The following is a 288358-nucleotide window of genomic DNA, read 5'->3' as shown; positions in this document are numbered from 1 at the left end:
TTGGGGATTCAGGAGGTGAGTTACTCGCCACAGAATTTCTAGCCTCTGACCTGCTCTTGTAGCCACTGTGTTTATTTGGTGAGTCCAGTTGAGTTTCTGGTCAATGGTAACCCCAAAGATGTTGAGAGTGGGGGATTCCGTGATGGTAACACCACTGAACGTCAAGGAACAGTAGTTAGAGTGTCTCTTATTGGTGATGGTCATTGCCTGGCATTGGTGTGGCACGAATGTTATGCCACTTGTCAGCCCAAGCCTAGATATCACTTTGGGACCAGTGACCATAATTCTATTAGCTTTAAGATAGCTATGGAGAATGATAGGTCTAGCCCAAAAGTTAAAATTCTAAATTGGGGCAAGGCCAATTTTGATGGTATCAGGTAGGAACTTTCAAAAGTTAATTGGAGGAGTCTGTGGGAAGGCAGAGGGATGTCTGGTAAGTAGGAGGCTTTCAAAAGTGTGTTAGGGAGGAAATTGCGGGTCCCCTAGCAGAGATATTTGAATCATCGATAGGGTAAGCACGTTCCTCTTAGAGTGAAAGGCAAGGCTGGCAGAAGTAGGGAATCCTGGATGACTCTGGATATTGAGGCCCTGGTCAAGAAAAGGAGGCACATGACATGCATAGGCAGCTGGGATCAAGTGAATCCCTTGAAGAGTATAGGGGGTGTAGGAGTAGAGTTAAGAGAGAAATCAGGAGGGCAAAAAGGGGACACGAGATTGTTTTGGCAGATAAGACAAAGGAGAAGCCAAAGAGCTTCTACAAATACATAAAGGGCAAAAGAGCAACAAGGGAGAGAGTAGGGCCTCTTAAGGATCAACAAGGTCATCTATGTGCGGATCCACAAGAGATGGGTGAGATCCGAAATGAATATTTCTCATCAGTATTTACTGTTGAGAAAAGCATGGATGTTAGGGAATTGGGGAAATAAATAGTGATATCTTGAGGAGTGTACATATTACAGAGGAGGTGGTGCTGGAAGTCTAAAGTGCATCAAGGTAGATAAATCCCCGGGACCTGATGAAGTGTATCCCAGGACATTCTGGGAGGAAATTGCGGGTCCCCTAGCAGAAATATTTGGATCATCGATAGTCACAGGTGAGGTGCCTGAAGATTGGAGGGTGGCAAATGTTGTGCCTTTGTTTAAAAAGGGCTGCAGGGAAAAGCCTTGGAACCGTAGGCCAGTGAGCCTCACATCTGTGGTGGATAAGCTGTTGGAAGGTATTTTGAGGGACAGGATCTACAGGCATTTAGAGACGCAAGGACTGATTAAGGACAGTTACCATGGCTTTGTGAGTGGAAAATCATGTCTCTCAAATTTGATATAGTTTTTTGAGGGGGTAACCAAGAAGGTAGATGAGGGCAGTGCAGTTGATGTTGTCTACGTGGATTTTGACAAGGCCTTTGACAAGGTACCGCATAGTAGGTTGTTGCATAAGGTTAAATCTCACAGGATCCAGGGTGAGGTAGCTAAATGAATACAAAATTGGCTTGATGACAGAAGCCAGAGGGTGATTGTAGAGGGTTGTTTTTCAAACTGAAGGTCTGTGACCAGTGGTGTGCCTCATGGATCAGTGCTGGGGCCACTGTTATTTGTCATTTATATTAATGATTTGGATGAGAATATAGGATACATGGTTCGTAAGTTTGCAGCTGATACCAAGATTGGTGGCATAGTGGACAGCGAAGAAAGTTATCTTGATCAATTGGGCCAGTGGGCTGATGAATGGCAGATGGAGTTTAATTTAGATAAATGCGAGGTGTGCATTTTGGTAGGTAAGGGCAGGACTTACTCAGTTAATGGTAGGGCGTTGGGGAGAGTTACAGAACAAAGAGACCTAGGGGTACAGATTCCTAGCTCCTCGAAAATGGAGTCACAGGTGGACAGAGTGATGAAGAAGGCATTCAGCATGCTTGGTTTCATTGGTCAGAACATTGAATACAGGAGTTGGGACGTCTTCTTGAAGTTGTACAAGACATTGGTAAGGCCACACTTGGAATACTGTGTACAGTTCTGGTCCCCCTATTATAGAAAGGATAGTATTAAACTAGAAAGAGTGCAGAGAAGATTTACTAGGATGCTACTGGGACTTGATGGTTTGAGTTATGAGAGGCTGGATAGACTAGAACTTTTTTCTCTGGAGCGTAGAAGGCTGAGGGGTGATTTTATAGCGGTCTATAAAATAATGAGAGGCATAGATCAGCTAGATAGTCAATATCTTTTCCCAAAGGTAGGGGAGTCTAAACCTAGAGGGCATATATTTAAGGTGAGAGGGGAGAGATACAAAAGTGTCCGGGGGGGGGGGGGGGGGGGGTGGTGTCTGGAACAAGCTGCTAGAGGTAGTAGTAGATAGAGGCAAGTACAATTTTGTCTTTTAAAAAGCAGTTGGACAGTTACATGAGAAAGATGGGTATAGAGGGATATGGGCCAAATGGGACTAACTTTGGGGTTTAATAAAAAGGGCGGCATGGACAAGTTGGGCCAAAGGGCCTGTTTCCATGCTGTAAACCTCTATGACTCTATTGTCCAGATATGTTGTTTGAACATGGGCAATGAAGCTCAGGCTAAAAGTTAGATGATGCCTTTTTCTGAGTGACTCTACTAAAGATCTCATGTCCTTGCATTAAACAAAAACAAATTCCACTGAGGAGGTCTGAATTTAATTCTTTGGCACCGTGAATTTTGATCACTTGTATGTAAGCAACATTCACGACTCCTCAGTATCTGAGGAGTCGCGAATGGTGCAGAACATTGTGCAATAATCGACGAATATCACCACTTCTGACCTCATGACGGAGGGAAGGTCCTTGATGAAGCAGCCAAAGATAGTTGGGCCTAGGACATTAGCCTGAAGGACTCCTGCAGAGATGTCCTGGAGCTGAGATGACTAACGCTCCACAACCACAACCATCTTCCTATGTACCAGGTATGACTCCAACCAGAGGAGTTTGCCCCCTGGAACCCATTGATTCCAGTTTTGCTCAGGCTCCTTGATGCCACACTCGGTCGAATGCGACCTTGATGTCAAGGGCTGTCACTTTCACCTCACCTCTGGAATTCAGCTCTTTCATCCATGTTTGAACCAAGGCTGTAATAAGGTCAGGAACTGAGTGACCCTGGCAAAACCCAAACTGGGCATCACTGAACATGTTATTGCTGAGCAGGTGCTGCTTGATAGCACTGTTGACTCCTTCCATCATTTTACTGATGATCGAGAGTAGACTGATTGGGTGGTAATTGGCTGGGTTGGATTTGTCCTGCTCTGTGCACAGGACATACCTGGGCAATTTTCCACATTATTGGGAAGATGCCAGTGTTGTAGCTGTACTGGAAGAGCTTGGCTAGGGGATCGGCAAATTCTGGGGCACAAAGTCTTCAGTACTATTGCCAGAATGCTATCAGGGCCCACTGCCTTTGCAACATCCAGTGCCTCCAACCATTTCTTGATATTGTGTGGAGTGAATTGAATTGGTTGGAGACTGGCATCTGAGATATTGGGGCCCACTGGAGGAGGCTGAGATGGATCATCCACACGCCACTTCTGGCTGAAGATTGCTGTGAATGCTTCAGCCTTATCTTGTTGGTCTCACCCTTTACCTTTATGGGAACATGTACTCTATTTCCTTTTTGAATGATGCCCACTGCTCTGATGTGGATTTTCCTACAGGTAGCTGCTCCCAGTCTACTTTGGCCAGATCCTGTCTTATCCTATTACATGATGTGGAGATGCTGGCATTGGACTGGGGTAAGTACTGTAAGAAGTCTCACAACACCAGGTTAAAGGCCAACAGGTTTATTTGGTAGCACAAGCTTTCGGAGCGTTGCTTCTTCTTCAGATGAATGAGTTGTGTTCACAAACAGGGCATATATAGACACAAACTCAATTTACAAGATAATGGTTGGAATGCGAGTCTTTACAGGTAATCAAGTCTTAAAGGTACAATACACATCTCTTTAACCTGTGCTTAATCCTCCCTCCACTCACATTGTCTGTACCTTTAAGACTTGATTATCTGTAAAGACTTGCATTCCAACCATTATCTTGTAAATTGAGTTTGTCTATATATGCCGTTTGTGAACACTACTCCTACTCACCTGAAGGAGTGACACTCCGAAAGCTTGTGCTAACAAATAAACCTGGTGTTGTGAGACTTCTTACTGTGCTTATGCTATTACAATCCACCTTCCCCAATTCAGAAATCTTATTTCCAGTCCATCTTTGTCCTTTTCCATAACTACCTTAAATTTTATCTAGTTATGGTCACTATCACCCAAATGCTCCCCCACTGACACCTCTACTATCTGCCTGACTTAATTCCCTAAGACTAGATCCAGAACTGCCCCCTCTCTTGTACTGGATCAGGAACCTCTCCTGGATGCGCTTTAAGTGTTCTGCTCCCTCTAGGCCTTTCATACTTTGACTATCTCAATTAATATTGAGGAAGTTGAAGTCCCCTACTATTATTAGCCTATTATTTTTACACTTCTCTGAGAGGGGGGATCGGGATATTGAATATGATCAGCCATGATCAAAATGAATGGCAGAGCAGACTCGAAAGGTCCCTTTTGCCCCCAACTCTCCCTCTCCCCTTTTTTGACAGCAAAAAGGCCATCACATTTCTACCTCTCAATTTTGAGGAAGTCATATTGAATTCAAAATGTTCATTCTTACTGTCTCCACAGATGCTTCTGGACCTGAGAAGTTCTTCCAACACTTTCTGTTTTGATTTTAGATTCACACTTTTGATTGTATTTTACTGATAAATTTGCAATTTGTTGTTCTTGGTCAAGTTGCTGTCATTCCATATTATGGAATTATTAATGGCTATTAATATAATATCCACAAATGAAAATATCTGCTGTACCTATCAAGTTCCTTTATAATCTTAGACTTCTAACACATTAACTTTAATTTAGCAAGAAGTAGATGAGCTTATTCCTCAGACTTCACATCTATCATTTGCCATTTACAGGCCCATTCTGGAAGTTAATATTTTCTTGTATTTTGTCAGTCCCCATTAGTATAAACTAAACCCTCAACTTGGTGAAAAGCATTTATGTATATTAATAAACATGGGTTTAAGCGCTGGTCCCAGTGGAATACAAATTCCCGTTCTGCCATTCTGAAACATGAGCCTCTAATTCCACTTTGGTCAAGAGTCCACACTCACCGTTTGAAATCCCAGGTATAGTGCACCTTCCGCATTAACCTTGCCTATTTGTTTTGTGGGGAAGAGGGGAGAGCATGGGTGGGCTTTATTAAACTACAAATATGCCAGGTATGTTATAGTCACCTGTAATATAAAAGGTCAAAATAAAAACATGTTATTTTCAATCAATTGCAATACTTTATTTTCACAAGCATTTTTAATAACAATCTAAATAGTCATTCAGGTTTTACAATATGAAAGGCAACACTTAACCTCTGAGGTAAGAAAGTATTTTTTGACATTATGGTTTGCATCTTCAGTTATTTATCACTGAGGCACACACCAGTGATTTATACATTGTTTGCTTTTGTCTCAGTGTTCATGAATAAGAGGCAAATTTTACAGTCAATAACGCAGTGAAGGCAATAGAAAAGTATTAGCACCCATTCTAAGGTGCCCCAGTAAATATCAGAAAATAACTTTCACTAAGTGCTTTATCTTAAATGGAGCAGAGTATGCAAATGACCATAATACACAAATACTTTAAAAATACACACATGTGCTTATTCCGATTGCCAAGTCTGGTGCTTACCTTTTCAAATTTTTAAAAAGAAAATATCAACATGAAAAACATTAAAACCAAATGCATAACTGAAAATCTATTGTTTAAAACTTGGGCTGTGCAATAGAATCAAACTAGTCATTTTGTAAAATTGAGTGCTAGATAATTGATGTTGACGTAATGTCTGCCACTGTAACTAGAATGCAGTCTAGGCAATATTCCCCATCTGACGGTCAACATATACCTTCAAATCATGTTTCTTTGGAATGTCACACTGCTAAAGTGTGACAACTTATTAACATTTCTCTTCACTACCTCAACAAATTCATTTGAGCAGTAAAAGCCAGGAACAATATTTGCAATAAAGCTAACAAAGTTTTTTTAATTATGAAAGGAACTTATTTACATTTATGAACCATTTAAAGCACAAACTTCTAGTGACTGTATTGAATTAATTTTCAATATTGGCTGCTATGCACAGGTATGTAATACACTGTGTCCATGGACCTTCTTTATGCAATGCCTATTGCTTCACTGGTCCAATAATGATCAAGGCTTTTCACACAGCTAACTCACATTTAGAATCACTCCTACATCAGTATATTCTGAGACTGATTGAAGAAAATTGAGTTACAAATCAGAACTATCAGTATAAAACTCAAGGACATAAGTCCATTACAACACTGAAAATGAACTGCCTATTATATCCTAGGAAAATTCAATTAACTACCATTCAAATCTTATTATGAGAAAGTGTGAGCCTGTTCACATGTCCCAGAACATTCTGGCTGGTTTCCATTCCATTGCACAACACTCCTTGCACTCAAAGCAAACTTTTAATGTAATGTCCTGGACCAAAAACAAACAGTAGCAAAATGGAATTACAAAGAAAAATATTCAACATACAAATCGATTAGTCTATTTAGCTCTTTGTATTCAAAAAATATATCTCTTATGCATTTTACTTCAGAAATTACAATCTTTAATAGTTTTCACATTGTCCTGGCTTCATTTCCATGAAAAGCAAAATCTGTATCAGCAAGCTGGGTGTGTCCATACTATAATTAAGAAATCACTGCTCTTCAAAGACTCTGAAAGAGAACCCAGTGGTTGAAAGATCCGCTATGTACAGCAGCCATCTACTTTGAATCTTCACTGGGATGGAGATTGGGGTGGGCACACCATAATTGGCACTAAAAAGATCCATACTTTGCTTATTCATACAGAATATTTTTAATACTTTTTAATGTTGTCAAGATCCACAAAAAATTGATAAAGCTAAAACATACAAAGTATTCATAGGGGCCACAAGTAAAAATTAGGAAGTTAGGAGTAAGAAGTAGAATCAGGTGGAACTTTTTAACCCAAAGGGTAATGTAGATCTAAAATATTACACAAGGACAAGATATTGAAGCATAAAATACAAAAGCTATACAAAATGCAGCCAGATCCACTTTTGGACAGGAGAGATTGGAGGTACTTTTAACTTGCACTGCTCTGAAAAACAAGTGATAGCAGATATGCTGCCCATTTTACATTCTACCTCATTTACTTTTCAATCAACTTCAGTAGAAATGAAACATTGGGCAGGTTTAAAATGGCTGCCAATTCACTATTACCTGCTTTTCATATGGCGAATAAAGTTATAATGACCTAATTGGAGACAGTGAGAAGATTTGTAGATGGACAGATGTATAAAAGAGGGGAGAGCCATGCACACCAAACAGAAAAGTTGAAAACAAAATGAGGACAACAGCAAGTGGGGATTGGAAATTAAGTACCAAACTCAAACAACATTGATATACACCTAGGCCAGGCAGCAAGCATAGATCATGAGTAAGGATTTGACGGGGGGACACCACAAGAACACACGTTTTGGGCCATTTGTGAAGGGCTGAAAGAGTGGATGCTTAGGCAGGAGCACTGTGTCCTGGGAGAAACTTCCATTAAGACGGGCAGGCTCCAAGGATAATGGGGATAAGAAGAAAATATTATGCTTTCCCCTGAACTGCCTTTTCATTGTCCAATTAATAAATGATTTTTATGCACTAAAGAGGCAATGAGAAAATTATACAGAAAAACATTTTGCAAAGTTGGGGTTACAAAATATATAATAGCTTTAAAATAAAGTCAGTGTGATGAATGTCCAAGGTTTTATTTTTGAAAATGTTCTCCTTTCCTTAAAGTGTTGGTTGGCTCTTGCAGGGGCTGGGGGTAGGTTAGACAAGTCCCAGATTTCTTGTACCACTCCTAAGTGATACTTTTTCATGTAAGTCCCAATGCATTTTCACAAAATACTCATCAGTTGGCAACATCCCAGCTAATAATTAAGATGGTCAAACAATGATGTTTTCAATAAGAACTGAAATAGTGTTGTATGATAACCAGTGGGAAACACTGGGATCATGACTATGTTTAAGGATCTTCATACTACAACTGTCTGATTGTATTTTGTTAAACTTGTTGATTAATCAGTATTACTTGTCATATTACACAGCTGGCATTTAGTATCATCTCTAGTTAGGAAGTTGTCTGTTTTCAGTAAAATCAGCTGCAGAAGACAGCAGCCGTTTGATTTAGTGACCAAAGCAATGGAATGTGATTTGTTTTGGTAGCTGAGAAGAAATTTTCTTTCCTCTTCCTCTCAACTTGCCAGCTCCTTGCTGGGATTCTATTCCATGGGTGCCAGCAGCCTTCAATTATGTTGCTGAAGTAGTCAATCTTGTGTGACCCTATGCAGTCAGTGCTGACAAGACAATTCAAATGCGGAGGGAATTACAATTAAATCCAACCCAGTCATCAAGTCATCTATACATACATTTTAATGTCATAGTCATAAGGAGCAAGAATCCTGGCTGGTTTTCCACTGAAGGTGAACATATCCAAGAACAAAATTTATTTATTTTCTTAGTAAATCTCTAAATCATCTGTGAGTCACTGTAGAGTTCTCCCAAAGGGAAAATGCGAGTCCTGTTTAACAAGGTACAGAAAATTGGTTCAGTATCAGTGAAAAAGTGCATACTTTTCTGTATCTGCAAAAGGTACAGCAAAAGCCAACAATATCTAAAGATATTGTTTCTCCACAAGATTTCCCAATCTTTTTTTCTTAAGCAAATTTATTAAAATGATTAGCTCCAGAAATGTACGCCAGAACATTACCGCCCCACCTGCCACGGAATCGGAGCAGGCGAGGGGCGGACAACGGAAATGTCCGGTGACCTCGGGCGGGAATTTCCGGTCTTGCTCGAACGAGGCTATAAAATCAAATATACTTGGTTTGTATGCTAGTCTTACAGAGCTGTTTTATCAGGAAATGTTGAGCAGGTTCGGTCTATACTCATTGGAGTTAGGAAAAAGAGATGATCTTACATAAAATTCTGACAGGGCTTGACAGAGTGGATGCTGACAGGATATTTTCCCTTGTGATGGAATCTAGAACTTAGGAAGCAGAGTTTCAGACGAGAAGGTCTCCCATTTAAAACAGAGATGAGGAGAAATTCCTGTTCTCAGTGGGTCATGAATCTTTGGAATTCTGTACCCCAGAGCATTGTGGAAGCTGAGTCATGAATGTATTCAAGATTGAGACAGACAGATTTTTGAAGTATAGAGAGTCAAGGGTATGGGTAAAAGACAGGAAAGTGGGGTTGAGGTCAAGATCAGACCAGCCATGATCTTACTGAATGGCAGAGCAAGTTCAAGGGGCCAAATGCTCTTAGTTCTTATGTACTGAGTATTTACATACAACTTCAACAGTATTTTTTAAACTGTGCCCTTTGTGCCTTCCTTGGCTGCAGATGACAACTTCCAACTTTGCATCATGGAGAAAATTTCAGGGTGAAGACTGGGTGTGTAGGGATAAAGTCAAGAATCAACATCAATCTGTCTTCAATCAGCTCGTTTAATCTTCATTAAGACTTGGAGGCACTTCAGTGTCAAGGCACTTTCATATTGATGCTCGAGCTCCATAATAGCAGCCCTTAAATCTCCATTCCACCTTTTTTATTGTAGCAGTGTGCAGCCATTCCCTGTGGAGGGCCAATAGGAAGGAGGCCAACGTTTTCTTGCTTTCAATAGGTATCCTTAGGACCCATCAAACCCAAATGATGCTAATTAAGAGGCGAGCAGGGCAATTCCTTTCTATTAGAATACTGCTTTTGACACTATCAATATAAAAGTGTCTTCAACTAGGAAGACCCAGTGGAGCCATGGACCACACCCCACAAAAGGGACATCATCCTGCAATACAGAAACATTTTAAATTCAGACCCAAAAGTCACAACCATCACAATTCATTAAAAGTAAAAAATAAATATCATTCTTCAAAATCAGTCAGTCAGTTGTGTGATGGTTAATTCAGAGTGTACCATGGAATAGAGCCAAGTCGAGATTCTGGGTTAGCTCTCAGTTACTGGCTGGGTCACAGCATTCTGTCCAGTGCAAACCCTCTTCAGTGGTGGTGCCCCTGAATCTTCATCATCCTCCTCTTCCACGACCTGTTAACAAATTACAGAAAGAATTGATCTGAAGTATCAGCAAATCTGTCCTGTCATAGTTAGAAATTTTTGATTGAAACTAAAATTCATTGCAACAAGCACCCAAATTAACATTATGAAATTGGCCCCTATGAAATAAACACTGAAAAAATGTAAATCTTACTGATGCTGAGTACAAAACTAAAGTTTTCTTTCCCAGTAAAATTGCCTGGCCCTGTGAGATTTTCAGTGTCCTACCAAAATATTTTCTTCACTGAATTACTAAATGAACTAGTAAAAATTCTGAATGGTTCAGTGAATCAGTTTTGTTATAAATCAATTTGCACGGTAGCACAGTGGTTAGCACTGCTGCTTCACAGCTCCAGGGTCCCGGGTTCGATTCCCGGCTCGGGTCACTGTCTGTGTGGAGTTTGCACATTCTCCTCGTGTCTGCGTGGGTTTCCTCCGGGTGCTCCGGTTTCCTCCCACAGTCCAAAGATGTGCAGGTTAGGTTGATTGGCCAGGTTAAAAATTGCCCCTTCGAGTCCTGAGATGCGTAGGTTAGAGGGATTAGCAGGTAAAATATGTGGGGGTAGGGCCTGGGTGGGATTGTGGTCGGTGCAGACTCGATGGGCCGAATGGCCTCCTTCTGCACTGTAGGGATTCTATGATTCTATGAATTCAATGTCAGTGGGATTTAAAAATTTAGAGATAAAGAGCTGGAGAGACTGTACCTCTCTTGAACCTCAAAGTTATTGGTGTCACTTTTTAGTTTGGTTCTGACAACAATAATTTTAACATTCCTAAGAGAATTAATTTGTAAAAGGAAAATTAAAAGGCCAAAAAAGCCCCCAAAAGGGTAACCTATAGCTCAGCTTTCTGGATCAACTCTGCAGGTTCCCTCATCTCAAATTTCTGCTCTATTAGTCATTGATCCTAGCCGGTTGACCACTTTCCAGTACCTTGCTGAAGTGGCTATTCATGTGCAAGCCTAAAGACAGGGAATCTGCAGGCTACCCAACTATGGAAAGCACCAGAGCAAGCTTCATCCTGCTGGTCCCCACACAATGTTACTTTCACAGTAAAGACCACAGGAAAAGTGATCAGTAACTTGAGCCGATTTTCCCTCTTTAAATAAGGGCAAGTGTAGCTTCCCAACTGTCATCATTTTAACCCACTAAGTCACCAGGAAGCCCAAGTATGAGGTTTACAGTCATAAAATGCAAATGTTTTAAGTGTATTTTAAACCATCCTGTACAAACGTTTAAACAACTGTACTACTCTCTTGAGCACTAAAAGTGTTGGCAATGGTCATCTTAATTTATAAACCAATGGTCCTGCAGCATGGCTAAAATTTCTCTAACCATTTTCGCCCATGTGTTTGTCAGGAATTAATCATTCCCCTTCCACTATGACTACATGATATTTGATCTGGCATTGAAACAGGAACATTAATAGCAAAATGAAAATGGCAGTATGCATTCACAGGCTAAGATTTGTCCTTCATTCATCAGTCTGTGTGCTTTTCTAAAATAAAATTCTGGGATTTGCACATTTGACTCGCCCATGTCCAAACAGAGCTAAATAACCTGAGTAAGAGAAGTGCTGTTCAAAGAGTTCAAAGTTGGTTTTGGAGCTCAATGTAAACATGTGTTCTGCTCTAACTACTTAAATATATACATATAAGCTCAGTATTTCCTGAATGTAGGTGTGCACGCAATATGTTCCTGGCTTACCTGAGGCTGCAAGGGAACCAGTTCCTCCTTTGTGAGCATTGGAGGGTCATCTCCTACTTCTGAGGAAGGAAGGGAAGGTTCTGTGAGAGAGAATTGACAAATTACAACTGCTATAACCATAATGTCCATTTGCTGAATAACAGACAGAGAAATGGTAGTGATTCTAGCAGGAGGAGAGAGAACAGTGAAACTCTTAACCAAAAATAAGCTGGAAATTGGAATGTTAGTTTGCAATTTTTTCAAAGCAGCTTTTTACACTGATCATTCAAACACCATCAGGAAAGTATTCTAATAAATTCAATGGAAACTGTGTCTAGACAGGAAGAGAACTATTATTTCCTTGTTTATTCAGAGCTTGCTGAGGGCAATGGATAGAACACTATAAACTGGCTTCAGTGTCCTGAAAGTTGAGTAAGCAGCCAGGGCTCACACTCCTAATTACTATCCAGTGACAATAGTAAAGCCTTCTGACACTCATAGTCTAGGCTCAGTTAGCTGATCCCTATTGGAGCAATTGGTATTGGTGTATAGAACAATTATGGCAAACTACTCAAAGGAAAAACTGCAGTACTAATAGGACTGTGCAATAGTGAGAATCTGTTTTCCGGAGAGAGGATAAGAAAGCTGAGTACTAACTGTGAGTTCTACAGCACCACTGTTAAGGTGCACATATAACCAATGGGACACTTGTTCTCCTCTCTAAGAAAACTGTTGTGATATAATTCTATGGACACCAAATATTTTCCAGTATCTTGCTCAAACCACTACTGTTCACTCATGGCTCTGGACATTCGTTGGTGATAGCAGGCTATTTATTTTGAATGGCACAACATGAGTGTGTGCCTATCTTGAGGACAATTGTAGAGATCAGTTATTTTAGCACATACTGGAGGTTTAAATGGAAAGTTTCTGCACTGTATTTACTTTGGTAGTAAGAATAGAAAAGCAGAAGATTTTTAAGATGAATGAAACACCTAAATGTTACGGTTAGAGAAACGGAGGCGTATTCACACAAGGAACACAAAGCTAGCAATTAGGAAGGCAAATGGCATGCTGGTTTTTATTGCAAGAGGATTGGAATACAAGACCAAAGAAGTTCTGCCTACCACACAATTGAGCAATATGGTGTGTGAATTTCAATGTCGGTGTGATACTAGGTACATAGGCCGTACACCTATGATTGACTGATCGAACCAAACAGCATGTTCCTTCGGTTGTTCACAATAGGCAGAGTACAGACCATATTAAACATCCCACGCTTGCAAAACCCAAAACAAAATGTCTATTGTGCGATGTGATTCTGTGACTGGGCAACAGTGTGCTAATAGCTACATTAATAAACAATTTAAGATAATCAGTTGAGATTGTAACATGGTTCATTCATGCTTGCTAGAAACAACACATACATTCATACACAAGGACCATTCTCTGCAAACAAAAGGAATATGTTTAAGCCTTGTGGCTTTTATGTATTACCCAGAGGCTTGTGGAACCTACAGTTCCTCACTGCTTTCTCCATGGCAATACCTCAGCCAATCAGAGTTAATTTACCAACCAATTGGCATTCTTTTTTTCCTGTAGTATGAATTGTTGTGACTGCTGGTGAAATTTGGCATTCTTGCATTTGTCCTGATGAGTGCAAGATGAAAAGTTCGACAACATGTCTCGCTTTTCAGCAATAACTTGTTGCCCTATTTTGATGATATTTGTTGGGGAACAAATCAGGACACCAGGAGAGCTCTCTGCTCTTGTTCACAATTAACTGAACAGTCAGGCAGGGCATTTTAATGAATAATGGTATCTCTGACAATTTAGCACTCCCTGCATACTGTTCTGAATTGTCATCCTAGTACCTGTTCAAGAATAGTTCTGTATGTTCACATTGATTACACAGAAACAGTAAAGATAATTTCTATTGCTCTCCATACCTTCCATGCTTTCCTGCCCAAGCATGGGAGGCTGAGAGTCGTCTGCTTTAAAATCAGACAGAAGCGTTGGGCTGACAGGTTCACTTTGCTCCGGGCTGGGGCTCGAGTTTGTACTGCTGTCCACTTTTACCTGGTAGGCATCTGACAGGGAGCTTTGATTACTCGTCTCATCTGAAAGATTAGAAAGGAAAGACATACTTAAATCATCTGAATTTCTCATAAGGAAGGAGAAAAACAGTCCAATAATTTGGGCCCATCATCAATACGCAATTTAAAACTCTTTCCCTAATTTCCATCCCTGCTCCCCTGGAGACATTGACTCCTGCTTGTTTATGGGTACAAGGTGCTATATCGTTCCTAGTGACCATTCTCCATGCACAAGTCTGGACAGGAAATACTGTCAAATTGTTCTCCTACATCTGGCATCCGAGCCAAGCCCAACTCATCCAATATAACTGTTTCTCCATCCCTGATTCAGGGATGTTAAGACCAATCACAGAGCCATACCATGATGCTCAATCAGACTAAGTAACTGGGATTAAGAATCAAGCTGAGAATCAAACATGACACTTACTAGTTTGTGCTACTCAGAATGTTGCTGTTTAAGTGGTGCCATTGGAGGAGTTGACTCATCTCTCCATTAAAGGAAGAGCTCAAGTCTGGAGATGGTCCCATCAGTAAAGCCAGTCAGTGTTGGCAGCCCAGATAACAGTGGGAACCTTGACAACCAACCTGAGGTGATGTCCACACCTGCACTTTTTTCAGTCAAGGCGGTGGGGTGGTGGAGCGGTGTGCTTGCGAGGTTGGAGGAAGAAAGGCGGTTGAAGAGTAGAGGTGTTCCTGGTAAACAATCAGTAAGAAAATTCCTACCCAATTTTTCTTCCTCCTTAGCCCATGGACTTTGACCAAATACTGTCCTGACACCACTGATACCATTTAATTAGATAAAGAACAAAAATTAAATCTGGGACCTTCAGGTTCTATACATGGTCAGTGATAGTCGATGCATTTAGTGACTGAGCTAAAATGTGTTGCTTCTTTTAAAATATATATATAATTAATTAATTAGTATCTAATTTGTAGTTGATGTAATAAAGGTCACAGCACCAGTTGTATTGGAGGTCAGTCATTTCAAATTTTCAATTATTTCTTCCCTTATGTATTTATTCCTCCGCTTCTCTACCTGTGATGATGGTGTGTTAACAGTTCACTCAGGGAGTCCCAGATGCTGTGCCAACAGGCACTTTTGCATGTTATAATCTGGAGCAATAGATAGTGATGGTAAAGGCTCCAACATTCTTTACATCACATGGCTGACCAGGGATCCCTCCAACTCGTACTGCTGGCACATGTTGGAAGGCTTTGCAGGTTAAAACTCAACCTGTTTGGTCATATTATGAATGCACCTTCTTTGGCCATCAAGCCTGGGGATGGGATGCAAACCGGAGCTTCTGGCTCAGGCAGGGACACTATCCATGATGCCACAGAACCTCCTATCCTCTACTGTACTGCTCTACAATCAGCCACCTAAAGTGTTTTATGCAATCCCAAAGTGGCTTGTGCTCCACCTTTCCTTACAATTGAATTGTCTCTCCTTCCCCAGAGGGTGAGATGAAGTTTGGGAATTCACATTAGTGTTGACAATAGGTTTCAGTGAAGTTTCATGCCACTTTCACTCTGCATGAATTTTGAGAAGAAACTGTTTATTTACTCTGTTCTTCCAAACTTGAACAATGTATTGTGAGCTAGGGTAACATTCTGGTGGTTACAAGTTAATTACTGCTAGGGACCAATGATGAGGCCAATTTGAGGCGATGAACTAAGGCTGTGACAAGAAGCATTTCAGACAGAAATGTCATTGTTCTGATAGTGCTTTGATACTGTTATGCTGAACAAGCCTAGGGACAACAAAGTTATTAGGGACGATTCTCCCATCCCGCTGCGCTAAAAAATTAGCGCAGCGGGCAGGGAGATTTAAGTGGCACCTAATGCGTGGGATTCGTGTTGGGTGTTGCGGCCCGATAGCGTCTCCCAGCGCTGGATTTCCAGCGGCATCAGCTCCACGCCGGAAATAGGCGCCAAGCTGCATTATGTATGCAGGATGTCATTTACATATATTTGAAATTAAATTAGCGGGCCCGGGACTGAAGTCTCCGGTCCCGTTAGCCTCTCTCCCCGCCAGGAGTATTTAACAGCAGCGAGATTTATAGTAGCTCTCCACTTACAGGGAGCTGGCAGCTCGATCCTGCTGGAGTGAATGGGTGGGGTGGGGCAGCAATCGGGGTCCCCTGGTCATTGGCACCTAGGCAGTGCAAGCCTGGGCCTCCTGGCACTGCTCAAGAGGAAAAGTGCCAATGCCCCGGGGCATCGCCAACGGGGCAGGAACTAATAGGGAATGGGGCCTGATGGGGGTGGGGCCTCTGGGGGCGACAGGTGGGGGTCCCACAGCCACTCTGCATTTGGGATCGGTGGGGGGGAGGGAGGCCAGCGATCAGGGCTGGCCAACGGTGAGGTGGGGGGAGGAGATCGTGGCTACTGGGAATGTTCGGGGGGGCCAGCAATCAGGTCGTGGGGGAGTTAGAGAGCTGGCATCGCAGGGTCCATGGGACTGGCCAGCCTCCCAGGTGGGAATAGTCCCCGCTTACTGATTTTCAGCATGATTCACACTGAGGCACTCTGCAGTGCATACAGTGTGGAGATTCATTTTGAGATTTCCGCTGAAAAAGCGTGATTTACTCCAATTTAAATGCAAATTCAACACCCAGAATTTTTTTGGGAGAATCCCGGCCATTGTGTGTGAGCATAAGAAAATTGCCATATAAAAATGTAGAAACATAGAAGATAGGAGCAGGAGGAGGCCATTTGGCCTTCGAGCCTGCTCCGCCATTCATCACAATCATGGCTGATCGTCCAACTCAATAGCCAAATCCTGCTTTCTGCCCATAACCTTTGATCTCATTCACCCCAAGTGCTATTTCTAGCCGCCTCTTGAATACATTCAATGTTTTGGCAATTAGTATTATACATGAAAATTTTAAATGATTAGATATTGCTTTACACAGTTCTTTACCAGTTGGTACTTGGGACACAGTAGCAGAGTGGGTATGGTAATAGATTGGACTAGCAACTCAAATCCAAATATGGAAAAATATGGTAATTTGTGGGATAACACTGGAAAAAAAGTCAACATGAAAATCTCAACCAATTTCATAATAGCTGTCAGGGAAGGCAACCTACCATCTATATCAGGTCTGTCAAACATGTTATTCCACTCCTACACTGCACAAGTGATTCTCAAAACCCTCAGAAGTGACTTTGCAAGCCACTCAGTTGCAGAGAAAAACTAAATAAATCTCTCAAAAGGACAGCTTATCATTACCATTTCAGGGCAATGATGGAATACAACCTCCCCAACGTAACTCATATCCCAAAAGATGTAACAGTATAGATCAAATAAAACTAGCAGTAAGTGCGCTGGGTCATGTCAGAGCACCATGCAATAGAGTTTAAACACACTCACCATTCAGCTCCAGAAGAATGGGAGAGGAGCTGTTATCAGACACAGGCATCAGTGGGAAGCTTTTGTCTCCCTTTGTACCTTTTGTTTCAAGACTGTTCTTCGATTTTGATTTGTCCTAAGAACATAAAAACATAAGAAATAGGAGAAGTAGTCTAGTCGGTCCCTCGAGCCTGCTCCATCAGTCAATAAGATTAAGTCTGATCGGATTGTGGCCTTAACTCCACTTTCTTGCCTGTCCTCCATAACCCTTAATCAAATTTTCTCTAGCCCAGCCTTGAATATATTCAACGACCCATCCTCCACAGCTCACAGGGGAAGAGATTTCCAAACACAACACTCACCTCTGGGAGATGAAATTCCTCTTCATCTCCAGCCTAAATGGGAGACCCCTTACTTTGAAACTGTGCACCCAGCTCTCGATCCCCCCAATAGTAGAAACATTCTCTCAGCATCTACCCTGTTAAGCCCCCTCAGAATCTTATATGCTTCAATAAGATCAGCTCTCATTCTTCTAAACTCCAATGAGTATAGGCCCAATCTGCTCAACCTTTCCTCAAAAGACAACCCCTTTCTCCCAGGAATCAGTCTAGTGAACCTTTTAACTGCTTCGAATGGAAGTAGATCCCTCCTTAAGGTGACCAAAACTGCACACTAGATGTGATCTCACCAATGTAGTTATAACAAAACTTCTCTACTTTTATACCCCACCGCCCTCTCCCACCCTTGCAATAAAGGTATTCTATTTGCCTTCCTAATTCTTGCAGGATCTGCATGCTAACATTTTGTGATTCATGTACAATCACATTCAGATCCATCTGCATCCCAGCATTCTGCAGTCTCTCACCATTTAGTTAATATTCTGCTTTTCCATTCTTCCTGCCAAAGTGGACAACTTCACATTTCCCCACATTATACTCCATCTGCCAAATTCTTGTCCTTCCTGATACATACCTCAACAGCAGTTACTGGATAGTGATCATAGTGAGAACCTGGGATGGATTTTTAACCCTATTGCTAACACAGGGGCACAGAGGTTGAATGTAGCATTTCTGAAAGAGGCTGAGTTGGGATCAGCTAATTCTAAAGTTTATTTTAAAGTTTATTTATTAGTCACAAGTAGTCTTACATTAACACTGCAATGAAGTTACTGTGAAAATCCCCTAGTCGCCACACTCCGGCACCTGTTTGGGTACACTGAGGGAGAATTTGACATGGCCAATTCACCTAACCTGCACATCTTTGGACTGTGGGAGGAAACCGGAGCACCTGGAGGAAACCCACGCAGACACGGGGAGAATGTGCAAACTCCACACAGACAATGACCAAAGCCGGGAATCGAACCCGGGTCCCTGGTACTGTGAGGCAGCAGTGTTAACCATTGTGCCACCGTGCCGCCTCTCAGCACAGAATTGAACCTGGGATCTTCTTAGTTTTACACTGGTCAATACACTTACCAATTGAGCCATTCGAGGAGCTCGGATGTCCTTTGGGGAAAAAAAAGAGAAAAATAAGAGTATCAAGAATTGTCAATTTTAACAATTAATTTAGTGACTGCTGATATCACTAAGGGGGACTGATTCGAGGAATTAGTAAGACAGTCACTTGGTCGTACAGAACTTGAATATTGCTGACAAGAGACATGTTGCCAAAGCTTTTTCCCTTGCACCCTATCGGACAATGCAAGAAAGCCAAATTTCAAATCAACATAACAATTTATACTGCAGAAGAAAAAGAATGCTAATTGATCGACAAGTCAACTCTGACCAAGACATTGCCATGGACAAAATAGCAGGGAAATATAGGCTCCCCAAGCCTCCAAGTAATTCAAAAAAGACACAAGGCTGAATATATTCTTTTTGTTTTCAGAGAGTGGGTCCTGGAGTATGGAGATATGTCACTTTTAGCAAGTGTAAATGAGCCACATTAAGAGCTTGTTAAAAGCTCTCTTTTCAGCAATTACTGAGACCAATAGTGTGAGGAATTGGAGTTAACTTCTATCGGTATAGTACTTTCAACATTGAAAAGTTGTTCTATGGTTCTTCACAAATGTGTCAGGGAAAAGGCTGAAGAGTCAAGCATTACTAATAGGACAATGTAAGAGGGATGAATAGGGCAGGGATACACAATGCTGGAGTCAAGAATGGTTTGAAGATGGTTGTAGAACTGGAGAAAGTCAAAGATGTAGAAGGATGAGGCTATGAAAGGAGTTAAGCACAAAGTGAAAATCTTTCATTTGAACTGCTAACAAAGAACAGAGGTGAAGAGCAAGCAGCACTTGGTGTGGATTAGATTAAGAGGCAGCAGAGATTTAGACAAACTGAGACTTGTGGAGGATGACGAGCCAGCAGAACATTGAAATAATCGTGTTTGGAAGTGACAACGGCAAGAATAAGTGTCTCAGTGACAGAAGGGTTTAGGTAGGAATGAAGGCTGGTGATGTTATAGAAGTGCAAGTAAGCAGAGTTTGTGATGGAGAGCATATGAAATTGGAAGCTCAGCTTAAAGATAAATAAAACAACAGGGTCTGATTCAAATAGAGACAAGGGCCAGGGAATGGGATAGAGTAAATGGCAATAATAAAGTCTCTGTGATGGAAGCAATTGCAATTCATCCAAGACTGGATATTGGAGGAGCACTACAAGAGTTGAAAGTTGGGGTAGAGAGATAGAGTTGACTATCATCGGGATTTCTGTGCGAGTCTTTCAGCATCCACAGAACACTCAATAGAAATGTGGAAAAAACAGTCAAAAGGAAAAATGGCAATTTTGTCCATTGGGTAAATACCTTCTTCTCCCACTCGGCCATGAAGGCAGTGGAAGCAGTCTTTGAATATTTTTAAGGCAGAGCTAGATAGATTCTTGATAAGCAACAGGTGAAAGGTTGTCGGGGGTAGGTAGGAATGTAGAGTTGAGGTTACAATCAGATCAGATCAACAATCAATACTCTGGCCTTTTTGGTGTGCAACAAGGGATTTAGTTTTAAAGTTGGGCCAGTTTTGTGCTGTGGGCCCAAACCCACTGGGAACTGGATTAGGATTGTCTAACCAATTTTTCCATATGGCCTTATGCTACAGATTTCAATTTTTATGTCAATTAAAGTGAATAATGATGAAATACCCACCTCTTTGGGGTCAGTCACTGGTACCCATTTAAAGATCCGCAGCGATGTATCACCCACCGTCACCCACTTCTTCTCCCTGTGATGGTTCAGAGTTCACTGTCAATGAGCTGAATTTGTGAGGAACTGAGAGCTTCAAGTTTAAATAAATGAAGTGCTAATCCACACAGACTAATAAAGGCTCAGTCTTCAACACTAACCAATAGAAAAGTTGTAAACAGCACACAGCAGTTGCAGCAAGGCAGGCTGCATCACTACAAAACTGCCTCACAAAAATCTAACCTCTAAGGAACACAACTATCTATTTCCCTGAACAAATATTGTCAGAATCTGTCATATTGATTTTTTAAAAATCAACAAATTGCAACTGTGCTATATTAAAATTATCTACCAAAAAAAAATCCTAGCCATGTCATGCTCAATCACAGTTGCTGAAGGACGTTTATAGACTGGTCAGGGACCAGAAGTTTACACTACTGGCAATCTGCCAACTTACTGCATAAAGATCGATGTAATTCTTACTGACCTTCCATCACTGCTTATTTACAGAGATTATACCTTGCTACCTTAAAGAGACAGGTAAAAGCACACATGGTTTCACTGTAACAGTTAAATAATATTATTCTGCTCCTGCCTTGCATCCAGCCTACTCTGGGAAATTCTTCTGTTAGTTTATCAAAAGACACAGAAATAGCTGTACCCAAGTTGCTTGAATACCATGAACACTGAGGACCCTTTAAACATCTTTTTAAATTACTTGTAATATATCCATAAATTGATGATTGCTATTATACCACATTGGAATTGAATAAATTAGTGTAATTAATAACACTGGTGAGCTGCAGGCAGAAATTGCTACATACCATTACAATGTGGTCGCATTAACAGAAACATTTCCAATCTCCCTGTGCTAGGTCCCCTCTTTAATCTCTGAAATTAATTGTGAGCATTTTTATATTCAATGTCTTCTGGTCAGTTTCCATAATTACTTTAAAAGGAATTATGTTGTGTGCATTGTTAGCTAGATGATTACTTACACCACTGCATTTCCCAGAGCCAGGTTTAACACGGTTTCCTTCCTTGCTGGACTTGGGTCATTATCAAAAGAAGGACCTTTATAGATTGGTACATATCTCTGTACATATCAAAAATTCCTTTCTTGCACTATCCTTAATGCTATGGGGGCATTTTCAGCTGACATTTGGAGTGGGTGAAAATGACGATGCCAGAAGAAAATCCCCTGAGACCATAGGAACGAGAACCTCAGCGGTGAAATCTCATTCTTGGATTTGGCACACCCCTCGCTGGTGATACAATGAGGTTCCTGCCTGGAAAAGGCGGGAAACTCATTTAAATTAAATGTATTGAAAGGACTGGTTTCTCAGTGTGTGCGCATGCGTGCGTAACAAGAGAAGACAGCATGCCATACTAGAGTTTCAGAGTTGGGCTGAGGTAATTATACAGGCCAGAGGAAAGAGTTGGTCCAAGTAAACTGGGCACAAATAAGTGAGGGCAGGACGGTTGAGGAGTAATGGCGGATATTCAGGGAGATATTAAATACCTACCTCTCAATTAAAGTATATTTCTGAGAGGAAGAGGAATTGTAAAAGGAAGAAAAATGTTCCATGGCTAGACAAGGAAGTCAAAGAAAACATAAAGGCAAAATCTAGGGCATACCAAACTGCAAAAGCGAATGGCAAGCTGGAGGGTTGGGAGAATTTAAGGTTCAGCAAAAGGCTACTACAAATAGAATTAAAAGAGCTAAGATGAACGATGAAAGGAAACTAGCAGAAAACATCAGCACAGTAACCAAAAGCTTCTACAAGTATATAAAGAGGAAGAGAATAGCTAAAGTAAATATTGGCCCTTTGGAGGACGATACTGATGAGGTATTAATAGGGAACACAGAAATGGCGGAGGCACTAAATCAATATTTTGCCTCTGTAGAGAATAATGAAGATTTTGCAAAAACTGTAGTTAATGTAGGGCAACTTGGTGCAATAACCATCACTAGGGAAAGGTATTGGATAAACTAATGGGATTAAAAGCAGATAAGTCTCCGGGACTTGATGGCCTGCACTCCAGAGTATTAAAGGAGGTGGCAGCAGAGATAGTGGATGCATTAGTTGTGATATTTCAAAGTTCCTTGGATTCTGGTAAGGTCCAGATGGATTGGTAACACACTAATGTGACGCCCTTATTCAAAAAGGCAGAGAGGCAAAAAGTAGGAAACTATAAACCAGTTAGCTTCACCTCTGTGGTGGGGAATTTGTTGGAATCAATCATTAAGGAAGAGATGACTGAGCATTGGGAAAGATAAAGCTCAATCCACCATTGTCAGCATGGTTTTATGAAGGGAAAGTCATGCTTGACAAACTTGCTTGATTTCTTTAAGGACGTAACTAACAAGGTGGATAGTGGGAAGCGTATACATGTAGTACATCTAGACATCCAGAAGGCATTTGACAAGGTGCTGCATAAAAGACTGATCCAGAAGGTGAGATTGCAGGGGATTGGGGATAGAGTTCTGGATTGGCTGACTGACAGAAAGCAGAGAGTTGGGATAAATGGGTCCTTCTCTGGCTGGCGAAATGTAACTAGCGGGATGCCGCAGGGGTCAGTCCTTAGGCCTCAACTGTTTACAATCTATATAAATGATCTGCAAGCAGGGACAGAGTGTAACATAGCAAAGTTTGTGGATGATACTAAAATAGGTGGGAAAGCAGGCAGTGAAAAGGCTATAAAGATTTTATAGATGGATATAGGTGGCTAGAAGAATGGCCGAAAATTCGGCAGGCGGAGTTTAATGTGGATAAGTGTGAGGTTATACATTTTGGCAGAAAAAAAAGAAAAGCAAATTATTACCTAAATGGAAAGCAGATCCAGAATGCATCCAGGCAGAGGGCTCTGGGTGTCTATGTTCAAGAATCGCAGAAAGTCGGTATGCAGGTGCAGCACGTAATAAAAAAGAGAAATGGGGTGATGGCATTTATTGCAAAAGGACTGGAGTATTAAAGGAGAGGTGTTGTTGCAATTGTATAGAGTGTTGGTGAGACCACATCTGGAGTATTGTGTCCAGTTTTGGTCTCCTTATTTGAGGAAGGCTGCGGTTGGAGGCAGTTCAGAGGAGGTTCATCAGATTGATTCCGGGAATGAAGAGGTTGACATATGAGGAGGGATTAAAAGTTTGGGCTTGTGCTCGCTGGAGTTTAGAAGGATGAGAGGGGATCTGATCAAGATATATAAATTTTTTAAAGGGATTTATAAAGTAAATGTAGACCAAATGTTTCCTCTTATGGGGCAATCTAGAACAAGAGGTCACAGGTATAGATTGCGAGGCAATAGATTTAAAATTGAAATGAGGAGGAACTACTTCTCGCAGAGGGTGGTGAATTTATGGGACTCACTGCCCCATAGCATGGTGGAGTCTGAATCATTGGTTTCAAGGGGGAGATAAGACACATTTCTAATAAAAAAGGGAAAGAGGGATATAGGGAACAGGTGGGGAGGTAGATTTGAGACCAGGGAGAGATCAGCCATGATCTGATTGCATGGCGGAGCTGGCTCGAAGGGCTGAACTTGTTTACTTCTGCTCCTAATTCCTATGCTCCAATGTTACCCCGTAGCTTATGTGGGGCTTTGTCCCCATTTATTGGGGCGGGGGGTGGGGGTTGCCCCAATGCTTGAATGGGTCCCCATGTCCGGGGAAGGGAGTTTATTCCTAACGCAGGTCAGGGGATGGCACCATGATCTCTGTGGAGCTGATGTTGCTTGTTCTATCAGGCCCTGCCAGAGTGATGGTAGAAACTACGCCCCAGATTCTCTGTTTACACAGTCTGGAGAGAAAACTCAGCTGTGCAGCTGGAGAGCTCCACCCTGGTTTTCTTGCTGAAATCAACACTGACAGATTCCTGGAAGGTTCCGCTCCATATTTTTCTCTTTATATTAAGATGAATAAAGCCTTCTAATATTACGACTCTATTTTTGTTCGACACCTTTGACATTTGTGGACAATTTTTCACATTAATCACACCTCAAGCCAAATAGACTCAGTCCTAGAACCATGTAGTAAATCCTTTCCTTTTAGAACTATCATATTATTCTTAATCAATACAACTATGTCCCCCTCCTCTTTTTTTCCTTCTCTATTATTCTGGAGCAATGGAGGGCATTCAGGAAAAACAGTTCAGGTACAAGATATGCATATTCCTGAAGGGAACTAAGCCCTTCTGGATGACAAAAGGAAACAAAAGTTAAAATAAAATTGAAAAAGGAAACTTATGAAAAATGTCAGCAGCAAGATTGAGTTAATAACCTGGAAGATTATGAAATGTACAGAAAATAATTGAAATGGCTAATATGAGAGGCAGAGGAGTTATGAAAAAAGATTAGCAGGCAACATTAAATTGAACCATAAAACATTTATAAACATATAAAGTATAAGCAATTAGTGAGGGAAAAGGTTGGTCCTATTACAGACCAAAGGAAATCTTCATGTCAAAACAGGGAACATTGCAGGAGTAATAAATGAGTACTTTGTATCATATTCACAAAGGATGCTGATGATTTGACAGTTACTATCAAAAAGGAGGAAAGTAATGGATAGGATAATAATAGAGAAGATATAGTAAAATGATTAGAATGACAAAGTTGGTTAGTCACCTGATCCAGTTGGAATGCATCTTAGGGTGCTAAAAGAAGCAAAAATAGAAATGGAAGAGGAATTGGTCACAGTCTTTCAATTTAGGAGATTGCTAATTTTCTGCCATTATTCAAGGAGGAGGAGAGGGATAAACCAAGAAAACTACAGACTTGTCAATCCAAAATTGGTGGTGGGAAGGTATTGGAAACCTTTTTTTTAGGGACAAAATAAACATTCATTTGGGAAGCTACAGATTAATCTAGGACAGCCAGTGTTGAGTTGTTAGAGACAAATCATGTCTGACAACTTGACTGAATTGTTTGATGAAACTGCAAAGTTTGATCAAGTTAGTGCATTAGATGTATATACAGGCAGTCCTCGACTTTACGACGTTTGAGTTATAATGAAGATGTTTACAACATTTATAATCTGTTCCGACTTTCTTGTGTTGGTTTCAATTTGGGGTGGCATTCATACATGCACATTGACATTCAATTGCTGTTCTGATGCATTTTTACAGTACTTGGTGCTTTTGTTTTTTTCAAACCCTTTCTTAAAATTCAAAGTTTCTTTGTCCATAATAATGGCAGAAAAGCATAAATCTGGTGCAAGTGATGTTTCTTCTTCTAAGAAACGTTGAATAATTATTATGGAAACAAAAGTGGAAATATTATGAGCCTTTTAATGCAAGTAGAGGAGTGGTTCATGCGTTTTAAAGGTAGGGCCAATTTGCAGAACATTAATGTCTCCAGTGAAGCTGCCAGTGCTGATGAGGCAGCAGTTTGTGCTTTTCCTGAGACATTGGCTGAAGCTATTGAAGAGGGTGGGGATTGTACGTGGCAAGTTTTTAATGTTAACAAAACTGGAATCTTTTGGGGAAAAATGCCATCCACAACCTACATTGCCAAAGTGGAGAAAATCCTTGCGGATGACTTTAAACTTAAACCTGTGCTTGAGTAGCATTTAGAAAACCCAGGTCTTCAAGGGATAGTCCAAAGCATTTCTCCCAGTGATCTGGGAAATCCAGTTGTAAGGCGTGGGTCAAAAGGGACATCTTTAAGGATTGGTTTAATCATCATTTTGTGCCAAGTGTCAGGGATTATTGCAACAAAAACAATCTTGCAACTAAAGCATTGTTAACCCTGAGAGTCATCCAACCATCCTGATGACATGCATCCTGACATCAAAGTGGTGTTTCTGTCCCACAACACCTCATTGTTGAAACCCTTGGGCTTTTAATGCTTACCATCTTAGGAGCGCTCAGGGCAATTCAGAAGCAAGGTGGACCAACTCTGAAGGAATTATGGAAGGACTTCAAAATTTACCACACAGTTAACAACATAGGTGAGGCATTGGCTGTAGTTGAAAATTATGTCACACATTCAAAATTGCATGGTGTTTGGAGGAAATTGTGTCCTGAGATTTTGTCTGATTTGCAAGGCTTTGCAGATATTGTTGAAGAGATGACTGAAAATGTTGTTTAAATAGGCAAAAACCTCAACTGAAACAGCACTAGAGGATGCTGATTAGTTTCTGACATCACATTTTGAAGAATTAACTAATGAGGACTTAATTGAATTGGAACAGCAAAACATGGCAGAGGAAGAAGATGCACCCACTGTTGAAGAGTCATCTCCCCGTAAAGACTCGACAGCACAAGTGTTGGCTGAGGCATTTCAACATTTGGAAGCTGCCATGTCCCTGTTTGAGGACCATGACCCCAACATTGAACACGGTGCACAGTGAATAGGGGCACATTCAGCTGCTACAGAGAAATTCACAAAGAAAAGAGGAGCACATCTGCCCACATTTCCTTGGACACCTTCTTTAAGAAAGCAGACAAAACTCCAGAAAAACCTGCAGCCAAGAATCCTAAGACAGCTCCGGTTAGGATACCTTCAAAATGTCCAACCAAGAGCCCTTCAAAAAGTCTAGGTCCCCTCACTGAAATCACCTCAAAAAGCCTTGAAAACTTCACTCAGTCAGACCCACCCATGAGCCCAGGAATGAAGAAGAAAATTTAAGGCTTTAAAATTTGTCTGTGCTTTTTTGTAGGTAATGCACTGTGTACAGTACTATACAGGACATGCATTTCTATGATTTTTATGTCAATAAATACATTAATGTTGCTATATCTATAATTGATTGAATACAAAATTCTGGGTCATTTTGGTGAAAATAGGATATCAGGTTTTGATTCAGGAACAATCCCCCATTACTAACATTACTGTTATGACATTTTGACTCAAATAGCAATTTTCAGGAACCAATTGTGTCATAAGTCCAAGGACTGCCTGTATGGACTTCTGGAAGGCATTCACAAAGTGGCACAAAGAGGCTTTTTATGTAGATCGAAACCCTGGAATTAAGGGTAAAGTGGTGGTTTGGATATAAAATTGGTTTGGTGACATAAAGCAAAGTGGCCTGATGTTTTTCAGATTGGAAGATGGTTTGCAGTGGTGTTCCCCAAGGGGTTAGTTTTGGGTTCATTACTCTTTGCATTTTTTTATAAACAACCTAGACTCTGGTGTAGGAAACAATATTATAAAACTTACAGATATTTGGTAAAGTAGATCATAATGAGGGTAGTTTACAGTATTCAGAATGACTTAGGATGGTGAAATGGAGTTAAGTGTAAAGTAATGCACTCTGAGAAATAATATGAAAAGGCAGTATACAATAAAAGGCAAGATGGTGAAGGTGTAGATGAGCGGAGAGACCTTGATTTTCAAAGATATAAATCCTGAAAAGGAGACCGGGCAACTTGATAAGATGATTAAAAAGCACATAGCTTACTTGGGTTTATAAACAGAGAAATAGAACATAAAAGCAAAGGTCATACTAAAATGTTATAAAACACCACTTCAGCCTCAGCTGAATAATTGGGGAAGATGTAAAAATATTCGAAAGAGTACAAATTAAGTTTACCAGAAATTACTGGGGATGAGCAACTTCTGTTCTGAGGACAGGCTGCAAAAATTTGGAACAGGGAAGGTTAAGAGGTGACCATGGAGTTTTTCAAGATGAAGCGAGGTTTTGACAGAGTAGATAAAAAAAAGTTATTTCCCTCTGGCAAATGGGTCAATAACTGAATATCATGGACTCAAATATCTAAAAGAAAAATTAGGATTTTCCCCCACTCACTTGAGTAACTGGAATGTGGAACACTACTGATAAAATGGTGGAAGCCGATTTCATAAATAGTTGGGAAACTGACAAAATGACAGACAAGCAACAAGGACGTGGGACTAAGCATGACTGATCTTTCAAAGAGCTTGCACGGGTACAATGGACTAAATGGCCTCCTTCTGTGTTGTAAGTTAGTTTCTATGAAGCATGTAGAACCAAGGAACCAATTTAATTAACAAGATTTGATAATTAAATTGTAAACCTTTTGATGAAGAGGTGCTGCTGCAGCCTACAATTCATTACTGGTACATTAATGTTAACTTGTCAGAATGTTGAAAGCTATGTGGTCACCAGGATTGCAAATTGAGCTTTCAGGGATATGAAATTTTTAGTCACTGTCTAATTTTTCCATCCATTAGCATTCTATTCAAATGTGATCAGGTGTAAAATATTGTGTTCGATTAAAAACATATTCAACAGCACAATAAATTGAAATGCTTCCATTTCACGGCACGGCAGCACAGTGGTTAGCACTGCTGCTTCACAGCTCCAGGGACCTGGGTTCGATTCCTGGCTTGGGTCACTGTCTGTGTGGAGTTTGCACATTCTCCTCGTGTCTGCGTGGGTTTCCTCTGGGTGCTCCGGGTTCCTCCCGCAGTCCAAAGATGTGCGGGTTAGGTTGATTGGCCATGCTAAAAATTGCCCTTAGTGTCCTGAGATCCATAGGTTAGAGAGATTAGTGGGTAAATATGTAGGGATATGGGGGTAGGGCCTGGGTGGGATTGTGGTTGGTACAGACTCGATGGGCCGAATAGCCTCTTTCTGTACTGTGGGCTTTCTATGATTTCTATTCAATCCATCAGGATGGGGTGTGCAGAATTTGATGCAAGAGAGAATTCAGTGGAGAGGGGGAGAGGAGGTGCTGCTTTTTATTTTTAACTCTAATATTTGTCGTAGAAGATTGAGGCAGTATTTTTGTTCACAGTTTAGTGTAGGTTAGAGTGTAGAAACAGGAAAATGTCTCACAAGGCATGGTATTTTCACACACAACAAAAACAGAAAATGCTGGAGAAACTCAGCAGGTTTGACAGCATCTGTGGAGAGAGAATAGATCCAACATTTTGAATCTGGATGACCCTTCATCAGGACTGAAGGAGTCTGGGGGCCAGCTCATGGGACCTGCTGCTTAACGTTTTCTATAAATCCTGAAACATACACCAGAGGAAGCCACCCATGGGCCGGCGGTTTCCACCCGTTTTCCCGCCCGCTGTGCCACTCTGCCTAAAAATGAGAAAATTCTTCCCAGAGAAGAAAAAGACATTGCCCTGAGCTGGCAACACCAAGAATTCCCAGGATCTTGAAAGATAAGAAACTTCTATGTTATCTTCACTGTTTGTGTTAAGTATATGTAAAATCTTGTTCAATAAATTTTTACCTGATTCACAAATACTATTTATTCATACCTTGAAGGTCAAGCATAACTGAGGATCACAGTGTTAGAAATTAAAAATTTGGACCTTAGAATTTGTTAAATTAGAAGGGTTTTATACCTTGAAACCCTAAACCTTACACCTGGATGCCTTTGTTCATAAGTCACTAAATGCTAGCATTTAGATATAGCAAGCAATGGTATGTTGGCCTTCATTGCAAGGACATTTGAGTATGGGAGTAAAGATATCTTGCTGCAATTGTATAAAGCCTTGGTGAGATAGTACCTGGAGTAGTGTGTACAGTTTTGGTCTCATCCAAGGAAGGACATATTTGCCATCGAGGGAGTGTAATGGAGATTCATCAGACTGATCCTTGGGATGGAAATATTGCCTATAAGAAGAGACTGAGGAAACTAGAATTGTATTCTCCAGAGTTTCAAAGAATGAGACGTGATCTCATTGAAACTTACAAAATTCTTACAGGGGAGCTTGTGGAGGCCCAATCACTAAGTATGTTCAAAAATCAATGGGATACAAATGATATCAAGGGATATGGGAATAGTGGGGAAAATAGGTTGGAGGTAGATGATCAGAATGATGGAACAGGTGCAACAGGCTGCATGGCCTACTCCTGCTCCTATAGACCAATTATCTAAACTTCTGTTATCAGGAAATTGATAGAGGTAAGGACGTGGTGATTGAATACCTTGAATATTTTCAGTTGGTCAGAAAGAGCATTTGTAAACGTTAGGTCGTGCTTTCTGAATCAGATTTTTTTGAAGAGACGACTAAAGTAATGAACAGGAGAATATCTGTGGACGCTATTAATATGGACTTTAGAAGCCATTTGATAAAGTCCCTCATATAAACATACAAGCATATGAAGATATGAATTAGGAGCAGGAGTAGGCCACTCAGTCCCTTGAGCCTTCTCCACCATAAAATAAGATCATGAACGATCTAATTTTAACCTCAACTTTGCATTCCTGCCCACCCCAGATAACCTTTCACCCCCTTACTTGTCAAGACACTATCTACCTCTGCCTCAAACGCCTTTTGAGGAAGAGAGTTGCAAAGTTTTGCAACCCTCAGAGAAAACATTTTCCTCATCTTTGTCTTTAATGAGCAACCCCTTATATTTAAACAGTGACCTCTAGTTCATCCACCCTGCCAAATCCCCTCAAGATCTTATGTTTAAATCAAGTCACCTCTTACTCCTCTAAACTCCACCGGATACATGCCTAGCCTGTCCAAGCTTTCTTCATGAATCAGCCCGCCCATTATTAATCTAATAAACCTTCTCTGAACTGTTTCAATGCATTTACATCTTTCCTTAAATAAGGAGACCAATACGGTACACAGTACTCCAAATGTGGTCTCACCAGTGACTTGTACAACTGAAGCATAACTGCTCTACTTTTGTATTCAATTCCCCTCACAATAAACAATAACATTTAATTACCTTTGCTAATTACTTGCTGGACCTGCATACTAACCTTTTGCGATTCTTTCATTAGAACTCCCAGATCCCTCTGCATCTCAGAGCTCTGCAATTTCTCACCATTCAGATATGTTTATTTTTTCATTCTTCCTGTCAAAGTAGACAACTCACATTTTCCTACGTTTTACTCCATTTGCCAGATCTATGCCTATTCATCTAACCTTTTGATATCCTTTTGTAGCCTCCTTATGTCCACTTCACAACTTATTTTCCTATCTATCATTGTATCTTCAGCAAATTTAGCAACCATACCATTGGTCCTGTTATCCAAATTGTTGATGAAGATTGTAAAGAGTTGAGGCCCAGCACTGATCTCATGCCACACCACTTGTCACATCCTGCCAACCAGAAAAAGACCCATTTATGCCTACTCTTGGTTTCCTGTTTGCTCGCCAATCTTCTATCCATGCCAAAATGTTACCTCCTACACCATGAGATTTCATTTCCTGCAATAACCTTTGATGAGGCACCTTATCAGATGCCTTCTGAAAATCTAAGTACAGTATATCCTTTATTGACAGCACCTGTTACTACTTCAAAGAACTGCAATAAATTGGTTAAATATGATTTCCCTTTCACTCTGTCTGATTACCTTGAATTTCTCCAAATGTCCTGTTATAACATTTTATTCATAGCTTCTAACATTTTACCTCTGAAAGTTATGTTTTCTGCCTTCCTCCTTTTTTGAATAAAGGAGTTTTACATGAGCCATTTTCTAATCTAATGAAATCATCCCCACATCTATTGAAATTTGGAAAATTAAAAACCAATGCATCAACTATCTCACCAATCATTTCTTTTAAGAAGCTAGTATGAAACCCATTAGGACCTGGGCACTTGTCAACCCAGAGTTCCAACAATTTGCTAAGTAACACTTCACTGGTGATTGTAATTTTCCCGAGTTCCACCCTCACTTCCATTTCCTGAGTTACAGCTGTTTCTGGGATGTTACCTATATCATCTATAGTGAAGCCTGATACAAAATACCTGTTCAATTCATCTGCCATCTCAGTATTTTTCATTATTAATTCCCCATTCACTTTCACTTGTTCACTCTTCTCTTTTTTAAATATCTATAGAAACTCTTCCTATATGTCTTTACATTTCTCACTACTTTCTCACCTACTCTAATTTTTCCCTCATTAACCTTTTCGTCCTCTTTGCTGTTTTTTACATTCGGTCCAATCTTCTAAACTGCCAGCCATAGATACACAATCATATCCTTTTGTTTTAAGTTTAATATTATCTTTTTGTTAACCACAGATGGTGGGTCCTCACTTGGAATTTTTCTGTTTCATTGGAATGTATCTATTCGTGTATTCTGAAATATCCTCTTAAATGTCTGATCCGATTGACCTATCCCTTTACCTAAATTGCCAGTTCATTTTTGCTAGCTGTTTTCATGCTCTCATAATTGTCCTTATTTAAGTATACTAGTCTTAGACCCACTCTTCTCTCCCTCAAATTGAATGTAAAATTCAATCATATCATGAATCCACAAGAGACTTACTCAAAGTTAAAACTCATGGAATTGAAGGCAAATTGTTGACCTGGTTAGGAAATTGGCCAAGTCACAGAAGACAGAGAATAGGATGAACTAGCAGGCAAGATAATTAGCAGGGTGTGACTAGTGTAATATCCCCTGTAAGATGCACAGGTATGCAGCAACCCAAAGGTCTCTGCACAGGCTATGCATAAGGTGGCCTCTAAGTTGCCAGGCCAAAAAAATTGAATTAACTAAATCTGCACACTCCAAAAAAAGAATTAAGGGAACGTTGGACTAGTGGTATCCTGCAAGGCCGAAACTATTTACTGTATACATTAACAAATTAGTTGACAGGATCAAAAGTCACATATTCAAATTTGCTAATGGCAGAAACAAAGGCAGTGTTATAAACTGTGGATGGAAGTGGAAAATTACAAAGAGATATTCATAGATTCAGTGAATGGATAAAACTGTGGCAAAGAGATTTCAATGTAGGCAAATGTGGGGTAATCTACTTTGGACCTAAAAAGGGGTAGAATAGGATACTTCTAAATGTGAAAAGTTAGATACAAGAGGCTTAAAGATATTTGATGGTCCAGGCGTACAGATCTTTAAAGTGTCATGGACAGGTACAGAAAATAATCAAAGAGGCTAAAGAAAAGCTGGCTTTTATACCTAGAGGACTAGAACACAAGGAGTGAGAAATCAAGGCTGCGATTCTTCTATTGCGACCCGCAACTTTTCTGTCCGGTCACAGTGGGAGCTGCGTGTCTCCAGCCTTGAACAGGGATTTGCACATGCGCCAAGAAGGCATGCACATCTCCCATTACATTGGGGCGGGGGTGTCAGGGCTGGCCTGGGAATTGTTGTGGGGGTCGTGATCAGGCCGTGGGGGGGGGCGGGGGGGGGGGGGGCAGTGGCTGGCTGGAGGGGCAGCACTGGTGGGATCCCAGGCTGGCCAGCAATCGAACTGGCCAGCAAACAGGAGGTTGACAGTTTGGAGCCACTGCGCATGCGCAGAGCTCCAGAACTGTCAAACTCCAGCACGAATAGGCCCGGCCCCCCTGGATTTTTAATGAGATTCACGACTGGGACCTCTTCAGTGCACAGAATGCGGAGATTCAGGTGAGAAGCTGAACTGACAGAACAGTCGGGATTTAGAACAGTTCTCCCACCAATTCAGAACTTTTGGGAGAATAGCGGCCCAATTTGCAGCTATACAAAGCCCTGGTTAGATAACCTGGAGTACTGGTTCTGATTGCCATACCTTAGAGAAGATACAGTGTCCTTTTTATGAGTGCAGCTGCAAAGGGAGATTAAACAAACCAAGGTTATATTCCCTGGAATTTAGAAGGATGAAGTGTGACTTGATTGAAGTTTTCATGATGTTAAGGAGAACAGGTAGGATAGATTTAAAGAAACTATTCCCACTAGTTGAGTAGTCTCAGAACAAAAACAATGGTCTCCAAATAGTCAATCGTGATTGGCAGGTCATCCTGGAGTCTCAAAGTTGATTGTCATTGGCTGCCGAACAGCTGCTGAAAATGCGCGGGACTTGGGGCTTCTTGTGATGACAAGCGAATCAGATCGGTCTAGTACAGTGCAGTACTGCACATTGCATTGTCAAACATGCTACCTTTTGATGAAGGATTAAAAGGGACCCATCTGATTGGTCACATGGACATAGTAGAGCTCATGACACTTTTCTGAAGGGTATTATATGATATTCTGAAGTGCATTATATGATGCGCTTAATGTATCATCTCACATTGATTCCAACAATACCAATGACAGATCAGTTTTATTCTTTCTTTGGATGTGGGCATCATTGGCACAGTCAACATTTGTTCCTCATCTCTAATTGCTCTTGAACTTGGTTTGTCAGGCTATTTCAGAGAGCAGTAAGGAGCCAACCACATTGCTGTGGGCCTGGAGTCACAAAGGCCAGACCAGTTTAGGACAACAATTTCTATTCCTGAAGGGCACTAGTGAACCAGTTGGGTTTTTAGGACAATGGATGATAGTTTGACGGTCACCATTCCTGAAAGTAGCTTTTATTTCCAGATCCTAATTGAATTTAAATTGCATCAGCTGCTATGGTAGGATGTGAACCCATTTCATAAGAATATAAGTCGTAAGAGGAGTAGACCACATGTCCCATCGAGCCTTTCAACACAATCATGGCTGATCTTACATTTCAACTCCACTTTCCTGCCTGCTCCCCATATCGCTTAATTCCCTAAGATACCAAAAATCTGTTTACCTTAGCCTTAATTGTGTTCAACGCTGGAGTATCCACAATCCTTAGGGGCAGAGAATTTGGAAGATTCACAATCCTTTGAATGAATCTCATCTCAGTCCTAAATAATTGGCTCCTTATCCGGAGACTCTGCTCCCGTGTTCAAGATTTCTCAACCGATGGAAACAATCTTTTAACGTCCACCTTTCAAGCCCCTTTAGAATTTTGTAGCTAACCACTTCTCATTCTTCTAAACTTCAGAGAATACAAGTCTGATTTAGTCAGTCTCTCATCATAGGACAACTCCCTCATTCCAAGTACCAACTTAGTGAACGTTCACTGTATTGATCCAATGAAAATATATCCTTTTTAAATGTGGAGACCAAATCGGCACACAATATGCCAGATGCAATCTCACCAAAGCCCTGTACAACTGTAACAAGACTTATTTAATCTTTTACTGCAATCCACCTGCAATAAAGCCCAACATACCACTTCCCTTCCTAATTGCTTACTACACTGTGTTACTTGTCCAAGCACACCGAAGTCTCTTTGAGCAACAACACAAGTTTCTCACCTTTTAAAAAATAATAGCCTGACCTCTGGATACTAGTTCAGTGACATTACCTCTATGTCACCATCTCCCCATAGAGACCAATCATTTTTTAAATGATACTTGAATTCCCTGTGACTAAATGAAAGGATCACATTACAAAATTTTAAGTTTTCAACTGTAACAAACAAACTTAAAGTAACATTGACTGAACACTATTTCAGCAGGCAGCTTATACACTAAACTACAGAAAAGAGTCCCCATATTATGTGTCAATTCTCAGAAAAACCCATCCAATTCACTAATGCCCTTTTGGGAAGGAAATTTTGCCATCCATATCTGGTCTGGCTTACATGCTACTACAGACCCACAGCAATGTGGTTGACTCTTCACCGCCTTCTGAAATCGCCCAGCAAGACACTCCATTCAAGGACAGTTAGGGATGGGCAATAAATGCTGGCTTTGTTAGTGAATCCCACATCCCATGAAAGAATAAAGATAAAAAAACATTAAAAGGGGTGCAGGAGCAGGGAAACTTGGATATATATGTACATACATCATTGAAGATGGTGGGACAGGTCGAAACAGTGGGCAATAAAGCAGCTGGTATAGACTTTACTAATAGGGGCAAGAGTAAGATTAAGTTGAACTTGTATAAGGCGCTAATTCAATCTCAGCTGGAGAACTGCATTCAGTTCTGGATACTGTACTTTAGGAAGGATGTGAAGGCATTGTAGAGAGTGCAGCAAAGGTTCACAAGGATGGTTCCAGAGATAAGGAATTGCAGTAATAAAGACTGTTTCCCTTGAAAAAAAGGCTGAAAGGAGATTTGATAAGGGTATTCAAAATCATGAGGGGTATAGACAGAGTAGATAGGTAACTGAGGAGATTCACTAGAATAATTCCAAGGATAAACCACAAGCTATGAGGATAGATTGGAAAGGTTGGGTCTGAGCTCCTTGGAGAAAAGAAGGCTGAAAGGAATCTTGATAGAGGTATTCAAGATCCTGAGGGATATGGGCAGGATAAATAGTGAGAAACTGTTCTCTCTCAGGAGTACATCAAGAATTAAAGGGCACAGATTCAAAATAATGGGCAAAAGGAGTAGAAGGGATGTGAGGAAACATTTTTCACCCAGAGGGTGGTTGGAGTCTGGAAAGAAGTTCCTGAGAGGGTGGCGGAGGCGGGTTTGATCAAGGTATTAAAAAGGGAATTAGATTGTTACCTGAAAAGAAATAATGCGCAACGTTATAAGAAAGGCAGGGGAGTGGGATTAGGTAGCAAGCCAGTGCAGACTCAATGGGCTGAAAGGCCTTCTTCTGCACTACAAAGATTCTGTGATTTTGAGATAGGCTAAAATTGCTTCCACTTATCAAAGGATCGAGAAATTACAGATTTAAAATAATTGGCAAAAGAAGTAGAAATGAAACAAGAAAGTTAAGGTCTAGGATGTGGGAGTGTGATGGAAGCAGGTTAAGACAAAGCAATTGAAAGCAAATTAAGTGAAAAGGAAAAATGTACAAGGTTACAGGGAGAAGGTGGGAGAATGGCACTCGGTGAGTTGTTCATTGAGAGCTGGTGCAGACACGATGGGCCAAACAGTCTCATTTTGAGCTTTAACAATTATGAAACAGTTTGAAGGAGGAATTAAAAAATGTACAACACAATAAATTAGAATGTGAAGGCAATTTAGAGACTGGGGTTATTCTATAATTGATAAGATTTCCCAACACCATCCAACCCCTACCTACTCTCCTCAAGTAATACATAGTGTAACAGTTACAAACTTTTGGATAAAAGCAAAATACGGCAGATGCTGAAATCTGAAACAAACAAGAAATGTTGGAAAATTTCAACAGGTCTAACAATGTCTGTGAAGAGAGAAAAGAACCAACGTCTCGAATGAGGCTCTGACGAAGGGTCATCCTGACTTGAAACGTTGGAGGCTTGATTCTCTCTCCAGAGGTTGTCAGAGATTTTCCAGAATGTGTTACAAACTTCTGGAATTAAACTGCATGGCCCTTACAGCATGCTGCAATATCTCAGCAAAAATGCAGCACCAAAATGAACAAACCAAGTTATAGAATCATAGCATCCCTGCAGTGCAGGAAGAGGCCATTTGACCCATCATGCCTGCACTGACAACAATCCCACCCAGGCCTTATCTCCGTAACCCCAGGTATTTACCCTGCTAATCTCCCTGACACTGAGGGGCAATTGAGCATGGTCAACCCAGCTAAGCCGCACATCTTTGGACAAAGTTTCCCTCCAGTGTGTGATGGCCTCAGTTTTAACAGGTTGCAGGCCGTTTCCTACAGGGTACTAAGGGCTGTGAGAAAAATATGCAGGCTAGTCAACATTTGGAGTGGGAGTTCATCGGGTGGGGTGAAGCAGGGGTTTCCTCTCTATCCAGGGACGGAATGGCGCACTGGTCCACTTTGGGGAAGCTAGTTTCACTCTGAGATTCTCAGCAGATGAATCAAACTCACTGCCCACCCCCAACTCCGACACAACAGGAAGTTCCACCCCCCCAACTTATTAGTCAGCCCTGAGACGCGGTTACCACAACAACCAGGACCCGCCGCAGTCCCTAACTGGTTGGCTGGCACGTCAATCGGAAAGCTGCCACGTCACTTCCGCTGTCAGCTCCGGTTGCGCCGCCGTTTCTCCCCCTTCAATAAAAGTCCGGAGCAGAGAGCCCCTCACCATTTGCGGACCTTCTCGATCGCTGCCATCACCTTCTTGATGTCATCCTTGGCCCGGCTGCGTGTCTCCGCCCTCACCGACCGGCCCGACATCTTTTCATCCGCGATTTGGCTCCAAAATAAAACTTTATCCTCCTGGCCGACCAGCGCGGCTCCGATCCACCAGCCCGACTTTGCGCCTGCGCAGTGCGTCAGGCTGACGCAGAGCTGGGCACGTGCATGGAGTACGTCATCGGCAGCTTCCTTGCACATTGTGAATGGGGCAAGACTGCATTTCATCAGAGCAGGAAAGGTCAGGGAGGGGAAAACCCCATTCACAAAAGAGAAACATAGGACTTAGGAGCATGGGTATAGGCCATTCAGCGCCTTGAGTCTGTTCTGAAATTCAGCAAGATCATGGCACAGTGGTTAGCACTGCTGCCTCACAGTGCCAGGACCTGGGTTCAGTTCCAGCCTTGGGTGCCTCTCTGTGTGGAGTTTGCACGTTTTCTTCGAGTTTGTTTGGGTTTCTTCCGAGTGCTCCAGTTTCCTCCCACCCTCCAAAGATGTGGGGTTAGGTAAATTGTCTATGCTAAATTTGCCTCTTAGTGTTGGGGGATTAGCAGGGGTTAGGGCCTGGGTGGGAGTGTTGTTGATGCAGGCTCAATGGGCTGAATGACCTCCTTCAACACTAGGGATTCTATGATTCTGATATGGCCTCAACGCCATTTTCCTATCTACTCTGGGCTTCACCCCATATCTATAACACTTGACTCTCTTCTGTCAAAAATCTATCTAACTATACCTAGAACAAATTCAATGACTCAGCTGCCACTGCTTTCTAAGGAAGAGAATTAACTGATGCGATCCTCAGTAAAAATGTATCTTTGTCTACTAACACAAATGCAAAGTACTGCAGATATTGGAATCTGCCAAAAAAAAACCCAGAACATGCTGGAAGTACTCAGCAGGTCAGACAGCATCCACAAAGAGAAATAGACTCCATGTTTCAGATCCCTGACCTTTCACAAGAACTGCTCAGATGCTAATGTAAAAGCAAATAATGTTATCTTTGGAGAACACTATGGTTGTAAATGTTTCTCAAACAATGCAAATAATCTGCAATGTTAATTCTGTTTCTCTCTCTGCAGACCAGCTGACAGTTCCCAGCATTTTGTGTTACATGTAAATATTTCTCCATTGAGATGGTCTTATTGATCATCATAGCCATAGAGGCATACAGTGCAGAAAAGGCCCATACAGACTGTACTGACAATAACTATCACTAAAGGCACGCTAATCCCAATTTCCTGCACTTGACCCATATCTTTGAATGTTATATTTCAAGTATTTTTCTAAATATTTTTTAAAGGTAAAGGCAAATACTGTGGATGCTGGACTCTGGGAAGAAAAAACAGAAAATGGTGGAAAATCTCAAAAGGTCTGACAGTATCTGTGAAGAGAGAATAGAGTAAGGAGTCTAACAACACCAGGTTAAAGTCCAACAGGTTTATTTGGTAGCCAACGCCACTAGCTTTCGGATCGCTGCTCCTTCGTCAGATGGAGTGGAAATCTACTCTCAAACAGGGCACAGAGACTCAAAATCAAGTTACAGAATACTGATTAGAATGCGAATTTCTACAGCCAACCAGGTCTTAAAGATACAGACAATCATAGAAATCATAGAAACTCTGCAGTGCAGAAGGAGGCCATTCGGCCATCGAGTCTGCACCGACCACAATCCCACCCAGGCCCTACCCCCACATATTTACCCACTAATCTACGCATCACAGGACTCTAAGGGGCAATTTTTAACCTGGCCAATCAACCTAACCCGCACATCTTTGGACTGTGGGAGGAAACCGGAGCACCCGGAGGAAACCCACACAGACACAAGGAGAATGTGCAAACTCCACACAGACAGTGACCCGAGACAGGAATCGAACCCGGGACCCTGGAGCTGTGAAGCAGCAGTGCTAACCCACTGTGCTACCGTGCCGCCCCGGTTTAGGCCGTCCTCATGTGTGCGGAACTTGCACATATGAGGATGGCCTAAACCGGGATGTTGGGTTTATGTCACACTATCAGTAACCCCCACAGCTTGCCTGCTGGAGTTGCAGAATCTCACTGCCTGTCCTGTCTGGAGACAATACACATCTCTTTAACCTGTGCTTAATGCTCCCTCCACTCACATTGACTGTATCTTTAAGACCTGGTTGGCTGTAGAAATTCGCATTCTAATCAGTATTCTGTAACTTGATTTTGTGTCTCTGTGCCCTGTTTGAGAGCAGATTTCCACTCCATCTGACGAAGGAGCAGCGCACCGAACGCTAGTGGCGTTTGCTGCCAAATAAACCTGTTGGACTTTAACCTGGTGTTGTTAGACTCCTTACTGTGTTTACCCCATTCCACGCCAGCATTTCCAAATCGAGAGAGAATAGAGCCAATGTTTTGAGTCTGGATGACCCTTCGTAAGGTTGTAAGGTTTCCAGCTTCCACTACCTTCCCAGGCAGTGAATTCCAGACTCCCACCACCACCTGAGTAAAATCGTTTTTTCTCAACTCCCCTCTGAACCTCCTGCCCCTTACCCTAGAACTATGCCCACTTGTGATTGACCTCTGAACCAATGAAAACAGTTGCTCCCTGCTTTGCCAATCCATACCCCTCATAATCTTATGCACCTCAATCTCCCCTCAGCCTTCTCTGTTCTAAAGCACACAATCTATATCTGCTGGATGCTTCAAATCATCACCATTCAGAATATGGTGCATATTTTCCCCCTCAAACATATTAAATTTGCCCATTAGTTTTTCAAAAGTTTTCCTTGAACAATAAAGTTTTAAACTTTTCAAATTTGGCCGCTGTGTTGTTTCCAGTGCAATTGGTGGAACTGCAGCTTGAGCTGTCAATCAGGGAGATGTGGGGCGGGACTTGCGGGAAAGCGCCGCTGCCATAGGCTGAAGATGTTGGGCTGTGAATGGCTCGAAGTCATGTCCATCATGAATCCCTGGCGTGTGATTGGTCAGTGTTGCTGTCAGTCAAGACCGGGGCCCTCCTCCCAGCTGGTAAATGGCGCTGGTGTTTGCCGGTCGGTGTGTGAGGAGCCATCGGGCACGGGATACGGGGGACTGGGCTAGGAGAGTGGCTGTGGGTGACAGCCAGGGACACGACCGGAACCCGGGGGATGAAGTGGCGGCCGGCTTTGGGCAGGGACCCCACGGCCGCTCGGAAACCCACTGGCGGCCGTGGCCGCCTCCCGCAGCGGGGCAGCGGCTGTGTCCCGGCAGGGCGGCCGCAGAGCCCGGGACCCTCCTCTCACTGACCCTCACCGTGCCACAGTTACAGCGGACACCCGGCCTTCCTGGCACATCATCCCCGTCAGTGGCATTTCCTCTGGAGAGTGAGCCCTGCTGTGGGGACACAGCACTCAAGGACACTCAGCCACAGAGGATGCACAGTAAAGGGCCTGCCAGCCCAGGGACTCGCTTGTCCTGTCCAGCCTTGGCCTCTCAGAGAAGGAACGATACTTGCCACCGTGGACTTTGGAGTTTTCGGACTTGTAAATGGCTAATCGTCGCAAATACCCCTGCATCACTCCAGGATGGACACTTTGTCACCAAAATACTGCACCAATGCAGAACCTATGGCTACTTTAAAGAGGGCAGGTATTCCAGCAGGAACAATGGTCACCCCTTTCCTCGGAGCAGCACGGTATACTATGACATTTTGCAAATCTCTCCCAATGCCACCCAGAGTCAGATCAAATCCGCTTACTACAAGCAGTCACTCCTTTACCACCCAGACAAGAATGCAGGCAGTGAGGAGGCAGCATTGAGGTTCACTCAAATCAACGAGGCCTATTCTGTGCTGGGCAGTGTGAGCCTGCGGAAGAAGTACGACCGAGGCATCCTGACTCCAGCAGATTTGCTAAGTGGGAAGAAACCTTTGGAGAAAGCCCAAGCCTCAAAGACAAAACAGTCGCAGGCTTGGAGCTCATCAGGGAAATCACAAAATGGGAAATCAACGTTCAATTTTGATGAGTTCTACAGGGCTCATTATGGGGAGCAATTAGCTAGGGAGCAAACCTTGCGCTGGAGAAGGATGCAACTGCGCAAAAACAGAAAAAGTCTACATAGAAGATGGCATTTTCACAAGTTAGTTGAGGCGGCAGTGACTATTATGCTTATGGCAGGGTTTTTCATGTTATTCAGTATCAAAACAAATAAATGAATGAGGCTCTGCATGAGTTAACATTTGAATGTCATGGTTATTTCACGTGTGCCTGCTGTTGTTTTGCCACAGTAAGAAGTCTCCCAACACCAGGTTGAAGTCCAACAGGTTCATTTGGTGCCACAAGCCACTAGCTTTCGGAGTGCTGCTCCTTCATCGGGTGAAGAATTACCTCATCTGATGAAGGAGCAGCACTCCGAAAGCTTGTGGCTTGTGCTACTAAATAAACCTGTTGAACTTTAACCTGGTGTTGTGAGACTTCTTACTGTGTCTACCCCTGTCCAATGCCGGCATCGCCACATCATGGCTGCTTTGCCACTCAGGATAATGTGGCCAAACAGATGTGGGCACATTCTCATAGCCAGACTTTGTAAACTAGTTACAATAGTTGCAGCATTCTTGCAATTACAGCATTGTCAGCCATAAGGATGCTTTACTACTGCAATCGCATTACTATTTGATAACAGAGAATGTAAAAAACTACTGACCATTTTGGAAATTTAAAAGAGAAAATGTTTTTTTTTAAAAGCCTGGGTTCAGAACTTCATAACCTCTAGTCAGACACTGACTACAGTGCTGTGTATTTCCAGCATTTCCCATTCTTATTCATGAAAGCTTTCCTTTTGTTGCTGGCTCTGAGTGAACACATTACACGGTTATTTTAGTCTGTTCTTAATGCTGGCTGAATGTTATTCTCTGTAGTTTGAAAATAGCTGAGGCAGTAGATAATATTGGACCCTAAAATGGTTTTGAGTGCTAGAATATTTTTGCCAATGGTGCCAGTGTGGGTGGCACAGTAGTTAGCACTGCTGCATCACAGCGCCAGGGACCCGGGTTCAATTCCCGGCTTGGGTCACTGTCTGTGTGGAGCTTGCACATTCTCCCCGTGTCTGCGTGGGTTTCCTCCCACAGTCTGAAAGACGTGCTAGTTAGGTGACATGGGGAATTTCACAGTAACTTAATTGCAATGTTAATGTAAGCCTTACTTGTGACTAATAAACTTTAACAGTAATTGCAGGCTTAGACTGCATTTACACTGCAAATGTAGCATCAGTGCAAAGCAGCTCTCACTAGGTGATGGTGTCAATGCAGAGTCAGGTCTGGAGTACGACTCAATTCCCTGCCTCCACTACATTCTTCCTACCTTGCTATCAGTAACACACTCCTGATTCTATACCTGTATTTCTACATGCTGTGACTCTGCCTGAAACTTGGTGCTGTTAAAACTCTTACTGAAGTAAATTAGCCAGGTGTTCCTCCCCTTCCCTTATGTATTGAGTGACTCTAACTTGTGTTCCAGCTGAATGACTGCTAGAGTAACCTGAGGTATTTCGCACAGATGTGATATCTTGGACAGTCTGATTGTTGACAAATTCTCACATTAAGCGTCCCAACACACTGCACTCGTGTGCTCAGTGACTGCCATCATGTCTGAATTGCCCTTTGATGCTAGTATTGGTGTATTCTGAAGTGAACTTCAGCCTTTCAATTAAAGTGTAAAGTTCACCTGAGTACTTATGATTATGTTATCAGATGCATCCCACAGCCACATTTGTAATGTGTGATGATAAACTGATTGTAGTAACGGGTAGATTTAAAATAATTTAAATTTAGTTTATTCTTAAACTGATCCAAAATTGTGCCCTAAAGGCATAATTTGGAATTTTAGCAATTGATAAATTATTATGAATGATCTGTTTCACAATTGAATAGCCTCCCAAAACTCCCAGTCTGGCTTTTAATGTGTAGGAGGTCAGTAGTCCTTGTGGAATCATATCTCCGTAAGATTTGGGAGAGGAAAGAAGTAAATTAGATTGCGTAGGTGGCAGAAAGTAAACCTAAACCATTATTGTCAGGGGACACAGTAAGAGGGAGAGAGTGGAAGGGGAAGATCCTTTTGAAGTAAGGAATTTGGTAAGATCAGCAGGAGTTTCCAGCATAAAATGCCACCCTGACTTTTCACTAGATTATAGCTCTATTCACCATGATCTACCTACTAGACTGAAGTGTGCATTAAATTTTACCCTGATTCATTCAGTCCTTTTATCTGCACCAGATTTAATTTTCAAGTTTTCAAATAGGTTGTTGTGTATTGTTATAACTGTGCCCACAAAAAGTGCCACAATAAGAAGTGAAAACCAGGTAATGTAAGCTTGGTTTCATTTGCTTGTATTCTTCTAGTTTGTTTGAATTTTGTAGGCTGCCTGTTCATGATGAGGTTCCTAGTTGGTGAATAAATTTGCGCTACAAGTCATTGTCAGCAATATAGAATATATGCAAATCAATGGAAACACGAGTTTTTACCCTTTACATGTGGTTCTTGATTCCTCACCGTTGCAACTTAGAAATTTAAATTGTCGAGGCATTCTGATAGAAAATATTGTCTTCCGACAGGAGTGCAGTTATTTTATACAATAGGTGGGACCCAAGGTGAAATGCATTTCCATTGAGGGATCATTAGCACTTTTTCAGTGATGTTTGGAAACTGCAAACATTAACCCATTGTGAACATGAAAATGTGAAACATACCATCACTGTTTATGTCCCACTAAAATTAAATCCTGTTTTTTTTTTAGAAACCAAGAACATAAAGTCTGTTAAATACAATTAAATATCAATTGTATCAGTGAGCAATGGTTTGCAGATATACAGCTATGTTGTAAACATCACTATCTTTTTTTTTGCAAGCTGCACCACTTAGATATACCTACTCTTGAGTATATAACTAATTCACTACTTAAAGTATACTGTCAGGTGGGATAAATGAGAGCTATTAACATGCAGTGAGTAAGGGCCAAGAAACACCTGCTGTCACATCTCGGTGGAAGAGCTATGTTTCTGATTAAGCAGCTTTATTGATACAAATGCATTAAATTGTGTTCTGGTGAACAATGTACATTGAATTAAATTATTTGGAAGGTTGTCCATAGCAGCATTCTGATTCCCTTGTAAGATTGTGCCTTAAGCCAATGTAGAAACCATTGCTGAGATTTATATTTAATACACTTTGACCTGTATAGATATATGATGGGATTATTAGAAAGTGTAAGAATATAAAATAAATCTTTCTTCTTTTACCATGTTGTTGGTTCACCTTTCTAATGTGCTGTCCGAGGGTATAACCATTCACATTGTGCGGTATGCATCCTATGCCATTACTTGACAGCCAGTCAATGTATCTACTTCTCCTTGAATATGTTATTCAAGTGGGAATCTGACTTTAGTCCAATGAGTGTGTTCATAGTTTGCCAGAAATTGGGAGGGAATTTCTATGGACATATTGCGCTAGCCACCTCCAAATTTGTTTCAAGTCCAGAGCAATATGTTTTATCAGTTGAGGAGGAGGAGGGGGGTTGGTGGATGGCGATCCAAAGTTTCTTTGGTACTTCTCTTCCCAGTCCCTCCTATATATGCAGAAAGTGCTGCAGGCATGAAGCTGGGCTATAGTGTTGGAACGTGGTTACTTGAGGCTGGGCACAGTTCAAGAGCTGGGAGGTTATGCTGGAACTATATAAAGCACTACTAAGGCCAGAGCTGAAGTAATGCTTGAAGTTTTAATCACCCAATGTAGGAAAATGTGTTTGGACTAGAGAGGGTACAGGTGCAATGGAGAGTGCAGAAGAGAAGAAAAATTGAATGGGCTAGGGTTGTTTATTTTTGGAACAGCGGAGACTGACGGGAGACTAATGAAGTGTATAAAATTACGAGGGCTCTAAAGAGAGTGGATTGGCAAGCTCTACTCCCCTTGTATGAGGGGCTCAAACCAGGGAACATCGATTAAGAAGTAGGAGGTTTGAGGGATTTTGTTTTTCACCCAGAAGGCAATGGGGTTTTGGAGCTCTTCAGAGGGTGGTAGAGACAGAAACCATCGTAACATTTAAAAGGTATTTGGATATGCACTTGAAATGCCATACCTACATGGACCACAGCTAGTAACTGGGATTAGGTTGGATGGCTACTAGTTGGAAGGCAAAGATATAATGGGCTGAATGGCCTCCAATGTTGCAAATTTCTACGAGGCTCAACAAAGTGCTGGGGTATTGATGCTTAAAGGTTTGTTTTATATCTTCGGGCACTTGTTTTCTCTTTGGGCAATATTGAGGAAGGGTTGGAAAGTTCAGCAGGCTAATTGTCAACCTGTTCATAGAATCATAGAAACCCTACAGTGCAGAAGGAGGCCATTCGGCCCATCGATTCTGCACCGACCACAATCCCACCCAGGCCCTATCCCCACATATTTACCCGCTAATCCCTCTAACCTACGCATCCCAGGACTCTAAGGGGCAATTTTTAACCTGGCCAATCAACCTAACCCGCACATCTTTGGACTGTGGGAGGAAACCGGAGCACCCGGAGGAAACCCACGCAGACACGAGGAGAATGTGCAAACTCCACACAGACAGTGACCCGAGCCGGGAATCGAACCCGGGACCCTGGAGCTGTGAAGCAGCAGTGCTAACCACTGTGCTACCATGCCGCCTGTTGAACCATGAACACTCCTTCCACGATCATCAAGTCCTGGAGTGGGATTTAAACCCAAGCCTTTGACTCAGTGTCAGCAGCACTGAGCCAGTGATCTCCAAAACCAGAGATGCTGGCACACTTGGGATATGATGCTAGGGAGATGGGTACACTCCACTTCTCACTGACTTACATTGGCTCCCAATAAAGCAGCTTAACAATTTAAAAATTCTCGCCCTTGCTTTCAAATCCCTCCATTTCTTCATCCTTCCCTTTCTCATTAGCTCTCCCAGCTCAAACCCCTACAAGATTTTGTTCTCACTTCATTTATGACCTTTTGCGAATCCTAATTTTAATAGGAAACTGTCCCTTCAGCTGCCAAGACCTGAGAGTCTTGAATTCTCTCCCTAAACCTTTATGCCTCCACCTGTTGTTGAAGTGTAACTTTTTTATTAGTTTGTACCATATCACACTGTCTCCTCCTTTAAGACGCTCCTTAAAACCTACCTTTGTGAGTAAGTTGTTTGCCTCCGGTCGAAATTCTCCCGTCTCTTCCATTGCGGAAATCATAGCGGGTGAGACAGAAAATTCGCTGGATCATTTAAAGGTCCATTGAGCTCAGGTGGGAATTTCTGGTCTTGGCGTGCATAGCTGGAAAATCCCACCCAATATCTCCTAATGTGGTTCATTGCCAGTAGTCCTGTGAAGGGCTATGAGACTGGCAATAGTATTAAAAGTGCTATAGAAATACAAGTTGTTGGCACCATGCTGTGCATACTGTCTTGAATGTCTGCCTGGTATTGCTGTGCTCCATATCCTCTGTCTTCCTCGTATCTGCTCTGCTCCATATCCTGTGTATCTGCACTACTCAATATCCTGTGTGTCTGCCTGGTACCTGCTCTGCTCTATATCCTCTGTGTCTCTGCTCTATATCCTGTCTACCTGCCTTTATAACCTACAAATAATTTAACAAAATATAATAACAAAGTTGAACCAGAGACCTTTTTCAGCCGGATTAAAACTGAGCTTTTTCATATGCAGATTAGAGAAATTATGATCACTGAGCTGCTTTGTGGCAAAGTTCAACTATGGTGCAGACTTTCATGCCACATTTGTACAAGTCATGCACTCTCACATCTTTTATACAACGTGCACTCTTACACCTTTGATTTGATTTATTATTGTCACGTATTAATATACAGTGAAAAGTACTGTTTATTGTGCGCTATACAGACAAAGCATACCGCACATAGAGAAAGAAAGAGAGTGCAGAATGTAGTGTTACAATCATAGCTAGGGTGTAGAGAAAGATCAACTTAATGCGAGGTAGTCCATTCGAAAGTCTGATGGCAGCAGGGAAGAAGCTGTTCTCGAGTTGGTTGGTACGTGTCCATGGATATGTTCTCTCATCTCACTCATATATTGGGTACAACATGTACTCATGGTACTTGGGTATATTGTACTAATAACATGTAAACTTTCACCACTTGGGTCCCCTTACACCACTAATTTACAATATACATTCTGACATCACTCAGATACATGTACTCTTAGACTGCTTGTGTACTATATGTAGCTTCACAATACTTGTACAACTTTGTTCTGAAAACATCAAAGAAGGAAGATGTGTGCAACAATAACAGTTTTAAAATTCCAGAAGATGCAGAATTACTTTGTACAGACACCGATGAGCTTATAACTCCATTGAGAAGTGCAGTGCTGTCATTAAATAAAAACAAACAATGTTGTGGAACCTGAGATGTTAACCAGATTTTGTATTTGCAACTGCTGACTGACATGCTATAAATTTCCAGCATTTGCAGTTACTATCTAATGCTTAATCTAACTTGTAATTCAGAGTCGAAGACTTTAAAAGTACTGTCCCATTAACAGCCAGAAGGTGGCACCTCAACACACTTTATGGTGATCCGAGTCATTGTTCCACTTGTGACAGATGAACCACAATTAGGGGATTCCGTATAATCTACATTCTTGTCGAATTTTCTTTCTTTTTTTCATTTATTTCAAAGATACTCCCTGTAGATTTAATTTCCACAGGTGCTGGCAATCATCTACGACCTCATTCAAGTAAATTTTCTGTTATTGCGAGCTTAAACTGTGAGCTATTTGACCACAAAGGGCATCACTGCCAAGTCCACTCCTCTCATCCCACACCCACACATCTGCACCTTTCAGCTGGAGCCATTGGGTAGTTATTAGAATAATCCAGTCCAATTGCCTTTGCAAAGAAGGTCTGGAGTGAGATGCAGTGGTATTTGTCGCGGTTCGTCCCGAGCAGCTCGGTGACACAGGACTCTGTGCTCTACGGGCTGTTTCCGGGGACGCACACCGAGACAAATATCAACTGCTGCTGGAGGGTCATCAACTCGGTGAAGGACGTGCTTTGGTCCGCCCGAAACTTGCTGATCTTCCAGCTGAAAGATTTGTCCTCGACTGAGTGTTGCAGACTGGCACATTCCAAGGTCCAGGACTACGTGCTCAGGGACGCGCTCAAGCTTGGGGCAGCCACCGCAAAGGCACAATGGGGAAAGGCCACCGTGTAAAGCGTCTCAACCGAGGCAGACCGAGGGCTGGGTAATTGCAGAATACCCTCTGCCTGCGTAACTGTGTGCCAATCTGGAAAATAACGGCACACAGTAAACTCTGACGTATGTATATAGTTTTAAGTAATGAAATGTAATGTTTTGTAAATAAGCACTGTATTGTACTGTAAAAATGATTCCTTTTTTTGCACTGTTTATAACTTCGGATCTGTCGTTTTGCAATGTTTTATTTGAGAGTTTTTTTTGAATAAAGTATATTTTTGAAATAAAAAAAATAATCCAGTCCAATTGCTTCTCGGCCTTTTGGCTAAGATCAAGTGTGGTCTGCTGATGCTGCACTTGGTCATGGTCATTGAGTTGCATTTAAGCTTCATTTTCATATGAAGCTATTTTTAAAAGTGGCATCTCGGCCTTTTGGCTAAGATGCAAATGAGATCAAGCCTTGGAGGCAGAGACGTCTGCCTACTCCAATCAACTTGGCTCATGTAGATCAGGCCCAAGACAGGGTAAAGGGTTGCATACCCTGTCTTGTCAGCCTGGATCGGAAATGTCTCAACTTGTTGAGACTCTGAATTGGACTTGATTTGATTGAATTGGAAAAGTACAAAAAAAATCCAGTCCAATTGGCTAAGATCAAGTGTAGTATGGATAGGATGCTGCACTTGGTTGAGGTCATTAGGTTACATTTAAGCTTCATTTGAAGCAATTTTTTAAAGTGGCATCTCGGCCTTTTGGCTAAGATGCAAATGAGATCAAGCCTTGGAGGAGGTGGGTCTGCACCTACTCCAATCAGCTTGGCTCATGTAGATCAGGCCCAAGACAGGAGTGGAGGCCCGGTCTTGTCAGCTTGGATGGAAATGTCTCAACTTGTTAAGACTCTGAATTGGACTTGATTTGATTGAATTGGAATAAAAAATAAAATAAAATAACCCAGTCCATTTTTTAGGATCAGTCTGCTTCCAAAATCCTAAAAATTTCATCTACCACTTTATCTCTCGTACTTGTTTCTCCCAGTTTGAGGCACTGGACAAAACTTCCATCCCTTTCTAGAACTCCTAATGCCTCACCGCTATTGAAGCTACTGTGGTATGTTGCTCTTTCGTTGTGCACTGGGTGCTATGACTGGGATTTGCTCTGTGTCCTTTCTTGTGCTAGATGAGTGTATTTGCGACGCGGGGGCCTGGCTTTACGTTCTATGGTAGGCCAATGCTAATAACAGTGGTAAAGGAGGTGAAATTCTGTTAATCTTCTCAGTTCAAGGTCATTTTGAAACCAAATCTTATTCATCGGTCTGTTTCACTCTGAACGATGCTTTGCATTTCAAATTGCCCTGCAGTTTTATTTCTTGCCCATTTATTAATCACTTTTAAAAGATTAACATCATGTGGGCTGCCCCCTGCTGTTTCTGTCATTTCAGTTTCATCAAGGAAGAGTAGCCTTTGGCTTCCACTGAACATTAAGTATCCTGTAGTGAGGCAAGAGAAACTGTGAGCAATTTTCTTGCCCGGAAGTGGTACATTAGCATATTTTATAGCCTTTGGTAACTAAGAGGAGGACAGCATGCGAACTGCTAAGAGTTGATTGTGGTGATAGGCACAGTTAGTGGTTTATTTTTCCTGTGCACATGCAGACATCCTGTTAGCAACAGGGCCGCCCTCAAACAGGTGCTGAGACTGGGATCTCTCCACAAGATTGGGCAGACACCAGACCTTGTCTTTCCTTATAAATGGGGTTTTGAAATTAATTTAGCAAATAGATTTAATAAACATGAATGTAATACATAATAAGAACATTATCATAGATCTACAATTGTAAACTGCATTTATCAGTATATACTAACATGTATGCAATGTAATATGTCTCTCCAGTACCCTAACCCTTTCCTTAATGCACCTCCAATATTCTAAAATATAGAATTCCTCTGTCTCAACCACTCCTGTAGCAAGTCATTCCAAGTTCTAATATCCCTCCCCATTAAGAAGCTTCTAACTTCTCTCTTCACTCTCTTTGTGGCAATTTTACATTTTTGGTCTTTTGTCATGAACCAGCCACACATAATTTAAGAATAAAAACAATTATAAATCTCCTTAGGTTTATACAGTTCAATGAAACTAGTCCCAGTATCTCTCCTCATGACTATAATTTCCCACTATAATTTCCTGGTTAATATACATAATCAATAACCCAAATATTGTTTCTATAGGGTGGAACTGCACACAGTGCTCTAATTCACAAGCAATTATGTACTTGAACCCTAGGTCTCACTGTTCATTTGCACATTTCAACCCTTCTCTTAAATGAATGTTCCCAGTCCATGTTTTTCCCTTAAAGTGGATTATCCAAGACTTCTTCAAATTAATTAGCAATTTTCACATGTCCACAAACCTGTTAGTCTATGTATTAGTCTATTACAGCTCCTCTTTGTATGTCAAACGCTTTATTTCAAGTGATCAGTGAAGATGATATCTTGCTCCCTTTGCCCATGTTTGAATGATTTAAAGTTTTAAAGATTATTTATTAGTCACAAGTAGGCTTATGTTAACACCGCAATGAAGTTACTGTGAAAATCCCCTAGTCGCCACACTCCGGCGCCTGTTCAGATACTGAGGAAGAAAATCAGCCTGGTATTGACCACTGGGCCCATCACTTCCAACTCGCCTCCAATCTATACACCGCCCGTTAGATCTAATCTTGTGCACCAATCATCTTTCTATCTGTGCTGCTACATTTCCTAATGTCTGAATTTTTGGAACATGGTTTCTCTTCTGATACACTAATTTTTGAAACAAATATTCATGGGATGTGGACATCACTGTCAAGGCCTACATTGTTTTCCATCCTTAATTCCCTTGAAGGTGGTGGTGAGCTATCTACTTGAACCGCTGCAGTCTATCTGGTGCTAATAGACCCCACAGTGTTGTGAGGTAGGGAGTTCCAGGATGTTGACCAAATGACAGAGGAATGTTGATATTCCAAGGCAGGATGGTGTGTGACTTGGAGGGGAACTTGCAGGTGGTTCCCTTCCCATGCATCTGCTGCCCTCCTCTTTCCAGGTGGTAGAGGCCATGGATTTGGAAGGAGCTTTGGTGCAATGCATATTTTTTATTCACTCATGGAACATGGGCGTCGCTGGCTGGTCAGCATTTATTGCCCATCCCTAGTTGCCCTTGGAGGGCAGTTGAGAGTCAACTGCATTGCTGTGGCTCTGGAGTCACATGTAGGCCAGACCAGGTAAGGACAGCAGACTTCCTTCCCTAAAGGCCATTACTGAACCAGATGAGTTTTTCCAACAATTGACAATGGTTTCATGGTCATCAGTCGATTCTTAATTCCAGATATTTTTTATTGAATTCATATTCCACCATCTGCCATGGCGGGATCTGAACCTGGGTCCCCAGAACATTAGCTGAGTTTCTGGATTAATAGTCTGGTGATAATACCACTAGGCCATCATCTCTCCCTTATCTTGTAGATGGCATATACTGCTGCCATTGTGCATCAGTGGTGGGAAGTGGTGAATGTTTAAGTTTGATCGGGTGCTGATCAAACAGGCTGCTTTGTCTTGGATAGTGTTGAACTTCTTGAGTTGGAGCTGCACTCATCTAAGCAAGTGAAGAGTATTCCATCATATTCCTGGCTTGTGCCTTGTAGACCTTGGGGAGTCAGGAGGTGAGTTACTTGCCACAGAATCCCCAGCCTCTGACCTGTTCTTATAGCTACAGTATTTATATGGCTGGTCCAGTTCAGTTTATGATCAATAGTAATCCCCAGGATGTTGATAGTTGGGGGATTCAATAATGGTAATGCCATTGAATGTCAAGGGAAGATGACTAACTTCTCTTGCATTGCATACAGTCACTGTCTAGCACTTTTGTGGTGCGAATGTCACTTGCCACTTATCAGATCAAGCCTAAATGTTGTCCAGGTCTTTCTACATATGGACACTGACTGCATCAGTATGTGAGGAGTTACAAATGGTGCCGAACATTGTTCAATCATCGGCAACATCCTCTCTTCTGACCTTATGATGAAGGGAAGGTCGTTGATCAGGAAACTGAAGATGTTTGGGCATAGGACACCAGAGGGACTCCTGCCTCAGTGTGGCTGAGTAAAGAAAGAAAAAATGTAGGCAGCAGTCCTGATCCTGATCGTTACCCAGCAGCTATCCTTGGACTTTGTGTGCTTGGATCTGTCAGATGTGATGTTAAATTGAAGCCTTATCTGTCAGGTGGATGTTAAAGATCCCCCAACACTTTTGAAGAAAAGCAGGGGAGTTCTTCCCATTGTCCCGGCCCACATTTATCCATCAGCCAACATATTATTATTCATTCTCACAGGGGAGGGAGGGGGGGGGAGGGAGGGGGGGGGAGGGAGGGGGGGGGGGGGGAGGGAGGGGGGGGGGGGGAGGGAGGGGGGGGGGGTTGCTGTACCCAAATTGCCTGCACTAAAGTGACCACCACAAAAAATGAGCTTTAAAATTCACTGATTCATCCTGAGGTAATGAAAGAAACCATATAAGCACAAGTCTTTCTTCCTGACAGGACAGACGCTGATAGGATTAGTCTTGTCTTCATAATCATATAATCTACCAACACTCACTGCCTGGGCTTGTATCTGAAGAGTCTGTGGTTGGCAAAGAAACTGGAAGGAGGCCAATATCTGTGGGGTGGCATATGACAATGATTTTAATTCCCATAAAAGGGCGAAATAAAAATTTTCAATGTTTTCAAAGTTTATTGGGTCAGTGTTAAAATGACTGCCCTTTGCTGGAATTTTACTTTGATTTCCATTCATTATGTATTATGCATTTATTCCTTTGGTACTTACATCATTTCTATAAAACTGTAGTGAGCTACAAGTTAAGATCCATGTGATCAAATGGGGATATGGCTGAAATCTGCAGTGCTGAAATGGTTAATGCTTTGTTGATGAGGAAAAGGCAATCCAGCCAGCTGCTCACGCACAAGCACAGCCAGTCATTAAACTTCCATCTCTGTGATGAGATGGAATCAGTGACCCGTGGCATGTACCGCAGCCTCGGGGGTAAAGATACATATTACTTCCCTATCAACATAAAGTATCCGTACTGCAGACACAACATGGTCAATCTGTTAGCCATCGTTTTCATGTTTACTTGCTAAAATGTGCTTTTCTGTCTGTTAACTGTGGGATTCTCCTTCACTCTGTGCACACCGTGACAATATAAAAATGATATTTTCCACTAATAATACAGAGCTATTTCCACTTGATATCTTTAGTTGTGTTGCACTGGCAATACCAGTTTACATTGTGAGGTACAACTTCAATAATAACCCAGAAAGCCCATTATTCATATCTGCTCACAAACAGGGAATGGGATTCTTAAATTGAGGGGCTGTTTCTGATTTCACCAATTAAGAAAAGGGATACCTGTAACATGGAGGCAAAGGGCATCTAGATTCTGCATTCTCATTCAATTGAGAACTTTCCAGTCAGTTTACACTGTTAAAAAGAAGTGACGCAACAACCACTCTGTCAGTGAGTGATACAGTCTCCATTCTAGCAGTGAATGACCTACTCTCCTTTGTATGATTAGAGTGGATCAGCATTACTAAACGCTTCCCTTGGTCTCTGCTCAATCATCCTGAGAAGCAGTTGCTTTGAGGTTATGAAGGTACTTTGAAAAAGTTATTTGACCTTCGATGTGAAGGTTGCTCAGGATCTACAAATTACTTGCATTGGTTCACTGTCCATACAGTTGGATGATTTCTGTTGATATGAAAATCCCTGAATGTGGCCCAGTTGAAGTTTCACCATCTTAGTTCACTTTATGTTTAGTAAACTGGCATGAATATGTGGGAGTGTTAGTAACAACTCTTTGGTAAATCTCAGGACCTTGCCTGTCTGAACCTGCTCTAAAGCACCCTCAGGCCTGACCCATTAATGCTTCATCACGTCCAGATTGGAGGTAACTTATAACCACACAGCCAGTACGAATGTCACTGCTTGCAGAGTAAGCAATTGATAATAAGCCAACCTCTCCCTGTCTGTGAGACTACAAGCAGTAATTCCTCTTTAACCTTTCACTGCCAGATCAGACAATATCAACTTCCATTGCTAATGGACAGATTTTCTCCAAAAACCTTAACACATTTCCTACTAGTGAACAGATGCTCACTTCTTAGATTAACAACATGTGGCAGTACATGTTGCCTTGATTACTTCAAATTCTTCCGCATTCCCTTTGATAAGGTATGATTGTACTTACCCTCTGGTATCTCACTGAAGTCATTCTTCACGTGTCCACCTAGCCAGTGCATGTCAGAAAGCTAAGCAACTGTGTGGTCATCACAGTCAAGTACCATCCTGTCCTCAGACATGGTCACCTGTGGACCGCCTCCCTGAAAGAATCCCTGCATTGTGATCAGGAATCTCTGGATAGGGACCAGAAATCCCTGGATAATGATCAGGAATCACTCGAAAGGGATCAGGAATCTCTGGATAGTGATCAGGAATCCTTGTATAGGGATTGGAAATCCCTGTATAGTGATCAGGAACCTCTGGATAGTGATCAGGAATCTCTGAATAGGGATTAACAATTCATTAAGTGATCTCAAGTTAGTGAAATCCAGTTTTTTCCCCCACTCTCACTAGCCCATTCACACTATGTAGCATCCAACAGACGCCTGAGTACAGTCAGAATCGTCCTGATGTTTGTGGCTCAGTACCACACATGTTTTATTCAGTTTATCCAGCACCTTTTGGTTTATTTCAGATTTCCAGCATCCATAGTATTTTGCTTTTATGTCACTGCTTTCACTGACTAATAGTTTGAGGAGATAAGTCCTCTCTCTAAGCAGGCCCCAAAAAGTGAGGCTGCCCTTTCAGGCTGAAACAAAATCCAAAATGTTTAGTTACAATATAAGTACCTAGATAGTCCTCTTATTACAAATTACCTTCCCATACCACACACTAGAAGTCATTACTATTTATTTGGCAATACATCAACATGCATTTTTAAACACTATGTTTCTCCCTTCAATACAAAACCCTGCCAGAAGCAGAACTTTAGGTGGTGAGTGAAGCGTTGGACAGAGCAACCCTACACCTGGGAAACAATAGAAGGGCAGAGAGATTGAAGGCAACAGCAAAGAGGTTGAAATTGCAGGAACAAAACTGAACACTTCCCAGTTGATCATTGTGTGTGATTCAGTGGGAGGTCTAAATGGGTCATTAGGCTGATCTGTGTAAATTCTGACCCCGTTGTAACCTTTACAATTCTGAGTTTCTTTGTATTGAGCTTTTTACAGACTGGACACTGAGCCGGCATATGCCCCTCAATCATTCTTTGAACAAACAGCTTTGAACGTTGTGTAGCTGTTTGCCGATCAAATTACATTTTACTTGCAGTTGTGGCACCGTCCTTGGAGCAGCAGTTACCTACTCGCATCAAGTACCTTTCCATGCTACTTTCAACACAAGCTTCAGTTTAGTACCTGCATTGGAAGAGAGGGCAGAGAATGACCATGCAGATCCACTAAGAACTATCAGCAACTGCATTTTCTGCTCCTGGCGTTTTTCATTCTTGTTTAATTCAAAGCAGCTTCTTAAACAAGCGCTTTGAGTGTCTTTGAGACTATCACAACATTTCTCAACATTTGTCCCATAAAGTGTAAATTGAAGTGGAACTCACAGTGGAGACTCAGTGAACATTTCCCTTAAATCTGAAATGAGTCCATGTTCGGGCCAATGAATATAAATATTTTTTGTATCTGATTTAATGTTTATGATAATGGTGGAATTATTTCCCACTTTTATAGCTTCCTTCTCCAAACACTTGAGTTGTATTGAATGAGAGCTGTTGACTACCTCAGTGTTGGTCCCACACAGCCAACAGCCCAGATGAAGAGTAATTCCAGCGGGGAGTGTTTGTCTCTCCCAGCATTGAACATTTGGCCTAACTGCTTTGTAAAACCAATGATACTCTCACAGCCACACACACTTACAACATCTTCAGAGATGCTGCCCACACCAACACCAATTCAACCAGTGATACAGGAAATATCAAAACTGTATCAGCATTTCTGCCACATGGCTGCTGAATGAGCACTTACATTTTAATTAACTGTTTCTGATATGGGGTCAGGAAGTGAGCTACTCGCTGAACGATTCCTAGCCTCTGACCTGCTCTTGTGGCCACAGTGTTTTTATAGCTAGTCCAGTTAAGTTTCTGGTCAACGATAACACCCAGGATGTTGATAGTAGTGGTTTCAGTAATGGTATTGCCATTGAATGGCAAGGAGAAATGGCTATATTCTCTCTTGTTAGAGATGGTCATTGTCTGGCACTTGTGTGGTATGGGTGTTACTTGCCACTTGTCAGCCCAAGCGTGGATATTGTACAGGTCTTGCTGCATTTGGACATGGATTGCTTCAGTTTCTGAGGAATCTCAAGTGGTGCTAAACAATTATCAGTGAAGATCCTTACTTTTGATGTTATGATGGAAGGAAGGTCATTGATGAAGCAATTGAAGATGATTGGACATCAGATACTTCCTGGAGTGATGTCCTGGAGCTCAGACGACCTCCAACAAGCCCAATCATCTTCCTTTATGCCAGGTATGGCTCCAACCAGTAGAGAGTTTTCCCTGATTCCCACTGACTCTAGAAGACAAACCCTCCAATGGTTCAACAAATTTCTTATTCTGATATACAATCCAGCTGATTCTCCACCTGCACATTCTAACCTAACTCCACATTTGGATGCAATTCCAACCACAGCACCTACAATTCCTGTGACAGGCAAGTTCTAAGGGTTACTGTTAGGAACTAGCAGGCCTTGGTAACAAATTCATAGTTACATTGGGAAAATCTTCAAAACAGAAAGCCCAAGGGCAGCACAATGACACATAGTTCGCTCTGCTGCCTCACAGTGCCAGGGACCTGGGTTCAATTCCAGCCTTGGTTGACTGTGTGGCATCTGTATGTTCTCCCCGTGTCTATGTAGGTTTCTTCTGGGTGCTCCAGTTTCCTCCCACACTCCAAAGATGTGCAGGTTAGGTGGATTGGCTATGCTAAATTGCCCCTTAGTGTCCCAAAATGTGTAGGTTAGGGGGATTGGCAGGGTGAATGTGTGGGGCTACGGGGAATAGGCGGATGGGGGGGGGGGGCTAGGTAAGATGCTATGTCGGTGCAGACTCAATGGACCAAATGGCCTCCTTCTGCACTGTAGGGATTTTATTATTCTCTGATTCTAAGTATTATTCAATTAATGTATAAGATACTACATATATTTTGTATTTTACAGATTTGTTTAGGACTGAGAGAAACATTGTAATGCTCATTCATTCACACTGGTGCCAATGAAATTAAGAATACCAGCTGTAGCTATCTGGTGTTTGTACAAATATACATTATCTTATACACAGTGAAGCAAGTGCAATGTGTGATACAGTATTTCAACTGTAGCACTTCAAGGGAAATAATGGATTCTTATTGCAAAGTAGACGCACCAACTTCAATTTCTTCAATTGAAGTGTGTCCTTAGTACCGCACTCTTACCAAATCAAATCACTATTAGATGACAGGTTTCGATGTTTTTCTTTGTTTACTGCCAAGGAATTGATCTGGTCTTCAGAAATATGAAAGTACATACCTGTCTAAAATGCTAAGATATGCAACAAGTGGGTCTTGTGGCCTCAAATCCTCACACTACATCAGGAAAACTATTCTCTTGAGCCCAGCAGCTCCTGTGAAATGGAAGGCAAAACTTTTGCTTCTTTCTTGACCTCCCACATATTGAAGATTTGCAACTTGTACTCTTTCCTGAACAAGTTGTGCTGCAGCAGGGAGTCAGAAGCTGATGAAGAAGGATAAAGGACTACGCCTCTCTGCATTCTGTGAAATTGATGGCTTCCCTATCAGGAACCACAGTAAGGGATGAAGAGCTATTTTTGGCCCTGCTTTAGATTTGTTTTTGCCATAATCTCAGGTCTGCCCACACGTTCTGTTGGTGCATCTACTGTCCAGCGAAATTTTAACTTCTGTTTACTATAACTTTAACCACTTCTCCATAATAGACTATTTCCCTAAAAGTGGAAGCACAATAGTGGACAACAATGAAAAGATGTGTTTATGATGCGTATAATGTATGAACTGAGAACATTAAATCGAAAATTGCTGCATTAACTACTGGATTCCAATCCCAGTAGTGTCAGACGCTTTGAATTGGAGAAGCACGTTTTATCCTTCAGACGAAGCTCAATTCATTTTAGTACGGAGTGTGAACAGGCAATGGAACCCAAAAAGCATAGCTGCTGCACAAATTTTATTAAAAGACATTTTATTGGAATCTTGATTGTACAAAAAACTTGTGTTCCTTCACTTTCATTCTAAAAACATCATCCCAAATCTGGGATGACCCCAAACCCATTTTACTTCCCAAAGCACTGCGGGATAACCTGCCTGACATCTTCCATTGGCCGCTCCTTCTCTCTTCACTCTGTGGGCAATTGTTTGTTTGCTGTTCATAAAAGTCTGAGCTCTGTGAAGTTTCAATCTCCATTTTACCTACACTGCCTCTGATTCTGAAATCTTTCATTAGATGACGCTTTGCCGATATGTCTATTTCGATACTTAGTTTGAGGGGCATTGAATTTTCAGACAACAGGGGACAAAGGCCTGCAGTAAAATGAGGCAGCCTGATGTGAGAATGGTGAAGGTACAAGGAGGTTTTGGGCCAGATGATATGGTCAAGATGTGTGGCAAAGAGTGCAGCAAGAGTATAGGGTCAAAAGGGACAGGATGAGCTGTAAGGAATGAAACTATTGGGGTCACAAGAAGTGAGGCATATGGCCTTCTAAAAGATTGAGGGATGTGAGGGAATGTGTGAGACAGGGTTACCAGGGCATGGGCAGCTGGAGGAGTCTGAGAGAGTGCGGCTGGTGGGGTTATGAGCTATCCACATGGAAATGAAAGTTCAGAATAGATAGACCAGAAGGGAATAGTACAGAGGGAGTGGTGACACATAAATGAGAGACTCATCTAAAATACTACCATTGGGCTAGGAAGAACAGGGACAAAATCCTCTATAGTTTGTACAGCTAGGGGGAAAAAACTTACATTTATTTAGTAACTTTCACGCAAGGACATTCCAAGACATTTCACAGCCAATGAATTACGTTTGAGTCACTGTTGTTATTTAAGCAAATGCGGTAAAGAGGAAAATCATTTTGAATTTCAGGGAATTCACTACCACAGTAATTGCAATTCAGTCTTAACTGCTCCCACAGATTTAAGCAGTTAACATCACCGTAGCAACCCTTGCAATGACACTTGTAAATTGATGTTTACTCACTTCCCGGAGGAATGGCAATTATGCCAAGATCACAGAGGTCACATTGAGCTGGCAGGGACCCAGGGTGAATTTAGAAATCAATAATAGAAAATAAGATAGAGCTTTTTATCACCATGTTCCAATTGGCGCGCAGGGATTTTGGGAAGTTTTGGGCGTGAACTTCCTCAAAGGCTTCTCTGCTTCACCACGGTAACAGCTTTCATATACAAACGGAGATTCTCCCAAATTTGAACCAAGGTTATGGCAACAAAGTGAGAGAAGCATTGATTCAGCCATTTTGTCTACCTTAGGCCCAGTGACAGAGTCAATTCGTGGTCAGTTTATGAATGGCAAGACTCGATCTGACAATGTTGTCTTAAACTCATCCTCTGCAGCCCAGCCCTATTTTATTGTCTTTGACAATACTTGCTGTCCCTGGGATTTCAGTGAGATTTTTGTTGAAATGATTATTAGTTTTGCTTACATCTGAGCCTGTTTTTACGATGCACCGACAGCCAAACAGGACTTCAAAGTCTCATTGGAGGACTGATTACAGGTCGTAAAGTGTGGCAAAAAGCTAGAGTTGAGGAAACAACTGAAAAAAGCTGATAGAAACCCCCGTGGAGCTTCAAAATCCGAACTGCAGCTATTTGAGCCTTGCCTCCCTGAAATCTGAGAATAATCAAACAAAATTCTACGAGAGTTAACCATCCTCCAAGTTTTACCTTTCAACCCTGCCTCTCCATTCCCTCCCTCCTCCCCAGCAGCAGGGCATTTAGGATCTCAGTCTGCACCAATAGCCACCAACCTTTTTCCTAATCAGATGTTCAACCAACTGTTTAGGAAGAATTGATTATGTGCCATCAGCCAATTGTTTAGAGAATCTGATTTATTTATCCAGCACTTGGTGGAAAAATGTTTATGTTCTTAATTATTTTATTGGATCTCCAGTTTTGTTTTACAATCAGATTTAAAAACCTGCTCATGCTACAAAAAGACACCTGCATTTATACAGCGCCTTGTATATTCTCGGGCGGTCCCAAAGTGCTTTAGTTGAGGAAGTATAGTCAATGTTGTGATGTAGGAAATAAAACTGCCCATTCGTTCATGGCAAGCTCCCACAAACAGCATTGTGATAATGACCAAATAACTTGCCTTTTGGTCATTTTAATTGATTGAAGAATATTGGCCATTACACCAGGAAACCCCTTTGTTCTTCTTTGAAATAGTGTGATTTTAGTTACACCCAACTGAAATTTGCTGACAATGCCTCAGTTCATCATCTCAAATCAAGGCTGCTATTCCACTGCAGGACTGAGGGAGCACTGCACTGCTAGAGGTTCTGTTAGACCGAGGCCACCTCTCTGTGCTTGGGTGGATGATTGTAAAGATATCCACAGCATTATTTCAAAGGAGAGCAGTGGGTTATCCCTGGTGTCCTGCCTAATATTTATCACTCAATCAACATCACAATAAAAACAGATCATCTGCTCATTATCACGTTGCTATTTGTGGGATTTTGTTCACCACAAATTAGCTGCTATGTTTTCGAGCAGCTGACATACAATCCATAAAGTACTTCATTGGTTGTAAAGCACTTTGGGATGTCTAGTGGTCATGAAAAACGTTATATAAATGCAAGTTTTCTTTTACACGACACACTGTCCTATAATTCTAGAATATTGTTTTGCAATCAAATGCAGAATGGACTGTCACAGAACTCTGCTACTCCCGGGCTAACAACACCCACACCCCACCACTACCCCCCCCACCCTAATCCCCGCACCCCCCCTCCCCAGCACCTCCACATAACCTCATTAAACTAAGCTTCTTCCATTTCTCACTACCTTTTGTTTCCTACTGCCAATCCATTTTTCAATCTTGACATTTATTTTGCATTCACGCCATGTGTCTTAACTTCTTTAAAAATTTTCTTGCTGCCAACAACTTCTGGAAAATCCAAATCTATTATATTTCCTCATAGCTCAGTCCAATAGTTACCTCCGCAAAGAATTCCAGAGGATTAGTGAACCATGGCCTATTGCTTTTACTGATTGCTCTCTTTAGCCCTGTGCTCTTTAGTTGAGCAGTGAAAGCATTCCAAGCAGTGTCCTTAAGCATATACACACAATATGTTAAGACTGGCTGGCCAGGAACCTTTAGGTTTATTACTTTTAAATGCCAATTTGGCTCAGTTGTCAGCACCCAGGTCAGAAGGTGCAAGTCTTTCCCCTAGGGCATGAGCACATAATCTGGCTTAATACTTCCAGTGCAGCACTGAGGGAGGACTGCATTGCCAAAGGTGCCGTCATTCAGATGAGTTGCTAATACTGAGATCCTGCTCAGGTGGGTATAAAATATTCCATTTGGGAGAGCAGGAGAGTTCCCACAATAATGTGGCCAATGTTTCTTCCTAAAAAAAACAACAATAAGCAAAATACACTGTCTGATTTACTGTTGGGGCAGGTTTGCTGTGTAGAAATTGGCTCCTGCAATTTAGTAATATCAGGAGAGGACACAGCACTGGAGGATCGATAGACAGGATCGAGTGAGATTATGATGGAATTTATAGAAAGGGATGAAGATTTTAAAAACAATGTCCTGTTCTGTGGGTGCCAGCAGCCTTCAGTACCTCGCTTAAGACCCCAGTCTAGTCAGTGAGTGTTAGCACCATAAATGCTGATAGGGAGGTAATACTGATATTTAAACGCACTCACTTTCCAGCAGGACTCACAGCACAGGTTCACTGGCTGATTTTCCCTTCCTTGTGCCAGTTATACCAAGGCCGGTGGCAGAACTGTTACTGTTAAACATGAGGCTAAAATTAACTCAGTGCACAGTACAAGACTGAACTGAGGCACCTTCCTGTTTATATGTACCCTATTAATGTGCCACAAAGTGCTACAGAACAATGTGCACATATTTTCTCCAAATGTTAAAAATAAACATCTCTGTGCAGAAGCTGCTGTAAAATCGATACATGTTTGAAAGGGGCCATATATTTTAATTAGGCTTTGCATGCCTTCATTTTACCCAGATTAATATGATCTCACAAATGCTCCCCAGTATTCTCAGGTCTGGAGCACAGCTCCAAGGTTTAGCTGCTAAACTGGCCTCTCTCTTTAAGGTTGCTGATTTAAATCAAGGTCATTGTAACTGCTTCTAAACTTCTGAATTCATTCACAAGGCAATTATAATCAATGTTCCCTCAAATTCTTTTCTGTTGTGCATGATCTGTTCATTTCAACCCCCAATTCCTTTAAATTGTTTTGCACAGTCATGCATGGACATTAGCAAGACGACTTATGAGTGGCCCACATGGCTTCTGGGTTGCTGTCCATTCATGCATTCGAAGGAACATTAGATGTAAGTACTTGTAAATTTCAGGCTGTAGATCGTGGAGTTTCTTTCCTTTCCTTTCTTCCTAAAAAACAAGAAGCAAAACACACTGTCTGATTTACTGTTGGGGCAAGTTTGCTGTGTAGAAATTCCTGACTCCAACAAAGTGGCTTTGAAATGTGAAATTTCAAGACCTTGTACATCTTAGGTCATTACAGGCCAGGAGAAAAATTTGTTTGCTGCCCGAATAAGAAGCTGCAGTCATTCTGGCTCCAGTATGAAGTGTGGCACAAGGATTTACAAAAGCAGATGGAATGCATCGATGTTTCAGAGGTGTGGGGGACACAAATTGCCGTGTATGTGCACACCTGAGACAGGTTCTCTTGTGTGTGCAGGTAAGACAGGTCCACTTGCATATGGTCAAATGCAATCTGAACCCACTCATGAATGTGTTCCTTTCATGCAACACCCCACCCCATCCCCTCCCCCCACCCAACCACCCCCCACTTTTATTGATGCAGCAATTATAAAATGAACATTTACTTCCCAGCTTTCATTCCTGAGAATGTCAGGTGGTCACCCACAAACTGTTAGGCCAATTCGAAGACAAGTAGCCACCCCTGACAAATAACAGGGGGATTTCCAAACAGGACCAAAGATTGGGGGGGAAGAGCTAGGCCTGTCTATTTTTGTGTTCTGACTGTCAGAGGCACATCTGTAAATAGATACTGCATTGTTTCAGTTTCTGGGTGGCTTTGAGTGTCTACATGAGCTCTATACGTTGTTAATGGGTCAGTTCAATGACAAGCTGTGCCTTACCCAACCAGAACCAAGGCACAGCAAGCAGAACCGAAGCTAAACAATACTGATACACTTAGATCAGAGAAAAATTGTCCAGTTCCTTTGCACAAATCTATGATCTTCTGCCATTAATAGGGACTCATACCATTGGCCAAGTTTAGGTCAGTCGGACTTCCTTTTAAGGTTCCACATCTCCAGCTCATTGACTATATCAGAAAGACTGATAGATAGCAAATAAAACAATACCAAGTCTCTCAAATATTCATTCACTTTCATGGTTTTTGTAGAACCAAGGCCAGAAGCTACGGTCTTCATGGAGAATGAGCAGATTTGCGGAGTCAGATCCACCCTCCTCAGAAAAAGAGCTAAAATGGTGGAAAATCCTATGTAGTAAAAATGTCGTCGGAAATTTATCTTATTCAGCCATGGCAAATTTTGCTTCTATTCAATGATATTAGCTGAGGTGAGAAGTGTTGTTCCTACAACCAGCGAGTTGGTGGCAATCGTTTTTGCTCATGTTGCCAAATCAGGCATGAGACTTTCATTTTCTGTTCTGAGAATCATATTGGTTGGCCACTGAAAAACTGGAGAGCCCAAATTGAAAATCCATTTCATCCACAAATGTCTTCCATTTCATCTTCTCTCTCCATTCCTGGTAAGTTATTTTGGATGTGATTTTGCCGTACAATGTATCATTCCATCCTCATCATCAGCTGTTCTGTGTTTGATCTGAAAGGAGTGTCTGTCTTCCTATCGGTAGGGTGGTTGTTTCTGCACGGGGTATGCTCGCTGAACCTTGAATGGCCTTGGAGTCCATATCGGGAGCTGTCCCAGCATGCGTAGGCCTGAACGAAGACCGTGAGGTGTGAATGGAGTGTTAGGCCGTGAAACCACATGCTGACGCTCACGTGAACTTAGAGGAGGCAGGTTCTTGCTCTGAGGAGGAGGTGATGGCATGGAGAATGGACTCGTAGCCTGAGAAGATACCTCAATGGCGGGTGCAAAGCTGTAGCGCTGGTGTAGTCCATGACCGGTGGGTCCGTTGTGTGGGCCGGGAGGGACATTGTGTGAAGTCACTCGATGCTCTGGTCTTTGCTGCATTGCCTGTTGCTGATTCTTCTTTCTGTCCTTTTTCAGCAGGTCCTGGAGTTTCTCCACTTGTGTCTTTCTCATGTGGCAAAGCTTTCTTGTCGTGTGAAACCTCTCCAGGAAACTCTCCAATGATACTTTACCAGCCAGGAATGTGTCAGTGATTTCCTATAAAGAAAAACAGTCTAATTATATACTTTGATCCAATAGCAGAAAGTACAATAAGACAGGGAACAAAGAAAACACTTCACTGGAGGAATTGAGGCAGGACAGGTTTGGTGACCTTTATTCCTGAGTCTATGGAAATATCTAGGGGTCAGAGAGTGGAGGTCAACTCATATTAATGTGTATAAATTTTACAATGGGGTGTAACTGCATATAAATGAAAAATGTTGCAGCAAATCTATCTTGAAGATATGAAAAGAAAAGCCCAGCACTGTTGATAAACCCAGTATGTGAGTCCTGGTTAAAATGCAGCAGCTGAGTTGAGTGGTAGTGGAAGCTCTCATTCTGCTGTTACTGTGGTTTATAGCTGTTGTTTATAGCAGTGAAGTTGCTTCTTGCAGAATGTCACTTTCATGCAATCAGGATGTCACATTTTTGCAAGTGTAAATACGACTGGGGCGAACTAAAAGAAAGAAGCCGAGAGCTGTAGATTGTCTCTCAGTCAGTTCTGAACTGTACACACTGGACTATGGAAATGAGGCACCTGTAAATCTTTCAGAACTACAGATATTCTAACACAAAGGGCCTGATTTTACCATCAAGTTGCGCCCGTTTTCGGGTGTGAAAACTTGGTAAAGTGAGGCGAGTAGTGCGATCCGCGACTGCCTCCGCACCCGTTCCCCCTTTACCAAGCACCTAAGATGGCCGAAACGGGACTGTGCCCGAAATGGGCGCGACAGCAATTTAAATGCATTTGAATGTATTTAAATTGAATTAATGGGCTGGACACCCAACTTTACCAGCACTTCCCCCGTTACCACCGCATTCGCCAATCCTGAATTGGCGCGAATCAGACATGCTCAATAAAAGTCTGATTCAAGCACTCCATCAGTGAGGATTAGTGAGGAGGTAAGTGCATAGCGTCCGATGGCTCTCTGCTACTCACGGATATCTTACTGTTGCGGCCATTTTCTGTCTCAGGTTGGTGGCGGCTCGGCGAGTGTGTGGGGGTGGGGCGGGAGGGGAGGGTGGGGGGGTTGTTACTGATATCCAACTTGCGGCACAGAACCGGGCCTCAGCACTGACCCCGGGTCTTGCGGTGTTGCTGGGTCCTAGTGCACTCAGCTCACTTCCAGCTGAAGGATGTGCACAAAGTCCTTGCAAATTGCACTGCTGCAGCCTCTCAACTTTGCAAGGAGCTGTGATTGTGGGAAGCATGTGGCTGGGGGAATTGGGGGAAGGGGGAGCTGTGATTGTGGGGAGCATGTGGCTGGGGGAATTGGGGGAAGGGGGGGCTGTGATTGTGGTGAGCATGTGGCTGGGGGAATTGGGGGGGCTGCGATTATGGGGAGCATGTGGCTGGGGGAATTGGGGGAAGGGGGGGCTGTGATTGTGGGGAGCATGTGGCTGGGGGAATTGGGGGGGCTGTGATTGTGGGGAGCATGTGGCTGGGAGAATTGGGGGGAGAATGTGGCTGGGGGAATTGGGGGGAGAATGTGGCTGGGGGAATTGGGGGGAGAATGTAGCTGAGGGAATTGGGGGGTATGAATAGTGACTGTTGATGTGCTAGGGGCAAGCAGTGTTCCATAACCTGTACATGTGTTCCCTCTCCATCTCCCCTCCCCCCCTTCAGAGTAACGAGATGGCTTTTGTGGTGCAACCAATAAATCTTGTTGTTCTTTTGGTTGCTGCTTGGGCTGAGGAGGAGGAGCTGGAGAAAGAATTGAGGGCACAGGAGGCCCAGGCCTTACCACTTCCAGGACCAGAGGGAGACGACCACCAGAGGCAAGGAGGGGGTCGCCATTCACCCGGTGGGGCGGGGGGAGGGAGGGGGGTGCATAGGAGAAGGAGGGAGCAGAGACCCTGGCAGTTTTGTGCACGGGTGTCCTTCGAGCAGATGTCGGACACCGTGTGCCGCCGATGTCTCCGACTCCGAAAGGAGACCGTGCAACACCTGTGCAACCTGTTGCAGGACTTGGCACCTAGAGGCGGGGGGGGGGGGGGGGGGGGGGGGGGGTGGGTGGAGTGGGGGCACTCACTCTCGGTGGCTGTCAAATTGATGGCCGCTCTAAACTTCTACACGACTGGTTCTTTCCAGACCCTGAGCGGAAATGTCTATGGCATCTCCCAATCTGCCGTGCACACCTGTGTGCGGCAGGTCACTGAACCCTGTATGCCCGGGCTGGCCAATTCATCAACTTCAACCTGGACCAGGCGCAGCAGGAAGCCCGGGCTGCAGGTTCGCAGCCATTGCGGAGATGCCTAACATGCACGGGGTGATCAACTGCACACACGTCGCCCTCAAGGCCCTCCTACAGAATCCACAAAGATTTAAATAGGAAGGGGTTCCACTCCCTGAATGTTCAGCTCGTGTGCGACCATAACCATCATGCACACCTGCGCCTGACATCCAGGCAGCGTGAAAGACAGCTTCCTCGTCAGGAGCTCAGACATCCCGGAGGCATTCGAGGAGGAGCCCAGGCTGCGAGGTTGGCTCCTGGGTGATATGGGTTACCTGCTTCGGACATGGCTGATGACGCCTGTGTGGAAGCCTGTGTCTGAGGCGGAGACCTGCAATAATGAGGCCCGTGTAGCCACCCGCGCGATAGTGGCGAGGTGCACTGGGCTCCTCAAGATGCGATTCCGGTGCCTGGACCGATCTGGCGGAGTCCTCCAATACAGCCCAGTGACCTGTTCCCATATAGTGGTCATGTGCTGTGCCTTGCACAATCTGGTTCTACAGAGAGGTGACCTCTTGGAGGAGGAGGAGGACATGGAAGCTGACCAGCCGGGCATCGCTGGGGAGGATGATCAGCAGGAGGAGGAGGAAGAGGAGGAGGAAGAAGATGAAGAAGAGCATGCCGAGGAATGCCAACTGGGCGCTCGAGGGCTTGTAGCCCAAATGAGGGTGGCAAGGGAGGCCCTGATCACCAGGCAGTTAACTCGCTAGGGGTATGTGTCTGTTGACCAGTGTTGGCCTGGGAAGGACGCAAGGCAGGCAATAGCTGGTCCGTCTGAAAGCTTTGGGACTCCTCCCAACAACCCCGTAGTTGGTCCAGTGTGGCCGTCAGCCTCTCCTGCATTCCCTGGCTTTGTTGCTGCATCTCCAGCAGCTGAGGGTCCAGTGATTTCAGAGGACCAGCGTGTAGCCTGGGGTCAGCTGAGTCCTCACCTCCGGCAGGCCCCCGCATGCCAGAGGCCTCGGACATTCCCTCCTCCACCCGATGTACATTTTCAGATGTGTCGTGCTCACCAGAGAATGACCCAGAAGCCTCACCACTAACTGGACCCACCGACATGTCAGTATCTGGGATGGTGAGTTGTAAAGTGGCAGCTGATGCCAAAACTGTGCCATCCTCGGAGGTCCCTTCACCCATATTCTCCGAGGACTCATCCGAGCCATCTGGACCAGGAGGGGCAGGAGCTGTAGCTGGGACCTGTAGTCCAGAAGGCCCTGGGGCATCCGGATCTGTCCATGCAACAGGACACAAGGTTAAGTGCAAGGGAGGGAGAGGAATCCGGGATGCCAAACACAATTCACACATCTCCACTGAACGTAGAACAAAGCACCAAAAAAATTACATCACAGGAACAGGCCCTTCAGCCCGCCAAGCCTGTAGCGACCAGGCTGCCCATCTTATTTGTAACCCCCTACCTTTCCGGGGACCATATGCCTCTATTCCCATCCCATTCACATAACTGTAGAGATGCCCCTTAAAGGTCACTATCAAATCTGCATCCACGACCTCTCCCGGCAGTGAGTTCCAGGCACCCACTACTCTCTCTGTGCAAATAAACATGCCTCTTACATCTCCTTTAAACTCGCGCCTCCAAGAAGTTGCCTCAAAATGATTGAAGGAATGACCGGTGCTCACGTCTAGACGGCAGCCCGACCATGCTGTCACTGACAGCCCGCATCTCCCCTTCTCTGGAGAGCTCCAGCGCCCGCTCCTCAAAGGGGGTGAGGACAGAGATCTGGCTGACCACTCTCTGTCTTCGCCCTCTCACGGATGTTGTGTTCGGTCTTCTCCTCTGGAGACAGACGGAGCCATGAAAGAAATGGTGGCGTGACTCCTGCAGAGTATCAGGTGATGGCCCTTAAAGGGCAAGCACAGAGGGGCTCACTGGGGGAAAGGAAGGAGATGCTTGGGGGTCAGGTGCTGGAAGCATGCAGGGTGCTGGGGATGGGAGGGTCTGGGGGAGGATGGAAAATGGGGTTCAGCACTCACCCTTACTGCACGAATGAGGTCATTGATTTTTTTCCAGCACTGCTTCCCGGTTCGGGGGGGCCAATGCCCTGGCACTGACACGCCCCTCCAAGGCCGCATTTCCATCAGCTCCCCTTGGTCTGCATCTCCCTGGGGGAAGAGCGTGTCCTGCCTCACCTATGTTGCATCCAGCAGCCTCCCCAGGTCGCCCTCAGAGAATCGGGGGGCTGTTCGTGCGGACATTTTGTGCAGGAATGCCTGCCTGCCTATTCTTGAGTTTTTAATGGAGCTGCCTCTCGTTAGGGCAGATCAGTTGCAGGCAGTTTGGCAGAACATTCCAGCAAATTACATGCAGTTTGCTCGTTAGCATTGAGGGGAAGGCATGTGAGCACTTGCAGGTGTGCTGTCGGGGAATGCGGGGGGGGGGTTGCGGGGGGAGGTGGATGAGTGCCTCAATGATTGGGGACAGGGGAGAGAGAGGGAGGTGTCATACAGATGAAGATGGGGGCCTTGTGTGGGAGGGTCCAGGATGGGTGTGAGGGGGATCACCCTGCCTGATATCTGTAGGGTGGAGGGGGGAAGCCGGATCTCTCTGCCTGAGATGAGTGAGGGGGAAGGGGGGAATGGCCGCGATCAGTCTGGGTGGCGGGTAGGTGGGAGGATAAGGGGGTCAGTAATGTTGTGGGGATGGGGCAATGTATGTGTGGGCCAGGGGGAGGCATTATCCGGGCCGGGAGGAATGTAGTAGGGGAGCAGCATTCTATCATTTTTTTGGTGAGCATGTGCAGTTGGAGGTGCCGATGGGAGCTGCAGAGTTTCGGGCACGATAAGTCCCGTCCACAGGCTATGCAGTGCAATTCAGAATCGCTGATTTTTTTACAGGCAGAGTGCACATAGGGGCGCCTGAGAACGGGTCTAAAAGTTGGATCTGAAATACTCCCAGATTCAAGTCTGCCCAGCATTTAGAAGCAAAATGCTCAAATTGGGCCCAAAGATTTAAAAGAAAGGCCCAGAAACTACTGATGAGGAAATTCAACAATTAAATCTTTGAATAATTGTTTTATATCAATCCTAGATTCTTTTCCACACCGTGTGTTCTCTCCCCCTTCCTCCCTCCTACTCCCCTCCCTGCAGCGATGGTCTGGCAGCTGTGACCACAGTGTATTTAATTGACTGTTCAGTTCTTCAGAACGCACTTCCCACGTTGAGGCACCCTTTGAGGTCCCTAGCACTGTGAGGCAGCAGTGCTAACCACAGTGCCACCGTGCCTCCATGCTGAGGCACCCTCGAGGTACCTGGCTTGCCTTCGCAGCATCCACTTTTCCCAGTGGCGTTGCCGAGGGTCTGTTACCACCCACTGATTGGGCCTGTGGGACTGAAAACCCACTCACCCTTCTTTTTGCTCGACAAGTTTGGAGGCAGCCAGGGGGTAGGCAGCATCCCATAAAATCACTGAGCTGGTCTTGTGCTCGCAAATGCAGGCTTCAGATCCCCATTTGGGCACACAGAACCCTGAAGCCTGTGGTTAATACAGCCCAAAGTCTGCCAGCTAAGGAAAGCTTAGAATGACTATCAACGTATATCTCAAATAGCTTGCAAGTCTCTGCAATAAATGATTTGATTTGATTTATTATTGTCACATGTATTAACATATAGTGAAAAGTACTGTTTCTTGCGCGCCATACAGACAAAACCTACCATTCTTAGAGAAAGTAACGAGAGAGTGCAGAATGTAGTGTTACAGTCATAGCTAGGGTGTAGAGAAATATCAACTTAATGCGAGGTAGGTCCATTCAAAAGTCTGATGGCAGCAGGGAAAAAGCTGTTCTTGAGTCAGTTGGTACGTGATCTCAGACTTTTGTATCTTTTTCCCAACAGAAAAAGGTGGAAGAGAGAATGTCCAGTGTGTGTGGGGTCCTTAATTATGCTGGCTGCTTTGCTGAGGCAGCGGGAAGTGTAGACAGAGTCAATGGATGGGAGGCTGGTTTGCGTGATAGATTGGGCTACATTCACAATCTTTTGAAGGAAGGAAATGAAGGAAACTCCTTTTTTTGGCTTAATCAGGTACACACAAGTGATAACTGTTGGCTATATGTGTTCCTTAAATGTTGACAAGGTTACATCCTACTATACTCAGTTTAATCACATATCATAGAACTAGATTCAGGGCTGTCTGTACAGTGTCAGCTTTACTGAGGCAGTTTGTTTAGAAACTGTTGTTCAGTTTTTGCTGGTTTTCCCAGTTAATCTGTATGGTGGCGACCAGGGTCAGATTTCCTACCCAACCATTTACACAATTCATGGCAGCAACAACCAATAATTTTCTTTAATAGCAAAGAAACTATAACTAAAGCACGGTGTCACTCAATTCAGAAAAATTTGTTTCAAAGCAACTTCAAAACCACAACACAAATAACTAGCTTACAATTCGGTGTGGCGAGCTGGGGGAGGGGAATCACTTCCTGTATGAAATATTGTGCTAGTGACAAATGGAGAAATGGTGTCAATACTGGGCCTTCCTGTATGTGAACACTGCAACCTGCCAATCTGTGTGATCTGGTGCAAAGCATCACTTGGGTGAAGGGTAGGAATATGTGGACCACAGCTTCCTGAGGTAGCAAAGTACATTATGAAGCCTGTCTAACCGTGTTCAAGTTATTAGGAGCATTAGTTTGTGTAATGGGACTGAAGTATTTCTGCTTCTTTGTAAATACTAATTTTAGGAAACAGTCTCCAAAATATTGCAGATTGTGTCTGATCTGTTGGAAAGTGCTTATGATGGACATTGACTTATTCCATTCTTCTATTCATCAGATTTCAACATTCAGCTTTGGTATGGATCTGCATCAACCTCGATTTACAATAGGCACCCTCGCCAAATGATGCTCTACATGCTGAAAATAAACATCGGAATCTAGGTTTCCTCATGTATCAGGGAACTACAATTCTACAGAGATTTAGTCTAAGAGTTAGCTGTGGAGTGTGCTCTTGTTTATAGCTAGATCTTATCAAGAGAGTATCTGACAATCAGGAGAGAGCACCAATCAGCACACAAGCTAATCTGGGTTGATCTTTCAGCAGTCCTAACATTGGCTGTGCTGTACTGATAAGGAAAAATAATAACAAGGATTGTCGTATTGACATGTAATAACTCCATAGGCCTTAACCATTCATTCATCCATTTCCACTATGTTTCAAAAAACTCATTTTGTTACAAGGGCAATAAAAATGTCACTCATTCAGACCCTTTAACTTATCAATGACAGAAGTCACAAGCCCTTGAAACCACTTAGCCTTGTGTAAATAAACATTATGAAATGGACCACAGAGATAAAGGAACCAGAGCTGTCAATCAAGTAATGTTTTCTCAGCAACGCAGCTCTTTCAACACAAATAATGGATGTCTGGGCTCTCGAAGCATTGGGAGCGAGTGGAGTTTGTCATGGGTGGCATGAGGGGCCATAGAGAGTAGTGGAGGGCCATAGCTTGGCATAGTCAGCTTAAAGGCACATGGTGGGGGGAGTGGTGGTGTGGGTGCAGCATTATAGCTTGGCATAGGGGAATGAGGGGCCAAGGGGGTTGGGTGGGAAACCTTAACTTGACATAGGGTCTTTGAACTTGCCTTTTATAGGGTCTCAAATGCAGACTAGGGTTCATGACTCCTCTCCATCTTTAACAACCTGGTCCGACTCCATGAATATTGAGGAGGAGTAGGACATGCATCTCTCTGCAATGGAGTGCCAGATGTGGGTCTTTGACAGGAATCAGCCTGCACCCTTTAAAGGCAACCTCGAAAATCAGTCCTGGGATCCTGCAATCAGGACCCGTCCACCATTTTTACTCAGCATCCCAACTGGTGAAATTTCAGCCCCTTAACCACGTTTCTCTCTCCACAGATACTACCAAACCTACTGAATAATTCCTGCATTTTCTGTTTTTAAAATGAAGTAGGCACTAGGCAGGAACATGAATTGGAAAATATCTGATGATAATATAAATCAGGAGGTGAACAGAAGAGCTTCAGAGGTTTGGAATTTTATGTTTTTATTGCGCAGACCGCTGGAAGTCATATATTCCCGAAAATTGAGAGCACAGAAGCAGACGATTTCATTTATTACACAGATTTTATTTTCCTAAAATGCCAATCTCACAAATCCCATTCCCATTCCCTGTCCTCGTACCCTTTAAAAATGTTTAAAAGTCTGAGTCAATCATTGTTTATGACAGAGCTTTCCAAATCCAAACCAACTGCTGCATAAAAATACTTATCATAACCTTTCTCAACATTCTCTTGATGATTTATTGACTTACTAACTCACCACTGGTTGAAATGGTTTCCCCTATTTACCTGGGAAAATCCCCTCACAATTTTCAACACCTCCAAGAGATCTCTGAAACCTTTTTGTTATAATGAAGAGGCTGGTTAGTATGTGCTCATAACTACACCCGATCACCCCATGGTATCATCTTAGTGGATCACTTCCATCTGCATGGCCTTGAAAACCCTCCTGAAGGAGGGTGCTCAAAATGTGACACAATCTGCTCTGTTTCATGGGGATGGTGGTAGCTGTGAAAGTGCACGGTTTGCCTACTCCCGCCTCACCTCTGCCTGCGAGAGGCGTCCAACAATATGGCAATTGGCCAATTAACAGCCATACGACAGGTTGTTGTCCAACAATGCGAGTGCAAGGTGGGCTTCTTGCCCACTGGGCCATTGAGGGCATGACATCCAAACCCCAAGCTGGCAGGCCATCACCTGGATGGAGGTGAAGGCCACTGATTTAAAGGGACCTTTGGCACTTTGTCAGATGCACTAGAGGTACTCGTTTCCTAAAGTTTTGTTTCTGCTGTAATTATTTGCCAGCTTGTTTTTTATCTGCTTTTACTGAGGGGGAGATTTCAGGCCTATTGGCAGTGACAACAAAGCCATGGAATAGAGCAGAAGCATAACTCTGATGAATATGGGGAAATATGGACCCTCAGGCTGTGAATTCTCTGTGTCTCTCCACATGTGGCCGAGAGAAAGAAGCCAGGTGATGGGGAGGACAACAGGATCTGGACGGCCCCCATGTTCAATGATGACTCTCTACTAAAACCCTCTCACTCTGTAAGTGACAGGAAGGAACTGATGAAAAGAAGAGACCTCACAGCCTGACCAAAGCAGCCTGGTCAGCGGTCGCAGTGGAGGTCAGCAACTTGGGGTCACCCAAAGAACATTGGTTCAGTGCTGAAAATATCTCAATGACCTTTTAAGGGCGAGGGTGGCTTCATTGTGGAGATGTCCATGCACAGAAAGATTTTGGAAGGGTATTGTCCCCTGCACTGCCCAAAGATGTGAGGTATCATGATGCACAAATGCCACTGAACGTGGCTTCGAGGCCTATGAAGGTGTTGGGGGTGAAGGGCTGTGGGGGTGGAGAGGACGCACTGATTTTTGGGCACTAATCATTGTGCAGCCCGTGGGGTCCTCAAAAGTTATATTTATGAAGGAGCGATTTTACAGGAGATTCAAAACCATTGCAGTGTTTTCTTTAATTCTGGTTTCACAGGATGTGAACAGCTATACAGTGCTGCAGGTGAGCTAGACAAGGGCAGAAAAAGGCCGAATGAATCCCCAGAAACAGGTAAGTCCGGGGACTTGGACAGCGACGGTTTGGGCGGATTAGGAGAGCAGAGGATAGGTGTGGTGGGTTTAAGGCAGGAGGCAGATAGGAAGATAGGGGAGTTTCTAAAATAGGGAGCAACCCTCCCCTTCCCCAGAGCGCAAAGTTCATTCCCCCAAAGGTGCTAACCCCCTTCCTCTCCATCCTTTGAAGAATTAAAGGAAAGGCTGCCCACTCCTGCCTGGCAGCCTCAACAACTGTTTTATGGTATTGGCAGCATACTATTGGGGTCAACTGACTTGGTAAAAATTTAAATATGGTAAGGCGGGCTGCTGATTTTGGCACCTGCCTACCTGGCACCCCCCCTTATTATGGAGGTGAGCTCAGGGGTGAGTGGAAAGATGAAGGGGTGGACACCCTTCCTAATTTAAGTGGTCCCTGCTAAAATACATCAGGCGGAGGCTAGTAAAATGCAACCCTTTACATCCTCCTTTACAATCAACAATGGAACAAAACGAGGTTCCCACGTGGTGTGCAGGGAATACACATTGGGCCTGATTTTACCATTTTGAGTCTAAGTGCCGAATCCGGGCGTCAAATCGATCTGCGCCTGGAATCCTCTTTCCAGCGCGCCCGTATGCGTTTTGCCGGCTCCGGTCTGATTCGCGCTGTGGGCGGGGCTTAGCACTGGCGGACCGATCGGAGCTCTGAACTGCGCATGCACAGTTTGAAAAAATCTGACAGAGCGCGCCCGGGCGCGAAAGAAGAAAAAAGCAGAAAGCGGAGAGAGCGACTCTCTGACGATCATCCTCTGGTCGGGGGGAGGTGGGGGGGGGGGGGGGGGGGGGGGGAGAGAGAGGAGGAGGGGGGGTGGGAGGAGGAGGGGTGGGTGGGACGCAGATCATCCTCTGGTTGGTGGGGGGGGGGTCCATCTCTCCCGCTCTCTTTCCCCTGCAGGGAAGAGTAATCTGTGGCTGGCAGTGTACCAGTGATGGCGTATCCCTTTACAGGCCCAGCTTGGTCCTTCTCCAGTGTCTCCTCTTGGACTTGTACTGATCTTGTAGCCGGTTTTCATGCGGATCCACTGTGGAATCGGCCGGTTCTGCTTCATCTTCTTAGCGAGGAATCGCTTCATCCTGAAGGTTTTGTGGGATGGCATGGCCGCACGTCCATTCCGGCAGGAGGGATTCGTTCCTTCCCCTCCCACCCCCAGAGAAGGGGCTGGGTCAGAGAGCCGTTGCAGGCTCTGATCCTGCTCTTCGAAAGCTGCAGCGACGACTTCAGACTTTTATTTTGCAAGCCACTTACAGTGCGGATGCGGAACGGGCCAGAAGACGGTAAAGTGGGATTTGGCGGTAGGGTTGGGCGCGCGGTTCATTAAGTCGATTTAAATGCATGCAAATGCATTTAAATCGTCGGGCCACCCGATTCGGGCATGGGCCGGACCCGCGCCCGCATCGGGTGTCGGTAAAGCCGCGATCTGCTTGGAATCGGGTGCAGATCGTGGTATAGGCCCGACGTCCAACTTTACCGCGTTTCGGGCGCGAAGTTTTCGTAAAATCGAGCCCTATTACATGGGGATGTATTATTGCAGTCAGTATTATTAGACTGCTAGTAAGTTTAAATGAGAGTTAATTACTCTTTCAAAATGGCAGACAGGCTCCAGATTTCAGAGCTCTTCTATTATTGCCCTCCTGTGAGATGACATCAGGTTTGTGACCCATTGATGGGGCACCGGATATTACATCACCACAGGACTAAAACAGTCCAGTTTTCAACATGTAACATTCAGCCCAATTGATCCTAACTGTAACCTAACCAGGCAAGTTCCATGCACTTTGGCTAACTTTCCAGTATAATTTTCAGCTGAGACCATGGACCTAAAATAAACATTAATATGGTCGTGATAAAAAGCCAGAGAGGTCCGGAGTAGCTACATTAATGATAAACAGACTGCAAAAACACAGACATCTCAATTTACCTGTGTATAAAAACCCTTCAATTTGCAGTCATACTCTCTGCCTCCCATTCAGATTGTTTCGTTGTATCTTCATTGGGCTGAATTTCGGTTTAATTTTACCCACCTATTCTAATCCTTTTTCCTTGGAAGAGGGAGTTTAAAATTCTTGTACTTTCAGTGTTTTTCTCTAAATCCCTATTCACTCTTCTCATTTTCAATGTGCGCGTAAAATTTAATCAAACCGCCTCCTGTTGATGGAAAACCAACAGCAAAGGAAGATTTCACAGCCAATTAAGTTTTCTAAGTTTGGTTAGCACTGTAGAGTAAAGAGTAAATAATATATTAATCAGACCATGATGATATGAATGATCTAACTGTGAGATCAGTAGTGAGATGACTGAGTGGCTCCTGGACAGCTAGATGTAGAACAAACTGCATCCTGAATAATATCTGCTTACCCTGAGGTCTTTGGAAATAGATCTTCATAAATTAAACCATACCGACTATCTCAAGTCTGTCATAAGGAAGCAAAACCTCATCAAGGTTCGATAAGACTAGAGAGAGGGTTATTAATAAACTATCATGAATGAAAAGAGAAAATGCTGGAAAATTTCAGCAGGTCTGGCAGCATCTGTAAGGAGAGAAAAGAGCTGATGTTTCGAGTCCAGTTGACCCTTTGTCAAAGCTGCAGTTCGAAACGTCAGCTCTTTTCTCTCTTTACGAATGCTGCCAGGCCTGCTGAGATTTTCCAGCATTTTCTCTTTTGGTTTCAGATTCCAGCATCCGCAGTAATTTGCTTTTATCCAGTTTTAACTATCATGAACGTTCGGCAACAGCACCGAAACAAGTTTTGGGGAGGAGTTGACATAGTGGTACTGTCACTGAACTAGTACCCCAGAGACTCAGGGGATCCACAGCTGAGGGTGGGATTTGAATTCAATAAAAATCTGGAATTAAAAATGTAATGATGACCATGAAACCATTGTCGATTTGTAGTAAAAACCCATCTGGTTCACTAATGTCCTTTCCACACAACATTTAAGAAGCATTAGACTGAGCACTTGAAACGCCATAGCATATAAAGCTATGGGCCAAGTGCTGGAAAATGGGATTAGAATAGACAGGTTCTTGATGGCCGTTGCAGACATGATGGGCCAAAGGGCCTCTTATTCTGCTGTAAAATTCTATGGCTGTGATCTTACGACCTCGTCCTACCCAAGGCAAGTTGGTCTGAGTGGGTAAGAGGCGAAAAACGAGAAACGCATCGTACTGGCCCTGTTTTGCTGGTGAACTCAGCTTCGCGCCAAGAAAGAGAGTTGATCAGGGTGGGAGGGAGTGAAGGAACTCTGCAGGGGGGTGATTGGGGAGGAAGGGAGGGACCCTGGTAGAGCTGGTGATTGGCGGGGGAACTTTGTAGATGGGGCAATCGGCAGGGGGAAGGGGGAACTCTGCAGATGAGGGTTATCAGTGGGGGTAGAGGGAGTGGGTGGCGATCTCTGTGGGGCAGGGTAGACCAGCATAGGGGTGATCGGAACGGGGGTTCCCCGATCTCTGTGGGTGGGGGCTGACAGGAGATCTCCCAGTATATTGGACGATCAGGCACCCTGACAGCTCAGCAGCCACCCACCACCCCTGCTGCCAAGAATTGTATCCAGGCAGCTGACCAAAAAATCCAGTGCCTTATGACTATATGACAACATCGAAACAACATCGATATGGACCCTGTGACAAGTCCAATCTCTTTCTGGACTTTGATCAACAGAGATCTGTTCCCACTGGGTTGTTCATCAGCAGAGCCCAGTTGTGCCCAAGTAAGAAAATAACTGGAGGCGGCTGGGGGGGGGGGGGGGGGGGGGGGGGGGGAAGGGAGAGCGTGGTTGATGATTGCGGGTGGAGGTCACCATAGGTTAACTTTTACAATAGATTCCTGAGATTAATAACTATGAGGGAAAATAAAATTAAAAAACAAGTCTATACAAGTATATATGAGCAGCTCATCTTTGTCAAAACTAAAGAGTGTTTTGTTGCCAGAGATAAAATGAACTTGCACAGACAATAGTGCCTCTCACAACCTCACGAGGTCCAGGATGGTTTATAACCTACGTGATGTAGGCAAACATGGTGGCTAATTTGCATGCAGCCGGTTTCCACAAACACCAATGCGAGGTATAATCAATTAATCCATTTTTAGTGGTTTCAATTGGGAGAAAAATATTGGCCAGAATTCCTGTTACTCTGCCGAATGCCCTCCACTGAACCCACAACCTCCTGAGTCTGAGGCAATAGAGCTGGCACTCAGTTCAGTCTGAGAAAGGTATTATTATTTGATTGATTTTTTAAGTTGTTCAGTAGCTGTTTAAGGTTCCAAGGCAATGCTTGAAAACAGGGTGCTCTCCTGATTGTCTGCTGACATCTCCCCCTCAACCAACCGATGAGGGTCACTGTTTGCACATTCTCCCCATGTCTGCGTGGGTTTCCGCCGGATGCCCCGGTTTCCTCCCACAGTCCAAAGATGTGCGAGTCAGGTTGATTTGTCATGATAAATTGCCCCTTAGTGTCCCGGGATGTGTAGGTTAGAGGGATTAGCAGGGTAAATATGTGGGGTTGTGGGGATAGGGCCTGGGGTGGGACTGTTGGTCGGTGCAGGCTCGATGGGCCGAATGGCCTCCTTCTGCACTGTAGAGTTTCTATGATTGTATGATTCTATGAGGAACAAATTAACTGGTTATCCGTATGGGGCACTGCTATATGCTGAATAAGTGGCACACTTACTAACGACATGACTGGATAAGGAGCACACGATGAGTTAGAAAAAGTCATTATTACATAGTGCAAATTTGTCATATCATAGTTAAACATACTTGGAGTGTGTTGGGTGAGGACAGGATTAAGGGACAAAACTAACCTCCTTGCCCTTCATCCTTTCTCACATCCACTCAGCACATTGAATTATTTTCAAGGGGATTCAGATGTCTTTTCTTTCATTCCGCTCAGTGCATAAATATTCAACGTGCTTTCGCACCCAGAGCAGGTGAGATTCACAACTCCTCCATCAACCAGCTGCCCTCAACACTCCTGGGATTCCTATTTCATTTCTCATCAAGTTGCCAATGTCCAGCTTTTGTTCAGATCTTTTTGAGGAGAGATTGCTGCTGCTTATTTTAACATTTAAAATGCACGTCTGGTTTTCCAGATTTTATAAACTCTCTTTGATGTGATTTTCTTTCCCCATCAGGTTTATAGGAACCACAGTAAAAATATTAAAACCAGGCTGGTGTGAGCTGTCAACATGATGTAAAGCTCATCAAAGCCTCAAAATGGAATTCAGAGCCACTGGGATGGAGCGGGGCTGGCTCAGGGAGAAAAATAATAAGTTTAGGAAAGTCAAACCATTGCAGCTGGTTACTGACATAAGGAAATCAGGAATGGATATGACCAAATTCCCAGTATAGAGCCAGGGTCTATAGTCTCACAGGCACAGAAAACTCACGCTGTTCTTTTAGTTTCAGAACCATGATAGGGCATGAATTGAAACGACAGCAATAAAATCTAAAATATATTAATTCAGATACAGGGACTCGGATCAAAAATAAAAAAATAGAGTATAATGCAGTCTAAATATTGTAAAACAATTAGGGCGGCACGGTGGCACAGTGGTTCGCACCTCTGCCTCACAAACCAGGGAACCGGGTTCAATTCCAGCCCTTGGGTCTGTGTGGAGTTTGCATGTTCTCCCTGTGTCTGCGTGGGTTTTCTCCGGGTGCTCCAGTTTCCTCCCACATTCCAAAGATGTGCGGGTTAGGTTCATTTGCCACGTTAAATTGTCCCTTCGTGTCAGGGGGATTAATAGGGTAAATATGTGGGGTTATGGGTCTAAGGCCTGGGTGGGATTGTTGTTGGTGCAGACTCGATGGGCTGAATGGCCTCCTTCTGCGCTGTAGGAACTCTGTGAAATTCTGACAATTATTAGTCAGAGACACTCCAAAGAAGCTGAGAAATGATCCATATAATATGTTAGATTCTAACTGGGAACTAAGGGATGTATCAAAAGATAATGGCTGGAATTTTATTACCTTACTCGGGGGCGAGGTTTGTAAAATCCCGTCCGAGGCCAACGGAGAATTCCGTTCTGCAAGCCTTGCCTGCCTTGATTCTGGGGAGGGCGTGCCAGTAAAATTCTGGCAAATATGTTATACTATAATACAAAATGTAATGTTGGCACCATCATCAGTTTTGGTCTCCTTTCTTGAGAAAGGATGTACTGGCACTGGAGGGGGCACAGAGGAGATTCATTAGGAGTTGAGAGGACAGACTGAGTAGATTGAAGCTACACTCATTGGAATTTAGAAGAATGAGGGGAGATCTTATAGAAACATATAAAATTATGAAGGAATAGGTAAGATAGAAGCAGGGAGGTTGTTTCCACTGGCAGGTGAAGCTAGAACTAGGGGCCATAGCCTCAAAATAAGGGGGAGCAGATTTAGGACTGAGTTGAGAAGGAACTTCTTCACCCAAAGGGTTGTGAATCTGTGGAATTCCCTGCCCAGTGAAGCGGTTGAGGCTATCTCGTTAAATGTTTTTAAGACAAGGATAGATAATTTTTTGAACAATCACGGAATTAAGGATTATGATAAGCGGGTGGGTAAGTGGAGCTGAGTCCACGAAAAGATCAGTTGTGATCTTATTGAATGACGGAGCAGGTTTGAGGGGCCAGATGGCTTACTCCTGCTCCTAGTTCTTATGTTCTTATCTGAAAACACATTAGTTTTCACATGCAAACTGACAACACACAGCTCTATCTCAGCACCAGCTCTCTCGATGACTCCACAGTTGCTAATTTGTCAGACTGCTTATCCAACATTAAATACTGGATGAACAGGAATTTCCTCCAAGTAAACAGTGGGATGGGTTCAAATGCTGCTCCTAACAGTTCTGGCATGTAGGGACCACAGAGCTGTGTCTCTGAATACTATGTTACCATCCATTGGAATGTATGTGGATGTCCACCACCCATTCTCTCCAACACACCCAACCTTACCACCAAATCAGTAATGGGAACATGTAAAACTCCTGCTATAACCATCCTATTAGCCGGTATAAGTATGGCTATGACCATAAAAGGATGAAGTGACGTAGATAAAGAAATCAGCTGTTTCTTTCACACAGGAATGAGATGAATGAGCAGTTAATCTGTTACTGGTATGAGGCAGCCAGGACAACAGAAAACATCCACCTCCTCAGTGAATAAGATCAAAGATGGTTAACGTATAACTGAAAGAGCAGCCACGGCCTCAGTTCAATATCTCACCAGGCAATGCAGAACTGCCTGAAGCAACAGCCTCGATTAAGTGCTAGATTGGGTTTTGAACCTGTAACCTCAAATATGCAAGTGGATATAACAGAGCTACAAAAAAAATCAAAGTAACATAAAGGTGCTAACTCATTTGATTAAGAGATGTGAAAATCAAATTAAACCCATTCCAGCAAACATTTGGCATCCCTGAGTGGGCTTCGATAAGAAGTGATACGTTGCTCCGAAGTCGAACCTTCAACCCAGTATTCTCCAACACTCCGTCTGAGCCTGAATTAAGAGGGCAGATTGCCCCACGTGACAGCCAGTCTTAAGTGAGTGAAGGACTAATACAGATTCGGCCAGTAAATTGGGCCATAAACCCAGTGTCTGTAACACAAGGCGGACAAACTGTGTAATTAGAACTAGAACAGTCTAGGGAATTTGGGTAAAATCTACGGGAGGCAATTTAATGAAAACCGGACCCTACCCCGATCCCTTACCTATACTCAAGTGACGAATGCTAAAAGGAAATAATTATGGCCAGTCATGCCGAATGGGAAGAAGTCCTCCGTTTATATTTGAACCATAAGTGGCCCAAATGGGTACAGTGGGGTGACGCCCCGAAACTGGATCTGGGATCCGAGGGAGAGAATTGCTGGAATCATGCCCATAAGGAAGTGGGTAAAAGGGCCCCCAAGCTTAGGAAGGCGATTGCAATCGCCAGTTGTCTAGAACAGCTTCTTGGTAGAGAAGCGGAGATTATCCGGGTTAAACGGGACAGAGTGGCCCAGGTAACCCAATTAAAGCAGGACTTAATGAGTGCTACCACGCGCATACAACAATTGGAAGCAGAGGTAGACACAGGAGAGGAAAGGAACCAGATTAATATGAGACACATGAGCCAATTCCAGGCTCAATGTGATAAAGCCTACCAAAAGGCACAGCGTGCTGTCAGTGAGAGAGAGGCTGTGCTGCAACAGGTAGAGGAAGTTAAACGTAAATGCAGCGACCTGCAGGCCGCAGTAAAAGTTTTGCACCAAGCAGGAAAAGCAAATACAGCCCGCGCAACAGACCACTCCAAATGCCTGCGTGAGATTAAAGATTTAAAATCACAACTAGCCATAAAAAGGGGTGTAATGTGTGCATACACCACTGAAACAGGGGATAGTGACCCAGGGGTAGAGTGGGGGAATTTAGAAGAGGATGCCTGCCGTTATGCAGCAGCTAGAGTCACTGCCGACTGGTGACCCCCACCTCCCTTCCTGGTAGTGGAACCAACGGCACCACCTAATCCAGCCCCCATCTTGGAAAACTCAGTCTCAGCTCCTAGTCCTATTACCATCCCAATAAGCCCAGTCACTAATCCGGTCCCTGTACCGATGAATCCGCTCACCACCCAACGACAGGACGGACAGAACCACAATGTGACTTATGTAACTCCATACACCATGACACAGCTCACTGACATAGCTGAAGCGATTGGAGTATTTGAACCCTCCGGGGATCCACATGCTCTCTTTGACCAGGTCACCCAATATCGTGTTTTAAACGGCCTAGACGAGGCAGAAGAGGTTAAACTTATTCTGTTATGTTTAAGTCCTGCCATCCGTTCCGTCCTACCCGAACCCCAGAATGTGGCCAGGAGAACCCTACCAGAAATGAAGGCAGCCGTTCTGGCCGCCATTGGCTACAATAGGGATGACCCGGTACAAGGCTTAAACAACTGCCAACAAAAGAGAGGGGAGCACCCGACAGCCTATGCTGGCCGACTATGGAACCAATTTGTTGCGGTTTTTGGCCAATTAAATCGAGTCCAATTAAACGAACACCACAGAGAGGAGTCGGAAAGCCTGTGAGAATTTTGATCCCGATGATAATACACACACAGAAGCCTGGGCCATCCGCAAAATGACTCGCGTGTGGGAACGGGAAGTCAGACAAACAGACACCCCCAAGCGCACAAAACACGGAAAGGTGAACCCGATCCACACAGACCCGGCCCCGGTTTGGCATAACGAAGGGGGAGGTGGAAACAGGGGACAGGGAAACTCAGGGCACCCACCCCCATATACCCCTGCCAATCATCGATACAGAAAACCGCAGCCCCGCGCAGAACCCCGATATATTCCCAACCCCAGGTACAGGGAACAAGACAAAGCCACTTCCAGATATCTACCCCCACAAGCGCAGTGTTACAACTGTGGCCAGATCGGCCATTCTGCCAGGGAAAGTAGAGCCCCGCCCAGCCAGACCCCATGACCACCCCAACGATTTCACAGAGGAGAACCCCGACCTATGACATTAGAAAGACCTGCCAAACAATACATCACAACCCCGGTGGATGCCTCCGACACCCCTTTCAGCCTCTACCCGCAATTAGACTCTGGACTGGAAGCATGACTATGTCAGACCTCCCCAACTTGGGTTTGCAACACTGAATGGGATAGTGTAGGGAGACTCGTTGTAAAAGGCAAAGTAGGAGGCCGCCCCATCGAGTTCCTATGGGACACAGGGGGATCCCGTGACCTCAGCTGTACTTGGCCTACCAGGAAAACAATAATGTTAAGTGGCTTTACGGGACATTTACAGGAGGGTTTAGAAACAGACCCATTAGAATTTCGACTGGGTAATATAATATGTCATTACCCAGCTATCTTGGTTAAACTCCACCCAGAGGCAGAGCACATTCTAGGGTCCGAGCTGATGAGGAAATGCAACCTATCATTTGACCCCGCTAATTGTTGCATTTGGCTAATGCCAATCACCTGTCAATCCCCAGTCGAGGTGGCCACCGGCAGATATGTAGACCGAATCTCTACTTTTGGAGAATTGTGGATCAGGCCCACAGAAATGACAGAGGACCCTGAAGTACAGGGTATATTAGCCAAACACACACAGGCATTCGCCAGTCACAAGCATGACTGCGGCCAAATAACAGGGGAGGTAATCATAGAAGGTTCTGACCCTAAACCCCAAAGACAGTACGGCTTCGCTAAGCAAGCCGAAGGGGAAGTGGCCAAGGTGATTAGCAGTTTATTAAAACAAGTTGCTTCCACTAACAACTCCCCCATATGGCCGGTAAGGAACCCGGATGGTTCCTGGAGACTCACAATTGGTTATCAAGCCCTAAATCAGACCACCCCCATCACAGCTCCCACAGTGGCGAATAGCCCAGAAGCCATGATGAAACAAGCCCCACATGCAAAACTTTTCACAGTGTTGGACATCAGTAACGGCTTCTGGTCAATTCCCTCAGATCACCACTGTCAATACAAATTTGCCTTCACGTTCCAGGGACAACAGTACACCTGGACGTGTTTACCACAAGGTTTTCATAACTCCCCTGCCATATTTCACCAGCACTTAGCAAAAGGCTTGGAGGGATTCTCCAACCAGAATGGTACAATACGTAGATGATCTCCTCTTACAGACTGAAACAAGAGGGGAACATCTAAAGTTATTGGATGAACTGCTGAACCTCCTCACTACATTAGAGTTAAAGGTAAATCCCAAGAAAGCCCAGATCATGAGACGACAGGTCTCTTACTTGGGTACAGTAGTGACTAAGGGAAAGCATGAGATAGAAAGGAAGCGAATCGAATCTGTAACACGCCTTCCCTTACCAAAGGACGTGAGCTCCCTGCACTCCTTTCTAGGCTTGGTGGAGTACTGCTGCAACCACATAGATGGTTTCGCCACTAAAGCCGCTCCCCTGTCCAAACTTTTACGAAAAAACACCCCATGGGTCTGGACAGCGCGACACACACAAGCAGTCTCAGACCTCAAACAATCCCTTGCACAAGCCCCTGCCTTACAGGTACCCAACCCTGAACTCCCCTTTGCCCTTGAAGTAGCGGCCACTGACAGCACACTAGCTGCCGTGCTCCTCCAAGAACGGCACGGACGACTCGGCCCAATTGCTTACGCTTCCCGCATACTAACTCCGGTTGAACGAAGTTTTTCGGTGTGCGAAACCCACTTATTATCAGTTTTCCGGGCAGTGCACCGCTTTAACTACATAGTCGGCTTGAACCCTCTCACTATACTTACAGAACACACCCCCATACAACTACTGCTGAACGGCCAAATTAAAGATGGGACGGTTAGTCAAAACCGTATTGCACGGTGGACACTCATGTTACAGGGTCGAGACATTGCGGTCAAACACACCCGGGTCCCCACATTCCTGGCAGACAACCTAACCTACGGCGGGGAGCCCCATGAATGCCAGGGCCATTTTTGCCAAAACAAAAAGGGGGAGGAACCAGGGGAATTGGCCAAACTCAGGCTCAGGACAGTTTAAAAATTTCTGTAGATGGGTCATCCATGGTGGAAGAGGGAAAGAGGAGGACAGGATGTGGGATATACGTGGAAGACCAAGAAGGCAAGCCCCTGAGGGAGATAGCCTTAAAACTTCCAGCACGCATGAGTGCACAAGCTGCAGAACTGGCAGCGATAGCATATGTAGTCAGCCATCCTGACCTGTTCCCCACACCCGCAGACATACACTCCGAAAGTATGTATGTCTGCAACAGTTTAACAGACTTCATGCCCCTATGGGAAGCAAGGGGATTCATATCAGCAGATGGGAAACCTCTACCATCAGCCCCACTGTTAAGATTTATTTTCCAGGCTGCCCAAGACTAGGAGTATGGCATAATTAAAGTAAAGGCCCACCACCGCACCTCCCCACTTGGGAACGTAAGGGCGGATGAATTAGCCAAACAGGGTGCTAGAGAGGGGGAATTTTGGCAACCAATAGTTACAGAGCGAATTGAAGCTGTGACTGTCAGCCAGACCAAGGTTGAAGACCTAGAACAAGCCCAGAGCAGTGACCAGGACCTGAAACAAATTCAGGAAGGGGCAAACCCCGCCTCCTTTGAAAAATGGCGAGACGCAATATCGGTACAGGATGGGCTTGTCCTTAAGGACGGCCTATATGTGGTCCCAACCAGGGACCGTAACCAAATCATTTTCCAAAACCATGATGTCCAGGGCCATCAAGGGGCAGGAACCACAAGTGAGCGAATCAAAGGACTGTGCTGGTGGCCAAACCTAGAACAGGATGTGCGGCATTACGTTGATAATTGTATCATCTGTGCACAGAACAATCCTGATAAATATGCCCACAAAGGGGAACTGAGGCATACTCGCCCTGTGGAAGGTCCCTGGACAAATCTCCAGATTGACTATATTGGTCCCCTACCGCCTGGAGTGGGAGGTTACAAATACATCCTGGTCATCATAGACACTTTTAGTAAATGGGTGGAAGCTTTTCCAACCCGCACTAACACAGCCAAGGTCACACTGACATCCTAGTGCAGCATATATTCACTAGGTGGGGCCTTCCCCGCAGCATCGACTCGGACCAGGGCACTCACTTCACTGCCCAGGTAATGCAACGCGCAATGGAATTGTTCGAGATAAAGCAACAATTCCACATTGCTTACCACCCCCAATCTAGCGGTGTAGCAGAGAGGATGAACCGTACCCTCAAAGATATGATCCGTAAGACCGTTCAGCAAAACAATCACTCCTGGAACAAAGTCCTCCCCTTCATATTAATGATAGTGCGCAATTCTGTATCTAGTTCCACCGGACTCACCCCCCATGTCCTCATGACTGGGCGACCTATGCGAGGAATTGAACCTTAACTCGGGTTGGATCTGTCCGGGCCCGAAGTCACGGCCCTCACCCACGAAAATGCCGTGAGAGCTATCCGAGAAAACATACAGGCCGCACAACAGGCTGCAGCCGTTAAGATAGGCAAACGGAAGCAGCAAAGTAAGGCCTATTTTGATGGTAAGGTAAAACCCATCGAATATGAGGTTGCGCAACATAATGCTCAGAGTCTTCCAGCCTAGAACATTCTTGTCCCCCAAATATGCTGGACCCTATCCAGTGGTAGATAAGGCCAGCCCCTCGGTATACAAGGTCATGGTAGACCACAAGAAAGCCGGGTGGTATCATGTGAACCAAATGAAGGCATTCGGCTCCCAGCAAAATTTTCACCAATACCATGTCACCCTGGAAGGAGTCTTTGAGTCACAAGGAAGCCCCAACCCTCACCCCACAGCACCGGACCTAAACCACGGTCCACAACCTGTACCCCAGGTTATCAACCCCCACCCAGTATCCCCAGGACCAGCACACGCACCCTCGGTTCCCGCCCCAATTTACAGGGCTTCAGGAATAAAACCCCGGCCCAGGGGACCCCGACGAAAAGGATGGGGAACCCACAAACCTTACCCCCTATGGTGCCCCATGTACCGGGATTCCCAGAACCGTTTGCCCGGCGCTCACTACCAGAGGTGGTAATGCAGTGGGTATCTGGCAGCCAAAGCCCGCCTATATAGGTTTCCTCCACTAAGAAAGAATCAGGACATCACAGTCCAGATTGTAAATAGCTTTATCCATCCACCCCAAGCATCACCCAATTGAAAAGAGTTTCTCATCTGCCCACATTATACTGCGTCGTAATCTTCCGACACACCACAGTTTGGTTGTGGGATGAAGAATCTATTGTTATACTGTGCCTTAGTCCTCCAACAACAAGGACACATGACACATACCCAACATTTTATTTTCACGCTCTGCAAACTCCTTACCCCCCACTCAACCCCATTAACACTGATTGTTGATCAACCCTTCGTAAGACTTCATTGGGCCTTTATTATTCATTTACTTATTTCTTTGTTTTTTTTTTAGAAAGAGGGGAGTCATATGACATTCTAGTAAAGAAAAGGAAAAGAGAATCAGGTATTAATAACAATTAGCAGGTGTTACCTTGATCTCCCCCAGAATGAACTACATACTTCTCTGCTATCTGGGACTCCTCGTCTCAGACCGAACCACAGATACCACATCAACTAAAGACCAGAAGATCAGCCTATGATACCCCGGATATATGTGGTTCACCCCACCAGATGCAGGCAAATGTGAGGATGGCATCCTATGGGTACACCCCAATAAGAGTACCACCTATGGGTGTAATAACCAAAGAGTGATGTACAGGAAAGATAATGGGAGCTCTGATTACTGCTCCCTAAGGACGACCCTCACTAGTGATTGGTGGGTGTACACTAACCATGGGTGCATGAAGCTAGCCTGTCTAGCCCATGGCCCAGAAAAAGGGCTGGAATTAGGAAAGAAGTGCCCCGGTAAGGTTATTCAGAACGAGTATATATACTATGAAATTAAGAATGGGTTAAGACCAACTGTTAGCACAGCCATCCCCACTTGTCCCGAAACCGCCCCAGGGCCCCAAAATGGGTTGATACTAAAACGTACAGGGAAAATATTATTCAACAACACACACTACGAATTGGTACCAGTAGTGGTAGATTTAGCCAGAACACAATGACCAGACTGGTGTCCCTCCCCACTTAGAAAATTGTACCTCCACTTGACCCAGAGGCTGCTAAGCTGAAAGACTGGGACACACGCGGGGGAAGAGATGCCCAGGTCAAAGGGGCGCAAGAGGAAGGAAATCCTGAATGATCTGGCGACTGCATACGGAGCAGGGGTATCCACCATTAATGCGCTGGATCTGGCTGATTTGGATAATAAACTCAGAGTCCTAACCCGACAAGTTAAACAGACCTTGGACAGCTTAAATGAAAATGCTCGGCAAGATGCCGAGGGAGATTTGGCTGAGAACAAGGCTAGTAGCCTTATGGTTACTGTACCAGAAGGACATGCCCAAACTATTAATCAGATCGCCCGAGAGAGGGTGGAAGATAATGCCAGGCAACAGAACCGAACCCTTTTTAGCATCTATGGGCAATGGATGGTCGAGCAGTTAAGAGAGAATCTTGACCAGGTTAGCAGGGGGAAAGTTTCGTCCTGGATCAGTGATGAACAGATTGAACACCTGTACCGGGGAAAAAGACACCCCAATGTCACTAACTGCCAATTATGGCAACTGACCAAAGTCTGGTCTAACAATAGTTGTAGAAGAACCCCGGGGACTGCACTAGGAATGGTGTTGGGGATCCCAGTAATTTTAAAAGATAAGGTCGGGTTGAGACTTTTTGAAGCTGAAAATATAGGGATCATTAAAGGAGGGATGTGGATGGGGTACCAGGGGACTCTACTGTATGTGGTTGAGAAAGGAGGGAAGCTCATTGGCACCAGTCTGGAGAAATGTGAACACACAGACAAAATGGCCGTGTGCCCATATCCGGTGTATGAAAATGAACATGCCCTGTGTGGATTCAGAACAACCACTAACCTAAATTGTACACTGGAAATTCGAAATTTGGAAAGGGATGTCACCTGGGTGGCTTACAGGGGGGGGAGGGAGAATATTGTACTACAACCTCGCTAGAAAATTACCAGTATGGGGCAGCCATTTGTAACATCCACAACACTACCTTTTGCATTAAACCACAGATTCCCGCTAGGATAGGATTAATTGAGATGGTAGAAATACACAGAAGAGAGAAAACACTAATAAATGCTAGCAAGAAATTGAGACAAAGTTTGGGAGACTATTTTGAAAAATTTGATCCTGGGATAACACTTCTCCCCGAGAAACTTCAACAAATTCGGACACAATTGATCACAGCACACAAGACCTTTGTCAAAGTGGTGCAACAAACAAGGGAAATAGAAAAGAACATTAGTGAAATTAGAGTCACTACATGGTGGGAGGACCTCTGGGATTGGGGTTCAAATGTCCAAATCCACCCATGGGTCCACATTCTGTCACATCTGGCTGTAATAGGAATCCTACTTATGGCAGTGTACCTAACCATCCTCACATTTAAATTCGCCCAATGGAAGAAGGAATTTCTGCAAAACTTGGACTCGGCAAGGGCCATCCGACATCAGGAGAGGCTCTACAATCAAGAGCCTTTATACTCTCCCATCTATATTTAATATGTATAGTCATTTTGTACTGTTTATTGCTTTGTTTTGTATATACCCGATTGATCTATTGTTTCTTATTGTTTTTAAAATTATTTTACTTCATTTAAATTTGTTGGTACTATTGTGGGTTAGGGATGATACTATCAAACCCAGATTCGGAGTACTTGCTTGTTGAGATGGTTTGGTAAGAATTGTGTGATCCAGTTCGCTGATGCTCACTGGATCAAGAGGAGGGATTGTGGTGATATAAACAGGGCCTAGTTTTAAGGCTGATAAAATTGGATATCCTAAATTAAAGAATTGGGCATATTAAAATCAAACACAGTCAAACCTCAGGCAGGCCAATTGTACCAATGCACAAACATGTCTGGGCCTGACACATCAATCACCCATCAAAGGTCGTTGCACTCTACTGATACTTAGCAGGAGATCATTGCACCCCATTGAAATGTACCGCCTATTGTTAGAAGCCCAGATCGGGCCAGACTTTCTGTCACCGACAGTTCCTGCAGTTACCTTATCTGATAACAGGTTACAGGTAAGCAACAGCATGGAGATGGACACCTGGGGGCAGACCCTGGTGTCCTGTCAGGCAGACATCAAGAAATCCACTGGGTATTGGAACCCCCTCCTGGGACCTCATTGGCTGGAAGCCAGAGAAATTTCTGGAAAGGCAAGCAGGCTGGGGGATAAAGGGACACACTTTCAGACACACAGCAGCGAAGACTCGACGAGGGAGGTGAACTTGACTATCCGGAAGACTGACCAGACAAGGAAGGAAGGAAGAAGCTGCCATCGAGACTCACCTTTGCGACGATGGACCAGAGGGACTCAGAGAATCGAGCCTGCAGTTTAACCAAACCATCTTTGCGGGTAGTATACTTGAATCTGGGGTATCCTCTTGTTTTATGTGGGTAATTTAAGGTTAATAGTGTTATTATTAATAAACTTGTTGAACCTTTACTTGTGTTTGTCCTTTGTCCATCTTGCAAATAAGGGCACCGGGGTAAAACCTTGGAGTAAGTAAACTGGTCGCAAGTATCTGAGAATTAACAGGTACAACACCATGTCAAATCTCTTAACATAAAGATTTTGGTCTCAGGTGTGCTTACTGTGTTTTCTTTACACCTCTCAATCAGACAGTCTAATAAAAAAGCAGTGTAACATTTGTAATGATTGCAGGGTCTGTATCCTGATAGAGTATTCTGCCTTCCTCCATTCTGGTTATACCTTAGGATATTCTCTACACAATCCAAATTTTATCCCCTTTTCTTCCATACTGAACATTTGGACCTCTGTACTTCATAACAATAAATTCATTAAAAATGCATAAATAAAAGTACAACATATGCAAATAAAGGGATATATGAATACTCGTTTTACTTCACATTAGAAAATAAAAGTCCCCGCTTTCCAAGTTTACAGGTTGTGACCTGTGGCCTGCAGGGATTTTGTTTTTGGCAAACCCTCAGATAAAAGCAAATGACTGTGGATGCTGGAATCTGAAACAAAAACAGAAAATGCTGAAAAATCTCAGCTGGTCTGCCGGCAGCTGTGGAGAGAGAATAGAGAAAAGAGAGCTAACGTTTCGAGTCAGGATGACCCTTCATCAGAGTGGACCCTCACCTCAGATTCCTCTTCACTTTTGACTGCCTCTCGCTGCAGGAGCTCCAGCGCAGTCCTGGGGCTCTGTCTTTCCAGGTAGGCAGCTGTGGAGACAGAAACCAGAGACAGCCACATCAGCAGATTGCAGTGTCATTCGGTATGGTCTCATATGCTGAATCTCTGGTCATTTCCCAAAGGCAGATAACCTATTGTTCCGAGGGCTCCCAACTATGATTAAATGTATTCCTGGAGGTTTCATCACATGATTTGTTCCTAGTTCCAGCCATCAGTCAACCAACACACCAATCCTTGTGACGCACTGCCTTCCTACGCCAATCGGCAAGCAAAAAGATTCATTACCCAATTGGATGATGAGTTGTATCAGCCGAACACTATATCTGGTAAAGAGGACTATTCAAAGAAAATCTAAAAAAAAACTTTCTTCATGTCCCATTGATTTTTCTCCAGTGTTTCACACAGCAGTATCCTGGAGATTGTTCTTTAATTCCTAGAGACTCCAGGCCAATCCTGGAGGGTTGGCAACGCTAATTGACCCCTGGTCAGATTCCACCAGATTGCTTCCGGTTTCAGACTTGGTGATTTCTGAGTAAGTTTACAATTTCACAACCTCTTCCAACCAACAGTTGAAAAGCTGGAAATCAATGCACTGTGCCGCAGCATCCAACATCCCCCACTCAGTCAGTCCTCAATCTTATAGCCATATAGGGGTATCTAACAGTCAGCAGTAAGAAAGGGGTCGCATGAGTGGAGACATGCTCCTATCCCGAGAAGGTTGAATGATAACCTGCCTCAGTTTATTATGGTACACTAGTAGTTTCACAGCAGCATCAATGGAGGCTTGGACCATCCAGTCATTGTTTACCAGTCAGGAACAGAAGGTGTTAGCCCATTAATCCCATTCTAACCAATAGGTCATACTCACGTCTCTTTATCATGGACTCCATCTAACCTAATTGATCCTCCAGGGGAAAGGTTATTTCTTTCTCAACCTTTTCATCTTATGTCATTTGTTAACATTCTATACCATGAGCCCAAATGAACACTATAATGGAATGTATCATTCTGTTTCTCTTCCCCAATGTGAATGTTCAGAATATCAATACAATAAAAATATTGTTACTATTCCTTTCTTCCATTCATCGACTTTAACCAAAACCGGTGTTGTAAATGAAGCTGCTTAAAGAGTTGTTGAGCACTGGACCCCACTACTCAGCTACTTAAAGTGCTGATGAATGCAACACCATCACTGAGTCATTCTCAGGATCTATCAAAGTGAACCCAGTTAAGGACCATAAGCAAATGCATCTGTAATGCTGTTACCCATTCATGTGGCAAATGGTGCAGGTTAATACCACAAATGTCGCAATTGTCTCAACACTGAGAACCTGCCACTGAAATGATCAGTACAATAAACTGCCCTGATCATGTTAAATAATTATAACAGCAAATCTAATAGTATGTGATAACTTTTTTAAAAAACAAAAACAACAACTTGTATTTATATAGCGCCCCTTCACATCCTTAAAACGAAAATATTGCTTTTGAAATACATTGGGTGAGATTTTAACTCACTCAAAACCCATCCACTTATAGATTTAAAATCAGGCCCACGATCACTGTTACTTAGGCAAATAATACAGTCAATGTGTACATAGCAACATTCCATGAATATATTGGTATACATCGATTATTATCAGTGGATTAGGATACACTAGCAAAGAAAGAGAGCTAAAGAAGGAGTATGATGAGTAGGTGAATATTAGGTGGGTCAGAATGTATGTGTGTAACTGAGTAGGTTAAATGATGGGTAGGTGGATTAGTCAGAGCTAGGTGGGAAGACAGTGCTACATATGTCAGATAGGTAGAGGAGGAAGCAGATAGCTGAGTCAGGTAAGAAGATAATAAGTGATCAGGGATTGATCTATAAAAAAGGGAATGGGTTTCTTGGTCTTGACTATTTCCTATCGTTATGCATCCAGCAGTGCTTTTTAGCTGGAATTTATTCCAGTTTCTCAGTATTTCTATTCCTCTGCCTCTGAGCTCAGTGAGAAGGCAGTCAGCCAATCTCTTGTCAAGTCCTGTGAGGTTTGGTCAAGAGAACATGTGTGAGCTTTGTTTCAGTGGTGGTACTTTCACAACCGACTTGGAAACTCCTGAGTACATCATCTGAGCTGACGCTTCAACGTAGTGTCGAGTGAGTTTTGCACTGTCTTACTGATAAGCTGTTAAACCAAGGCTCCTGTGCCTCACCAGATGGATGTAAAGGATCCCTTTGACTACCATAACAAAGGGTGCAATCGTCCGAAAAAAGTTCTTAGTGCCAAACGAGCGAGAAACGGGAAGTTTCACACCTGCTTTTTGGGTTGGGTTTGAAAATGCAATCTTTTTATCTCTAGTTGGGGGAGAGAACAAAGAACAAAGAAAATTACAGCACAGGAACAAGCCCATCGGCCCTCCAAACCCGACTGAACTAAAACCCCCTACCCTTCCAGGGACAGTATCTCTCTATTCCCATCCTATCCATGTATTTGTCAAGACGTCCCTTAAAAGTCACTATCGTATCCGCTTCCACTACCTCTCCTGGCAGCGAGTTCCAGACACCCACCACACTCTGTGTAAAAAAACTTGCCTCGTACAGCTCCTGTAAACCTTGCCCCTCACACCTTAAATCTATGCCTCCTAGTAATTGACTCTTCCACCCTGGGAAAAAGCTTCAGACTATCCACTCTGTCCATGCTCCTCATAATCTTGCAGACTTCTATCAGCTCGCCCCTCAACCTCCAGTGAGAACAAACCAATTTTCTCCAACCTCTCCTCATAGTTAATGCCCTCCATACCAGGCAGCATCCTGGTAAATATTTTCTGTACCCTTTCCAAAGCCTCCAAATCCTTCTGGTAGTATGGCGACCAGAATTGAACACTATATTCCAAGTGCGGTTTAACTAGGGTTCTATAAAACTGCAACGCGACTTGCCAGTTTTTGGCAAGAGGGGGGAGGGTGGAGCCTAAGATTGGCGGTGAGGCCGACTGCAGACTGCTTGGTGTGTCATTGCGCAGGCGCCCCAATCTCCCAGTGAGCTGGGAGACATCCTGCCATCTCCCCACCCACCCACCCTGCCTCCACATACACCCCCCCAACATCAGCAGCAATATAACCCCCGCATTGCAACACAGGTTGCCGGCATCACTGTATCGGGACACTCCTGATGGGTCCCCTGTCACGACACCCTCCGTGGCCCACCCTGCATGCCCCCCCACCCTCAAGACCCTGCCAATTGCTCCCTGTGCCGATCTCCCCTCCCTCCTCCTCCGATCACTCCTGGTGTTGGTCTCCCCCCACCCCTGCCAATCACTCACCATGCCGGTCTCCCCCACCCTCCTCCGCCGATCACTCACTGTGCCGGTCTCCCATTCCCCCCACCCTGGGGATTGTTCCCTGTGCTGAACTCCATCCCCCACTTCTGATCACTTCCCTCCTGCATACCCCCTGCCAATCGGCCCCCCTGCAGATCTCCCTTCCCTTCCTGTCTTGTAGAGCTTCCTCTCACTGATGGAGAAAGCTGTGATTCTTGCCGGCATGAGGACTGACCAGCGAGGAGGTAAGTACAAGTGAGGCCAGATGATGCCATCCGGTATCTACTAAAGGGCGCAAAGCCAATCTCGCCAGCCAAACAGGGCTGATAATTATACATGAGGCGAGAAACCAGGTGCGAACTGGCTCGTCCTGTCGAACGATGGCAAGCCCGCAAGATTGCGCCCAAAGTATTGTGTCATTTATCTCCTTGCTGTTCGTGGGATCTTTGCTGTTCATTAATTGGCAACCGGGTTTGCTGACACTGCAGCAGCGACTGGGATTCGGAAGTCTTGTATTGGCTGTAAAGTGCTTTGGGACATCCCGAGATTGTGAACAATAAATATCAGGTTTTAGAAAGGTCACTCAGCCTCAGGTGGAAAGTATCTCGCAGCGTACAACCACTTAACTGAACTTTAAATAGCATGCCCTCATCAGACTATCTGAGCAGTTAAACTGTTTGATTTATTTCCAATCCTGTATAGACTCTGTGAACAGCTGGGTGTGCCTGATGACCTCTGCTTATAGAGAGCCCCCACAGCTACAGCTGGGATAAGAGCAGATGGGAGTAACCACAGAGTGCAGCTTCTGTAATGAGGAGATAATGAGGATGTATTTCTATACACAAACAATGCACAGAGGGAAATCCTACCAAGTGACCATGAAATGAGCTCCACCACGACTACCATCTGCTTCCCTGACTTCATCCATCTGCTGTACAGGCACCATCTGTGACCCACACGGACACTTCTACAGTGGGGTGTGTCTGTTGCCAGGAGCTGGCAGCCTCAGTTGAGTGCCAAACAATCAAATCCGTGTGGGTTTGCTGCCAGTTTCAGTGTTTCCCCCTTGGCTCCGAATCAGCCACGTGAGGTGAGTCAATACCCTGGTGACTTGTGGTTGATTTTAGGTCAAGCGACTTGATTGACTACTTGGCAGTCACCAGATGTCTCAGACAACAACTGAGGATCAATAACCGACAAGCAGCTATCAGAAACCACTGAGCACATCATGAAAGTGTAGTGGTTGAGTTACTGGAGAGGCAGAGCAATAGTTATGTTAATACACCAGTAATCTCGAGACCTGGGTTAATAATCCAGAGGATGTCTATTCAAACCCCACCAAGACATTTTGAGAACTTTAATTCAGTTATACAGATCTGCAAATAAAAAGCTGATATCAGTAAAGTCACCATGAAGTTGTGGGATTGTTATGCAAATTTAATTTTTTTCACTAAGGAAGGACTGGCTGTTCTTACCTGCCTGGCCTGTACAGGACTCCGGATCCATGTGGTGACACTTACTGTCCTAACAAGTCTCTAAACTGGATAACAACCAACGATTCAAGATCATTCACCACCTTCTTCAAGGCAGTTACTAATGATCTTTAAATGCTGACCTTTTCAACAATCTCCACATCCCAAGAATTACTTATTACAAAGTGTTATCAATGGAAAGATTGAGCCGATTCAGATTAAACAGTGGTTTGATGCTGGTCCTACTTGTGGTTGACAAGTTACCTTCAGCCCACTTCAGATTTCAAATCTTGTCACCATGTGGATTAAATGCTGCGATGTGACACAGTGTGAAGATGTACAAACTCAACAGGCAAGAATGTATGTCAATTCCAGTCTGTATATTGCATTGATCCGTGTGGTACTCAGGACAGAATCTTCTTCAGTTATTGCTGCAGGGAGCGAGGGAAAAGGTGGGTTTGGGACATGGTGGGGGGTCAAAATTCCAAATCCCAACAGTGGGATGAACTCATACAATTAAGTTCCCTGAATTTAAAAGTCGGGTGAGTTTCCTGATGGCAAGTGTTGGGAAGCCCATTTGCAGGTATCTTTGTGTCAGGCATGCTCATTACATGGCCAGCTTAGCAGAATTAAGCTCCCCTCTGAATTAAATTACCCACGAGTTGTGAGAAATGTGCTTTCAGATTCATGACTGCATAGTGTGCACCAGGAGAGGAAGTCACCTTCCTGGACTTTGGAGTGAGTAGCTGCTACCTTGCCCTCTTTCAGGAACGCTCTCTATGGCAGGTCCAAAACAGTTCAGGTGTTAGTCGTCCAAGGTACGGGGAGGATGACCAAGGGCGTGGGGATGGAGTCTGCTGGACAACCTGGACAAGGGAGGTGAGGTTGGTGGGGAAAGGTGAAACTGGGTCTGGACAAAGGTGCCAGGATCAGTGGTCAGGTTGGGTGAGTGCCCCGGGAAGGAAGTCACACTGAAGCTCCTGACTTGCAGTGAGTGATTGCCTGTCCTTTAAATATGGTGCTTGGACCTTCGCGGCTGTGAGGTAAGGGTGCTGCGATGACTTGCCACCTACCCCACTGCAAGATTTGCTGTGCTCCTTGCATACATGTATATAATGAGCTGGACCGTGTGAGGTTGCATGTGGTCATCCCGTCCCACAGCAGAAACACTCACTTTCCACTCATACCTTCCAACGTATACTCCAGAAAGGGAGATTCTGCCCTGTACCATCATCTGGTCAATGTTGTTTTGAGATGGAGGGCGGGATTCTCTGGCTGTTCATGCCAGCAGGATTTGGCTGTCCCGCTGCGGTGAAGGCAGATTTGGCTGAGTGCTAAATTCTCCGTCCTCACTGGCAGTGGCGGCAGGAACTGCTGGAGAATCATAGAATCCCTACAGTCCAGAAGGATGCCATTCGGCCCATCGAGACTGCACTGACACCCAGGCCCTATTCCCGTCACCCCACGTATTTACCCTACTAATCCCCCTTGCATGAGGGTCAATTTAACATGGCCAATCAATCTAACCTGCATATCTTTGGAGTGTGGAAGGAAACCGGAGCACCCGGAGGAAACCCACACAGACACGGGGAGAATGTGCAAACTCCACACAGACAATGACCCAAGCCGGGAATTGAACCCGGATCCCTGGCGCTGTGAGGCATCAGTGCTAACCGCTGTGCCACCGTGCCACCCATTCGGCCATCAAGAGAGACAATGGGGGAAGGGATTTTCTGTCCTCCCTGGAGCATGTTTCTCACAGCAAGAGGCAGCGTGCCGTTCACAGGCAGCAGGATTCCATGCCACCGGGAACCCATAGTGGGGTGCGCTGTCAGTGGGACCAGAAGATCTTGCCAGTGTGAACAGCAGGAAAATTCCAGCCAACGAGAGAGAAAGTAAGTGTTCCAATGTTACTTGTGAAAAAATTTTTTAAATGGCTTAATTTGCACACTTGATGCTTCCTTTTCTTGCATCCACAGTTAGTTCACAGATATTTCTCAAATGTGGCGATGGAACTTAAATTCATCTGAAACTCTACTGCTTGTATCCTAGTGCCTAAGTCCTGTTCACCCTTTACCCATTGTGCTCATTGGCCTAGGGCTCCTGATTGAGCAACATCTAGATTTAAAAATTCTTATCCTATTTTCAAATCCTCCTGTGGCCTCATTTTTCCTTAACTCTGTTATCTCCTGCAGCATTAGACATCGCCGAGATATCTGCATTACCGTAATGCTGGCATTTCTATCCATTGTTTGGTGGCTATGCCTATAGCTAGCGAGGACTGAACTGCTGGAATTCCCTCCTTAAACCTCTCCCGCCCTACTCCACTTTCCTCCTTGGTATGGCTCCTGCTCTGCCCAAGACTGCAAGAAACTACAAGGGGTTGTGAATGAAGCCCAGTCCATCACGCAAACCAGTCTCCCATCCATTGACACTGTCTACACTTCCTGCTGCCTCGCAAAAGCAGCCAGCATAATTACAGATGCCATGCACCCTGAACATACTCTCTTTCACCTTCTTCCATTGGGAAAAAGATACAAAAGTCTGAGGTCACGTACCAGCCGACTTGGGAACAGCTTCTTCCCTGCTGCCATCAGACTTAATACCTTGCGTTAAGTTGATCTTTCTCTACGCCCTAGCTATGACTGTAACATTACATTCTGCACTCTCTCCTTTCCTTCCCTATGAACGGTATGCTTTGTCTGTATAGCGCGCAAGAAACAATACTTTTCACTGTATACTAATACACGTGACAATAATAAATCAAATCAAATCAAATCCTTTAAGATGCTCCTTAAAATCTACCTCTTTGACCAAGATTTTGGTCATCTGTCCTAATATCTCCTTACATAGTTTGGTGTCATTTTCTTTTGATAATGTCCTGATATTTTACTACATAAAGCATGGTATGTAAATGCAAAATGTTGTTAGTTCACATTCAGAGTTCATGCTGAGTCACAGCTTGATCAGTGCAGCAGTGTCTGAAATGTGTCACTAGGAGTGTTGTGGTAGCAAGTGTCTGACCTTCGTTCACTCTCTGTAATGTTAATAAAAGCAAGCAGATGAGTTTGATCAGCCTCCCACACAGCAAACTGAGGCAGTGTGAAACTGAGGTAGCAATGTGGCAGTGCATGGTTCAAACATTCTTACAAGTGGTGACATTTACTCTGTCATTTCCAGCAGTTACTTTTATTGTCTGCAACTATTTTTAACTGTCAATGTTCATGGAAACATTCTCCCCATTTCCTCTCCTCTTCTTTTAAAGGTATTGAATGTCAGTAGGTTACATAGTGCGACAGTACTATGCCTTTAAGAAATATATTTATATCATATTTCTTGTGAAGGGTAGGTTTAAAATTCAGCTCTATTTATACGGTGCTGCTTTGTCTGCACCAGGCTAAGAATGTAGCCTAATGATTGATCTTAGCCAATGGGGTGTTTGTTTTAATCTGAGTTAATGCATTTTTGTTTATTTTTGGTTTTATCCCTGGGGTTTCAGAATAGAGTTTGATCGACAAGAAATAGAGTCATGTGCTAATTGGTGGAGCTAAACTTGCAGTTCTCTTTGATTTTAAAAACTGTTAGTTTCTGCTTGGTTCTGAAAGAAGCAAAGAAGCAAGAGGTCTTTCTCTCACTGGAGTCTGCTGCTATTTCTTCTTTAAAAGAAGAAATAGGTCTCTCTCCCTGAAGGTTTTCTGGAGCCTTGAGGACTGGCAGCCCATGTACCAGCACATAAGCCTGTGTTGTTTGCCAACTGATTTTGTAGAGGAGCTTAAGTCTATGAGGAATATTGCTTAAATCGGAACTAATAGAGGTAGATTAGCAGTTAAGACTAGTATCTTGTCATGTTTAAGTATTTCAATTAGTAAATCCATTCATTATAGTTAAACTGTATTGTTAGATAAAGTTTGCTTTGATAAAAACATCCTAGTGGGTCAATAGAATCACATCTGGAGTGAATCAGCTTATGCTCACACTAATGCCAAAATAGCAAATAGTTGGGGCCTCGTCTAACTTCATAATATACTTTGGAGTTTCTGATCTGGCCCCTAACAACGAGCATACAAATCTGAATGTACTGAATTTCAGTAGTGTACACAGGAATACGAGACTGAAGGTACTGAATGTCAGTAGAGTACACAGGAACAGGTACAGAAAGGTACTGAATGTCAGTAATGGGCGGCACGGTGGCACAGTGGTTAGTACTGCTGCCTCACAGCGCCAGGGACCCAGGTTCAATTCCGACCTAAGGTCACTGTCTATGTGGAGTTTGCACATTCTCCCTGTGTCTGCCTGGGTTTCCTCAGGGTGATCCGGTTTGCTCCCACAGTCCAAAGATGTGTAGGTTAGGTTGATTGGCCATGCTAAATTGACCCTAGTGTCAGGGGGATTAGCAGAGCAAATATGTGGGGTTATGGGAATAGAGCCTGGATGGGATTGTGGTCGGTACAGACAGGATGGGCCGATTCTATGATGAGTAGAGTACATAGGATTAGGCATGTGAAGGTACTGGATGTCAGTAGAGTACACAGGAACAGGTACATGAAGGTACTGAATGTCAGTAATATACAGGAGAACAGGTATACGAACATACTGAATGTCAGCAGCATACACAGGAACAGGTATATGAAGGTACTGAATGTCACTAGTGTACACAGAAACAGGTACATGAAGGTACTGAATGTCAGTAATATACAGGAGAACAGGTATACGAACATACTGAATGTCAGCAGCATACACAGGAACAGGTATATGAAGGTACTGAATGTCACTAGTGTACACAGGAACAGGTACATGAAGGTACTGAATGTCAGTAATATACAGGAGAACAGGTATACGAACATACTGAATGTCAGCAGCATACACAGGAACAGGTATATGAAGGTACTGAATGTCAGTAATGTACACAGGAACAGGTACATGAAGGTACTGAATGTCAGTAATGTACACAGGAACAGGTACATGAAGGTACTGAATGTCAGTAATGTACACAGGAACAGGTACATGAAGGTACAGCATGTCAGAAGAGTACACAGGAACAGGTATACGAACATACTGGATGTCAGTAGAATACACAGGAACAGGTATATGAAGATACTGAATGTCAGTAGAATACACAGGAACAGGTATATGAAAGTACTGAATGTCAGTAGAATACACAGGAACAGGTATATGAAGATACTGAATGTCAGTAGAATACACAGGAACAGGTATATGAAAGTACTGAATGTCAGTAGAATACACAGGAACAGGTATATGAAGATACTGAATGTCAGTAGCATACACAGGAACAGGTGTGTGAAGGTACTGAATATCAGTAGAATATCATCTCGCCAAGGTCATCCCCACACCCCCACTTCTTGCCTTCAAACAACCGCACAACCTCAAACAGACCATTGTCCGCAGCAAACTACCCAGCCTTCAGGAGAACAGTGACCATGACACCACACAACCCTGCCACAGCAACCTCTGCAAGACATGCCGGATCATCGACACGGATGCCATCATCTCACGTGAGAACACCATCCACCAGGTACACGGTACATACTCTTGCAACTTGGCCAACGTTGTCTACCTGATACGCTGCAGGAAAGGATGTCCCGAGGCATGGTACATTGGGGAGACCATGCAGATGCTATGACAATGGATGAATGAACACCGCTCGACAATCACCAGGCAAGAGTGTTCTCTTCCTGTTGGGGGGCACTTCAGTGGTCACGGGCATTCGGCTTCTGATCTTCAGGTAAGCGTTCTCCGAGGCGGCTTTCAGGACACACGACAACGCAGAGTTGCTGAGCAGAGACTGATAGCCAAGTTCCGCACACATGAGGACGGCCTCATCCGGGATCTTGGGTTCATGGCACACTATCTGTAACCCCCACGACTTGCCTGGGCTTGCAAAATCTCACTAACTGTCCTGTCTGGAGACAATACACATCTCTTTAACCTTGCTTAACGCTCTCTCCACTCACATTGTCTATACCTTTAAGACTTGATTACCTGTAAAGACACACATTCCAACCATTATTTTGTAAAGTGAGTTTGTGTCTTTATATGCCCTGCTTGTGAACAGAACTCCCACTCACCTGACGAAGGGGCAGCACTCCGAAAGCTAGTGGCTTTTGCGACCAAATAAACCTGTTGGACTTTAACCTGGTGTTGTGAGACTTCTTACTGTGTCAGTAGAATACACAAGAACAGGTATATGAAGGTACCGAATGTCACTAGTGTACACAGGAACAGGTATATGAAGGCACTGAATGTCAGTAGAATACACAAGAACAGGTTTATAAAGGTACTGAATGTCAGTAGTGTACACAGGAACATGTATATGAAGGTACTGAATGTCAGTAGAATACACAAGAACAGGTTTATAAAGGTACTGAATGTCAGTAGTGTACACAGGAACAAGTATATGAAGGTACTGAATGTCAGTAGAATACACAGGAACATGTATATGAAGGTACTGAATGTCAGCCGAGCACACAGGAGTCTGTTCCATCATTAGCTGATCTTGAATCACTTTTGGAACTGATGTGATCTGATTCCTGGAAATTTCAATTATCCCTGCATCCTGTTTGGAGGAAGCTAAGTCCATATTTCCACTGCCCTTTTCTGAAAGAAATGCTTCTTGATTTCACTCCTAAACAGCATCATTGTACTTTTAAGATGATGCCACCTCTTTCTGCATTCCCCACCACACGATACAGCCTCTCTTTATCAACCCCTTTCAAATGTTTTATTCATTTTCAACACATCAGTTGGATTGAAACTCAAAGGAATGCAACCCAATTTAATGCAACCTAATGATTTAACCCTTTGTATTCACATGCCGTATGCTCTCTTCATTGGTCACATTTCATGTGTATGTTTTAATTGTAATAACTTGATTTTCCCATTAACTCATACCAACTTGTATTGTAAATAGGCTGGTATTAAAATAATGCAGACTGCAAAATTTAGACTACAACATAAACTTTACTTTAATTGTCACCAAGTGGAGTGTTGAGGTTGGGGGACGGGGGTGGTGGGGGGGGGGGGGGGGGGGGGTGGTGATTGCAAGGCAGCGAGTTACAGAAGGAGAGTTGCTTACCTAATTTTCTCTGCTTGTCCTCATAAACTACAGTCACCTCCTGCAACTCCTGGTATTTCCTAGCCAAATGTAGCTTTTTGTCATCTAGCCGAGGATGCAAACTGAGATTATCTTCAGCCATCTTTCTGTTACTGGCTAGAATCATCTCTCGCTCCAACTGTAGAGTCTGTAACTGGAAACAGAGACACACACTTTCACCCCAGAAATTCACCAACATCAGATGTAACAGATCAAGGTTTGCACCAAAGGTTTCTCAGTGCATTCTGAACAATGTATAGGTTTTGATGTATTTTTGGTTGTGCACACTCCTTGCACAATGCCAGTCCATTGATATTGATGGGCATCAAGATGCTTTTCAATGCATTTTGAGGAGAATTTATCTCCACAGTTACATGGGTTCGAAGCTGCCAATCTGCTTGCTGTTTTTGTAATGATGGAGTTTGTAATAATTCTAACAATGCAACATGATGACTACGATAAGAGTTAGAAACCATTCCCACCTCCATTCTTTTGCTACCTGGTTCACTGGTTCTGCTGAAAGGTAAGGGCTGATAGAATCATTTTATTGATTAGGTTGAGATTCTCTGTTGAAGAGAGAATGAATGATTCTGGAGCGAAGATTTATTATAGGCATTTTATACATTTATTAGGAACAACAGGGTAGCTAGAGAAAGAGTTGGTCCACTCAAGGACAAAGGAGGGAAATTATGCATAGAACCAAAGGAAATGGGTGAGATCCTTAATGAGTACTTTGCATCGGTATTCACAAAGGAGGGACACGTTGATTGGTGATGTCTCAGGGGGATAAGTAACCCCTTTAGAACAAATCATCATTACGAGGGAGGAAGTGTTAGATGTATTAAAAAGCATTAAGATAGACTAATCCCCAGGGCCAGATGGCATCTATCCGAGATTGCTGAGGGAGACAAGAGACTAAATTGCTGGGCCTCTAACAGAAATCTTGTTTTTTCATTGGCCACAGGTGAGATCCCAGAGGATTGGAGGATAGCCAATATTGTCCCATTATTTAGGAAGAGTAGCAAGGATAACCCGAGTAATTATAGGTCAGTGAGCTTGACATCGGTAATAGTGAAATTGTTGAAGAAGATTTTTTAGAGATAGGATCTATACACATTTGGAACTGAATGGTCTTATTAGCGACAGACAGCATGGTTTTGTATGAGGGAGGTCATGTCTCACTAATTTAATTGAGTTTTTTGAGGAGGTGACAAAAATGATTGAGAAGGGAGGAGCTGTGGATGTTGTCTACATGGACTTTAGTAAGGCATTTGACAAGGTCCCTCATGGCAGGCTGGTGCAAAAGATTAAATCACAGGGGATCAGGGGTGAACTAGCTAAATGGATTCAGAACTGGCTTGGCCATAGAAGACAGAGGTTGCGGTGGAAGGGTGTTTTTCTGAATGGAGGTCTGCAACTAGTGGTGTTCCGCAGGGATGAGTGTTGGGACCTCTGCTGTTTGTAATATATATAAATGACTTGGAAGAAAACGTAGCTGGTCTGATTAGCAAGTTTGCGGATGATACTAAGATTGCTGGGGTTGCGGATAGTGATGAAGATTGTCAGAGAATACAGCAGGATATAGATAGGCTGGAAAATTGGGCGGAGAAATGGCAGATGGAATTTAATCCGGACAAATGTGAGGTGATGCATTTTGGCAGATCCAATTCAGGTGGGAGCTGTAAAATAAATGGCAGAACCATCAGGAGCATAGAGACACAGAGAGATCTGGGAGTACAGGTCCACAGATCCTTAAAAGTGGCAGCACAGGTGGAAAAGGTGGTGAAGAATGCCTATGGCATGCTTGCCTTCATCGGACGGGCATTGAATATAAAAGTTGGCAAATTATGTTATAGTTGTATAAGGCACACAAGCTTTCGGAGCTCTTAGCCCCTTCTTCAGGTGAGTGGGAATTCTGTTCACAAACAGAGCTTATAAAGACACAGACTCAAATTACATGAATAATGGTTGGAATGCGAATACTTACAACTAATCAAGTCTTTAAGAAACGAAACGTCTTGATGCTCTCTCCACTCACATTGTTTCGTTTCTTAAAGACTTGATTAGTTGTAAGTATTCGCATTCCAACCATTATTCATGTAATTTGAGTCTGTGTCTTTATATGCTCTGTTTGTGAACAGAATTCCCACTCACCTGAAGAAGGGGCTAAGAGCTCCGAAAGCTTGTGTGGCTTTTGCTACCAAATAAACCTGTTGGACTTTAACCTCGTGTTGTTAAACTTCTTACTGTGTTTACCCCAGTCCAACGCCGGCATCTCCACATCATAGTTGTATAAAACATTGGCTAGGCCACATTTGGAGTTCTGTGACCAATTCTGGTCACCGCACTACAGGAACGATGTGGTGGCTTTGGAGAGAGTACAGAAAAGGTTTACCAGGATGTTGCCTGGTATGGAGGGTATTAGCTATGAGGAGAGATTGAATAAACTGGGATTGTTCTCCCTGGAAAGACAGAGACTGCGGGGCGACCTGATAGAAGTTTATAAAATTATGAGGGGTATAGATAGGGTGAACAGTTGGAAGCTTTTTCCCAGGGCAGAAATGACAATTACAAGGGAGCACAAGTTCAAGTTAAGGGAGGAAAGGTTCAGTGGAGATGTGTGGGGGAAGCTTTTTTACACAGAGGGTGGTGGGGGCCTGGAATGCACTGTCAAGTAAGGTGGTTGAGGCAGTTACATTAGCGATATTTAAGACTTATCTAAATAGACACATGAACAGACGGGGAATCGAGGGATACAAGCGGTTGGTCTAGATAGGACAATGAGATCGGCGCAGGCTTGGAGGGCCGAAGGGCCTGTTCCTGTGCTGGACAGTTCTTTGTTCTTTGTCAACTGAACCATTTTCCTTTCCTTGTCCATCATTTCAATTCCCTTTTTAGCTGGAGATGCTGGGTGGAATTTGTGTGTGGTTGAGTGTTTGTGTGAATATGTGTGTGAATGCGTGTATGTGGAAGTGTGTGTCTGAGTGTATGCTTGTCTGTATAATTGTGTGTGTGTGTGTGTATATGTGTGAGAGATTATGTTGGTGAGAGAGTGGGTGAGAAAGATTGTGTGTGCATTTGTGAGTGTGTTTGTGAGTTTGTGCATACAAATGTATCTGAGAGTGTGTATGTAACAGTGTGTATCTAAGTGTGTGTGTACATAGAAGTGTGTGTGTGTGTATATGAGTGTGTGTGTGTGTATGAGTATGTGTGAGAGTGTGTATGTGACAGAGTGCATGTATATGTGTGTGTGTATAGGAGTGTGTATGAGAGTGTGTGTGAGAGAGTGGGTGTGAATGATTGTGTGTATATGGGTATATGTGAAAGTGCGTACGAGTGTGTATGGGAATGTGTTTGTAAAAACATGTTTGTAAGAGTGTGCTTGTGAATGCAAGTGTGCACAAGTGTGTGAGGCAGATGGAAACACCAGGCTGAACTGCATAATTGTAGAAGTGAATGTCAGCTAGAGCATTTAAAGAGATACTCATCAGATAAGGTATCCACAAGGTATGATGATACTGAGCCTTTAAGAAATGTATTTGAGCCATGTTCTTGTGCAGTATCTGTTGTAACAGTTATATGCACTCGGAGCCGTTCTGTCTATCCGGCATCCAATATTATTGCTGCAACAGCATAATTACTTCTAATGGCTAGAATGTTGGTGTTAATCTGAACCAATGCTGTTCTGCTGTTTTCCCCTGGATTTTGCAGAGTGGGGACTGATTGGGATGATTGGCAGATATGGTCATGTGATGGGGAAGTTGGGCTTACATAGATGCTGCTTTTGGAGTTGAGAGAGCAGTGCATCACTTTTCCCCTCTCTGAAGTTGGAGACTGGAAGCTGCCGGAGACTAAATTTACCTCTCTGAGGTTTTGCTATTTTGAGGATATCTCCTTCTCTAAAATTTCCTGCCCGGGCCTCGGTCCAGAAGTGTTAAAAAGCTGAAAATCCAGCATCACATAAGCATACCTGATTTTCGCAAACTAATTTTGAAGAAGTGTGCTTGTCTATGTGGTGTGGCTTTAATTCAGAACAACAGAGATAGTTGGTTGTTAAGGATTATACTTCGTTATGTCTAAGCATTTTAATTGGCAAAAGCTAATTCTTTTTGTTCTGAAGTTCTATTCTAACTGTGCTCTTATATAAAGTTTGCTTGAATCATACCTAGAGTGAAACACATTACGCTCACCCTAATGCCAAAATCAAATGTAAAAGTTAAGGTCTAGGCTAACTGCATAATATATCTTGGGGTTTCTGGTCTGGGCCTTTACAAAGGCTATTAGAATGGTATCTTAACGTTCTGGATAGAATCCTTCCATTTTCAGCCTAAGTGCCGAGGTGGAGATGGGAATATGGAGGGCCCGATTTTACCATCAAGTTGCGCCCATTTTCAGGCACGAAAACTTGGTAAAATCGGGCATGCATTTAAATTGACTTAATGGGTTGCACGTCCAACCTTACTGGCACTTGCCTCTTTACCACTGCATTCGCCCATCCAGATTTGGCACGAAACAGACGTGCTCTACAAAAGTCTGATTCGGGTGCTCCAGTTAGTGTGGAGGTAAGTACCGATGGTGCCCGATGGCTCTCTGCTTGAGACCGGTGGGGGGGGGGGGGGGGGGGGTGGTGGGGGTGGTGGTGGAAGGTGGGTCCGACAGCTCTCTGCTTGAGATCTGTGGGGGAAGGGGGTCCACTGCCACTCTGTGATCAGTGAGGGGGAAAGGGGGGTCTGCTGCCATTCTGTCTGAGATCGGTGGGGGGGGGAGGGGGAGGGGCCAGCGATCGGTCTGGGTGGCGGAGGGGGTGGGGGGATAAGGGTTTCAGTAATGTTGTGGGGATGGGGCAATGCCTGTGGGGGCATTATCTGGCCTCAGAGCCAGGTGGCAGGAGAGCTGCATTCTATCGGTTTTTTTCTGCGCATGCGCAGCTGGAGGCGTCGATTGGAGCTGCAGGGTTTCGGGCACGTTAAGCCCCTCCCACAGGCTTGTGCAGCACGATTCAGAATCGCTGATAGTTTTTGCAGGCAGAGTGTGTATGGGGGCGCCTGAGAATGGGTCTAAAAGTCGGACCTGGAACACTCCCAGTTTCAAGTCCGCCCAGCACTTAGAATCAAAATGGTAAAATAGGGCCTGGAGTGTTTCCCGCTGCGGAGGCTGACAAGAAAACACATCAAATCTTCCCGCTCCAACCTCATTAATTATATACCTGGCAGTTTCACACCATACTCAATGGCGAGGCAGACCTGGATGACATGCAGCCTGTGGTCATGTCTGGGTGTCATATTAAGAAGATGTCCAACATCACTGACCCAGCATTGAAGAAAGAAGGTGGACCTCCTGGAAATGGAAATAGATCTCCAGGAACATTCTGACACTGGAAGATGGACCTCATCTGGAAGGTCCACCTGCAGATGCTCCCCTGACATATTGCTGTGGTGTTCCAGAGTCCAGGATTGCTGGCAGCCACCATCCTGAATCCCGGAGCAGTCCAGGCATTATTCAGATCAGTCCCGACATCTGCTCGCCAAGTTGTTCCAAACATGTTTTAAGCTGGTGTGTTTTCCCACCAGCAAAGCAGAAATTCTAGGGTGGGGGAGTGTTGGGTCTTCATCTGCATCCTGTCAATGGGATGCAAATGAGGTTCACACCATCCTCTGGTGGGTTTTCCGAGCGTCCATGATGGCACCAGCGGAAGGTCACGCTGTAAATTCACGCTGGCGTGAAACCGATTTCTGGGCCTCTCGCCATGTTCTCTCGCTGTGGCCATCATCGAACTGGCCAGCAAGAACTTGATCAAATTCCACCCCCCCGCCCCCCACCATCCCCACCACCCCCCCCCCCCCCACTCCCCACTCCCCACCCCCACCCCCCCATCTTATAAACTTGCTTTAAACTTATTGCTCTAATTCACATTAGAAACTTTTATTTAAAAATTCAACATGCTCCACCATGACGAAGCAGGAGGTGGAATTACATTTTGTGCACAGAACTTGTGTTAAACTGAAGGAGAATTTTCTCTTTTCTTTAAAATAGATTTTTAGGAAGTTATAACATTCTGCACTTTCTACATCGGGACATGATAGAAGGACATGTTTTTGTGCAATTAATCAGAACACATCAGCTCAAACCTTTCATATTGAACCACTAACTATTAATGAGCTTAACGCTGCAGACTTGGTCAATTCTCCTCTGTGGGATACAACCATTCATTCTAACCACTTTGATTGGTTCTGGTAAACCAAAATACACAATGTCCTGCAGCTGTGCACGTCTGTAACAATAACCCAGTTTGCTTTTTACTTCAGAAAGTTGGAGACTGTGGAAAATAATTCCGATGTGGAGATATCCACATAATAATTCCAGCAGCCCCTTGTCCAAATTCCAAATAATTCCAGCAGCCCCTTGTCACCTCTGCATCTGCTTTTTCACCAGCTTTAGGCAGACGGAACAAGCCTCACTCACTTTTAAATGTGGTAAAGGTAAAATCATTTAACAGGCTACAACAGGAATCATGCATTAAGGAGTGTGAGGTTTTACACCATCCTACACAGCAAGTGCATTTCATTAGCACCTGCTATGTTAGGAAATGTCTAAAAGGCTTGAGTGCTTAATCATATTTTTAAATGTGTTATTTTTACACCTTTCATCCTGAGGAACATTTTACAAGGTGAAGATTCAGCTAAAAATTGAAAGCGTAAGTGAACTGGAGCAAATTTGCTCACGACCCAGGCTAGCTTAGGTTTTGTTTGTCATTAAGTCTTCATTAGTTCTGTTTGATGACAAATCATACCAGTAAACTATCGAATGAGATGAGTGTACATTAATTAGTCAGTGGGAGCAATTATGCAGAGTCAAATGGATATAACTTGTAAGTAATGAAGAAATAATGAAGTGATTCTTGACTCAAATTGGTACCAGTCAACTCCTGTACTCACTCATAAAGAATACGTTAGACCCATGAACCATCTCAGAGATACTTGTTGGTTCCACTATCTGAAAGACTCTACTGTATAAAAATTCCCTCCCTAAACCTCTTTGCCCCCCTCTCCTCTTTAACATGCTCCTTAAAAGCCATCTCTTTAAGCAAACTTCTGGTCACCTCTTCTAGTATCTCTTTCTTTGGGTTTGTGTCATTTCTTTTGCTTGTTCATGCTCTTGTTCAGACCCATTGGGTCTTTTACCTTGTTGATGGCACTATATCAATATAATTTTTTGGAAATAAGTGACATTCCTTCATGTCATGTCAATACCAGGTTGAATGTCTGTAGGTTAATTTTGTTCAGCAGTCCTATTAAGAACTGCTAACCCTGTTCAGATAATCAGTCATAGTCCTGTACATTGTCAGGGAATTTGTGTGGAATTGCAAATTACTATCTTTAGCTAGGCAATTGTAAATTTCAAAACTGAAATTGATAAGATTTTTGCTGGGTAAGGATATTGATTCAGCCATGTAAATGGAGTTAAAATACAGATTTAATTGAACATTGGAACAGGCTGAAGGGACTGAATGGCCCACTCCTGTCCTATGTATTCTTGAGTGCAGAAACACAACTGATGAGTTTCACGTCAATAGTAAGATACGTTCAGATGTATGCAGCGCATTCCTATCAGGATATGGGTTCCTGCACACTCTATCATTTAATATGCATGGCTCACTTCTACAATGTCCCAAAGTGCCATCCAATTCCTCTTGGTGCGATATGACCAGCTCATGAACAGGCACCAAATTCTACATTTAAGTTAAACCTGAAAAATTGTGGAAAGAAAAATTGCAATTGCTGCCTAACAAAGGAAAGGTATGCATACCGAGTGGTCAAGACAAACATACCTGCTCACAGTGTGGGTAAATACTCCTATCTTCTTTCCTCTACCTCACTGACACATTAAATAACTAGACCGTGAGTCAGATTTCCTTTATGGCCTTCTCAGGAATCTACAGCCAAATTTATGATTCAAAATGGGACCAAATTGTTGTTGAACTTCTCACAATGACACTGAAAAATAAAACATTGGAAACATAATCCATCCATTTCATTTTCCAATGCCTATTCCAAATGTCCTGAATTGCAAGCTGGGACCATGCCAGGTTAGTCCTTGTACTCTCTTTTCTGTGAATATTAGACAAATGTACTTTTACCTTTCAGAATTTTAAAAAAAACCTACTCTGCAAGAGTTCTGATTTCAGTGGCTGATTCTGGATTCACTGATTTCAGTGGGTGATGCTGGATTCACTGATTTCAGTTGTGATTCTGGATTCACTAATTCCAGTGGGTGATGTTGGATTCACTGATTTCAATGGGTGTTGCTAGATTCACTGATTTCAGTAGATGATATTGGATTCACTGATTTCAGTGCATGATGTTGGATTTACTGATTTCAATGGGTGAACCTGGATTCACTGATTTCAGTGGGTGATTCTGGAATTGCTGATTTCAGTGGGTAATGCTAGATTCAATGATTTTTGTCACTGGGACATTGTATGATAGATTTTAAAAATAATCTACTCTGTGATGGTTCTGATTTCAGTGGCTGATTCAGGATTCATTGATTTCAGTGGGTAAAGCTGGATTCACTGATTTCAGTGGGTGATGCTGGATTCACTGATTTCAGCGTGTGATGCTGAATTCACTGATTTCAGTGTGTGATGCTTGATTCACTGATTTCAGTGTGTGATGCTCGATTCATTTATTTCAGTGCATGATGCTTGATTCACTGATTTCAGTGGCTGATTCTGGATTCTCTGATTTCAGTGACTGATTCTGGATTCATTGATTTCAGTGGGTGATTCTGCATTTACTGATTTCAGTTGTGATTCTGGATTCACTGATTCCAGTGGGTGATGTTGGATTCACCAATTTCACTGGGTGTTTCTGGATTCATTGATTTCAGTAGGTGAAATTGGATTCACTAATTTCAGTGGGTGTTGCTGGATTCACTGATTTCAGTGGGTGAACCTGGATTCGCTGATGTCAGTGGGTGATTCTGGAATCCCAGAATTCAGTGGGTGATGCTGGATTCACTGATTTCTGTCACTGGGACATTGTATGATAGATTTAAAAAATAATCTACTCTGTGATGGTTCTGATTTCAGTGGCTGATTCTGGATTCACTGATTTCAGTGGGTGAAGCTGCATTCACTGATTTCAGTGGGTGATGCTGGATTCACTGATTTCAGTAGGTGATGCTGGATTCACTGATTTCAGTGTGTGATGCTGGATTCACTGATTTCAGTGTGTGAGGCTGGATTCACTGATTTCAGTGCATGCTGCTGGATTCACTGATTTCAGTGGCTGATTCTGGACTCACTGATTTCGGTGGGTGAAGCTGGATTTACTGATTTCAGTGGGTGAAGCTGGATTCACTGATTACTGTGGGTGATGCTGGATTCACTGATTTCTGTGGCTGATTCTGGATTCACCGATTTCAGTGTATGAAGCTGGATTCACTGATTTCAGTGGGTGAAGCTGGATTCACCGATTTCAGTGGGTGAAGCTGGATTCACCGATTTCAGTGGGTGATGCTGGATTCACTGATTTCAGTGGGTGAAGCTGGATTCACCGATTTCAGTGGGTGAAGCTGGATTCACCGATTTCAGTGGGTGATGCTGGATTCACTGATTTTTGTCACTGGGACATTGTATGATGTCAATTTTAACAACTTCAATGATGTTTGCATACAGGAGACTGACCCAAGCAAATGACTGACCCAGTGATGGGTTCAAACTGCAGGAATATAGATCAGAGTGGATTAGTAGGAATAAGGAGTTTAACGGAAAGAGTTTCCTGATGATAGACTACATTAACTGGGAGGCCCATTGAAGCGGTGAATATAAAATGACCAAATAGGCAGTTTGATGCATTTTTGCAGAGGCTTGTGTTTGCATGATATGGTGGGATGGTAGATGAGTGTGAACCATCTAATAAGAAGCCATGGGTTTGTTGAATTTACTGTGCTTTCCCAGTTCCCAGAATGATTCCGTTCAGAATATGGGAATGTTTATTTTCCTCTCTGTGTGCACTGGAGCTGCAGATTAATGGTAATGAATTGTCTAGTTAATTATTAATTTCTAGTTATTGTCTACTAGAAAAATCAATCAGTTAATTGTTGACCTGCTTGGAGCCCTCCTGAAGGCGCATTACACACAAACAGGAAGGGGCTAACCTCAGATCTCGAAAGCATGAACTCAATGCAAGTACAAACTTAGGGCTGGGAAGCAATTTTCTCTGCCAGAAGATACTGGGTGGACTTTCCCACTTCGTGCTGGATTTCTGCCTGCCATAACCCCATTCTCCTGGATCAGGGCTGCTCTGTGTCCCATGCTAGTTTTCTAGTGGGATTCCTGCTGTTATGTAAGAGAAATCATACAGAAATGTAGCACCAGAGGAACTTTGTACATAAAGGGACCATAGATCTCCAAAGACAGAAAGGACAAAAAGTCTTTTTGTACTCAGTGGGGGATCTTCAGCAATAAATATGGAGGCTTATTTCCATGGGAAAGAGACATTTCTGTGGTTCTCATGATCAGCAGCAAACTTAAGGGCAAGTACGCTGGTTACTCTGGATCTCCCACCACCATCCACTAGGGTGGACCCAGGGAGCTATGGTAAGGGACGGGCAGAGTTGCCAGGCCTCACCTTCCTATCAGTATTTACATGCAGCCAGCTGCCACCCCATTAGGAGAGCGCGAGGAGGAAGCAAGAGGCCTCCACATACCATTTCCCTATGACTATCTTAGCCAAGTTAGGAGGGAATTATGAAGGAAACTTTAACCTGCTGACTCTTAATTCGGTACAGTTTCATGAGTACTGGCTGCCCTCATCAAATTGTCCAATCAGCAGAGACAGAGAGTGTCAGTGGGCTGCTTCAGTGGATGTTGCAGAATTCTGGCTGGGAAAGCGGGTCTCTGTGCGTGTCTGGAGCATCCCCCACCCCAAGTCTGCCTATAGCAGGCCACCTCCAGGAGGCAAAGCTGGCCGCCACCACCCGCGGAAACTTGGAGCTCAGCTGGAAAATCTCAGTTGGCTTCCTTTAGTAAGAGCCTCAAGGAGCCCTTAATGAGCCAGATCAGCTACTGGCCATTTGCAGGCCAGTCACCCTGCTATCCCTCTGCTCTGACTTCTGTGAAAATAGATCGGGGGTGGGATAGAGCAAGGGATGCAGCATGGATACCAGCAAAGTTTTACTGTCTGCTCATCTCTGATTCTGGCCTTGGCCAGAGATAAATATCAAGCCCCCCCCCCAGTGTGAATTGCCCCTCTAGTCTACTTCAGAGCTCTGGAATATAATCAATCTATCCCTGAAGACTCATTAGTCCTAAGCCTCTTTCACCTATCAGATATATTTGTTGCACTGACATCATAAGCCGTGGATCTTGGGTGTACAACAGAAACTGGGTAACAAATTAGTGCGACTGGATAATGCTAATTTAAACTATTTTGTCTGGCAGTTTTGGTGTGACTGCCTCTCTAACCACTGCAAGACTGTTGTGTTAAACCGTGCAGTCTGGCTGCTGCATTTTACTGACTTCATGAAATTGTTCACTGTGCAACAAGCTTCGAGAGATTTTGATAAGGTGCTAAATCAACAGGAGAATCCAACATGCAACAGAAAAGACTTTAGTATTGTGTTTGCTTGATTTAACTCCCAGATCATTTTGTTTATCTAGGATCTCTTTTAATCCTCATTGTAGCAGCAAGTATTCCCACTCCTCCTATTGGCCTTCAATTCCCTCACCCTGTGATTATTTTTTTGGTCATTAATTTTCTAAGTTATAATTTTCCTGTCCAGTCAATTTGGAGATTGGTGTATCATTTACTTTTACTTTTCCTAGAACAATTTCCTAGTTTTAAACATGTTTAACTTTCCTAAAATCTCTTGCAGTGATATTTCCCAGATAATTTATTTGACCCTCATTACTTTGAAGCCCACTTGTCTTTTTAAATCATGTGGATTTCCTGTTGCACTGTTCATGGGAGGTCCAGGGAATGGAGTGTGGTTGACAGGTTAATTGCTAATATAGCCTTTTGTCTTTAAATGATCATACAAAGGAAACTTGGAACAAACCATTAGGCCTGTCCCATGTATACACACTGAGCCTATCCCATGTATGCACAGAGCAACGACATACATCAAACATCCACTCTCTAAGAACACAATCTTCTGTGAGGGGTGAAAAATCCCCTCCGCTTGTGCATACCCTGTGATTAAGGGATATAGAGGGACAAGTCCAGGTAATTCCACAATAAATATTGTGAATGCTGGAATCTGAAACATAAACAGAAAATGCTGAAAATGGAGAGTGAATAGAGCCAACAATTTGAGTTTGGATGGCCCTTTGTCAGAGCTGCCAATGTTTCAAGTCAGGGAGACTCTGACACTCTCTGACGAAGGGTCATCCTGACTCGAAATGTTGGCTCTATTCTCTCGCCACAGATACTGTCAAACCTGCTGAGATTTTCCAGCATTTTCTGTCCAGGTAATTCTAGCTGCTTGTGAATTCCTGAGGTCAACCAGACGCAATAGCAACTGAAATAACTGATTTTGAACATACATACAAACAAGAGGCAGGAGTGAACTATTCAGCCCCTCGAATCTGCTCCGCCTTTTAATAAGACCATGGCTGATCTGATCGTCACCTCAAATCTGTACTCCGCCTACCCCAATAAGCCATCACCCCCTTGCTTTCTCTTTAATCTTGTTAAAGAATATCTTACCTCTGTAACAGCTGAGCACCAAACCTAAAACTTTTTGATAACAACTGATTAATATCCAATGGTGACACACATGGGACTCAAAATGAAGTGATTATCCAGAGATCAGCCCTGCCTCAAACTAGTGACTGCAGAGACAGCAGGAGCCCCTAGCATGAGGATCAGTGCAAATTGAACCTTAGGCCTTATCTATTTATTGGGTGAAGGAGGCAGTATTTGCATTGCCAGGAATAGGCCCTCGGATCAGTACAAGGAGATTGGAGTGAGCCATGAAGGAGAGGAGGGAGGGGAGTCAGGGGAAGCACTTCCCAAACGCTTGTTATGGATTTCTGTCTGGGATGTCTAAGAATTTGTCCTCAGGAGTTTGGCTGTAGAGCCATGTGCAGAGACTGGGTACGGGCCATACCACTGCTAAATTGAACTGCTTTGCACTTGTTTCTGCAGGCTCATTCTGCTCCCTAGTCTGTAGGTGACATGGGGTTGGGGGTGGGGTGCGGTTTATGGGTTACAGGTTGGGGACAATTGGACTAGAGCTCACAAACGCACATCGATCTGTATTTTAGAATCACATGTATAGGGGTGAAATTGGTCTATGTTAGTAATGTGAAAGAAATGGATACTGAATTAGTAGAAGGTAATAAATATATCATGCCTTAAACTTCCTTTACATTGAACTTAACGGGCCTGATGTAAAATCAGTTGCTCTTCTCATGCTACTGACAAAGACCCATTTCATTCCCAATGTCTTTAATTCTATATCATATTTAAATTTGATATTGAATTTTCCATTGGCATTGAAAGAACAAGTGTATTATTCAAGTGAACTAAAGCTTGAAGTTGGGACTATTTGGACCATACATACGAATAAAGAACAGGAGAAGGCCATTCAGCCCTTCGAACCGACTCCACCATTTAATAAGATAATGGCTAATCTGATAGAATATAAGAACTAGGAGCAGGAATAGGCAATTCAGCCTCTCGAGCCTGCTCTGCCATTCAATACGACCAAGGCTGATCTCATCTCGGCCTCAACTCCACTTACCTGTTTGTTCACCATAGCTCTTCAAACACTTACTAATTAAAGATCTGTCCACCTCTTCCTTAAATTTACTCAAAGGGTGGCATGGTGGCACATAGCACCAGGGACCTGCATTCGATTCCCGGCTTGGATCACTGTCTGTGTGGAGTTTGCACATTCCCCCCGTGTCTGCGGGGTTTCCTCCGGGTGCTCCGGTTTCCTCCCACAGTCCAAAGATGTGCAGGTTAGGTGCATTGGCCATGTTAAATTCTCCCTTAGTGTACCCGAACAGGCACTGGAGTGTGGCGACTAGGGGATTTTCACAGTAACCTCATTACGGTGTGAATGTAAGCCTACTTGTGACTTTAAATAAACTTTTAAAAAGTCCCAGCTCTAGGGTAGTGAATTCCACAGACTCATGACCCCCTGAGAGAAGTAGTTTCCCCTCATCTCTGTTTTAAATCTGCCACCCCTAATCCTAAAACTATGAACTCTTGTATTGCCCTACAAGGGGAAACATCCTCTCTACGTCCACTTTGTCCATCCCCCTTATCATCTTGTACACCTCAATTAGATCTCCTCTCATTCTATTAAACTTTAGAAAGTATAGGCCTAAATTGTCCAATCTCTCAATCCCTCTGGAATCAATCTAGTGAACCTCCTCTGAAGTATCTCCAACCCTTATCAAACAAGGGGACTAAAACTGTACACAATATTCTCAGTGCGGTTTCACTAATGCTTTGTACAGTAGCAGCAACACTTCACTATTTTTATATTCTATTCCTTTAGCATTTGCTTTCCTTATTACCTACTGTACCTGCATACTAATTTCTGTGATTTGTGCACCCAGATCCCTCTGCACCGAAGTACCCCGAAGTTCCTCTCCATTTAGATAATAATTTGCCTTTATATTTTTCCTACCAAAATGGATAATCTCAGACTCATCTGCCAAATTTTGCCCCATTCGCTTAATCCATCCATATCCATTTATAAGCACAGAGTCCTGCATCACAGAGCTGCCCGGGATGAATCTCAACAAATACTGCTGCATCTTTCTCCAACCGTCTTTGCAAAGGCACATTCCACTGGGAGGTGGACAATGGTCTCGTCCACACTACAGTCACCTTGAGGGCAATGTGTGGATGGGGTGAGACTTCGGCATGTAGGAAGAATCTGACGGGAAGACCTTTCTCACCACCAGCCAAGCTGGGTCTTGGTGCTTGTTTGAAAGTTCTGGTGATGAGGCATTCTGCCAAATGACTGTGACAGTTTGTTCAGGGAACCATCTGACAGGATCCGCCATCTTCTTTCCCAAAGGAGCTCTAGGATGTTACATACATCCACTGCCCAATGGACTTGTGCTCAAAGGTGTTTTTCTGAACACATTTTTCCACAAGGGACAAGTGGGACGGCACAGTCCAATGACTTGCAGCGTTCTGAGGCAATGTGACCCATCCTTGACAACACAGGGGACAGGTAGAACCTCAGCATGATACTTGGGGTGGGATTTTACGAGAATTATTCTAAGTGTCCAGTTAGTGTGGAAATGGGAGAATTCCTGATCCGTTTTCTGGGCGTATTTTATGCCCAATCCTGTGTATTGCATTGAAAATTGTCTAGACTATTTCCAGCTGCTGCAGGCAGTGGGCTGGGCTTAATGCAACAGCCAGCCTGCAGAGGGAGCTATTGCGCATGCACAGACCTCTGATTCTGGACATGTGCAGTTCCAACAGCAGGGGTCTGACAACCTGAACAAACTCCTCCCACCCCCGCAACTGTGGGGGCCTGCAGCCAATTGCGAGTCTCACACCACCCAAAATGCAGCCTCTGCCACCCCCACCATCACCCAGACTGATCATGGCTACCCGTAATGATTGGGAAGCAGGGCCGCCCCCCAATCTGATCACAGACAGAGTGGCAGTGTGCCCCCCCCATCGGGCTGCTTATTGAGACCCCCCCCCCCCTCTCCCATAAGCCCCGTCCCCATAGGCTCTGGTTCCACTGGCGAGGCCAACACGACTGTTCCCCGTTCATGGGGAGCAGGTGTTTTCCTCACCGGAAGGAACCTCTCCCGAAAAGGCCATAAAGGCAAGTGAATCTGGACAATTAAGCACCAGGCTCGCTAATGCCATGGAAATTCACATTATTATATATTTAAGCAATTTATTCAGCCTCTCACCCATTTCTGGTGAGAGACTGACCTCGACGGAAATCCGACTCTCGTAAGATCATGAGAGCTGAGAAATCGAGCATGATCCTGATTTCTTGGCTCTCACATGATTTTACCAGCTCGCTCTGCCCATCGATTGGGGGGGGAGGGGGGGTGGGGGGCGAGCCGGTAAAATCCTGGCCTTGATGTTTGTGTACCGAAGATCAGAGCACAGCTTGATATAGCCGCACACAACGTTGGCCTTCAGGATTAGGGTGATGTTGGGCATCTCTCCCCCCAGCCCCTGCCTTTATCTAGAGGTTTGTACACTGTGTCCCTATGAAGGCAGTCTATTCTTGACCCCCAGATGAAGCAGCAAACAGCTTGGGTAACCGCCACAGCGCAGGAGTGAGGAATGGGCCAGACCTGTGCCACATTCAGCAGCACCAAGGGCGCCTCGCACCCGATGACCAGCTGCTTATCCATAATGGAGAGGGAGTGTCGCTCCCACATGTTTCACTATAGCTACTCGTTCTTTTCAGTTTCTAACGTATGCCCCGTTCCCTCTGAACCATATCCCCAATACCTCCAGACAGTCTGACCTGACGTTGAAGGGGACAAGGGATTGGTCAGCCCAGTTCCCACAGATCATGGCCTTGCTATTGGCACGATTTACCTTGGCACAGTTTGAACTGGCCGCTGATGTTGATCAGTCTGTGCACCAACAGCATAGATTCTCCCAGAGGAAACATCCTCTCCACATCCACCCTGTCAAGACCTCTCAGGATCTTATATGTTTCAGTCAAATCGCCACTTACTCTTCTAAACTCCAGTGGATACAAGTCTAGCTTGTCCAACCTTTCCTCATAAGACAGCCCACCCAATCCAGGCATTAGTCTGGTAAACTTTCTCTGAACTGCTTCTAACGCAATTACATCCAGACAGGGCACACTTATCTAAATTAGGTCCATTTGAAAGTAACCAATTCTGTCTTTTAAGCAAAATGTATTAGACTGGATTTCTAATGGGAGCTATCTATGTAAACTTGCATGCTCCATGACGCTGCAGCGCCTCAACTGACAGGAAAGTGCAATTACAGTGTGACCAGCTGACATTAGCAATCCCATTGGAAATGTTGACATAGGCAATCTCAATGTAAATGTGGGCAGAGGAATTCCTGATGGGAAAGATTGACAGGGAGTGCTTAAGGAAAGATTTTTAAATGTGATTTATTGCTAACCGGGTGACTATGCTGCTCTTTAGTGCGATTATTAAAGCAACTTTGAAGTTAATAAGCACGCGATTAAACGCTCCTGCTAATTTGAAGCACTGAAACCCTAAGCAGGGAAATATTCAGCCTGTTGGCTGCAGGATCTGGTCTCCTGTTTGTAGGGGCTGGGATGTGGAGCAGCTTCTGACTGGGACCCCTTTGGCGGAGCAGTGAGTGTGGGTTCAGGGTACAGATCCCAGCCGGCACATACTCCTTCCTGATCTCTTCCATCTTCCCAGGATTGAATGATGGTCGCTGCCGGCACGTTAACAACGGGAGCAAATCCCTCTCTATTGTTCCAGACAAGAGCTCATCACATCCAGTTCCCAGCCACTCTGCCCTGCCTCAATAAAGGTCCCATCAGCATCTCTCTGTGAATAACAGGTCCTCAGGAGGTTCCTGACAATCGGGGTGAGAATTGCTGCCGCTTTGTCAGTTGCTGTGCTTATTAATATCACACTGGCTGCGTTTCAGTGGGGAATCGCTGAATATCTCAGCGCTCAGAGTCCCTGCCGTCTGCAGGGCTGTTTCCCGTTGCCTCTCATTACACCGCGGCGCCTGCTCTCTCTCTGTCTCTGTGTCTCTGTCCCCTACCTGCGGGCTCAGCTGCACCATCCTGCTCAGCTTCTCCTCGTCTTCCAGCACATCCCTCAGCTGCCGGGTGCTGAGGATGCCGAAGCGGTCCCGGGACATGCTGCCGCCGGCTAAGGTGAAGTCAGTCGCGGATCCGGACCATGCCAAAGGCGCAGCATCCGATAGCCGGAGCCAGCGAGCCGGGGCGGAGTGTGAGTGTGTGTATAAGCAGGGCGGGTCTGTGCAATCCCACTGCCGCCAGGCGGGGCTGAGAGACACCCAAACCATAAGGAACCGGTTAGAGAGACACAGGGAAACATGCTCAGCAGTCAGTAACAATTATAACTTGGATTTGCACAGGGTGGAAGTCCCAAGGGATAGAATCAGAATAGTATCAAAGAGGAAGAAACATTATCCCAATCTGTACAGTGGCAGGTTGATTTGTTTTGTTATTGTTACATGTATTGGGATACAGTGAAAAGTATTGTTTCTTGCGAGCTACAGACAAAACTTATCTTTCATAGAGAAGGAAAGGGGATGGTGCAGAATGTAGTGTTATAGTCATAGCTAGGGTGTAGAGAAAGATCAACTTAATATATGATAGGTCCATTCAAAAGTCTGATAGCAGCAGGGAAGAAGCTTTTCTTGAGGTTGGTTGGTACGTATTCTCAAACTTTTGTATCTTTTTCCCTTGGTCAAAGACTGTCAGATTTTAACAATCAACAAAGAATGACAAAAATGAATAAAGGGAGAAAGTTGAGTGTGAAAAACAACTGGTTATTAATATTAAAAATAGGTAGGAACAGTTTCTACAAGTATTTAAACAAGAAACCAGTAACTAAAGTTAGTGTGGGTCCTCTAGAGAGTGAGCCTGGGGAATTGATAATGGAAAACAGGGAAATGGCAGAGACATTGAGCAGATATTTTGTGTCTATCTTCACTGTGGAAGACTTAGAGAACTTCCCAGATACTCATAAATCAAAAGCTGAATGGAAGGATAAAGTAATCGCCATCACCAGGGAAAGGTGCTGGGAAACTATTGGGTGTAAATGTTGTCAAGTCTCCAAAGACCAGATGGCCTGCATCCTAGTGTCAGGAACTGGCTGTAGAGTAGTAGATGCATTGGTTATAATCTTCCAACATTCCCCAGATTCTGGAAAGGTCCCAATAGATTGGAAAATAGCTGCACTTCTTATTCAAGAAAGGAGGGATATACAGAGCAGGAAACTACAGGCCAGTTAGCCTAACGTTGATCGTAGGGAAAATACTTGTATCAATTATAAAGGATGATACTTAGAAAATCATAATGTGATCAGGCGGAGTCAACATGGTTTTGTGAAAGTGGAAATCGTGTTTAACTAATCTGAGGAAGTAATAAGCAAGGTGGATAAAGAACCAGTGGGTGTCGTCTGCTTGGATTTCTAAAATGCATTTGATTCTATGCCACATCAAAGGAAGAAAAGAGCGCATGGAGTATGGGGTAACTGGCATATTTGTATGGATAAAGGATTGGTTAGCTAACAGAAGCAGAGAGTTGGGATGAATGGGTCATATTTGGGTTGGCAAGCTGTAACTAGTGGAGTGCTACAGGGATCAGTGCTGGGGCTTCAACTCTGTACAATTTACATCAATGATTTGGCTGAATGTATGGTGGCGAAATTTGCTGATGGCTCCAAGATAGAACATAGAACATAGAACAGTACAGCACAGAACAGGCCCTTCGGCCCACGATGTTGTGCCGAGCTTTATCTGAAACCAAGATCAAGCTATCCCACTCCCTATCATCCTGGTGTGCTCCATGTGCCTATCCAATAACCGCTTAAATGTTCCTAAAGTGTCTGACTCCACTATCACTGCAGGCAGTCCATTCCACACCCCAACCACTCTCTGCGTAAAGAACCTACCTCTGATATCCTTCCTATATCTCCCACCACGAACCCTATAGTTATGCCCCCTTGTAATAGCTCCATCCACCCGAGGAAATAGTCTTTGAACGTTCACTCTATCTATCCCCTTCATCATTTTATAAACCTCTATTAAGTCTCCCCTCAGCCTCCTCCGCTCCAGAGAGAACAGCCCTAGCTCCCTCAACCTTTCCTCATAAGACCTACCCTCCAAACCAGGCAGCATCCTGGTAAATCTCCTCTGCATGTATAGTTTAACGGCTGCGGAAAGGCACTTCATGGGGGATCTGCACACTGAGGTAATATGGGCTGAAGTTAGAAATAGGAAAGGAGCGGTCACGTTGCTAGGAGTTTACTATAGGCCCCCAAATAGTAATAGAGATGTGGAGGAAGAAATTGCTAAGCAGATTATGGATATGTGTGGGGGTCACAGGGTAGTTGTCATGGGGGACTTTAACTTTCCAAATATTGATTGGAACCTTTGTAGGTCAAATAGTTTGGATGGGGCAGTTTTTGTGCAGTGTGTGCGGGAGAGTTTCCTGACACAATATGTGGATGGGCCGACTAGAGGTGAGGCCACATTGGATTTGGTACTGGGAAATGAACCGGGCCAAGTGTTAGATTTGGTTGTGGGAGAGCAATTTGGAGATAGTGACCACACTTCGGTGTCTTTTGTTATTGCAATGGAGAGGGATAGGGCCGTACGGCAGGGCAAGGTTTACAATTGGGGGAGGGGTAATTATGATGCGATTAGGCAAGAATTAGGGGGCATAAGTTGGGAACAGAAACTGTCAGAGAAAGGAACTAATGAAAAGTGGAATTTTTTCAAGGAACAAATACTGGATGTCCTTGATAGGTATGTTCCTGTCAGGCAGGGAGGAAATGGCCGAGTGAGGGAACCATGGTTCACAAAAGAGGTGGAATGTCTTGTGAAAAGGAAGAGGGAAGCTTATGTCGGGATGAGGAAACAAGGTTCAGATGGCTCGATTGAGGGTTACAAGTTAGCAAGGAATGAGCTGAAAAAGGGGCTTAGGAGAGTTAGGAGGGGACATGAGAAGTCCTTGGCGGGTCGGATCAAGGAAAACCCCAAGGCTTTTTACTCTTATGTGAGGAATAAAAGAATGACCAGGGTGAGGTTAGGGCCGGTCAAGGACAGTAGTGGGAACTTGTGTATGGAGTCAGTAGAGATAGGCGAGGTGATGAATGAATACTTTTCTTCAGTGTTCACCAAGGAGAGGGGCCATGTTTTTGAGGAAGAGAAGGTGTTACAGGCTAATAGGCTGGAGGAAATAGATGTTCGGAGGGAGGATGTCTTGGCAGTTTTGAATAAACTGAAGGTCGATAAGTCCCCTGGGCCTGATGAAATGTATCCTAGGATTCTTTGGGAGGCAAGGGATGAGATTGCAGCGCCTTTGGCGTTGATCTTTGGGTCCTCGCTGTCCACGGGGATGGTGCCAGAGGACTGGAGAATGGCGAATGTTGTTCCTCTGTTTAAGAAAGGGAATAGAAATGACCCTGGTAATTATAGACCGGTTAGTCTTACTTCGGTGGTTGGTAAATTGATGGAAAGGGTCCTTAGGGATGGGATTTACGACCATTTAGAAAGATGCGGATTAATCCGAGATAGTCAGCACGGATTCGTGAAGGGCAAGTCGTGCCTCACAAATTTGATAGAATTTTTTGAGGAGGTAACTAAGTGTGTTGATGAAGGTAGGGCAGTTGATGTCATATACATGGATTTTAGTAAGGCGTTTGATAAGGTCCCCCATGGTCGGCTTATGATGAAAGTGAGGAGGTGTGGGATAGAGGGAAAGTTGGCCGATTGGATAGGCAACTGGCTGTCTGACCGAAGACAGAGGGTGGTGGTCGATGGAAAATTTTCGGATTGGAGGCAGGTTGCTAGCGGTGTGCCGCAGGGATCAGTGCTTGGTCCTCTGCTCTTTGTGATTTTTATTAATGACTTAGAGGAGGGGGCTGAAGGGTGGATCAGTAAATTTGCTGATGACACCAAGATTGGTGGAGTAGTGGATGAGGTGGAGGGCTGTTGTAGGCTGCAAAGAGACATAGATAGGATGCAAAGCTGGGCTGAAAAATGGCAAATGGAGTTTAACCCTGATAAATGTGAGGTGATTCATTTTGGTAGGACAAATTTAAATGTGGATTACAGGGTCAAAGGTAGGGTTCTGAAGACTGTGGAGGAACAGAGAGATCTTGGGGTCCATATCCACAGATCTCTAAAGGTTGCCACTCAAGTGGATAGAGCTGTGAAGAAGGCCTGTAGTGTGTTAGGTTTTATTAACAGGGGGTTGGAGTTTAAGAGCCGTGGGGTTATGCTGCAACTGTACAGGACCTTGGTGAGACCACATTTGGAATATTGTGTGCAGTTCTGGTCACCTCACTATAGGAAGGATGTGGAAGCGCTGGAAGGAGTGCAGAGGAGATTTACCAGGATGCTGCCTGGTTTGGAGGGTAGGTCATATGAGGAAAGGTTGAGGGAGCTAGGGCTATTCTCTCTGGAGCGGAGGAGGCTGAGGGGAGACTTAATAGAGGTGTATAAAATGATGAAGGGGATAGATAGAGTGAACGTTCAAAGACTATTTCCTCGGGTGGATGGAGCTATTACAAGGGGGCATAACTATAGGGTTCGTGGTGGGAGATACAGGACGGATATCAGAGGTAGGTTCTTTACGCAGAGAGTGGTTGGGGTGTGGAATGGACTGCCTGCAGTGATAGTGGAGTCAGACACTTTAGAAACATTTAAGCGGTTATTGGATAGGCACATGGAGCACACCAGGATGATAGGGAGTGGGATAGCTTGATCTTGGTTTCAGATAAAGCTCGGCACAACATCGTGGGCCGAAGGGCCTGTTCTGTGCTGTACTGTTCTATGTTCTATGCACTCATTCCAGCGCTTCCACATCCTTCTTATAGTGAGGTGACCAGAACTGCACACAATATTCCAAATGTGGTCTCACCAAGGTCCTGTACAGTTGCAGCATAACCCCACAGCTCTTAAACTCCAACCCCCTGTTAATAAAAGCTAACACACTATAGGCCATCTTCACAGCTCTATCCACTTGAGTGGCAACCTTTAGAGATCTGTGGATATGGACCCCAAGATCTCTCTGTTCCTCCACAGTCTTCAGAACCCTACTTTTGACCCTGTAATCCACATTTAAATTAGTCCTACCAAAATGAATCACCTCACATTTAGCAGGGTTAAACTCCATTTGCCATTTTTCAGCCCAGCTTTGCATCCTATCTATGTCTCTTTGCAGCCTACAACAGCCCTCCACCTCATCCACTACTCCACCAATCTTGGTGTCATCAGCAAATTTACTGATCCACCCTTCAACCCCCTCCTCTAAGTCATTAATAAAAATCACAAAGAGCAGAGGACCAAGCACTGATCCCTGTGGCACTCCGCTAGCAACCTGCCTCCAATCCGAAAATTTTCCATCCACCACCACCCTCTGTCTTCGATCAGACAGCCAGTTACCTATCCAATTGGCCAACTTTCCCTCTATCCCACACCTCCTCACTTTCATCATAAGCCGACCATGGGGGACCTTATCAAACGCCTTACTAAAATCCATGTATATGACATCAACTGCCCTACCTTCATCAACACACATAGGTGGGGATGTAAGTTGTAAAGAGAAGATGGAGAAGAGTCTACTAAGGGACAGAAATAGGTTAAGTGATTGGGCAAAAAATTGACAGATGTAGAAAAATGTGAACTTGCCTATTCTGGCAGAAAGAATAGAAAAGCAGTACACTATTTAAATGGAGTGTTATTGCAGAACTCAGTGGTACAGAGAGACCTGGATGTACTGATACATTGGTTACAAAATGTTAGTGTACAGGTACAGCATGTGAACATTGATGTTTATAACAAGGGGAATCAAATATAAAAATTGGGATTTTTACTGCATCCATACAGGCCTTAGTGAGACCACACCTGGAATACTGTGTACACTTTTTGTCTCATTATTTAAAAAAAATGGGTTAGAAGCAGTAGAGAGAAGGTTCTCTCAACTCAAGGGTGGCACAGCGCCAGGGACCTGTGTTCAATTCTGGCCTTGCGTGACTGTGTAGAGTTTGCACATTCTCCCTGTGTCTGCGTGGGTTTCCTCCGGGTGCTCTGGCTCCCTCCCACAGTCTAAAGATGTGCAGGTTTAGGTGGATTGGCCGTGCTAAATTGTCCCTTACTGTCCCAAAATTAGGGGGATTAGTGGGGTAAACAAGTGGAGTTGTCAGAGGGTCCGTGCAGACTCGATGGGCCAAATGGCCTCCTTCTACACTGTAGAGATTCTATTCCTGAGATGAAGAGCTTTAAGGAGAATGCAGAAAAGGTTGATGTGAATGAAAGCTGACTTGAGTTACGTCGATAAATTGGCGTAGCTGGGCCTGTTCTTTCAGAGAAGAGAATACTGAGAGGTGATTTAATAGAGGTGTTCAAAACCATAAAGAGTCCAGATAGAGTAGATAGGGAGAAAGTGTTCCCAATGGTAGACTCGAGAACAAAGATATCAGGTGAACAGCAAAAGAAGCAACAGCAACCTACAGAAAAACATTGCTATGTAGCGAGTTGTTAGGATCTTGAATGCACTGCTGGTGGAGGCAGACTCACTCGTCGTGTTCAATAAATAATTGGATCAACACCTGAAGAGAGAAGAATTGGAGGGTGACAGGGAATGGGCTAAGCAGCGGGTCTAGTTGATTAGATCTTATGGAGACCAGCATGGATATGGTGAACCAAATGGTCTCCTTCCGTGCTGTCACTATTCTTTAATGAAACCTAGGGGTTTGTCTTAGGTCGAAACACTTTCCATCTGTGAAAAATTGAAAAGAGAATTCCTCCAGAAATGTAAATAAATCGAGGTGAGGTATGAATAAATTCTTTAGATCAGTTCATTGTTTTTACAATTTCCCACGAATTTCTCATTTTAACATTTCGGGTGAATTATTTTCCATATTTTATTCTCAGGAAAGTGAACTGTAAATTGTTTGATTTCCAACACGTGAATTAAATTATTTTCAGAGCTTGTTTGCAATATTTCCTTGAATTCTCTGTAGATTGCAGTTTATATGAGCAAAAAATGAAAAAGATTCCAACATATTCAAATTTGATATTTGATATGCTCCTGGGGTTTACTTTAGATTAGTTTTGATTTATGGAGGAACTCTTAAATATTCAATTTGCCTTTGAACTTTTTAAACTCTTTTTAAAAAGGGAACATTATTTACAGAGTGATTGTATGAGGAAATATCATCTTGTTTGACAGCTCCCCAGATGTTAGATGGAGATTCCTTTCTAGCCAATAGAAAAGTCTGATTTTCTCGCTCATGTTGTATGCTGCTGAGACTGGGAGTTTGTGCAGTTACATAAAGCTTGCTGAACAGTTTGCATCAATATTGAGCAGGCTTTTCCCCATGGGTTCTAAACCCTGCCTGCAGACTCAAATGTGCTGCACAGTGCAGGTAACAGTCACCCGGTGTTATTTTGCCCTGGGGCTGTCAGTTAATGGCCAGAGCCTGAGTTTGTTGTCCAAATAATTGGTCTCCCAGCTTAAAAGTAGCATCAGGATATCAGGATAGGTCAGTGAAGGAGAATTCAAAAGGTACGAACTCACTGAAATTTAAAAATGTAAAATAAAACGTGGCCTTTGCATCGGGGCCACCATTGTAGGACGGTTGGGTGGAGTGGGGGAGAAGGGTAGGGTGGGGGCGCGGAGTTTTGGAAGGTGGGTTGGTGAGGAGTCCTTCTACAGGGCAGCCTGTGGTGACATCCAGGCCTCCCTAGAGCACTGGTTCCCTGATCTGCCATCAGGTGCTTGTCTCCGACCAGATAAACTGTTCCCTGCAACCTCTGGGAAACTGGAGGCTGACTGAAAAATCCCAGTTGGCCTCCATCGATAGGCCCTAATAAACTTAATTGGTTTAATCCGATGGCCACCATGTGCAGGTGGGTAGCTGCCACTCCCATCCAGCTTCCTGGAAAATGGCCCAGGAACAGGATGGAACTGGGGAACTAGCACACAGGACACAGCAATTTTCGTTATGCCCACCCACTGGCTAACCCCCAACACCCCCTCCCGACTCCACTTATGGCCCCACCCAGGACTGAAAGCTATTCTCCATCATTCACAGCGTAGTATGATGTTGCAAGGTGCTTCACTCTTCAGATCAAAGGAAATTGGCTGGAGTAGGGGAAGGAGCTTTCAAAAAAGGCAGGTTTTAAATGGGTTTAGGAAGGTGCGGAGTGATGCAGCACCAAGAACTCACATTTCTACAGCACCTTTACATCCCAAAGTGCTTTGCAGGAAAGGAATCGGATAAGATTACTTGGGTGGCACAGTGGTTAGAACTGCTACCTCACAGTGCCAGGGACCTGGGTTTGATTCCAGCCTAGGGTGACTGTCTGTGCAGAGTTTGCACGTTCTTCCCGTGTCTGCGTGGGTTTCCTCCGGGTGCTCCGGTTTCCTCCCACATTCCAAAGATGTGCAGGTTAGGTGGATTGGCCATGATAAATTGCCCCTTAGTGTTCCAAGATGTGTGAGTTAGTGGAATTAGCGGTAAATACGCGGGGGTACGGGGATGGGCTTGGGTAGGATGTTCCTTCGGAGAGTCGGTGCAGATGCAATGGGCGGAAAAGCCTTCTCTCACTGTAAAGGTAGAACCTGAGTCATATAAAGAGTTCTAAGGTCAGGTGACTAAATGCTTGCTCGAAGACAGGGTACAAAGGAGTAAGAGTTAGACAGGTGATGAGATTTAGAGAGGGAATTTCAGAACATAGTGTTTAGTCAGCTGAAGACACAACTACCAAGTATGGAGCAAAGGAAGAGGCTATTTGGAAGAGAACAGAATTTGCAGATGGTTGTAGAGCTGGAGGAGTTAACAGATAGAATCTGTTATTAATCATAGAATCCCTATAGTGCAGAAGGAGACCATTCGGCCCATCGAGTCTTTACCAACCACAATCCCACCCAACCCCTATTCCTGTAACCCCACACATTTGCCCTAGCTAGTCCCCTGACACTAAAGGGAAATTTAACATGGCGAATCCACCTAACCCGCACATCTCTGGACTGTGGGAGGAAACCGGAGCATGCAGAGGAGACACACGGAGAACGTGTTGTTTCATGTAAGGACTGGATTTCCATTGCTACTGTCAAGACATTTGGAAGGCTGAGTATGGTTCTTATAACTTGAATCTTTTAATCTTAATTAAGACCCTTGTTGTGAATGCAATTATGCCTGAGGGGATTTCTCAACCAAGCTATCATCCTGCAAGGGTGTGTTTAGTAAGTGATGTGCAGACTAAGGGAAAGTCAAGGGCTAAAGACTGCATTCCTGCCTTGTATATGGAGGGAAAGGATTCAATGGGAATGACCATTGATTGCTCAATTGTGCACGTTCACAGATACATGGAGGAGTGGAGAATACAGCTGTAGGAAATGCTGCCTTTTTGATAGCTTTGATTAGAATGAGGAGAAGAAGGGCTCGTTGCCAATTGGCACAGCTCAGGTAAGACCATTGCCCCGAGGAACAAGAGCAGATGCGATCCCAGGAAGACGCAGATGCCAATGAAGGGGGGCCAAATCCACAAAGATGTTTGGCATGACCAGGGGTCTGCAGAAGCTTACATAAAAGTCTGTGCCACAGATGCCTTTACTTGTCTTTCGATGTGCTCGCTCACATTTTCCGTCTTCTCCCTGAGGAACCCATGCTGCAAAGACTTGGAGGGCATCCAGTACTGGTTGCTCTGAATGTGGCCACAGCACTAAGATTATTTGTCTGTGGATTCTCCATCTGGGCACCTTTGCGGAATCTCACAATGGGTGACAAACAAATGCATTAGGGAGGTGGCAGATGTTTTTTTCAGTAAAGCTCGCCAATGTGTGCAGTTCTGCTTGCATGAAGCAAACCAGGCTGCCAGAGCAATGAAATTTGCTGTGATCTCAGGCTATCCACAAGTGCAATGCACCATCGACTGCACAAGGATGGCCTTGAGACCTCCCTGGCAGCACCCTGTGAGGTACATTAATAAAAAAGGATTTCACTCTCTGAACGACCAGCTAATTTGTGATCATAGAAAGCAGATCATGCGCATTTGTGCCAGGTACTCAGGGAGCTCATAAGACTTGTACATTTTGAGTCAGACTCCTGGGTACAAGAGATATCTGAAGGAATTGGGGCTTCGAGGGTTGGCTTCTCAGTGGTAAGGGTTACTCCCTGGAAGACATGGCTAATGACACCTATTAATTGTCCACAGATTGCATCCAAAGAGATACAATACAGCACATTCAGACATAAGGTCCTTAATAAAGCAGACTATCGGCTTCTGAAAGATGCGTTTCAGATGTTTGGACCTATCGGACAGGGCTCTCCAATACTCATGACAGAGGGTGTCCCACATCATCATTGTTTGCTGCACCCTGCACAACCTAGGGCTGTAAATAAAGGGGGATATGTGTTGCCACAGGGAGACATGGCGGAGCTAGATGTCTCCTTGGACAAGGAGGACGTTGAAGGGGTGAATTTGAAGGGGGTGAGGATTCAGACGTGAAGAAGTTATTACATGGACATGATGTAGCATACATGTCCGTGACAACTCATAGTTACAAGATTCCAGGACGAATAGGGTGAAGACAAGTTGTTATGAGTGCAGTTCTTTTCACACTTGGATACAAGGAGGACAACAACACCTTTATTGTCATCTTCAGTATACCACGAAAGGTCATCATATCACAGAAGAAGCATAAGTCAGCCTGAACCCTAATGATGGACTCACCATCAGAAGGCACAGTAGCCTAGGGAGAATGTGGTCGCTGTGGAATGGGAAAAGCACACCACTATGGCACATCCTTTAGCAACTATACATAGTGCAGTCCTTTCAAATATGAAAGCAACAAGCCAGTGGCCATGGCATCCTTCAAGAGGCTGAAACACTATTGTACACATGGGTGCACTCATGCCAGCGTGACAACAGCTTATCAAGATTGCTCTAACAGGAAAAGCATGTGTCAATGCTTATCACTTGACAGTCTGAAGATGGCGTTACATCTGGATAGCACCATCTCTCCAAATGTCAGCTATCATGTATGATTAATATAGCGGTCACATCTTAACACTGAGCCCCAAGATGCAATCAGACATCAGGATGCAGTGGTCTGTTACAAGACAGCATACCCTCAAAGCTGGGAGTTATATTAACATTGTCCTCACAGAGTTGCTCAGCAAGAACATTAAAGGTGTGATTAATGACAAACTCACATAACCCTGCGTTTTCCGGAAGTTTACCAAGTTTACATACTGCATAGCCTTGTCTTTGGGAGATATGTGGCCCAGTCAGGTTTCATTATTTATGATAATTTATTCCCCTCATAGATACTACTGAACACCCAGAGGGTGTGTTAAAGCATCGCTTACAAACCATTACATCCTCGACATTGTCCCAAAGGATGGTCCCCTTTCTATGAACCCTCAATCAATGTGCACAGTCATGCAATTAATTCCATATCGATTTGTCTCCTCTGATTTCATAGATAGACACTACTGGGCAGCCGTTCAGGAGCAAAGTGAAATCCTCACAGGTAAGGAGCCAGGTCATCAGGATGAGCAGAACCCGCTGACAGCACACACTCATTCCTGTCTAGCAGAAATTTCAGATGAGTGGAATCAACTTCCATCAGTTAGTGTCATGCAGGTGGAGAATGGGAACTAATAAAGGAATATTGGTCAACTTTAAACATGGAGACAAAATAACACTGCAGGGAGGCCTGAAAGGCTATGGTGTTCCATGATGAATAATACTTTTGCCAAAGTATCCCAGTCATTAAATAAATGCCATTGCAAAGTGCAATTGGGTGAAAAGACTCCAACATTGGTGGTGACAAAGACTTATAAATCACAAACTACAGACTTCAGTGTGACTGCATCAGGGTAAGCACTAAGCTGAACGGATAATTCTCATGTGATCATAACGTGATGGATTGTCCAGCCATGATTTTCATATAGGAAGTGCTTTGTTCATGTCACTGATATGGAATTAAAGGCTAATCACTGTCATGAGGTTGGGTGAGACTCAATGGAATTGAGGGACAAGTTGGGAGATACTTGTGGGTGGCGGGGGGGGGAGGGGGGGGGTTGTGTGGGGAAGGCAGGGGTGCAAGGGATGTGTCATTTTGGACTCTTGAATGAATGTGGGACTTTGCATCACATCGATTACCTGAGACTTGGAGAAGGATGTGAAATATATTTACAATAGTGCAGATTAAATATAGTGCCATCATCATGCATGCAAAACTTCTTAATTTTCCTAACTCCTACATCTAGATGTGACTCTGACATCCACAGTAGAGGTGATGCAGCCTGCTGACTGTCATGCCCTGTTGGGAACCACAGCATCAGCCAGAAGGTGGATGGACTCCCGCCTCCTCTGGTTCAGTATGGTGACAGTTCTGACTGATGTTCCCCTGCTTCTCTCTGCATCTCCCTGCATCTCCAAGATTCCTCACAGGGCTGATTACAGAGGCTCACTATTGGAGTTGGACCCTGCAGGAGCCTGATCTCCAGCAGTCCTCTGTGAGTCAGAGACCTCGGTTGTCACTGCCTCTGCCTGCCATGGACACCTGTCCATGTCACCAGATAGTGATCCCGAGCCAACTCTACCACCGTGACCCACTGAGCAGCACATATTTGCACTGGTGGAGGCTGCAGGTGAACGCAGTGATGGGGCTTCCTGGGATGTTTCCTCTGTCTCCTCTGCAGTGCTTTGGGAGGCTGGGCTTTCCTGGTGTCTTTCTCCACCTTTTCTTGCTGGTGGCTGCAATAGAGAGAGCAGCTAATTTGTGATTATTAGGCAGCATCCTCCACAATAGGCCACTGACATTCATTGCCCCCATTTAGGCAATGCACACTGGATAGACCCTCACTGGCTTGTTGGGGGAAGGCTGATCTTGCCTTGCACACAGGGGTGATCCCTGTCCTCACCAGAAAGCTCGGCCGCATGTTCCTCATTGGAGGAGAGTGTCCGAAGCTCTGGTGTACTGCCTCTGGCCTTCACACTCTCCTATTGATTGTGGGAGCTCTTGTCCTGAATAAAGACAGATGGATTGACTGTGAGCACGATGGATGAACACGTGCTGGATCTTACATGAGATGGTGATTTTGAAGTGGCTGACAATCCGTCAGTGCTGTTGTCCCATCTGCTGATCGGATTCTAATGCTTAGACTGCCTGATGTCTTTACAAGATCGTGAGTTTGGAGTGAGTCGAAGTTTCACTTAACCAGGCAGATCAAGCGGATCAGGTCAGGCATTAGTTTGGTCTTTTTAATGTGTTCCACGGATGCTGACTCCCTGCGACCTCCCTGCAGGCCACATGGTCAGATGGGAGGACCTCCTACTCCCATCCTGAGGAAAGAGCCTTTTCCGAATGGTCAGGAGGAGAATCCACAGGGATAGCTCGCTGAACTGTGGAGCCCAGGGTTTGGTTGCCATGGTGATGCAGAAGTTCACAACACCTGTTTGTGAGTAAGTCTCTGTGTCGGTGCCATTTTAAAATGTTGCCAGGACCTTTGACCCCATGAGGTAACGGTGGGGCAGGCGAATCTCTGACCATCCCACACGAGATTCAGTGAGCTCCCAGTTGATACATAATGAACAAGCTGAAAATCTGCTTCGCCGCCCAACATGAACCATACCTGCTTTCCTGCCCACGAAAAGAATGGAAAATTCCAGAACTTAGCAGGTTTGGCAACATGTACAGAGAGAGAAACAGAGTTCTGGATAGCTGCCATCCCCTGTTAGGTGGCTGCCTGTCACTCCCCCTGTGAGATAGCTGTCTATCATCCACCGCCCCCGCCCCCACCTCCCCCCCCTCCTGTTAGATAGCTGCCTGTCACCCCCCCCCACCCATTACATAGCTGCCTGTCTCACCCCCTGTTAGATAGCTGCCTGTCACCCCCTCCTGTTAGATAGCTGCCTGTCACCCCCTCCTGTTAGATAGCTGCCTGTCACCTCCCCCCTCCTGTTAGATAGCTGCCTGTCAGCTCCCCCCTCCTGTTAGATAGTTGCCTGTCACCCCCCCGTTAGATAGCTGCCTGTCACCCCCGCCCCCCCCACCCCTGTTAGATAGTTGCTTGTCACCTCCCCCCTCCTATTAGACAGCTGCCTGTCACCGCCGCCCCCCCCCCCCCGTTAGATACGTGCCTGCCACCCCGTTAGACAGCTGCCTGTCACCCCCCCAGTTAGATAGCTGCCTGCCACCCCGTGTTAGGTAACTGCCTGTCACCCGCCCCCCCCCTTTAGATAGCTGCCTGTCACCCCCCACCCCCCCCGTTAGATAGTTGCCTGTCACCCCCCCGTTAGATAGCTGCCAGTCACTCACCCGTTAGGTAGCTGCCTGTCACCCCCCCGTTAGATAGCTGCCTGCCACCCCCTGTTAGATAGCTGCCTGTCACTCACCCGTTAGGTAGCTGCCTGTCACCCGCCCCCCCCCTTTAGATAGCTGCCTGTCACCTCCCCACCCCCCCCCCCGTTACATAGCTGCCTGTCACCCCCGCTGTTAGACAGCTGCCTGTCACCTCCCCCCTCCTGTACATAGCTACCTGTCACCCCCCCTGTTAGATAGCTGTCTGTCACCCCCCCTGTTAGATAGCTGCCTGTCACCCCGCAGTTAGATAGCTGCCTGTCACCCCCCCCCGCCGTTAGATAGCTGCCTGTCACCCCCCCCGTTAGATAGCTGCCTGTCACCCCACCCCCCGTTAGATAGCTGCCTGTCACCCCCCCCCCCCCTGTTAGATAGCTGCCTGTCACCTCCCCCCCCTGTTACATAGTTGCCTGTCATTCGCCCGTCAGGTAGTTGCTTGTCACCCCCCCGTTAGGTAGCTGCCTGTCACCCCCCCGTTAGGTAGCTGCCTGTCACCCCCCCGTTAGATAGCTGCCTGTCACCCCTGTTAGATAGCTGCCTGTCACCCCCTGTTAGATAACTGCCTGTCACCCCCTGTCAGATAGCTGCCTGTCACCCCCTGTTAGATAGCTGCCTGTCACCCCTGTTAGATAGCTGCCTATCACCCCCCCGTTAGATAGCTGCCTGTCACCCCTGTTAGATAGCTGCCTATCACCCCCCCCCGTTAGATAGCTGCCTGTCACCCCCCTGTTTGATAGCTGCCTGTCACCCCCCCGTTAGATAGCTGCCTGTCACCCCTGTTAGATAGCTGCCTGTCACCCCCTGTTAGATAGCTGCCTATCACCCCCCCCGTTAGATAGCTGCCTGTCACCCCCTGTTAGATAGCTGCCTGTCACCCCCCCCCCGCCATTAGATAGCTCCCTGTCACAGCCCCTGTTAGATAGCTGCCTATCACCCCTGATGCACGTCAATTGAACTCAAGACACGAGGCTTCGGTAACTGAAGGCTTTTATTGCCTAACAATGGAACTACTAGAACGTAAGTACACCATCCCAGACTGACGAGGTCCCGCCCGAGCAGGGGGTCTTATACCTCTCCCAGGAGGCGGAGCCCGACTGGGATGTGCCACAACAGTAACAACCACAGGTGTATTAATCCCACCCTAGCCCAACAACAACATTAGAACAATCCCACAGTGTGAACACCCTAGCCCAACAACAACATTAGAACAACCCCACAGTGGGAACCAACGATGGTTCACCACATTCACCCCTCCTTTGAGAACAAAGGCCGGCGGGGTGCGAAAACAGACTAAAAAAAAGTCAACAGATTATAAATCCAGGCGGTCTGGAGGACCGCACCGTCGTTGTGACCTCCTCAATACCGGCGGTGACACCGGAGTAGGTGCTTGCGGTGGCGTTCTCTCCAAAACAGCGTCCGGCTGTCCTCTCGCGGACTCACAGGCCGGTTGACCCTGATGAAGCGGTAGTGCAGGGGATCCCGGTACATTCTGCGATGGCGCCGATCTCCGGGTCTCAGGCAAGCTGTACATTGGAGTATAACTGTTAAGCACTGGTCCCGGTGCTGACCGCGCCACGTCCGGGGAAGAAATAAGGGATAAGGGATTCGTCACTGGGGGTATGGGAGCGACAGGAGTTGCTACGTCCCCTGCGGGCGCCAGGTCTCGGATCGAGACTGTGTCCTCTCGCCCGTCAGGATATGCCACATAGGCATACTGAGGGTTGGCGTGGAGGAGGTGGACCTGTTCGACCAAGGGGTCGGACTTGCGGGCCCTTACATGTCGCTGCAGAAGGACGGGTCCTGGGTACATCAACCAGGCTGGTAAAGATATCCCCGAGGACGACTTCCGAGGGAATGAGAACATCCTCTCGTGGGGAGTAGCATTGGTTGCCGTACACAGGAGGGAGCGAATGGAGTGAAGCGCATTTGGGAGGACCTCCTGCCAATGGGAGACTGGAAGGCCTTTGGACTTCAGCGCCAATAGGACAGCCTTCCAGACTGTAGCATTCTCTCTTTCCACCTGTCCATTGCCCCTAGGGTTGTAACTCGTGGTCCTACTAGAGGCAATCCCGTATGAGAGCAGGAATTGCCTCAAGTCATTACTCATGAACGACGAGCCCCTGTCGCTATGTATATAGCTGGGGTACCCAAACAGGGTAAAAAGATCACGGAATGCCTTGATCACCGTGGCAGTCGACGTGTCCGCACAGGGGACAACAAACGGGAACCGGGAGTACTCGTCTATTATGTTCAGAAAGTACACGTTCCGATCTGTTGAGGGAAGGGGGCCCTTAAAATCCACACTCAGCCTCTCGAAGGGGCGAGTGGCCTTGACCAAATGTGCCCGGTCAGGTCGGTAAAAGTGCGGTTTGCATTCCGCGCAAATCCGACAGCTCCTTGTCACTGACCTGACGTCCTCCACCGAGTAAAGCAGGTTGCGGGCTTTGATAAAGTGGTAGAGCCGAGTGACCCCAGGATGGCACAGGTCATTATGGAGGGCGTTCAAGCGATCCTCCTGCATAGTAGCGCGTGTTCCGCGCGAGAGGGCATCCGAGGGCTCATTGAGTTTCCCTGGACGATACATAATATCGTAGTTATAGGTGGAGAGCTCAATTCTCCACCGCAAGATCTTGACATTCTTGATCTTGCCCCTCTGCGTGTTATTGAACATGAACGCCACGGACTGCTGGTCCGTGATCAGGGTGAACCGCATCCCCGCCAGGTAATGGCGCCAGTGTCTGACGGCCTCCACAATGGCCTGGGCCTCCTTTTCCACCGCTGAATGCCGAATTTCGGGACCTTGGAGGGTGCGGGAAAAAAACGCGACGGGCCTGCCTGCCTGGTTTAGTGTGGCGGCCAGGGCGAAATCCGATGCATCGCTTTCCACCTGAAACGGGATGGATTCGTCTACCGCGTGCATCGTGGCTTTCGCAATGTCGTGTTTCAATGCCTTGAAGGCCAATTGGGCCTCTGGCGTGAGTGGAAAAGTCGTGGACTTAATAAGCGGACGGGCTTTGTCCGCGTAGTTGGGGACCCACTGCGCATAATAGGAGAAGAAGCCTAGGCATCTCCTCAGTGCTTTTGCACTAGCGGGCAAAGGAAGTTCAGCAAGGGGGCGCATACGGTCGGGATCAGGGCCAATGACCCCGTTTTCCACTACGTATCCCAGGATGGCTAACCGGCGCGTACGGAACACACACTTCTCCCTGTTGTAGGTCAAATTCAGGCCAGATGCAGTGCGTAAAAAGTTCTGGAGATTTGTGTCATGGTCCTGCTGATCACGGCTGCAGATGGTGACATTATCCAGGTACGGGAAGGTAGCCCGCAGCCCGTTCTGGTCCACCATTCGGTCCATAGCACGCTGGAAGACCGAGACCCCATTGGTGACACCAAATGGAACCTTAAGAAACTGATACAGACGACCATCCGCCTCAAAAGCCATGTAATGTCGGTCCTCTGGGCGGATGGGGAGTTGGTGGTAGGCGGACTTAAGGTCTATGGTGGAGAACACCCGGTACTGCGCAATCTGATTGACCATATCAGATATGCGCGGGAGAGGATACGCATCCAGCTGCGTATATCGATTAATGGTCTGACTGTAATCAATGACCATCCGGGGTTTGTTCCCGCTCTTAACCACCACAACCTGTGCTCTCCACGGACTAACACTGGGCTGTATGATCCCTTCTTTGAGGAGCCGCTGAACCTCAGATCTGATGAAGATCCGATCTTCAGCGCTGTAACGCCTACTTTTAGTAGCGATGGGCTTGCAGCCTGGTACCAGATTCTTGAATAAAGAGGGGGTGGTGATCTTTAATGTAGAAAGATTGCATGCGGGGCACTTTGGACAATTTGGAGACTGCAGCTGTTCCCCTACTGTCAGCGAAGGGAGTGGCCCACCGTACTGTAGGATCACACTCTTCATGTGCACCATAAAGTTTAGTCCGAGGAGAATTGGTGCGCAAAGATGCGGCAACACAAGGAGCCTGAATCGCTCGTAAATTGTGCCCTGCACTTTCAGAGTTACCACACAACGTCCTTGAACAGGGACAGACCGGGACCGTGATGCCATAGAGATTGTCTGTTTGGCAGGTTGAATCTGGAGTCCACACCTCTTTACAGTGTCAGGGTGAATAAAGCTCTCAGTGCTCCCGCTGTCAAACAGACAATAAATTGCACGACCATTTACCTCTATGTCCATCATTGAACAGTCAAGCCTGTGGTGCTTAGCCTGGTTCAGGGTGATCGACGCCACCGTTGGCCCTTGAACATCACTGCAGGCAGCTGAGGTCGATGCTGAGGACCCCTGCTGGTCGCTCCTGGTCGTCGTCAACCAAAATGGCCGCCCCCATGAATCGCACATGGTTGAGGGCGCCAAGCGTAGCGACTCCCGGTGGTCATCCTCCTCCGACTCCGTCGACCACAATGGCGCGTCCTGGACTCGCACGTGGACGAACCCCGTGGGTACTTCGACGTCGATGGTGATGATCTCCGTTCTGAAGGGTCACAGGCTGCACTGCCGTTCTTGGGCTTTGATCTGCACACCTTCGCGTAGTGCCCCTTTTTACCGCATTGATTACAGACCACCGCTTTAGCAGGACACTTTTGTCGTGGATGCTTGGCCATTTGGCAGAAGTAGCACCGCGGGCCGCATGGGGCTGCCGCCGTCGTCGGGTCTACATGGGAGCACGCCATAACACTGCACTTCGAGCCCGTGGGGTGAGGAGGGATTTGTGACTGCTCCTGCCGCGTTGTCTCCACGTGGTCCTCCGGATACAGGACCAAGCTCTTCGAAGCCGCCTCAAGCATTTCAGCCATTTCCATAGCTTGGGTCAGGTTGAGATTCCCCTTTTCTAGCAGCTTGAGACGGATGTACGATGATCCTACCCCTGCCACAAACGCATCTCGGGCGAGTTCATACATATACTGCTCAGCTGACACAGCTTTGCAGTCGCAGCCCCTGGCAAGCTGCAAGAGCTCATTGGCGTAATCCTCCATGGTTTCGCCCGACTGGCGACGTCGTGTAGCGAGGAGGTAACGAGCGTGGATCTCATTGGGAGGTTTCGTGTAGCGCCTTTTTAAAAGCTCGAGGGCCCTCGGGTAAGTGGTGGCCGCACGGATCGCGAGGTAGACAGTGTCGCTTACCCTCGCATGGAGGACCCGGAGTCTGTCATCATCTGTGATGACCGCTGCGGAGGCTGCCAGGTAGTCCTCAAAACACTTCAGCCAGTGGTCGAAGGTGTTAGAGGCGCCGACCGCACGTGGATCCAGCGTCAGACGCTCTGGCTTTAAGATTTGTTCCATACTCTCCTTTCCGTCGAGAGCTTAGTGTTAGGCAATAAAATTGATGCACGTCAATTGAACTCAAGACACGAGGCTTCGGTAACTGAAGGCTTTTATTGCCTAACAATGGAACTACTAGAACATAAGTACACCACCCCAGACTGACGAGGTCCCGCCCGAGCAGGGGGTCTTATACCTCTCCCAGGAGGCGGAGCCCGACTGGGATGTGCCACAACCGCAACAACCACAGGTGTATTAATCCCACCCTAGCCCAACAACAACATTAGAACAATCCCACAGTGGGAACCAACGATGGTTCACCACAACCCCCCCCGTTAGATAGCTGCCTGTCACCCCCTGTTAGATAGCTGCCTGTCACCCCCCCCCCATTAGATAGCTCCCTGTCACAGCCCCTGTTAGATAGATGCCTGTCCCCCCCCCCCCCCCCATTAGATAGCTCCCTGTCACAGCCCCTGTTAGATAGCTGCCTGTCACACCGCCCCCCCCCCCCCCCCCCCGGTTAGATAGCTCCCTGTCACCCACCCCGCCTGTTATATAGCTGCCTATCACCCCCCTCCCCCCCACCCATTAGATAGCTCCATGTCACCCCACCCCTGTTAGATAGTTGCCTGTCACCCCCTGTTAGGGGAGTGGGAAAAGGAGTTGTAGTCCAGAAGTCAGTGTTGAGGGTGGTGAGGTATTGGGGAAGGTATCAAGGTCAAGGGTGGGTACCAGTAGACAGGAAGGTGGGTTGAAGTGTGTCTACTTCAATGCAAGGAGCATCCGGAACAAGGTAGATGAACTTGGGGCGTGGATTGGTACTTGGGACTACGATGTTGTGGCCATTACGGAGACGTGGGTAGAACAAGGACAGGAATGGTTGTTGGACGTTCCGGAGTATAGATGTTTCAGTACGTGTAGGGAAGCTGGTATAAGAGGTGGAGGGGTAGCATTGTTAATCAACGATAGTTTAACGGCTGCGGAAAGGCACTTTGAGGGGGATCTGCACACTGAGGTAATATGGGCTGAGGTTAGAAATAGGAAAGGAGCGGTCACGTTGTTAGGAGTTTACTATAGGCCCCCAAATAGTAATAGAGATGTGGAGGACGAAATTGCTAAGCAGATTATGGATATGTGTGGGGGTCACAGGGTAGTTGTCATGGGGGACTTTAACTTTCCAAATATTGATTGGAACCTTTGTAGGTCAAATAGTTTGGATGGGGTAGTTTTTGTGCAGTGTGTGCAGGAGGGTTTCCTGACACAATATGTGGATAGGCCGACAAGAGGTGAGGCCACATTGGATTTGGTACTGGGAAATGAACCGGGCCAAGTGTTAGATTTGGTTGTGGGAGAGCATTTTGGAGATAGTGACCACAATTCGATGTCTTTTGTTATTGCAATGGAGAGGGATAGGGCCGTATGGCAGGGCAAGGTTTACAATTGGGGGAGAGGTAATTATGATGCGATTAGGCAAGAATTAGGGGGCATAAGATGGGAACAGAAACTGTCAGGGAAAGGCACTAATGAAAAGTGGAACTTTTTCAAGGAACAAATACTGGGTGTCCTTGATAGGTATGTCCCTGTCAGGCAGGGAGGAAATGGCCGAGTGAGGGAACCATGGTTCACGAAAGAGGTGGAATGTCTTGTGAAAAGAAAGAGGGAAGCTTATGTAGGGATGAGGAAACAAGGTTCAGATGGCTCGATTGAGGGTTAAAAGTTAGCAAGGAATGAGCTGAAAAAGGGGCTTAGGAGAGCTAGGAGGGGACATGAGAAGTCCTTGGCGGGTCAGATCAAGGAAAACCCCAAGGCTTTTTACTCTTATGTGAGGAATAAAAGAATGACCAGGGTGAGGTTAGGGCCGGTCAAGGACAGTAGTGGGAACTTGTGTATGGAGTCAGTAGAGATAGGCGAGGTGATGAATGAATACTTTTCTTCAGTGTTCACCAAGGAGAGGGGCCATGTTTTTGAGGAAGAGAAGGTGTTACAGGCTAATGGGCTGGAGGAAATAGATGTTCGGAGGGAGGATGTCCTGGCAGTTTTGAATAAACTGAAGGTCGATAAGTCCCCTGGGCCTGATGAAATATATCCTAGGATTCTTTGGGCGGCAAGGGATGAGATTGCAGGGCCTTTGGCTTTGATCTTTGGGTCCTCACTGTCCACAGGGATGGTGCCAGAGGACTGGAGAGTGGCGAATATTGTTCCTCTGTTTAAGAAAGGGAATAGAAATGACCCTGGTAATTATAGACCGGTTAGTCTTACTTCGGTGGTTGGTAAAGTGATGGAAAAGGTCCTTAGGGATGGGATTTACGACCATTTAGAAAGATGCGGATTAATCCGGGATAGTCAGCACGGATTCGTGAAGGACAAGTCGTGCCTCACAAATTTGATAGAATTTTTGAGGAGGTAACTAAGTGTGTTGATGAAGGTAGGGCAGTTGATGTCATATACATGGATTTTAGTAAGGCGTTTGATAAGGTCCCCCATGGTTGGCTTATGATGAAAGTGAGGAGGTGTGGGATAGAGGGAAAGTTGGCCGATTGGATAGGTAACTGGCTATCTGATCGAAGAGAGAGGGTGGTGGTGGATGGAAAATTTTTGGAGTGGAGGCAGGTTGCTAGCGGAGTGCCACAGGGATCAGTGCTTGGTCCTCTGCTCTTTGTGATTTTTATTAATGACTTAGAGGAGGGGGCTGAAGGGTGGATCAGTAAATTTGCTGATGACACCAAGATTGGTGGAGTAGTGGATGAGGTGGAGGGCTGTTGTAGGATGCAAAGAGACATAGATAGGATGCAAAGCTGGGCTGAAAAATGGCAAATGGAGTTTAACCCTGATAAATGTGAGGTGATTCATTTTGGTAGGACTAATTTAAATGTGGATTACAGGGTCAAAGGTAGGGTTCTGAAGACTGTGGAGGAACAGAGAGATCTTGGGGTCCATATCCACAGATCTCTAAAGGTTGCCACTCAAGTGGATAGAGCTGTGAAGAAGGCCTATAGTGTGTTAGCTTTTATTAACAGGGGGTTGGAGTTTAAGAGCCGTGGGGTTATGCTGCAACTGTACAGGACCTTGGTGAGACCACATTTGGAATATTGTGTGCAGTTCTGGTCACCTCACTATAAGAAGGATGTGGAAGCGCTGGAAAGAGTGCAGAGGAGATTTACCAGGATGCTGCCTGGTTTGGAGGGTAGGTCTTATGAGGAAAGGTTGAGGGAGCTAGGGCTGTTCTCTCTGGAGCGGAGGAGGCTGAGGGGAGACTTAATAGAGGTTTATAAAATGATGAAGGGGATAGATAGAGTGAACGTTCAAAGACTATTTCCTCGGGTGGGTGGAGCTATTACAAGGGGGCATAACTATAGGGTTCGTGGTGGGAGATATAGGAAGGATATCAGAGGTAGGTTCTTTACGCAGAGAGTGGTTGGGGTGTGGAATGGACTGCCTGCAGTGATAGTGGGGTCAGACACTTTAGGAACATTTAAGCGGTTATTGGATAGGCACATGGAGCACACTAGGATGATAGGGAGTGGGATAGCTTGATCTTGGTTTCAGATAAAGCTCGGCACAACATCGTGGGCCGAAGGGCCTGTTCTGTGCTGTACTATTCTATGTTCTATGTTAGATAGTTTCAATCCTGGAGTCGAGTGTTGGGCCAATACATTGAGATACAGCGTTATTTTTTCACTGCAAACAAATGGCTTGCATTCTGCTGCTGGTAAAATGCAGCTGAGAATTCTGAGTGGAGAATAAAATGTCATTATCATACTCGGCCACCAGAGAGCAGTGTTGCACTGTATAAAACTGTGCAGCACTCCGTGTAAACAAGAAAAGGCAATATTAATGAACCTTCTAAGCTCATCTTCAAACTGTCCCAAAATATTTCACATCCAATGAATTATATTTTAAAGCGAAACTATTGATCTTTTTTGTGTGTGTCTGAAGATGTGTGGTATGTGTTTGTGTTCAATTTGTAAAAATTCCTTCATGGGATGTGGGCATCACTGGCAAAGCCAGCAATTGTTGCCCATCCCCAATTGCCCCTGAACTGGGGGCATCATTGGGGCTGCAACTCAGCAGCTGGAGTCAGAGCAGTGTTGGGAGTGGACATGTATCGTTGTACTGTTAAAGCCTGAGTTGTAAATAGTTCTTTGTATGGAATAAATCTTCAAGTTTGTTAATTGCCACATCGATTCAGCGCGAGTTATTACTGTAATCCAGTTAGTTTTGTGCTTTCTGTGCCTCCCATCTCCACCAGTCAAAAGCTCCTCAGGAGTTAAAATTTACCCCTCGGTTTTTCCATATGCCTCTCTATGTTGTCAAGTGGATAATCTGTAGCTACACCTCATACCGTAAAAACCATAAAATATACCCCTCTACTTGAACAGAACGGGTTGAGATGATGATCAAGACCAATGTTCTAACTTGGCAAATGGCTAGGCCATTTCAGGGGGGCAATTAAGAGCCAACCACATTGCTGCAGCTCTGGAGTCACATGCAGGCCAGACCAGGCAACCTTTGTCGTTCCAGTGAGAACAAACCAAGTTTCTCCAACCTCGCCTCATAGCTAATGCCCTCCATACCAAGCAACATCCTGGTAAATCTTTTTTGTACCCTCTCCAAAGCCTCCATATCCTTCTGGTCGTGTGACGACTCGAATTGAACACTATATTCCAATGCGGCCTAACTAAGGGTCGATAAAGCTGCAACATGACTTGCCAATTTTTAAACTCAATGCCCTGGCCGATGAAGGCCAGCATGCCGTATGCCTTCTTGACTACCTTCTCCAATTGTGTTGCCGCTTTCAGTGACCTGTGTACCTGTACACCCAGAGCCCTTTGCCTATCAATACCCTTAAGGATTCTGCCATTTACTGTATATTTCCTTTCTGTATTAGACCTTCCAAAATGCATTACCTCACATTTGTCCGGATTAAACTCCATCTGCCATCTCTCCGCCCAAGTCTCCAACTGATCTATATCCTGCTGTATCCTCTGATGGTCCTCATCGCTATCCGCAAATCCACCAATCTTTATGTCGTCCGCAAACTTACTAATCAAACCAGTTACATTTTCCTCCAAATCATTTATATATATTACAAACAGCAAAGATCCCAGCACTGATGCCTGAGGAACACCACCTGTCACAGACCTCCATTCAGAAACGCACCCTTCCACTGCTACCCTCTGTCTTCTACGACTGAGTAAGAAGTTTAACAACACCAGGTTAAAGTCCAACAGGTTTATTTGGTAGCAAAAGCCACACAAGCTTTCGGAGCTCCAAGCCCCTTCTTCAGGTGAAGAAGGGGCTTGGAGCTCCGAAAGCTTGTGTGGCTTTTGCTACCAAATAAACCTGTTGGACTTTAACCTGGTGTTGTTAAACTTCTTACTGTGTTTACCCCAGTCCAACGCCGGCATTTCCACTTCTATGACTGAGCCAGTTCTGTATCCACCTTGCCAGCTCACCTCTGATCCCATGTGATTTCACCTTCTGCACCAGTCTGCCATGAGGGACCTTGTCAAAGGCCTGACTGAAGTCCATGTAGACAACATCTACTGCCCTACCCTCATCAATAATCTTCGTCACTTCCTCGAAAAACTCGATCAAGTTAGTGAGGCACGATTTCCTCTTCACCAAACCATGTTGCCTCTCGTTAATACATCCACTTATTTCCAAATGGGAGTAAATCCTGTCTCGAAGAATCCTCTCCAATAATTTCCCTACCACTGATGTAAGGCCTGTAATTACCTGGATTATTCTTGCTACTCTGCTTAAACAAAGGAATAACATTGGCTATTCTCCAATCCTCTGGGACCTCCCCTGTAGCCAGTGAGGATACAAAGATTCCTCTCAAGGCTCCAGCAATTTCCTCCCTTGCCTCTCTCAGTATTCTGGGGTATATCCCATCAGTTCCTGGAGACTTGTCTACCTTAATGTTTCTCAAGAACCCCAATACCTCCTCCTTTTTGATTTCAACATGACTCAAACTATCTACACACCCTTTCCCAGACTCATTATCCAATACGTCCTTCTCTTTGGTGAATACTGATGCAAAGTACTCATTTAATACCTCACCCATTTCCTCTGGCTCCATGCATAGATTCCCTCCCCTCTCCTTGAGTGGGCCAATCCTCTCCCTGCCTACCCTTTTGCTCTTCATATATTTATAGAAAGCCTTGGGATTTTCCTTAATCCTGCTGGCCAAAAACTTTTCATGACCCCTTTTAGCCCTCCTTACTCCTTGCTTAAGTTTCTTTCTACTTTCCTTATATTCCACAGCTGCTTTGTGTGTTCCCAGCCTCCTAGCTTTGACAAATGCTTCCTTTTTCTCTTTGACTAGGCTCACAATATTCCTCGTTATCCAAGGTTCCCAAAACTTGCCATACTTATCCTTCATCTTTACAGGAATGTGCCGGTCCTGAATCCCTATCAACTTACACTTGAAAGCTTCCCACATGCCAGGTGTTGATTTGCCCTCAAACATCTGTCCCCAATCTACATTCTTCAGTTCCTGCCTAATATTGTTGTAATTAGCCTTCCCCCAATTTAGCACCTTCACTTGAGGACTACACTTATCTTTATCTATCAGTATCTTAAAGCTTACTGAATTGTGGTCACTGTTCCCGAACTGCTCCCCTACTGAAACGTTGACCACTTGGCTGGGCTCATTCCCCAATACCAGGTCCAGTATGGCCCCTTCCCTAGTTGGACTATCTACATATTGTTTCAAGAAGCCCTCCTGGATGCTCCTTACAAACTCTGCCCCATCCACGTCCCTAGCACTAAATGAGTCCCAGTCAATATAGGGGAAGTTAAAATCTCCCACCACAACAACCCTGTTACTTTTACACTTTGCCAAAATCTGCCTACATATTTGTTCCTCTATCTCCCGCTCGCTGTTGGGTGGCCTATAGTAAACCCCCAACATTGTGACTACACTCTTCCTATTCCTGAACTCTACCCATATTGCCTCGCTGTATGAACTCTCCAAGGTGTCCTCCTGCAGTACAGCTGTGATATTCTCTGAAACCAGTAGTGCAACTCTCCCACCCCTTTTACATCCCCCTCTATCCCACCTGAAACATCTGTATCCTGGAACATTAAGCTGCCAATCCTGTCCTTCACTTAACCAAGTCTCTGTAATGGCAACAACATCATAGTTCCAAGTACTAATCCAAGCTCTAAGTTCATCTGCCTTACCTGTTACACTTCTCGCATTAAAACAAATGCACTTCAGTCCACCAGACTCTCTTTAATTAGCAACCTCACCCTGCCTGCTGTTTCTCTGAGTTGTTACTGGCCCTACTCTCTGGTTCCCTTTCAGTTAATTCACCTTTGCTTTGGTTCCCACCCCCCGTCAAACTAGTTTAAATCCTCCCTTGTGAGCTAGCAAACTTCCCGGCCAGAATATTTATACCCTTCCAGTTTAGCTGCAACCCGTCCTCCTTGAACAAGTCCCACCTGCCCCGAAAGAGATCCCAATGGTCCAGATATCTGAAACCCTCCCTCCTACACCAGTTGTTCAGTCACGTGTTGAGCTGTACTATCTTCCTATTTCTAGCCTCACTGGCACATGACGCAGAGAGTAATCCTGAGATTACAACTCTAGAGGTCCTGCTTTTTAACTTTCTACCTAACTCTTTGCGTCGCCGATGGAGACGGGAGAGGTGCAGGAGGATTGGAGATTGCGGATGGTTCCTATTTTCAAGAAGGGGAATAGGGATAGCCCAGGAAATTACTGACCGGTGAGTCTAACCTCAGTGGTTGGTAAACTGATGGAGAAGATCCTGAGGGACAAGATTTATGAGCATTTAGAGAGGTTTAGTATGCTCAAGAATACTCAGCATGGCTTTGTCAAAGGCAGGTCGTGCCTTACGAGCCTGGTGGAGTTCTTCGAAAATGTGACTAAACACATTGACGAAGGGAAAGCGGTAGATGTGGTTTATATGGATTTTAGCAAGGCGTTCGATAAGGTCCCCCATGCAAGGCTTCTCGAAAAAGTGAGAGGGCATGGGATCCAAGGGGCTGCTGCCCTGTGGATCCAGAACTGGCTTGCCCAAAGGAGGCAGAGAGTGTGTATAGATGGGTCTTTTTCTAAATGGAGGTCGGTCACCAGTGGTGTGCCCCAGGGATCTGTTCTGGGACCCTTGCTGTTTATCATTTTCATAAATGACCTGGATGAGGAAGTGGAGGGATGGGTTGGTAAATTTGCTGACGACACAAAGGTTGGTGGGGTTGTGGATAGTCTGGAGGGATGTCAGAAGTTACAGAGGGACATAGATAGGATGCAAGACTGGGCGGAGAAGTGGCAGATGGACTTCAACCCAGATAAATGCGTCGTGGTCCATTTTGGCAGGTCGAATGGGATGAAGGAGTACAATATAAAGGGAAAGACTCTTAGTACGGTAGAGGATCAGAAGGACCTTGGGGTCCGGGTCCATAGGACTCTAAAATCGGCCCCGCAGGTGGAGGAGGTGGTTAAGAAGGTGTATGGTGTGCTGGCCTTTATCAATCGAGGGATTGTGTTCAGGAGTCCGGGGATAATGATGCAGCTATATAAGACCCTCGTCAGACCCCACTTGGAGTACTGTGCTCAGTTCTGGTCGCCTCATTACAGGAATGATGTGGAAAAGATTGAAAGGGTGCAGAGGAGATTTACAAGGATGTTGCCTGGATTGAGTGGCATGCCTTATGAGGATAGGCTGAGGGAGCTCGGTCTTTTCTCCTTGGAGAGACGTAGGATGAGAGGAGACCTAATAGAGGTATATAAGATGTTGAGAGGCATAGATCGCGTGGACTCTCAGAGGCTTTTTCCCAGGGTGGAAATGGCTGCTGCCAGAGGACACAGGTTTAAGGTGCTGGGGGGGGTAGGTACAGGGGAAATGTTAGGGGGAAGTTTTTCACACAGAGGGTGGTGGGCGAGTGGAATCGGCTGCCGTCAGTGGTGGTGGAGGCAAACTCAATAGGGTCTTTTAAGAGATTCCTGGATGAGTTCATGAGACTTAATAGGATGGAGGGTTATAGGTAGGCCTAAAAGGTAGGGATATGTTCGGCACAACTTGTGGGGCCGAAGGGCCTGTTTTGTGCTGTAGTTTTCTATGTTTCTATGTTTCTAACTCCCTAAACTACTGTTGTAGGACCTCATCGCTCTTTCTACCTATGTCGTTAGTACCAATATGTACCACGACCTCTGGCTGCTCACCCTCTCCCTTCAGAATGCTTTCTTCCTGTTCAGAGACATCCTGGATCCTGGCATCAGGGAGGCAACATACCATCCTGGAGTCTCTTTCACGTCCACAGAAGTGCCTATCTGCACCCCTAACTATAGAGTCCCCTATAACTATTGCTCTAGTTCTCTTTGTCCTTCCCTGCTAACAACAGAGCCAGCTGTGGTGCCACTGCTCTGGCTGCTGCTGTTGTTATCCCCTGATGGGCCATCCCCCCCAATAGTATCCAAAATGGTATACTTGTTAGAGAGGGTGACAACCGCAGGAGATTCCTGCGCTGTCTGCCTGCCCCTTCTAGCGGTCACCCATCTATCTGCCTGCACCTTGGGTGTGACCACATCTCTAAAGCTTCTATTTATGACACTCTCCGCCACCTTCATGCTCCTAAGTGCATCCAACTGCTGCTCCAACCTATCCATGCGTTCTGTAAGGAGCTGCAATTGGGTGCACTTCCTGCAGATGTAGTCGTCCGAGATGCTGGAAGCATCACCGATCTCCCACATCTCACAAGTGCAGCACTTAATCCCACTGACCGACATTTCTAGCACCAATTAAATTATTTAAGAAAATTTATAAAACTCTTACCTTCACTTTTACCTTCTCACAGCGGCCTTTTTTTAATGCTTGAAAAACTCAGCAGGTCTGGCATCTGAAGAAGAGTTAACTAAACTTCAAAGATTAACTCTGTTTTCCTCTCTGCAGAGGCTGCTTAACGCATTGAGTTTTTCCAGCATTTTCTCTTTCAAATCCACATTTTATTGATTGAATTTAAATTCCACCAGCTGCCATGGTGAGATTTGAACCCATTTCCTGAGAGCATTAATCTGGGTCTCTGGATTACTGGGCCAGTGGCAGTACCACTACATAATCATCTCCCCAAATGTGCATGTTGTGGCAGGAATATTCCAGCCCTTCAGCCCAGCAGAATCTTCCTGTCCCACCGATGTGAACGGAGATTTCGATGGCTCAATGACCCCATCGTGGGGGTGGGTGGGGGGAACGGAGCTGGAAAATTCTGGTCTATGTATGTATTCTATATACAAACAAATATATTTGTATGTATGAATATTAGTATGTATACATGTATTTAAGTATGTGCCTGTACATGATGTATACAGTTGCGTGCCTATTGAAGTATAAGCATGAACATATTTTTCATGTGTATTTGTATTTATGTACAGTGAAAGCTGTACATTGTGGGCACCAAAGGGATTTATAGCCTTTTTCCTTTTGCAGGCATTCTTGTTTACAGATTGGTCATTCCATGAACCATAAAATATACCCCTCTACTTGAACAGAACTGGTTGAGATTATGATCAGGACCTATGTTCTAACTTGGCAAATGCCCTTGACATGCCTCACACTTATTGATGATGATTTCAATGTCATTGTTCATCGCCAGCCAATAGACTGTCTGTCTTGTGGCTTTCTCTTCCGATCCAAGTCCATGAGAGAGTGATGAAGTTGTTGAAGAATTTCAGGTTGCAAAGATTCTGCTATAATGACCTGCCTGCCTTTAAAAATGACTCCCTGGGAGATGCCAAGCTCATCCTGATCAGGTCAAAATGATCTCATGTGCTTGTGGACATGCTGAATTGAATCAGATCATCCTTTGATGATGGTTTCCACAGTTTCTGTAGTGTAGGATCTTCCATTATTGATCCAGCCCATTCCCTGATCACTCACCTTTCCCGACTGAGTAAACCTGATGCTCATTCTCTTGACGCACTGTCCCATTCACTGAGGGACCCTTCTGAATATTAGCTCTTTATTTGAGGATTATCTCGGTGCTGTGTCTCCAAAGCTTTTCTGCGCAGTCACCATGCAGCTTTTTCAACCTTCTGACCCTGCAACCTAGTTGCGATCTGACCAAATGTCATGTCATGTAACACGGTCTAAGGCTGTTCATCATGTTGTACCTGTACTGAATCCTGCTGCTACCTGTCTTACCATCACCGATCACCATGTCTTGTTATTATGATGAAATAATACCTTGGGCTTATTTACTATACAAGACACAGGCACCAATCACTCATAAAGGATTTGATAAACACTTTGTGAGTTCACTTATTAAGGCTTGGCACATGTGAGCAGATTATGACAAGGAGGGTAGTGAGGTTTGATTGGAGTAGGTCAGATCCAGAGATATTCAGGTGGGGGGGAGAGAGGAGCTGCGTCAGGTCGGGGGAATGATTGGAGGGTCAGCCATGTAGCTGTTAGACTAGATTCTAAATAGTCATTTAGAACATTTTCTGAGTTACTACCTAAGTACCACTAAACTGTCCAAAGTCTCCAACTCTGACTCAGAGTAGGAGACACTTGTGGAACATCCCAGGTAGGAGAGGAATTGTCCATCAGAATTCCCACAGAGGTCAGCACGTTAGGGCTTCCACAGGTCCCTAAATGCATCTTCAGTCATACATCCAGCCTCTGACAACCCAGGGACTGCACAATTTGGCCCCTATATATTGCAATGTAAGTTACCTGGTCTCTTAGTAATAAATGTCTGACATTGAGAATGCCTGTTATTGTAAGCTTTCACTGAATATGTGGGTTATCTACCCTTCAAAACCCACCCGGCCAGCCTACCCAATCCTGCTGACTGTGCAATCTACTCCCCCCCCGTGAAGCCCTTTGGAACATTTGTGTTAAAGATGCTTTATAAATGTAATTGCCATTTTTACAAGACAGACATTCTGGTGGATTAAAGGGAAGAATAGAATATATTGACAGGATTTGATGCCATTTACCACAAAGTATTAAGAGAAAGAGAGAGGAGAATTGTAAGGCACTGATGGTCATTCTGAAGGAGTTACTGGATGTTGCTGAGGTAACAGTGGATTGAAACAAGCAAACATGGTGCCCACCTGCAAAGAGATGGTGAAGCAGATGGAACAAAATAAGACCCACTAGTCTTACCTCAATTCAATGTAAAATAACAGCATCGACCATCAGGAGTAAACTTGCAGAGCAACTTGGATCCAGAAGAAGATCCTGCCTCACCAATCATTTTTGAGTAAGTGTCATGCTCAGTGGTTTATAGAAAGCCCAACAATCTGAGATACTAGACTTGCAGAAGGCTTTGATAAAGTTCCACACAAAAGGCTTTACTTATGTTTAATACTATGAAAATTCAGGGTACCTTGGGGAAGGATATTACACTGGTTGAAGAGTAAAAGCTGCGGATAATGGTTAGATGAGTTATATCAGGGTGCTGATATAGCCAAGGGATTAGCATTGGGACTACTTTTGTTTTTCATTTACATCAATGGTTTTGTGAGTGGAAAATCATGTCTCACAAATTTGATTGAGTTTTTTGAAGGTAGATGAGGACAGTGCAGTTGATGTTGTCTACATGTACTTTAGCAAGGCCTTTGACAAGGTACCGCATGGTAGGTTGTTGCATAAGGTTAAATCTCTTGGGATCCAGGGTGAGATAGCTAAATGGATAAAAAACTGGCTTGATGACAGAAGCCAGAGGGTGGCTGTAGAGGGTTGTTTTTCAAACTGGAGACCTGTGATAAGTGGTGTGCCTCAGGGATCGGTGCTGGGTCCACTATCGTTTATATTAATGATTTGGATGAGAATATAGGAGGCATGGTTAGTAAGTTTGCAGATGACACCAAGGTTGGTGGCATATTGGACAGTGAAGAAGGTTATCTTGGATTGCAACGGGATCTTGATCAATTAGGCCAGTGGGCTGACGAATGGCAGATGGAGTTTAATTTAGATAAATGAGAGGTGATCCATTTTGATAGACTGAAACAGGGCAGGACTCACTCAGTTAATGGTAGAGCGTTGGGGAGAGTTACAGAACAAAGAGATCTAGGGGTACGGATTCATAGCTCCTTGAAAGTGGAGTCACAGGTGGACAGAGTGGTGAAAAAGGCATTCAGCATGATTGGTTTCAGTGGTCAGAACATTGAATACAGGAGTTGGGACATCTTATTGAAGTTGTACAAGGCCACACTTGGAATACTGTGTGCAGTTCTGGTCACCCTGTTATAGAAAGGATATTATTAAACTAGAAAGAGTGCAGAAGAGATTTACTAGGATGCTACAGGGACTTGATGATTTGAGTTATAAGAAGAGTCTTGATGGACTGGAACCTTTTTCTCTGGAGGGTAGAAGGCTCTGAGGGTTGATCTTATAGAGGTCTATAAAATAATGAGGGGCATAGATCAGCTAGAATGTCAATATCTTTTCCCAAAGATAGGGGAGTCTAAAACTAGAGGGCATAGGTTTAAGGTGAGAGGGGAGAGATACAAAAGTGTCCAGAGGGGGAATTTTTTCACACAGAGGGTGGTGAGTATCTGGAACAAGCTCCCAGAGGTAGTAGTAGAGGCGGGTACAATTTTGTCTTTTAAAAAGCGTTTAGACAGTTGCATGGGTAAGATGGGTATGGAGGGATATGGGCCAAATGCGGGCAATTGGGACTAGCTTAGGGGTTTTTAAAAAAAGGGCGGCATGGACAAGTTGGGCTGAAGGGCCTGTTTCCATGCTGTAAACCTCTATGACTCTATGACTAAGTTTAGAAACTTAAAGCAAGTTGACTATATTCGGAAATCATTTAAAATTAGGAGAAGAATTGGAAGGGAGAATTGAGAAATAAAAATTTAGTTGGAAAAGTATGTAAGTCAACAGAATAGTTGCAGATGCCATTTCAGGAGCAGAACTTTATATAGTTCTCCTGGAATAGTGTTAGAATAGCTTAGTGTGAAGTTAAAAAATACTGTTTTCGATCCAAAACTCCAGGCGGAGAAATAACCAACTGTGGAAGTTAGATTACAACAATTATGAAAATTAAAGTTCCATAATTGTAAAAAAAAACTCTTGTCAAGTAATGGAAAATGATTATTGGCCAAACACGGCCTTCAGTAAGGCCAACACTGACGTACGCAGGATAAGCGAGTATATCTAAAACCTTGTTCCATAAACACTGCATTCCAGATTAGGACAGCAGGATGAAAACAAAGAACAAGTCGCCATGGCAATTACCAAATAGCAAGATATGGGGACACATTATACTAATAAAGGATTGGTTTTCTATTGGATAAGAAAGAGCAAAAGGCTATGCTATGATTGGTGGATATGTATGTCAATGAAAGATGTGGACAATCTCTTGTTCCTGATTTGCTGTAATTGACTGTAACTGCTGAGCTGCTCCGGTCATCCCGTGTTGGCCGTGGAGAGTTCTCCTTGTGCACAAGTAATTAAAGACCTTGCATTGGATGCATGGTGTCCAGTGATGTTTGTGTAAGGAGTTGACGGAGTGCCTTTAGGTGGCTGTTACTCAAGAGAACTCTAACAGTTTGTGGAGGATCCACCGAGATTGCAAACCCCTGGAGTATCTATTTACACGGGAAGGAAGCGTGGTGCCTCACTGACCAAGGGCTCGGGAACCATGGCTGCCTGATTTTTGGGCATTGAGCCAACTTGACCAGGGGAATGCACACGCTATCCTGTGCGGACATTACCAAGGGAAGCAGATCAGAGGCGAGGGTTCAAGTCCCTTGAGAGTACAGCGAAGGATTGGGGGTTGGATCCCCTGAATAGACATTTTTTTCCAGGGTTCAAGTCCCCAGAAAATCGTGGTCCCAATTTGATTGATTACTTAATTCCAAATTGATTCAGATCTTTTTGTTGTTATACCGTTTCCTGCCACATGATGGCGTTGAGTCAGGTGATCTAGCTCTGCGAGAATCATGTGTTTTAACCCTTTGTTAGCCTTTTTCATTAGTCTTGACTTTTTTTTGTGTGTCGGTTTTTGTCTGTCTGTGTGCAACTGTGTCTCATGCCGGCCGGCAGGATAGAACAGATCCCCTCTTTGATCATGGGAAATTCATTAGGGAAGGCATATGAGCCTCCTCCCAAGGAAACACCAAATGCATACATGTATGTGCACTATGGGCAAGAAAGCGTGAACCATGTTCCAAAATGAGTGAAGGAGAAGAAAGGTAAGAGAGACATAGGGTAGTCTGCATATTTCCAGTGGTGAATGGAGTGGTCGGGTGAGTCCAGGAAAAGGGGTTTGCAGAATGCTGGAAGGTCTGAGAAACTAAGGAATTGTAAGGGAGATGTTAAAGCCAAGATCTTGGTTGTGCAGCGTCCTCACAAACAAAAAAAATCACTTCCTGCTGAGCAGGATAATGAGGGGGAAGATTGGTCACCCCCCATATGCTCCTTCATCGGATTCACAGTTGAGTCAGCTGAGGCCACACAAAGCCCCCCACCTCCATATGGGTCTCCCCTGATGCCCCTGACTACTATCAGCAGGGACCCCCCTCTTGCAGCTCCGGGCCCCTCAGGATTCGTAGCAGCTACATTCCCAAGAACCCCCATCTCAACTCAACCGGATCCCAGGCACACCCCCCCCCGGACAGGTATGACAATTGCCCCTCCGTGCCATTCCCAGACTTAATAGAGGTTTATAAAATGATGAAGGAGATAGATATGGTGAACATTCAAAGACTATTTCCTCGGGTGGATGGAGCTATTATAAGGGGGCATAACTATAGGGTTCATGGTGGGAGATATAGGAAGGATATCAGAGGTAGGTTCTTTATGCAGAGAGTGGTTGGGGTGTGGAATGGACTGCCTGCAGTGATAGTGGAGTCAGACACTTTAGGAACATTCAAGTGGTTATTGGATAGGCACATGGAGCACACCAGGATGATAGGGAGTGGGATAGCTTGATCTTGGTTTCAGATAAAGCTCGGCACAACATCATGGGCCGAAGGGCCTGTTCTGTGCTGTACTGTTCTATGTTCTATGACCCTGGGGAACACCATTAGTTCCCTTAGGTTTTTTTTCTAGGCATATTTTAATAATCCAGACTCTAAATGTACATTGGCATAAGATACATAGCACAGTACAGGAACCTGAGAAGGATGTATTATGTAGAAAATTTTTGCTCAGTGTTCATGAATTGTTTGGTTATATCTCAAAATGCTGGAATGTCAGTGCTTGTAAATATTCTTGTACCGGGGTTGCATCCTGTTCTGAAGAAAATGTTTGCAATGACTTGTGTTGGGTGGGAGGGAAGACAGGACCTACCCAAGCTTGTTAGAGCCCTCCAGCACTGTGAACACCAGCTCCAATACCAGAAGCCAAAATCGAGAAGTAAAGTTACAGATAATGTATTATACGCCGGCCAGTTGGGTCAGAGGTGGAGGACACGAGCTGGAGATAAGGCAATCAGCTGGCTGAGGCAGCGACACAAGTACCTGTTTCACCTGCGTTCTCCAAGGACACTGGTCCCAGAACTGTATCCAGAGACCTTCAGCTGTTCCACCCCCGCCTCCCCCACCACCTGCATCCCCAACAATCATGTTGCGGCTATATAAAATCTTGGTTATGCTGCATTTGGAGTTCTGGTCATCACACTACCAGAAGGATGTGGAAGCTTTGGAGAGAGTGCAAAGAAGGTTCATCAGGATATTGCCTCGTCTTGAAGGCATTGACTATGAGGAGAGGTTGAATAAACTAGGATTGTTTTCACTGGAAAGACAGAGGCCGAGCGGAAACTTGATAGCGGTCTATAAAATTATGAGAGGCATAGACAGGGTGGATAGTCAGAGGCTTGTTCCCAAGGTGGAAGTGTCAATTACAAGGGGACAGAGGTTCAAGGGGAGAGGGGGAAAGTTTAATGGAAATGTGCGTGGGAAATTTTTCACGCAGAGAGTGGTGGGTGCCTGGAATGCACTGCCAGATGATGTGATGGAAGCAGACACATTAGCAACATTCACCCAGCATCTGGATGGGTACATGAATAGAGAGGGAATAGAGGGATACAGACCGAGTAAGGACAGGTTTTTTAAAGTTTAGTTAGAGCATCATGACGAGCACGGGCTTGGAGGGCTGAAGGGCCAGTTCCTGTGCTGTACTTCTCTTTGTTCTTTGGACCTGATGGTCTTTCAATCTTACACCAGCCAGAGGTTTTTAATCATCAATTTTCTCTTCTTGTATAAGAGTAGCTGACAAATGTGAGGGTAACGTAGCTGTGTCTGATTTACCTAAATATAAGTTGATGATTAAAATTAAAATTAAAGAGTAGTTCATAAGTCACATTCAACAAAGAACAAATATGAACAGTGCATCCTTTTTAATTGTAGTATTTATTCAAAATGTTACCGGAGAAGATGAGTTTCATTAGATTGGCAAGTGCACTACTTAATTGCACCCATGGAGCTAAAGCTTGGTTAGTGCTTGGCTGGGAAGCTGCCTGCTCCAGACAACCATCTCCTTCAAGAAGCTTTTTCAGCAGTAGATTTGATTTTGGAAATTTTACTTCATGCTCATCTGTTCTTTGGAAGGTGTTAATGTATACCATCCAATTTCATAGGTACTGACTGATCTCCAATACCAAACACAAATAGGAATTCTTCACTGCCATTGGTAGGGTATTCGATTAAGTTGACCCTGACATAAACTTTGCCCTCAGCCAGTGCCGAGGAAGAGATGCTAGGAAACAACGTGAAGGGAAAACCTTGACTCAATTTGCCATTCCCTAGTCTAATGATACTAAGGGCCATTGCAGGTCCCCATAGCCCTGACTGGGATCAGTAAATGTAGTGGAGACTAGGCATTGAACCTGGGACCAATCTGGCTAGGAATCACACCAAATGATGCACTCACCCACCGAGCCACCAGCCACCCTTGTCAGATGTTTCTGAAATTATTTTACTTAAAAAGAGTATTTTTGAGCCTGTTGCCAAGAGAGTCTATCATCTCTTCGAAGGACCTAGTTCAAACCCAGATCATTTATGTCTATTTTGCAATTTCAACTCAATAGTGAAGACAATGGGTTTGAAAATTTGTTAAGTGAATATTAGTGTATAACTTACAACATTTCATAAAAACACAAAACATTTGTTGAAAATATACTAAGATTTTCTTGGTTTCAATCTGAATAGCTTTACTATGGTCCCTAATATTAATAATCTCCTTTCTAATTTCCAGTTTTTCCTACTGTTGGCGTGTTTACAAATAATTTGACTGTGTTTTTCTCCAGATCTTGCTGTCCTTCCCATTTCTATTTTCAGGCCATTCTCAATCTCATTAAATCTGTAGTTCTCCTGGTGCTTCAGATCTTTCAATAAAGTTAAAATCCACAAACCCTGAAAAAGATGTGAAGATAAGACTGGTGTTTACTGGTGTGATGCTACTTTAGAACTAAGTTGAAATTTGAAAGCAACATGTAGAAAACTTGTGCTGCCAAAATGTTTGGGAATCTCTGTGGCTCCATTGACATTGGAAACATTGACTACAAATGTCTTGGCTGGTGCCGTTTATCATCTAACCACAACTGAGAAACTCTAGCGATGTAACAAGAGATGGAGCTCTTAATCCAACAGGACAGATAATAGCAACATAAATCTGGGAAAAGAAATAGAGATTAAGTCCAGTCACAGCAAAGCAAATGGGATTCTTAAATCTGGTCTAAAATAATTCCAATTTCTGGACAACATTTATTGCAGTTATGAATTCTAGGTTTGGTTCCTACTATTTGAAGTGCTTAAAATTAGTGTGACTAATCAAATAGATGCTTTTATTCCCAGTGAAAAGTGAGATGTTGAATTCTGAAGTTGATTCAGAGGGGCTGAGTTTCAAGCGCCGGAGTTTTGTGACTAGGAACCGTCTCCATGCTCCCAGCCAGGGGAAAAGACTGTAAACATCTCCAATCCCTGAAGACCATGGCGAGCACCAAGGGTTACAATCCTTCCAAGTTCTGGCCGTGCATTTGTTCCTTAATCTTCTGCAGCATTTCTTGCATCCGCCGCAACTAGGACACAACACAGGCAACAAGACTGTCAATTGTTTCACACACAAGAAAAGGCCTCCACCCAGCCTCCCCCTTTCCCCACAGGGTTGTTACTGGGTCTGCTTCTGGACACTAATATCCTTTGGGTGAAGTAGCAGAGGGTTAACACAGGGCATTATGGCCAGGTTTGACCCTATCCTGACCTCATGCATTTTCCAGTCAGGGTCATTTAACCGAAATCAGTATCAGGACTTTGAGCTGACTCCTGCTACACCCCCTCACTTGCTGTCCCTATGACCACAGTAACAACCCACTAATAAAAGAGGAGAAAGATCTTGCGTCTGTACAGCACCTTTCCTCTCTCTGCATTGCCGATTGAAGGATAGAAGGAAATGGGTCGGTCTCGGTCAACGGAAGGCAGAATGAATAACTTTCCTGGTGATTTGACCACCTCTCCTTTTTCCAACTCCCTCAATCTGACTGTTCTCTTCTCACTGGATTCACTTCAAATTGTGAGTCTGATGCTTAAGGTGCGGCCCTACAATGCATTTGTAATTTCCATGTTTAAACATGGCTCAGAAAAGTGTGTCAGTCAAGAAATGACTAAACAAATTGATGGGATTAAGCCTCAGAACCAAGTTGTGCATGAAACTGGACAGAACATGACTAACTAATCCCCATCAATCCGCTTGATTGATTATTACCAACTCCTTTGATTTGGAGACCTTATATATTGCCCTGACTCTGACCCTGTCAAGGCACTTACCATCAAATCACACCTTGAACGAGGTTGGAGGCAGATTTGTGGCAAGGTGGTATGACAATATAAAAGGGCTCCTCGATAGCACATGACTTACAACCATTGTGGAACAGTCCTGCACTGCAAAGGATGGTAGAAGGTGGCAGGGCAAAGTCTCCCTGTGGTTAAACCCTGAGGCAATGACGACTTTTGTTTCATTGTGTTGGGCTCCCAATGAGAAGTGGTGACAGCCCTCAGCATTTGTCGTGCTTCTTAACTGATCCTGGCCCAGGGAACCAAGATGCAATCACAGTGGGATTGTTGAGCACATGAAACTCCTGCTCCAGTTGTGACTGCAATTTCACCGTCAAGTAAGATCCCACTAAATAGCTTTGTGTCATAGTAGTAGGTGCATCCTGTTGAAGAATTGGGTTGAGCCAGTACTCAGGATTAAGTTATATTTTACCTTTACCACACTGACACGGATTTAATCCCTGCAATCTCTAAAACACTCAGTACATTTTTAATTTTCCCTCGCAATCCTACAGGTTTCAGGGTAGCCAAACACAAAAAAAGGGCTAACTAAATTACAGCATTTTTTTACCTCCTCATCCTTCTCCCGGATTATTTTCTCCGCCTCATTATCCGTCAATCCTGATATAATGGGAATCGGGAAATCTGTGCCACTCTCCCTTGTTAGTTTGCTGAAAAAAGATTGGAGGGACATTTAAGTAAACTTCCCACAGAATGTGTATTGTGTATGTTGTATGTTATGGGAATTGGCAACTTAATAACACAATAGATAAATTGGTCAAAGACTTTGAGGGCATTTCTACATCACCATTGAACAAAGGCAGAGTACAGCATTTAATTCCATCTCGGTGAAATCCTCACTTCTCTTTACTTATCTAAAGTACCTTGAAATAATGTTCTCTGTCCACCTATTTAGGAATCAAAAATTGGAAGGTAAAACAGTATTTGACAAAAAGTGGGTGGGTTGGGTACATGATAGACATTTCTACATGTAGGGACAGCAAAGGTATCCAAAACTAGAGTTTTATAGATGACAAAAGTTAGAGATTAAAATGAGGCAGAAAAAGAGTGGCAGGCAAAATGTTCATAACACAGAAGAAAATCAAAATGAATGTAAAAAGAACAGAGGAGATCCAAGGACAAAGGGAAATAAAAAGGCAAAGAGATTGTATCCAAATAGATTAGCAGCGAACATAAAGGGGAATGCAAAAATATTTTATAAACACATAAAAAAAACAAAAATGTAGTCAAAGGAAGGACGGGGCCAAAAAGGAGATTGTGGGGGTTGAGGCAGTAAATGAGAACTTTGCTCTGACTTCACTGAGAAGCAGATTGCTGCCAATGTAGCTGTCAGGGAGGAAGCAATGATGATATTGGAAAGGATAAAAATAAAGATGTGCTACTTAAACGGTTGGCAGTTCTTAGGATTTGAAACGTCACCGAGACCGGATGGGATGATGCATCCTAGATTCTTGATGGAAACTGTGGGAAGTCTGACCACAATTTTCCAATCCTCTTTGGATACGGGGCTGGAGCCAGAGCATTGGATGCTTGCAAATGTTATGCTAATATCTAAAAAAGGCAAGAAGGATACAAGCCAATCTACTTAATGCAGGTGTGGGGAAACATTTAGGTAAAATAATCTAGGTTAAGATTAGTTGGCATTAGGAAAATACTGACTAATAAATGAAAGTCAGCACAGATGTGTGCAAGGCAAACCATGCCAGACTATCTTGATTGAGTTATTTGATGAAGTAACAGTTTATGAGGAAAGTGAGGATGACATTGTGGATATGAACTTTCAAAAAGCATTTGACAAAGTACCACATAATAGATAGTTTGCAAAATTGAAGTCCATGGATATAAATCTGGCGAAGGGATAGGAAGCAGGGAGTAGGGAAGGAATTTTACTTGATTTGGCACGCTCACTGAACTCTTTTGAGATGGCATTAGTTGTGATCTAAGATCACAGAACATGGTGGGCTGCAAGAAAACTGTCCAGCCCCAAGGAGCCGGACCACTGTTCTTTTCAATCTATATATTAATGACCCAGACTTGGCTATAACAGGGTATCAATTCAAAGGCTGCAGATGATATAAAATTTGGAAATGCGCCTAACAATGAGATGGATAGTAACAGACATCAGGAGGGTATGGATCAGTGAACTCAGGATCATGCCTGAAAAGTTTGTAGTTTCAACTCCACTTGCCTATCTGCCCCCCATAACCTTTGTCGGTTAAAAATCTATCCAACTCATGAAGCCACATGAAATTTAGCACAGAGGAATGTGAAATGATATACTTTGGTGGGAATGAGAAGAGAAAATACAAATTAAATGATATGATTTTAAAAGGGGCATAAGAAAAGAAAGATATGAGGATATCTGTAACAAATCTTTGATGCATAGCCAAAATGAAAATTTAGGGTACAGAAGGAGGCCATTCATCCCATCATGTCTATGCTAGTCAAAAAAGGGCTGTACAGCCAAATCTCACTTTCTACCTCTTGGTCTCTGGGCTATAGCACTTCAAGTTTTCCTCACCCTCCTCTGATCCAAAGAAAGTGACCCCAGTCAATCCAACTCCTCACAGCTAAAAATCTCCAGTGCTGGAAATATCTTTATAAATCTTCTCTGTAACTGGCTCATGTGATCACCCAGGCTTCTTAGGCAGCATCTTCCAAACCCACGACCACTACCATGTAGAAGGACAAGGGCAGTAGACACCTGGGAACACCACCACTTGGAAGTTTCCCTCCAAGCTACTCACTATCCTGACCTGGCATTCCTTCACAGTCACTGGATCAAAATCCTGGAATTCACTCCCTAACAGCACTGTGGATGTACCTACGCCACATGGACTGCAGTGTTTCAAGAAAGCAGTTCACCACCCCCTTCTCAAGTGTAATTAGGGATGGGTAAGAAATGTTGGCCGAGCCAACGATGCCCAAATCCCTTGAGTGAATATTTTTTAAAAATCACACGTCTATGATGCCATGATCAGAATTTTATGCCATACTGAAACTGCAGCCTAACTAGTTCTAGAATAACCTCTCTGATCCCATATGCGGAATCCACTAGAAATAGGCTCTAAGTCAAAAGAATACCCTTTGACCCTCACCCTTTGCCTGTTACCACTGAGCCAATTTGAATCCAATATGTCACACACCCTTGGATCCAATGCACTCTCCAGACTGCCATGCAGCACGTCGAAAGCCTTGCTAAAATCCAAGCAGGATTAAACGTATTACACACATCGGGTGAAATTTTGCCATTTTCCGGCAAAATATCATTTCAGACGGGAAAAGCACAGGGTAGCCTGCCAGCGGCACTGGCAGGTTTTCCCATTGTATTTTAAACTGATAAACAAAAGGAGGTAAGGATCGGGTCCCACAACGTAACACTGGTGGGGGCTCTTCTTGAACTTGAACCACCAGTTACTGCGGTTTTTAATAGATTGAGGCACCCTTTTTAATGGGTGCCCTGATGCAAAAGAATATAAATAGAAATCCACCATCATGGAACATCCCCTTCCCCCGCAGAACTTCCCCCTCCCCCTTCCATGGGTAGTGCCAGGGGGCAGGGTTTGGGAAGTGCCCGGGCAGTGCCACGGTACAGCCCAGGGAGGACCCTCTTCCCCTCTGGGGGCTGTACTCACCTGTGCACCTCTGCGGGTTCTGGTCACCAGGTGTACGTCATGGGGGACCTGTTGTGATTCACCTCAGTGTCAGGGAAAATGGACATTTTAAAGTGGGAGGACTATCAGGCATAAACAGGACGGAAAATCCCAGCCATCAACTTTCCGTGTCACCTCTTCATAAAACTCAGTCAAGTTAGTCAGAGACAACTTTCCCTGACAAATCCATTCTGTACAGCAACAATACTGGCATCTATCTACCCGGCAATGTGGAAAATTGCTCAGATATGTCCCATCCACAAAAAGCAGAACAAATCTAACCCAATTACCTCTCCATCAGTCTCCTCTCAATCATCAGCAAAGTGACGTAAGGTGACAGTACATACATACAAATTACGAACAGGAGTAGGCCACTCCAGTCTGCTTGGCCATTCAATAATATCGTGGCTGATCCAATTGTAACCTCAACTCCACATTCCTGCCTACCCCGATAACCTTTCATCCTCTTGTTTTTCAAGAATCTATCTAGCTCTGCCTTAAAAATATTCAAAGATTCTGCTTCCAATGGCTTTTCAAGAAGAGTTCCAAAGACTCATGACCCGCAGAGAAGAGAATTCTCATCTCTGTCTTACATGAGCGACCCCTTATTTTTAAACAGTGACCCCTTGTTCTAGATTCCCTCCCAAGAGGGAACACCCTGTCAAGACCTCTCAGGGTCTTAAAGGAACAAGGAAATGACAGAGGAGTTAAACAGATATTTTGCATCAGTCTTTACGGTGGAAGATACTTCGAACATCCTGCTAATATTAAAGAATATGGGGGCGGAATTATGTACCATCACAATGACTAGAGAAGTACTATTAGACAAACTAATGGGGCCAAAGGTAGATAAGTCCCCTGTCCCTGATGGCTTGCACCCTAGAATCCTAAAATAAGTAGCTACAGAGATACTAGATGCATTGATTGGAATTTTCCAAGAATCCTTGGATTCCAGAGAAATACTGGAGGGTTGGAAAACTGCCAACATGACACCCCTATTCAAAATGGGAGGGAGGCAAAACGTGGGTAACTATAGGCCAATTAGCCTAACATCTGTCGTTGAAAAAATGTTGGAATCAATTATCAAGGAAATGATAATGGCACATTTGGAAAATCATAATTGAATCAAGCAGAGTGAGCATGGCTTCATGAAAGGGAAATTGTATCTGACTATTTTATTTGAAATTTTTTGAGGAAGTCTCAACCAAACTGGATAGAAGGGAACCAGTAGATGTGTTGTTTTTGGACTTCCATAAGGCATTCAACAAGGTACCTCACAAAAACATGAAGTCATAAGATAAGAGCCCATGGTGTTGGAGGTAGTATAATTGGCGTGGATAGAGAATTGATTATGAGCAGGAAACAGCAAGTAGGGATAAGAGGTTCTTTTTCAGGTTGGTGACCTGCAACCAGTGGGGTTCCACATGGATCAGTGCTGGGACTGCAACTGTTTACAATATATATTAACTTGGAGGAAGAAAGTGAATGTACTATAGTCAAATTTGCAGATGACACAAAAATAGGTGGAAAGGCAAGTTGGTGAGGGACACAAACTGTTTACAAAGAGATATTGATAGGTTAAATAAGTGGACAAAACGTTTGCAAATGGAGTAACATTGAAAAATGCGAAGCTGTTCATTTTGGAAGAAAGAACAAAAGAACAGTATTATTTAAATGGAGAAAAACCTGCAGAAAGCTGCAATACAAACGGATTTGGCGGGTACTTGTGCATGGAACACAGAAAGTTAGCACACAGAGCAGCAGGTAATCAGGAAGGCTAATGGAATGTTGGCACTTATTTCAAGAGGGTTAGAGTATAACAGTAGGGAAATCTTGCTGCAAGTGTACAAAGTATTGCTGAGACCACATCTGGCGTATTTTGAGCAGTTTTGGTCCCCTCAATTAAGGAAAAATATTATTTCATTGGAGGCAGTTCAGAGAAGGTTCACTAGAATCCCCAGTATGGAGGGATTGTCTTATGAGGGACTCTACCCTTTGAAATTTAGAAGAATGAGAGCTGATCTCATTGAAACGTATAGGATTCTTAAGGGGCTGAGAGGAAGTTTCCCCCCATGGGCAAGTCTAGGAGTAGAGGACATAGTCTCAGCATAAAAGGGGCACCAATTTCAGACTGAGATGAGGTGGAATCGCTTCTCTTCGGAGGTTGGGAGACATTGGAACACCTTGCCAAAAATATGTGGGGGTAGAGGCTTTGTAAATATTTAAGGCTTAGATAGATCAATTCTTGATCAGTAAGAGCGGTACAGTGACACAGTGGTTAGCACAGCTGCCTCACAGCTTCAGGAACCCAGGTTCAATTCCAGCCTTGGGTGACTGTCTGTGTGGAGTTTGCACATTATCCCTGTGCATTTTCTCTGAGTGCTCTGGTTTCTCCCCAGTCCCAAGATATGGAGGTTAAATGGATTAGACATGGGAAATGTGTGGGGATAGGGCAGGGGTAGAGGGCCTGGGTAAGATGCTCTGCTGAATGGCCTCTTCTGCACTGTAGGGATTCTATGATTCTATGAGTCAGAGAATTAAGGGTGATGGAGAAAGGGCAGAAAGTGGATGTGAGGAATGTTGGATCAGCCATGATCCTATTGAATAACAGAACAGGCTTGAGGGACAGAATGGCCTATTTCTACTCCTATTTCTTATAGTTCCAAAAAAGTCACATCTTACTGTTCTAAACTATAGCAGATACAAGCCTGGCTTGTCCAACCTTTCCTCATAAGACAACCCATCCATTCCTGATATCAGTCTAGAACAAAGAGCAAAGAAAATTACAGCACAGGAACAGGCCTTCGGCCCTCCAAGCCTGCATCGACCATGCTGTCCGATTCTCTAGTAAACTTTCCCTGAAATGCTTCTAATTTACATATTTCCTTAAGTAAGGACCCCAATACTTCAGATGTGGTCTCCCCAATGCCTTGCACAACTGAAGCATAACCTCCCTCCTTTTGTAATCAATTCCCCTTTCAATAAATGACAATATTCTATTAACTTCCCTAGTTACTTGCTGTATCTGTATACTAGGCTTTTGTGATTCTTACATCCAGATCCCTCTGTACCTCAGAGCTCTGCGATATCTCTCACCAGTTAGAAAATAAGCTTTTTTATTCTTCCTGCCAAAGTGGACAATTTGACATTTTCCCACATTATACTCTGCCAGATCTTTGCCCACTCTCTTAACTATCCATATCCCTTTGCAGACTCCTTATGACCTCTTCTCAAACTTATTTTGCTACCTGTCTTTGTGTCATCAGCAAAGTTCCTTCATCCAAGTCATTTATATAAATTGTAAAAAGTTGAGGCCCCAGCTCTAATCCCTGTGATACACTATACGTCACATCCTGCCAACCAGAAAAAGATCCACTTGTGCCAACTCTCTTTTTCCTGTTAGTTAACCAATCATACAACATACCTAAACCATGAGCTTTTATTTTATGCAATAACCTTTGATGTGGCAACTTATCAAATGCTTTCTGGAAATTTAAGTACAATGTTATCAAATGGCACATAGATAGAAATAACCTGCTCACTGACACTCAGTCTGGGTCCTACCAGGTTCACTCAACTCCTAACCTTATTACAACCTTTTTTCAAACACGGACAAAAAGAACTGGACTCCAGAGGTGAGGACAGAGTGATTGCCTTTGAACATCAAGGGCACATGTGACTGAGTGTGGCATTAAAAAATCCGAGAAAACCTGAAGTAAATGGGAAACAGGGAAAACTCTCCAATACTTGGAGTTATGCCTGGCACAAAGGAAGATGGTTGCAGTAGTTGGAGGTCAATCATCTCAGTCTCAGGACATCACTGTAGGGGTTCCTGAGGGCAGTGTCTGGACCTAACCATCTTCAGCTGTTTCATCAACGACCATCCCTCCATCATAAAGTTAGATGTGGGGATATTCACGGAAGATTGCATAATGTTCAGCACTATTCATGACTCCTCAGATACTGAAGCAGTTCATGTCCAAATGCAGCAAGTCCCGGACAACATTCAGAATTGGACTGGCAAGTATTAAGTAAGATTTGCATCACACAAGTGCCAGACAATGACCATCTCCACCAAGGGAGAATCTAACCATCTCCCCTTAACATTCAATGGCATTTTCATCTCTGAATCCCCACTATCAGCAACTTGGGGGTTACCATTGACAAGAAACTGAACTGGATTAGCCATATAAATACAGTGGCTACAAGAGCTGGTCAGAGGCTGGGAATTTTGCCCATAGCCTGATCATCATCTGCAAAGCACAAGTCAGAAATGTGCTGGAATTCTCTCCACTTGACTGGATGTGTGCAGCCCTAACACCATGTAAGAAGTTCAACGTTATCCAGCACAAAGCAGTCCACTTGTTTGACACCCCATTCACCACCTTCAACATTCACTCCCTCCACACCAATGCACAGCGGCAGCAGTGTATACCATCTGCAAAATACACTGCAGCAACTCACCAAGTGTCCTTTTACAGCACTTTCCAAACCCATGAACTCTACCAATTAGAAGGACAAGGGAGGAGATGCATGGGAGCACCACCACCTGAACAATCCTGTCCAACATACCATTCTGACTTGGAAATATATCGCTGTCACTGGACCAAATCCTAGAACTCCTTCCCTAATAGCACCGTGTGTGTACCCACACAACATGGACTGCAGGAGTTCAAGAAGACAACTCACCACCACCATCTCAAGGGTTATTAGGGATGGGCAATAAATGCTGGCATAGCCAGCAACATCTACTTGACATGAACAAATATAAAAAAACACAACAAATAAGAACCTGAAACATTCATAGGGATTGTTGTGTACTTTTTTAAGTTCATCCCTGATGCAGCTGATAAAGTCTTTCCACTATGTTGACTGTTCAAAGATGGAATAGATTGGGAGGGGTCTGTGGAATGTCAGAAAGCATTCAAACAATACCGACTAGTGGTGCTGCTTTGACCCAACATGATCCAAAAAGAAATTTGGTTTTACTGTGTGATGCCTCACCACAAAGATTAGGTGTGATGTTATCTCATATACTGGAAGATGGTGTGGAGGAACTTGTAACATATGCCTCACATAGGTTAACATATCAGAGCAAAATTACTCAAGTTGAGAAAGAAGCATCAGCGATATATTGTGTTATTAAGTTTCACAAATACTTGTATGGCAGAAAGTTCATTTTGTTAACTGACCGCTAAACCTTTACAATCATACTTGCTGAGAAGAAAGTACCACCATCCCTAGTGGTGGCATGGCTTCATGTATGGGCATTGATTTTGATGGCCACTCAGTATGATGCAAAATATAAGTCAGCAGATCATGCAAATATGGAGTTCTTTTGAGATTTCCTGTGAAGACCAATTAATTTCCAGCCATCGAGTTACCTGTGAATTATTTTGCATAAAACAGATGATGTGGCAGCTCTGCCAGTGAGATTGGTGAAGAAACTCACAAGGATGTGGTGCTCAGTAAAGTGCTCAATGACTTCATGAATGGTAACCTAAAGAGTGTGATGATGAAAAATTGCAGGGATATTTTACACATTGAAATGAACTGAATGTAGATCAAGGCATCTCCTAAGGGATTTAAGAGTCATTATTCCAGCAAGGTTTAGATAGAGATGGTTAGAGGATCTTTATCAAGAACACACAGGGAAAGTCTGAGTGGAAACAGTCGCAAGAAGCAATTTTTGGTATCCAAAGGTAGGTAGAGATATTGAAGAGTTGGTGAAAAGTTATGTAGTGTGTCTCAGAATGAGAAACAATCCAACCAAAGATTCATTTCATTCCATGGTCAAACACAAGATAACTGTGAAAACGAATGTATATCGATTTTTTGAAGTGGAAGGGAAAGAGGACCTTGTTTTGGTCATTAGCTGTGGCAAGTGGAGAAATGTTGAGTTTATGTCCAATACCACAAGTGTCAAAGCTGCTGAGATTTTGAAAAGTTGATTTCCAATTAATGGATTGCCAGAGGTGTTGGTGTCAGGTAATGGTCCACAGTTTATTTCAGAAGAATTTGACATATTTCTGAGTAAGAATGAAGTCAAAAACACTCTAATAAAACCATATCAGCCAGCATCGAATGGTGCTGCAGAAAAAAGTGTACAGGTTGTGAAGAGGTCTTTGGGAGGTGAAAAACTAGGCAGCAATTTCCATGTTTCTTTGTGACACAGGCCAGACAATTTCCTGTTCTCTAACAGAATAACTGGGCCAGTCCACAACAGGTTGTTCACCTTACGAGTTAGTGTTTAAACACACTCCGAGGACAAGGTTTAGTTTGCTTAAACCTGACGTCAATGGCAAAGCAAGAGAAAAACAAGACAAGACAATGTGAAGGGGAGTCATGATACATCAGGGCATAAAATGTAGAGAGTTCACTGCAGGTCGGAAGGTCATGGTGAAAATTCATTGAGGTGACAAGGAGAAATATGTGATTGGAGTTGTAAAGAGACCAAGTACATTACGTATCTCATGAAGATTAGAGAGAGATTCTGTTAGTATTATATAGGTCATTTGCTAGGAAGAGGAAATCTTATGAAAGAACATGTTAAACCTATTGTCCAAACTTCCTACAGTCCAAACTGGAAGTCATAAAGAAACTGAAAGTTTGCTGGTATTGCAGAATCCACCAGTATAACTATGTCAGTCAGGGAGTGAGATTTTCTGATGTCCCCGTGCAGTGTTTCTCGCAGTGGGAGGTGACCTGTCGATCGCCAGTGGTGGGATTTTCTGGTCCCGCTGCTGTCAATGGGATTTCCCATTCATCCCACCCCACACAGACCAGAAACTCCCGCCGGCGTGAACAGCCGGAAAGTTCTGGCCAGGGTCTTTGATTAAGACAAACCAATGTCACAGTAGCAGGCATTAAGTCAAAGTTTAGATTTGACACAGAGATATTGAGAGAAGACAGTCAAACTAATAGAAATGGAAGGATGAATAGACAGATAGTTAATTAAAAGTATTTAGGAAGGAAGAAGAAAAGGTTGATCTTTTCATTATTTCTTGTCAAATAATGATATGTTTGTTAAATACATACTGATGTTAAGAATCTTAGAAACCCTACAGTGCAGAAAGAGGCCATTCGGCCCATCGGGTCTGCACCAACCTCAATCCCACCCAGGCCCTACCCCCATATCCCTACAAATTTACCCACTAATCCCTCTAATCTACGCATCCCAGGACACTAAGGGCAATTTTTAACTTGGCCAATCAACCTAACCCACACATCTTTGGACTGTGGGAGGAAACCCACGCAGACACAAGGAGAATGTGCAAACTCCACACAGACAGTGACCCAAGCCGGGAATCGAACCCAGGTCCCTGGAGCTGTGAAGCAGCAGTGCTAACCACTGTGCTACCGTGCCGCTGATGTTAAGGAAGATCAATTTTTTTTAACATCTAAATTATGTTGGCAAAAAATGGCCATATATGTATGTATACACACACACACACACAATAGAAACAAACAAGCAACTGAATCTGTTAAATTTATCATTGATATCAGTTCAGTTATATTGTATTCTGGGAAATGATGAACATTATTATTTTACATTTTAACATACAAGTTGTTTTTTTTTTAAAGTGGGATGAGAGTGTGGTATACTGTAAGATCTGAACATTTTGTTCTCTTGCCCTCTCTGGAGGTTATAAAGAAAGTTAGTTCAATCAGAGCTGCCCATAGTTGAGCATGTGTCAGTGCAGCACACAAGCAACATGGGGAAATGCTCTTGTTAAAAACACAGTGACTTCCTGTGCTCTGGAATGCATTGCCTGAAAGGGGAGTGGAAGCAGATTCAACAGTAATATTCAAAAAGGAATTGAAGAGTACTTGAAAGGAAATTTGCAGATGGGGAAAGGGATGGGAAGTGGGCCTAATGGGAGAGATTTACAAAGGAGCACAAAACAGGGATAACAGGTCCAATAACCTTCTTCTGTACTGTATCATTCTATGATGCCATTTAATACTTTATTCACCTTGATGAACTTCTCTCCAGCAATATCTGTAAACATTGTATGTAAAACATGCTGCGCTCAGTTAAATGTTCACAGGAATGTAAGACTGATGATAAAAGTTATATTTTGAAAACTCTGATGGAAGCAAAAATGCTGCAGGAAAATATTCAGAGTCAATTTCTATTGGCTGGTCTGTTAACTAAATCACCTTGCATACTCACTGTTCTATGTCTAACAGAAAATCTGATTTATAACTGGTGGTTACAAACTGGAAGAGATCCTCACATTCCATGTTAGATGAGAACTATTGAAGCTGGGAATTCCATTTGCTGGATTGAGAGGAGGTATTGGAGTTTCAGGGTGAAATGAACCTTACCTGCGAATACTTATTAGGACAATGCAGATGTGGTTTACATCATCTAACTTGTGCAATACTTGATCATGTGAGTGTCTGAAGGAGAGCAGGTATGGATCGGGCTCCCAACCTCCTTAATCTCCAAATTTGCTCCTGGTCACACCTTCAAATCCTCCTTCATCAAACTGGGAAGATTCCAAGCTCTGTATTCAGCCAGGCTCCCTATAAGCCTCCTTTACCTGTTTTATTTTAATCCTTATTTCTTTAATCATTTAGAGAACTCTAGTTTTGAATGCCCATCCTCATTTCCCTATTGGAATGTCCAGTCTGTACTCAAACTATCCCCTTTTGTTTTCACTCCACCCAGGACAGAGCTCCTTGCAACTTCACTGAAATGAACTCTCTTCCATTTGAGTAATCATCATTGAAATGAGGGGAATGCAGCAGCTGATTAAAAGGTAACATAAAATAGAACACTAAATTTTGATATAAAGGTGTAAAAAGTACAAACATAATCAAAGAATGGATTGGACCAATTAAAGACAAGGAGGAAATCTTTTGTAAGTACAGGTCATGGTTAATGAGTGCTTTGCATCTGTCTTCACAAAATAAGATGCTGCCAATGACGCAGTAAAGGAGGATTTGGTAGTAAATTTGCACAAAGCAGAACGTGATAAAGGCAAGGTAACCGTCAATGCTGTTGGCTAAGGGATACATACTTGTCAAGGACACCGGGGAGAACTCCCTCACAGTCTATTCACAACTGGATGTGGCAGGACTGCAGAACTTATTTCTGATCCAATAGTTGTGGAATCGCTTAGCAGTCTGTCACTTGCTGCTTATGCTGTTTGGCACGTAGGTAGTCCTGTGTTGTAACTCACTAGGTTGGCATTTCATTTTTAGGTATGTTTGGTGTTGCTCCTGCAGGTCTTCCTGCACTCTCCATTGAACCAGGGTTGATCCCCTTGCTTGGTGGTAATGGTAAAGTGGGAAATATGCCAGGCTATGTGATTACAGATTGTGGTTGAGTACAATTCTGCTGCTGCTGATGGCCCACAGTGCCTCATGGATGCCCAGTCTACAGTTGCTAGATCTATTCAAAAACTATCCTATTTAGCACGGCAGTAACACCACACAACACAATTGAGGGTATTTTCAATGTGAAGACAGGAATTTGTCTTCACAAGGACTGTGCTGACTGAATATCACTGACTCCTACGGATACTGTCATGGACAGATGCATCTGTGGCAGGCAGGTTGGTGAGGATGAGGCCAAGTATTTTTCCCTCTTGTTGGTTACCTCACCATCTGTCGCAGACCAAGTTAGCAGCTATTTTCTTTAGGACTTGACCAGCTCAGTCAGTAGTGGTGCTACTGAGCCACTCTTGGTGATACACATTGAAGTTCCCCACCCAGAGTTCATTCCGTGCCCTACCATCTTCCGTGCTTCCTCGGAGTCATAGAGGTTTACAGCGTGGAAAAAGGCCCTTTGGCTCAACTTGTCCATGCCGCCCAAAGTTGGCTTTATAAAGCCAAAGTTGGCTTTATGTCACACTATCAGTAACTCCCACAGCTTGCCTCCTGCACTTGCAGAATCTCACTGGCTGTCCTGTCTGGAGACAATACACATCTTTTTAACCTGTGCTTAATGCTCCCTCCACTCACATTGTCTGTATCTTTAAGACCTGGTTGGCTGTAGAGATTTACATTCTAATCAGTATTCTGTAACTTGATTTTGTGTCTCTGTGCCCTGTTTGAGAGCAGATTTCCACTCCATCTGACGAAGGAGCAGCGCTCCGAAGGCTAATGGCATTTGCTACCAAATAAACCTGTTGGACTTTAACCTGGTGTTGTTAAGAGTATTTTATACAGAGAGTAGAGTGAAACTATTAGCAAGGTAGGGGAATCCAGAACAAGGGATAAAATTATGCCACTCGGGAGGGAAGTCTGGAAGCGGTTTCTCTGCCAAAGACTGGAAGAAATATTAAACTCTCTTTCAGTCAAATTAAATCATTAAGACTGAGAGCGACAGGTTTTACTGGGCAAGTGTGTTGAGGGATATGGATCAACATTGGATAAATAATGTCGAGATTCTGATCAGCTCCAGCCTATTCAAATAGTGGAGCAGGCTTGAGGCCTAGCTCCTGATCTGATGGATGGATTGTCCAGGTTAAAGTTAGATGAGTTACTCAACAAGGATACACACTCTCTCTCTCTGTCTTTTCTGACTTGTGTGGCTGGAGTTTTCTGGTCCTGCCGACAATGCACCCAGTGTGAAGGGTGCATTCAACGGGAAACCCCGTTGGCAATGGCGGGACCAGAAGATTCCACCCCATGTGCCACTGCAAAACACGTGATGGTTTGCACGGAAAGTCCCACCCCGTATTTTGTTTTAACATTAGATATCACAAGATCAAAAAATCTTTCAGGACTCTTTCTGGTCTGGCTCCTGCAAAATATCTTGGTAACATCGAACCACAAGGAATTGGTCACGTTCTTGCTGAAACTATTTAGCTTTTTTCAGGTCTGTTTTGACACTGAATAATCAGAAGCAGCAATCTCATTGTCCAATTCAGGTAGCTCTGCTTTTCAATGTGATAGAATGGGTGATTATATTTGATCTAGATCCACCTAGCATTAACCGAGGAAGTATCTATAAACAACTAAGGGACTACAAAGCTTTCTTCACAGCTTTAATGGGTGTTAATTACTAGTGGTTTAAGACAGCAAGGCTGAGATGGCTATAAGATCTTCTCTGAAAGTGACTTGATTTGAAGGGAACTCAAACTATCTCAACCTGCAACAGAACCAAAAACATTTTCAATTTAATTTAAATTCTTAACACAGATTTCAACAGGATTCAATTTGCTACGTCCCTGAACATTCTTTTGCATATTGCACAGTAAAACTCAGAAGCAGGCTGGCCACAGTATAACTGGAACATAGGCTGAACCCAGATCTCTCCTCTTCTGGAGAATTCATTCATTCAGCTGTAGGAACAGAATGGGCATTTCAGCACTTCTATCATTCAGTGAGGTCATGACTGATCTGCATCACAACTCCATGAACTTGCCTTTGCTCCACCTCTCTCAATACCCTTATCCAACAAAAGGTATATCTGGCTCAGTCTCAAGTTTCACTGATCCAGCATCCACAGTCTTCTGAGGGTTCCAGAGCTTTACAATTTTTTAAAGACTTGAATTAAAATGCTTTTTGACTGGCTTTGCTCAATTTTTAAAGTTGTTCTGGATTCCCCCAACACAGTCAATATTTTTCTGTACTTAGACTATTAAAGCTTACATTATTTTCAAGATTTCAATTCAATGGTTCCTCAATCATAAGAGTATGTAATGGGCCCTCCTAACAACTCTTTTAACCACAGTATCATTCTGAAAAAACCCCCCACTCACTCTCCAGCTCTCCCAACAAGGTAGGAATCTCAAAGTGTTCAGCCCCAAGCCCAAACAATGGGCAGGATTTTCTGCTCTTCCCACTGGCAGGGTTTTCCGGTCCCGTGACAGGCTCCCCGGCAGTGGGATAGACGAGCCACACAAAAATGCCGTAGACGTTGCTGTGACTGGACGATCCCACCGCAAGCTGCCTCCACCACCAGGAAACATGGCAGGGGGGTGGAAAATCCCCCTGTACTTAGAAAGGTATTAGCACAATGATTATATTACTTTACAAGTTTACATCTATAGGCAGCTACATCACTGCAGGCAACCATCAGTGCCACTGGAGGCAGTTAAACCCTCCTTGCTTTGACAATACAGAGCAACATGTTTCTGACTAAAGGGATACTGTGGATTACACTGGGTACAAATATGACTTTTTACTTCCTGTGTTTATTCAACCTTCACTTCTGGACAACTGCATGAACCAATCGGTCCAATTGTCCTGTTGTTGCCAAAACCATTCCCCAGTTTAATTGGAGGAAACAGCACAAACTCAGTGAAGGAATTCAGTAATAAATAGAATGTTGGATTCACGTCCCGATCTTTTACACTAAAGTAGATTCCAAATACCCTTTTGGTTTCAAGCAACAGAAAAGAGACTCCCTTTGAACTACCTACTAAGAACAAAAACCTAGAGTGTGTAGAGAGGAAGAATAATTATCAAGCAACAAAAAAAAAATAGTTGGCCAATAATTTCTCTCACTTTCTAAGGGTTGGCCAGTCATTTTCACCCTTGTTCAATGGGTTTGGGAGAAGCCACTAGTTTGTGGAATTTAGGTTCGATTACCAATCTGACATTACAGATGCTTCCCAGGAGCTACTGAAATTCTTCATTCATATAGAGTCCATGTCAATTACACTTCAACTGCTTAATCCTCTGAGAACACAAATAGTCGAATGCTATAAAAGTATATCATTGGTTGTAAAACACTTTGAAAAATCCTGGTCACAAAAAGCACGATATAAATTAAAGTTCTTTCTTGGCTTCTTTCTATTATGGGACTGAATTGAGCTATAGAGAGGAGACTGAGTTTTCGAGAGCTAATGGTCCCTGGTATAACTGGAGTGGCCATGGATGGAAACTGCTTTATGGATCACTCCTCCACTGGCTCACTACTTGCCCTGTCACCTCCAAAACTTTCTTCCAAAAGCATTAAATACAAACAATAGGCCTTGTCACATAGGCAGATGCATTTGCACCAAAGGAATGCTGGCATCTGGGGTTACCTACCTGACATCCAGTGCTGCTATGACAACAGGGGAATTGTAACACTTAGATATTAAAACTTGGAAAGCTGGCACAATTGGTCAGTGATTAATTTGACAAACAAAAGTTTTTTTCCAACTATAAAACTTGGTTAAAATATTTCTCCCTTTTTGCAACTAGCTGCAGCCAATCTCCACCCACTCCCACTCGGATAGCGTTTGGGAGTTGACTGGAATGCTGCAGCATGTCCGACCACAGCAAATTGGATCAGTGGGCCAGGGTTCAATGTTCCTCAGGCTAGTGCGCTGAAACACTAAATTCCAGCCTGGTCAGGAAGCTCTTGTGTGATAATAACTCACACCATTAGATGGTGCTGCACTCCATTGATCACATTACATCTCTCCTCTCAGAGCACCTTTGATAATGTATTTCAAATGCTCATTTGACATTGTGTTACTTTAGTATTGTGCATTAGAAATTTTCACCTTTCTTTACATTCATGTTCATAATGTGCTCTGTTATCTCAAAGCAAATTATTAAGCGAAACATTCAAATCCACAGGGTGGGTCACTGATCACTCTGCCTTATGGTCACCGTTTATCTTTCCCTTCAGCCTGCTACGTTTTAAGGACAGAATAAAAATGGAAACTCTCTCAGCCAGTACACTATTGAGAGAAGGGGCTGTGGGACTGTCACTATTGAGCCAAATCTATCTTCAATGTTTCAATCCAAATCCTCTGGCTTCATTTTTCAGTCCTGTTGTATTATTTCCCGCATTTATTTCAACTATTCACCATATTTCTTGTTTGGTGGCAGACAGATGTCTTGTTAAATATTCTTATTGTCTGCTGAGGTGTTATTTCTCATTGTGTGGTACCTTGCGCAGGACACACATGATCTCTGCAATTCTTTGTTCAGTTTAGAACATAGAACATTACAGCGCAGTACAGGCCCTTCGGCCCTCGATGTTGCGCCAACCAGTGAAACCAATCTAAAGCCCCTCTAATCTACACTATTCCAATATCATCCATATGTTTATCCAATAACCATTTGAATGCTCTTAATGTTGACTTTAGTATTGTGCATTAGAAGTCTTCACCTTTCTTTACATTCATGTTCATAATGTGCTGTTATCTCAAAGCAAATTCCTGACCAGGTTTGATTCAGAGTGAGGAGTAAACTGCATTCCTTGTAGTCATAGCTGTCCTATTGTCTCTGCACTGATTTTCCAATGATCTCCACATTCTCTGAATCATCATAGGACCCCACAGTGCAGAAGGAGGCCATTCAGCCCATCGAGTCTGGACCGACCACAATCCCACCCAGGCCCTTTCCCCATAACCCCATGCATTTACCCTAGCTAGTCCCCCTGACACTAAGGGTCAATTTAGCATGGCCAATTCACCTAACCTGCACATCTTTGGACTGTGGGAGGAAACTGGACCACCCGGAGGAAACCCACGCCGACATGGGGAGAACTTGCAAACTCCACACAGACAGTGACCCAGGTTCCTGGAGCTGTGAGGCAGCAGTGCTAAACACTGTGCCGCGCCGCTCTGTGTGAAAATCTTTCCCTTCCTGTCCAAGGTTTGGTCTTCCCTTGCGATTTCTGATATTTGGCTGTAGCCATTGTCCCTTTGAGGACAACATGGCAGATTACAGGTCACCTGGCCTGGGGGAACCAACTGGGACTCAGATTGAGGAATCACCCCAGGGGTTGGAGCCCCTTTGGTAAAGGGATATTTGGGGATCCGGTTGCAGCCATGAGGCTGCTGTCCAATTCTTATTAATAAATATCTTTTGTGTTCATGAATGAAGTCTGTGAAAGTGTATCTTTACAGTGGTGGACAATATTTGAATATTATGTCCTCATGAAGCAGAATGTTGCACAAACCTCAACTGCTGTGTTTTGCTTTTTTGGTCATGTTTCTGACATGATAGTGTAGTGATTCCCTCACAAATCCACTGGATCCACTGAAGTGAGGGCCAATGATAGGTGTGTCTGTGCTCCATTATCCGGTGTAATTGTTGGAATTATGACTGATTTAATTGTGTATTGTTATGGGAACAGATTTTACTTGTACTCTGTAGAATCATAGAATCCCTACAGTGCAGAAGAGGCCATTCGGCCCATCGAGTCTGCACCAACTCTCTGACAGAGTATCTTACCCAGGCCCTCTCCCTCACCCTATCCCTGTAACCCCATACATTTACCACGGCTAATCCATCTACCCATGCTGTGAGCATGGATCTCATTCCATGTGTTATTTGTTCCATCAGGGAAATGATCTGTGCCTATAACCTATTCCTGTCTGTCCAATGTAAACACATTCACCCGGATAACAAGGTAGAGATTCAGTGGTTCAGTGTGTTCCTCCAGTCTATACAAAGTGCATATCATGCATGTTCACACTATCTACATGATGTTCTGAGTAGAACTGCAGGTCATAACGTCACATTGTCAACATATTATGATTGTAAATATCACTCGTTTATCAGTTAATCTCTGATGAAATTTTATATGGCACTGATACTACTTTCTTTTTGGATTTACTTTGTAGGAGCAGTAATGATCACAACACTGAAAATCAGACAGTGTCGCGGGCTGTTATTGTATCATTGTTTAAAGTTCTTAAAGTTTATTTATTAGTGTCATAAGTAGGCTTACATTCACACTGCAATGAAGTTACTGTGAAAATTCCCTAGTCGCCACACTCCGGCACCTGTTTGGGTACACTGAGGGAGAATTTAGCATGGCCAATGCACCTAACCAGCACATTTTTCAGACTGTGGGAGGAAACCAGAGCACCCAGAGGAAACCCATGCAGATACAGGGAGAACGTGCAGACACCGCACAGTGGCCCAAGCCGGGAATCGAACCTGGGTCCCTGGCACGGTGAGGTAGCAGTGCTAACCACTGTGCCATGTTCTTTAATCCTGACTAAATGAGAGTCTATGAAAGCAAGAATTTTTATTTGTAGCACTTCCCGAGGATATTCCAAAGTTCTTTATGGCCAATTCATGCTTTTTAATGTATTTACTGTTGACAGAGGTGGGCAAACAAAACAGCAAATCCATTCACTCAATAAACTATCAGATTAATCTCTTTATGCATTGATCAAGAGAGGAACCTTACCAGAACACGAGGAAAACACCCTGCTCCCCTTTAAATATCAGATTGTTCACTGAGGAAGGCAGTGCCTCCATTTCGCATCTGCCAAAGAAGTCTACTGGACCAATTAAGAAGTCAGTCTATTCTAGACCCTAACTGATAGGCAAACCTTGTGTTCATTAAATGAGCTATCTGCTTTAAAATCCAATGGACTGCTCATTAGGGGGAGTCCCTCCCATTTATATAACACCATGTTCTGAGGACATCGCAAAGTGTTTTGCAACAGGTGGATTTCGTTTGAAGACAGTGAACTATGTTAATTAGGACAATGGGGTAGTCAGTTGGTGCATAACAAGATCCCACAAACCGCACGTCAGAAAATAACCAGATAATCCGTGCATGGTAGTTCAGGAAAATTCTGACTCTCTTTGCCCTTTTGCAAAGTAACAACTTGCCTTGACTGAAGGCATGTGACTTCTTTCCTTGGGCAACGTTTCAGCTGCTGTGGTACTTTGTCAGAGCTGGACTCGATGTCAGGGATGAGGCACTGTGAAGCAGCCTTGTTTCAGATATGTCATGCCTAGCAGAGGAATGACAATGGTTATTTTAATAAAGCTGAGATAGACTTTCACTTGCTGAAGGTATCATACGGGAGAGACTTGAGAAAGACGTTGCTGGGCTGGGAGGGGGTTATTCAGAGAGTTTGGAGATGTTTTTCATTTTGAGAAAAGAATGCTGGAACAGGAGTTCAGTTCCATGTCTTGGATCATTCCCTTTTTGGACCTGAATCAACACTTGGTCAGCAATTTGGTCACTTAATGAGAAGCAGCACTGGGCAAGATGGAGCTGGTGTTAAATATGCTGGTTGGATTGAATGAGCAGTGTGTGGGCAGAGACAAGTAGAAAATCCCTTAACCAGGAAAAACATCTTGAGGTAGTTTACAGGAGGTAGCAGGGGGATAAATGGACACTTGGTCAAAGAAAGGGCTGGCCAAAGGCTTAACCAAAGAAATAGTTTTCAGAGGAAGCGATGAGGTGGAGAGACAGTGGGGTATTTAAGGAGATATTTCCAGAGTTTGGGTTTAGGCATAACCATGAACATAGGGGAAAACACAAAGGTGGAGATAGGGGGAATGCACATGACATCCAAGATCAAAGCTAGAGGAACGGAAGTTGCAGAGACAGGGAGGGAGCAGAGGCCATGGCAGGATTTAAGCGCAAAGGTAGGAATTTAAATGAGGCACTGAGGAACTCAAACATAGCAACAAACAGGCAGCACAGGGGGAGGGGAACTAGCTGCAGAGTATGGAATGAAGTGAAGTTTATGGAGGTTGAGAGCATTAGATTTTTTTAATTATTCATTTACAGGATGTGGGCATCACCGGCTAGACCAATATTTATTGCCCATCCTTAATTATCCTCAAGGTGGTGGTGAGCTGTCTTGTGGAACTGCTGTAGTCCTTGTGGTGTAGGTACACCCACAATGCTGTTAGGGTGGGAGTTCTAGGATTTCTACCCAGTGACAATATTTATGTCCAGAGATGATTAAGGCACGGGTGATGTTTTCATTGCCTGTTAAGCTGAGCTAGAGGCAGAGGTAAGTAATGTTCTCCAGATGCAGCAAACATACCGAGAAACGATGAGGTTGGACTTAGCTTGGGTGGGGAGGGGAGGGGGCGGGGTGGCTGGCAGTCACTGTCACTGAGGCCAGCCTCAGACAGTGGCCAGGGAGGCTGGATGAGTGCAGAGAACAATTTATTTCTCCTTATTTCTTAAATCTCATCAAAGGGAAGTAGGAATGTACAGGAGATTGTATATGACCTCGATGTTTCTCTATAATAAAAAGGTGCAAGACAAATACAAGTTATCACTGCCACTGCTGCCTCTGCACCCACGTGGGTCAGCTTCAGCCCCCAACTCAATATTAACCAGTGTTCTCCTCATCGATCCACTGAAATAACTCTTGGCCTTTGTGATCAGACAATCTTCACCCACTCTGCTCTATATAACTACTCATTCCGGGCCCAGGCTCCTTCTTGACAGCAGATTTCTTTTATTTCTTGTTCAAGAGAAAGTGTGCAGATTCTATTCCTTAAATATCTGTTAGAAAACAGATGAGGGCAGTGACTGTAGTCTGAGGGTTTGTGAAGAGTTCCAACTCAGAACTTCCCCAACAGTCTGAGCACCTACAGAGAAAACATTCCTTCTTCAGATTGTCTACATTTATTTTAAATTTTCAGATGACAAACTTCTATCATTTCTTTTTCTCATTCCTGCCATTTCGCGGGGTATTTTTCACTTTTTATTGTCCCTTGATTCGATCACATTGTTAAACATCGTCTCTGTTGGTAAGTGTGATGGATTCTTCCCACTGGCCTGCCTCACAATGTTGGACCATTTATTCACTGGAAGGATTTGAAAAAATTATATACATTTAACATTTTCTTTCAGCCTAGTGCATTTTAACAAGTTTAAGGAAGGGCACTTAGGCTAAACAGAAATCATTTCACCAGTCTAAGTAAAAATAAGAAATGTTCTAGCTTCAGTTCTTAAAAATATCTCAAACCCAATATGCTGGAAACTCAATTCTTATTCATCTGTGGAAAAGAGATGGTGTGCAAGCTGGACCGAGCGAGTGGAGGGTGGAGCGAACGAGCGAAAGCTGGGCCAGATAGAGAGAGAGAGAGAGAAAGACGGGGGAGGGGAGCGAGCGAGAGAGAAGTAGATAGAGAGAGAGAAGTAGGTGGAGAGAGGGAGAGAGAAGTAGATGGAGAGAGGGAGAGGGAGAGGAATAGATGGAAAGAGAGAGAGAGCGCGCGAGAGAGAAGTAGATGGAGAGCGCGAGAGAAGTAGGTGGAAAGAGAGAGAGAGCGAGAGAGAGAAGTAGATGGGGGGGAGAGAGAGAAGAAGATGGAGAGAGAGAGAGAGAGAGGGGGGGAGAGAGAAGTAGATGGAGAGAGAGAGAGAGAGAGAGTAGATGGACAGAGAGAGGGGGAGAGAGAAGTAGATGGAGAGAGAGAGAGAGAGAAATAGATGGAGAGAGAGAGAGAGAGAGAGAGAGAGAGAGAAGTAGATGGAGAGAGAGAGAGAAGTAGATGGAGAGAGAGAGAGAGAGAGAGAGAGAGAGAAGTAGATGGTGAGAGGGAGAGAGGGAGAGAGAGAGAGAAGTAGATGGTGAGAGGGAGAGAGGGAGAGAGAGAGAAGTAGATGGTGAGAGAAAGAGAGAGAGAGAGAAGTAGATGGTGAGAGAAAGAGAGAGAGAGAGAAGTAGATGGTGAGCGAGAGAGAGAGAGAGAAGTAGATGGTGAGAGAGAGAGAGAGAGAAGTAGATGGTGAGAGAGAAGTAGATGGTGATGGAGAGAGGGAGAGAGAGAGAGAGAGGGAGAGAAGTAGATGGAGAGAGAGAAGTAGATGGTGAGAGAGAGAGAGAGAGAGAGAGTAGATGGAGAGAGAGAGAGAGAGAGAGAGTAGATGGAGAGAGAGAGAGAGAAAAGTAGATGGGGAGAGAGAGAGAGAGAGTAGATGGAGAGAGAGAGAGAGAGAAGTAGATGGAGAGAGAGAGAAGTAGATGGAGAGAGAGAGAGAAGTAGGTGGAGAGAGAGAGAGAGAGAGAGAAGTAGATGGTCAGAGAGAGGGGGAGAGAGAAGTAGATGGAGAGAGAGAGAGAGAAATAGATGGAGAGAGAGTAGATGGAGAGAGAGAGAAGTAGATGGAGAGAGAGAGAGAAGTAGATGGAGAGAGAGAGAGAGAAGTAGATGGTGAGAGGGAGAGAGGGAGAGAGAGAGAAGTAGATGGTGAGAGGGAGAGAGGGAGAGAGAGAAGTAGATGGTGAGAGAAAGAGAGAGAGAGAGAAGTAGATGGTGAGAGAGAGAGAGAAGTAGATGGTGATGGAGAGAGGGAGAGAGAGAGAGGGAGAGAAGTAGATGGAGAGAGAGAGAAGTAGATGGTGAGAGAGAGAGAGAGAGAGAGAGTAGATGGAGAGAGAGAGAGAGTAGATGGAGAGAGAGAGAGAAAAGTAGATGGGGAGAGAGAGAGAGAGAGTAGATGGAGAGAGAGAGAGAAGTAGATGGAGAGAGAGAGAAGTAGATGGAGAGAGAGAGAGAAGTAGGCGGAGAGAGAGAGAAGTAGGTGGAGAGAGAGAGAGAGAGAGAAGTAGATGGACAGAGAGAGGGGGAGAGAGAAGTAGATGGAGAGAGAGAGAGAGAGAAATAGATGGAGAGAGAGAGAGAAGTAGATGGAGAGAGGGAGAGAGAAGTAGATGGAGAGAGAGGGAGAGAAGTACATGGAGAGAGAGAGAGAGAAGTAGATGGTGAGAGTGAGAGTGAGCGAGAGCAAGCTAGATGGAGTGAGAGCAAGTTAGATGGAGAGAGAAAGAGCTGGGGAGATAGTGCACGAGAGAGAGAGCAAGAGCTGGATTGCGAGAGAGAGAGAGAGCTAGGGAGAGAGCGTTAAACAAATTCAGAAAGTCAGATATACTAGAGGAACAATTGGAGATTAGATTAAGTAAATTGACTGACAAATGTGGCAGGAGTGGAGTTTTCTTTATTTGGTATCAGAACAGTCGATAGTTCCTGCTGTAACAGTATGACAGGTCCAATCAATGGTTAGAAAATATACCACACATCAGATCAGTGTCTAGCATGCCTCCGCCCGATGGATTATTGTACCAGAAACAACATCCTTTATCCCAAACTCCCAATTGCACAAGTCTGATGTTTCCATTTCCCATGCCAGCTATCCTGTCACCGTCTGAGTGAGCTTGGCAATTTACTCATTTCACACACCCGGACCAGAATTCTCCAGCCATTTACGCTCTGGCGCCATTGCCAGTGAGGATGGAAAGTTTAGCGCTTAGCCAAATCTCTGTTCACTGCAGCGGGACTGGAGAATCCCACTGGCGTGAATCACCCCAGCTTTACAGACATCAGACATAGGGTTTATATTCTCACGCACTCAGCCTGATTACAATTCAGGCCTAAGGGATGAACAGTGCATTCTAACCAATACTGCAATCCAGGACTAAGGGATAAACAGTGAGTTTCTAACCTAAACACCAACCAATCACTCTTTCATTAGCATTCTAAAAAGATGGTGACCATTATCTTGTTTGGACACCATGACGACACAACAAGGAGGTTAGGCAGCACAAAGACAGCAATAAAAATCGAGGTATTTACTTTATGGGTTCTCGGGATGTGGGGGTCACTGGAAAGTCAGCCTTTATTAGTCCACACTATTAAGTGGCACCCACAAATGTGCGGCACTGGAGTTGGTCAGACCAGGCAGGTGTGTTATTCTCTTTCCTGAAGGACAGTAATGAACCAGTTGGGCTTTCACAACAGCCCAACAGCTTGTATCAGTTTTTTTCCTGATATTAGCACAGAAATGATCAGACTTATTAAATTCAATTTCACATCTTGTGGATTTATGAATTAATTATCGCTAGAGTTACCAGTCCAGTATCATAACCACTATATTATCATACACATACATGACTTTTGTTTTGACTACACTGTACTGACTCATTCCAGCTAGGTAAACATGAATGCACTTACTTCCTATTTCTCTCTTTCACCACCATCCTGGTCATGCTCTGGATGCATTGCGCTCGGTAATTCTCATAGTGCACATCACGTGTCACATCTTTCAGGTCCTGCATGTGTGTTCGGATCAACATGTTTCGTAACCTCACAAAGTCACAGTGAGCTGGGTTCTCCACTGCAAAGAGGCGGAGAATCGAAAGAATAAAGTCATTTCACTATTGGTTAACTCTGGATGCTCCAAATTACTTTGCATACTTGAATTACCTTGATGTGCACTAATGTTATGTTGGTGAATGCATTGCTAATTTGCATTCAGCAAGGCCCCACAAACAGCAATGAGACAAATGAATGGCTAATCTGGTTTTAGTGGTGTTATGGAGGGAAGAATATTGGTCAGGACACCAGGAGATGTCTCTGCTGTTCTTTGAATATTCCCACACAATCTTTAACATCCATCACACAAACATACAGGGAAGGCCTCAGCTTTGCATCTCATCCAAAAACTAACACTTCCAATAAAGCTGCACTCCCACAGTACTGTAATGTCATGCCAGACCAGGTTATACGCTCAAAACCCAGAGCTGCTCGAGTCCACAACCTCGCCACTCAGGCAAGAACATTTGATATCCGTCAAATCCAAGTAATAAGGAAGGCAAATGGTACTGTGGCACTCATTGCTAATGGAATAGAGTATAAAAGTGGGGAAGTGCAGTTGCAACTGTTTAGGGCATTGGTGAGACTGGATCTGGAGTACTGCACAGTTTTGGTCATCTCGCTTGAGGAATGACATAAATGCATCTACAGCAGCGGTTCCCAACCCTTTATATGTCATGGCACACCTGTCTACTATAAAACAAAATTAAGTCACACCTATTTTCTCTGAACTGGCCTCTAGCAAAAAGATTTTTTTGGAGTGATTTTCAGCCTCCGTTCTCACGGGCCCACAAGGTCTGCTTTTTGCAGCACATTCTCCAATTGGAGGCTGTTTCTTCTTTTCTTAATCTGATTGGTTCTTGTTTCACACCTCTGTCTTCTTCCCTTACTGGGAACTGTCCTCTCACTGTTTTTTTAACCTATCTCTGTCTCTCTTGCTTCTCCTAAGGTTTTTGCCCCCTTTTTGAGTTTGTGCAGGCACATGGGATCCTTGTCTTCAGCTCCAAGTCTCGTTGGCCATGGGTACGGGCCAGAACAATGCGCAAAATCTAAAGCGTGCACGTGCAGCTCTTTCCCGGCTCTATACACACAGGAGGCCCGAGGTTCATCCTGTTTTAGAGATGCCGACCACAGAACTGAAGACAAAGGTTAGTTTTAGTTTAATTACATGTATTTTTAATTATTTTAAATCTCCCCCCCCCCCCCACCCCCAGTACACTCGGGGGGTCTTCACTGTACACCAATGTGCCACAGCATACTGGTTAGCAACCAATGCACTGGAGGTGGTTCAGAGAAGGTTCACTAGATTATTAGAATAGACAGCACGATGGCACAGTGGTTAGCACTGCTGCCCCACAGCGCCAGGGACTCGGGTTTGATTCCCGGCTTGGGTCACTGTTTGTGTGGAGTTTGCACATTCTCCCCGTATCTGCATGGGTTTCCTCCCACAGTCCAAAGATGTGCGGGTTAGGTTGATTGGTCATGCTATATTGCCCCTTAGTGTCAGGGGGATTAGCAGGTTAAATACTTGGAGATATGGGGATAGGGCCTTGGTGGGATTATTGTTGGTACAGACTCGATGGGGTGAATGGCCTCCTTCTGCACTGTAGGGATTCTATGATTCTAGATTAATTCCAGGGATGTAGGACTTTTCTTATAAATAGAGATTGGACAGTTTAGGCCTATAATCTCGAGTTTAGAAGAGCAAGAGGAGATCTAATTGAGGTATATAAGATGCTAAAGGGGATTGACAGGGGAGACAGAGTGGATGTTTCCCCATGTTGGACATTCTAGAATGAGTAGCCATAGTTTTAGGTTACAGAATGATAGACTTAAAACAGAAACAAAGAGGAATTACTTCACTCAAAGGGTCGTGAATCTGTGGAATTTTGTACCCCAGAGAGCAGCAGACGCCAGAACACAACAAATTTAAGGAGCAGATAGATAGGTTTATAATTTGTAGCAGATGAAGGTTTATGGGGAATGGGCAGGAAAGTGGATATGAGGCAGAGATAGTTTTGAATGGCAGAGCAAGGCTCGAGGGGCTGGATGGCCTACTCCTGCTCCTAGTTCTTATGTTCTTAACCAAAATGGGCCTCTTTATCATAGAGATAGTTTAGACAAAACTTATACAGTGGTCTTTGGCCTAGAAATTTTGCCTAGAAGGGATTAGATTTAATAAATCGGTATCTATTTGAATACCCCAAGATTCTTGAGCTGGAGAAAAGCCCAGGTGATAACTGTGAAGTCATCAGAATATGATTGTTACAGATACAAGACAATATAAAGGAAAACCAGTCTAAGGTCTGAAATGAGACACATGTAGAGACATTCGAGAGACTGGGATCTCCAATTCACTTCACTGATTCTGGAGTTTAAATACCATCAATGTTTAAAACAATTGGGGGTAGGATTAGTAAATTTGCAGATGACACAATGATTGGATGGGTGGTTAACAGTGAGGCTGAATGTCTTGGGCTACTAGAGGATATAGACGGAATGGTCAAATGTGCAGTTAAAATTTAACCCCGAAAAGTGTGAGGTGATGCACTTTGGAAGGAGCAATTTGACAAGGAAGCATTCAATGAAGGGCAGGACACAAGGAAGTTCTGGGGGACAAGGGACCTTGGCTTGTTTGTCCATAGTTCTCTGAAGATGGAAGGGCATGTCACTAGGGTGGTGAAAAAAACATATGGGACACTTGCCTTTATCAATTGAGGCATAGATTACAAAAGCAGGGAAGTCAAGGAGTTGTACAGAATTTTGGTGAGGCGACAGCTGGAGAACTGTGTGCAGTTCTGGTCACCACATTAGTGGAAGGATGTGATTACACTGTAGGGGTTGCAGAGGAGATTCACCAGAATTAAGTTATGAAGAGAGGTTGCGTAGGTTTGGATTGTTTTCATTGGAGCAGAGAAGAGTGAGGGGGTGACCTGATTGAGGTGCACAAGATTCTGAGGGACATGGACAGAGTGGATAAGGAGCAGCTGTCCCCCTTAGTTGAAGGGTCAGTCATGAGGGAACACAAGTTCATGGTGAGGGGCAGGAGGTTTGGGGGGATGTGAGGAAAACCTTTTTTACCCAGCGGGTGGTGATGGTCTGGAATGCGCTGCCTGGGAGGGGGTAGAGGCAGGTTGCCTCATATCCTTTAAAAATTACCTGGATAAGCACTTGGCACATCATAACATTCAAGGCAATGGGCCAAGTGCTGGTAAATGGTCTGAGGTCAGGTGATTCACACAGGTCAGTGCAGACTCGATGGGCCGAAGGGCCTCTTGTGCATTTTGTGTCTATGAATTGGATCTTTTTTAAAATGAGGAAATCAAACTGACATTTTGAAGAATGGAAAAATGGAAAGGAAATGCTTTCGCTAAGAGCCTGAACAAATTTCAATTCACACTTGATAGTGGGAGAGGGGAGGAAGCTACAACTGGATTTGTAAACTTGTGCCACACTCTGGGGATTGAGAAGAGTAAGGATGTGTAGCTGGGAATCAGTGACAGATGGGGAAGGGGGTGGGGTTAATGTGTACATTTATATTAGGCCATCAATAACCCTGCAGGTGGGTATAAAATAGTTGGTGCTGAAGCACACCGTGTTATACACAAACTAAAATAAAAGTGTCCACTAATACACTCTGATGTTAATAACACAGAAGGCCATTCAGTCCATCGTGTTTGTGTTGCTCTGAAAACAGCTCCCAGCTTCACTTTCCAGCTCTTAGTCTAAAGTCTGGTTGATTACAGCACAGCAAACACAGATCTGGTTATATTTAAATGTGATGATGGTTTCCTCCTCTAACAACCCTTCAGGATGTGAATTCCAGAAACCCACCACACTCTAAGATGAAAAGGTTTCCTCTCAAACCCCCTCTAATCTTTTTGCCAAATACTTTAAACTCTGCTCCTGGTTACTGACCTCCCCAATGAGGGGAATAATGTCCTTCCTATCTACACTATCCAGGCTCCTCATAATCAAATACACAATCTACTGTTTACTCTTTACTTTATATTTTTTATGAAGCCACTATTTTTAGAAAACCAGGTATTTAACATAATTTTCACAAGCACTGTTCTGAAACTGAACTTTTGAAATGGTGCTGGACACTGATGCTTTTCATTTAACCTGAGGAATAAGTTGAAATTTAGATTAAACATTTTTTTTCTAAAGTTGAGCTATGTGTTACCTTCTACAATACCCCAGGGATATAGACGCCCCCGAACCCTCTTTCCTTTGGCTTCAACCACGGTATTGCTACCAATCACAGTGAATGGGATGCTGTCCTGAAAGAGAAAGTTAAAGACCATACGAAAGCAAAACAGTTGAAATGAATTCACAGCATCTTCAGCATTGGATATTTAGCAACATTCTCAGGCAGAGATTAATGAGCATTGTCCAAAGAACAGTCAGAAGCTATACCTGTTACATGTTTCAATTGTGTTTTTTACATTCATTCATGGGACGTGAGTATCACTAGCAAGGTCAGCATTTATTGCCCATCTCCAATTGTCCTCGAGGATTGGTGATGAGCAGCCGCCTTGATCTACCACAGTCCATGTGGTGTAGGTATACCTACAGTGCTGCTAGAGAGGGAGTTCCAGGATTTTGACACAGCGACAGTGAAGGAATGGTGACATATTTCCAAGTTGGATGGTGAGTGGCTTGGAGGAGAACTTGCAAGAGGTGATGTTCCCACGTGTCTGCTGCCATTGTCCTTTTAAATGGACACACTACACCCTTGCCCGCACTGCACCGCACCCTCACCCACACTGCACTGCACCCTTGCCTCACCTCTGAGTGACGGCACTTGACATCAAGGCAGCATTTGACTGAGTGTGGCATCAAGGAGCCCTCGCGAAACTGGAGTCAATGGGAATTGGGGGAACACTCTAAGCTGGTTGGACTCTTGCCTGGCACAAAGATGGTTGTGAATGTTGAATCATCTCAGTTCCAGATATCACTGCAGGAGTCCCTCAGGGTTATGTCCTAGAACCAACCATCTTCAGCTTCATCAATGACCTTCCTTCCATCATAAGGTCAGAAGTGGGGATGTTAGCTGGTGATTGCACAATGTTCAGCACTATTCATGATTCCTCAGATACTGAAACAGTCCATGTAACCTTCAAGTAACCTTCACACCAGACAAGTACCAGGTAATGACCATTTCCAATGAGACCGAATCTAACCATCGCCCCTTGACATTCAATGGCATAATTACCATCACTGAATCCCCCACTGTCAACATCCTGTGGGTTAACGTTGACCAGAAAAAGAACTGGACTAGCTATATAAATACTGCGGCTATAAGAGCAGGTCAGAAGCTAGGAGTCCAGTGGTGAGTAACTCACCTCCTGACTCCCCAAAGCTTGGCCACAATCTACAACCATCGACACACGGTGGCTGCAGTGTATATCATCCACCAAGGCCCCCCTCCCCAGCTTACTCCTAGCAACTGTCCAATCTCTGGAAAACAAGCTAGACAAACTTAAAGCCAGACTCACTTTTTAAAGAGAACTGAGGCACTGCTGTGTACTCTGTTTCACGGAGACCTGGCTCATTCCTGCTTCACCGGACTGTGCCCAAAAACCAGAGGGCTTCTCAATCCACTGAATGGACCATACAGGCAAGACTAGGGGAGGTGGAGTCTGCCTCCTAATCAACACCCCGTGGTGCCAAGACGTAGCAATAGTGGCGAGTTTCTGCTCCATGGACCTAGAATACCTGATGATAAAATGCTGCCCTACTACCTTTCGTGGGAGTTCACCTCTGTTATCCTGACGGCAGTTTACATCCCACCCCACATGGATGTGACGATCACGCTGGATGAAATATACATCACTACAAATAGCCTCGAGATGAAACACCCCGAGGTTTGTTCATCATGGCCGGGGACTTCAATCAGGCCAAGCTCAAGAGCATTTTACCACCAACACGCCTCCTATTCCACCAGAGGTCCAAACATCCTAGACCACTGCTACACAAACATCAAACATGCCTACCGCTCTATCGCCTGCCCACACTTTGGCAAATCAGACCACAAGGCTGTGCTCCTGCTCCCAGCTTACAAGTAAAAACTGAAACAGAAGATTCCGTCAATGAAAGTTGTGCAACGTTGGTCTGATGAATCGGATGATCTCCTACAGGACTGCTTAGAGTCAGTAGACTGGTCAGTATTTTAAAACTCTGCAACCAGCCTGAACGAGTACCCACTACAGTAACTGACTTCATTAGTAAGCGCGTAGAAGACTATGTGCCAAAGAAACAAATCCGCGTGTTTCTCAACAAGAAACCATGGATGAATAGGGATATCCACTGCTTGCTGAAGTCTAGGTCTGAGGCGCTCAAGTCAGGCAACCCTGACCTATACAAGAAAGCCAGATACGATCTAAGGAGATCAATCAAAGATGCAAAAATACAGTACCGGACCAAGCTAGAGTCCAAGGCTAGCTACATGGACCTCTGCCAACTATGGCAAGGTCTGCACGACATAACAGGCTACAAGATGAAGACATGTAAAATCACCGGCTCCAACGCACCCCTCCCCGATGAGCTCAATGCATTCTACGCCCGCTTTGAGCAAGAGGTGAGCGAGAGCACACCCTCCACCCCAGAAGCCTTGGCTAAACCCGTATCCGAGGTCACCATTGCAGATGTCAGAACAGCCTTCTCGAAGGTCAACCCATGGAAAGCGACTAGTCTGGATGGGGTAACTGGATGAGTACTCAGATCTTGCGCGGATCAGCTGGGGGCAAGGGGGAGGGTATTCGCAGACATCTTCAACCTCTCTTTACAACAATCTGAGGTCCCTATTTGCTTCAAGAAGACGACCATCATCCTGGTACCAAAGAAAAGCCAGGCAGCGTGCCTTAATGACTATCGGCTGGTGGCTCTGACATCCAACATTATGAAGAGCTTTGAAAGATTAGTCATGGCGCAAATCAATTCCTGCCTCCCAGATTGCCTGGCCCTACTGCAGTTCACCTGCTGCCACAACAGGTCCACAGTAGGCACCATCTCACTGGCCCTGCACTCACTGGAACACCTAGATAATAAAGACACCTATGTCACACTCCTATTTATCAATTACAGCTCAGCCTTCAACACCATTATTCCCACGAAACTCATCTTCAAACTCCATAGCCTGGGCCTCGGCACCTCCCTCTGTGACTGGATCCTGAATTTCCTAATCCACAGATCACAATCAGTAAGGATAGGCAACAACACCTCCTTCATGATCATCCTCAACACCGATGCCCCACAAGGCTGTGTCCTCAGCTACTTACTATACTCCTTATACACCTATGACTCTATGGTCAAATTCTCCTCCAACTTGATTTTCAAGCTTGCTGATGACACCACCATACATAGTGGGTTGGATCTCAAACAATGACAAGACGGAGTACAGGAATGAGATAGAGAATCTGGTGAACTGGTGCGATTATAGTTATCTCTCCCTCAATGTCAACAAAATGAAGGAGGTTGTCTCGACTTCAAGAAGCGTGGTGGAGAACATGCTCTTGTCTACATCAATGGGGACGAAGTAGAAATGGTCGAAAGCTTCAAGTTTTCAGGTGGCCAGATTACCAACAACCTGTCCTAGTCCCCCCCCATGCCAACACTATGGTTAAGAAAGCCCTCCAATGCCTGAGACTGAGAGAATTTGGCATGTCCACTGCGACTCTCACCAACTTGTACAGATGCACCATAGAAAGCATCCTTTCTGATTGTATCACAGCTTGGTATGGCTCCTGCTCTGCCCAAGACCGCAAGAAACTACAAAGGGTCATGAACGAAGCCCAGTCGATCATTCAAACCAGCCTCCCACCCATTGACACTATCTACACTTTCTACTGCCTTGGAAAAGCAGCCAGCATAATTTAAGGACCTACGCACCCCGGACATTCTCTCTTCCACCTTCTCCGTCGGGAAAAAGATACAAAAGTCTGAGGACACATACCAACTGACCCAAGAACAGCTTCTTCCCTGCTGCCATCAGACTTTTGAATGGGCCTACCTCTCATTAAGTTGATCTTTCTTTACACCCTAGATATGACTGTAACACTACATTTTGCATGATCTCCTTTCCTTCTCTATGAATGGTATGCTTTGTCTGTATAGCGCGCAAGAAACAATAATTTTCACTGTATGTTAACACATGCGACAATAATAAATCAAATAAAGAAGAACAGCAGCAATTAACCAACGCTCCTCTACAGACAGCACCTTCCAAACCCTTGACCACTATCATCTAGAAGGACAAAGGAAGCAGACACATGGGAGCACCGGCAACTGGATGCTCCCCTCCAAGTCACTCACATCCTGACTTGGAAATTAATCACCATTCCTTCACTGTCACTGAGTCAATATTCTGGAACTCCTTCCCCAACAGCATGGTGGATGAACCTACACCACATGAACTGCTGCAGTTCTGGATGGCAGCTCATCACCATCTTCTCAAGGACATTTAGGGATGGGTAATAAATGCTTAAATGCTAAATAAGGCTTAGCCAGTGACACCCACAAAGAATAAAAAACAATCAGACCAATGGTGGCGCAGGCTTGAGGGGCTGAGTGGCCTGCTCCTGCTCCTATTTTTTGAGTTCTTTCATATTTGAAGGAACTCAAAAAGCTTCCCCGTAGCTCCTCCTCACCTTCAATTCCTGATCTTGCCGTTTAAATTCTTCATCCTCATCCGAGTCACAGTCTGGGAACTGATAGATTTTAATCCCATAAAATTTGATTTCCTCACGAATCTGAGGGGGACAAATTAAAAATGTAACCAGTAAAGACAGGTGAACATTTTAAAGATGCAACAATGAGGCTCAGAGATGGTTGGATCTTTAATATTAAAACTGGAGGTTATGAATTTTTGAGTCATCTATCTGGTGTGCAGGATCACAGCATTCTAGACTTAATGTTAACAACTACCGGATGTAACTGTGTCATAATTCCGTGCTAAACAGACAGTCCAGAGCAGATATAGCTCACATAATCTACCCAAACATGGAATTAGCAATCTTCAACCAATCCAGTAGTCTCGATAAGTCTTGATCAACCCCAAGCTTTGGACTGAAGGATGAATGGATTTTCTTTACCATTGGTTAACAGGGTTTAGATATTTACTGACTGGGTAACACATTTATAAGCACATCCTATGAGCTTCAATCTTTGTACGGTGTAAAGTTATCATAGAATCCCTACAGTGCAGAAGGGGGCCATTCAGCCCATCAAGCCTGCACTGACAACAATCTCACCCTGATTCTTTCCCCGTAACCCCATGTATTTACACTGCTAATCCCCCGACACTAAGGGGCAATTTAGCATGGTCAATCAACCTAACCCGCACATTTTTGGACTGTGGGAGGAAATCGGAACACCGAAAGATATCCACACAGACACAGGGAGAATGTGCAAACTCCACACAGTCACCCAAAACTGGAATTGAACCCATGTCCCTGGCGCTGTGAAGCAGCAGTGCTAACCACTGTGCCACTCTTGATGTGCGTAAAGTTGGTGCGGGAGACATCTCCATGGTAAAGCAAAACAATTTGGCAGTAATCAATAATCTTGCTCAGTGAAGCCACAGCAAGGTTGGTATGGGAAGTAGAACATTGCACTGATATAGGCTGGAGTTAGATCAGGGTGTTAAGCATAGAGGGAGCTTTGTTCAGTTTCTAACCAGGCTGCTGGTCTTGAAGTGCTTGGTGTTGATATTCATAGCCTACAATTGAAAGCAGTCCAGTCCTTAGCACTGCCACATTAACTCACAATAAGTACAAATATTCACACGAGAGTTATTTTTTTGACTGTTTAAGTCATATTAGGACCCAATAGAACAACTGCAAGAAGCTTGAAGTAAATTGGAAAGCCTCAGGTTGACATTCTCAATAAAGAGGATGTCACCAAAATCCTGGTGTCATTATTATGCAAATATTTAACATGGAGGCCAAGGCTGCACTGATGATTGATGTCTGAAAATCAGTCAGTGATGCTACTGTGTAAACATCATTCACTCTTTATCCATTGTCTTGATGGCAATGTTAACATTATTTGAAGTCTCACAGATAGTCATTTTGACCTTTACATGGAGTAACATTGTAAATGTGTATGGGACAATTTCTCATGACACAAAACACAGACCAGAGGAAAACCTCACAACACGACTGGCATTCACATCCCATCATTGCACTTTGCAGTGTCATGCTTCATATACAATGATTTACATTGAAGTACAATCGCAGTTAATATAAAGGTGAATGTGGCAATTGATTTGGATATCGGATCCCACACACAATATCAATTTGATATGGTTGTTGAGTGAGGGGTTACACCAAAAACATAGTGTAGAACAGCACCACGTGTCTTATTCAGGCTGTAGCAGCTCTTTCGAAGAACAATCCAGTTTGTCTCTCATCCCATGTCCTGGGAAATTTCTCTCCTTCCAGTACTTAGCCAATTTCCTTTTGAAAGCTACAGTACTTACATCCACCCTATCAGGTAACACCTTCCAAATCCTAACCATTCATACCATAAAGAACATTCTTCCTCATACCACCTCTGGTTCTTTTGCCAATTACTTTAAATCTGACCCCTGTGGTTATTGACTCTTCAGACATTAGGATAACCTCTCTTTGCTTACTCAACCTAAACCCTTTATGATTATAAACTCGATTAAATCTTTGTTTAGCCAGTTCTTCTCTATGGAGAATAACTTCAGCATCTCCAGTCTATCCCTGTCACTGTAACCGCTCATTCCTGTACACAATCTTCCAGAATTGGACACAATTCTCCAGTTGGGGTCAAATTAAGGTCTTGTAAATGTTTAGCATAACTTCCTGAATTTTGTCTTTGATGTCTCCATTTATAAAACCCATCTCTTCACTCTTGATGTAACTCTATTTGTGGCACCTGATAAGCAAGCTTATGATTGGTTAAAAAGGGTAAATACGTATGCCTCTCTAATCATAATCGAGGCTACTCTCTGACACTATTGCAAACTCCACCACATTTCTCAAATTATTTAAAACCCAAAGCTACTAATATGGAACCTGAACAACACTTGTAACCATGATTTAGCTTCAGTATCACTTGAACATGGCAGGTATTTGAGGTTAGTTTGTGTTCTAGTTGCAGATAGTCACTCTACCAGACAGTTAATCTGTTCTATGGCTGTTAGTCAATGGGCATGAAGCCCCATCAGCACTGAGACTGTGGCCAGTAACGTGGTGGGCCGCTGCGTGATTGGACCAATCACTTTGACACACCATGGAGAATTAACACCACCACCAGAAATAGAGCAAATGTTGAAAATCTGAAAGGAAATCAGCTTGTTCTCCATATAGTTCAGAACTGACAGGGGATTGGATAAAAGGTTTTTAAAGTCATGAAACATTGAGATAAAGTTAATAAAGACATATTATTTCCAATGGGAGAAGGGACAATGACCAGAGGGCACAGATCATTCAAAAGAAAATTGGACAAATACTTGAAGGTGATATAACTGCTGGAATATGAAGAAAGAGTAGGGGTGGGTGGGATAAATTGGATTTCTCTTCACAAGAACTGACACAGATTTAATGCACTGAATGGCTTCCTTCTGTGCTTCACTGTTCTAGGATTCTATAAAACAGAAAGTGACCAAAATACACAAGTGGGTCACTATCTGAAAGGGAAAACACAGTTAGAATTTGTGCAGGAACCTACCTGTAGCGCATTGCCAGACAAATTTTATAAGACTGACATATCACTGTTATCTGAGCTCATCTTATGGTTATACCTGCCCAGTTACCTCTGGACCTGGTTATTCCAATACTCTCCTGCTCAGCATCCCACACTCTACCCTTTGTAAACATGAGGTCCAAAATTCTGCCTCCTACTCCCTTAGTCACAGCAAGTTCTTTTCACTATCACTCCTGCCTTCACTGACCTACAGTGGCTTCTGGCCAAGCAAACCCCAATTTTACAATTATCATCTTTCAAATCCCTCCATGACCCTGTCCCATCCCTATCTCTGTAATCTCCTCCAACCCCACAACTTGCCGAGGTATCTGCCTTCACCTAACTCAGGTCTCCTGAGCATCCCCGAGTTTGATCCCTCCATCATCAGTGCCCGGGCTGTGGAACTCAGAACCTCTATCTTGAGTTGTACCTCTCAAAACCTACCAAACTTTTGACCAACTGCCCTACTCTCACTTGTGGCTCGTCTAATTTTGTTTCATTATGCTGCTGTGAAGCGCTTTGGGATGTCAAATGTCACATGATCAACTCTCCAAGAACATGTGCAACCAGAGTTGGCAACCCTAGCCTGAACCCTATACTCTGACTACAGAATGAGAGCTCTACCGACCGAGCTGAGATGACATTTGAAAATGATATTTATGATATGCTGCTTGGTGACCAGATACATCTTCCCTCAGAGCTACTAACCTGTTGATCATATAGAAATAAGATTTGGGAGCCAAATTAGGCCACTCGGCCCATCGAGTCTGCTCCGCCATTCAATCATGGCTGATATGATTCTCATCCCCATTCTCCTGCCTTCTCCCCCTAACCGTTGATCCCCTTATTGATCAAGAACCTATCTACCGCTGTCTTAATGACACTTAATGACCTGGCCTCCACAGATTCACCACCCTTTGAAGAAATTCCTGCTCATCTCAGCTTTAAAGGGGCATCACTTCACTCTGAGGTTGTGGCTTTGAGTTCTAGTCTCTCCCGCTAGTGGAAATATCCTCTCCATGTCCTCTCAATCCAGGCCTCTCAGAATTCAGATTTTCACAGTAACTTCATTGTAGTGTTAATGTAAGCCTACTCATGTCACTAATAAATAAACTTTATTCCACAAGTTTCAATGAGATCCCCCTCATCCTTCTAAACTCCTTCGAGTATAGACCCAGACTCCTCAACCGCTCCTCATGACAAACCCTTCATTCCTGGGATCATTCTTGTGAATGATGAAATCTATGAAGTGTGAAATCGAGGGAGGGTGGGGGAATTCACCAGCTTGTTTGCCAATGGCGGGAATCCTGATTGTGTTGGGGTTAAAAAAAAAATTATTCGGGATTCCTACCGGGCATGAAGGATTCACCTGACCCACCTTGCTGGTTTCCGATTGGGTTCCTGCCCGGAGCAGGCGCCAACCTAATTAATATGCAAACCTGTTAATTGTAATAGAATTCTCAGCATTGACGGCCATTCACTGTGCCCCCTCCCACCCCGGTTCCTGCCATGCATCTGCCCCCCAGCAGGAATCGCACCAGGCGGGCTTTGGTGTTGGTCATCACCAACGTGGACATGGCATGCTGGATCCTGAGGGAGAAAGGGAAATCTCTGCTCCAGAATGGAGAGCTGCAGTGATTTAAAACCCTGCCAGGTGTCCTGCCTGGCAGCAGCAGAAGGGCAAATAGCCACTGGACCTACCTCTTTGATGCCCTCTCGGGGCCAGGGGACAGTGCACCCTGCCAAATGTGTGGCCCGAAGGGTGCCTGAGTGGGGGTGGCCCACCGTCATGCCTGCATGATGTGTGGGGGGGAGGATGTGCCTCATTGATGAGGAGGTTGGTGGTGCCCCTTGATCAGCGGGGAGCTGGGAGTGGTCACCATTTCATTTTTTACATTTATTTATTAGTGTCACAAGTAGGCTTACATTAACACTGCAATGAAGTTACTGTGAAAATCTCCACTCTGACATCTAAAATTCGTGGCGCCCCGATCTCGGAACAGCAGGTCTGGCCAGTGGGCTCCCTCATTAGCATATTTTAGGTGGGTGAATCCCACCTGACAGACACTGCCAGCACCAGTGGGTAACACTCCCGTTTTCCCACTGACATGGGCACTTAGTCCCAGTCTGGGGGAATCGCACCCCCAATATTTTCCTATTTATTCCCAGTGGAGTAAATGTTCTTCAGAAGGAAAAGCAAATGTTTACTCCATGTTACTGTTGTGACTGACATAGACAATCCATTTACCTTCTGTTTCATTTTGGAAACCTCTGTAGGAGTCAGTGTGTCTGCCTTGGCAAGGAGCGGTACAATGTTCACCTTTTCATGGACAGCTTTCATAAACTCCACATCCAACGGCCGTAACCTTCAAAAACAACCACAAGACAGACTCCAGTCATGTTATTTGGCGTTTTGTAAGAGTTAGTTTGATCTACATTAGAACAGAAACCTATCACAATATTGATTAGCGTATCCAAACCTTTTGTCTCCATGGGTTTTAAGTTTGCCCCATGGAATATTAAGTGCTGTATATGAAGTTTAAATTGATTAAGATGTGTACATCTTAAGCTGTTGACACCAATGTATCGGGGTGTGCTGTATTAGTAATTTACCACTGATGAGGCACCTTATGCTACAGCCCTTACAGACCTCCAGGTCGACAAAATGTTATCTCATAAGTACTCTATAAGATTCTGTACAAGAGATTCTTAGCAAAAGAGAGAGTACATAGAATTGGATGTAACTGTGACATTATTGGTGGGCAGCTAGGAGACAAGAGTACGGATATAATAAGTGATATTCCCCAGGACTCTGTTGTGAGGTTCAGCTTTTCTCCAATACATTGATCGCTTGGATGGAAGAATAGGGAGCTAGATTTCCAAGTTTGCAGACTGCACTGTTACGTAGAATATATCAAAATTTAAAAATATATAGTTTAGTTTGTTTAATTTAGTTTATTTATCAGTGTCACAAGTAGGCTTACATTAACACTGCAATGAAGTTACTGTGAAAAGCCCCTAGTTGCCACAGTCCAGCACCTGTTTGGGTACACGGAGGGAGAATTTAGCATTTTGGACTGTGGGAGGAAACCCACGCAGACATGGGGAGAACGCGCAGACTCAGTACTGACAGTGACCCAAGCCGGGAATTGAACCCGGGTTCCTGGCGCTGTGAGGCAGCAGTGCTAACCACTGTGCCTCCTATATATTTGCTCTGATGGGGGAAATTGGCTATAATCTTTACATTAAAGCAAGGCCATTTTGAAGTGAAATCAAGAAGCACTTTTTCATTCAAAGGATTCTTTAGCTACATTTTTGTTAGGGAAGAGCATCAAGGGATATGGAACAAAGGCACAGTTGAGATACAGGTCAGCCATGGACTAATTGAATGGTGGAATATAGGCTTGAGGAGCTGCGTGGCCTGCTCCAAACCCTCCCTCTCAAATGAAATAAAATTGCAAATAGGAAACAGAAGCGCAAAGAACTGGGTTGCATGGGCATTGTGTGCTTCATGGTCAAGGTTCAAGGGTCATAGTTCAAAGACTTCTGGATCTGATGATCATCTAACTAATGTAACAACATTCTTGTTGGAGATGTGGAGTGAATGTTCCAATAATGAGCTAAAGCATTACTGTTAGAACTATCATAGAATCCCTACAGTGCAGAAGGAGGCCATTCGGCCCCTTGAGTCTGCACCAACTCTCCAACAGAGCCTATCCTATCCCCATAACCCCACACAGTTACTCCGCTAATCCCTCTAACCTTCACACCTTTGGACACAAAGGGGAAATTTAGCATGGCCAATGCATCTAGCCTGCACATCTTCGGACTGTGGGAGGAAACCAAGACAGATACGCGGAGAATGTGCAAACTCTGCAGAGACATTCAAGGCCGGAATTGAATACGGGTCCCTGACACAGAGAGGCAGAAGTGCTAACCACTGTGCCACTGTGCTGCCACCAGTTAGTACAAACTGAGTGTTGCCTTTTGCAATGCTTCAAATGTGGAAAGAACAGATCATTGATAGCATTGGTGCAAGTCCCAGTATTTCACCAATGTAATATACATTAACGAGGGGAGAGAGTCACGTTTTATACTGGGCAGTCCAATTTGCAGCTGGTCTGTCTCTGTCTAGAACCACTCGGTTTCATGTTCACTATTTTGGCAGTATGTCAAATCCTGCATTTTAATTAGATCTCCAGAACTGGTACCCAGATTGTTCGTCCTAACTTTCTATCTAAAATATTGCTTTAGACACAGATATTGGGCAGGATTCACTGCACAATATTTCACTGTAGTGGGAGGCAGCTCGCCATTAGCCGGTGGCAGGATCTTCTGTTCCTGTCGTTGCCAAAAGGGTTTCTATTGAATTTACCCCTCACCACCGTGAAACCAGCCCTTATCTTTAGTAGCAAACTACGTAATAACTCACTTTTCTGGTTGTGCAAAATGATCCTGATAACTCTCAACCCTAAACTCTGACCAAGTTATTTAGCCTCAAACCTACACAAAGGTAAATTGTGGTGCGGGCACACATGATCACTGGCCGACCAGACCCCACAAGCCAACCCCAATCTCCCCCCCGGGCCAGCCCCAAATCAACACCACCCCCCCATCCCCCATTGTGGGGAGCAGTTGTAAACCCCGCTGGTGGGAATCACTCCCGGGAGAGGGGGGGGATGCTAGTGGGCCTGGAGAATACCGTCCCGGGCCCAATAATATCATGGAAATGTAAATTTCCATGACATTTCCATATGATAATCAGCTCCGCGCCGAAAATCTGATTGTGCTAAAAAAAAGCACCTGGGAGACTCACGACCAGCTGGATGCCAGTCGTGAACCTCACTAGAGGCCCCCTCTCCCCCCATTGTGTTTTAATATTGAAATTCTTGGAAATCAGTAGTAATTGAAGCCTCGTGGCAGATGGGAAGATGCTGGTGAGTTTCCTGTCAGCGGCAAACCACTACAGCCAAGGATAATCACAAACCAATCCAATACATGGATTGAAGGTAAGGATGTGAATGACAAGAGGTTTAATGTGGAACCATGAATATCTTTTAAAGCAAATGTTATCCAGATTTACAAGAGATTTTGATTAATTGCATATATCATTTCTTCCTGCATTAACTACCAAAACTATATCTGATTTCATGTTTTGTTTACAGAATAGAATCATGGAATGTTACAGTACAGGAGGAGGCCACTTGATCTATTGTAACTTGCCAGCGCTCTGGAAGAGCAACTCAAAAATTCCTCAGATAATTATCTAATTCTCTTTGAAGGCTTCAGTTGAATCTGCCTCTGTCACCCTCTTGGGCAGTGAATTCCAGAACCCAGCCAGGTGCTGGGTGAAATAATTTTTTATGTTTATCCCAATCTTGCTTAAAATGGTGTTGCTTTGGTTCTTGACATTTCCATCACTGGGAACAGCCTCTCCCCATTGCCTCTGGATTTTGAACACCTCTATTAAATCTTCTCTTCTCCAAGCAGAACAGCCCCAGCTTCTCTAATACATTTACTGAGCTGAAGTTCCTCATTGCTAGAACTATTCTCATGAATGTTTCCTCTCTAATGTTTCCACATTCTTTCTGAAATATGGTGCTCAGAATTAAACACAAAGAAAATTAATCCATATTAGTGGTCGCAAAGATGTAGCATCGATTATCAGGACTCTGCATTGTAATCACAGAATTCAAAAAGAGAGAAAAAAATAGGTTAGCGTTTTAGTACAACTGGTTATTGGCTCAGGAGAAGCAGTGGAACAGGCTTGCTAAGTTCAGCGTAAATGGAAATGGAGTCTGAGGATTTGAAATTGGGACAAGTCCTAGTATGTTGGGAAGCTAAGATTGCACTTTAGGGATCTCAGTCAAATGTTTGGCATGGAATAGTCAATTGAAACAACAGTGCAATGCAGTGTTAGTGTTCCTACCTCTGGACAAGGAGCTCTTTTTTCAGGTCCTACTCTGGGACGTGTTGACCATGGAAGGTGCATTAGTAAAGTGTCCACAGTGAAGTGACTTGTTGGCCACAGAAGGAGCAGTTATGAAGAAGCTCAAAATCCTTTTCCCACTGTTCCCTAAAGGAAAGAAAATGTGTGGGAAGATGCACTAAGAAAAGCTATTCACTTTCCTTCTATGAGGCAGCTGTTGTGTGATGCTGTATGTGTCTGCATACCATTGTAACAGCAGGCGCTCAGCAGAGCAAGGGTTAACGCGGGCCTAAAGTATAGCACCACCCACAGTATGATGTATAGAGTCCCATGGTAATAGACTGGGAGAACAATTGAGAAGAAACAGCATGGCAGCGAGACCATGCATGGTGGTAAATGGGATCCGTACATAATTAAGGAGTACTAATAAGTGGTTCATGTTTAAACATACAAGTCTCAAGATCTCTTCAATGAGAAGCAGACAAGTCCGTAACACAACACGGTGATCAGAGGTGGTATGAAAAATGGCACTTAAAGCATGAACCCAGAACAGAATCCCAAGATGTGAAAGACTAAAAGCAGCTGAAGTCTGATTAGAGAGATGTGTACCGAAGAAGAAAAATTGAAGAAACAGTTGAAGAAGCCTCACTACAAAATTGGAAGTTGAGGAATCCCTCAGAGTGTATGGAGGCCCATTTCAAGATCCTGAGTTATGCAGACTGAAGGAATCTGGTCAGATCACAAGACTGATGAGAAAAATTACAAAAGAGAAGTTGTACTTACATTGCAGAATAGATGGCTGTCCCAGGGGCTCAGCAGATTGCAGAAGCTGGAAGACAACTGCAAGTAAAAAAAAAGTTAAAAAGAGAGAAATCTGCAGAGCTAAAATAAAGAGCAAGAAACCGCTGCAATTTCCTAAAAGTCTAAAAAAAAAAGGCCATAATTGCAGAGGGAGCATGCCGAACCCAAAAAGGTACAGGAAACAACACAAAAAGAAAACTGACAACTTGCGTTAAAAAAAAGTTACTGCACAGATAGCCTTAAAAGGGGCAATGGCACTCAAAGCAGTAAATACAAGAAAAAAATAACAGCCATGGACAGAAAATTAGAAGAACTAGACAGAGGGGGCAACAACAGACCCCAGAGAGGGGGCTACAACAGACCCCAGAGAGGGGGCAACAACAGACCCCAGATAGGGGGCAACAACAGACCCCAGAGAGGGGGCAACAACAGACCCCAGATAGGGGGCAACAACAGGCCCCAGATAGGGGGCAACAACAGGCCCCAGAGAGGGGGCAACAACAGGCCCCAGAGAGGGGGCAACAACAGGCCCCGGAGAGGGGGCAACAACAGGCCCCGGAGAGGGGGCAACAACAGACCCCAGAGAGGGGGCAACAACAGACCCCAGAGAGGGGGCAACAACAGACCCCAGAGAGGGGGCAACAACAGACCCCAGAGAGGGGGCAACAACAGACCCCAGAGAGGGGGCAACAACAGACCCCAGAGAGGGGGCAACAACAGACCCCAGAGAGGGGGCAACAACAGACCCCAGAGAGGGGGCAACAACAGACCCCAGAGAGGGGGCAACAACAGACCCCAGAGAGGGGGCAACAACAGACCCCAGAGAGGGGGCAACAACAGACCCCAGAGAGGGGGCAACAACAGACCCCAGAGAGGGGGCAACAACAGACCCCAGAGAGGGGGCAACAACAGACCCCAGAGAGGGGGCAACAACAGACCCCAGAGAGGGGGCAACAACAGACCCCAGAGAGGGGGCAACAACAGACCCCAGAGAGGGGGCAACAACAGACCCCAGAGAGGGGGCAACAACAGACCCCAGAGAGGGGGCAACAACAGACCCCAGAGAGGGGGCAACAACAGACCCCAGAGAGGGGGCAACAACAGACCCCAGAGAGGGGGCAACAACAGACCCCAGAGAGGGGGCAACAACAGACCCCAGAGAGGGGGCAACAACAGACCCCAGAGAGGGGGCAACAACAGACCCCAGAGAGGGGGCAACAACAGACCCCAGAGAGGGGGCAACAACAGACCCCAGAGAGGGGGCAACAACAGACCCCAGAGAGGGGGCAACAACAGACCCCAGAGAGGGGGCAACAACAGACCCCAGAGAGGGGGCAACAACAGACCCCAGAGAGGGGGCAACAACAGACCCCAGAGAGGGGGCAACAACAGACCCCAGAGAGGGGGCAACAACAGACCCCAGAGAGGGGGCAACAACAGACCCCAGAGAGGGGGCAACAACAGACCCCAGAGAGGGGGCAACAACAGACCCCAGAGAGGGGGCAACAACAGACCCCAGAGAGGGGGCAACAACAGACCCCAGAGAGGGGGCAACAACAGACCCCAGAGAGGGGGCAACAACAGACCCCAGAGAGGGGGCAACAACAGACCCCAGAGAGGGGGCAACAACAGACCCCAGAGAGGGGGCAACAACAGACCCCAGAGAGGGGGCAACAACAGACCCCAGAGAGGGGGCAACAACAGACCCCAGAGAGGGGGCAACAACAGACCCCAGAGAGGGGGCAACAGCAGACCCCAGAGAGGGGGAGACACTGAAATGAACCACAAGATAGTTGCTGATCATATCAGTGCAATGAAATGCATGAGCCAAAAAGTTTAGTACAGGAGAAAGATAGAGCTGAGAAACAGTCGAAAGGCTCAAAAATAGAGTTATATGAAAATGCTGAGTCACTACCCAAACTGCAATAGCAGATGGCAGTGCGGATTTGAAGTGCAAGATTCAAGTCAAGTATATACCTTTGAAAACAGACAAACTGAAGTCTTCAATGAACCAAGCTGTTTGAGATCTGAATAAATTTCAGAGATGACATAAAGGTATCAGGAGGAAATAATGATCCTTAATTCCACATTTGGCAGGAGTTGGGAAAACTCACAGATGTGCAGCCAAGCAAAACAGCAGGCAGAAAAGACATGCAAATAAGTTGCAACCCTAAAAGACTCGTTGAAGAATCAAGATGTAGCCATGGAAAAACATGAGGTGATAAAAAGGACATGAACTATTACTTCAGAAAAGTTGTATTGGAACTATCAGTAGCAACAAAATGATGCACTGAAGCTCAGAGTGAGTTGGTAAGAGGTCGAAGAGAAAATAAACAGTTGAAAGAACAATTGATTGAATTTGATCTTGAAAGACAAAAGGAATGCATAACCATTCAGCAACATGTAGAAATGGAAATGGTCTTAAAAAGCAAAATGGAAGGACAGCTGAAGAAACTAGAGGAGAATCTGCTGAATTACAGGAAAACTCAAGATGAAGCAATTGAGCTTCACAAAGAAAAGAAAACCTGCTGAGGAATCTTCACATGCTGTAAGAATCCCTCAGGCCAAAGTTTGGTCCTTTGGGAAATTACCAAGAGAAACAAAATGAATTTAATATCACTCTGAAAAAACTAACCAGTTGGCAGAGCAGATTCAGCAAGGTTCAATAGTCCAGGAGAAAGTTGCAAGAAAAAGATAATGAACTGAAGAAGCAGCTGCTTGGAAAAGAGGAGGCATTGAAAGAGAAAGCCGTAGAACTTTCCAAGTTGAAAGCGGATAACGTAGCCACAGTAGCATGATTACAGAACAGAAACAAATTAAGACTTTTCCAGAGACAGACCTGACCAATAGCGAGTCCCAAATGAAGGACGCGGACAAAGTTCTGTTGCAGACAGAGAAAGGAGAGATAGAAATAAGATCAGAAAATGTAAATCCAGCACTGAAGTCCAAGGAGCTGTAAGAAGGAAACGCACTGGTTGTCTCAGACGTACTGGGAACCACTGAGTTGTTGAAAAATAAGAGAGTGTATAGACATTTGCTAACATTGTCAACAGCCAGCCAGAATGTAGTGGACACTGAGGAAAGGAAAATTTGAGTCCCTCTAGGAATGAATGGAGTGCACATTCCCTTCAGAAGGAACAGGACAAATCCAGTGTCCAAAAAGGCAGATGAGCTGTTAATAAAAATAAGTGCAACTTGAAGGAGCACAAAAGCAAATCAGAGAGAGATAACCAAGTACCAGAAACACAGAGTACTACCACCAAATGTGACAGACCAAGATGTGGAAGAACTGTCCATCCTCAAGACCGTGCGAATTCATAAAGTCAGAAACTTGAAATAGGGGAGAAAGGATAACAAATAAAGATTGTATTGTAAACAGTTATACTCAGATGGAAGGGAGGGAAGTTTCTTTTGAGAAGAAAAGGCTCAGTGTATGTGTTGGCATGTAAAGGTGCTCAGCAGAGCAAGGGTTAATGTGGGACTGGAGAATATCACCGCCCATTGTACGATGTACAGAGTAAGAAGTCTCACAACACCAGGTTAAAGTCCAACAGGCTTATTTGGTATCACAAGCTTTTGGAGTGCCGTTCCTTCATCAGGTGAGTGGAGAATTGGGTTCACAAACACGGCATATATAGACAGAGACACAATTGTAAGATAATGGTTGGAAGCGAGTCTTAACAAGCAATCAAGTCTTTACAGGTACAGACAATGCGAGTGGAGAGAGGGATAATCACAGGTTAAAGAGGTGGAATTGTCTTAAGCCAGGACAGTTAGTAGGATTTTGCAAACCCAGGCCAAATGGAGGAGGTTACACGGAGTGTGACATGAACCCAAGATCCGGGTTGAGGCCATCCTCATGTGTGTGGAACTTGGCTATCAGTTTTTGTTTGGCGATTCTGCGTTGTCATGTGTCTTGAAGGCTGCCTTGGAGAACGCTTACCCGAAGATCAGAGGCTGAATGCCCTTGACTGCTTTGTTCCCCGACAGGAAGGGAACACTCCTGCCTGGTGATTGTCGCACGGTGTCCATTCATCTGTTGTCATAGCGTTTGCATGGTCTCGCCAAAGTACCACACCTCGGAACATCCTTTCCTGCAGCGTATCAGGTAGATAACGCTGGCCGAGTTGCACGAGTATGTACCGTGTATCTGGTGGGTGGTGTTCTCACGTGTGATGGTGGCATCCGTGTCGATGATCCGGCACGTCTTGCAGAGGTTGCTGTGACACCTGATGCAAGGAGCAGCGCTCGGAAAGCTCATGATACTAAATAAACCTGTTGGACTTTAACCTGGTGTTGTGAGACTTCTTACTGTGCTTACCCCAATCCAACACCAGCATCTCCACATCACAATGTGCAGAGTCACATGGTAATAAATTGGGAGGACAATCTAGAAGAAATTTTCCTGCATGGCAGCAGCACCATGCGTGGATGTAACAGTGATCTGTATGTTGTTAAGGATTACTAATAATTGGTTCATGTTTAAACACACAAATCTCAAGATCTCAACAATGAGATACCTAATCAACCCATAACAATACAGGCGTGGTCTTGTCATTTGGGGGGCGCCACATTTTATGCTGTGTCAATGGTTCTTACTTAGTCAAAGATAAGCAGGTGATTCTGCGCTGAGTGTAACTTTCTGATCAGTGTGTTTTGGGATTGTTTATCAACAAGGTTGAGAGTGTAATTAGAAAGGAGGTTAAAGAAACTCAGTTGAAACCAGGTGGGTGCACCAACTGGTCACAAGTGATTTCTACTGGAAGTAACAGGTTGCTTGTTTTAACTGGATGCAACCAAAATAACTGAAAATCAGTTGGTGCCCCCTACTCATCCAGCTGGCCATTTGAATCCTACTGGAACCAGTTGATGGTTCTACTCCATACAACGGAATAACTGGAATAACTGGCACTTTTCCTGTTGACTTCAAGTGTAATCATCTGAATCTTAATGGGACCAGTTGACTCCTGCTGGGACCAGTTGACAGGCAAACTGCAGCCAGTTGAAATTAAGTGGAGCCTGTATCAATGATTCTTTGAACTGGAAATTGTGCTAACTGGATTGACTGAAGTCAAAAGACTGCCTGTGTAAATGAGCAAGGTGTGTCAGTATGCATTTTCACTTCAAGATTGCAATGTTTTATAAAAAGCACAATGATATGTATTTCCTCACCCTCACATATATGAATGTTATTCAGGGACAGGTTTATTAATGCTGTGCTTTTCAAGGTTTTGTGATTTCTACAGCAGCCATACCAAAGCGTCATGCAATGGGAAAACAAACCCTTATATTGAAAGCTTCTTAGGATAGGAAAAATAATCTAAAGAATTTTTCTCATCGAGAAGCAGAAAAAAAGCCATGGTAGGATTAACCATTGCCATTGTAAGTGCCCTTAGTTGCTGTAGTGTCAGTCATAACCCAGTGGTAGGATTCCTTACACACTCTTGAAAGTGAGTAAGAAATACCTCACATTCTCTGATAAACCCCAGTTAAGAATGGAATGATGACAAGAAAACCCTGTGTGGATAACAACGAAGAAAATTAGCTGAAAAAAGTGGCAGATACAAATGGAGCAAAACTCAAAGAAATGAACACATAAACACGGATAAGGCAAAGGAGAATCCAAAGCGCTTCTACAAATACATAAAGAGCAAAAGAGTAACTAGGGAGAGAGTAGGGCCTCTTAAGGATCAACAAGGTCATCTATGTGCAGATCCACAAGAGATGGGCGAGATCCTAAATGAATATTTCTCACCAGTATTTACTGTTGAGAAAAGCATGGATGTTAGGGAAGTTGGGGAAATAAATAGTGATGTCTTGAGGAGTGTACATATTACAGAGGAGGTGGTGCTGGAAGTCTTAAAGCGCATCAAGGTAGATAAATCCCCGGGACCTGATGAAGTGTATCCCAGGACATTGTGGGAGGCTAGGGAGGAAATTGTGGGTCCCCTAGCAGAAATATTTGAATCATTGATAGTCACAGGTGAGGTGCCTGAAGATTGGAGGGTGGCAAATGTTGTGACTTTGTTTAAAAAGGGTTGCAGGGAAAAGCCTGGGAACTGCAGGTCGGTGAGCCTCACATCTGTGGTGGGTAAGTTGTGAGAAGGTATTTGGAGAGACAGGATCTACATCTACAGGCATTTAGAGACGCAAGGACTAATTAAGGACAGTCAGCATGGCTTTGTGAGTGGAAAATCATGTCTCTCGAATTTGATTTAGTTTTTTGAGAGGGTAACCAAGAAGGTAGATGAGGGCAGTGCAGTTGATGTTGTCTACATGGATTTTAGCAAGGCCTTTGACAGGATACCACATGGTAGGTTGTTGCATAAGGTTAAATCTCATGGGATCCAGGGTGAGGTGGCTAAATGGATACAAAATTTGCTTGATGACAGAAGCCAGAGGGTGGTTAGAGAGGGTTGTTTTTCAAACTGGAGCCCTCTGACCAGCGGTGTGCCTCAGGGATCAGTGCTGGGTCCACTGTTATTTGTCATTTATATTAATGATTTGGATGAGAATATAGGAGGCATAGTTAGTAAGTTTGCAGATGACACCAAGATTGGTGGCATAGTGGACACTGAAGAAGGTTATCTTGGATTTCAACGGGATCTTGATCAATTGGGCCAGTGGGCTGACGAATGGCAGATGGAGTTTAATTTAGATAAAGGCGAGGTGATGCATTTTGGTAGATTGAACCAGGGCAGGACTAGTTAATGGTAGGGTGTTGGGAAGAGTTACAGAACAAAGAGATCTAAGGGAAGATGTTCATAGCTCCTTGAAAGTGGAGTCACAGGTGGACAGAGTGGTGAAGAAGGCATTTAGCATGCTTGGTTTCATTGGTCAGAAGAACATTGAATACAGGAGTTGGGACGTCTTGTTGAAGTTGTACAAGACATTGGTAAGGCCACGCTTGGAATACTATGTACAGTTCTGGTCATCCGATTATAGAAAGGATGTTATTAAACTGGAAAGAGTGCAGAAAAGATTTACTAGGACGGTTTGACAATAAGGAGAGGCTGGATAGACTGGGACTTTTTTCTCTGCAGCATACAAGGCTGAGGGGTGATCTTATAGTGGTCTATAAAATAATGAGGGCCACAGATCAGCTAGATAGTCAATATCTTTTCCCAAAGGTAGGGGAGTCTAAAACTAGAGGGCATAGGTGTAAGGTGAGAGGGGAGAGATACAAAAGTGACCAGAGGGGCAATTTTTTCACACAGAGGGTGGCGAGTGACTGGAACTGGCTGCCAGAGGTAGTGATAGAGGAGGGTACAATTTTGTCGTTTAGAAATATTTAGACAGTTACATAGGTAAGATGGGTAGAGAGGGATATGGGCCAAATGTGGGCAATTGGGTCGAGCTTAAGGGTTTAAAGAAAAAAAGGGCAGCATGGACAAGTTGGGCCGAAGGGCCTGGTCCAAGCTGTAAACCTCTATGACAAGAAATAAACATATAAATTAACACATTACAATAGAGGGGAAGATACCCCTTTATTGCCCGAATTCCTTTTCTTCCCAGGGCCATCCTTACTGCTCCTGCTCCCGCCTCCCCCACCACACTGCCCGGTAATGGCCACCTCCCCCCACACTGCCCGGTAATGGCCGCCTCCCCTCACACTGCCTGGTAATGGCTGCCTCCCCCCACACTGCCCGGTAATGGCCGCCTCCCGCTCCCGCCTCCCCCCACCGCTGCCTGGTAACGGCTGCCTCCCCACCACCATCACCCCCCCGCTGTCCGGTAATGGCTGCCTCCCCCCCCCCATCCCGCTGCCCAACAATGGCTGCCGCACCCCACTCCCCCCAATAGTGGCTGCCTCCCCTGCTGCTGCCCAATAATGGCTGCCTCCCTTGCCGCTGCCCAATAATGGCTGCCTCACCTGCCGCTGCCCAATAATGGCTGCTGCCGCCCCCCCCCCCCCCCCCCCAATAGTGGCTGCCTCTCCTGCCGCTGCCCAATAATGGCTGCCTCCCCTGCCGCTGCCCAATAATGGCTGCCTCCCCTGCCGCTGCCCAATAATGGCTGCCTCCCCTGCCGCTGCCCAATAATGGCTGCCTCCCTCTCATTCACCGGCAGGACTGTCCCGTCTCCCGGTACTCAGCATCTCCTTCCTGCTACTTCGTGACCTCCTCCCGAACCCTTTGTTGCTTTGCTCGACTTTCTGACCACACCTCTCACAAACAGTTCAATCTCAGCAAGGCCTTGGGCACAGAAGGATGGCCAACAAAGCAATGTGGGTGATTGGGAGGAGGTCGAGGCAGAGGAAGGGAATCATTGAGTACCAAGGAGAGTGAGGTGAGGCTGCAAACCCCTTAAATGGAACACAAACAGGCTGGAGAGCAGTTCTACACTGCAATTGATGGCAAGGGAATGATTCTTAGAATTAATTTTCAAAACATAACCAATATTGGTTTCAGTAAAAAGTGACAGATCGTTACAAGAGCAGGTGCAACGTCAAACTTGCTTCCATCACTAATGATTTGTCATTGAGTGAGACTGACCTGTTGAATACCTTCACATCAAATGTAGTTAATCTGAGTCTATACTATCTTCCAATTTTCCACTTCAGATACAGAGTATATCTCTGATTTTACTTACAGGTAAAACAGTTCAGTAATATTGAGATTATTGAGTAATATTGAGAATATTGAGGGAGTGTAAGGCTAAAGGAGGAATCCATGATTCGTCAAGTCTTTGGCTGTTGGCATCTGTGGGTCTGGTGAATTGAAGGGCAGATGAATTTATTGCTTTCTCCTGCTAATTTTAAGTTTTCTCCAGCTTTATAGCATGTTTCACCCACCCAGCCTGCCCCCTCTCCAGTACCAGGGGAGGAGACATTCAGGAAAGAAATCGTAAAAATGAATAATATGAGAAGATTCAAGACTTCAATAAAAAAAATCCAGCAAACCATTCAACATTTAAATGTAAATAATGCTTAATTTCTGGATTTTGATTCATGGCTGCAATTTTCATGCAACATTTGTGCACTTTAACTGTGTTCAATTTTGAATTGGTTTCTATCTGCATTTTAACAGTTTAACAGTTTTGGTTTGCACAATTTACATGTTTATTGACTGTTTTTCGGTTTAGGTGTTTAATTGCCTTTTACAGGAACATTAGCACCTGGAGAAACTCAGGAGGTGAACCACCTTGCCTCAACAACATAAATAGTGTCCAAGTTCTCTTTATCGTAGTTAAAATGTAAAAACGTTAAATTATAAAAAGTTATTTTTGGTTACTGCACCGTTTCTTTCATTTTTGCGTCACGTGTTTTTATGTATCACAAAATGTGAAAGATTTACTAGGATGCAACCAAGACTTGATGGTTTGAGTTATAAGGAGAGGCTGAATAGACTGGGACATTCTCTCTGGAGTGTAGAAGGCTTAGGAGTAACCTTATAGAGGTCTATAAAATAATGAGGGGCATAAATATGATAGTCAACATTTTTCCCAAAGGTAGGGGAGTCTAAAACTAGAGGGCATAGGTTTAAGATGAGAGGGGAGAGATAGAAAAGGGTCCAGGGGGGCAATTTTTTCACTCAAGGGTGGTGAATGTCTGGAACGAGCTGCCAGAGGTAGTAGTAGAGGCGGATACAATTTTGTCTTTTAAAAAGCATTTGGACAGTTACATGGATGAGATGGGTAGAGAGGGATAAGGATCAAACGCAGGCAATTGGGACTAGTTTAATGATTAAAAACCGGGCGGCATGGAAATGTTGGGCCGAAGGGCCTGTTCCCATGCTGTAAACCGCTATAACTCTATGAAACTTGAAGTGCAGTCCTGTCAAGTTCACTGACCCACAGCACACATGGATACATTATCTTTTTTCATTAATTAATGATATTTATGTGAATGGAACAGGTGAATTTTCAAGATTTTCCCTTTCGCAAGTTTTGAATACTAAGCTATTGTGACCTCTATATTTTAAGGAATTGTCTGTTGACTGACCCTTTTTGTCCTGTATTTTATCCTGTATCTTGGATTCTCCAAGGTGAATTTGAGTGATTCAAGTAGGACCTAGAAGTAAGGGAGTTGACCGGGAGGGGGGGGGGGGGGGGGTGCGGGTGGAGCATGGGGTGTTCTTCTGCTATGGGCCACAGCCTTCTTAGAAGGGCCTCACAGAGGGCAGGGGAGCCTGGGGCAATGCTGAAGTTGGTTGGGAGTCATCACGAACTGGCGGTTTCACCCAAACTGGGGTGAGCGGGGACCCTGTGGAGGTAGCATCTTTCCAAGGAAAAGGCTAATTTAAAAATTAAGTATTGATTACACCGGCAGATCGGGACCAGTAGGATCATGAGAGGCGAGAAACTGGGCACGAACCCGGTTTTTCGCCTCTCTTGCAATCTTACTAGCTACTGGTGTGACGAGCCGGTACGATTACCTCCCCCACTCTATTATTACAACCTCTTAAAAACTGTCATTCATGCTTAAATGAATAGAAAACTGAAACCCATTAGCACTTGAAACTAAGCCAAACTAAGGGGAGGCTTTGTGGTATTATCACTAGACTATTAATCCAAAATGTTCTGGGAACTCGGGCTCGAATTCCACCACAGCAGATGACGAAATTTGAATTCAATAAAAAGAAATGTCTGGAATTATGAATCTACTAATGACCAGGAAACCATTGACAATTGTTGGAAAAACCCATCTGGTTCACTAATGTCCTTTAGGGAAGGAAATATGCTGTTCTTACCTGGTCTGGCTTACCTGTGAACCCAGAGCTACAGTAATGTGGTTGACTCTCAACTGCCCTTGGACAATTAGGGATGAGCAATAAATGCTGGTCAGCCAGCGACGCCCATGTCTCATGAATGAATAAACAAACATTGATCATGGCCACAGCTGTCCATACAATACTCTCCAAAATCAAAAGGACGGAAGATACTCATTTCAATTTTATGCCTGTCGATGAATCGACAGGAACAGGTAGTTAGATTTTTTTCAAGTGTTAAAAGCAGTTTTTCTTTTAGATAAGCTAGAGCAATCACTCCATTTAAATCACTGTTCAAAAGATGACAGCACTGACTGACAAGACATTTTGTGATATTTTTCACTGCATTATGGTACTTTCTCCACTGGAGAAGTACTAGAATGCTTATGAACAATTACACAATACTGAACAACATAAGCTCTGCTCACCTTTGCAGGACATATCCCTATGGTGAATCGTTACATCAAAAACTCATCAACATTACAACTCAGCACCAAAACGTGAGATTTAAAGGTGTGAAAGCATTTTGCACTTACCTTTCAGAATTTTTCCCTGACTTCTAAGGGAAGTCTTCCCTGACTTTTAAGGGGCGTCTTGACAAGTACATGAATGAGATGGGAATAGAGGGATATGGTCCCTGGAAGCGTAGGGGGTTTTAGTTAAGTCAGGCAGCATGGTTGATGCAGGCTTGGAGGGCCGAAGGGACTGTTCCTGTGCTGTAATTTTCTTTGTTCTTTGTTCTCAGCAAGCTTTCCATTTTCTTCATGAACTCTCAATCCCGGAGTGCTTTAACTAGGCTTCCAGATTCAAATGTTGTGCAGGAGGAAATTCGGTTTTCAACCCCTAACCCCCTCTCAAATAGGGAATCCTAAAATGGGGAATGCATGTGCATTCCTGACCTGCAAAAAGGCCAATGGAAAATGGTGCGGAGTCGGGAATGTGGAGGAAAATCGGATTTCCTCCAACAGAAAATCGAATTGCAGCCATTCATACACCAAAGCACATCTCCACACCCAGATGAAAATTCAGCCCAAGTTATTAAGATATATATAAGGCAAATTAGGACATTTCAAATCAGCCACCATGCCCGATTGGTATTTGGGGGAGATGGGGTGGTGCAGGGGCAGTAAGACTCTCAGAAAATTCACCCTTGGGTTTCTGAAATAGGAAAGTAATTTATTTCACAAAACTGATATACCTCAGTATGCAGGGTACAACATCTACAGGTTCCCAAATGCTGAGCATCCCAATCTGAGTGAATTGTGGAGCAAATCACTGGGTAACTGAACCAGAGCACCAGCTGTTAAAACCTTTCTGCTTACCCATGTCCAAAAGGAGAAATAAAGTAAAGGCAGCAGTGAATTCGGTTGTCTGCAATGTTTTTCCTGTTAAGACCACTCTCGTCACGGAAGTACTGCTCAAACTGCTGGTCTATGTAATCTGCAACCTGTTTCCAGCTGAGAAAAGAAGCACAAACAAAATTCACAAAATGCTCCACATTGGAAAATCCCACACATACCCTTCAGTAACATGGAGTGGAGCGAAAAAAAAACAACTACTACTTTTCTCCCATGATGCAGAGTTAAGTTAGCAGCACCACGCTCTTGAAGAAGCCTGACATGCCACTATTCCATAGAGAAAGGACAATGACAATCTATTTGCTGGCAACGGGATAGAATGTTAACAGAACTGTAACATTGAGGATGGTGAGGGTCAGTAGCACTGGGTCATTGTGACAGGGAGACACAAAGCAATAAATGCCAACATCCCATTTGCCTTTTTTATTGCGTGCCGTATTGTGTGCATACCGACTTTCTGTGATTCGTGTGAATGTGAACGACAAGGCAGGATAGGGCAAGGGACAGGTATATAACAGGGGTTAGAGTAATGAGAATATTAATAATTTACCCTGGGGTGAAGAGACACCATTCATAAGGGTATCACAGTAACACTACAATGAGAACAAAGGAAATAGGAGTAGTAGGCCATTTGGCCGCTCTTGCCTGCTCTGCCATTCAATTAGATAATACCTGATCTTTTACCTCAGTGCCATTTTCCCGCAATATCCTCACATCTCATCATATCTTTAATATCTAGAAATCTATCAATCTCTGTCTTGAATATACTCAATGACTGAGCCTCCATAGCCCACTGGGGTAGAGAATTCCAAATATTCACCCCCCTTCAGAGATAAAACTCCTCCTTATCTCAGCCCTAAATGAGAGACCAGCCACAGTACCCCCTATCTCTGTCCCAGGTGAGATCAGTTAACTTAGCACAAGCCAGGAAGTGAGCTTCTAGTTTGGTATAGTCACTGGGCTAACCACTGGGGAGTTTGCAATCACTGAACACTCAAATCAGCATTTATTCCACTGAGCCTGGACTGATTGTATTAAAGCTTCTATCCTGAACTGCTAGTTCTTTTTATACCATTCTTGGTTATTGATGGCATCACCAAATCCCGGCGTGTCCACAATTGTGAGCCGAAGTCGAACTCCCTTCTCCTCGATTTCCACCGAATGTTTGGTGATATCAACAGTCTGAGTGATCCTCTCTGGAGAGAAAGTGAAGGTGGCTTCAGTTAAATTGTATTCATTCAATGAAGAGGACAAGCTTTAATTCATGGAATGTAATATCCTTATTTTCTGAAAAGCAATCTCACACGATTGATTTGAAGGATTGTCTCTTAATTCCATATTAGATGTAATTCAGTGAAACAGAGACACATGGGGACTGAGGAGATTAAATTTTCCTTTCTCTGTTGTCTGCAAACACTGCCCACCTCCCAACCCTATTCCTTACCCCACCTGCCTCTGCTCTGCCCCCTACCCCACCTGCCTCTGCCCCACCCTCAGCCCCACCTGCCTCTGCCCCACCTGCCTCCACCCCAGCCCTGCCCCCCAGCCTGCTTCCGCCCCGCCCCCCAACCGCCTCCGCTCCGCCCCCACCCCACCTGTCTCCGCTTCGCCCCTCACCCCACATGCCTCTACTCCAGCCCCTACCTCACCTGCCTCTACCCCACACCCCCCAGCCCACCTGCCTCTGTTCCACCCCCCCAGCTCACCTGCCTCTGCTCCGCCCCCTACCCTACCCACCCCTCAGCACATGAATTGAACTTGGGGCTTAGCCATTCAATTTTTGAATATTTGAGCCAGTGCACTAGACTAACATTAATTCACTGGCAATCAGTCTGTGGTTACACAATGATTGCTCTGGGAAATGGGGATGGAAGTCTGATGCAATATTAGGACCACTTCTGAGCTTTGCACTGAGATATAGTATTGGGTGAAGTGGGCACAGCTTTATTCTGCATCTATTGCACTGTGACCTACCTGTGAAAGTTTGATGCTGATATTGTGTGCTCAAAATAGACTTTATGATAGCTCCTCACTTTCCTCAGCACTAAATCCATCCACATATACTTTGTGGATGTAAAACATAGTGCTCCTGTTTCGGATTGTAGAAACAAACAATATTGAATGTCAAGTTTCAACACTTCCAGTTCATTTGTTCTGAAGAGCCAACTGGACAGAGATGTCACATGACACTACTCTGATTTTTATTGAATCATTGTGGCAATGTTAGAGGAACAGCTTCCACTGCCAGCACTCTGAGTATTATTGACATCCTCTTAGAACTTGGCCAGGCCTCAGGGGCAGTGTGAAGGACAGCAGAAAATGTAATTAGTGTTATTTTAGCACAGCTAGTGATCAGACTGTTCCCAAAGAATAATACCCTAAGAGTATGAGAGATAGGATCTATAATATTTTTGTTTCCAATATTTAACAAGGCTACTGATCTTATCAAATGCTGACTCGCCTATTCCCAGTGAAGCTCTATCAGACCAGTTCAGCAAAACAACCGCCCTGAATCTGACCTTCTGTATTGAGGAACCTCTTGTCCTTGTACAGGTCTGTGAGGAAAAGGCTGTTAACTAGGGTTGATTTCCCAAGGCCCGATTCTCCTGAAAGGAAGCAACAACAACAATAAAAATTGGTCAGATTTTAGCAAGTAAACATTTAGGACCTTTCAGCCAGATCCAGTTTGTATAGGGCCAAGCGTACATGTGCAAACAGGATTATTATATAGCTCCAGTCTGGTTGATTTGGACTAGGGCTTACTGTCTACTATGCATTATTGATTGAATTTCAAGCAGCTGAACCTTGGCTCAAGGAGACAGTTTTACCTTCAAAGCAGTTTGAAAACTGGGATTTAGGACTTTATTTTTTAAACCTGCTTCTTATGGTTGGAAAGGCGTGTGCCTTGTATTTGGGAAACTCTTATTACCTTGTATGTCTGCTGTGAGGTACTCAGTCTGCCCATAGTCTGACTACACTAGTACTGTACTTCTACTATGGGAGGCATCATTTAATTTGCGGCTCTGCAACTATTTCTGGGGTGCAGGTGGAAATCTCCACTCTGTGGATCCCAGTGTAAAGCTGGTACTGCTAGTTGATGCTATTTGGCTAGCTGTGCAGTGTCACTGTTCTTGGTCACATATGTGCACAGACTGACATGTCTGCAATTACAATGATGGGATCTCTGGTATTACCAGAATAGAATGCATGGTCTTATTAGAGATGATGAATCTGGTACTGCCAAAGTAGGATATATGGTATTGTCAGAGCAGGGTGTCTGGTTTTACCACTGTGCTGGATTTGACTGAGGTGTAATGCTATGGCTATGATCAAAATCCCAGTAACAAATTGTTTTACCTGCCACCAGCAGTGTGAAATCAAATCCTTTCTTGACTGACTTGCGATGAACTTGGCTGGGTAATGTTGCAAATCCAACATACTCTTTCTCCTGGTCCTGCAGGATTGGACACAGATATATTATTATAAACATGGAACAATTAAACAGGAGTATTATCACCAATTCCGCAAAAATTCACTGAAAACCATCGATATTAGTCACACCTGTTGACATTCCAAAATATACTCTCCACTTTCGATTTCTCCATTTCTTTATAGCATGTTCCTCGTTCTCCTTTTTACACCATCTCACTTTCTTTACTTTCCATTCCATGTGTTGCTGATTCAACCCTGGCTTTACCTTACTACATCAATGTTATCATTTTCACCCCACCACACTCTTGAGGACCTTGTGCTTTAGTTTCCTTTGTAACCAAATTGTTTCTGCCCTCTATCCACTCTCCCTGCTTGCTTTCTGGGTTCTATCTTTCAATACTCTTTTGTCTCCCTCTTTCATTCTGCATTTCCCTTTTCCTATGTTGCACTTTATCCAGTCAAAACATCTTCCTGCTCCTTCTGCACACCTTCTTTTCTCTGTTCTTCTTTGGATCTCTCCTTCCTTACTATTTCTTACTCTGTCTGGTGTTTTTTCTTCTGTACACTATGTAACCGGTTCTTGCTCCTTGACATCCTCTATAAATGAATTGATTTAAAACTCTGCTGCCAAAGACCTGTTCAGCAATCGTCCGTGTGCTCACTTACTTCCATTGGCTCCCAAAGCCTTAATTTTAAAATGCACCCCTATATCGGATTCCAATAACTGGTGACTAGGGACCAACAACAATATATACTTATTAACAGTAACGGAGCAGCTCTTACATGCTGTATCTCTGCCTGTGTTCTGGGAGAATGCTCATGCCCCTGACACATGACCCTTTTTCTACCTGGGTCATCCCAACGTCCATGTGACCACCTGATCTACAACAGCCTTGTTTACAAATCCATCCTTCGGCATGCCCCTTCCTATATCAGTCAGCTCCTCCAGTCCTATAACCTTTGAGATTGTGACCTTTTACGAATTCCCTATTTTAATAGTCGTAAAATTAAGAGCTGCGCTTGCAAATAGCTGGCCACAAAGTTCTGGAATTTCCTACCTATGGTGCTCCATCTTAGAGTACAAAGAATCATTTCCAGCACAGAAGGAAGCCATTCAGCCCATCTAGTCCATGCCAGCTCCCAGCCAGTTAGTCCCACTTCCCTGTTTGGTTTCCATAGCCCTAAATGTTTATTCTTTCAGGAGCTCAGCCAATTTCTTTTTGACATCATTGATTTATTGTTCAAGTTTTTGGCTCCCTGTCCTAATGTCACCTTATGTAGCTTGGTGTCTAATAATGTTCCTGTGAAGTGGTTGGGAAATCTTAATATGTTAGAGATGTTAAATAAAAACAAGGTGTGGTTGTTGCTCTGCCATTTCCATTTTCTTCTCACTTTAATATCCTTTTTGCAACATTCCCTTTCTGTTATAATGTGTTTTTCACTCTTTTTATTATAATTTATTAACATCTTTGTTCCCTCATTGTTGGACTCACCAAGTCACAGTCTACACATCTACGGAGGGGGGAGCTGGTGCAGTGAGGAGGTGGGTTTATTTATCCAGAGATGGATTTATACAGGCGGATGAATGGAGAAGATCTGGTGAAAAAGCTTTATCTTCCCACTTCTAGTGTCAAATATTGAAACTATATCCTCTCACTCCCAGTGTCACAGATTGATGTTTCACCTTCTGCTCCAGTGCAGGACTGAGGGAGTGCAATCTTACCAGATAATACACTACACTACACACTTAATTACTGAAGCAATTGCAAAGATTTGCTCAATTCTTACCATTCAGGGCTGCATCAAACCTACTTACAGCAACTCACCAACTCCTTCGACTGCGCCTTCCTAGACCATGATCTCTGCCATCTAGAAGGACATGGGCAGCAGATGCAGGGAAACACCACCATCTGCAAGTTCCCCTCCAAGCCACCCACCACCCTGACTTGGAAATATAAATCGCCGTTCCTTCACTGTCGCTGGGTCAAAATCCTGGAACTCTAACAGCACTGTGTGAGGACCTACAGCGCTTTGAAAGCTTATGGTATTTGCTACCAAATAAACCTGTTGGACTTTAACCTGGTGTTGTGAGACTTCTTACTGTGAGGACCTACACCACAGGAACTGCAGCGGTACAAGAAAGCAGCTCACCACCACCATCTCAAAGGCAATTAGGGATGGGCAATAAATGCTGGCCTAGCCAGCGATGTTCACATCCCATGAGTGAATAAAACAAAGCCTTCCACAAGTTTTCTATAATGAGGCACAGCAAATCTTTTTCCTGATAGAAAGCAGATTGTACTCCCAGGAAACCAAAATAATTAAAAAGCACATCTTCTATTTGATAATGGTCTCCAGGGAAAGTTCATTGACTGATCATGTAATAGTGAATTTTCCACTGCACTCAGTAACCTGCAGCCACATGCCATCCAGCTTTTGTCATTTACATTCTAATAGCACTTTACCCCCTGTAGTAGAGATGGTAATTCTTGTACTGATGCCTATGTTTGCACTTAGTCATTATAATCAATCTTTGTTGGCACCACAAGTCCTTGTGTTAAATGCCTGTTAGCACCAAGTCCTTATGTTAATGTCTGTTTGTACTTAATCCTTACGCTGATGTTTGTATTGGCACTGGGTCTTCCTGCTGTCCTACTTATTACCCACTTGCCTGTGAAAATGTTATAACATCTTTGCCCATCGCCAGTGGGAATATAGAAAGACACCCTCTCCCTCCATTGAATGGTGAATCGGGGGGTGTTCTGCATCCAGCCCTGTGGATGTATATTACTGTAACTTTACTAAAAGACAGGAAAACTAGGTCCACTTTGAGAACTCAACAAGGGTATCAGATATATCCTCTCAGGTGAGCACTGCTAAATGGCCATGGTACTATTTTGGAGATAGGGGTAATATCCCCAGTGTTCTTACCAACATTCATCCCTTAATCACATAAATCGATCATCTGGTCATTGTCACACTGCTCTCTGTGGGAGCTTGCTGTGTACAATTTAGTTGCTGAGTTTCCTACATTTCAGCAATGATCACATTCAAAAAACTGACCTACAATGGGCCAAGTGACCTCCTTTTGTGCTGCATAATATTCTAACATAAACAAAATAATAGTTAAAGACTCTGATCTAATAACACTTTTTAAAGGAATGAACAAAGTATTTGTTTCAATTAGAAAACTGCCATCACTCTGCTGCAGTCCGAGGAAAGTGTGTCTCATTGTGCAGTGAAATGAAAGAGACAGCAGGGAAAGCAGGCTACAGTAAAGATGAATAAGCTACCCAGGAAACAACACTTCCAGCCAGGCACCTAACAATAATTCGAGAACATGCATCAATTAAAAAGGCAACATCTCCAAATGGCAGAGAAATACAAAGCTTGTATTTTGTACAGGTTCCCCTGAGATTCTGCATGATTTTCAATATTGCCAGCAATCCAAAGTCATTGAACTATTTTAAGAAACTGGAGAAGTGACTCTTGGGAGGTAAGAATTAAATTCTGGAAAATGACGCCTTACAAAAAACCTTGCATTTGAATAGCACTGCTAATCAGGCACTTACCTTCCTCCAATATGTCAGTGAAGTCTTCCAGCACAGCAAACCTTGTAGGGGACCACAGAGAATTTGTGCAGAAACCGTGCCCCTTTTATACAATACTAGCTGCCATATTCCATTAAATAAAGAATTTAAATGTCCCAAAGTTGCCTGGAAAACATCTATGGAAAGAAGCTAAGTGTGTAAGCTAAGGAAGTAGGGTGGGTAAGAGGGAGGTGGGTAGGGTGTGTGAGTGGGAAAGTAGGATGAGGGGTAGTCCCTGCCTGGTGTTGTGATATCTTAAGGCAATATCACAGCATCATGGAGCAGGGGAATTTCCCATTGGAAGTTCAATCCACCTGGCAAGATGTACGGAATCCTTCCATTGGGGCATCCAAGGCGTCCTGTAATGCATCTTCCAGGGTACGTCCAGTCTCTGACTGTTGGAGACTGGAAGATCTGGGTCATCTTACTATGTGCCTCAGCTCCAACCTCGTGTTTCTATTACAACAGTGCGGATTTTATGTGTACTCAGTGGATGAAATGGCCAATTTACTGCCAAATTTCAGACCCAGTAGAACTGGATTGTACCTACCTGGAATTAATTATATTCAAATATTTAGTTTTCCAAAAGCATTAAATTCCTTGTTATCTGTTACTGTTCTCCAGATAAATGGGATTGGGTATTGATCTAACAGGAAGCAATCCTCTCAGTTCTGTCCTGCAGCAAGGGAAATGCCACTGACCAGGGGTGTCCAAATTCCTTTAAGTGTCACATAGATGTGCAGAATGGAGTCACAGGACCACATATAAAGTCTAAATGCATGTTTTCATTTATATGCATGTTAAAACAAAATACACATTGACATTAATTGCATGTTACATTTAGAATGCAGATTCTATTTTCATTAACATACACAGGTCCATTAATTTGTATGCATCTCAAATTGTTGATATGGACAGATTTAGGAATTCGGACTTATTCACCAAGGAGGTATAAGAACTTAAAAGTGCCTTTTCCTAAATTTCTGTAAAATTCAGGAATGAATGAGGAAGTATAAAGGATCAAATACAACCAAGATCCTGGACCTCAAGGGAGCGATTGCCAGGACTGAGGTTGGCCACACCTACCATAGATAACAAAGCAAAATACTACAGATATTGGCGATCTGAAATGAAAACAGAAAATGCTGGAATGACTCAGCAAGTCTGACAACCGTTTCTCTCATCGCATATATTTATGTTTCAGGTTGTCAATTTTGATCAATCGTTAACTCTATTTCTCCCACTTTGGATTAATTTATTTAACCACTGCTAGAAGTTCTAAATCTTCTAACTTTACCTCAGATGAATCGTACGGGTCCAGTTTCCCCCACGGACTCCTTGCCCTGGGTGGACAGTTAACTGGCATTGGCTCCGCAGCCACGAGATGACTATCGCCCTGCTGCCCTTTGAGCTTCCAGTTCTGCTCTTTCACTACATCTGACGTTCCTGCTGAACTCAACTGTTCTGGTATTGCCAACGTAGTTCTGCACTCTATCTTTTCAGAGCATGTTATATTTGCTGGAGAACTCTCCTGGACAGGATGTAAAGGATATTTCTCACTGGCAGACTCTTTCATTATCCATTCTACTTCAGAATCATCCGAGTCTTCCTTCAAAAAGTGAGCAAGCTAGTAGGGAAAATGGAAGCAAACATGGGGGGGTTATATGATGACCAGAGGTTATAAAAGATCCCAGATAGAGAGAGAGAAATGAGAGAGAGGCAGTGGGAGAAAGACAACACACTGGAAAGGGTGAAAGAAAATCAAAAGATACACACAACCAAAATCATGAATAAACACATTATGAGAAGTGAAGGTTTCCACTTTACAAAAAGCAACTTGCTTTAATTTTAACCAAAATAATGATTTGCTATGAAGTTTGGTTAATGCTAAATAACCAAATCTATCACATTATCAGAGTTCTTATACTACAATGACTATCTGTTGACAAAGTCCACCCTCAAGGCAACCAAGTTTAACATCAAACTGTACTAAGGTGACACCAGGCAGGTTACTGGAGTAGCTCTCTAATAAACAAACCTGTTCATAAATGCAAGACTATAAGGTTCATAATATCATATACGCATATTTTATGATGCAGATCAACTTCATTAAACTCCAAAAATTAACATATACCGTGTTTCATACTTCTAGTGATAAAAGCCCATTTCGAGATGCCATAATATGAATCACTTAGATAGCTCCTTGAGTGATTGGTAGTAAACATGCTGCTAATGAAGCATTTACCAACACACAATGATCATTCTTTTCTCAATTCCTAAATTCCCCTTATCTCATACAGTTGTTGAGAGTCTTATAGTTGAGCTCAGTAAAATTAGGGGAAGCTTTCCTGCTTCTGATTACTTTCAATATACCTGGCGAGAATATTGGGAAATGCTTCTGCACATAAACGATAATCAAATGGCAACAAGATGGCATAGTGGTTAGCACTGCTGTCTCACAGCTCCAGAGACCTGGGTTTGATTCCTGCCTCAGGCCACTGGAGTTTGCACATTCTCTCCCTGTCTGTGTGGGTTTCCTCCAGGTGCTCAGGGTTCCTTCCTCAGTGCAAAGACGTGCTGGTTAGGTGGATTGGCCATGCTAAACTGCCTCTTAGTGTTCCAAAATGAGTAGCTTAAATGGATTAGTCATGGAAAATGTGCAGGGTTATGGAGATAGGGCCTGTCAAACAGTCAGTGCAAACTTGATGGGCCAAATGGTTTCTTCTGCACGATAGGAAATCTATTCTATTCTCTATGAAACAATAGATTAATGGACACAAAATCTTTGGAATCGCTTAGAAATCAACAGAATGGTGCAAAGGGGCCGGGAGGATTTGAGAGATGAATTCAGATGAACCAAGCGATCTCGCTCAGCTGCAATTATTTTCTGGTATTGTTGGAAAGTATACATTAGGGCGAGCATAGGAATGGGTGTAATTTTGATTTACCAAAGTAAATCGGTTTTGAGTGAGTTAAAATCTTGCCCAAAAGAGTCAGAGTTATTTATAGAACAAAAGGAAGCCATTTGGCGCATTGAGGCTCTGCCAGCAGTTTGATTACCTGCCAAAATGTACTTGTCCCCTTCATACAAAAAGAAAGCCCCACTTAGCTGAAGTATCAAAAGGACATCATCAGGAAAAAGGACTAAACTGGAAAAAAGTGCTATTAATTTTCCATCGTAGATCAATTATGTATCAGAATGTGCACCAATATAGCTGTCATAAACCAGGGTTATAACTCAATGTACATATGATATATATAAGAAATTGTGACAGATCTAACTCCAGTAACTATAAATCTTAGACTCCCAGCTAAAAACCAGTAACAAGTGTTCGGATTTCCAGTTTTAAATCTAGAAATCAGGTTTCAGTCTGCGGAAAGGGCATTTCACTTGGGTATGTTAAGGATGAGTTTATCAGTTACGTGTAGAATAACTGTGGGAGGCTGAGAGTTTGTGGGTGGTGGGGGCGGCTGAGGGAAGGTTAGGGGTGAGGGGGTTGGAGGGGTGGGTGTCGTGGAATTTTTCCTACAGTTCCAAAAATCATTATCTAGATAACGAGCAGCATCCAGATGTGCGCTGCTGTCACCAGCATATACCATGTTTCATACTTCTAGTGATAAAAGCCCATTTCAAGATGCCATAATATGAATCACTTAGATAGCTCCTTGAGTGATTGGTGGTAAACATGCTGCTAATGAAGCATTTACCAACACACAATGACTCAATTCCTAAAATCCCCTTATCTCATACAGCTGTTGCGAGTCTTACAATTGAGCTCAGTAAAGTCAGGGGAAGCTTTCCTGCTTCTGATTGTTTTCAATATACCTGGCGTCTCTCTCAGCAAAGAGAGAACAGTCAACAGTTAAACTTTTAAAATGTTAGAATCAGATAAAAATTTAGATAATAAGCATATTTCCCAGTTATAACTGAGAATGAAGGATAACAGCCGATAAAATGGAAGAGAAATAAACTAGCAAAGCAGTACGGTGATCATAATCCGATAAACAATGAGGAAACTATTATTTGATAGCAAACAACAAAGAGATTTTACCATCCAATATAGATTAAACAATGAGGAAGCATTATTATCCAATACAGTTTATACATTAAAGAATCACTACTATTTAATATTGAACAATGAGGACAGAATATTATCTGAGTAAAAACTGCGAGACTACTAACAGTAAATTATGAAGAAGCATTATTATTGGATAGTAAACAACGAATAGACATTACTAACTGATAGTAATCACAAAGCAGGGTGGGAATCACTATTTTCAGCACTACATGGAGACAATGAAGGAGTTACTGACCAGTGTCTAGACATTAAATGACTAATATTTCAATCTACGTAAATTGTTACCTGTTTCTGATCCACAGAGCTGCGTGGGAAACGTGTCCTTCTGGTATAGTGCTCACTGTGAGATTGAAATACCTCATTGCAGTTGGGATCCTCTGTACAGAAATGCACAGAGTGCTGATCATCTTCAGATTGGCCCTGAGGCATGTCACATTCTGCCATCTCAGTACAGGAAAGGAATGACAGAGTGGGCAGAGCAGAAAGAGTAAGTGTAGAATAGGGAAAGCGGGGAGAAAGGAGCATGCCAAAGGAAAGGTTTACGTAAAAAAGAAAAATGAAATGTGATCTGGTTAAAAATAAAGGAAGCAAGATGTGTAAAAGTATTAGCAAAATTAATCTGCAACAATTCAGGTTCTCAATGGTTCACGCAGCATCTCTGCTATATTAAACTCAGCTGGTCAAGGCAGGAAGTGTGTTCTTTAATCATATTTTGTAATAGTGATGCAATGTACTTGGACACAGCATTCTGGCCTAACTAGTTTCTATACAGTGTTAGCATAACCTCCCTGCTCTTATGTTCTATACATCAGTCAATAAAGAAAGAAAGCATCCTGTATGCTTACTTAAGCACCTTGTGTACCTGTCCTGCTACCTTGAGGAATTTGTGAACATGCAAGGTCCCTCTGTTTCTCTACTTGTCTCAGTATCCTATCATTATTGTGTATCTCTCACCTTGTTAACCCTCTGCAGATGCATTTCCTCACAATTTTCCAGATTGAACTCCAGTTGCCATTTTTCTGTTTACCTGACCAGTCCATGATATTTTCCTGCTGTTTCTTTCTCACCATCATTCACACAGCCAATTTTTGTAGCATCTGCAAACTTCTTAATCATGTTCTTTACATTTCAGTTCAAAGAATTGATACATCCCACGAAAGGCAAAGGACCTGGTATTGAAACCTGTGGAACCGCACTGGAAGCAGCTTTCCAGTCACAAAACACTTTGGACAGCTGCTCAGCCAACTCTGGATCCAACGTGCCACTTGTCCTTTGATCTCATGGGTTCTCGCTATTCTGACCAATCTGTCATTTGGGAGCTCGTCAAAAGCCTTGCAAAAATCTATATAGACTACCAAACACGTTACCCTCATCACTCCTCCTTGTTCGCTCCTCAATAAACTTAATGAAGTTAGTCAGAGATGACTTTTCTTTAATAAATCCATGCTGAATGTGCTGACTGGCCTGTAATCATTTGGTCTTTCACTCTATTTAAGAGTGAATATTTTCAGTCCTGCAGCAACATATCTGCAACCAGTGGGGATTAGAAAACGATGGCCAGAGCCTCTTCCCTTGGTTCTCTTCAGAGCCGGAGATACACAGCACATGGGCCACGTAATTTCCCCACTTTAAAAGATGCTAAATCCTTTAATACCACCATCGACATAATATCCAATATACCATCCTCCTCAATTATATGACTGCATTGTCCCCTCTTTAGTGAAGACAGATGGAAAATATTCACTAAGGACATGCTCCCATCTTCCACCTCCATGCACAAGTTACCTTTTTGGTCTCTGATTGGACCTATTCTTTCCTCAGCTATCCTCTTTCTCCTTATATTTTTAAAAACATCTATAGGTTTTTCTTGATTTTACTTCTATTTTTCAGATCCTCTTTTGCTTTCCAAATCTCCTTTATAATTTTACCCTGCATTTTCTCTCAGCTTTCTGCAGAACTGAGCTCTTAGTATCTGACATGGAATCATAGAACAGTACAGTACAGCAGGAGGAGGCCATTCACCCCAACTTGTCTGTGCTGGCCCTTCCAAAGAGCAATCCATTAAGCCCCACTTCCTCGCTCTTTCCCCATATCCCTGCAATGTTTTCTCCTTCAATTATTTATCCAATTTCCTTCAACAACTTCTGTGGAATTTGTACCTACCAGCCTTTTAAATAAGTGCATTCCAAATAGTAAGCACTTGTTGTCTGTAAACAATTTTCCTAATGTCAACTGTGGCCCTTTTGCCAATCACATTAGCCAGAAGACACAGATTTATCGATACTTCGGCCTGTTTATTTACTCTAATTTTAAACATTTCTATTAAATCTCCTCTTTGCCTCATAAATAAAAGCAAATTACTGCAGATGCTGGAATCTGAAACCAAAAGAGAAAATGCTGGAAAATCTCAGCAGGTCTGGCAGCATCTGCCAGGAGAGAAAAGAGCTGACGTTTTGAGTCCAGATGATCCTTTGTCAATGCTCCACGAAGCTTTGACAAAGGGTCATCTGGACTCGAAACGTTAGATCTTTTCTCTCCTTATAGATGCTGCCAGATCTGCTGAGATTTTCCAGCATTTTCTCTTTTGACTCCTATTTGCCTCTCTGCCCCAAGAACACCACCAGCTTCTCCAGGCTATCCAAACATCTGTAATCCTGGGACCATTCTAGTAAATCCTTTCAAAACACTCTGCATACCTCTCCTAGGATACTTTGTCTAGAATTGGGCACAATGTTCCATAAACTTTCCTTTTTTGCCTTGCTGCAAGTAGGGCCAACAGTGCCATATGAAAACAATCCATCTCAAGGATCAATTGTCATGCAGAGAAATGTAAAATTGGCACGAGTAGCAATTAATAATAGTTTTGATCTTCTGCTATTTTGGCCAGAACAGCTGCCCCATGCTCTAGATGGAGCAACAACATACTGCTCTGGAACTGCACAAGGCCATTGGCCAGCACACACCTGCTCCTATTACAGAAACAACAACCAGGCAGATAGGTGGATGACAACGCCATCCGGCCGTATCTCTTGGCTTCAGATTGTCCAGTCTTTCTTTATACCTCAGGCTTCTGACATTCAGGATCAGTCTTGTGACTCTTCTTTGCATTGCTACCAGAACCTGAATGTCAACTTTTACTTTAGAATTAGAACAAGATAAAATACTCAAACTGCAATCTGAGCACCTCGAGTACACCTTCCTCTACAGATTTCTACTTTCTCTTTAATTGACATAATTTATTCAATTGTATTTGCTGTCCATGGTGCAGTCAGTCTCTTCTACACTGGGGAGACCAAACACAGTTGGGCAATTGCTTAGCTGAACACCCCGAAAACTCAATGGAAGCTTTTGATTAAGCACTTTGCAGCTTCTGGTCTCAACATCATGTTCAACAATTTTGGTTCACAACCTAAGTTTACTTCCTTCCTGTTGTAAAGATTCTACTGTTGGTTTAACCTCTCCTGCCTTCCATCCCGTTCAAAGAATCGGTGCAGATTCAATGGGCTGGATGGCTTATTTCTGAACTGTACAGATTCTATGACCCTCCTCGTATCAATGCTATCAAGTGCTCAAGAGCTTATATATTTCAATAAGATTGCGCTGTCAAATATTTATTCCCAGCACTTTCTGTTCATATTTCACGTTTCCAGCACGTGCAGAATTTTGCCTTTCCTAGTTCCTCTCTTTCATTCTTACAGATATTTATAGCTACACCACGTATGTACATGAACCACATCTCTCGATAAATGTATTTAAATAACACATTAGACTGAAGGGTGACTACATCCTACACTGGATAAACACAATCAAGAAAGAAAAAGAAACAACACATCTGCAGATACCTGTGTGGCATATAAACACACTTATATATGACTGTTATGTACACACATATACAATGCATGTATACACTAATACCTAAAGCTAAATTTATGGAAGCATATACACATGTGGGTGTAGCACTATAGATTCATCATGTAAACACATGTAAGATTGCAATGTAATATGCTTGTAAGATCTCTCCCAACTCACCGGTCTTGCCATCCCGAAAAATGTTACAGCTGCTGCTTTTTTCCTCACCCTGGATCGGGATTTAGCTTGTGGAGGCTGCCTGCACAAAATGGACTAGATGTCCTTCATTCATATTGATTTAGAAACCCCAGGGGCTACAATTAATCAAATTAGGACAATTCTAAATTCTGGCCACTGTATTTGTAACTCTCTCTACTTTCCATATCCAGGGCCCACCCCGAGTAGGACCCTAACCATCAGGCAGAACATCTCAGCGGATAAGTGAGTACGATCCCCATGGGGCACATGGGGCACATGTAGCACAGTGGTACGATCCCCATGGGGCACAGTAGCACAGTGGTTAATACTGCTGCCTTACGGTGCCAAGGACCCAGATTCGATTCCCAGCTTGGGTCAATATCTATGCGGAATCTGCACATTCTTCCCGTGTCTGCATGGGTTTTCTCCGGGTGCTCCGGTTTCCTCCCACAGTCTGAAAGACGTGCAGGTTAGGTGCATTGGCCATGCTAAATTCTCCCTCAGAGTGTGGTGACTAGGTGACTTTCACAGTAACTTCATTGCAGTGTGAATGTAAGCCTACTTGTGACAATAATAAATAAACTTTAAACAAAATAACCAAGTTTACCATCTGACCCTCAAATTAAGAAATCGGCAATAAGATTACATTTTCATAATTTTTACTTTAACATGAATCAAAACCAATGCAAATTAAACGCAAATTAACAAGCAAATGATTGTTCAAATAAAGTAAACTTCACTTTAAACTGTCAATACAAAAGAGAGACATCTTATACAACCATAAGCACCCACATCACTCCCCTTATAAATGTGTCACCATTGTCACATTTCCAAATCAATCAATTTGGTCTTCAAGGTGCATTCACTGATACAAACTCTCGTCTCTTTCACATGCCTGAGTGATGGCCATTATTTTTTAGGATTCAGTCCTTTTTTGGGGGTTGCTCATACATTGCCTTCCCAAGAGCTTCTGGAACTCTATTTTTCTTCTTACTGTCAAACTGAAAACTTTTTTCAGAGAGCTTTGCTCGCTTCTCCTCATATATATTGTGTTCTCCTCTGTCTGCTTTCTCTTTATGTTTACATCTGTGTACTGATCACCTTCACCCTCCAGTTCTCCTGCTTTTAGCTCTCCTTATATTTGGCCACATGGTTTTGGTCTTGTTGACATTGCTCCCAGTTCAAGGTTCACCAGATCACATGGACCAGAATTTCTTACTAACCAAGAAAATTACAATTGATGCAAACTCTTAAAAATCCTTTTCAAACATTCAGACAAAAAGCAACACCTGATTCTGCAGAAATCTTCCTCACCGGACTGTTGCCGGGTCAAAGGTTGTCATAAAGGTATAAACAGGGAACAAGATGAGAAAGACAATAGATCAGGAAAGGGGATGTTACATAATTTGGGGAATAGAAGGATACAGAAACACTGATTAGAGTTTAGAATTTACAGTGAGAGGAACTGAGTGCCACCTTATCCTGGAAGAGAAAGGGAGTTAAATTCTGGATGATGAGTGTGTCATGGTTGAATAACTGGGCTATGTGCAACTTCAGATTAGCCTGTGAAAACAGGAAGGAGAGAAGAAAGATATAGGAGTGAATGGAGAAATAAGCAAGGGTGAGAGTGACAAACAGAATGAATAAAATTGAAAGATGTGGTGACAAAGTGGTTAGCACTGCTGCCTTACAGCGCCAGGGACCTGGGTTTGATTCCCGGCTTGGGTCACTGTCTGTGGGGTGTTTGCACATTCTCCCCAGGTGTGCGTGGGGTTCCTCCAGGTGCTCCGGTTTCCTCCCACATTTCAAAGATGAGCAAGTTAGGTGCATTGGCCATGACAAATTCTCCCTCAGTGTACCCGAACAGGCGCTGGAATGTGGCAACTAGGGGATTTTCACAGTAACTTCATTGCAGTGTTAATGTAAGACTACTTGTGACTAACAAACAAACTTTAAACTTTTTTAAAAACTTTTTTAAAAATAGGGCCAAATAGGAGGAGAATGGTCTTGACAGCGAGGGATTGGAAGCATCATGTATTGAACTTTTGCAACCTGTGGACAAAAGGTTGTTTGCGAACAGGTTGTGGAGCTGGTTAGAACCAGTTCAAGCTGCAACCTAGAGAACAATGGAAAGGTACTTACTGAGAGGTTGCTTAAGTTATAAAACCTGTTCAGCAAGAGGGAGAGTACAAAAAGAGGAACACAAGGAAACCTTCTTTGTTATGACACTATACAGCTGGACTGAACATCATGTGCCTTTGAAATAAAAGTTTGTAACTAAAAACCTGCCTCATCACTGAAAGGAGCAGGATTTGAAGCTGAAACCTAACAGTTTGAAGCTAGAATCCAACAACAGAGAGGGAGTGAGCAATAAAAGAGAGAGTGGAAAGATAATCAGAGGATAAGATAAGTGAGATGGTAAACGATGACTACAAACAGAAATGGGAAAGTAAAAGACAGGAAATAGAAGTGGAAACAGAGGAAAATGAAATGAGTGAAGAAATGAAATATAAACAATTAAACAAGAAAAACAGGAGAGGGAAAAGAGAGATCAGGAAAAGACAGTCAGTCAAAGTGGAAAGAGGGACACACGGAGCAGCAGCAAGATATTTTGGACTGGAGACATGGTGAGGGAAGCTGAATTGAATAAGGCTCAGGGGTACAGGTGTGGGATTCTCAATGTGAGCATACTGCACCCACTCATTACAGTTCAGTCACCATGCCAACTTTGTGCTGTCTGCATGTTTGAATGATCTCAGTTTTCAGCCAGTGTCAGTTATGCTGTTCACTGGCTGGATGCATCAGGAGGGTGGGAATATTGTGTGGCTAGTGCCACTTAAAGCTAGCCTGTACCGTAGAGATGGAGCAGGTGCTGGGAGCTGTGCTTGAAGAGAATCTGATCTGAGAGAGTGGCAAATGACGCAACATGAGATACAGCAGGCTCTGAACTTTGTGGACGCTGCACTGGAGGTCTTATGGGGGGGGGGGGGGGGGTGGAGGGGGGGGGAAGGTAGGAGAGGAGAATTGTCCTACATTCACAAGAGGAAGAGAGGCTGTTCCCTCTCTCAGGGGCAGAAAGTTGAGAAATCATATAGCCATGGAGGTCAATGTAAGGATTCCAGCCCCAAGGACCCAGATGCAGCTGTCAATGACTTGATGAGTGGTAATGGTCAGTGAATGTACGTTAAATATATTATCCTGCCAACTATACCTGTGATTCCTCAAACCACCACATCCCTATCAATCAGGGCGCATACCTAACTCTCAGATGCATCATCTCACCCTCATACATTTAGCACTGCTGAAAACCTCAGATACACATCTCAGATTGCACACACTGTCAACTATTCAACCATGAAAGCCTCAATTTCTAGGATGCATATCTCTCTCTTCCAGGATAAGGTGGCACACAACTGGAGAGGGCAGGTAAGCCTGCCTATCCAAATTCCCATGAAGGAGGTCACCTTGACCAGCATTGGGACATCCACTGCTGAGGGGCCACAATTGGACAGATACCATCAATGGTGATAATATCCTCACACCCAATCCCCCCCATCACATCCCACATTCACTTCTGATTTACAAGCTGTAGATATTGTAAGTATCCACCCCTCACTACAGCCTTCTCCCTGTGCCTTGCTGCCTTCAGATACACGAGATCTGCAGCCTGCCCGGGGAATGAAAGAACACCTGGCGATGAATTCAGTGCACTTTCACGATTTCACATTTGCAACTGCCAGCTCAGGTTCTGATATTCTGTGTCTTGGTGATCACCAAGAGGCAGGAGCTGGCCAGCAAGGACACAGGGAAAGGATGGCACAGTGCCAGCTTGCCAGAGGTTAAGGTTGCAGATGGTTTCTGCTGCAGTGGATTGAAAGCTACAGCCTTTCACTGATGGGAATATACAAGAAAATCCTTGGTGCATTGAGAACCCGGCTGGAAAATCTGCAGTCAAACAGAAGGAGCCTGGCAACAACTTGGCACAAGGATTGTGCAAAGCTTAAAGACATCCTTTCTCCTAAGAAGGCAGTGACTAACTGGGTTCACAGGCTTGTGGACACAATCATGATGCAGTGTTTGGTCAGGATCTCAGCACTGTCCATTGCAGCAGAAGCAGCAACCATTCAACGTCTGAATACTGCACTGGAAGCTCAGGCTGCTGCCATTAGCTTTTGGGATTTCAATGTGCAAAGGGGCTTACATCAGGCCAACAATCTGTCCTCAAACATATTACTAGGATTGCTGAGGTACTATCCTGGGTGAGGGGTAGTGGCTCCATGGAGCACAAACCTGCCATCCTCCCACCACTGCCACTCCAGCAGTGCCTTTGCTGTTACCTATCAGACAGCCGGCCCTGATTACTGCTACCCAATCAATGGCTGGGTCTTTCCGGCCCAGGGCTGCTCGAGGACATTGTCCAAAGGCAGGCACAGCCCTATCGATAATATGGATGTGAGTTAAAACGTACAGATGCTATCGGCACAACCACATCAGTTCAATTTATCACAGAAAGCAGTCAGACAAAACCAAGTCACCTTGAGCTTGCTAACTCTATCCATACAGCTGAATGCTCAGCACTGTATGGCAGTGACTCAACATAAACTTTGCCCCATTCTATGAAAATTACAATCTAATCAGAGGGGACCTACTTAGGAGCCTGCAGTTCTGGATAATAAATCATCAGGAACATAGAATTTTATGGAGAATATACAGCAGAGGTTCAGAAATAGTCACCACCCAGAAACACTCTGATATTAACTCTTACCGCCTATACTCAGTAAACTCTGCCCAAAATACACTGTACCCGATAACATCCTTTCAAATTCAGCTCACCCAGATTTATCTGTGAATGGTGGATACTTTAACAAGTAATGTGCTCCTGTGATACATCCACGAATCATTAATATTCATTACATGATTTCTTCACCACCATAGATTGGTACGGATAATATTCTTTGGTATGACTAACACTGATGTATCATCAGTATTACCACAGACAGTGTTGGTAAACTCATCCACAATAGGCGGAGAGGGGGTACAAATCATTGTCCACCCACATACCCCAGTGACAGTGAGGGACACCATAATGTAAATGACAGTAAAAGAATGTGCAATCCAGTTTCTGTTCATTTAGATTTTAGATAGACTCCAATGAAAATGTGCTATTTGCACCCAATTTTATAAGGTTAACTGATTTTCACAAGTTCACATAAACGGGCCAGAATCTTCCGTTCTGAAGTCTAGGTTGAGTGGTGGGTGTGGAAATGGCAGTGATTTCCACTGGAGGGCGGGATGGCAGACCACACGTAATCTTGCACTGGTCAGCTCATTACATATGTATCAGCGAGGGGCTGACTAAATCTTGTGGTGGGGCGTCCCGCTGTTTACCTCACAGGGTCAAGTGTCCAGGTGCCATATTTAAAGGGCACCCAGACAGCTGTTCACTCACTGCAGGCCAGGAGCTCCAGGTTCTGCCAGGATCAGGATGTCGCGGAGCCGATAAAGTGTGGCCACTATGGTTCAGCAAAGCCTTCCTGGAGATTCTTCTCCAGGCCAAGCAGGAACGGTGGGAGGTGCCGTTTCCCAGCGATTACAGCAGGAGGCCTTCTTTCTGATCACAGTGGCCTGGGCGGAGGTCACAGCAGAGGTTAGCACCCACAAAGCCTTTCAAAGAACTGCACAGCAGTGCAGGAAGAGGATGAACGATCTACAGCGTTACGCCGGGGAAGTGACTGTCTACTCATTGCAAAGTGACACTCCTAAGGGCATCAGGCAGTGGAAGTGTGAGTATGCACAGGGATGTCAGACAAGAGTTTGGATTACAGGACTTAGCAGCAGATTGGACACGCGCATTGAATGTGTGCCAGCCACTTCACCCTCCCAATGTTCTCTCAGTTGCAGAACATTCTGCTTGGTAATCACTTACTGGGAAGGGCTCAGGAGTTGCCATTGTCATGCATGCTCCTGAACTGTTTATGCACCTACTGGGATGACGATCAATTTTTCTGTCTGTCTGCAAGACAAGAACACAGATAATATGAGGGAGGGGGCCTAGGCTGGAGGCAGCATTTTGGACATTCGTGTCCTCACCCCTTTCAAGGAGGAGGCCGCTGAGCTAGCCAGGGAGGAGCAGGACCGTGCCTGTGCTGAAGGTGAGATAGGTCTGCCCCAGGAAGCCAGTGAGGAAGACTCCAGTCTGCATATGAACAAGTAGCAGGAGCAGCCTTCTTCGCCATTTACTGAAAATCCGCTTGTCGCCACACCCCGGTGCCTGTTCGGGTAAGGGAGAATTTAACATGGCCAATGCACCTAACTTGCACATCTTTGGACGGTGGGAGGAAACTGGAGCACCTGAAGGAAACCCACACAGACACAGGGAGAATGTGCAAACGCCACACATTGTGCCACCCCATTTAATATCATGGCTGATCTAACAGTAACCTTAAAACTGTACTCTGCCTACTCCCGATAACCTATCACCCCCTTGTTTACGAAGAATCTATCTAGTTCTGCTTTAAAAATATTCAAAGTCTCTGCTTCCCCACCACATTTTCAGGAAGAGAGTTCCAAAGACTCACTTCGGTCTTAAATGGACAACCCCTTATTTTAAAACAGTTTATTTTAATTAATTTGTCACTGGCTGGATGTGAAGGGAACCAAGACAAAGGAGTAAATTATTCTTACCAGCCTGTTACAGACATATCTAGCCATAGCACTGATAGGAGTGGCCACCCTTCAGTTCGTGTGAAGAGAAATTCCTGTATTTGGTGAGGAAATCATCCATCATAAGCACCTATCTAACAGTCCAAAACTGGGAATCCATGGGACTCTGTGGGCCACCAGTATACGCTGCATTCCACCACAATCTAACGACATGACCAGACATATTTCTCATTCCATTATCACTAAAGGCAGAACAACAACCCTGGTTCAATGTGGAGAGTAAAAGGGCAGGGTAGGGACTACAACACGCACAACTTAGAATGAGACACCAATAATGAAGTTATAGCACACGGCTGCCTACATCAAACTGATCCCAAAACGGCAGGATCAGAGCAAAACTCAGTAACCCTATCACATCCAGACAAGGATAGTGGTGAATCATCAGGCAAAGAATTGGAGAAGATGCCATAAACATAACCAATCTCAGCCATGGTGGAGCTCAGGACCTTATTTTTCATTCTTTAATGTGAGGTGTGCATCGCTGTCAGGTCAGCATTTATTGCCCACCTCTAATTGCCCTCGAGAAGGTGGTGATGAGCCACCTTCTCGAGCCGTTGCAGTCCATGTGGTATAGGTACACCTACAGTGCTGTTAGGAAAGGAGTTAAGAACAAGAGTTGGCCATTCGGCCCTTCTAGGCTGCTTTGCCATTCAAACAGATCATGACTGATCACTTAACTCTCACTCCTTATTTCCCCACTATTTCCATATCCTGCGACGATATTAGTATCGGAACATGCTCAGTGATTGAACTTCCACAGCCTCCGGGGTAGAGAATTCCAACAATTCACCACCCTCTGACTGAAGAAATTCCTCTCACCTCAGTTCTAAATGGCCACTTATTCGGAGACTGTTTCCCTTGGTTCTAGACTCAGCAGTTAGGGGAAATATCCAATCTACACATAAGTTTCAATGAGATCACCTTTCATTCTTTGAAACTGTAGAGAATACAAGTCCAGTTTCCTCAATCTCTCCTTATAAAACAATCCCACCAACCCAGCGATTAGTCTGGTGAATCCCTGTTGCACTCCCCCTATATTAAGTATGATGTAGAAATGCCGGTGTTGGACTGGGGTGGGCACAGTAAGAAGTCTCACAACACCAGATTAAAGTCCAACAGGTTTATTTGGAATCATGAGCTTTTGGAGTGCACGGCATATATAAAAAAGACACAAATGTAAGATAATGTTATCTTGCCTATGTCTATGCCTGTGTCTCTGTCTATATATGCCGTGTTTGTGAACCCATCTCGCCACTCACTTAATGAAGGAGCAGCACTCTAAAAGCTCATGATTCCAAATAAACCTGTTGGACTTTAACCTGGTGTTGTGAGACTTCTTACTATATTAAGTATATCCTTCCTTAGATAAGGAGACCAAACTGTACACAATACTCCAGATGTAGTGTGACCAAGGGTCTATACAATTGCATCAAGACATACTTAATCCTGTATTCAAATCCCTTTGCAATGATTGTCAACATACCATTTGCCTTCCTCATTGATTGCTGCACCAGCTTTTAGGGACTTAGAACAGTACAGCACAGAACAGGCCCTTCGGCCCACAATGTTGTGCCGAGCTTTATCTGAAACCAAGATCAAGCTATCCCACTCCCTATCATCCTGGTGTGCTCCATGTGCCTATCCAATAACCGCTTAAATGTTCCTAAAGTGTCTGACTCCACTATCACTGCAGGCAGTTCATTCCACACCCCAACCACTCTCTGCGTAAAGAACCTACCTCTGATATCCTTCCTGTATCTCCCACCACGACTTGTGAACAAAGACACCTTAGTCCCTTTGGACATCAACACTTCCCAACCTTTCACCATTTAAGAATTATTCTGCCTTTCCGTTTTTCTGCCAAAGTGGCTAACTTCACACTTATCCACATTACATTCCATCTACCATGTTCTTACCCATTCAATTAGCTTGTCCAAATCTCCTCGAAACCTCCTTGCATTCTTCTCTCAACTCACATTCCCACCTAGTTTTGTCATTAACAAATTTGGGAATATTACATTTGGTCTCCACATCCAAATCATTGATATAAATCATGAACAGCTGTGGCTCCAGCACTGGTCCTTGCCACTAGTAAGAGCCTACCATCCTGAGAATGACTTTTTTATTCCTATTCTCGGCTTTCTATCTGTTAACCAATTCTCAAACCATACTGGTAGATGTGCCCTTTGAGCTCCCACATCTTCTAATTTTGTTCACTATCCTCCTGTGTGGGACCTTATCGCAAGTCTTTTGAACATCCAAATACATCACATGCACTGGTTTTCCTTTATCTATGTTCCAAGTAACATCCTTAAAAAACTCCAATAGCTTTGTCAAACATGATTCCTCTTTCATAAATCCATGTTGGCTCAGTCCAATCATATCATTATTTTCTTAATGTTCATTTATCACATCTTTTATAATAGATCCTAACATTTTCCTTACTACTGACTTTTGTAGTTTTCCTTTTCTCTCTCCCTCCCTTCTTAAATAGTGGAGTTATGTTTGTTACTTTCCAGTCTACAAGAACATTTCAAGAATCTATAGAATTTTGAAAGATAACCACCAATTTATCCATTATCTCTATAGCCACTTCCTGCAACACTGCAATGTAACTATATTGGTCCAGGAGATTTATTAACCTTCATTCCAATTAATTTTTCGATTATTAATACCAATTTCTTTCAGGTTCTCATTTTCACTAGTCCCTTGGTTCCCTAGTATTTCTGGGAGATTTTTTGTATCTTCCTCCATGAAGACAGACAAAGTAATTGTTTAGTTGCTCCACCATTTCCCCATTCTCCATTCTGAATTCTCCTGTCTCCACCTGGAATTGACCCACATTTGTCCTTGCTAATCCTTTCCTTCGTACATATCTAAAGAAGCTTCATGTCATGTTACTCCCTTAATGGAATTCATATTCTCTTTTCCCGTTCTTTATCAGTTTCTTAGTCCTCCTTTGCTGGATTCTAAATTGCTTTCAATCCTTGGGCTCACCATTTGTTCTGGCAACCTTACAAGCCATTTCCTTTCATCTAATGCAATTTTTAACCTTTTTTGTTAGTTACAGTTGATTCACTTTCCCTGTTGGGTCTTTGTATCTCAGAGGAACGTATATTTTGGAATCACAGAATTGTTACAGTGCAGAAGGAGGCCATTTGGCCCATCATGTCTGCGCCGTCTCGCCAAACGAGCATTATGACTTAATGCCATTCCCCTGCACATTGTTTCTATTCAAGTAATCATCTAATGCTCTCTTAAATGTCTTGATTGAACCTGCCTCCATTACACTTCCAGACAGAGCATTCCGGACCTGAACACTCGCTGTGTGAAAAAGCTTTTTCTCACATCACATTTGCTTCTTTTGCAAGTCACTTTAAATCTGTGCCCTCTCATTCTCGCTCCTTTTAGGAGAGGAACAGTTGCTCCCCTTGCTGTAGACCATGTAAAACTTCTTCAAATACTAGCCATTGCCCATCTCCCAACAAATCATTTAATGTGTTTTCCCAGTCCACCATAGCCAAATTGCCCCTCACCCCTTCATAGTTTCCATTGTTCAGATTCAAGACCCTAGTTTCAGAATGAACTATCTCACTTTCAAATTTAACGTAAAACTTTTTCATATTACGGTCACTATTTCCTAATGGCTTCTTGCCAGCAGGCTATTAATTAGTCCTTTCTCATTAGATAGCGCGACATCTAAAATAGCCCAATCTGTTTATGTTAATGCTGGAACAGAGTACATGCTTTTGGTAATTCAGAGCAGCTGTCCCTATCTGGAGAAGGATTAGAGATTAATTCTTTCCACAATATACAATCAGTGGAATTAACACAATCTTTAGATGGTTCCTCGTAATCAGAAACCCATCTGGTACACACTCCAGGAAGTCATCCTCCACAGCATTAGTGCTAATTAGGTTTACCCAGTGTACAGGTACACTGAAGTCAGCCATTATTTACCAATCTTACATGCAGCTCAAATTTCCTGAATTATATTGTGCTCAATATTACAGCTGCAATTTGGTATTCTGTAAACAACTCCCACCAATGTTTGCTGTCCCTTGCTGGGTTTTAGCTACACCCACTTTTTCCATAGTGGTTTGTTCATTCACTTTGCAGCTCCTTAGGTATTCTAATTGAGGGTTTGTAAGGCTTGTTCTAAATTCAATCTGAACTAGGTATTGTGAACCAGTTCAGCGAACTCCTGGCCCTCAGCTGACTGCTAACCCCTAGATAGTCCCTTAACTGAGGAGTTAGAATGAAGTGAGGAGATTAAGCATTTGTCTGGTTCGTTGGCATGCAATTGTAAAGCCACGTAAACCCAGTGTTCTTATTATTGTGACAATGATATGTTTTATCAGCAAAATGCAATGCTTTGATAGAAGCTTTCAACTCTGTTGACCTCCACACTGGAGATACCGCTGAAGACAAGAGGAACAACTGCACTGAAATACCAGCACATTCCTGACGCAGCATCCTGACCTGGGTCTTTATTGTTTCTACTAAAGTAACCTGGAATTCTCTACTTCACAATGTTAACACATGGATTTTAACAGTTCAAGAAGGTGGCCCACCAGCATCATTTCATGGCAACTAGGAGCGTGCAATACCAATATCCCACTTCAGGTGTCACTGACTTGCTACCATATTTTGGTTAAAAAAAAAATTTCATGATGGGTCCTTCTGACCCAGAGCCAGAAATATCACAAGCAGCTCCAGCTGTCTGGATTTGCCTATTATACTATTTCTCCATAGGGATAATGAATAATAACCTTAAAAGAACACATCTAGTTAGCAGCTAAACATCAAAATATCACACAATTCTGCAGACTACCCATGAGCTAAAAGGGACTTTCATTAGTTTATGCAAAAGATTTGATCCTAGCCAATCAAAGCCCAGATGTTACAACTTGTTCAGTTCTGAAGCACTGCAGTGTTGTAGGATCTTAAAAATACCTCAATAAAGGAGAGAGGAAGCCAGCTATTTTCTACATTTTTCTGAGTTTGAGAGATATTGTTGAGATGACAAATGTGAAAAAGAGAAAAGGACGACCTACTTTTCCTAATCACAAGATGTCTCAAAGTGCCGGACAGCCAACAAGACACTTTTGAAATGAAGTGCAGTCAGTATTATTGGGCAAGATTCTCCAGCCATTCACGCCAGCGGAATTCTCTGGTCCCTCTGCAGTGAACGGAGATTTGGTTGAGCGCCAAATTCTCAGCTCTCATTTGCAGCAAGTTCCTTTATTGATGCTCATGGAGGGATAAATATTGCCTCATCCACTGGGGATAACGCTCCAGATCTTCTTTGAAATGATATCATGAGATCTTTTACATCCACATGAGGGGGCAGAAGAGGCCACAGTTTAATGTCTCATCCAAATGACAGCATCCCTGACAATGCAGCACTCCTTCAGTACTACACTGGAGTGTCAGCTTTGATTTTTGTGCTCAGAGCCCTAGAATGGGACTTGAACACAGAACCTTGAGACTCAAGGGCATGACACTGCTACCAGCTGAGCCAAGGCTGATGGCAAATGGAAGGAAGGGCAACTGGTAATCTCAAGAAATGCCCAACAGCAACAATAATTATCCTCTAATGACCTCAGGATCTAGTTACACGACAGAAGGACCTCAGCTAATTTAGTAACAAACATTACAGCCGGGGTTTAATGGAGCTCACTGCAGTGGGCTAGGTGGTGGGCGGGACAGATCTGCATAATCGCAGGGGAGGCTGTGCGGCCCATGTCCGCTAGTGGGAAAACAAAGTTTAGTCAGTAGCGGATGCTTGAATCGATATCTCTGCCAATGCCTCCATACTTCAAATCCTCTGCACGTTTCACACTCCTGCCTATTTCTCCATCACTGTATGTCACTTTGTGGCTCAGAGGCGCACCAACTAAACATTGTAAATCTACATTCCAATTTCAAAGAGATCCCATTCTAGATTCACACACCAGATCTCCAGAGATCCACTAGTGCATCAAAATACTTTCTTCACAGAAGAAAAGGAACTCTCCTATTGCATCAGACAACACAATCTCAAATGCATCCAGACACAAGTGAAACGCACGCTCTAAAAATCACCTTGTAGTGTGGTATGTTCCTTAAGCAACAATTGCCTTTCAACACATCATCCAAGTAGAATCGTAGAATCCCTGCAGTGCAGGAGGCAGCCATTTGGCCCATCGAGTCTGCACTGACCACAATCCCTCCTCGGCCCTATTCCCGTAACCCCATATATTTACCCTGCTAATCCCCCTAACAGTAGGGTCAATTTAGCATGGCCAATTAACCTAACTCGCACATCTTTGGGCTGTGGGAGGAAACCAGAGCACCCGGAGGAAACCCACGCAGACATGGGGAGAATATGCAAATTCCACACAAACAGTGACCCGAGGCCGGAATTGAACCAGAGTCCCTGGCGCTGTGAGGCAGCAGTGCTAACCACCGTGCCACCCAAGTGAGTGGTCATTTTGCATGAGTCTTAGACAAGGGGTGTGAACAGCTTACTCAGCCATTGGAAGCATTCACATCTCAGCAGAGCTTAATTCTGTTTACACTCAAAGTTCATATGTGTAACTTTCCAGCAATAACGTCAGTCAGCAATGGGAACCCTGGCATAACAGCTACCCAAATCAGCCAGCTGAATGCACAGCAGGGCTCTGTGATGTCTCAGTGAAGCAGGTTCTGTTACGGTACCTGATCAATATGTAAGTAGTGGTATGAGGTGCATGCCAATGAGTGCAATACCTGACAGGCACTGTGAAGTGTGGATGTTCTGCATTGTCTGTTTATCATATAGTGCATACAACTGTAAGAAAAACACAGCTAGAGCCCTCACATTACATTAACAAAGTCACAATTGCAACTTTTAAACTGAGAACCCAGTCAAAATCCATTATTAATACCTGCAGTTTTATGTATTAGATTTTATTAATAGTTAGAGCTCCATGGAAGAGAATTAATGACTAAGAATAAAGATAAATACTCCAAGGTTTATCAGGAAGATGGCCTGGGTTAGTTCATCCTGGTAAAAGGAAGTGCCGATGCCCTCGTATTTATTAAGTAAATGTGCTGATGCTGGGGGAGAGAATTCACAACACTGCCACATACCTCTACAACTCCAGGCATCTCTGTGTAACAAGCCATATTCCAAGTCAGTCTCTGCAATAAATCAATGGACAGTCTGAGGAGACAGTGCCTGCTGGTTCCCTAGCACCGCAATGAGTCACAGCTCTCCAAACAGATGGAACTACACAATCTCATTGACATATTCCCACCCACTATCAGTGATGACAGTAACAGGGCACCGACAGCAGGAACACTGTTCAAATCTGAGTGGTAAAGGTGGAATGGGAATATTGTAAATATCCAGATACTTTTAACCTCTATTGTAGAAGAAACAACTTGCATTTTAAAAAATTGTAACCTCTTAACTGCTGAGCTATACTTCACACAGTCTCTCAAAAGCTTCTTGTTATAAAAACAGATTCTGAGAAAAGGAAGTTGATTGTAAAGGCAGTTTACTGTAACAAAATACTTCTAATGCAAAATAAAATGCTTGCAGAACAAGAACAGCCCAACAGGCTGAAGGATGTCCCTGTTGCTGAGATCACACGAAAAATACGTCATGCCCAGTAAGAGATGTTGATGCGCGACAATCAAGCACGAGGTACAAGGCTTCAGCGATTGAAGGCTTTTATTGACAAACAATGGAACTATCTAAACACGAGTACACCATTCCAGACTGGAGGGGTCCCGCCTGGGCAGAGGGTCTTATACCTCTCCCAGGAGGCGGGGCCCGACCGGGATGTGCCATAACAGCATCCACCACAGGTATATTAATCCCACAGTGTCAACACCCTAACCCAACAGTAACATTGGAATAACCCCACAGTGGTAACCAACGATAGTTCACCATATTCACCCCTCCTTTGAAAACAAAGGCCGGCGGGGTGCGAAAACAGATTACATATATACAAAAGAATCTACAAGTCCAGACGGTCTGGAGGACCGCACCGTCGCTGTGATCTCCTCAACACCGGTTGTGACACCGGAGCAGGTGCTTGCGGTGGCGTTCTCTCCAAAACAGCGTCCGGCTGTCCCCTCAAGGACTCACGGGCCGGTTGACCCTGGTGAAGCGGTGGTGCAGGGGACCCCGGTACCTTCTGTGGTGGCGCCGATCTCCGAGTCTCAGGCAAGCTGTACATGGGAGTATAACTGTTATGCACTGGTCCCGGTGCTGACCGCGCCACGTCCGGGGAAGAAAGAAGTGATAGGGGATTCGTGACAGGGGGTATGGGAGCGACAGGAGTTGCTACGTCCCCTGCGGGCGCCAGGTCTCGAATTGAGACCGTGTCCTCTCGCCCGTCAGGATATGCCACATAGGCATACTGAGGGTTGGCGTGGAGGAGTTGGACCGGTTCGACCAAGGGGTCGGACTTGCGGGCCCTTACATGTCGCCGCAGAAGGACGGGTCCTGGGTACGTCAACCAGGCTGGTAAGGAGATCCCCGAGGACGACTTCCGAGGGAATGAGAACATCCTCTCGTGGGGAGTAGCATTGGTTGCCGTACACAGGAGGGAGCGAACGGAATGAAGCGCATTTGGAAGGACCTCCTGCCAACGGGAGACTGGAAGGCCCCTGGACTTCAGCGCCAATAGGACAGCCTTCCAGACTGTAGCATTCTCTCTCTCCACCTGTCCGTTGCCCCTAGGGTTGTAGCTCGTGGTTCTACTAGAGGCAATCCCGTATGAGAGCAGGAATTGCCTCAAGTCGTTACTCATGAACGACGAGCCCGTCGCTATGTATGTAGCAGGGGTACCCGAACAGGGTAAAAAGATCACGGAATGCCTTAATCACCGTGGCAGTCGACGTGTCCGCACAGGGGACAACAAACGGGAACCGGGAGTATTCATCTATGATATTGAGAAAGTACACATTCCGGTCCGTTGAGGGAAGGGGGCCCTTAAAATCCACACTCAGCCTCTCGAAGGGGCGAGTGGCCTTGACCAATTGTGCCCGGTCAGGTCGATAAAAGTGCGGTTTGCATTCCGCGCAAATCCGACAGCTTCTCGTTACTGACCTGACATCCTCCACCGAGTAGGGCAGGTTGCGGGCTTTTATGAAGTGGTAGAGCCGAGTGACCCCAGGATGGCACAGGTCATTATGGAGGGCGTTCAAGCGGTCCTCCTGCATGATAGCGCATGTTCCGCGCGAGAGGGCATCCGAGGGCTCATTGAGTTTCCCTGGACGATACATAATATCGTAATTATAGGTGGAGAGCTCAATTCTCCACCGCAAGATCTTGTCATTCTTGATCTTGCCCCTCTGCGTATTACTGAACATAAACGCCACGGATCGCTGATCCGTGATCAGGGTGAACCGCTTCCCCGCCAGGTAATGGCGCCAGTGTCTGATGGCCTCCATAATAGCCTGGGCCTCCTTCTCCACCACTGAATGCCGAATTTCGGGACCTTGAAGGGTGCGGGAAAAAAACGCGACGGGCCTGCCTGCCTGGTTTAGTGTGGCGGCCAGGGCGAAATCCGATGCATCACTTTCCACCTGAAAAGGGATGGATTCATCCACCGCGTGCATCGTGGCTTTCGCAATGTCGCTTTTCAAAGCCTTGAAGGCCAATTGGGCCTCCGGCGTGAGTGGGAAAGTCGTGGACTTGATGAGCGGACGGGCTTTGTCCGCGTAGTTGGGGACCCACTGCGCATAATAAGAGAAGAAGCCGAGGCATCTCCTCAGTGCTTTTGCGCTAGCGGGCAAGGGAAGTTCAGTAAGGGGGCGCATACGGTCTGGATCAGGGCCGATGACCCCGTTTTCCACCACGTATCCCAGGATAGCTAACCTGCGCGTACGGAATACACACTTCTCCCTGTTATAGGTCAGATTCAGGCGAGACGCAGTGCGCAAAAAGTTCTGGAGGTTTGTGTCATGGTCCTGCTGGTCATGGCCGCAGATGGTGACATTATCCAGGTACGGGAAGGTAGCCCGCAACCCGTTCTGGTCCACCATTCGGTCCATAGCACGCTGGAAGACCGAGACCCCATTGGTGACACCAAATGGAACCCTAAGAAATTGATACAGACGACCATCCGCCTCAAAAGCCGTGTATTGTCGGTCCTCTGGGCGGATGGGGAGTTGGTGGTAGGCGGACTTAAGGTCTATGGTGGAGAACACCCGGTACTGCGCAATCTGATTGACCATATCAGATATGCGCGGGAGAGGATACGCATCCAGCTGCGTATAACGGTTAATGGTCTGACTGTAATCGATGACCATCCGGGGTTTGTTCCCGCTTTTAACCACCACGACCTGCGCTCTCCACGGACTAGCACTGGGCTGTATGATCCCTTCTTTGAGGAGCCGCTGAACCTCAGATCTGATGAAGATCCGGTCTTCAGCGCTGTAACGCCTACTTTTAGTAGCGATGGGCTTGCAGCCTGGTACCAGATTCTTAAATAAAGAGGGTGTGGTGATCTTCAGTGTGGAAAGATTGCATGCAGGGCGCTTTGGACGATTTGGAGGCTGCGGCTGATTCCCTACTGCCAGCGAAGGGAGTGGCCCACCGTACTGTAGGATCACACTCTTCATGTGGACCATAAAGTTTAGTCCGAGGAGAATTGGCGCGCAAAGATGCGGTAACACAAGGAGCCTGTATCGCTCGTAAATTGTGCCCTGCACCTTCAGAGTTACCACACAACGTCCTTGGATTGGTACAGACCGGGACCGTGATGTCATAGAAATTGTCTGTTTGGCAGGTAGAACCCGGAGTCCACACCTCTTTGCAGTGTCAGGGTGAATAAAACTCTCGGTGCTCCCACTGTCAAACAGACAATACACAGTATGACCATTTACCTTGATGTTCATCATCGAACAGTCAAGCCTGTGATGCTTTGTCTGGTCCAGAGTGATCGACGCCACCGTTGGCCCTTGGACGTCACTGCAGGCAGCCGAGGTTGATACTGAGGACCCCTGCTGGTCGCTCCTGGTCGTCGTCGACCAAGATGGCCGCCCCCATGAATCGCACGTGGGTGAGGGCGCCAAGCGTAGCGACTCCTGGTGGTCATCCTCCTCCTCCGCCAGCCACAATGGCGTCGTCCTGGGTTCGCATGTGGTCGGACCTCGTGGGTACTGCGACGCCGATGGAGATTGTCTCCGTTCTGGAGGGTCACAGGCTGCACTGCCGTTCTTGGGCTTCGATCTGCAGACTTTCGCGTAGTGCCCCTTTTTGCCGCACTGACTGCAGATCACCGTTTTAGCTGGACACTGTTGCCGTGGATGCTTGGCTCCTCCGCAAAAATAGCACCGCTGGCCGCCAGGAGCTGCCGCCGTCGTTGGGTCGATATGGGAGCGCGAGCCCGTGGGGCGAGGAGGGATTTGTGCCTGCTCCTGCCACGTTGTCTCCACGTGGTCTTCGGGGTACAGAGCCAAGCTTTTCGACGCTGCCTCCAGCATCTCAGCCATCTCCATCGCTTGGGTCAGGTTGAGATTCCCTTTCTCCAATAGCTTGAGCCGGATGTACGAGGACCCTACCCCTGCTACAAACGCATCTCGGGCGAGGTCGTACATGTCCTGCTCAGCCGACACAGCTTTGCAGTCGCAGCCCCTGGCAAGCTGCAAGAGCTCATTGGCGCAGTCCTCCATGGTTTCGCCCGACTGCCGACGTCGTGTAGCGAGGAGGTAACGAGCGTGAATCTCGTTGGGTGGTCTCGTGTATCGCTTTTTCAAGAGCTCGATGGCCCTCGGGTAAGTGGTGGCTGCACGAATCGCGAGATAGACCGTGTCGCTTACCCTCGCATGGAGGACCTGGAGTCTGTCGTTGTCCGTAGTAACTGCTGCAGAGGCCGCCAGGTAGTCCTCGAAACACTTCAGCCAGTGGTCGAAGGTGTTAGAGGCGCCGACCGCACGTGGGTCCAGCGTCAGACGCTCTGGTTTCAGCATTTGCTCCATACTCTCTTTACTGTCGAGAATTTTGTGTTTGTCAATAAAATTGATGCGCGACAATCAAGCACGAGGTACAAGGCTTCAGCGATTGTAGGCTTTTATTGACAAACAATGGAACTATCTAAACACGAGTACACCATTCCAGACTGGAGGGGTCCCGTCTGGGCAGAGGGTCTTATACCTCTCCCAGGAGGCGGGGCCCGACCGGGATGTGCCATAACAGCATCCACCACAGGTATATTAATCCCACAGTGTAAACACCCTAGCCCAACAACAACATTATAACAACCCCACAGTGTCAACACCCTAACCCAACAGTAACATTGGAATAACCCCACAGTGGTAACCAACGATGGTTCACCACAGATGTCATATTCCTAACTTTCAAAAAACAGACTTTATTCAAGGTAAACTGGAATTTAAAAAGTGCCCTCTCAAAATGGTTGCAGAAAGTCAACTGACAGAGACAATGAGCTGGATTTTCATCCGAGAGGCAGGTAGCAGATATCTGGAAATGTCTTGCCTCTGGAGAAAGTGCCCACCAGGGCAGAGTTTTTGTTCTGGGATGGTGGGAATGCTGGTGTTGGGCCTACTGCCCGCCAGAAACAGTTCCAAGGCAGTTGCAGGGGCTGCTGAGTGCCAAGGAGGGCTGGTCAAAATATCATTAACTCCAATGCATAGCAATGGCTTTCAACCAAGCCATTCTGGTGATCAAAACTGGATGGAAAAATCCATCTTCATTTGAAGACCCAAAAGACCTGAGCAGACTGCAGAAAACACGAGGGAAAGACAGCCAGCTGCAGAAAAATGCTACGTCATCTTTCAGGGTCTGGAGGCCAAACATCCTTAATGAGCCTCCCAGCCTGATTCCACAACTCCAAGTCCACCTGTAAAGAAAAATAACCTCCTGACATGAAATCCACGAGCGCCTAGCTTTGTGACCTCTGAACATTCATCTCTTCAACGGAATCCTGCAACAATCCAGATATCTGACTCCAGTTATTTGACCCCATCTGAACTACAATTCAGTGGAAAATATTTCTTTCCTTATGGGGCCCACAGTCACTTTTTTTTAAATGAACCGGACACATGAAATATGAACTGTTCTTTCAGTTTACAATTTGTAAAAGTATATTATTTTCTTTAACTATACCTTGCGTATGCAGGAGTAATTCACAAAGCGGTTAGACTTCAGGGTCAACTGTGTGAATCAATAACCCATTTTATTTTAACCCACAAAGATCTGCTGCTGTTTCTTTAGATGGAACACACACTAAAGGGGGCTTAGAGACACACACGTCTACCTTTCCAGTAAGGGAAGGAGAGTGGGGGTTCCAGTTTATCTTTCCTGCTCCGTCCATAACAGCTGGCATGGGTGAGAGAGGCCATTGGGGTTGGGAGGAGCGGCATGAGTTCGCAGGGAAGAGGCATGGGTAAGGACTTTTGAATTTCCCTTTCAAAGGTTCCCTCATCCAGACTGTGGTTCATGACATCGGAGGGCACATGAACCGTGAGTCCTTGAAAAGATGGCTCAACTATGAAAATGGCAGAGGGCTAGGAGATGCCTTTCTCTGCAATGGAGCTGGCCAGGTCGGGGGCGCAGAGTGCAGGCTCACAACCTGCAACAGCCCACACCCTTATTCTACGTTGGCAAAATTTGGGAGAGTTGGGAAATCGGGAAATGGGGTCCTGCCTGCCAGTTTCAAAGGTTCACAGAATCAAGGAAACAGCTCAATGTGTTTGAGAGGATACTGGAAAATAAGAATGGGTTTTCAAGGTGTAAACTGACCACACTCATCCACTCAATGGCTTAGAGTTATCAGACAATGGCTGCCACACTTGTTGAGGCCAAGAGGATTGAATATCAAATAAAGGGCCAAATTCTTCCAGGGTCATCTCCGGTGGGAAACGCAGTGAGAATTCCACTGGGTGAGTCAGCGTGATCCAGATTACAATTTACCCACACTTAGTCATTGATTTGGAGCTTGAGGAGATTATCATAGAATCATAGAAACCCTACAGTGCAGAAGGAGGCCATTCGGCCCATCGAGTCCGCACCGACCACAATCCCACCCGCTAATCCCTTTTTTTTAAACCCGCTAATTTACCCGCTAATCCCTCTAACCTACGCATCCCAGGACTCTAAGGGGCAATTTTTAACCTGGTCAATCAACCTAACCCGCACATCTTTGGACTGTGGGAGGAAACCGGAGCACCCAGAGGAAACCCACGCAGACACGAGGAGAATGTGCAAACTCCACACAGACAGTGACCCGAGCGGGGAATCGAACCCGGGACCCTGGAGCTGTGAAGCAGCAGTGCTAACCACTGTGCTACCGTGCCATCACTAGCAAGCGATGCGTCAGACTGAGAGAAGGTGGAAAGCCCGGCACCTCAGAGACCTTTTTAACTCTGATCTCAGAGTGAAGTTGAAGGTCTGCCTTCAACCCTGGTTCAAAGAAGAGTGCAAGAGGGCATGCAAGGAGCAGCACCAAGCAGACCTAAAAAAATGATATGTCAACTTAGTGAAGCTACAACACATGACTACTTACATGCTGACAGCAAAAGCAGCAAGTGATAGACAGAGCTAAGTGATCCCACAACCAACAGATTAGATCTAACCTCTGCAGTCTTGTCACATCCATTCACGAATGTGGATGAGACCATGGGCAGCATGGTGGCACAGTGGTTAGCACTGCTGCCTTACAGCGTCAGGGACCAGAGTTCAATTCCGGCCTTGAGTGACTGTCTGTGTGGAGTTTTCATGTTCTGCCTGTGTCTGAGTGGGTTTCCTCACACCATCCAAACTGTGTAGGTTAGGTGGATTGGCCATGGTAAATTGCCCCTTAGTGTCCAAAGATGTGTAGGTTAGATGGATTAGTGGGGTAAAGGAGATAGGGCCCAGGTAAGCTGCTCTGTTGGGGAGTCGATGCAGACTCCATGGGCTGAATGGCCTCCTTCTGCACTACAGGGATTCTATGACAACGAACTGAAGGAGGAGGCTCCACAAACATCTGCATCCTGAACTGTGGGACAGCCGAGCACATTAGTGGATGATCCATCCCAGCCACCTCCACAAGTCCCCAGCATCGCAGATTACTCCACGTGATATCAAGAAACAACTGAAGGTACTGGATACTGCAAAGACTATTGGCCCTGACAATATTCCAGCAATCGTACTGAAAACTTGTGCTCCAGAACTTGTCACGCCCCAACTAGGGTAGAGATAGAGGTAGTAGTAGAGGCGGGTACAATTTTGTCTTTTAAAAAGCATTTAGACAGTTACCTGGGTAAGATGGGTATAGAGGGATATGGGCCAAATGAGGGCAATTGGGACTTGCTTTGGGGTTTAAAAAAGGGCAGCATGGACAAGTTGGGCCGAAGGGCCTGTTTCCATGCTGTAAACCTCTATGACTCTATAACTAAGCTGTTCTAGTATATCTACCTAACAATGTGCAAAATTGCCCAGATATTACTGTACACAAAAATCAGGACAAATCCAACCCAGCCAATCATCATCCCATCAGTTTACTTTTGATCATCAGTAAAGTGATGGAAGGGGTCATCAACAGTGCTGTCAAGCAGCACTTACTCAGCAATAACCTGCTCACTGATGCTCAGTTTGGGTTCCACCAGATTCACTCAGCTCCTGACCTCATTACAACCTCAGGCCAAACATGGACAAAAGAGCCGAATTCTAGAGGTGAGGTGAGTGTGACTGCCTTTCACATCAGGGCAGCAATTGACTGAGTGTGGCATCAAGGAGCCCTAGCAAAACTGGAATCAATGGGAATCAGGGAGAAAACTCTACTAGTTGGAGTCATACCAAGCATAAAGGAAGATGGTTGTGGTGGTTGGAGGTGAATCATCTCTGTTCCAGGACATCACTGCAGGAGTACCTCAGGGTAGTGTCCAAGACCCAGCCATCTTCAGCTGCTTCATCAATGACCTTCCTTCCATCATAAGGTCAGAAGTGGGGATGTTCTCTGACGACTGCACAATGTTCAGAACTATTCACAACTCCTCAGATACTGAAGCAGTCTGTGGCTATATGCAGCAAGACCTGGACAATATCCAGGCTTGGGCTGACAAGTGGCAAGTAACATTCATGCCAAAAAAAACAGTGTCAGGCAATGAACATCTCCAATAAGAGAGAATTCAACCAACTCCCCATGACATTCAATGGCATTACCATTGCTGAATCCCCAAATACCTGGAGATTACCATTGACCAGAAACTGAACTGGACTCACCATATAAATACTGTGGCCACAAGAGCAGGGCAGAGGCTGGAAACTCTATGGTGAGCAATTCACCTCCTGACTCCCCAAAGCCTGTCCACCATCTACAAGGCACAAGTCAGGAGTGTGATGGAATACTCCCCACTTGCCTGATGGGTGCAGCGCCAACAACACAAGAAGCTTGACACCATCCAGGACAAAGCTGCCCACTTGACTGACATCCCATCCACCACCATCAATGCACAGGAGCAGCAGTGTGTACCATCTACAAGATACACTGTAGGAACTCATCAAGGCTTCTTCAACAGCACCTTCCAAGCCCATCACCACTTCCATCTAGAAGGACAAAGGCAGCAGATACATGGCAACACCACCACCGAGAAGATCTGCTCCAAGTCACTCACCATCCTGAATGGGAAATATATCGCCGTTCCTTCACTGCCGCTGGGTCAAAATCCTGGAACTCCCTCCCTAACAGCACTGTGGGTATAGCTACACCACATGGACTGCAGCGGTTCAAAAAGGCAGTTCACCACCACCGTCTCAAGGGCAAATGAAAGCTCGACAATAAACGCTGGTATAGCCAGTGACATCCATATTCTGTGAAAGAATTTTTTTTTAAATGACCAAACTAATGTTTCTGTGGCCTGCATGGTGGGCAATGAATGTACAAATCCAGTAAGTCTTTTAAAATAACATGGAGTTCAAGGATGAGATGCTATTTGGGATAAAGTGACCAGAAAGTACTGGAGATCCACAATTCATGGAGTATCTTTTCATCTCCTGAACTTGTGGCTGATCTGCAAGTTAATAATGTCATGTATCATTCGTGCATTGTTAACTTTCCAGTAAAATCCAATCCTTTATTTAATGGAAAATGCCAGAAAATAGCTGAACACTAGAGGGTTTAGAAATAATTAAAGAACAATATGTCATGGGTAAAGAAATAATTATTGTATTTCACATTGTTTAATAAGGAAGGATGGTTAAAATCATTGCAGAACTTTCTAAAGTAAAACAATATATAATTGAATCAATATAGAATCGTAGAATCTCTACAGTGCAGAAAGAGGCCATTCTGCCCATCGAGCCTGCACCTACAACAATCCCACCCAGGCCCTATCCCCGTAACCCCACACATTTACTCTGCTAATCCCCCTCACACTAAAGGGGCAATTAAGCATGGTCAATTCACCTAACCTGCATATCTTTGGAGTATGGGAGGAAAAGGGAGCACCCAGAGGAAACCCACGCAGACACGGGGAGAATGTGCAAACTACACACAGACAGTGACCCGAGGCCGGAATTGAACCCAGGTCCCTGGCGCTGTGAGGCAGCAGTGCTAACCACTGTGCCACCTATTTACAATTTGCAATGTGGGTGACATGTAGGCACAGTGGTTAGCACTGCTGCCTCACAGAGCCAGGGACCTGGGTTCGATTCCCAGTCTGGGTCACTGTCTGTGCAAAGTCCACATGTTCTCCCCATATCTGCGTGGGTTTCCTCCGGGTGCTCTGGTTTCCCCCCACAGTCCGAAAGACATGCTGAATGGGTGCATTGGCCAGGCTAAATTCTCCCTCAGTGTACATGAACAGGCGCCGGAGTGTGGTGACTGGGAATTTTCACAGTAACTTCATTGCTGTGTTAATGTAATGTGACACTAATAAATAAACTTTTAAACTTTAATTTACATTATCAAATATAAACTGCAATAAGGCACGATGGCGGTTTTCTTTATGCCTTGAACTTTTTTTTCCAAAACAGTTGGCATATTGCCTATACACAGAAGTTACAAAGAAAATTCTCAGTAAAGGGACTCATTATTGGAAAAAATCCCTCAGGATCACTCTCTGGATGCAGTAGCATATCAGCCATGGTGTAATTGGCTGCTACCCTGACAACACCACAAATCCGTCTTCAGAGGACTGGTGGGGCAGGCGGGGGGTGGGGCGTTAGATCTAAACAGCAACATCTAAGAGATGGGAGCATGCATCCTGCTGGTTTCTAACCAGTTCAATCACTTGGCCAGCTTGCTCCACCAACAGCACCAAAGGTGATGTAATGTTGTCTTGTTGTGTGTCTCTGGCTCAGATCAAAGCCGCTAAACCCTGACAGCAGCCGCAGACATCCTATTACAGCAGCAAACATCTCACACACACACACACTGCAGCCTAGAGCAGCCGCAGCAGCTGCCAGGATGATAGCTGGAGAAACAGGCCGACCTTGCTCTTTACTCGAACAATAATTGCTATGCAAGAAATGCTGCAAATATCGCAGTGCAGCCTCAAGGATACGTTACATCACCAAGACCACACCATAGACTGAGAAGCTGAACAACATAAATATCTTACAAGAACCCCACACCTAAATACAATGTAAGAAAGCTTGACGGACAGGTGCCCTTTTCTTGTCTATCTTCGTATATTCAGACTCTGTAACAGGCAGAATTCCGTTCAATATTCCTAAAATCCCATATATCAGCTCCTAAAATATTAAACTAGCTCTGCTTCCCAAAGACAGATTAGTTAGATAGATTTGGAATATCGCTCTGAGCACAAGAAGTCTGCAATTCCAGCAGAATGCAGCTGTGTGACTGAATACATTGAAACATTGTAAGTGGGATTGTTCCCTGTCCTCTCCAAATGTGCTCCACAGGGATTGAATACTTAGTTCAATAACTACACTGTCAGACAGCGCACTGCAGGAATGCTAGTATTATACTATAGATAGAGGAGAAATGTGTGTCACTTCACACTAGTTCAAATAGCTCCATGCACCAGATAACAATAAAGCGACGCCTGAAACCTGAATTATTAACAAACTTGCCTTTGATGCAACTTTGGGAGAAATGGAATCAGGATTTCTGATAATTGCTGTCAGGTATATTGGGCTGAAAAATGAATGTGAAGTTAGAGTAATCACAGGATCCACAGTTGATCCAGGGGGTGATTTGGAGCCCACATTCTCCGTCGGCGTGAGTGGCGGCACGCACTCAAAATCCGGAGAGCGCGATTCGTATCGACAAGTTTCCTAGTTCTGATCTTCCAACCCCCTCGTCGGTGGAGTAGCGTGAAATATGCTGTGGGATCGCAGGAAGCTCATTTTAATACATTAGCATGTTATTAGGGAGCATTCTCTCCAGGACCCCCACTGGATATTCAGCGGGCCCGGCATAACTTCATGCCGTGCCATTTACAACAGGGACCGATGTGGAGATGCGGCTAAAGTGTCAGAGTGGAGGGTATGAGGGATAGCATTGAGGAATTTACTGAGTGTGCTGCGATTGGGTGAATTGAGTGATGAGGGTCAGGACTCTCTCACAAACCCTTGTAGCTCACTGTGCTTTTCTCTGTTCTTTACAGTGCCTCGTCTGGAGGATCCGGGATCCTGACCAGTTGGCTATCTTACTTATCGCCATAGAGCAGTGACAAAAACACCGACCTGCCGTAGCACCTGGCCAGGATCAGTGTCCTGTGGAGGAGAGGCTGGGCCTGTTGTTGTTCCGGGAGCAGCACTGCCGATGAGTAGATACCGGCCAAGGGTATTCGATGTTGGTTATTGTACCTTCAAATCTCTGAGATTCAGTCCCCCATAGAAGCTGCATCTGTCCCGCAGGATGGTAGATCACCTCTGCCAGACCCTGCAAGAGTTGCCACCACATGGAATGGGGGACATCCACTGTCTGTGGCCCTTAAACTCACAGCCGCTCTGAATTTCTATGAGTGACTCATTCCAGGGCAGCACAGGCAACTTGCGTAGCATCTCCCAGTTGGCCGCACATAAAAGACATCCGGGAGGTCACAGTTGCCCTTTATGTGAAGGTTCACATGTATACTAACTTGGACTGGGACCAGGTGGGCCAAGATGCTAGGATCATGGGCTTCACTACTTTGTAAGAAGTTTAACACCACCAGGTTAAAGTCCAACAGGTTTATTTGGTAGCAAAAGCCACACAAGCTTTCGGAGCCTTAAGCCCCTTCCTCAGGTGAGTGGGAATTCTGTTCACAAACAGGGCATATAAAGACTCAAACTCAATTTACATGAATCATGGTTGGAATGCGAATACTTACAACTAATCAAGTCTTTAAGATACAAACAATGTGAGTGGAGAGAGCATCAAGACAGGCTAAAGAGATGTGTATTGTCTCCAGACAGGACAGCCAGTGAGACTCTGCAGGTCCAGGCAAGCAGTGGGGATTACAAATAGTGTGACATGAACCCAATATCCCAGTTGAGGCCGTCCTCATGTGTGCGGAACTTGGCTATCAGTTTCTGCTCAGCGACTCTGCGCCGTCGTGTGTCGTGAAGGCCGCCTTGGAGAACGCTTACCCGAATATCAGAGGCCGAATGCCCGTGACCGCTGAAGTGTTCCCCAACAGGAAGAGAACAGTCTTGCCTGGTGATTGTTGAACGGTGTTCATTCATCCGTTGTCGCAGCGTCTGCATGGTTTCCCCAATGTACCATGCCTCGGGACATCCTTTCCTGCAGCGTATCAGGTAGACAATGTTGGCCGAGTTGCAAGAGTATGTACCGTGTACTTGGTGGATGGTGTTCTCACGTGAGATGATGGCATCTGTGTCGATGATCCGGCATGTCTTGCAGAGGTTGCGGTCTGCGGTCACATGATGTGCTTCATGCAGGTGTGAGCCCATTTCCCAGGGAGCGTCCATGACAACTTCATCAGATCCCAGCTGTCTTTGACGGAGAACGGCGATTGGAAGGATTGCTCCTCAGGATAAGGGTATCCATTCAAGAGGTGACTCATGGTTGCATGTCATCAATGACATGTTAAAGGCTCCGGAGGAGATGCCGTAGCTTCTCCGCTCCGGGTAAGTACTGGACGACGAAGGGTACTCTGTCCACCGTGTCCCGCGTTTGTCTTCCGAGGAGGTCGGTGCAGTTTTTCGCTGTGGCGCGTCGAAACTGTTGATCGATGAGTCGAGCGCCATATCCTGTTCTTATGAGGTTTTCGTCTTCAACATGTCATTGATGAAGACGAACATCTCGCCAAGGCCATCCCCACACCCCCACTTCTTGCCTTCAAACAACTGCACAACCTCAAACAGACCATTGTCCGCAGCAAACTACCCAGCCTTCAGGAGAACAGTGACCACGACACCACACAACCCTGCCACAGCAACCGCTGCAAGACGTGCCGGATCATCGACACAGATGCCATCATCTCACGTGAGAACACCATCCACCAGGTACACGGTACATACTCTTGCAACTCGGCCAACGTTGTCTACCTTATACGCTGCAGGAAAGGATATCCCGTGGCATGGTACATTTGGGAAACCATGCAGACGCTGCGACAACGGATGAATGAACACCGCTCGACAATCACCAGGCAAGACTGTTCTCTTCCTGTTGGGGAGCACTTCAGCGGTCATGGGCATTCGGCCTCTGATATTCGGGTAAGCGTTCTCCAAGGCGGCCTTCACGACACACGACGGCGCAGAGTCAGAGCAGAAACTGATAGCCAAGTTCCGCACACATGAGGACGGCCTCAACCGGGATATTGGGTTCATGTCACACTATTTGTAATCCCCACTGCTTGCCTGGACCTGCAGAGTCTCACTGTCTGGAGACAATCCACATCTCTTTAGCCCGTCTTGATGCTCTCTCCACTCGCATTGTTTATATCTTAAAGACTTGATTAGCTGTAAGTATTCGCATTCCAACCATTATTCATGTAAATTGAGTTTGTGTCTTTATATGCCCTGTTTGTGAACAGAATTCCCACTCACCTGAGGAAGGGGCTTAAGGCTCCGAAAGCTTGTGTGGCTTTTGCTACCAAATAAACCTGTTGGACTTTAACCTGGTGTTGTGAAACGTCTTACTGTGTTTACCCCAGTCCAATGCCGACATCTCCACATCTTCACTACCTTAACAGGCTTGCCCCAAGTTCAAGGTTTGATTGACTGCACATGCAGCCCTGCGTGCTCCATGGCACCATACAGCACCATTCATGAACCTCATGGGATACACCTCCCTTAATGTGCAGCTTGTCTGCGGTCACATGATGTGCTTCATGCAGGTGTGAGCCCATTTCCCAGGGAGCGTCCATGACAACTTCATCAGATCCCAGCTGTCTTTGAGGGAGAACGGCGACTGGAAGGATTGCTCCTCAGGATAAGGGTATCCATTCAAGAGGTGACTCATGATGCCTGTGCAGAGGCCACAAACACTAGCAGAGACTTGTTACAAAGAGGCTTACGCTGAAACACACATGCTGGCCAAGCAGGTGATTGGCCTGAAGATGCAATTCCAGTGCCTGGACCGGTCAGGGGGTGCCCTACAATATAAGAAATAAGAACATAAGAAATAGGAGGAGGAGTAGGCCATCTAGCCCCTCGAGCCTGCCCCGCCATTCAATAAGATCATGGTTCATCTGAAGTAGATCAGTTCCACTTACCCACCTGATCTCTATAACCCCTAATTCCCTTACCGATCAGGAATCCATCTATCCGTGATTTAAACATATTCAACGAGGTAGCCTCCACCACTTCAGTGGGCAGAGAATTCCAGAGATTCACCACCCTCTGAGAGAAGAAGTTCCTCCTCAACTCTGTCCTAAACTGACCCCCCTTTATTTTGAGGCTGTGCCCTCTAGTTCTAGTTTCCTTTCTAAGTGGAAAGAATCTCTCCACCCCTATCCAACCCCTTCATTATCTTATAGGTCTCTATAAGATCCCCCCTCAGCCTTCTAAATTCCAACGAGTACAAACCCAATCTGCTCAGTCTCTCCTCATAATCAACACACCTCATCTCTGGTATCAACCTGGTGAACCTTCTCTGCACTCCCTCCAAGGCCAATATATCCTTCCACAAATAAGGGGACCAATACTGCACACAGTATTCCAGCTGCGCCCTCACCAATGCCCTGTACAGATGCAGCAAGACATCTCTGCTTTTATATTCTATCCCCCTTGCGATATAGGCCAACATCCCATTTGCCTTCTTGATCACCTGTTGCACCTGCAGACTGGGTTTTTGCGTCTCATGCACAAGGACCCTCAGGTCCCTCTGCACAGCAGCATGTTGTAATTTTTTTCCATTTAGATAATAATTCAATTTGCTATTATTTCTTCCAAAGTGAATAACCTCGCATTTGTCAACATTATACTCCATCTGCCAGATCCTCGCCCACTCACTCAGCCTGTCCAAATCTCTCTGCAGACCTTCTACGCCCTCCACACGATTCACTTTTCCACTTATCTTTGTGTCATCTGCAAACTTTGTTACCCTACACTCAGTCCCCTCCTCCAGATCGTCTATACAAATGGTAAATAGTTGAGGCCTCAGTACTGATCCCTGCGGCACGCCACTAGTTACCACCTGCCAACCAGAAAAGCACCCATTTATTCCGACTCTCTGCTTCCTGTCAGATAGCCAATCCCCAATCCACGCTAACACCCTACCCCCAACTCCGTGTGACCCAATCTTCTTCAGCAACCTTTTGTGAGGCATCTTATCAAATGCCTTTTGGAAATCCAAAAACACCGCATCCACTGGTTCCCCTCCGTCAACTGCACTAGCCACATCTTCATAAAAATCCAACAAGTTCGTCAAGCACGACTTTCCCCTCATGAATCCATGCTGCGTCTGCTTAATCGAACCATTCTTATCCAGATGGTCTGCTATTTCTTCTTTAATGATGGATTCCAGCATTTTCCCAACTACAGACGTTAAGCTAACCGGCCTGTAGTTACCCGCCTTTTGTCTATTTCCTTTTTTAAACAGCGGCGTAACATTAGCCATTTTCCAATCCGCCGGCACTACCCCAGAATCCAACGAATTTTGATAAATAACCACTTACGCATCCGCTATTACCTCTGACATTTCTTTCAGTACCCTGGGATGCATTCCATCCGGGCCCGGGGACTTGTCCACCTTCAGTCCCGTTAGTCTACCAAGCACTGCCTCCCTGGTAACATTAATTGTATTGAGTACCTCTCCTCCTACCAACCCTCTATCGTTAATATTCGGTAAACTATTTGTGTCTTCCACCGTGAAGACCGACACAAAAAACGTATTTAAAGTTTCAGCCATTTCCTCATTTCCCACTATTAAATCCCCCCTCTCGTCCTCCAAGGGTCCAACATTCACTCTTGCCACTCTATTCCTTTTTATATATTTGTAAAAGCTTTTACTATCATTTTTTATATTTAGAGCTAGCCTAGCTTCATAACCTATCTTTCCTTTCTTTATCGCTTTCTTAGTCGTTCTTTGTTGTTTCTTAAAGTTTTCCCAATCTTCCGATTCTCCACTATTTTTGGCCACTCTGTACGCATCGGTCTTTAATTTAATACTCTCCTTAATTTCCTTCATTATCCACGGCTGGTTATCCCTTTTCTTACAGTCCTTCTTTATCACCAGAATATATTGTTGCTGAGTACTGAAAAGGATCTCCTTAAAAATCCTCCACTGTTCCTCAGCTGTCCTACCTACCAGTCTGTTCTCCCAGTCCACCCTAGCCAATTCAGCCCTCATCCTATCGTACTTCCCTCTGTTCAAACAGAGGACACTGGTATGGGACCCTACTTTCTCCTCTTCCATTTGTACCAGAAATTCGACCATATTGTGATCACTTGACCCAAGAGGGTCCTTCACAAGACAGCCCCCAGAGGGTGTCCTGCATCATTGTAGTCTGCTGTGCTCTTCCACAACTTGGCGCTGCACAGGGGAGACCACCTGGCAGCATCTCGACAGCCCTTGGTCTCATGGTCACCGTTTGCTTTGATGGAGATGGACTCGGAGGGCTGACGGCAAGGGTGCGGGGGGGGGGGGGGGGGGGGGGTTGGTCAGGACTCCAGCTCGCTGTGCTGCTGATGCCTGTTGTTTGTTCTGCAAAGACACAGATAGGGAGAGTATCTTACTCAGGCTCACCCTCACCCTATCCCCACAACCTCATGTTTGTACCCCTTTAATCCCCCTGACCTACACATCCTTGCACACAAGGGGCAATTTAACTTAGCCAATCCACCTAACCTGTACATTTTTGGATTGTGGGAGGAAACTGGAGCACCCAGAGGAAACCCACACAGACACAGGGAAAATGTACAAACTCCACACAGACAGTGACCCAAGGCCGACATCGAACCCGGGTCCCTTGGTGCCGTGAGGCAGCAGTGCTAACCACTTCGATGCCCTTGTTTTTCTTTTGGAGGGGAAGAAAAAGAAGAATAATCAATCAGAATTAGTGAGGGTGTGGGTTACAGTGCAGGAACTTGATACCCAGATTAAATTAGGATACGGGTTCCAGAATAAATTATTAAAAAATCTAAATTAAATAGTTGCAACGGATGCACATAGTGGTGAAAAGCTGTTCTTTAGTACAGCATTATACTTTGCATTTCTGGGTCAGGCAGTAGAATATTGACCTGTTTGACTGTAAAGCCTCTATGGGGATAGGGGCTGGCTTTTAAATTCCTCACCAGGCTTAACAGAAAAATGGACAAATCCCAAATTGCACAGATGGTGAAAGTTGACATAAGCCACCAATTGCTTCTAACGCAGCACATATTCAGATTGTTTCTGTGCTTAAACACTTTTTTCTTTGATGGACTGTAGCAAGAGGGCCAAAGTTAATCCTAGCTGTCCAGCACTTAAAACCAGCCCAGCCACTCTCCCCCACCAGGAGCTGACCTCTACCATTTTAACCCACTGGACTGAGCAGGCAGGAAGGACACGTGTCGAAAGTTGGTGGGCTCCTTTTTAACGGAGGTATGGTGGGTCCCAGTGACATCATCGCGACCCGGCTGCAGTTTCTCGTCAGCGGCCGGAGGAAGAAGATTGCTCACTTCCTGCATTAGACCATCAGCACAACACATACAGACAGGACTGTGCGAGAGGGATGAACAACCACTCAAGACATCCACTCAATTCACAAACAACTCTCTTAAATACTTTCTTCAAACTATATTGTCATTTCCCTGCCTTAGTTAAAGTTTGTGGAGATTTGAAATTCTCTGCCCCAGAATACAGAGGCAGTGCAGGAAGATAGATGTGAGGTGGAGGATCAGCCATGATTCTATTGAATAGTGGAGCAGATTCAAATGAAGATTCCTGTTCCTATTTCTTATGATAGGTTCTCATGTTCGTGTACAACTAAAAATAAATTCAAAAATCACAAAATAAACTTTAAGCGACACACTTTTAATGAAAAGCATCCACTCAACAGCCAAAATATGAATCACTTGATGGAAATGCCTGCACTTTGTTTCCCAGTGTCATTCTAGCCTTCGGTCTGGGATTTTCACTTTAATCCTCCAGCTTGGAAATGCTGACTGAGCCTCGATTGCTGCAGAGCTTAGGCTACTGTGCATTAATTCTCTGAGAGGCACAAATGTAACGACAGTCACAGTATTTACCCTGCTCTTGTCAAACAACTGAGAGATAAAGTGTTTGGGGAGAGAACCAATAAGGTCTAAAACCTCTATTAGGCCCATTCGCAGGTTCGATGGTCATGATGCACGGTTACCCTGCACTAGTCGCACTGAGACGGGCAACAAGCAGGCAGCAATTTTGTGTTGCTGCTCCTCAGTCTGTCCAGCATGAACTGCACTTCTTACAGACAACACCCTCAACACAGAGAGCCAGGAACATGTGTGGCGGGTACGAGGTACAGACAGCCTAAACCTCTTAAAGGCAGCCTGCCCTTCTTAAAGGGGATGTACTAGTTGGGAAATCTGCCATCTGGTTCTCTACCCTGGCTCAGCACAAGCTTTCCTTCACTGGTCAATACACACAGTTCCACGCGCTGCAAGATTGGACTTACCACAAACCTTATAAGGCCCAAGCCATTTGCTAACCATGCAAGCTTGTAATAGGGTGCATCAAAGACATCGTATGGGATAATGCCTAACCGTGTCAAATCATTTTGCTCTGTACATTGTGCAAACTCATGAACGAGCCTAAAGCTGTCACCTTCAGCCCTGAAAAGTGCCCAGCCTACAGGTTACCTTGGAAGTACATGGTATTGCAAAAATTTGAGCAACAGGTGAAGCTAGCTGTTACACGCTGTTACCATGCAGTAGCACACGTGTGGGATTCACCATTAATAGGATGTTGCTGTCAAATCAAAAAGACATCTGCCTATCACACAAATGAGTAATGTGCTATATGAATTTCAGTGCCAGTCTGATGCTGGGTATGTAGGCTGTATGTCCAAAAGGTTGCATCAAACAGCATGTCGCAACAACTGTTCACAACAGGCAAAGTATAGACTGTACCCAACCAGCCCATGCTTGCAAAACTCAAAACGTTGAGCGGAATTTTACTGGCATGTCCGCCCGAAGTTCATACGATCCCGCCCAAGGACAACGGAGAATGCCATTCTCCAAGCCTCACCACCTCCAGAATCGGGGCGGTGGATGTGGTTTATTTGAACTAGTTTCCATGAGTCCACTTGCCAATCACTAGTACCAGTGGATATGGTTTATTTGACCTTTCAGAAGGCTTTAGATAAGGTCTCACATAACAGGCTACTATGTAAAGTTAAAGCACATGGATTGCAGGTAATTGCTTGAGATGGGTAGAAATCTGGTTAGCAAATAGGAAGCAAAGAGTTGGCATAAATAGTATTTTTCTGATTGGAGGTCAGTGACTAGTGGGGTTCCACAGGGATCTGTGCTAGGTCCCCAACTGTTCACATTATATATTAATGATTTGGAAGAGGGAACTGAATGTATTATCTCCAAATTTGCAGATGATACAAAGTTGGATGGGAAGGTGAGCTGTGAGGAGGATGCAGAGATGTTTCAGCATGATTTAGACAGGCTGTGTGTGTGGGCATCTGCATGGCGGATGCAGTATAACTGGATAAATGTGAGGTTATCCACTTCAGTAACAATAATGGGAAGACAGATTATTATTTGAATGGATGTAAATTGAGAGAGGTGGATACTCAACGAGAACTTTAGTCCTCATACATCAGTTCCTGAAAGTGCGTGCGCAGGTACTGGAGGCAGCAAAGAAGGCAAATGGCATGTTGGCCTTCATAGTGAGAGGATTGGAGTATAGGGATAGGGATGTTTTGCTGCAATTGTATAGGGCATTGGTGAGGCCACACCTGGAGTATTGTGTGCAGTTTTGGTGTCCTTATCTGAGGAAGGATGTCCTTGCTATAGAGGGAGTACAGTGAAGGTTTACCAGGCTGATTCCTGGGATGGCTGGTCTGTCACTCGAGGAGAGACTGAATCGGTTAGGATTGTATTCACTGGAGTTTAGAAGAGTGAGAGGGGATATCAGAAACTTATAACATTCTAACAGGGTTAGACAGGGGTGATTCAGGAAGAATGTTCCCAATGGTAGGGGAGTCCAGAACTATGGGTCATAGTTTGAGGATAAGGGGTAAACCTTTCAGAAGTGAGGTGAGGAGAAATTTCTTCACCCAGAGGATGGTGAATTGTCCGATTTCAAGAAGAAATTAGATATAGCTCCTGGGGCTAAAGAGGTCAAGGGATATGGGGAACCAGGATATTGAATTTGATGATCAGCCATGATCAAAATGAATGGTGGAGCAGGTTCGAAGGGCCAAATGACCCACTCCTGCTTCCAGTTTCTCTGCTTTTGACAAGGTCCCACATAAGAGATTGGTGTGTAAAGTTAAAGCACATGGGATTGGGGTTGGTATATTGAGATGGATAGAAAACTGGTAAAGAGTAGGAATAAATGGGTAATTTTCCCAATGGCAGACAGTGACTAGTGGGGTCCTGCAGGGATCAGTCCTTGGACCCCAACTATATATATAAGGATTTAGATTGAGGGAACTAAATGTAATATCTCCACATTTGCAGATGACACAAAGCTGGGTGGGAGGGTGAACTGTGAGGAGGGTGCAGAGATCCTTCAGTATGATTTGGACAAGCTGAGGGAATGGGTAAATGCATGGCAGATGCAGTATAATGTGGATTAACGTGAGGTTATCCACTCTGTTAACAAAAACAGGAAGGCAAATTATCAGAATGGCTACAAATTAAGAGAAGGCAACGTGCAATGAGATCTAGGTGTCCTTGTACACCAATCATTGAAAGTAAACATGCTAGTGCAGCAAGCGGTGAAGGCGACAAATTGTATATTGGCCTTCACAGCGAGAGGATTCAAGTACTGTAGCAGGGATGTCTTGCAGTTATACACCTGGAGTATTGTGCGCAGTTTTGGTCTCCTAATCTGAGGAAGGATGCTCCAGAGGGAGTGCAATGAGGAGCGATTGAGATGATTAGGATTATATTCGCTGAAGTTTAGATGAATGAGGGGGTCACATAGGATCCTATCAAATTCTAACAGGACTAGACAGAGTAGATGCAGGAATGATGTTCCCGATGGTGGGGGAATCCAGATCCAGGGGTCATAGTCTAAGGATACGGGGTAAACAATTTAGGATTGAGATGAGCAGAAATTTCTTCACCTAGAGAACAGTGAGCCTGTGGAATTCTCTACCACAGAAAGCAGATGAGGTCAAAACATTATATGTATTCAAGAAAGAGTTAGATATAGCTCTTGGGGCTAAAGGGATCAAAGGATTTGGGGAAAAGTAAGAACAGGTTACCGAGTTGGATGATCAGCTATGACCATAATGAATGGTGGAGTAGGCTCAAAGGGCCAAATGGCCTACTCCTGCTCCTATTTTCTATGTTTGTATGAGTCCACTTGCTAATCAGCACTCCTTTCTCATACAGTATAAAGTTGTTTCCCCTGACATTTGTTCTGATGAGTACAAGACAAAAAGCTTCAACAAAATGTCTTGTTTTGTACTACCAAACAACTACATACATTTAATAATAGAACACGTGTATTTATATACATCCACAATATACATATATAACAGTTAAGTATAATATATAAATAAAATGTACACAATACATAAATGCATACAATACATACCCCGTAGTGGATATGACACAATAGTGGTTCTGTTATGGAACTAGCAATCCAAAGGTCTGGACTAATGATTCAGAGACTCAAGTTCAAACTCCACCAATGCATCTGGAGAATTTAAATTCAGTGAATTAAATAAATCTGGAATAAAAAGCTAATGTCAGTAATGGTGACCACAAATTTACTGGATTATTAGAAATCCTATGTGGTTCACTAACATTCTTTGGGGAAGGAAATCTACCAAGTTTATCCCAGGTATGGGCTATATGTGACTCCAGACCCACCGCAATGTGGTTAATGGCTAAGCAAGCTACTTAGTTGTATTAAAAAATGCAGCCCACCACCTTCCCAAAGGCAATATGGATGGCAATAAATGCTGGCCTTGCTTTTAATGCTCATATCCCATGAATTAAAAAATTAACAAACCTCACATATAAAATAATGTACACTTGCTAGAAGCTACATATACTCATACACAAGGACTAAAGGAATATGTCCAGGCAGTACACCTTTTTGACTTAAACAAAAGCAAGAGGTCAATGGCTCCCTGGAGCATGTCTTGACCAGAGTCTACTTGCCAATCAATCAACACCCTTGCAAAGTAAATCATTGTTTGCTTTGAAATTTGGCATTCACGCATATGTCCTAATGAGTGCAAGAAGGAAATTTCAACAGCATGTCTCTTTTCAGCAATACTGAAGTTCTGTACTATCAAACTGCTTACTCTCTGCGAAAGAGGTTGATTGGTCATCAGAAACAATTATCATGTTGCTAAACCAATGCTTATGCTGATAATCATTGGACCTAACTCCCTGTAATGAGATTAATATCCAATTTATATGCAAATACAGCAACTTTATGGAAATCAGCAGGCGATTAAGCATAAGATTTCTTTTTGCAAATCTGATGGTGGTGCTTCAAATCAGCTGGCAATTTGTGACAATTCACAATTTAGTGGGTATATCTATCTTCCTCTGTACAAGTTACTGGTTGATTGGTGCATCAGTAACAGTATGCTTTATTCAGATGCTCTAATTGTTTCAACAAAACCTGGCCCAGTATGTACACAAATATAACATATACATGTTAAAATGGACATAAATATAAAATAGACACATGTATACAACATATGCAAAAATTATAGGGCGGCATGGACAAGTTGGGCCGAAGGGCCTGTTTACATGCTGTAAACCTCTATGACTCTATATAGACAAATATGTTATAATGGGGAATAAGGAACTGGCAGATACATTAAATAAATAATTTAATTTGAAAAGACACAGAATAAATTCCAGAAATGATGGTGAATCGAAGATAATGAAAATGGGAATATTGTTATTAGTTAAGAACTACTACTGGGTGAATTAATGGGATTTGAAGCTATCAAATCTGTGGTGGTTTACACCTAAGGTTTTCATCAAGATAGCTGCAGAAGTAATGGATGCATTGGTTTTGATCTTCCAGATTTCAGAACCGTTCCCATGGAATGGATGGCAGCAAACATAACTCCGCTACTTAAAAAAGGAGAGAGAGTGGGCAGGAAAGTCGTGGACTCGCCACCTGCTTCATTTTACGTGCCTCCATCACCTTCATATATGTCAGCAGGAGGCAGTACAATTCACCCCATTATCTTTACTTACAGACTTACCTATACTTCAAACCAGAGACACATCCCAAGTGTTCCTCATGCTGTCCTTTATATGGACATTTAATATTCTCAGAATCAACTCGTGGGTCCAAACATTGGAAGAGTTGTCCCACAGACCAGTCTAGCAACAGCCTGACATAGTCACACTCACTGAATCATATTTTACAGACAATGCCCCAGACACCACTATCACCATTACTACCATGACAGACACCACTTATTTTCTTTTCTGACCCTAGTAACTTGCAATCTTAGAATTGACTTTCACAGTGAGATTTTCTTTTCCAGGGGAGGTGGTGGTGTAGGAGTATTATTGCTGGGCTGCTAATCCAGAGACCAAGGGTAATGCTTTGGGGAGCCAGCACAGCAGGTGGAGGAATTTGAATTCAACTGAAAAAACAATCTGGAATTCAAAGTCTAATGATGACCGTGAAACCATTGTTGATTGTTGTAAAAACCCATCTGGTTCATTCATTTCCTTTAGGGAAAGAAGTCTGCTGTCTTTACCCACGTGACTCCAGATTCAGTACCCAACTGCTACAAAGTCTACTTCTCGGCCTTTTGGCTAAGAACAAGTGTCAGATTAAGCCCATGATGCGGTGCAATGCCTTATCTTGTCTGCTTGGATCTTGTATGTCTCGCTTGTGGGGAACCATGAATTGGATTCAATTGAAATTTGACTTTGGTTTTTGAGCAAGCAAGGAATGGATTTGGGTCTGCCTGGTCCACTCTTAGCATTGGAGTAAAACATTTTTAAAAAACGGCTACAAAGTCGACAAAAAGGAATGAAACAGGACGGATCACCTGGCATCAACCTAGATACCAGAAATGAAAACATGCAAACCCAGGTCTGTCAACCCCTCTGACTAACATCTTAGAGTTTGTGTCAAAATTGAGGGAGGTGTCGCACAGACTAGTCAAGCAACAGCCTGACACAGTCATACTCACAGAATTATACCTTACAGATTATGTCCCAAACACCACCATCATCATGTCTCGGTGCGTCCTGTCCCACCGGCAGGACAGGCCCAACAGAAGTGGCAGCAGAGGGGTGTCAGGAGGTAGTTGCCCTGGGAGACATCAATATTGACTCTGGAACCCATGAAGCCACATGGCACCAGTTCAAACATGGCTAAGGAAACCACCTGCTGATCATCACCTACTGTTCCTGTCAGCTGATGAATCAGTACTCCAAGTTGAATACCAGTTGGAGGAAGCACTGAGTGGCAAAGTGACAGAATGTACTCTGGGTGGGGGATTTCAATATCATCACCAAGAGTGGCTTGATAGCACCACCACAGATCAAGCTGGCTGGATCCTAACAGACATAGCTGCTAGACTGGGACTGCGACAAGTGATGAAGGGACCAACAAGAGGGAAAAACATACTTGTCCTCACCAACCTGCCTGCAGCAGATGTATCTGTCCGTGAGAATATCAGTAGGCATGACCAGCGCACAGTGCTTGTGGAGCCAAAGTCCCGTTTTCAGATTTAGGATACCCTCCATTGTATTGTGTGGCACCACCACCATGTTAAATGAGATAAATTTTGAACAGATCTAGCAGCTCAAAACTGGGCACCTATGAAGTACTATGGGCCATCAGCAGAATTGTACTCAACCACAATCTGTAATCTCATAGCCCGGCATATCAATACTCAAATACTACCACCAAGCCAGTAGATTAACTCTGATTCAATGAAGGGTGCAGGAGGACATGCCAGGAGCAGCACCAGGCATATCTAAAAATGAGGTGCCAACCTGTTGAGTTACAACACAGGACTACCTTAGTGTCAAAAGGCAAACGATGTACATAGCTAAGCAATTCCACAAACAATGGATCAGATCGAAGTTCGGTCACATTCTGCTATAAATGGTGATGGACAATTAAACAACTCACTGGAGGAGCCGCCTCCACAATTAACCCGTCATAATGATGGAGGAGCCCAGCGCATCTGTGCAAAAGATAAGGCTGAAGCATTTGCAACAATCTTCAGTCAGAAGTGCTGACTGGATGATCCATCTCAACATCTTCTGAGATTCCCAGTATCACTGATATCAGTCTTCAGCCAATTCGATTCACTACACATGAAAGCAAGAAATGGTTGCAGGCACTGGATACTGATAGTATTCTGGCAATAGTACTGAAAACTTGTATTCCAGAACCTGCCACATCCCTAGCTGTTCCAGTACAGCTACAACACTGACATCTACCCGGAAATGCGGAAAATTGCCCAGGTATGTCCTGTTCACAAAAAGCAGGACAAATCCGGCCAATTACCACCCCATCAGTCTACTCTCAATCATCAGTAAAGTGTCATAAAGTTATATAGAACATTGGTTAGGCCACATTTGGAATACTGCATCCAGTTCTGGTCGCCACACTACCAGAAGGACATGGAGGCTTTGGAGAGAGTGCAGAAAAGGTTTACCAGGATGTTGCCTGGTATGGAGGGTATTAGCTAAGAGGTGAGATTGAGTAAACTAGGGTTGTTCTCCCTGGAAAGACAGAGGTTGAGGGGCGACCTAATAGAAGTTTAGAAAATTATGAAGGCCATAGATAGGGTGAACAGTTGGAAGCTTTTTCCCCAGGTCAGAAATGACAAACACAAGGGGTCACAAGTTCAAGGTAAGGGGGGGCAAGGTTCAATACAGATATGTGGGGGACGTATTTTACACAGAGGGTGGTGGGGGCCTGAAATGCACTACCAAGCAAGCTGGTTGAGGCAGACACGCTAGGATCATTTAAGACTTATCTAGATAGCCACATGAACAGACTGGGAATAGAGGGATACAAACGGATGGTCTAGTTAGGAACACATGATCGGTGCAGGCTTGGAGGGCCGAAGGGCCTGCTCCTGTGCTGTATTGTTCTTTGTTCTTTGATATATTTTGTATGGATTTCAGCAAAGTCTTTGACAAGGTCCACATGGGAGACTTATAAATAAGGCAAAGGCACATGGAATACAGGGTAATTTGATAAACTGGATTCAAAATTGGCTCAGTGTTAGGAGACAGAGGGTGATGACAAAAGGCTGCTTTAGTGACTGGAAGCCAGTGCCCAGTGGCGTACCACAAGGATCTGTGCTGGGTCCCCTATTATTTGTCATTTATTTCAGTGACATAGATGACTATGTGGGGGGTTGGAATAATACATTTGTGGATGGCGCAAAGATTGGCCAGGTGGTCAACAGTGAGGTTGAGTGTCTTGGGCTACAAGAAGATATAGACAGGATGATCAAATGGGCAGATAAGTGGCAGATGGAATTTAACCCTGAAAAGTGAGAGGTGAGTGTGAGGTTTATAGAACCCTACAGTGCAGAAGGTGGCCATTCGGCCCATCGAGTTTGCACCAACAATCCCTCCCAGCCCCTATCCCCGTAACCCACATACTTACCTACCACCAATCCCTCTAATCTAGGCATCCCGGGACACTAAGGGGCAATTTAGCATGGCCAATCTACCTAACCCGCATATCTTTGGACACCCAGAGGAAACTCATGCAGACTCAGGGAGAATGTGCAAACTCCACACGGACAGTGACCCAAGCCGGGATTCGAACCCAGGTCCCTGGAGCCATGAGGCAGCAGTGCTAACCACTGCCACCATGCCGTCCCTTGGAAGGAGTAATTTGACATGGAAGTATTCAATGAACAGCATGACACTAGGAAGTTCTGTGGGACAAGGGACCTTGGCATGTTTATCCATCGATCTCTGAAGACAGAAAGGCATGTTAGTTGGGTGGTGAACAAGGCATATGGCACACTTGCCTTTATCAATTGGGGCATAGATTACAAAAGCAGGGAAGACATGTCAGAATTGTATAGATCTTTGGTCAGGCCACAGCTAGAGTACTGTGTGCAGTTCTGGTCACCACATTATAGAAAGGATGCGATTGCATTGGAGGGTGTGCAGAGAAGATTCACTAGGATGTTGTCTGGGATGGAACATTTAAGTTATGAAGAGAGTTTGGATAGGCTTGGGTTGTTTTCGTTGAAGCAGAGAAGACTGAGAGGCGACCTGATCGAGGTGCACAAGATTATGAGGGGCATAGACTGAGTGAATAAGGAGTAGCTGTTCCCTTTAGTTGAAGGGCCAGTCACGAGGGGACACAAGTTCAAGGTGAGGTGGAGGATGTTTAGGAGGGATATGAGGAAAGTCTTTTTTACTCAGAAGGTGGTGATGGTCTGGAATGCACTGCCTCAGAGGGTTGTAAAGGCGGGTTGCCTCACATCCTTTAAAAAGTACCTAGATGAGCACTTGGCACATCATAACATTCAAGTCTATGGGCCAAGTGCTGGTAAATGGGATTAGGTGGGAGTTCAGGTGTTTCTCATGTCAGTGTAGACTCAATGGGCCAAAGGGCCTCTCCTGCACTGTATGATTCTATACCGAATGGTGGAGCACGTTCGAAGGCCAAATGGCTGACCCTGCTTCTATTTATGTTCTTATACAATTAGCTACCACTTTGGAGAATTTCTTAATGAAAGATATGGGTCACAAGCTACAAACATTTTTTTGATTTATTATTGTCACATGTATTAACATAGTGAAAAGTATTGTTTCTTGTGCGCTATACAGACAAAACATAACGTTCATAGAGAAAGAAACGAGACAGTGCAGAATGTAGTGTTACAGTCATAGCTAGGGTGTAGAGAAAGATCAACTTAATGCAAGGCAAGTCCATTCAAAAGTCTGACAGCAGCAGGGAAGAAGCTGTTCTTGAGTTGGTTGGTACATGACCTCAGACTTTTGTATCTTTTTCTTGACGGAAGAAGGTGGAAGAAAGAATGACCAGGGTGCAGGGGTCCTTAATTATGCTGGTTGCTTTGCTGAGGCAGGGAAAAGCGTAGACAGAGTCAATGGATGGGAGGCTGGTTTGTGTGATGGATTGAGCTACATTCACGACCTTTTGTAGTTTCTTGCAGTCTTGGGCAGAGCAGGAGCCATACCAAGCTGGGATACAACCAGAAAGAATGCTTTCTATGGTGCATCTGTAAAGGTCGTGGCTGACATGCCAAATTTCCTTAGTCTTCTGAGAAAGTAGAGGCGTTGGTGGGCTTTCTTAACTATAGTGTCGGCATGGGGGGACCAGGACAAGTTGTTGGTGATCTAGACACCTAAAAACTTGAAGCTCTCGACCCTTTCTACTTCGCCCCTGTTGATGTAGGCAGGGGCATGTTCTCCTCTACACTTCCTGAAGTCGATGACAATCTTCTTCGTTTTGTTGACATTGAGGGAGAGATTATTGTCGCTGCACCAGCTCACCCGATTCTCTATCTCATTCCTGTACGCTGTCTCATCATTGTTTGAGATCCGACCCACTACAGTGGTGTCGTCAGCAAACTTGAAAATCGAATTGGAGAGGAACTGGAGGCCACACGGTCATAGGTGTATAGGGAGTATACTCGGGGGCTGAGAACACAGCCTTGTAGGGCACCTATTGAGGGTGATTGTGGAGGAGGTGTTGTTGCCTATCCTTACTGATTGTGGTCTGTGAGTTAGGAAGTTCAGAATCCAGTTGGAGAGGGAGGTGCCGGAGTTTGGAGATGAGTTTCGTAGGAGTAATGCTGTTGAAGGCTGATCTATAGATATATAGAAACATATAGATGATGCTAATGGGGGATGATCTTACCGGCTCCTTACACCAGTCAAATTAGCATGCCAAACTGGTAAGATCGTGAGAGAGACAAAAAAAAATTGGTTTCGTGCAAGGTTTCTCGCCTCTCACAATGATATCGGCACTGAATTGCTGGCGTAATCAGCCTTGCACCCGGAAAGGGCGCGAGGCTGATTATAATATCCATAAGCTATTTTAACATGATTAGTGAGCCTGGGACACTATCATCCGGGATCATTTGCCTTAATGGCCTTGCTGGTGGAGGTCCTCACCGACGAGGTTCACTTCCAGCCGCCATTGACACTTGATGGCCTTGCCAGTGGGACTGGAGGCCATTGAAACCACCTCCCCCTCCCAGAGTGGTCAGGGGGAAGTGCCCCTTGGGCAGTGCCAGCCTGAGACCCTGGCAGTGACTCCCTACCACCCTGGCACTACCCAGTGCCTGGGCAATGCCAAGGGGCAGGACCTGCGCATTCTGCAATCGCTGGGGCAGCGATCGACTGGGCAGGAGGGCGAATGGGAGAGCGACGATTGGCCGGGGGCATGGCACAATTGGGGGCAGCAATCTCCCAATGCACTATGTACTATTGCAAGTGCAGTGGGAGATCAGGTGCATGCACAATAGCACATTCTAGCTGTCGGCAGTCGAATTCCTGGTATGAATAGACCCTGTTCACTCCCCCTACTGGTGAGAATCACACTTTGCCTCTTTTTTTTCTAAGTGTGATAAAATTAGATTTTTTCTTTTGCTAAATAAATGGGTGCAATTCGCTCCCATTTTCACTCATTCGGCACTTACCAAAAAAATTCAAAGATCACCCCCATATCTTTACGCGCAAGAAAGATGCATTATACTTTGATCTTATACCATATACACAAAGGCTAATCTTGCAAAAGCTGCTCTTTTCTGGTAGTATTACTAAAGAAAGAAAATTTGGGGAAAGTGATATATTTTCCTTGATGTTTCTATGGATGTAAACGAAGAACTGGAAGGCGTGCCTTTGATTATCCAATAAGCACTTCCTGTGGGTGGTGTTTTCTCAGAAGGAATCAGTTATGTGCTTCCTTCAGTCAATGTTGCTGTCTAAGTGATGGGGCAAACCAGTATTATGTTTAAGCTGCAGCAGGACCACAGGAAACCTCAGGAACTGTCCCCCATGGTGTAGGCTACCTTGCTACCAATGTTTCCTCAGAACAATGCAATATCATTCAGTAAGTGTGGAGCATGAGGTGGGCTCAGATTACAGCATTTGTATTGCATCATTATTAAACACACTGCAATGAATAACATTTATAAACAACCATCTTACAAAATACGACAGAATATTCAATGCAAGTTTGGGAGTTTTGTCGTGATGCTCTCACAGTTGAATAGTTATCATTCACACATGGAGAATCATAACTTGGTTGATATAAAAGTTTTATCCCAGCATAAATCAATGGCATCACCAATGAGAGGAGGAGGAGGACTAGAAAGTAAGTGGGCTGTTATGAGTCCCAAATACAATGATTTTGAGCAGTTACAATTGAGATCTGTGTGGGTATAGATCCACAGTACAAAACCATCTCTAATTTGGCACTACATTGGCAATGTCAGAGAACCAACAGGTTGGCTGACATGAAAGCACATCATACTGATATGTAGCAGGACTTGACCTGAGATTTGAGTTTAGTTACGTTTTTGGGCAAGTGGTATTGCTATACCTAGCCTGGGAGTACTTGATATTAAAAGTGTTTCAGTCCCAGGCATTGATCTTAATGGGGTGGGTTGAAGTTTTAAAGTTATTGCAATCTTTTACTGGAGTGTTAGACCTCAGCTGAAAACACAGCCTGCCAGCAAACCCTCACTGTTTAAAGCACTCTTTTTAATAAGTGGACACTGACAAATTCCAATAGAAATCTTTCAAATTTTACCCGATGTTTTAGGAGCTCAGGATCTGAATGATTCTCCTGGTCACTATGGTTTAAGTAGTTTAATCCAGTCAAACTGCATTAAGGCCACGTGCAAGGTATACAGGCGGAGCAGAATGAATGACATTTTGGTGCTTTGTGATGACAAACCCAGTCAGTGCCTGTGACCTGTTTGCTCTCCACACCCAAATCCTGCTGACCACAGCCGTCAAAGAGACACTGAATCAGCATAATCAATGCTTTCTTACAAGAGAGTTTTCACAAACAGCCAACACGCTAAAGAAATAGAGAGAGATTAACTCACCTACACTCATCACTCCATTGCTCTTACATTTATTCACTGACTAATGGAATAGGGGTGACTGCTGTGTTTACATTCTGAAACATGCTGCTTTTAATAAGGTTTCAGTAGCAACATGAACCTTACTGAATCCTATTAAAGTTGGACAAAGTACAGCTGCTGATCATTCAGCCCGCTCCTGCATAATATGAAAGGCCTGACTTACCATGTCTGTATCCTCCGGGGCTGTCGCTGCTCTCTATTGCCTCTGGACCTCCAGACTCTGATTTATATGATGATGATGTTGCTGGGATTAAATGGGAACTCTCCTTTGCTGAGGTGCTGAACACAAACTGCAGTGCTAACCCTCTCCACACACACACACAGGAAATAGACCATAAAACCAGCTGACACAGCTCCGATTGGAGAACTCCAAGATCATGTGACAGTGCCTGGTGTGCCAAGGGGGAGCGATATAAATAGTCAGTGATATGTGGAGGGATGGTTAGGAAATGTAAGCACTCTGGAGTTGCACTTCACCTGCTGAAAACACTACTGAAGTCAGATTGAATGACAGATGCATTACACGCAGGGAGAGGCTCCCTCCTCACTTTTAAATCACGCAAGAAAGGTACTGGCACACACTTTCCCTGGACCAGTGGGAATCTCTAATGCATCGCACAGTACAGGTGAGAACATCCTGCTCCGTGTCAAATAGGTCAGGATCCTGCTTACATTCTCTGTGAAATAATACAAGCTGCTCTACAACCTTACGCTGGTCAGGCGAGGGGCTCTGTGCCGCCTCGGAGAGCCCAGGCGAGGGGCTCTGTGCCGCCTCAGAGAGCCCAGGCGAGGGGCTCTGTGCCGCCTCGGAGAGCCCAGGCGAGGGGCTCTGTGCCGCCTCGGAGAGCCCAGGCGAGGGCTGCCTGACAGAAGTCAAAAACAAAAGTCCTAGACCATTCACTGAACACATCATTATTCAGGAGAGAAAATAACTTTATTTAATTAGCCTGAGACTCATTAATGCACTAATAAAAAATTTAAATTGCAGTAAGTGGTACGTTCTCTCTAGTGGTCTAAATGCCCAGGATATTCTTGGAACTCAGATACATTACAATGTAGTAGCCAATAGGCGAAACCTAACTAATGGAGCTGGCTCATCAGTAAACCTCTTAGTCATGTAAACAATACTCAGTATATTAATCCAGTGTGGTATACATTAGTTGATGCACTGATGGAGTGGGTTGGCCAGTTGAAATATCTATTTCACCAATTCTGAGACACGGATTATGGTGGTGAGTGAGAGGAAAAGGAGAATTGCCCCTAGGTTCAAACCCACTTTAACACAGCACGTCATAGAATCCCTGCAGTGCAGAAGGAGGCCATTTGGCCATTGAGCCTACAACAATTCCACCCAGGCCCTACCCCTTAACCCCATCTATTTACCCCGCTAATCCCCATAATACTAAGGGGCAATTTAGCATGGCTAAGCCATCTAACTCGTGCATCTTTGGAGTGTGGGAGGAACCAAAACACCTGGAGGAAACCCACGCAGACATAGGGAGAATGTGCAAACGCTACACAGACAATAACCCGAGGCTAGAATTGAACCCGGGTCCCTGGTGCTGTGAGGCAACAGCGCTAACCACTGTGCCACCATGCCGCCCACCGATAGATATGAAAGCCAATGTCAAGAAGCTCATCGCTTTGAAAGGATGCTCAGTAAAAGGTGTTTCAATTTAAAGCATAGTGCCTCAGTAAACAATGAGGATGACTGCCAACTGTCACAAAAGGTGGCAAGTTGTTGTTGCTGCCATATATAGATGATATCTGTTCACCTACAATGCCAAATATGGGTTCAAGTGCCAATTATTTTATATTCATAATGTCTATTTAATGGGGTGAGTGCCAAGTTTGCCTCTATAATTTTGCAGCAGAATATTGTTAAAATTAAATTTGCTGAATATGAAACAAAAGTAATGAGATATTTTTGAATTAATACAGCAGGCTACTAATGACTGCTTCCAGTAACTAAGATTATACACCATCTTTCTAGATGCACAAACACAACTTACTAAACCAAAGGACAGTTCCAAAACCTGCTAGCAAGGTACTTTCTATTTCATTCTACTCCAGGTTGTTCACTATTAGTGGAAAGTGTGTGGAAAGAACAGGAGAGGAAGCACAAGTGAAAGGCCAAGGGCCCTATTTTATTATTGCGTTGCACCCGTTTTCGGGCGTGAAAACTTGGTAAAGTTGAGCATTAGATGAGTAGCGTGATCTGCGCCTACCTCCGTGCCGGTTCTCCCTTTACCAAGGCCCAAAAATGGCTGCAATCAGGATCGCACCCGAAATGGGCGCGGCAGCCATTTAAATGCATTTGCATGCATTTAAAATGACTTAATGGGCTGCACACCCAACCTTACCGGCACTTCCCCCTTTACCACTGCATTCACCCATTCAGATTCGGTGTGAAACAGACATGCTCCATAGAAGGTCGATTCAGACGTTCCAGTTAGCCAGGAGGTAAGTGCTGAGCGTCCGACGGCTCTCTGCTTGAGATCGGTTGGGGGGTGGGGGGCAGGTCCGACGGCTCTCTGCTTTGGATCAGTGGGGGAGGGGGGGGTCCGCTGCCACACTGCCTGAGATCAGTGCGGGGCAAGGGGGGATTCGCTGCCACTCTGTCTGAGATCAGTGTGGGGAAAGGGGAGGGGCCTGCAATTGGTCTGGGTGGGAGAATAAGAAGGTCAGTAATGTTGTGGGGGTGGGACAATGTCTGTGGGGCCCAGGGGAGGCATTATCCGGCCCGGGAGCGAGGTGGCAGGGGGAGCAGCACTCTATCTTTTTTTTCTGCGCATGTGCAGTTGGAGGCGCCGGTCGGAGCTGCAGGGTTTCGGGCGCAATAAGCCCCACTCACAGGCTTCTGCAGCGCGATTCGGAATCACTGATATTTTTGCAGGCAGGGTGCGTATGGGGGCACCTGAGAATGGGTCTAAAAGTCGGATCTGAAACACTCCTAGTTTCAAGTTTGCCCAGCACTTAGAATCAAAATGGTAAAATAGGGCCCCAAATGTAACCTTACTGGATGAGAAGAAATTCCTCAGAGGAAGAAAAATTCTGAGGGAAAAAAGACTTGCATCTATATAGTATTTTCACAAGCATCAGGTGTCTCAAAGTGTTTTACAGCCAATGAAGCACTTGTGAAGTGTTGTTACTGGAATGCAGCAAATGTAATGTAACCAATTTGCATTCAGCAAACGCCCACAGACAACAATGTGACAATAACCAGATTGGTTTTTTTGTGTGATGTTGATTGAGGGGTAAGTATTGGCCATGAGACCGGGAATACTGCCCCACTCTACTTCAAAATAATGCTATGAGATCTTTTACATTCACCCAAGCAGGCAGTTGGAACCCCGATTTAACATCTCAGCCAAAAGATGGCACCTCAGACAATGAAGCCCTCCCACTCCCTCAACCCTGCTTTTTGTGTTCAAGTCTCAAGTGGGATTTGAAGCCAGAACTTTGTGAGTCAAAACGCAAAGATTGCCACCAATTGAGCTGACACTGAGGGCATCAGGTACTTTGGGTGGAATTTTCCCATCCCGCCAGCCACAAGAATTGTAATGGGCGGGACAGGACCATGCAAAGGTCTGTTGACCTCAGGCAGGAATTTCCAGTCTTGGGGCGAGCGTGGCTGGAAAATCCTGGCCTTTGTAAATGAAAGAGTCAGGGATAAGGAGTAAAACTTAACTCTTTATATTTATGAGGTTAAATTGCATGCCATATTATTTCACAACTACAGCCGATGTCAACACAATATTACTGAAAACTATCATTCAAAATGTAGTTCATACCTGGGTACAGTTGGGTTTCCCCACTGCAGATGTCTACATGAATTAAACACCTGGTCAAGTAACTATCCCCAATTCTGGTAGTACCACATTAGTTAGATCCTAAACTACAGTCTGGAAAAAGGATAATTGGAATAGAAGAATTTACTACATAAGAGATCATCCAGCCCAATACACTTTTATTTCCTTGTCACTTCCCCAAATTCACTTATTTCTTCCTTTTTAAATCTTTGTTCAATTCCCTGCTAAATAAAGTTGTTGACTCACACTTATTGTAAAGCATTCCACATTCTAATAACCCCCTGTGAGAAAAACAATTCTTCTGACCTGTCCTTTATTCTTCTACTTATGGGAACTAAAATGTATTTAGCAAAAGGAAGACAATGCCTATTGTAAAACTACACGTCTGTGTAACTTGCGTGTACAATAAATTAGACAGTATTACAGAAGGTAGGGAAGAGGTCTTATGATGCAGTGAGCCGGATCCCTGAACCTAAGCCAAAAACTCCGGGTTTGAATCCCACCCCAGGATTTGATGGCTAAGGAAGGTGCATGTGTAACATGGTCACTCAGCTCCTGACCTCATTACAGCCTTGGTTTAAACATGGACAAAAGAGCTGAATTCCAGAGGTAAGGTGAAACCGATTGCCCTTGACACCAAGGCAGCACTTGACCGATGTGGCATCAAGGAGCCCGAGCAAAACTGGAGTCAATGTGAATCAGGGGGGAAACCCATTGCTGTTGAAGTCATAATTAGCACAAAGGAAAATGGTTGTGATTTTTGGAAGTTAATCATCTCAGTTCAAGTACATCATTTCAGGAGTTCTAAGGGTAGTGTCTTAGGCCCAACCATCTTCATCTGTTTCAATGACCTTCCTTTTGTTACAAGGTCAGTAGTGGGATTTGTTAGAATGTAACCAGTGACAACTTTGTATTGGATGTAATGTGACCAATGGGAGCAAGATGCAAGGGTCAGTGAGGGCAGTGGGTCAGTGAGGGAAGGGATGGTATCGGGAAGCTGGCAGTACACATGCACCGATCTACCAAAAATGGGCAAAAAAATCTCCCATTTTCCCACCTGTTGGGCACTTCATTTCTTTTTGGGAAAATTGACCCCCAAGTCTTCAGCTAAGTAAATTCACCTGCTGTTTAATGGTCCCACCTCTTCTAGCTGTTAACCCCTTAAGTTATTGATGCGCGATAAATCACACGGGAGGCTAGATTGTACCCGGGAAATAAAGGCTTTTATTACCAACAATAATGGAGCCACTATATACGATCCCAGACTAAAGGGTCACCAGACAGAGCAGTGGCCTTTATACATCTCCAGGAAGGCGGAGCCAACTGGAGTGTACCATAGGACAATATTAACAGGTCGAACAGCCCAACCCTAACCCCAACAGTAACATATCTACAAACCCATAGTGCTGGCCAACCATGGCTCAGCACTCCTGGTGGTAACCAACAATGGTTCACCACAGTTATTATGGCCCCAACCTTTTGAGTGCAAGAGACTCCAAACTACTTCAGTTGCATTTATTCCATTTTTTACAGTTAAACTTTAATCTTCCCAGAACTAAAAATGACATGTAAAATAATTAACACAAACCATGTACGAGATATATGCAACGCATGGAGAATACCCATCAAATTGGACAAATAGGATGATTCTGATATTCCAACTGCTCCGCCTGAACGCCAGCAACAAAACGTATTAGCAGAGAGTTAACTAAAAGTAAGCAGAAATGCAGGATACCCATAAGAAGGAACAACTTAAATATGTCCAATGTACGTTTAAGTATACAGGATACAATCTTAAGTAGGCACAAAAGATTCAACTTACTCAGTGTCTTTTGCAAATCGGAATCTCATATGCTGTTGTTAGAATTTCACATTTACTTTACAGGCGATATAAAAGCCAAGCAAAACAAGCACCATCTGTCACTTCAGCAGCTGCCCTCTAACCCAGAACACAATCACATCCAGGATCATCAGATGACCTTGACACACTCATCAACTAATTAATCGAATTAAATCTGCACTAAGGCATCAACAGATGGTGGAGGAAAGCAGCTCACAGACCTCCCTCTGCTGGAACACCTTTGCTATTGGACTAAACCCATTGCATACAATCCAGGAAGTGACATCTCCAGCTCCAGCCAATAAAATCCAAAGAGACAGCCAGTTAGCACCCTATCACAGCCTACTGTCCTGAGCACAGGAAGCTGATTGGGTTAAATGCAGTGCTGGATCTCAGTATGTTCTTATTGCCGGTGTTCTAGAGCCTCATTAACAGATTGAAACTCTGTAGGAAGGCATTACAATCGGTTTTCATGTAGGTAACTGAACTTAGTACTAACTGCACCTGAATGAAGGAATCACAAAGAATAGAGGATGAGCTAGCAGGAACAGTCACACTCTTAGAAATCAGCAAAAAATAGTGTTGGAGCAGAAGAGTTTAAGCAGGGAGGTTAATGTGGATGGAAATCTAAACCTTCAATTTAGGGAGCGTCACCTGAAATGTTTCAAAATAGAAAACAAAGTTATTGTTGCATAAGTCACAGGTGGTCCCTGTTCTTCACTGTGCGGAGGTGTCAGCAAGAAAGGTTCTGATGAATTTTAATCAAAAATACAAAGGAGAATCTTATAAATTCACATTTCAAGTGTGAAGTTTCTTCTCTCACCCTCCCATCAGGAGAGTACATTGGGAATTCAGATGCAGAGGTCTTTGTTTTTAAATGGAAAATTCTGTTGGCAGCATAGCCAGAACCCCACCTTCTCGCATATGAAGTTCCACATTAGGAGCACAGATTCACAAACTATACTCTCAATTCCACCCCATACCCAGTTTTGGGCCTGCTTCTCCTGACTGCATTCAGATATCTTTAGAGTTCCTCTTTCTATCTAATGAGAGTAGAAATCTCATTCAAAATAATGCACAATTTCAAGTATTACATGAACGGACGAAGAGCTGTAATCTGAAGTGAGGTTGCTTGAAAGGGGTATCACTACACAGAAAAATCTTTTAATCTTATTCTAATGGAATGCAAACAGAATCACACCAGGACCTAATCTACAGGAGGCCTTCAAAGGAGAAATTTTGAGAGTGCAGAGTTTGTATGTTCCTGTCAGGATTAAAGGCAAAGTAAATAGGAATAAGGAACCTTGGTTCTCGAGGGAGATTGTAACACTGATTAAGAGGAAGAGAAAGTTGTATGAAATGTACAGGCAGCAAGGAACAGATCAGATGCTCGAGGAGTATAAAAAGTGCAAGAAGCGACTTAAGAGGGAAATCAGGAGGGCTAAAAGAAGACATGAGGTTTCTTTGGCAGGCAGAGTGAAGGAAAATCCAAAGAGCTTCTATAGGTATGTTAGGAGCAAAAGGATAGTGAGGGATAAAATTGGTCCTCTTGAAGACCAGAGTGGTATTCTGTGACTTGATTTCTGTGTCTCTGTGCACTGTTGGAGAACAGATTTTCACTCCATCTGACGAAGGGGCAGCGCTCCGAAAGCTTATGGTATTTGCTACCAAATAAACCTGTTGGACTTTAACCTGGTGTTGTGAGACTTCTTACTGTGCTTACCCCAGTCCAACGCCGGCATCTCCACATCAATGGAAGAAGCCAGAGAGTGGTTGTGGAGGATTGCTTCTCTGAGTGGAGGCCTGTGACTAGTGGTGTGCCGCAGGGATCGGTGTTGGGCGGCACGGTAGCACAGTGGTTAGCACTGCTGCTTCACAGCTCCAGGGTCCTGGGTTCGATTCCCGGCTCGGGTCACTGTCTGTGTGGAGTTTGCACATTCTCCTCGTGTCTGCGTGGGTTTCCTCTGGGTGCTCCGGTTTCCTCCCACAGTCCAAAGATGTGCGGGTTAGGTTGATTGGCCAGGTTAAAAATTGCCCCTTAGAGTCCTGAGATGCGTAGGTTAGTGGGATTAGCGGGTAAATATGTGGGGGTAGGGCCTGGGTGGGATTGTGGTCGGTGCAGACTCGATGGGCCGAATGGCCTCCTTCTGCACTGTAGGGTTTCTATGATTTCTATGATTGTTGTTTGTCATCCATATCAATGATCTGGATGATGATGTGGTAAATTGGATCAGCAAGTTTGCTGATGATACAAAGATTGGAGGTGTAGTGGACAGTGAGGAAGGTTTTCAAAGCTTACAGAGGGATTTGGACCAACTTGAAAAATGGCAAATGGAATTTAACGCAGACAAGTGTGAGATATTGCACATTGGAAGGACAAACCAAAATAGAACATACAGGGTAAATGGTAGGACTCTGAAGAGTGCAGTTGAACAGAGGGATCTGGGAATACAGGTACAGAATTCCCTAAAAGTGATGTCACAGGTGGATAGGGTCGTAAAGAGTGCCTTTGGTACATTGGCCTTTATAAATCGGAGTATCGAGTATAAAAGTTGGA

At 44.4% G+C, this 288358-nt stretch overlaps 4 protein-coding genes across 7 annotated transcripts; 1 reads left to right on the top strand and 3 right to left on the bottom strand.

Moving 5' to 3' along the window:
* Nucleotides 1-5334: 5334 nt before the first annotated feature.
* Nucleotides 5335-38353, bottom strand: LOC144501382 (B-cell CLL/lymphoma 7 protein family member B-like). 4 transcript variants are annotated; one of them, XM_078225069.1, is made up of 8 exons: nt 38168-38350; nt 20485-20560; nt 18819-18848; nt 17365-17479; nt 13845-14015; nt 11917-11975; nt 10073-10201; nt 5335-9944 (listed from the first exon to the last, which is right to left on the bottom strand). In XM_078225069.1, exons 1-7 carry the CDS (start codon nt 38257-38259, stop codon nt 10103-10105), a joined length of 642 nt encoding a protein of 213 aa, XP_078081195.1. In that variant the 5' UTR covers nt 38260-38350; the 3' UTR covers nt 5335-9944; nt 10073-10102. The 4 variants fall into 4 exon arrangements, with proteins under 4 accessions (XP_078081195.1, XP_078081193.1, XP_078081194.1 ...); XM_078225067.1 differs by having other exon boundaries at nt 11917-11996; nt 38168-38338; XM_078225068.1 differs by having other exon boundaries at nt 5335-10201; nt 38168-38353.
* Nucleotides 38354-41203: 2850 nt separating this feature from the next.
* LOC144501379 (uncharacterized) lies at nt 41204-45453 on the top strand. Its single transcript, XM_078225049.1, has one exon. It carries the CDS (start codon nt 41216-41218, stop codon nt 42374-42376), a length of 1161 nt encoding a protein of 386 aa, XP_078081175.1. The 5' UTR covers nt 41204-41215; the 3' UTR covers nt 42377-45453.
* A 20028-nt stretch (nt 45454-65481) lies between these two features.
* LOC144501925 (vacuolar protein sorting-associated protein 37D-like) lies at nt 65482-123510 on the bottom strand. The gene is made up of 4 exons (XM_078225959.1): nt 123351-123510; nt 105592-105763; nt 93673-93755; nt 65482-66111 (listed from the first exon to the last, which is right to left on the bottom strand). The coding sequence occupies exons 1-4, from the start codon at nt 123447-123449 to the stop codon at nt 65605-65607; spliced, it is 861 nt and encodes a 286-aa protein (XP_078082085.1). The 5' UTR covers nt 123450-123510; the 3' UTR covers nt 65482-65604.
* Nucleotides 123511-160281: 36771 nt separating this feature from the next.
* On the bottom strand, nt 160282-285886 carry LOC144501378 (septin-5-like). The gene is made up of 12 exons (XM_078225048.1): nt 285784-285886; nt 226995-227324; nt 222033-222129; nt 221195-221281; nt 219748-219871; nt 218640-218774; nt 202127-202244; nt 196812-196913; nt 192347-192443; nt 188020-188182; nt 163278-163377; nt 160282-161955 (listed from the first exon to the last, which is right to left on the bottom strand). The coding sequence occupies exons 2-12, from the start codon at nt 227271-227273 to the stop codon at nt 161884-161886; spliced, it is 1374 nt and encodes a 457-aa protein (XP_078081174.1). The 5' UTR covers nt 227274-227324; nt 285784-285886; the 3' UTR covers nt 160282-161883.
* Nucleotides 285887-288358: the final 2472 nt, after the last annotated feature.

Source organism: Mustelus asterias, chromosome 12 (genome assembly GCF_964213995.1).
Source record: "Mustelus asterias chromosome 12, sMusAst1.hap1.1, whole genome shotgun sequence".
NCBI lineage: Eukaryota > Metazoa > Chordata > Chondrichthyes > Carcharhiniformes > Triakidae > Mustelus > Mustelus asterias.
This window is presented reverse-complemented; position numbering and strand designations above follow the sequence as displayed.

Bases quoted from the DNA above. Each gene is read 5' to 3' on its own strand.
- LOC144501379 (XM_078225049.1), top strand. From the start codon at position 41,216: ATGGCGCTGGTGTTTGCCGGTCGGTGTGTGAGGAGCCATCGGGCACGG.
- LOC144501925 (XM_078225959.1), bottom strand. From the start codon at position 123,449: ATGTCCCGGGACCGCTTCGGCATCCTCAGCACCCGGCAGCTGAGGGAT. The intron at 105,764-123,350 runs GTAGGGGACAGA...CTCTGTTTCCAG, and splicing joins TGGTGCAGCTGAGCCCGCAG to TTACAGACTCTACAGTTGGA. The intron at 66,112-93,672 runs GTGAGGGTCCAC...TTTTCTTTATAG, and splicing joins AAAGTGAAGAGGAATCTGAG to GAAATCACTGACACATTCCT.
- LOC144501378 (XM_078225048.1), bottom strand. From the start codon at position 227,273: ATGAAAGAGTCTGCCAGTGAGAAATATCCTTTACATCCTGTCCAGGAG. The intron at 188,183-192,346 runs GTAACACATAGC...GCCTCTTTGCAG, and splicing joins TCCCTGGGGTATTGTAGAAG to TGGAGAACCCAGCTCACTGT. The intron at 163,378-188,019 runs GTAAGTGCATTC...ATCTTTTTTCAG, and splicing joins GTGAAAGAGAGAAATAGGAA to CAAACTAACAAGGGAGAGTG.
- LOC144501382 (XM_078225067.1), bottom strand. From the start codon at position 38,259: ATGTCGGGCCGGTCGGTGAGGGCGGAGACACGCAGCCGGGCCAAGGAT. The intron at 20,561-38,167 runs GTGAGGGGCTCT...GAACCATCACAG, and splicing joins ATCGAGAAGGTCCGCAAATG to GGAGAAGAAGTGGGTGACGG. The intron at 11,997-13,844 runs GTATGGAGAGCA...TCTCTCTCACAG, and splicing joins TGGGCAGGAAAGCATGGAAG to AACCTTCCCTTCCTTCCTCA.